Consider the following 274,019-nt stretch of genomic DNA (forward strand, 5'->3'; position numbering starts at 1 on the left):
TTCACAGTACAGTTCAATCTATGTCCGGAGAAGCCGTGAGTGTACAGCAGAAACTGAAAGGAAGTGAGCTCTTGGAGGCTCTGGTACTGGGCACTAGAGTGTACTTAATGAAAAAAAGCACATATGCTGCTCACTTCCAAATACATAAAGGTCTAAAGGTTAAGATGAAGTCAGCTACAAGTTTCTACACATTTACCTTTAGAGTATCCTTAACTTCCTGAACCGAACAAGTCAGCTCAGAAGTGCAGTTCCTCTAATGGCCACTTGAGGTTGGCTGCAAAATCAAATCATAAATCATCATAAACTTATCCATGTGGATTTTACTGAGGCTCAGAATTATTAGAATGGCTACTTTAATTGACAAGTGAAATTAAGAAAGGTAGCTTTGGCCAGTCAGTGTCTACTAGGCCTGACATTTGCTGACTGGAGTTTTCCATTGTGCTTATGCTGTTGGTGTCTTTTGGGATTTTTCTAATGGAATTATTCAACCAATATTATGGCCTGCTGAGGTACATACTGTCCAAGTTTGCTTTTCAAATTGCTGAGGGAAATTCTAGTATTTTATCATCCATCCATCCATCCATCCATCCATCCCCAGTTCTTCTTGGTGTTTGTAAGCCGAAGTCTTTTCCATATTACCAGGCTTCTTCATCTCTAGCAAAGCGCCTCGACACCCTACAGAGGAAATTAATTTCTGCCCCTTAATACCGCAGACGTGAATGCTTGAAAAGAAGCCAGCTGGACTTCTTTTTGGATTGCAAAGACTTTTCTCTAACAGGTTTCTTCAGTTAGCTACTAAGAACCTACATCAACATTTAACTGTAGTCTCATTTTTTTTTGTCACTACTCAAAGCTCATTGCCATAGATGATGGCAGGACCACCAAATATGCTTTTAGTGTTAGCTGATCATGTAACATCTCATCTAATCCAATCAAGAGTCCCAACACCAGCATGGTGACATCATCATGAATACAGCCTTCTTTCATTCGGTCTGTAGTTCACAGTTAAAGACATCATTTATTCATAACTATTTTTTTACTAGTTATGAATAAATTTTTTACTTTTTTATTTTAGTCTATTTTTTTTTACCTACAATGCCTTAAAAATATCATATTGTAGACTTTTTTCTTTTCCGCAAAACGAAAGCATCAAAAATAACTGCAGTGTGTGGCCTGTTGTTATTGGTGTGAATAAGAATGAATAAAAAAACATGCAGACAACCAGTACAGTCGTTACCAATCCTATTTTCTGATACATCACAGGCCGGCAGTATCATTATAAATATTCTATCAATGACTGCTGCATTCTCACACATTTGTGTGGGAGATGAGCACATGCAGCTCACGCACTGCACACTGAAAAAGCTCGATAAGGAAGCAGGGAGGAGTGAAAACTGCTTTATGTGCTTTTGTGTATACTGTTTGAGTGTGCATGCCCTGATCCTTGCATGTGCATGACGATGGCGGTGAGTGTGTGTGTGTATGTTTTTGTTACTCCCAGCATCACCTCATATCATTGCTCCATAATGGAGAAGTGTCTGGGGAATTTTATCATCGAGCCTGGCTGTTCGGGGGACTTAGAGGCCAGGGGCCCCGCTCAAAGGGCCCCGGTAATGCTGAAAAGGTGATGGAATTGAAAAGAGGATAGGGAAAAGCTGCTCATCTCTATAGGTGGGTGAGAGAGGGTGTGCAAAAGTCAAGGGGGCAGGACACAAGAGAGCACCAGACAAGAATCGTCTTCCCAGCGTGCCACAGGGCTGCTTTTACTCCCTCCATAGGTGAGGAGCAACATAATTAGACAGATAAAAACCAGCACTGAATGTGGAAGCCCAGATAAGCTCTAATGAGAAGGAGATGGGACAGAGAAAGAGAAGGATACATCCAAAGAGGGGGATAGAGAGGGGAAGGGAAAAGAAGGTGGCGAAGCGATAGACATGAGGAAAAAAGCAGACGAGAGGAGAAAAAAAGGAGGAAGATTCAGATCAGAGGAGGGTTATTAGTGTGAGATGACACACACGAGGAGTCCTGGACAGGGAGTCGGATCTCCCTGCTTTCTCTTCTTCCATGTGCATGGCTGCTTGCTGCAAAAAGTGCCCCTTAGTCATTTAATAAGTACGGAACACAATAAACAAGAAACAAGAAAGTGTGAAATAACTGTTTTAGATTCTTCAAAATAGCCGCCCTTTGCTTTGATTTCTGCTTTGCACTCTCTTGGCATTCTCTCGATGAGCTTCTTGAGGTCGTCACCTGAAATGGTTTTCCAACAGTCTTGAAGGAGTTCCCAGAGATGCGGAGCACTTGTTGGCCCTTATGCCTTCACCATGCTGTCCATCTCATCCCAAACCATCTCGATTAGGTTTAGGTCAGGTGACTGTGGAGGCAGCACTCCATCACTCTCCTTCTTGGTCAAGAAGGAGAGCCTGGAGGTGTGTTTGGGGTCAGTGTCCTGTTGAAAAATAAATGGTCCAAATAAACCCAAACCTGATGGGATGGCATGTCGCTGCAGGATGCTGTGGTAGTGTCCCCAACAGTGTCACCAGCAAAGCACACCATCACACCTCTTCCGCCATGCTTCACAGTGGGAACCATGCATGTAGAGACCATCCATTCACCTTTTCTGCATCACACAAAGACACGGCGGGTTGAACCAAAGATCTCAAATTTGTACTGATCAGACCAAAGCACAGATTCCACTGGTCTAATGTCCACTCCTTGTGTTTCTTGGCCCAAACAAATCTCTTCTGCTTGTTGCTTTTCCTTGGTAGTGGGTTCTTAGCAGCTATTTGGCCATAAAGGCCTGATTCACACAGTCTCCTCTGAACAGTTGATGTAGAGATGTGTCTGCTACTGGAACTCTGTCTGGTATTTATCTGGGCTCTAATCTGAGGTGCTGTTAACTTGTGAGTTCTGAGGCTGGTGACTCTGATAAATTTATCCTCAGCAGCAGAGGTGACTCTTGGACTTCCTTTCCTGGGGTGGTCTTCATGTGATCCAGTTTTGGCGTAAAGCTTGATTGTCTTTGCGACTGCAATGGGGGAGAAATTCAAAGTTTTAGCAATTTTCAGGACTGACTGACCTTCAGTTCTTAAAGTAATGATGCACTGTTGTTTCTCTTTACTTAGCTGAGGGGTTCTTGCCATAATATGAATTCCAACAGTTGTCAAATAGGGCTGTCAGCTGTGTGCCAACCTGAATTCTGCACAACACAACTGATGGTCCCAACCCCATTAAGAAGGCAAGAAATAAACCCTGACAAGGCCCACCTGTGAAGTGAAAGCCATTTCAGGTGACTACATCATGAAGCTCACTGAGAGAAGGCCAAGGGTTTGCAGCGCTGTCAACCCTGAAAGTAGTAAAGGGTGGCTACTTTCAGGAATCTAGAATATGTCTTATATTCTAGATTACTCTATAGATAAATAACTCTATAGATAACTATAGAGTTATTTAACAATTTTTTCTTTGCAACATAATTCCATATATCTTGCTTTATATATTTGATGTCTTCAGTGTGTATCTACAATGTAGAAAGTAATAAAAATCAAGAAACAAACACGAAATAAATGATGAAATAAATATTTTCTTTCAAAAATGTTCCACTAAACATAGATTTATTTTTTTCTTACAAACCTGAAATAGTCACCTTGTAAAAATAAAACCATGAGATATTTTTTGCAGTGTTCCCCCTCTTTGTGTCTCTCTCCGACTATCTGATCTTTCCTGCTGCCACCAACCGCTCTGTGGCCATCTGGGTACAACATCCGCTCTCTGGGAGGCATCTCTGTTTATCTATATCATCCTGCAGCAGATTAGCTAACACCTCTCACCCCTCCTGCTATGACCTGCCCTGCTGTCTAACCCCCAACACACATTCTTCTACATTTCAATAGCTCCATTCGTGAATGCTCTGAAAGCTCAGTTTTGTTATTTTGCTTTATCATCTGAAAATAAACAGCGAGAGAAAAGAGGTTATTCATTTAGTCTACAGTGCAGTGACTTGTCTGTTATTTTTCTGGGTTTTATTTATTCATTACAGATCATTTGGCTGTGACCAAGTTGGCAGCAAAGACACAAACAGAAAGAAGGGCGTATCTTTGCAACACACAATCCAATCATGATCGGAATTGTTCAGTGGGCGATATGTCATCACTACCTGCTGTGTAATCTGATTGCTGCACCTTTGCTTGGCTTCTTTGTAAATTGCCAGATCTAGATAGGTTGCCCTTTCTGTTAGGATGGTAAAACCTGGTGATTGGAAAATAATACAGGGTCCCCCAGCCTATAATGACAACAAGGTAGGGGCAGGCTTAGGGTAGCATTTTAGAAACATGCCAAATAATCATGTTTTCAGAAACTAGAAGATGCTGTCTTTCAGACTAGATCTCTTATACACATTTCTCCTATTTTTGTATACTGTACATATTAAAATCTCATATAAAGGGGTAAATATGAATCTTACGAACCCTTCCAATAAATGTCCACAAGGCACAGATGGATCACATTACAGGTATTTAAAAATCTAAATCCTTTAGGGTTTTCTCTTTGCTTGGCAACTCAAAGGTTCAACAGATTTTCTATAGGACTGATGTCTGGAGACGGTCCAGGCCACTGCGTGATCTTATTGTGCTCCTTTTATAGCCACTTCTTTGTTGCAGTGTTGGGCCACTGTCATGCTGGAAGACCCATCCACGACCCATCTTCTGTTTTCTGACTGGGGGTCAGAAGGTTCTCGTTCAAGGTTTTTTGGTTCGTGGCTCCACCCATTGGCCCCTCAATGCAGTAAAGTCACGATGCTTCCACCTCCGTGCTTGATTGTGGGGATGGCGTTCTTTGGATTATACTCAGTATTTCTCTTTGAGCTGATTTCATCTGACCACAGGATCTTCCCCCAAGCCTTCTCTGAATCACTTAGACGTTTACTAGCAAACCTAAGAAGGCCTGTACATGTGCCTTCTTGAGCAGGGAGACTTTAAGGGTGCTGTAAGATTTCAGTCCATTACAGAGTAGTATGTTTCCAGTGGTGCTCTCGGTGACTGTGATCCCAACTGCCTTCAGATCATTAACTAGCTCCTCCTGTGTAGTTTGGGGCTGATCCTCCCCTCACCCTCATTGGGTAAGGATGAGCTTGCATGGAGCTCCAGACTGAGGCTGACTGATTTTGTATTTCCCTCATTTCCAAATAATGTCAACAGCAGTTGTTAGCTTCTCACCAAACTTCTCACTGATGGTCTTGTAGCCAATTCCAGCCTTGTGCACGTCTGTCCCTGCATGTCCTTGGACAACTCTTTGGTTTTTCCCATCGTGGTGGAGAGGTTGGAATGGAAGAGACTGATTCTGTGGACAGGGGTGCTTTATATAAGCAATGAATTAACATCAGGAATATCTGTATCAAATAGGGATGGGTATCGTTTAGGTTTTATCTGATACCAGTACCAAACCGGTACTTTTGAAACGGTGCAGGTGCTTAAACGGTGCTCGAACCGGTGCTTAAAGAATGGAGAACAGAAAATTGGTCCAAAAACCTCTCATGTTCAGCTGTTTTTTTTGTAAAAAGATAACAATGTTAGCCTTTTCTGCAGCTATAGGGCATATATGGTCTCACTCTTGGCTGGAAGCAGTGCTTAAACAATGGAAAAAACACAAACTTTGTCCAAAAACCTCTCATGTTTAACTGTTTTCCACTTTTTCTTTGGTCATTTTAGCCTTTTTGGCCAGGGTGAAGGGAGTATCTGCCATCAAACAAGAAGACAGCCGCATGTAACTACGACGGTGTTTGCTAGTTCACCTTACATGCATTAATTTAATAATGTGGTTAGCCTACTCAACGTTAATTACACACGAACAACATGAAGCTACTCACGCAGAGAAGAACGGCTGCTGCTGCCATCATCATCCTCATCATTTCTGCTACGCTGAAAGGGCTAGGGGCCAGGACTCTACTCTTCGGGGTTTTGGGGGATGTTGCTAACTCCGGGTCCGATAACAGGCACCACACCCGCAGTAGATGTGCTCGGTCTCGCAGCAAGCTATCAAATATGGCGCATTTCTCGGCTTTTAACAAAATGCTATACGTCGCCAGGTGTTTCATCAGATTTGAGGTGTTACCTCCTTTGACAGTATCACAGTATCAGCTTAAAGCACTTGTTGCAGGCTGCTGAGTTTGCATCTTTTGCTGTGAAGTACAGCCAGACTTTTGATCGCTTCGCCTTGGGCGTTTTTAATCTGTAGCTCTGCTCTAAAAGAACGTACGTACCTGGGCCCGCCTACTACGCTTGCAAAGGTAAAATGATTGGCTAGAATCCAAAGTGTATGACATCTCAGGAAAAAAAAGCACCGAAATAAAGCACCGAAATGTGCGCTGCTTTTCAGTCTGGTTACTACCGTCTATGCCATAATGGCACCGGATACCGGTACCCATCCCTAGTATCAAATAATATTGTATCACAGTATCAAGTATAAAATATCAAATACCTGTTTCCTCAGTGATTTGACGCAGATGTATTTCTTCTTGCTGATCTACTCTAGCAGAGGTTAAGAATAAAAATGTAGATAATATAGGCTCTCTTTAACGGTCTGATATGGGAATTCTTCAACTTATGGCATAAGCTGTTGAATATACTTTGAATTGTAATTGGAAACATTTCAGTTGCTTGATGTAAGATAGTCTCTGATGGTCTGAGATGTGTATTACCTAGTATAACCATCAGACAACATTCCCACATCTAGATTTCTTTGACTCTATTTTGTTTACAGGCCACTGTTTAATCCAAAAGAGGTAATGGTATTGATTAACACAAACCAAACTGGTTGAATACTCAGGAATAAGGTGATCAATCATATCTTTAGGAGTCCTGGGCCACATATTTTACCCCCTGCATTAATCCAATCCCCATTATCAGGCCTAAGGAGGAGGTCGTAATGGATTTGTGCACTCTAACAGAAAATGGCTTTTTGAACCAACACACAATTAGCACAAAGAGTTTTGGCTAACCATACCCATATTATCAACATAATGGGAAATAAGCCTGCAGCTTTTTAAATGAGTTAGAAAATGGGGGGTTAATAATGTGTACAGAAAGTTTTCAACTTTAATTTATCATTTCAGGAGAGACCATTAATCAAAGCAACTGCAAAGTGATGTTTTTTCCTATTGATTTCAATCTATTATTTAATCCCTTTAGTTAATTTCCACACAGACTACTGTGCTTTTAGTTTGCTGGTAATAAATAGACCTGCTGCATTTCAAATGTGAAAAACAAATGGAATATGCTTGTATGCCAGTGGCTGGAGTCGGCTGATTACATTTTTAAACTTTTAAAGCAACAAGCAGGGGTGAAAAATATAGAAATATCTAGTGAAACACTGATGTGATGCACATGTACATCCTTCATCACAAGTCTTCTTGGCATGGCAGAAGGAAATGTTATAGCAAATATAAGTAATTTAACAGTAAAAATGGCGTTGACTAAAGGTCTGCTTACTGGTCTGGAGAAAGCTGGTGAAGGTCAAAAATGGATGTGATATTTCTCATTTTAAGGTGGAAAACATGATCTGAAATCTTTAGCAGCTGTATCTGTGAAAGGATCTTTAAAAAGTATTACATTTATCCAACCACAGGTTTCCAACCCCTCCCAATTCAACCCAAGTAAAGCCAGTTTTTTGCATACATGACAACGTTATGGTCTAAGCCAGCGGTCCCCAATCCCCGGGCCATGGACCGGTACCGGTCCGTGAGTCGTTTGGCACCGGGCCGTGAGAGGTGAGGCTCTAGTGTGAAATTTATGGTTTTCAGGGCTTTTATCGTTAACTGGGTTTCCCTGGGTCTTTTCCCGTGTTGTAGTTGTGTGTCTTATTTTGAAAGAAATATTTACGCGTTACCATAGCGACCAGAGAGCACTAAGGGGCAGAGAGGAGGATGTTAGTCTCAATGTTGTTGGTGCATTTCAGGAGGACCCTGCTAATGAAGTTACACAATTATACAGTCAATTCGCTATTATTATATTTACAAAATACCAAAGTTTTTGCCTCAGTTGTATCATTTTATTTTGTTATATTTATCTGCCACATCTTAAAGGCAGGTCCGTGGAAATATTGTCTGACATTAAACCGGTCCATGGCACAAAAAAGGTTGGGGACCACTGCTCTAAGTGACACAAATTTCATCATCAGGCGGTCAGTGCCAGGCGGCAACCTCCAGGTTAAAAATTAAACCAATGCCTTATCACAAATAGTTCTTTGAATGGTCTCTCAGGTTTATAGCCTGGTACAAAAACCAGTTTAGCTGACTTCCCCTTTCATACCCATTGTGCTCTTGAAAGTGTCTGCCAGGCCTCACCTCTGATAATTGGAGTCACTTGACACTTTTGCTAAATCTTCTGTCAGGGGTATATTTTTGATTGAGCTTTTACTCTTTACTCAGTTTGCCAAGTTTATTTAATCATGTTTGGATTATTGAAATTCTTTGATCTCTTGTTATAACAAAGCTTCCTTGAAACGACTCAAATGTCACATGATGCCTTCTGGTTTTGACTTCTGGAGCATAGATAAGCACTAGTTTACATCAGTGAACCATTAAAGCCATACATGTTACTTTTGTTCATTATTTTATATTCATATCTACGCTTTATGTGTGTATGCATGTGTATGCATTACAATAGATGATATATATGAGAGATGGACAAAATCAATGTAGAATTTAGTGGTGTAGTGGGTGACTTTGGTTGTGCTGTGGCTGTGTCTGAATGTGTATGCGTCCCCTGTACCGGCAGCAGTGAGCAGGTCCTTTAAGAGAGCGTAATCTCGGCCTAGTTTGATTGGAGAACAAACAAAAATACACACATTTTCAAACTTTGGATAGAAATAATTGTTGGTGTTGTGTTTTATGAACCCATCATGGCAGTCTGTTATTCTAATAGAAGATTTAACTCATGAAAAGGTTTGCAGTACTGAAGTACTACAGTAGTACTTCCTTACATTTGTTTTTATCTTACTGTGTGGATGACTACATGTCTTTTGAAATGAGGATCAGAAACATGAAAAAATGAGGGTTCAAGGTTACTGAAGGAGACCAAGAAAGCAAAAGTCCCATAAAAGTGTAAGAGTAGAGGAAAACGCAGGCTAGTAGGGATTTTATGAATCATGATGACTTGTCTGTCGGGTAAACAAAGCTTCCTCGCCTGGTCGCCTAATACTCTGAAAAAGTGCCAAATCAGCCGGTGAGCATTCCGTTGTGTGTGGGGATTAAAGCTAAAACCCGCGAGTCCGTGGCACCCCTGTATGCAAACACAGTCCGCTACATTAACCCAGTTTGATATCACAATGCATAATCTCTGCTTTTTAGAAAACACACACACACAAACACACACAGGCGTAATCTCTTCTTCCCGCAACTGTTGGGGTGTGACCTCCATGGCCTGATGCCTGCTGAGTGACGGGCCGCTCGTCTCTGCACAGCACGCTGTGTTAGGCACATGAACAACGCGTACACACACTATTGTACAGCCACAAATAACATCTAGTTATTTTGTGCGGTGGTGAATTCCAACCTACAACAAAACCAGACAACACTTTACTTTTTTTTTACTTTTTTACCTCAAATATTAGATTACTCTTTTTCTGATGTTTTTTTTTTTTAAAGTTAGTGACCTAAAGTGACCCCTCCCACTCTACCACTACCAATCTGCAGCCTCTGCAGGCAGAAAATGTGTTTCGAATACATTTAGAAACATCACACAGAGGCTTTCTGTCCATATTCCAAGGGAAGTGGGTATCTTTTATGACACGCATGACTTAAAATCACTCAAATTTGTCACATGTTATGGGATTTAAATCAGCAAAGACACAAATCAAAGATTTTGAGTGCTGACTCCACCAATTTACGAACCCAATCCTTATGTTGGGACAGTCTGTAAATGTCAATACAACAGAATGCAAAGATGCTCAAGTAAAAAACAACAACTATATTTTATTCACAATAGAACATAAAAAACATATCAAAAGGTTTAAACTGAGAAAATATATCATTTTAATAAAGATCATTTTGAATTTGATGGTGGCAACATGTCTCAGAAAGTCGGTTTTACCACTGTGTAGCATCCATCTCTTGTTTTAACAGCAGTCTGAAAACATCTGGGGACAATATGTTCTATTGTGTAGAAAATATGAGTTTATGAGATCTCCAGTGTTGCATTCTGGTTTTATTTACACTTTACTAAGAGTCCCAACATTTGTGGAACCGGGTTAATAGATTATTTATAGGTAAACAGGCAGAGTGGGACAAAGAACAAAGTTGGAGTTAACTAAAAATGTAAATAAAAATGATGTAGTACAGAACAATGGTATACAGTGTTTTTGTACCCTGTTGACATTTTTCACTAAGTTACATTTCACCGTTGTTCCTATCCAGATTCTCCAGTCATTTGTGGACACGACCCTGCCCCCCGTCCATGGCTTTTTCTGCCTCTGAATGGGACTTTTGCATAATTAGTCCACATATATAAAAACGATACATTTGTTTTACATTATTTGACAGAAACTTTTCTGCCATTTCATGAATGCAACGATTTTGGCTAAAACCTTTTTCTGGGGTCCAAACAAATTTTTATGCGGAAAAAACCTGATACGTGCAAATGAGTGCTAGTCGAGCTGAGAAGGTTGTGCTAATGTACTTCAAGCTGTTTGGATTCGGTCTGAAAATGTCAAAACAAGCACAAGTGTTCATCTGTTAAAGTGTTTTAATATTCAAATGATTAGAACTAAAAAATAAATATTAAAAATTTAAATTTAGTGTGGACTTTTTTGGTGGTGAAGAACTGTCTCCTTTAAAACTAAATGTTTCATTGTAGCGAACAAATGAGCCAGAATGAATGGGGATTAGCTTTATTAGCGGAATGCTAGCATTTTATGAGCAAATTTACTTTGGTGTGTTCATATTTTCTTAATCCAGTACCGATGACTGAAAAATAATTTATTTATTTTTTTGTCTAGAACCAGATGCAAATAATTATTTTAGCACTTTGAGCTCTATTCACTCGTATAGATTGACTAGTTCACATGTGAACTTCAGATACAAGTTTACTTACAAAAATGAGTCAGTCCTTTAACATTGATGCTGGACGACATGGCTTAAAAACTTCTGCAGCGTCATGAATTGTATGCTAACTGCAGAAAATGTCTCCTTTCTCCTTCTCCTTTTCTGTGAGAAGACTACATCGACAGCTCTCTAACTAAATAAACAAATCCTTATATTCCCTCTGCTGAATGTGTTACTTGTCTCTGCAGTGCTTTGTGATTTCTTAGATTATGGCTGCATTTTCAGTCTTTTAACAGCGTTAAAGAACAATACGAGGCAGGAGCCGATGGATATAAGCTTGGACGCTTGTCAAATCCTTCCCATTTCCAGCAGTTCACCTTCACTCTAACCTGCAACCTTGACGTTCGCAACGCAACGGTTCAGCAACTTCCCCTTCATATCTGCACCTGGCACGCATCAGACCTGTGAAGTGACGGCAAACACCCGTTAGTTAATATTTACACAGCATTTACAAAGCCACTTTTCCAGTCAGTTATAGGTGCTCTGCAGATGTTTATCACTGTGGGCATTGATCCATGTCATTCCATGCAAAGGTTGGACTCTGGAAAGGTTAATTGGAAAACAAGGCAGCAGAACAGTTGAAAGTTTGCAGATTTAGTGTGTTTTCTGGCGCTCTAGTGGACAATGAAGGTGAATAAGTTAGTACGTTCTATAAAATAAAAAGGTGGGTGTTTCACTGCATACTTAATCTCAACATGCACACGTTAAAACATTAACAGTAAAATATTTAATTTTAGGGAAAGTGGTAAAAAATGTGAATTTCTCACATCAGAACTGTCTATACACCTGCCAGTCAAAGCTGCCACTCCCCCTGATTTTAAGCCCTAACAAACAGAGCCTGACCGATAAACGGTTTTTAAAACCTTATCTGTCACTATAAATACTATAAATACTGATACTGGTATATATTATTAAAAAGTCTTATTTATACCCTAAAGTTGGGCATTTTAACATAAGCATCTATGCAGACTGACTTATGGAGTAAGCCTCAAGTGGCCATTAGAGGAACTGCATCTTCTTGACAACATTTAGGAGAAGTTCTTGGTTTGGATTAAAATAGACCTCATGTGGCCGACCTTAACCACATCCTAAAAAAATCAAAATCTTTAAGTATGACATTTCCCACCCCAAGAACACGCCTCATAGAGTTTTACAGCTTTTATCATTAAATACAAGGTTTGCTGAGAGACTCTGACATGAAAAATGTATCCACTTTTTTATTTATTATCACTCCACTGTGATGATGATTATAATTGTCTTGATTATGATAAGCAGAGGACTTCGTGTGATATAGAAATGACACCCGATGTTTGTGTGACACATTAACACCTGATAATTGAAGTCTCTGTTTTACTCAGATTTATTTACATCTACGGTCAACAGCTGTAGACTCAGGGTTGATATTAATAGGCTGCCACGTTGTAACTGCTAAGCCTGTTTAAAGACAGCAAATACCAACGCTTCCATGCACGTTCAGCACCCTTTAGATTTTTTTTTACTGCAGATGAAACTGAAGTTGTCCTTTCTATGAATAGATCTCCATGCTGTATAGCAGTGCAAGCCCTCCTGAATGCTTTCCTAAAATTCTGCTGTAATTATCAAAGCAGAATCCATAAGTCTTGCACAGTGAAATGGCAGACAGGGCGAATATTATTATAGGACCTCTTTGTTTGGCCATGACAGATTTGCACAGGATTGGCTTCACACACTACCAGTTATTCCAACTTGCTAGTAATACTAATTCAACATGAAGTGAGTGAAATATTTATTAGTGACAGATAAGAACATCACAATCAGTTAGTTTGGGGATCTCTTGGATCACCGTTTCAAACTGATATCCGTCGACGTCAACATAACTTTCATGTGGTTGTGAGCTGTGGCACGGGACAGCTCGCTAGTGACCTCTGCATTTCCAAAATGGGCAAAACTTCAGAAACTAGAAAGTGTAACCTTTCAAATGATGTCTCATATGTTCAGTTTGAAATAAAATCTTTCTTTTTTCAACAGCTTTTCCATTTCTAATTGGTGAAAAATGTAGCGGTGGATGTTAACCTAACCCTAACCCTAGATGGGTCACCATCTAGGGTTAGACTTGTTGGTGAGAGGTTGACAACAATATGAATGAAAAGTATTTAAAGTGACCTAAGAACAGCTAATTAACTTTCATTTTGGTGCATACTAGGCCTTGTCCTGCCATGGACAGCCAGCACTCGGCAATGCTGGCTGATTTCTATGGCTGACCGCTCGGCTGTCACAGCATGAAAAGTACTGCCACCCCTTACTAAGTCAAGAACTGTCCCCAAACACTGCCATTTCCATGTTTGTGTTTAATATTATACTGTGAGAAGCTGGCACTAAAGCCAAGCCGAGGATGTGCAAGGCCCTCGAGCTGAAGGGGAGGCACTTTAAAAGCAATTCATCACCTCGCTGTGGCCTGTCTCTCCTCTTTCCCCTTATGTCTCTCTCCCACTTCCCTCTCTTTCCACTGCTCCTGCTCATTTAAAAAAAAAGAAACTCTCTCTCTCTCTCTTGTTGTTCCGTTCGCCTATGTCCTTAAAAAAATCTCCTCCTCTCCCCTCGCCTCCAAGCCCCTTCGCCCCCACCCGCCCCTCCACTGTCGTCTCTCGGTCTCTGTCTAATCCCGGAGGTGAAAGCTTGGGTTCTGTTTTTGGCGTATGGGTATCTGACCTCAGCATCGCCTCTAATCCGGCTTAGTTCACTTAATGATGCCACTTGTGGTGCCGCGAACGCCACCGAGAAGTCTATAAAAGCCTTCCATTAAAATGCAAATCCGACCTGGCGGAGAGAAGCTAAGCGACACAAAAGTGGGAGAATTTGACCGCAGACCCCTTCTTTTTCGTCTCTCAGCTATGCAGCCGATGCAGCGTGCGCTCCCTCCAATAATAACTGATCCTGTGATTAGGACCTCTGCTGCATGTTGCTGATGAAATAGACTCCTGTGCTCCCGCAGAACAAAACAAGAATGAGAGGGAAAACTCAACCTATTCCATTTCAGAGAAGAGTCGTGTAATTTTTTTTTTTTCGCTGTTGTTGTCAGGAAATGAACAAATGGTTATCAATGTTCGGAGGGGAAATCTCCCATCTCTTGGCCAGGTTTTCCCAGCTGATACTATTTTCTCCGTACAAGGCAGGAAATGAAATTTCTCTGTGCGCTGTATCACCTCTCGTCCCCCCTCCTCCTCCTCCTCCTCATCTGCTCTACCTTTTTATCAGGAGCGAGAGGAAGGAGCCTCCTCTCCGTCTCCAAACAGAGAAGTTGTCTTCAGCAATAACATGCCGTACACATCAGAGCCGATACACGCAGCAATAGAGTAGTTTCAATTTACAGAATTATTTGGTGACGGATTTCCGACCTTTTTTTTTCTCTTTTTTTTTTTCTAAGGAGGGATTATAGCATATATCATGTCCGCCATACTCCTGTGTGGTTGCAGGTTCCTCATAGTAATTAGTAAAACTACATTTATTCTTTATTGCTATATTTTTTATGAAAGATAATTGCACTGATTTTGAAATATAAAGTCTCAAAAAATTTTTTTTCAGGTGACTACTGAGCACATTTACTACTTTATGAAAGCTAGATCTGTAATTAGCCATGATGCTTAAATGCAAAACGTAGAGCTCGATTTTATAGAATTTCTTTCTTTCAAATGCCTGAAAGTCCAGATGACATGTTGACAAATATGTCAAAGTTTTAGGGTAGTATTTTTTTAATATTAATTTTTAAGAAACTGCGTGGATACAAAAGTCTTCTTTTCGACTGTATTGGTACAAATTGTAGTTCTAAATAACACACACATAAAAACAATCTAAATACTGCAGCGTGAGCTTGTTTTAAGATCAATTATGTGACCATTGGGATTATTGCATTTACATTTCAACAGCAGAGGCTATACATAAGACATAAGTAAGGATTACGAGCGCATCTAAAAAAAGCACAGGCTAATATAAAAACACTTTAATAAGAGGATAAAAGGATTAAAAGATTAAAATTAAATAGAAGATGAAAATGTACAGCAAGAGCACGATACAAGATATACAAGGTTGTTTTTTTAGAGTACATTCAACGTACTCTTCACTTTATAAATCTTTCATTTTTTTTTCACACTATAGCACAAAACACAGCAAAGGCAGACTGAGAGAGTAAACCAGTAGAATCAGGTATTAATAGTATTAATGGCACAAATTCAACAATGTTGCGCTCTCAGTTTATGAATAATGGGTAATCTTAGTCCTCAGCTGCCAAACTGCTAACATTTTTATCAGGACGGGTTATGTTTCTCATTCCAGGCAACACCTCGGAATGGAAATTCTTAAGACAAACATTGTTTTTGGCAGAGCGGGCTGATGAGCCAGAGCTGTTGGCTCCGTGGTGAAAACAAGCCTACTGAGAGTGAGGAGAGTGAATTTTGGGTCGCTTCACTGCCCCGTCACTTGCCAGTGACTGGCCTCATTCCTGCCTCAGAAATGTGGTTTTTACACACACACACACACACACACACACACACACACTCACACACACACTCACACACACACACACACACACACACAGTGAATGGATCTTCTTATCTTTGATATAAAATTATGCCTAACACAGTAGTAAAGTTGATGGATATGAAAAACACTTCCTTTTTGTAGCTGTTCTTACAATATACTGTTACATAAACAATATTTATAGATTTTATACAAACACACACACACACACTCAGCACTTTCATTATATATGTGTGTGTGTGTGTTTATTTGACAGATAAGCCCAAGAAATGAACCACTGATAGTCGTGGTTGTCTTTAAATTACCAAAAGGCTTTCTCATATATTTATATGTATAAAAAAAAATTAAATATCAAAACCAGTTAATGGAAAATATCTCACAGATCAAGTTCACTATACACTAGTTTTTAAACAAAGATTATTTATATAACATAATAAATTACCGATTGGCAACAATATATAATAGTGAATAATAATAATAATTAGTAATGGCTGATAAAGGATATATTACTGTTTAAACTGTAAATAGTTTGGAAAACAGTTGCTACTATACAATAACCAATCTGGATTCTGATGAATGATGGTTAATGTACTTTATTTAAAGCCCTCATGAGTAGGCAGATTGTGCTGCAGTGTCCCGTACGTCTTTTCTCTCTCATTGTTTTTATTTGTTTGATTTTGCTTTGTTTATGGAAAATGTGATCTGAGTTAAAATACAACAACTTCACTTCAGACCCGATATATGCACAGGACTGATGGCAAAAAACCAAACAAAGTACAGTTTAAAATAATATTTTATTACATGATCTATGTGATGATATTTACATATATTTAAATATCACTATTTATTTCATTTATTCAGTTGTAATAGTAACCATATATTACAATAGCTGTTAGGAAGTATTCATGTTATGTATATGTATCTATATATATATATATATATATCTATATATACATATATATGTATATATATATATATATATATATATATATACACACACACACACACACACACACACACACACACACACACACACATATATAAGTATATATATAGAGAGAGATATATATATACATATATGAGTTTTGGTTCATAATATCCTGTTATTGCTGTCAAATAAAAACCTAAATTAAATTCTGTGTTCAAAAGCACAGTGTGTAATTTATCAGACTCTGAATGGGGAAGTAAATCTGTCGTCTAATTAAAAATTTTAAAATTCTTCAAAGGTTCCGACTTTTCCACAGTTTTCCACTTTAAGACCAAGAAAATAAAAAAGCAGTTGTTTACTACAGATGAGTGTTTAGAGGATGTATTACAGACAGAAGCTCCTGCAGTGACTATAAAGAGACTTGTTTTTGTTATTTTGATGGCATGCAAATCGAAAATTCACTGCTACTTGGGTTTAAAGTTGCACTTGTATACCATCACAGTCAGTATGGTTTCAGCAACTTTCTGCACTCAAGCTTACAAGAAGAGTCAATGTGATATGTAGACTGTGAAACAACAAATCTGAATCCAAATCACTCAAATGAACTGTTCCAAAGGACGGAAAATGTCCCATCTGTGCTCATTTAGCCTTCAAGTGCCCAGGGGGAATTAGGGGAAATTAACAAATGGCATTTACTCAAAATGGCACTGCAACAACAACAACAGCAACAACAAAAAACACTTATCATAAGCACATACATATAAAACAATACATTAAAAACAGTTTAAATATAAAAGAAATATTTGGTAAAAACGTAGGTCCCAGCTTTATACTATTGTACTGTAAAATCATTGTAACTGAACTTTTACCTCATAAGTCTGTAAGTCCACTTTAAATTGTAAGCATCTACACAGCAGCGTTTAGGTAAATGAACTGTGTGTCCCTTTGAAACAGCAGTGTTTAGGTAGTTGTGGGAAATAGAGGGTGTACACTGGGAAGAATACGACCAGAGAGAGAGAAAGATGTGGGGAGCATCTGCCTGCGGTCATGCTTCATTCACTTTCGCTATGGCCTCTCAGCTCTTTGAAAATGCAAGACGGTGAAAGAAAAAGGGAAGGGCTGTGGGGTTAAGGGAAAGGGGGGGCTGTTTAGAAGAGAGCTGGCATGGCACATAATTTCCCCCTGATTTTTATCTGCTACATTCACCCTGTAATTCTGACCATCACTCCAACCTGTTTCTAAACCACTGTTTTTGTTGTTGCCAGAACCCAGAGTCTCAGCGGAAAGAAGTAAAAGCTGCACACAACTCAGGAACGGTGACCGCTTGATCAGTTCGCCTTCACAACCCAGTGAAGTGTTTTCTCTTTAGTCTACTTCTGAACAGGCGTATCGGTGCAAAAAGGTTGTTGGTCGTCAGAGGAGTTCTCGGCATAAACGTGTAACCTTATTTTTATAATTTGGACACCTTAGAATAAACCAGGCTGTTCTTTATGTTCTTAAGAACATTTTTCCAAGCTTGCTTGCACTATAAATCGTACGAAACGGAACGGATGCTACAAAATGTAGTTCCCATCAAAAGAGGCTCTATCACGAGTTGTCTGAGGCTCCCCTCTGCTTCTTGGATGAGCTCGAGGTTTTGGGTGCTAGAAGGGGCGGGGAATTGATTTGTGTCTACGAGGGCTGACAAAGGCAGCGCTTTTGCATGTTAAGAAAAGGCTGTTTTTTTGGGTGGGAGAAAGACGTGAGGTCATTGCTGTGCTGTTTCTGGGGCCATTGGCGCGATGCTGATAAGGCAACACAAGCGAGCGTGTTCGACAGAGGAAGATGTATCTACTTGTGATATAGCGTCGCACCCAGACCTGCCCCACCCTGCCCCACTCTTATCCAACCCCCTACCAACCTCAAATCTATAGCATCAGGAAGCAAACCGTCATTCTTCCAGCGCTGTTCCAATGACACGTTGACCTCAAGGGCGTCAACGTTTCAAACTTTTCCGTGTAGATATCACAATGCGAGCGACGCTGTTAATACAAAAGTAAGTTGAACAACCAAATCAGGACGGTCAGAAGTCCTATTGTTCAAATTGCTCACCTCCTTTCCAGCCGACTTTCTTCTGTGTTCTACAAATGCACATTCAGCTATAATCCCTTTATGCTTCTCAGGAAAGCCTTACACATTCAAACGTGAGGTCTTTGTCAACGCTTGACGTATTCTCATGTCGCCAGTTTGCTGTTGGTTGTAATGCTAATAGCTGTCAATACAATGACAACATAACTGAATAGTTGAAATGAGTGATGATGTCGAAATGGGCAAGGTGCTGAATACGGACGAAAACTTGATGAGGGAAAGACATTTTCGCACCCTGGACAATTTCTATTATGTCAAAGATTTTTGCAAATTTGATTCTCATTTATCTACGAATCAAATGTACAATGTGTCGTTTTTGTATTATTTAACTGGTTCGTTGAAAGCAGTCCTGGATAATTTTAGCTTCTGCGGAACTTAAATCAACACAAAGGACAAAACAACATCGGCCTTACTTTTGGACTTTTCGAGCCAAACTCTCATGAAGGCCATCTTTCTTTCTCTGACTTCTCTCTGTTGGCTACGCTCTTTCATTTGTGAGTCCTTTTGTCCTTTTGCGTGCCTCCGTTTTGTCCCATTAACTCAGACGTGTCAAGGCATGCCCATTGCTAGCTGTGCCCAAGCCTGAGCATGGCAAAGCAGGACAGATGGTTGCTAGGGAGGTTGCCAGGGCGGATCAGTGGGCCTGTGTGTGTGCCTGTGTGTGTGTTCAGTATCTCAAAGCCACGCTTCACCGTTGGACAATAGCATGGTCGGCCCACACCGGGGTTGGCTGGTGGCACCAAGCCGCGACCCAATAATGCCGGTGCCGCTGAGGGTTGCGACCTGGAAACGGGGGCCGACTGTGATAACAGCTTGGCCGAACGGCAGGGTGGACACCTTGTCAGTGTCGCCACGTCGTAATGCGTGAATGTCACTGTCCTGCTTGCCCGCCTGCCCTCCACCTCTTATTTTTCTCCAGTCACCCCCCCCAAACACACACACACACACACACACACACACTCCTCCTCCTACATCCACCACACTCCTCCCTCTCTTCTTCCATCTTGAGAAAAACAACATGTCCTAGGAAGATATGAAGACCAGAACCAGGAAGAAAATAAAAGGACTCCCTGTTGATTTATTGTCCTGCTCTATTCTCAGCTCAGTTTTGAATCCATGCCTTGGCAAAGGGCTCGTTCAGCTTTCATGACCCATTGTAGAGAGTTCAAGGCTTGACTTTTGGTTTAAGTCACATTGTCATTTTTGGGCATCTTTATTGAATATGTTCTCTCTTGACTGAATCCATAATACAGACACCAGTGAATTATAAGATTAGAAACCTGTGTTTATGAGCCTGCCTCTTCCTACTCCGAGCCGATTCTCAATGGGAACAATGATCCGTGCCTGGTGGATGAATGTGAATAAGAATAAACTTGCTCTATTGTTTGAGACAGCGCAAAGACCTCAAAGTATGTGTAAATTTAAACTTGGCTTAACCTTAACAGGACAGATTACACTCAGCAGGTAAGTCTGTGGGTAACAGGGGCAGGCTGCTGGCGTTGGCATGCCGCCCCACCAGCAATAACTCTAATGGAGCACTTTCAGAGCTCCTGGGAAGGCAAATCAAATGATGTCAACCATGTCATAATCCAAGCTGGACTCCACTGAAGAAACTACAATTTTAAGAGAGAGATGTGTGGATTGGTCAGGGCCCTTGACACAGAGCTCTTATCTTAAGTTCTCTGATCTGACATCTGTGATGTGTGATACACATGACCGGGGAAATCATGGTCAGCCTGACAGTCTGGAAAATCAAAATGTAAGGATTTGTTCATAGTGCTTCTTTAGAAACTTACTTTAAGAGAAAGACATTTTAGACCTTTCCTGCCTTATATTTACAAAAAATAACTAGTAACAAGGTTGCTAGTGACCAGTTTAAGGTTAGGACTAAGGGAACTTTCAGCTTATTATATAAAGGTGTGTGAAACAACGACAAAAGAAGATCTGGAAGGTAAAAATGCATGTAAGGGAGCTGCTTCGAAATATAGCATTTTCTAGTTTATTAAACTGAGATTGTTTAGCATTTGCACCCCAACCCTAGCCTTTAGCAGATTGTTGGTGAACTGGTAGATGTTAAGAGGTTCACTCTCTGAGGTCTTAAGCCATCATTGGGGAAAAGCCCAAACCTACCCCTAACCCTAGGCCTTCACTCTTTGTTTTCCTACCAAGTCTTTGCAATCAGGCAACACATAAAATAATCATTCTGACACACCTGGAAAACTGTTCATGTTTTCAAAAAAGTCTGTTTTGCTTTACTCCGAAATGTAGACGTTAGGATAGAGTTACCTGTGACGACTTAAACCTCAGTGGGTTATTTATTTGCAGCTTCAACTGTCCTTGTCGAAAAGCCAAGCAAATACATTTCCTACAGCCAAAGATATTTTCAATCAAATGAAACACTGTACAAACAAAACCAGCAGCTGGGTGACAGTGTTTCAACAAACGACTTCGCTCTTCAATTACTGCATTCGAGCCCTTAAAACGAAGATATTTTTGTCTCTGTCTCCTTGTTACAATCCATGTCTGATGTCTTGCTCTCACAAGTAGCTCCCTAAGGTTTTTCTCTGATGACTTGTAAAGCCACAATCTTTTAAAGTTGGTACTCTGTAACCGCAACATCATGCTTGGTTTTGACACTGATTGGGGATCAATTGGTCTGTGATTATGAGCTTGCTGACAGCGTTGGCTCAGGTCATGTGTCATTTTTGCAGAGAGATGGAAGATGAGAGGAGGGATGATGATGACTTGGGGTTTTTCTGGTTTCTAAAGCTCTCCAACCTCTAACCCTGCGGAGCACAATGTTGCTTATCCAGGACTGCAAGAAGAACCAGGACAAAAAAATGCTTTGATGTTAATGTTTTTGTGTTTTTGCAAAATCCTCCATCAAACGTGTTACACTAATTTCTTTTCTACAACTAAGTGTTTTCAAAGAAATGAACAGTGGTGAGGAGAACAAGGGGATTATCGTTAGAGCTGGGTGCATAATTAGCACTTACGTGGTGAAGCCCGAGTAAAAGTCTGGCAAACCCTGCATGTACTAAGCTAGAAAGTGACAGCCAAGAATCTATTGATGAACCGTCATCCACATGACATTAGCACCCGCTTTTATTGAAGAAGTGAGCTGGGAGAGCTGCCTATTGAAGCGCCTCAGGGTGCCATCAGATCCTTTGTTCTGATAGGACCACAAACCTCCAACCTGCATGTGTGTGATCTCTCCTCCGACTCACACCATTCAGCCAGTGACTGATGACGTTCCTCTCCAGTGCCAGGCGACATTACGGCACAAAGGGCCACTCCGGGTGAAACAAAGACCCTCTAATTGTGCCTTTGAGTAAACCGCTTGGTCAGTCAGCTGGTGGCTAGAGGGTCCCTCGGGTCCGGCTGTCCTACAGATTGGCTCAGGCTTGGGCTGCTGCACCAGGAGGAAAGTGAGAAAAAAGAGTCTTTTGTCTCCTAGTTCAGATGCTTGACTAATATTATGGTTGAGCATGGAATTATATTACAAGTGAAACAATTACTGGGTGTGTATCCAAAGCCTGATATATCTTTTTCCTCCCTGTTGTCTGTTTTGAGAACATCATTATAGATCAGTTTTAGTCAGTAATAGTCATTACGACAATAATACCTATTCATCTACAGATGAAAAAAGCTTCCTATCTTAGTAGTGATCATGAAAACCTACAGAGCTCAGCGTTTATTAATAGTTTAATTGTATATTCATGTCCCGTCTTTAAGAATTAGTCTGTAGAGCTCAGTGGGCTCATGGTCGCAGGTAAGTAAGGTTTATAGGTGATGACATTTTCAGGGTAAGGATTAAGTTCACTTTTTTTGGAAAACCCAGAAAAAGATCTTATGACATTGTTCTACAGAACTGCAAGGCCAAGATACATGTAAGAGAGTTCACTTTCTGAAACTGCAATCAATTGGCATGTGGCTGAAATGCAACCTCTGCACCACGATCATTCTGGCGCCCTCTTGGAATTCCTCCGCTATGAAAACACGAGGACTGCAATGAAAGCACTTTCTTAATCCACTTTTTGAAGTGAGGACTTTATTAAATGGACAACAATAACAAGAAAATGCACAGACATCCGTTAGGTAACACAAATGCTGTGCCTTTAAGGAGCCCAATCAAGGCTCATCTGAAATATAACAGTTAAACAAGAAAGCAAGACATGAGTGGTTAGTAGTGGTTGCTTTTAATGATTAACCTTTTTTTAAAAAAATAAAAAAATAAGCATGTATCCTAGTGCTGCAGCAGCTATCATACATCCACCATGACCAACTACAAATGTATATTTGTAGCTGGTAATGGTGTAGGGAGTAGCAACTCCCTATTTAGACTGTGCTCTAAATAGGGAGTTATATCATCCAGTTCATCCGGGACACTGGGACCGTCCTGACTGTGATGGATGGTGGATGCTGGTGGTCTGTTGTTGTGGATGCAAACATCCAGGCCATTTGGTCCTATTGTTAGCCATTGTAAATGGTGGCTATTGAAGGATAACCCTGCCTCTAGTCCTGAGGTCAATGAGGTTTGATGATGGTGTAATGGATACTAAATGACACTTTAAAGAGGGAAAATTAGGGTGCAGTGTTTTCACATCTAATAATCTTCATTTTTATGGAGACAAATTCTCTCCCCACTAAAATGCTGTGGGAGTGGGTCCTGCTTCAGCTCACCTGACTGAGCAGGCAACCATATGCCACAAGGCTCAATGCAGTGGCTCGGGTTCAAGTCCAGGTGGGGCCCTTTGCTGCAAATCTTCCCCACATGCTTTTTCTTCCAAGTGTCCATTCTTCACTGCTCTACTAAATAAAGGCAAGATGCCTAAAATATAATGGGAAAATAGACAACTTTGGGCAGTCAAAGGTTGAATATAAAAACCAAAAGTCAGCTTGGGTTATTCTTATAGCAGAACCTCACAGAATCTAGACCAGTGCCGTGACAACTTCTCCACATCAAAACATGTTTTCTCCAAAACCAGTCGGTTATTTGTGGCGTCTCCCATGTAGCGGCATGTCGCAAGTACAGTGTTTGTTGTTGCTGTGAAAAGACAGCCTGCTCTCAGATACATATTTGTGTGTGTGTGTCTGTGAGAGAGAAAAGCCTGGCTGCTAGGATGAAGCAGCGACAGACAACAGACTGAGAGGCAGTCTGCTCCCGCTGAGCCCTCACTGCTGTGCTCTGAACACGCCGCTAGAAAGTGCTCTTCTGCAGATTATACCCGACTCCCTCGCTCAGAGTCCCCCGCGTTGGATCCGCATGCACACACACACACGCACACGCACACACACACACAGTGTGCACTGCTGTGTTTCAGCCTATCGTGTGTGGAAATATAGCAAAGTGATTTTGTCTAATAGATATACACACTGCCCTTTTGTATATCTGCAGGGCTTGAAAGTGTTTTAAATAAATAAAAAATGTAAATAAATTCAACATATTAGTGTTTTAAGATGATTACGCTACGTGCAAAACGTCATTTGCAGGGTCTAACACGGGTGCATTGATTTCATTTGTATCAGACAGATTTGTTTGACATGAGCGATAAGGGGCGGGGCCAACTGAAAATCAAAAGGGGCGAGTCGAGTGTCTGCAAAGCAAGATGGATGGACAGGGTGTTTTTTATCAACTGTTTTCTCGTTAAATCTCTGTTTTATTCATACTTTAATAATTCAGTATCAGGTTATCATTCATCAGTCTATCAGCCTGTAAATAATAATAAGTAAATATTTTGGGAATTTTATTTGTGGATCTGCATACGTGTGTATATGTTTTATGTATCTTGTGCTTCCTTAGCAAGGTAATAAATGTAAATAACTGTCTGCAGAGAGATTAGGGTCTTCATGCTAGGCTGCACTGCCAATTGAAATCTGCTGATGAGGATGGTCAGAGGACCAACTGTTCCTCAGACAACACCACAGAGCCGCCAGTCCATCGCCATTTGTTATCAGCTCTCACACACACAGCACAGCCTGGTGGGGTTATTATAGTCCCGGTCCCCCAGGACTACAGTGTGTCTGTAAGGGTCTGCTGTGAGTGTGACGAATAATTTTGCATTCCACATACTTCTGTGCGACGAAAAATTGTGTTCATATATGTGCATGCAGGGAAAAACAAATGTGAAATAAATGCGTGCATATGTGTAAGTCCCACTGGGTGCTGACTGACGGACAATAGAGGAATTCCCAGTGGGCACTCCGACTCCCAGTGAGACTTTCCAGTCCCGGTGGAGTCCCATATTTCCCAGAGTCCCCAGTGTCTCCTCTATCACTTTTAAGACAGTAATTATTTCTTCGTTTTCAATTAGCAGCTGTCACCCAGAGTGGACATGGTGGCCACAGAGGACGTAGCTATTTTCTGTCAAGCCAAGATTAATCGTAATTTTTTAATTCACAGGCTGATCATCCATGCTAATTGTAGCTGCACCTGTTGGAGTTACAGTAAAACCTTAAATATAGTTTTTAACATGTTAAAAAATGCCTTTGAATTTTAGTATACGGGATCTGATATAGCTTTTTATATAAGTGTGTTAAATAGGACTGAGTGTCTGTTGGTGCCTGAACATTAAACTATAATTAACTGAGCATTCACCAAATGGACAAGATAAAGCCAAGTTTCCTCTGATTTCAGATTTTTACGTGAAGCTAGGCTAACTTCTAACTGGTTATAATTTTGTATTTATACCACTGAAATGAGGTCCAACAACATTTTCAACAAATCTCCAAGAAAATAAAATTATGCCACAATATGCTGAACAATTTCTTTAAAGGAACAGTAGTTTGACACTGAGAGAGAGTAAGCTAAGCTAATGTGCCACATATGTGTATATATTAATACAAAATCATTGCCAAGCTAGGCTAACTTTTCTCTGGTGTAAGTGAAATTATGAATTTGTTTAGGGCTAATTTTCAACATATTGAAAAAAAAAATTAAGGTACACTACAAGTAGTTGCACTTATGCATTAAAAATAGCAAGGGTAGGTTTGAAAGTTTGCAACATCTTACACAGTAATAACATCATACACTAAGTGGCTAAAGTGGGCTTTAGCAGTTGAGGAAACCTAAGATCCACTGTAGCAATACAGTGTGGGGGAAAAAAATTACTTATTCTTGACTTGTTTTTTGAGCTTGGATCATTTATTTATTTATTTTTTGGTTTCTTTTTTTTTGATTTAGCGAAAAAGATATAAACAGCATGAAATATTTGGCTGTTATGTGGTCTAGATGTTGATAAATGATGTTCCCTATCCTCCCCTATCCTCCATGTAACCTGGCATTGACCATGAAGATCACAGGCTGCCCAGTGCCAGTTCGACTCTATGTTGAACTGCACATCACTGCAAACTTCACACTACTGCACGCCTAACTGGTCTAGACTCAAATGCACCTAACTGCAAGATTTGGACCACACAAAATTAGTGTACTTTTTTGCAAGACCTTTCAACATAATACAACACAACACATCATGATTTAAAAACTCTAAACCAAATAGGATATTGTACTGGGGACTGTTCATGCTGACGTTCAAGTGTTAAGTTACAGTGTTATATCAGCTATTCCAGTTATCTGTGATATTGTTAATTTATAACATAACTGCAGCTGCTTGTTCTGTATTAAGTGGGGCAAGCAATGCCCAACATAAATGAGACTGCTCTGGTCACGTTTGTGTTTTGGGGTGTTATGCTAATAAAGTTGCATTCCTGTAGTTGGCCGTTGTATGGAAAACAGGAACTGCAAATCAAAATAGAGATCTCTGTCTCCTCCTTTAGCTTAAGCTCGCTATAATTTTCCAGTTTGTACCATTAGGTATAGACTGCTTTACCATAAGGTAAAAATAATAATAAATAATAAAAAATAATCTCATCTCTTTCCATCCAGTTTTTCTTACATCTCAATCTCTGAAAAATTAATCAATAACAAAGCAAACATTAATAATTACTCTCCTAGCTAACTGCACATTATCTAGCTAACTGCTAACTCTATATTATCTAGCAGACACATTATGCGTGTTTGGTGGCAGTCATTGAGCTGTCTGAAAAGTTGTATTTGAAATAAACTGCCACTTAACACCCCCCCCCCCCCCCCCCCCAACTAATTACCAAACAAAAACCATTATTGTGTTCATGCGTCATTGCTAGAAAATGAGTACTGCCACCACAACTATATTTATATCACAGGGATGTATAATGAAGGATATGGAATGACATTATATGTTTATTACTGAGGAAGTATCTTCTCTAGAAGCAATGCACATGAAAGGCTGCAGCACATGAAGAATGAACTTGTCTGACGGCGATACGCATTAACCTGCCTATTAGATTTAATTGCTCACCAAGGTGCTCGACCATATCGTTCCAGCCCACTTCAAGCCTGCGGTCAGGAGTGATCCCTGTGCTAAAACACAAGCAATAATGCTGCATATCTTAAATACAATGTTCAAAATTAAGATGTCAGTGAACGAAGGAAAAATGTTTATGTTTTTCTTGTTTCATTTCTTAATCCATAAAGATAAAGCGGCAACATTTTGCTGCCAGCTATCAGCTCAAAGTTGTAAACAGAAAAATATGAGTTCAAGTCGAGGTGTTTTAAGGCTTCAGCGTGCAGCTGGTGTACAGCCTCTGTTTTCAAAATGCCCTCGCTGTTTCAAACTGCAGCTGCAGTCCGTGCAGTAGAAACCACATGTTTGCATTTGAATACAGCCCCTCTGCATCATGGCCCATCATGGGAATGCGGACCATGTGGGCTGGTGGCTTTGGTAAGTTTTGGAACTTTTTACGTGAGGAGTTTCCGGTCGAGCGCTCTATTTCTGTGACGGACAGTGCAACTGTTTTTTGAATGCTGATTGAAAAACCCTCAGCGTTCTTTCTGAGCATTTTGAAACACTAAATAAACGTCACATTTGCACATTAAAGTGATTTCCAAGCAAATGTGAAGCACATGGTAGAAGTAGTTTATTAACACATTAAAAGGTTACAGAGACAAGCAGGAAACTGAAGCAGTGTGGCCCCGTTGTACTTCAGAGGATCTGGGACCTCCACGCCATTTCAATTCAAATGGGGTGGCAGCAGCCCAGCGCTTTGAGAGCTTCTCAGAGGGGCGATTTCTGGAGCGAATCCCTTGTTGCAAACTCCTCTTTAACACTCTCTGTCAAGGTTGAACCAACAATGCACTTAACCTCCGGCGGCTCCGGCAGAGCTGCGGCGGCAGAGGATTGCGGTTTTCCTTTCAGCTGAGAGTGTGTGGAGTTAAGAAGAATGTTGTGGAAAAGGGAGCATGAGTCAGCACTCTTTGATTTATTAGAGCACAAAAAAAGAAGAAATGAAACATAATCAGGTATTTAAAAGATGCAATTATTCATTTTTGTAATTATGTTTTGGAAGGAGAATGTGGAAAAAGGTTATAAATAACTAGAAATAAGTTGAACGTGTTGGCGGTGCTCTGAGTGCGAGTTGTGCGAAACTTTGCTGCATGATGAAGCGTAACTCGGAGATACTATCCCACTGCGAATAAACCGGTGTCTGTCCTCTTATGGGAAATGTTGCCAGCATTATATTTAATTAGCTTTCTTTAGCGTGTGTATAAAGAAAACAATTAGTCTTAATTAAAATCGCTGCATGCCGTTGTGTGGTTTCAAAGTAATAAACTGCCGGTGCACACACACTGAGCATAAATAAATAATTTCCAGTCGCTTTATTGAGTAGTGGCTTTACATTTACCATGGGGGTAGCTTTATACAAGCTGCTCATATTTATCCTAATTGGCTTATGATCTTAGCATTAATAACTGTTAGACTTTAATCAAGGAATGTTAATAGCACACGGCTATATGTGCATGTCATTATATGTTATTAGTCATGTAGGTTATATAGCTCGAACCCGCGTGCTAAAGCAGCTTTTGTTCCTGATGGAAGCCTGTGTGTGTGTGTCAATAATTTATTTGTAATAGCAGAGATTTTTTTCCATTTTTTACAGTGTGGGAGACTCAGGCCACAGAGCAGCAAACACAATAACGGTGCAAGCGTGTGACGAATGAGAAGGGTAAATATTGTGTACATCTGAGAGCTGCTGAGGCGAGGCAGTAGCCTAAAGAGGTACTGAGAAGGAGAGGGAAAAAACACAAATGCACACACACACAGACACACACGAAGCACACATGAATTTGGTTTAATATGTAGCTTCTCCACTTGGGAAGTGAAGCAGAACCCTTGCTGTTCTCCCACCAGAAGGCTGGGAGAATATGGGCTGTGTATGTGTGTGTATGTCTGTGTGTGTGTGGGTATGCTTAAGAGTTGACTCTATTATTCAGTCTCTTCATATTCTTCAAATTGCTCCAGCAGGGAAAAGTGGCACAGGCCCTGGAGGACTGTAGGAGCTGGTGTTCTTTTTCTTCTTATTGTTGTTGTTATTTAACATTAGAGGAGGTGGAAGCCACACAGAAAAATATTTGGAAAGTCTGACTGGATTTTACTGAGGGATTAACTCACAGCTAGTCTCTTGGAAGAATATAGCTATAGTCTGAAAGCGGTGCCTGTGCATTAGCATTAGCATCAGGTATTTCTAGGCAACAAAGGCTTTTTCAGAGTTCTTATAACTCTTGGAAGTAGTCCTTCCCTTCTTTGTGTGTCCACAATGGAGGAGCTAGGGACTATCAAAGACCATAAAAGCCTATTTTTAGGGTCAGCAAACCTGTTTTATCTGTAATGCATGTAGCTTATTGCTAATGCTATTGTAGCAAGTGGACAGTGCAACACATTAAACTGCAATCCCCTCCTCCCCCATGGGCCAGTCTCTCAACTTTTCTCCCTTTCCAACTCCAGTGACACTTATTATGTGTTATTGTTGCTACTGACAACACAATTTCAAATATAATCCCAATTCCCCAAAAGTTGGGATGCCGGGTAAAATGTAAATATAAAAAGACATCAAAGATTTGTAAATACAATAAACCCATATTTTATTCAGAATAGAACATAGAAAAAAATCATGGATGTAAACTTTCAGCATTTTAGGAAAAATATTTGGTCTTTTTGAATTTGATGACAGCAAAAGGTTGGAAAAGTAAGTGGTACTAAAAAGAAACAGCTAGAGGAACACTGAGCAACGAAAGTGGTTACCTGGCAACAGGTTGGTAAGATGATTGGGCAGGTGTTCATCTGCCTGTTTCAGAATAATATTCCTCTACATAAAACTGTAAACAGACACTCAGAATATATCATCACCTACACTACATAAAATCATGAAAAAGGTTCAGAGAATCTGGAGAAATCTGTGTGTCCAAGGAAGAAGACGGAAAATCTTTGGGCCCTTGACCTTCAGGCCCTTGGGTGGCACTGCATTAAAAACACGCAAGTTTCTGACATGGAAATCACTGCATGGGCTCAGGAACACTTTCACAAAGTATTTTCTGTCAACAGCAGGTTAAAGTTTAGGCAAGTCTATTAGGCAAAGACGACGACAAAAACAGATTTTCAGGCTTCAGAAATGTATGATGTCAGTGAGAGATATGCCTAATGTCGCCACCTCAGGCCCACATGAAGCTCCAATGTTCAAACCTTCTATTTCCAAATGATATTGATTTAGAAGAAAGCTGGTTGTAAGGCAGGGAAAATGGAGCTAAAATGGTTTGTTTCAGGCAAATGGGAACATCTGGGGGCAACAAAAAGTGACAGCCACTGCGACAGTACAAAAAAATGATGGCTACTTGGTCTTGATTCAGTCCCCATAGACTTCCAGCATTTTTACAACCTACTTATAAACAACCTTGTACAAAAATGATTTTGGCCTCTACGTTTTTTTTCACAACTGTATAGGTGGTGAATATGTCTCTCAGTTAGAGCATTTCTGAGTGTTTTAATTGGTTAATCTGACCAACATGGCATCCTGTGGAGTACTGACCATCCAAGAAATTTGTGCTTTAGTTTTGATGAGTAAAAGTCTACTTTTTAAATAACCTGTTGCTCAGCACTAATTAATAAATGTGTGCGTCTGCGTGTTGCATTTGTACAATTAATAAATGTAGCTCGCTAACCAAACTTGCTAATGTTTACCGATAATGTAGCACGTCACACTCTCATCCAAATATTGGGACTTTTTGCTTGAAAAACAACATGTTGGCAACTAAGATGCTAAAATTGCAGTTAGCAGGTAACAAGGTCTCATTGAGGTATAGCCATCTTCTATATACAGTCTTTGGTTTGTGACAGTGGATGAAACCACTGCACCAAGGTCCAGTCTAATATAAATATGGATTATTTTTGAACTGTCACTCAGTCAAAGCTATTTTACTGGAGTCCAAAAATAAAAATATGGAGTTGGAAATGAGCACAATACTTCTCCCTTTGATGGGGTGCTGTACAAACACAGTGTATTCACTGCCATTCATGGTCCCGGGCAGGACTCCACTCTTTTCCCAGACTAATTGCGTCTACGTCTTGGCCACATTGTCAAAGTTCAGGTGCAGTTTAAACTTTTACAACTTCAGCATGCGGGTGCCTTTCAAAGAGCTTAATTAAACTAATTATTCGACCAGAGCTGAGCTAGATTGTCAGAGTGATTAAAGTTTTAGTCCTGCTGATGGTGTATTATCAAAGCCCTATAATTTTCGTGGTTATTTAGAATTAATTGGAAATAATATGTACGGTGCACTGGGCACATAGTGTGGCCCTCTAATCTATGGCTTTTGTTAGTGGTTGAGATAAAGCTAACCTTTTCCCTCTTCATACAGGTTCAAGTTAATTAAATCTCCTTTTAATTGTGTTTTAATACAAAACGCATATTACCTCCATTAAATATGTCTCCTCAAGTCGGAGTGAGAAAAAAACCGAGGCTAATAGAGGAAGTGATTCAAGAAAAGGGAGGGAGAGGGAAAAAGTAGTCATTTTTGCCCCTTCTTCATTTTGCGAGAGAAGTGAAGTGTCAGCGAATTCAGGGTGGCGAGGGCAAAATTAATTATTTCAGCTTGATAAAGCTTTTCATCTCCCTGACTCCTTGCACTGAAAAAGCCAATTAATGATGTCAAACATGCTCTCCCTCTCCAGGGACAGCCTCCCCGCTGATGAGTGTGTTTACTGGGTGAGCTCTGTGCGGCGTGCGCGTGTGTGTGTGTGTGTGTGTGGGTGGATGTGTGTGTTGCCTCCCCGCCCACCAAAGGACCCTTCCTTCCTAATCAGGGCCCACCTGTCAGGCCCCTGCCTCATTATCTATGTACAGAGAGGCCATTTTGTCAGGGCGGCTTCTGCAGCAGCCAGCAAGCCTTCTGCCCGCCACTGGGAATGTATGGCGCTGTCCTATGCAAGATAATTCACTTAATTATGGGGTAGAAGTGGCCTCAGGCAGGCACAGGTCAACACAAACTGACATGTAGCTCTCTGCATAGCTCATACAGCCTTAACTATGTGCAGACCTAAAGACAAGAGGATACAAATTCCTCCCGTCTGAGGAAAGCTTTCTAATGAACTGACTGTGAATATTCTCTTATCTCGTGCACCCCTTGAACTGCAAGGTTAGAGTTCAGAGTCAATTACAGCAGTAGCTCAGTAGTAGGTATTTACTGTCTTGACCTAGGACACTGGGGCATTCATTTACTTAAATGCTTGATTGAACCAGGCAGCAACTTTTTAAGCTGACAAATGAAGCCAGTGCAAATGTGTCAGAACTGCAGTTTCTCAAATGGCCACTGGGGGCTGATTTCAGTGAGTCAGCCCGTCATTTTATTTTGTTTTATGAAACCACGTCAAAAATCTCTTTTATAAGGGAGACCAGGCCAAGAACATAATTACATAGAAACAAACACGAGAATCAGTCAACAACCTTAAAATGTACTCACATGAAACATCTGCACACCGACAAGGTAAACTGTAACATTCTCACCATAACTTTAAACTCCTTCAGTGTAACAAGGGCGTGACGCTTAAGTTCAGATTGTAATTTATTCCAAGCATTTTGTGCCAACAGGGTAAGTAGCAGTAAATACTCAGAGAAACTGAAAAAAGAAGGAAGCAAAAAATCTCTTCTTTCTAAAAAGAACATGGCAGCACTGCCTTGGTTTGCAATGTTGCATATAATCAAACCGCAAGACTTCTGGAACAATGTCCTTTGGACAGACAAAGGGTTTGGCCATGCACAACACCTCATTTGGTGGAAACCAAACAGCATATCAGCACAAACACCTCATAGCAACTGTCCAACATGGTGGTGGAGGGATGATGATTTGGGCACCAGCAGTCACTGAGACCATGGACTCCTCTCTAGGCTAAAGCATTCTAGAGTTAGGCCAGGATAACAAGACAATGATCCCAAACACAGCAGCAAAACTATAAGAAAGGTGTTGGTGTCACAGTGTTGCAGACCTCAAATTGATTCAAATGCTGGACCTTAAGTAACGTGTGCATAATGAATGCCCACAAACCTCAATAAATTGAAGCAATGTTGTAAAGTAGAAAAGGCTAAAACTTCTCCACAATGACGTGATAGACTGATAAAGTCGTACAGAGAATGATTACTACATTTATTACTACTATTAGCTACATGGGGTGTACTTAGTTTTTCACAGGACTACATAGGTACACATGTCTGTGCAACACATTCATAGCTAATAACTTATATTAACTATGAATTTTATAGCTAAAAACCCAATATGGCGGTGACCATAATGATAAAGTTGGGCTTCTCAGTAATGGTCCAAAAAACAATAAGTAATATGACTTTTTATCTTTTATATGCAGTCTATCTATTAAACATAATATAACATTAAACATAAAACCTGAACTCTTTTTTATTTACGCATTTATTTATTATTTTTTTAGATGATTACGACAGCGTCTCTTACACCACTAGTTTAGCAATCAGTCTTAGTCACAAAGTATCGGAGAGATTTGATGGGAGCCAAAGTAATCGCCAACAGGGAGCATAGATAAAACAGGATATAACACTGAAATAGAAAAATCCTCCAACTCAAACATGGCTAAAAATCATCATTTGAAGTCTCAACTGTTTCAGTAACCACTCTGAATGAAGGCACTGGCCAGACAACTAAAGAAAAATCAAGAGTTATGCCTGCAACTAATAAAATGATAGGAAAACCAAAGAGCCACATCGGCATGTCTCTGCAGTGCTTTCTCATCTTTAAGTGTTTTTCCTCTTGGAAATTTCTCCTTTGAATTCCTGTAGTTATATTTTCAGCTTCTTACAAAGAGGCCACACATAAAAGGGCATTATATTCTGAACAGCGACCGTATGTCGCTAGAGCTCAATCATTAACATAAAGAAAAGTGTAGCGTGTGAGGACCATGGGAAGCATTCCTTTTGTTTCACTGTATTATTAATGAGCAAGCTTAGTATGTATGTTCAGACAAATCAGCAGCAGCAAAGTGTGACCCATACAGAGCTGAGATGATATTTGTGTGTGCACGCATGTTTGTGGATAAATTTATATATGTGTGTGCTGTTGGACAGGGTCAGAGTGAAATATGGACTTGGACAGGGAGATGAGAGTGCTGGCACCGATCGCTGACAACACGATCAAGATGTAGTTGACTGGTGTGTGTGTGTGTTTGGGGGTTTTGAATGTGTGCGTTGGCGTCTAAATATCTACTGCACTAGCGCCCCGTCACTTCCCAGACCCCCCAAACTTCATTCATTTCATTCTGAAGGATGATGGTGATTTAAAGTCACATCCCACTAAAGCAAAACACACACACACAGACCCACACACGCACATGAACATCCACTCAGAAATAGAGATGCACACACACAAACACACTTATGGGAACCATGTGGGACAGACTGTCTCTGACATTACAACCATCATCTCACTCACTCTCCGACCCATGTCTTCCTCATTAAACCTTCATTTGGAAAGGTTCTGTGCGCTTATGTGTGTGTGTGTGTTTGGAGAAGTCCTTCTAGTCAGGCTCCTTCAACCATACTGATAAAATTAATGCCTGCTCGTTTATGGGAACAAAGTCGTCTCTCTTTACGTCTCTCCCGCTTTTCAAACTGATTTAGTCATCATTCAACTGTATAGACTTTACACATGTGCTGGCATGTGTCTGTTTGTATTTGAGACATTTGAGTTATGTTTCTCTCTGAGCAGCTATATCAAAATAACCGCTGCAACTGCTTCTTTTTATCCGAAATTCCTATAGGAAACAGAACCAGACGCAGGTAACAATCCGATGAAAAATTTGACCTCGCTGAGGTGTGGTTGACTTGTTTTGACACCCGGGGATTTACTCTCCAGTTTGTTTATCACCCAGCACTCAAGTTAAATTATTAATAACTGCAGCAGGCGCGTGGAGAAAGTTACACAGCAAGTTGCCCAGCAAAGTTTGGTAGACCTCCAAATGCATGTTTTATCTTACTCCCCAGATAAGACGGAGCTAGAAGCTTGTAAGAGACAAAGAGGTGCCTGGTCAGCTGTCATACGTATGCCAACCCTGGTTTTCTGAATTCTGGGCTATTAACAGGTATTTGGCTAATTTTTGGGAATATTTGGGAAGTGTGGGTTCTGCCAGAATTTGACTGGCCCCACCTGCTGCCTCAATTATTATTTCTGTCTTAAAACTTCATTATAATCTTTGAAACTGTTTATTATATGTGCAAATAATACAGATTAACAAACTTAACTGTTTGTGGTTTCATATGTGAAAAAAGTCCCCAGTGCTAAGGCCCAGCGGGGGCGGATGGTGAGGGGCTTTTAATACGTCCTGTTATTATAATTCTGTGATTTTCAACTGAGTTTGTTTGATTTTTGTTCTGATCTGCGATCCAAATGTTGCATATTGTAGTAACACCAATCCTCTTCTTGTCCTCAAATATGAAGGTTTTGCTGCAGTTGGACAAATTATGTTGATAAAGATTAGGTAATATTAGCAAATTTGAGGTAAATATCTCACAGCTGTGGATTGATTGTTTCCCACTTTTCTCCACTGCAGTTACAGTCGACCTACAGTTGTAAGTTTTACACGACCGTGTTTTATGAACTTGTGATCTTCTTGCCTTTGAAGTGGTTGCTTCAAAGATGGAGACCAGGTCTGTGACCACATACCTCTCTTCCACAGCATGTCTTTATCCTGTCTTCCTTCTCTCACCCCAACCGGTCGCAGCAGATGGCCCCGCCCCTCCCTGAGCCTGTTTCTGACGGTTGTTTCTTCCTGTTAAAAGGGAGTTTTTCCTTCCCACTGTCACCAAAGTCCTTGCTCATAGGGGGTCATATGATTGTTGGGTTTTTCTCTGTATGTATTATTGTAGGGTCTACCTTACAATATAAAGCACCTTGAGGCGACTGTAGTTGTGATTTGGTGCTGTATAAATAAAACTGAATTACTTACAGTACAACTTACTTACATCAAATCCAGAAATTCCTCCAAAAATAGTGACGTAGTTGCTGCAGGATGTCAATTTAACTGCAAAACGACACACATAGCAAAATCGCTGGAATACAACCAGTCTGAAACTACATGGCTAAAGTCCCTTATTCCAAAGAGAGAAATTGCACTCATCAGCACAGGCTGAGTCACACTGATTGCAACATATTGGCAATTTTTCTGTTTTCATAAATTTAGTGGTAATTAATTGCAACCCTTATGCAGTCAGTCCGAGATGGCCCTCAATGACTTGCATTTGATGCAATCACTGAGCAACCACAGAGCTTTCCGACATGTTTAAACTAGTGTGACTAGTACACATGTATACTATGCGCAGCAATATTTGTTTTTTTCAAAATACCTAAAAAACCTTTCTAAACCTTTTTCATATTATAGGAGATCCACTCAACAAAAATAATTATGTTTTAAACCGATGTAATTAATGGGTAATCAGGTTACCTGTTAGTCCGAATGCTCTTCCTGATCTATTTTTACTTGAACTCTAAATCACGGACTCAAATCGAGTCGTTTTATTTTATTATGCAGACACGTCTGGGTGTCACGGTGTAGAGTGGCTGGTGACATTTGACAGTTTACAGTCTATGTCCATGCCACCACTGAGAGTGTGTCTGTGCCTGCAAATGCCATCAGTCAATATTATATACTGTATGTACATATGTTGAGCTCTGTCTGCCTGTATGCCAAAATATCCACCTTAACAAGTCATTTAATTTAAGCTGCTACCAGTGGAATTTGAAACTTGATGAGTTCTGCGACCCCCTTCATCCCTCAGCACCAATATTTTACACGAGCTGTCTCAGAGCTTTTCCACAGCCGTTCCACTAAGTCCTTTAAATTAATTTGAGAGTGATGAGGTTCAATAACCAGGATGCAGGGCTTTTATTTACTATGCGAATCCATATTGTAGCATTTTTAAACAGCTCAGCCAGTGGAAGGAGTTGATTATTCAGTGATGTAAAAATGAATGAGCCTGTTTTGCACATAAAACAAACTTGCGAAATGTTGAACATGATTTATATTTCTACTGTAATTAAGTTGTACAAGAGTAATAAGGTAAAGCTTTATTCATCCAGAAGGAAATTGAACAACAAGAATCAACAGCTGTAACATGAGTAATTGGATTTTCTGAATTTCTTAACTACATTTTTGTTGTTGTTGTTTAATGAGTTGATCTTTCCTCACTGTACTCAGTAATATTGTTATGGACAAACTCGCCAGGTGTGGTTACACAGGCTTTACAAGTGCTTAAACCCAAAACACGTGTTCGGCACTTTTAATGGGTGTATCACATAAATCAGTTAAATCTTCTTGGTAGAGTTAAAAACTAAAATATTGCAATTCATGTATATTAAAACTGTTAAGATATGCAGATGCTAACTGGAAGGCAAACTGGATGACCCATAAAAGAATAATTTTCAGCTCCACAAAATGGTATTACCCCAAAATGTGTTCTGTGAACATTAATCAGTAAAAACCATGTGTATAAAAATTAAATACCATAATGTCATTTATAACCAGTGTTGGGTAAGTTACTTTAAATTAGTAACTTAGTTACATTACTAGTTACTTCTCTAAAAAAGTAACTCAGTTACTTCAAGTTACTCGTTACTTTCAAAGTAACTAGTTACTAGGGAAAGTAACTTTGGTTTTACTCAGAATTCTCTTGTTAATGTGTTGCTTCCGTAACTGGATACCCAGCAAGATTGCCAGTCTTCTAGCTTGCTTACTTGCCACAAGTGCACTGTGCCACCTACCAACAGAAAGGAAAAAATAATGTGCACATTTCCACGAGAGAAATCCCACGCCTGGACTGTCGTTGAGCGCCGCCATGATTCTAGCCTGCTTTTTACATCCAACACAAAAACTGCAGTCGTGGTGCTTTTGATTGTACTCAGAACTTGGAAATTCTGCCTTCTGAATAGGAAGATGTAGGTAACACCAGACTGCAGATGAGCTGCATACAGAGCTGGACTGGGACAAAAAAATCGTCCCGGGCATTTTGACTAGAGACCCGCCCACCATTATAGGAAAAATCATAAAGCCTTTGAATGAAAATAAACACTGTTGTGACAGTGATGTACACTGTTCTGATGGTATATATGTATCAATCTATCAATTGTTTGTTGTAAGACTCAGATAATTATTTTTTTAAAAGCGAGACATTTTAAATGAGAATAATAAAGAAAAGTATTTCTTTGTGCCCCCCTTTCCCTGTTAATGCCCTACATGGACCCCTGGCAACACTTTGCTAGACCCGCCCCTGCACAGTTACCAGCTGTCAGCTACTTAGAAAAGGATCCTGGTGTTATTTGTCTCTCAGAAACAGTTCATAACTTCCCTTCAACTCATTCATGTCACCTAACAGGTAAACCTGTTTCTACATCACCTGTTCAGCTCTGATGATTCAGTAAGGACATCTCCTGGTTTCATCTTCATGTTTCCCTCTCACCAGATAACCAAACTGATATCATGACCAGCAGCTTTACAGCTGTGGCTCCAGCAAACATCAGCTGATACTAGAAATTAATATTAAATAAATTCTAACAACAGCTGATCAAGCTTAAACGTGCTGCTGTTGTTTAACGCGACATCCGCTGGTTTCCTCTTTCTGGCGCAAAGTGGGCGATAAATAAACAAGAGAGAAAAGCCGATCAGCTGATCATTGATCAGTTTCGTGATTGAAGTAGAAACGGGAGAGAATGAGAGAAGAAGAGGCAGCTGTGCAGCTTCAGCTTTGTGTCTTTTTCATTGTAGCTGAAGTCCGGGACAAACTGTGTTCCTTTTCACCTCAGTACGAAACGCGCAATATTTTCTCTGAATACCAGACGATTCTGTTTTTTAGGGGACGGTTGGCAACTCTAATAATTAACCGTATGAACAAAATAAAGTTCAACATCAGTAACATAGCACCCACCCAGCTGTATAGAAACTCCGTCATGCTAGCTAGCACGCAGTACGAAAATGTCAGCATACCGAAAATAAACTCCACCTAAACTTGGTTTATATCTGACTGATAGACTGCAGGTCATAACTTCTTACCGGAAGTTCAGTTCACCTGACACGCGGACCGGCGGCCGCTTCGGGTCTCTCCTCTTGCCTCCCTTTTCCTTCATCCACCTGCTGGCTTCCACCACTTGCTAATGTTATTGCATCTGTGGAAGCTCCGCGATATCCACCACACGAAGTAACGAGTAACGAGCCTATCTAAATCCCAGTAACGAGTAACGCGTTCCTGGTTTTGGCATAATAACTAGTTACCGTGCTCGTTACCACAATAATAACGTAGTTACTGTAACGCGTTACTTAATAACGCGTTAGTCCCAACACTGTTTATAACCAATAACTTTTAAAAACTAAAAGTGTTTTAAAGAGCCTATTTTAAATGGTTCAGAATAAAAGTTTCGTCACTCACTTTACATCATATTATTATGACTGGGTTTTGAATATAAATTAATAAAAACGTTACAGACAAAAGAAAAATAATATCTTGATTTATTTCTCATATACTATGAATTCTGTGTTTTCTGTAAAAGCATGATTCATTAGGGGTGAGGGTTGGCACACAAACTGTAAAAAGCAGACCATCTCAGCCATCTGAAACAAAATCCTCTCTAATAGAAAAACCCCCCAAACTATATTATTACTACTCATAAGACAACTGTGATAATTAAATACTCCGATCAATTCAGCTAGCATGAGGACGGGCGACACCAGAAAACCAAATAAATATTTATCCGTGGTTTGGAAGAGTCGGTGCAGTTTCATTTCATGACACCTCATGAAGTGCTAGACTCTGTTCTGCTGTAGAGCATATAAAGCTATTTGTTCACGTTCTCCGGATGACAATTCCTGGCAAAGGACAAAAGCCTGATGCTGATGCTCTGTTAATAGACACTGCTCTCCTCCTGGTTTCAATTGAGTGTCTTGTCTTTTGGCAGGACAGCAGAATTCCACATATAGCCACTGAGGAAAGTGAGAAATGAATTACGGTCACAATATGAGGAGATTATCCAATGATTCGTATTCATGTAGTGTTCCTGTTCACTCTTTTTAATCTGCAATAATTCTCCTTTTGCACATAATCTTAGGATGTGTGTGAATTTGTAATAAAATTGAGGGGATGGATTATTTCTTGGCTGTGGTTATTCCCTCTCTGTCTGTAATTCATTGCCCAATCTTCCACTTTTCAGCACTTCTTTTTCTCTTCTTTCTTCTCTCGCAAAGCCGTTGTTCGTAGGACTCATCGAAGCACTCTGATTGTTGCTGTTTGACACGTGTCAAAACAGGCTACACTATTTCAGCCTGTGACATTTTCTTTCTTCTTTCCCATCGCTCCCCTTTCTTTTCCCCCCTCCACAGCATATTTTCTGTGTAATTCCACTGTGCCAAATTCCTCCATGTCCAGAGGCATTTTTTTTAAACAAATGACAGATACAAACCGCCCTTTTGAGATGGGTGGCTCATCTCCCTCGACTGACTTCCTAGTTGTATCCTCATTTGAACTTCACTGTCGTCTGGGGTTTTTGAATCCTTGGTCTCATAAAGGGTTCTGTGTTTGTGTAACCCTTTTACTTTTTACCACTGTGTTTTTTCTTTTTTTTTTTTTTTAGTTTAACTTCCAAGACTTTAATATCCAAGACTTTTTACCCTTTGTGGTCATGGATAAAGTGAATAAATGCACTTAAAGCTGAACAGCATAATTTTATTATCTTATTAATTAGTATTATTAGTGGTTAACTGGCTGTAAACTGGCTGTAAAGCTTAGTGAATAGTTAACACATGAGGTAACACTATACAGTCAACCCCTGGTATTTGCATTGATTATATGCTTATAACTGCTTATTTTAATTTTCCCTGGAGCTTTGTGTTTGGAATTTGTGCATCATTTGGTTAATGTTTTTTAAAGAAAAAACACATTTAATTGATATTTTGCTGTTTACATTAATATTTAAAAATTAGTTAAAAAAAATAAATAAAATGAAAATATTTTACATACGAAAAAATGTGCTAATTTTCTGTGATTAATTTGGAGTTATGTTCCACAGAAAAATCAGTGAACACTGATCTGCGACTAGGCGGGGGTTGACTGTATCTGTCTGTTAGTTCGCTGAAAAGGCTGGTTTTGAGTGATAGTTGTTCTGACAGCTAGCTACACAGCTAAATCCTAGCTCAAGGAAGAAAATGAAACAACTGGAAAATAAGAATAACTTCTGAAGCATTAAATAAAGAAAGGGAAAAACAACAGAACAAAGTGTTTTAAAGAAAAAAATCTATTTTTTTTTATTGTAGGTTTAAAATCAACAATACAATTTTAATGTAAATTTTAATAATTGAACTCAGTGTTATCCATCATTATATAAGGGTTTGCTTATATAATTTTTTTCAGTAAACTTACTGTACTTCACTGTGACTACCTACCAACCTATAGTTCTGATTATCTTTGCTTTCTGTGCTGATTCAGTTTTTGTAATGCTCAAAAGTAAATGGAAAGTCTAACATAATTTTAAATTGGATCATTCTTAATGCTTGTATAGAAATCCTTTTTGGACTGCAGGACTGCCTCAAGTCTAGAAACCATTGATTAAGAAATGCTGTTTTCTCCCTTGAAATGCTCTACCAGGCTGTCACCTTTATTTGTTGCTTGGTTGTCTCTTTGTCTTTAGTTTTGTCTTCAGTAAGTGCTCTACTGGGTTAAGGTCAAGCGCCTGACTTTGCTATTTAAAAAATATCCAATTTGTTTGCTTTGAGAAACTTTTGGGCTGCTTTTGCAGAATACTTTGGGTTATCATTCGGTAGTCTGAGTGGTCATTGTAGTCTCAGTAGGCAAAACCTGGAACCTCTCTTCCCCTTCCTATCCTAACCTCCTGATTGTCATTCAAGGCCATTACCACTTGAATGAAAGTCAATCAACTCAAACTAAATGGCAATGAAAGTGAAGCTATCCTTATTAGCTCAAAGGACTCACTTGCTTCAGACTTAACAACACAAGTGCACCTCGTTTTTGGAACTTATCACCACTTCACCTTCTTCCCCTTGCGTCTTTGCCATAGCTCAAATCAGCTATACCCATGTGTTACATGTCTTACAATCATAATATTCCTGGATTTTAAATCTCTTTTAATCTTGTTCTCCTTGTTAGTTTTGTGTTTCAAGGTCACCTTGGCTGCTTTGAAAGGCACCAACAGAAAAAATTTATCAGTATCAATGATATTGATACTGAATTCTGCAAAGAGTATAGCCTTGTACAGATCAGATCCACTGGCAGCCATTCATGCCCATATTATAACAGTTCCTTCACCGTGTTTGCCAGCTTCTCCTTCTCCACGCTCTTCTCTTCCTAATGTTCTGGTTCTCTGTTGTTCTTGAGTGTAACCAGTGGTTTGCACCATCTTTTAAACCCTTTATATTTACAATCATTAAGACACATTGATTCTATACTTTGGCAGTGATAAGCCCTCTTTGAGAGTGTTTTTCACTTGGCCATTTTTTTGTTGCTTTGTTGGTTTTTAGTATTTCATTTTTTATTTGTAACAAGGAAAAAAAAACCCTCTTTTATCCACTTCATTTCTCATTTAATAATGAGAAAACATACCTCACCATGAAGCTGCTCATCGATCACTTGCTAATCCAATATGCTTTTTGAACACCTTTAATCAAATCTGAAAGTAAGCACTTCAATTACATATTGATTGGTGATGTAAAAACTATGTCACTGTTCTTACAAACCTAACTTCATATAGGACGAATTTAATTTCAAACATAACATATTCAAAGCTAATGTTGATTGCAATACTGTTTTCATTGTTCTTTTTTTTTTTTAATTTCTGAGTATACGAACAGAGTAGGAGGAGGAAAAGGAGGAGAATTAGAGGAAGGAGAAGGAGAAGATGGGAGTGGGGGGTAGTTAAAACCTCAGTAGTGTCACAACTGCCAATTTGTGGCCAGTTTGAGATGTTGACATCTGCATTCTTTCACGTTCACTATAACGCTCTGTGCTGAGCCCAGAGACCAGCTTTAGATTGCTTTATTTATCTCAATGCTCCTGCGGTTGAAAAGATTTGGTGACCTCTGAAGTAGTGTGAGCAAATGTGTGTGACCAGAAAATAAAGTCAACCATGTCTCAAAAACGATCTAATAGAAAGAAAGTCAAAGCTATTATTTATCTTCACTGAAATTAAAACTGAAAACTGGTGCTCGGATTCGATGAGCACTGTGTCATCACAGAAGTTTTCAGAGACTTTGATGGAAAACCAGTGGACAGATGCTAAAAATGTGTCAGTCAAGTGAAAATCTATCGACTCAGATAAGAGTAATCAACACTTACCCTAGGCAGCTTCCTTGGTTTCCTTAAAGGCTGACGTGCTAAAGACCTGTTAAATGCCAAATATTAGAAAATTATTCTGGCTGCAGCTTTGATCAGCAATATCTTCTCAAGATTTCTTCCAAACATGTTTGAAGAAACAAAACAACCTAAATAATAAATTATAAAATGACATCTAAGCTTACACCATTTTTAAACACACAATATGTTTACAATATGTTTTTTGTTTCAGGACAAATATTCATTTTCGTAGCTTTATAATACATTTTTTATTATATTTGAAATTTGACTTCCTCCTGTTGGAGTTAAATCTGCAATGTAGCTTAACCTGTATTCAGCATACAGTTTATGATGTCTAAAAGCCATAAAAGCTGACATCAGCATTGCTCAAAAATTCCCTGACTGTTCTCAAATTTCCTCAAACACTCCTTTCAGATTCCTGTTCCTCACAGGGGACTGCAGTCCTTTTACAAGTGCTGTCTGGTTCCCATGAGCTGTGAAACAGGATCATGACCAGACTACATATTTAACAGTGTTCTAGGTTGTCCCATATGGAAAAGATATAGATATATATATGTGTGTTTTTTTTAACTAAAGACTTCTATATTTGATCTGAGACCTGTAACAGTGAAACCAGATACAAGATCTGTTTTGTGTAATATGAAACGTATGTAATTATGAGCACTATACTTATAACTATGCCAAGAAACCACATAAAATATATTTTTTAATGTATTTAATATCAGACTTGGAGAATAAAATTTCCAAGCCTTGAATGACACACTGTACATAAGTCTGAAAACAAAAAAATTAAGACTAAAAAAACAAACAAACCCAAAGACGTTTAAATTCTGAATTTAAACAAATCTGAGGCTAGCATACTGGTTGGCTAATACTGTAAAATGCAGTCCTTGGATATTGACACTTTGTTGAGGTCGCTACTCCAAAAAAAGTTAACAGATTACACTGTACTTGTTACTTTTCTTGCTAAGCGTGCAGCACGTTACTGAATTACTTGCCAGAGAAAGTTGTTACAATACTAGTTATACTATATTAACGTTACACCGTGAAATGACCTGAAACACATTACATATTTACCAGTTAATTATATAAACTTAAACTACAGATCCATACACTGACACAAGACCCTTTTTTAATGAGGACACACAATCTTTCTAGTGTTTACCTATGAACACAAATCTGACAAAAGAAAGCAACGTAGAAAACTATCTCAAAAAGACTTCAACGCCACAGTGATAGAAAGATGCACAACTACAGACTGAAGCTACAATACTGCACGCTGGACTGCTCATTACTGCCTTTGTCGCCTCTTGAAGCTCAGGCTCTGGCTGCTGGGCTGGGGTCAGTATACAACTTTATAACTATTCTGGGTTCTTGGCTAGCTAGCTTTGTGTTAGCGTGTTGTCTGTGCAGATGCTTGCAAACAGGAAAATTTCAAACTAAATTTCATAAATAAATCTCTTGTATACTATAACGTACTGTAGCCTATAAAAGGCTAATGATGGTAATTTTGTTTTCTTAAGAACAACAATTACTTATATGATTTGTAAATGAACACAAATGTCCTTATGTTTGTCTAACAAAGACTTTCAGCCAACTTTTACAGAAGTACCTCCAACTAACTTTGTGGTAACAGCCGCAATGTTGGTTCAACTTTAATTTTGGATGCCAGCCGGCAGCTGGGCGTTACTCAACGCTGAAACATTTGCTGAGTTGTTATTGACAAGCTAACTTATGAAAACTAGCTAAAAAGCTTTGATACTTGATCCAATTTGAATTGTCATGAATATTCTACATTTAAACATCTACAAAAGACAAGGACAGACTTCCTGGAAATGGCAACTCAATAAATATCAAATGATTTGCCAGTGAAAGTTTGCTTTTTTAATGGTAGTGTGACCAGATCAGTAGGAGTTACAGTTCAGTACAATATGTTTAAACCTCCTTGTTAAGTAGAGCTTGTAGCCTGTCAAACTGCGTTTAAACCTCTGCCAGGCTGCTTAATCCCACTCTGTCTTTGACGTACAGCATTTTGCCTAAATGGTATACCCAAACGGAAAAGCTTATAAAAGACAAACTGCAAGGCCAAAATGCTTGTATCAGACTTTGAATAATAACCACTTTTAGTCTCTAAAAATATGCAAACTCTAACCCTAAGTGGCTCATCAGAAACCTGGTGAATGTTAAGAGGTTAAAATGTTTGCAGGGAACTTTTACCAGCACGGTTATTGATTGTTATCTGGGGTCCTGAAGAATCACCCAATATCAGGAATCAGTGAGGCGTTATGTTTGGGTTTCAGCTGAACACCTCAGTAGGGAGATATTCTTACAGTTCATGAATGGAGCTTAAACCCGCGTTCTCTGGCTGAATGATAGTTTCTTTAACCACAGGGCCATCCTGCCATCTTTCTTCTCAGTATTTTTGGGATGGTTTGCCAGTAACCCATTGCCAGTGATTGCAGGCTGCTGCATTCGATGACCCAAAGAAAGTAAAGTGATACTCGTCTTCATATCACAACCAGATTTAAGAAGCGATTTAAAGAGAACATTTGCATTCAATACACTTCCTGTCTTTTGTTATTTGTATACATGTCAGTCATTCAGCTAGGTCCTGTCTCTGCGTCTCTTAAGTATGAGAGTGAGTACAAGAAACTAACAATCAGGTCCAGCCCTGTGTCTTCATTCCATATCTGCTGTGTGAGTGCATCTCACCGTGTCGACTCTGATTACTGTGATTTCCTTTCATTTGGCCTTCAGCTCAGTCTGCCACACATACACAGAGATGCACAGACTGATGCAAACTGCACACGAATGGGATACGGGGACCTACACTCATCCACCCACATCATTCCAGGCGCTTCCAAATGAAAGGGACAGTAGTGATGCCACAGGCCGCAGGCCACCCAGCACTGCAAATGAATACTGTGCAGTTCATCGCATTTGATCTGCCTGTCCTCTGTAAGGCTAGCAAACATCTAGTGTGCGTGCATAGTGTAAATTAATTCCCCATACTTTTTTCAGTGATTGACGTAGTTAATTAATAATATCATATTTCACACGTGTTTGACCTCACTGAAATAATTATGCTGTTATGCTACTTGCAAAAAATGTTAACATTTTTTATATTTATATACTTATTTTCATAAACAGCGTCACAGTATCGATACTGGGAACTGTGGTGTAAGAAAATTTTATACAGAGAGCGAAGTAAACCCCCCCCACAAATAATGGTGTTAAATAAATTGAGGTTTTCTTCCTCAATATGTCCATGCTGTAGATCTAAATGGACATAAGAGTGAATCGGAAACTCACACATTCTTTTAAAAACTCACTTCACTTCTCATACAGTACTGTGCAAAAGTCTTGAGCCAAATTGCAAAACATTCTGGCTTTCTGGAAGCAATTTTTTGTTTTTTAAATATAATGTGGTCTTGATCAATAGTTCTTCAGGCTCCAGTCCAGTTCTTGTACCATCATATGCTTCATTTCTATTTGTAGTATGCTTTTAGACCCTTCCTCTGCGGTTATATTACTTTACAGGCGTTGGTAACACCTTAAGGTAAATGTAAAGACTTGTTGCTGAAGTAACAGCTGTGATATGAACATGTCTGGGAAGTCATTTAGCTAAAACGGGTGGAAAGAAAGATTATGTCAGAAAGAAGGGATATCCAACGTGGAAGGTTGTGTTGCATTTCCCTTTAAAAAAATTAATAAAATCTACATTCTAAAATATAAAATAATTGTAGTATTTGATAAATATTGAAAAGTGATAAATATGCTAGCAGTCACTAGAGAACACAGTTAATACAGTTCTGTGGTCTTTCTAACAGCCATAGCCTGTTTCCCAGTTGGCAGCACTGCTGAGTGTAATTACCGTAAACAAATGGGTCCATGGTTGTGACAACTGTTAGCTTTTATCTCATAGCAGCGCTGCTGTTAGTGGTAGTGTTTCTCGAAATTAAGACCACATTTCACATAATCCCCCTTCTTCTCCTGTTGTAAAGAGGATGTTACTAATTGTTCTGGCTCCCCTTTGTTGCTCCATGTGTTTGTTTTCTGTTTACTGAAGAAGACAGCCATGTTGGAAGTCATTTGTTTTCCGTCAGCTTTTTCTTTCCTGACATCTCCAGCTCCGTTTGTGCTGAAACAACTCCACCCTCTTCCTGTTCTGTCCTGGAATAAGCCTTCTGAGTGTTGGGCTCCAGTTTGCCATTCTTGACAGGAACGAGTAGCAAGTGTTCGAGTGCCAGTGATCTCTTCTGCGCAGCGTGTCCAGAAAACATTCTGAGTCTCCTTGTGAACTCGCTGTCCGGCTAAGTTCCCCCCTTTCTTAAATATTGGCTGTAATTTTGCTGTGAGAGCTACAGGCTGGATGTCAGGGCACACAAGGAAAAAAACACAGCAGCAGAAACAACCCTGGAATGTCATCCAGCCAGCCAGTCAGCGAGGCCAGGGTAGGCGAAGTGCAGTAGGGCCACAAGTCTTTGAAGTCTGCCTTGACAGTTGTGGACCCTGGATGCTCCCTGGCACAGCGCAGCGAAACCTGATCATGTTTCATTATTTTGATGGGAAAATCAGACAAACGGTTCACTTGAGGTTTATTTTAGTGCTGCTAACCTCTTGTCAAAGCACAGCGAGCCTCGCAACAGTATGCTGAATGGCTTAGACACACACGCACTCTCTTTCCTGAATAGCACGCAAAGCAGAGTTCACTTTAGATTAAGCAACAAAGAACACATTCATCTTTTTCTAGTTTGATGTGTTCCGGTCTGTTCCCTGTTTTGTTTTATTGTGCACTTTCCTATATAGAAAAATATGTCTCTCTCTGACACACACACACACATTCCTTCATAACATCTGTGGCACTTGATTACATTAGTTATGTGTTTAACTTAAATCAGAAACTTGTGCATTTAAAGGTTAGCATGTTTTATGGCCATGCCGTTTACTTGCTAATTTAATTCTCTTCATCCTGAGCCAGCCTTATGAATTCCATAAAATATCATTTAAAACTAGACTTGGCTTTAGAAAAAAAATCCTAAACTGTATAAAAACTTGTGATATCTTCTGTTTTTATGTGTTTTAGCAAATTAAAGCTATTAAATCTTTTATTTAATGCATTTCTGCATGTAAAGCTGTCATTAAACTGTTTTACTTGTTGAAATACAACCTTTAGTTGCTTATGTTCAGTTAGTTGGCCTTTTCCTTCTTTTTTAGCACATGGCTCCACCACAAACGTAAACTGTTGATAGGAGGCAGGATGGATGTTTTAAGTTGTTTACGCCAAATTCTTAATGTACGATCTTAAGTAGTAGTGTACGATACTATTATCGATCCGATATCCCATAAATACAGAGGCAGTATTCCTGATACTAATACCGATACGGATACTTAAAACTTACAAAGGCAACTAATGTAGTGGAGATCAACGTGTCATGATTTATGAGATGATTCATTATTAATTAGCAAATTCTAAAGACATTTTCATGACCGCTCACTGTGATTTTTACTTTCCACAATAATTAACACAACAAAACAAATCTCTCAGCTTTTCATGTATTTTGAAACTGTGTTTTTTAGAGAACTGGAATGTAAATTTGCCGCTCTCTAAAGCACGTTGAATCAGCTTCTGTTGTTTAAATGTGTTATAGGCTATAAATAAAAAAGATGTAAAAGTCAACGCTGACATTTTTTTCTACCACATGTTTAAGTTATATTTTTTCATTTCCTAAAAAAATAATAATAATAATTTAACCCAATTAAGTGGGCTAAATACTGAACATAGAAGATATAAACAAGGTATCGTTCCTATCACGCTAGTATCCGGTCTTTAAGCCTGACGTCATTAACTGTGTCTGGGCCCAAACTCCACTTCATGTCCCAAAGTCAAACGATCACTGCAGGATCACTGAGAGTTGAAAAACTGCCTAAATTCTTTTATCTTTAATAAAATGATCAGTGTTGCTGCTCTACCAGGTGTAACAATTAAGTTTAACATCCAGGCATCCATGAAAACAGAATTTATGAAGTTTGACACAGTTAGAAGTTAGCAGGGAGTTAGCTCGCTAGTTTCCACCTAAATATAATGTACCATGTTCTGACTGAGGGATTTCTGAAAAAATTAAAACGTACAGCTCTGCTATCACTTTCGACATAAATGAAGACAAAAACTAAACAGCACTGACATTTGTAGGGTTACTGAAGTTGGGCTAGCTGGTATATAATGATGTGCTACGTGATGGCTAGCTACACAGCTACGGTTAGCATAACATAAACACAGTGAAGCTGGAGGATGAATGCTAACTTTTTTCCACTCGATAAAAGTTAACATGAGGGTTCCCCATGGTTAGGGACAAATGCAATTGCATGGCAGGATGCTGTAAAAAGACCAAACTTCAGTCAGGAGAACAACTGAGATAATCCATCCACAATACCAGGTTAGTCATTAGTTTACTGCTGCATGGGCTGGGCTGTAGTTACATGTAAGGTTTTAAAAACTGAGCTTTAAAATGAACAGTGGTAATAAAAACCGAGAGAGGCCGACAGTGATCACTGACTGTTTTAGGGGATTGTTCAGATTAAATAGAACAAGATACAAAGCATTAAAACATGTTAAAAACACAACAGCCTTAATAAACACAGAGTAGTTTGGACCCGGAAGCAGGATTCATACGTCATCACTTAACAACTGGATACTTTGGATACCAAGACCTGCGATGGTATTGATACTCCAACCACCTCAGAGTCAGAGATAATCTTCTGCCTTGGTTGTAAAGAGTGGTTATTTGATTTAGTGTTTCCTTCCTATCAGCATCAACATGGCATCTTCACCTGGCGAGCTGGTCTCTGTTTTTTGGACCATTCTCTGTCAGTTTGCCCAATTAATTTTGAACATCTGAATGGGGGATTCTTACAGTGGCCCTGAAAGGTCAGAGATGATAAGTGTTTGGACAGTGACACCGCTTTTGTACTATTGTAGCTGTCTACAATAGTACATTAAATCAGCTGACAGCTGACATTAAATCAATATACGATTAAAGTGCTGACTTTCAGCTTTAAATTAAAGGATGTAACAAAAGTATTGCATTAACTGTTAGATATGAAATACATTGACCCCAAAAGGTCAGATGCACTGCAACTAAAAAAACACCAAAATTTTTTGTGTGTTTTGCATTTTATTTGTGAGCTTTTGTGGCATTTTCTTCTATTTCCCTTGTGTTTTATTCAACATCCATTGTATTTTGTGTGCTTTTGAAATGTCTTTCTACTTGCTGGTGTTTTCTGAAGTTGTAGCACATTTGACCTTTCAGGGCCACCGTAGCTTATGTCTAAAAATAGCTGTAATTCCTACACAGTTAATAGAATACTGCAGCTGAGCCCCTTAAACTGAAGCTGAATGTCAGCTTTTAATGTACAGCTACAAAATTATAAAAGAATCCCTCACTTTCCAAACACTGATGCATGAAAAAAACTGATGCAAAGGCAATCCCTCCTGTTTACGTCATCCCACACCCTGAACCTGGTAAAATAAATAAAGACCCTCTTCGACCTCATGAGAGTCAGTAAGGCATGACAGCTGTCTAGTAATCAGTAGATGCCTCCAAACTCTGACTGTCACAATATAGTGCAACAGTGTGACAGAATTTTAAAGGTGTGTTTAATGGCATCTATTAAACATTGAAAGCTTTGCTTAATACCTGTTTTCCCCACAGTCCCACAATCATGAAGCGTGTGTGAGTGGAAGGCATGAAAGGTGAAAGAGGGGGTTCTGCTCCTGTGACTGACAGTGTACAAGCCCCTATTAGATGTTATATTTTTAGTGCCTTGTCCAATCAAAATGTCACTCACAGTATGAGGGGAGGGTCAGAGAAGGACACACTGTTGTTTTTTTCATTGATTGACAGGTTACAAGCTCTTTTTGGCTTTTCCGTCACTCAAATTTCTGCTGTTTGTCACTCGCAGCTTGTGCAATGTTGCCTGTCTGTGATCCTGCTGCTGCTGCCCCATGCTGCCACTAAGCATCCACAGTGTTTTTATTTCTCTGTTGGTGACAGTAGCTTGATGTGACTTTCATTCATTGGCTGAGATGCGGCGAATCGTGCAAAACAGCTGTTGAAACCCACTTGAATGGTTTCCTTTAGGATGTAATGAGATGCTGAGAGTGCAGCTAATCTCTATTCTTCTGCCTAAGTCCGCTGTTTAACCAGCGGCATGAATATATGGTGAGTAAATGGCTTTTCCCTCTGCCCTGGAAGCTGTCTAATCACTTCAAAGGTTAAGGCGTGGGTGGGTAGTGCTGGTGGTGGATGCAGTGTTTAACTTTTTTAACTTAACCCTTAATCCCTGCCTGCTAAATCTCTGTGTTCATTTAATTTCTTCTGTCTTTTCTAATTTTGGTCTCGGGGTTTTCTAAAAATATTCCAAGCCTTTTCTTTTTTCTCTGCACTGTAAAAAATAAATAATAACTTTTTAAAAACTTGAAAGATGTGATTTGTGTTAAAGTTGCATTTTACCCTTTCTCCCAAAAAGTCCTTGTTCCTTAAATGTGAATGTACAGCACCTCTCTCTGCAGCTCTACATCGTTTACTGCCTGCCGCTCAGTCCTCGATCCCCCCACCCTTAGACTCCCTCTTTACTAACCTCCTCCCTGTATTTGTATGGCTTAGAGAGACAGTGGTATTGGTTACAAAGCCTGGGAATCCAGGTAAAGCATGGAGAGGCTTTATCAGCTTGAGCATGAAGGGAAAAAGAAAAAAAAAAGGTGGGTGTGTCTTTTAAACATGAGGGCAAAAGAAGTGGATCAGAAAGGCAATGCTCAGACAAAAAAAGGGATAATCCGTGAAATCTGTCCGGGTTAAGGGTCAACTTCCAGCCAGCCATGTGCGTCTAGGCGTGTGTGTGTGTGTGGAGATTACCTTAAGGAGGCCATGGAGGAAATGAGGGGAGAGTTTAAAAGGGGGTGTTTATCCTCTTTAAACTCACTTCACAGCCAACACGCTGGGGAGCCCCGAGTGAGGAAATGGGGGTGGGGATGTTAGGCTGGGTGGTAGTGGTGTGTGCACTGTCTGAATTTCCAGCATACGCACAATGCATATGCTAATCATTGTGAATTTTAATTAAGTTTCCCCCGTTTTGCAATCAAACGGAAAACACTACAGTAATTGTCCTTCTTTACATCCGGCGAACAGCTGCTTGATATAGATGTTTTCATTAAAACGTGGCCCTCTGTGTGTCTTTGTGTGGTTGTGCTGTATGCACTGTATGTGCATGTTTGATTGGGTGATAAAGACCTTGGTCTGTATGTGCAATCCCATTAACAAGCATTTTTGTGTTTCCTTCACGTTTTGCACTGAGAAGTAAAAGTGAGAATGGAGAGGCTCCCCGACTGATAAATCTGTCTCTCTCTCTTTAGTATATATGCATATGTATGTTTTATAACTCAAAAATTGGTCTGATGCACATTTGGAATATGTTTCTAATTTATCAGCCTGCTAAATATATGAATACACTTAGTATGGAGACACAGACAGGTCAAAATTAAATATAAACATCCTTTCTGTCTGATCTCATTGTTCAGTCTTGAATTCATTAATTTATTCAAAAAGTGGAAAAAATATCTTGCATCACTTTCTGATAATATTCTTGCTGTAAATGAGGTTTAAGTGTGTGACTTAGTTTGCCAACAAAAAAAAAATATATATATAAATGCACATTTTTCTTTAGTTAGTCGTGCAGTTTGTCTCAGTTTTTAGAATGGAAACCAGCAACGTCTATTTTAGGTTGCAAATTTAAAAGAACACTTTCATTAGTATGGAGGCTAAAACTGTTATAATGTGTTTAACGGCACATTATGAAACAGGCTAAATGATCACACACGTAAAAAGACCAAATATTAAATTACATTTTGACTAAATTAAACTCTTTTAATCTAAAATTGGTGATTTCATGTGATTAAAAAATATCTTTATATTAAAAAAAGGTTCATTTCAAGAAGACTTTATTCTCTCTTTCATTTTATTTTTCACCCAAGTAAAAGAGAAAAGCAAACACGAAAAAGAATTTAGGGATCACCTGCTCACTTACTAACACTGACACAGCAGCTAATGACTTATAACAATCAGAACAATCTTTGGAAAGCCTCGTATTTCACTGAATATTACTTAACAAGTACTTAAATAAATACCAGCCTCCTTTCATTTAGTAAAGTTTGTGAACTTAATTTTAATTGCGTTGGGTATCCGCAACTTTCAGTCTAGATTAGCTTGAGTTTCAGTCATAATTCAGTTAATTAAGACTTAAAAAAATACTTGCAGTAATTACTTGTAAAGTAAAAGTTTTATTACAACGGTTTTTATTTAAAAAACTTACCAACCTAAAGCTCGCTTCGCTGCTTCATAGCGGTGTTGTTTTCTCTGTGTATCATGTTCTTCTTCCACCTGTAGGAGTTACTCCGGCCTTTGCAGGTGTCTCAGGGTTGAAGGAGTAAAGAAGGTCAATGGTCAAATGTCAAGGGTTTAAGGGCTGTAAATGCTCCCACTGGGCCTGACACCTGTCACACATGTGGGAGGTAGCATAAGCTGTCAGCATGTGTGTGTGTGTGTGTGTGTGTGTGTGTGAAGATGGACACCAGCAGAACTTCAGTGGGAAAGGGAAAAAAATGAAGGAAGGCATGTGCAGAATGTAAGGGGTTTAAAATCACTTTATACCGTTTCAAGAATGTGTGTGTGTTTCCAGAGAGAGAAGCAAAACACCTTGCATGCTGCACCTGTAGCTGGGCTAAAGTTACTTCATATGGACATTTGACATCAGACTTGGAATGTGTGCTTTGCTGTCAGTCCATGGCATGAATTTGCCCGCTGGCTAATTTACTGCATTATATAGGACAAAAAAGGGCCTAGTAAAATATAAATAAATAAATGAGCACAGTCTAAAGCAGTTGCACAACTATTAAATGAATTTAAGAGCAAATGGCTGCTAATTGCATTCCTTAACAGTTAAACTGTAATTTTAATAATTTTAATAAACTGTTATTACATAATGCATTACACTGCTTTATAACCCCTGACAATGGATTTGATTGTACCACTCATTATATTATTGCTTGAGATGAAAAGTGTACAGTTAACAATATAAAACTTAGGCTACGTGACTACACAGTAATACCAACCCGTACAGTAATGACTGTAAAGTTTTTAAATATTGACAGAAATTGTGGTGAAAAGTTTATATTGTACTGTTTATATCTCTTTACAATAATAATAAAAAGAAAACTAATGATCAGATGAGCCTATATGAGCAAGCACTTGGCGACGGGGGGAAGGAACAACTCCCTTTTAACAGGAAGAACCCTCCAGCAGAAACAGGCTCATTTTAACTTTTAGTGATTTTAGTGAGGGCATTAAAATGTAATCGGCTAGACTGGGACACCCCTACACACAAGCATTAACACTCCCTCAGGTGAATTTGTTCTTTTGTGACTAATTAGGAACTAATTACGAACTGATGCTCTGCACAGTAAGAGAAACACGTGATGAAACTCTACATCTGAAAAACTCAAATCACCTTTGACCTGAAAACGTCTTTTAAATGACTTTACTTACATTTTCTTTGCTGTTTTATTTTGGAAAGCACGTTTTTCTTTCCACGCTCTCTTTTTGCTGTTATTACCACCAAAGAAAAAAAAGTGACTCAAAATATTTTGGCTCAAACATGCAGACTGCACTCTGTGGAGTCATGCGGATAAAAAATGACGCGTATCCCGATGAGGCATCTCATGACTTACAGTTTACGAATGTTCAAAACAAGGCAGAAAGCAACAGCGTTGTGTTTCTAAACCGAAGAATATAATTTTGTGTAAATATATATCTTCCATCTTGGATCCTTTTTCTAAACGTCTTTTCCTCCATATTTGTGTACGTAGCAAATTAGACTGGACAACTCATGAAATTGGTGTTTTGACATGGGGTGGGGAGGGGTTTCCTCGTGTCGGCCAGCAGCACGCTTGTCCCAGCACTCGTATGGAGGACAGGAAAGCCGCAAGTTGCCCTGCTGCAGCTTAGCTAGCAGCTTCTGTTAGCAGGAAGGAAAATGCTTTTTCTTCCCTGGTGTCCTAAATTGAAAATCACTTCAAGGCCACCTGGCTTTGCTAAATGCACGGCGCTGAAATGGATGCAAGATCAGTCGGCATTACATGCAGGTTTGGTTGGAGCAGAGGACAAATCTGATGTGTGTTTAAAGGGTCTGTGTTTTTCTCTGTGACGGTGATGACGTTTGCACTTCTTTTTGAGTTTTTACACACACTAATTTTACATCTGATGAGTAGCTTAAGAGTCATGATGACTGCACTCCATAAAATTCTTATGTGTCTCTGGAGGAGAGTTTTTTTTTTTAAACTTAGGGTTTCTATGCTGTTACATAAGATGCTTTTGAATTGCATTGTGGGAAATATATTTACTTCTTTGTCTTAGCTCTCTTGTGCCATCCCTTTTAAATCATTTAAAGTGGCAATAGGCAGAAAGAGTGTATGAATTATAATTCAAAGAAAAATCATTTTCCCTCCTTTGCCCGCCCCCTTTAAGCCAACTTTGTTCCGATGGGCTGGCTTTCATCAACAGAAGCACCTGGGTGGGCTTCTGTGTTCCTGAGATGACCATATTAGGAAAAGCTGCTCTTACTGACATCACACAGAATCAAGAGCCAAAAAAAACTGCCAGAAACCCATCTCATGTCTCAGAATGGGCTTTCACCACCCTCATAAAGTGAAGTCCTTCATCTTATTTTTTCCTTTTCTTGTTTTACTTGAGTAAATTAAGACCCAGTTAACATAAAGTTAGTGTTATATTTAAGATGATTTTTTTTTTCTTGTTTGTGTATTCAAGAAACACCTGTCGTAAATTATCATTTGGTGTTGAAGGAATCATTAGAGACCTGAACTTCTTTGCTTATTCCCTTTTATGATTCAACAAAAAGCATAAACACTGTAAAGTGTCCCAAAAACACACGCGTGTATTGTGAGTGCATGCATGTTGCTGCATCTGTGCGTGTGTGTAGATTTCCTGAAAACGCCCAAAGCCTTGTAATACAACATTACTGGTAATTAATAAGTCAGGCAAAGGCAGAAAACACATCACTCAGGGTTTGGAATAATGCCATTCTTTGCTGTGTATGTGTGCCTACAGTATGTGTGTGTACAAGCTAAGTGGGATATTAATACAGTGACCCCGGGAGGCAAAGTGATTAAATTATAATCAGCGCGGATTAATTAATCTATAATATTTATTCCTATTATGGCGAGGGGAGAGGAGGCACAGAGCTTAGAAAAGGTTATGTGCGCACGCTCCTCGCTCTTTGTCTCAGAGAAAAGCGACGCTCGGGGAGGGAGAGGCAACAAGGCCCCCTTGACAACGCAGGCAGAAGGTTATTGCTGATATCAAACGCCCTGCATGCAATTATCTGTCACAACAAATAATTAAGAGGGCTGATAATGAGGAAATTAACATTTCCATTGTGGAGATGCTTTATTGTCTGCTTGGGTCACTGCAGAGGCGGCTTCGAGAGGGGAGTAATAAATTATCTTTCCGTGCGAGGCTCTGCGTTGTAGTCTTTAGACAATGATAAGCAGACAAGCACAGGGACGTATTAGAGAAGTGTGAAGGCATTTTTGTGCAGAACATCACTGCGCAGTGCGAATGGAGATCTGTGCATTTGGGAAAATAAGGGCAGGAAAAGCAAGTAAAAGGAAAAACAACAAATCTGACCACCAGCCCCAAATTTTTCAAATTATTCATTCCATATTTATTTGTGAGTTGAACCGAATTCCGTTGCAGATTCACATTTTCATGACCGTTAAGTTAGGTACTGGTGACCGACAAGAAAGAAATGGAAATGGAGAAGATAACATGGCATTAACAGTTGGATACATAATAAATAATTATAATAAGTCTCATAGTAAGAGCACAAACCTCAGATCACTCTCTGGGCAGTGTGTACTTTTAAGGTAATAGTACTGAATTTTCTATATTAATGATCTTTTCTTTATCTTTCAAATCGAACTTTAAGACTTTTGCAGTGCAGTAAAAACAAGTGCAAAGTGCAGGTTTTTGTTATTTGCCCTGTTGAAACCCATTTAATGCCTGTATCTAATCCCTAGACTATTTTACCTTTTATACATATCTTTTCTGGCTTTGTGCTTTTAACATGTTTTACTTGATATGCATTTTATGTTATTCCTGTGTATTAGTGACACTGACCTGTTAGCATCCTTGGTACTTTGTTATGGTCCTATAATATTTAATAATGTTTAATTTTTATAATATTTTTGTCTTATTTTCTGTCTTTTATGTGAAGCACTTTGGTATACCGTTGGTTTTTAAATGTTCTCTATAAATAAAGTTGTATTGTACTGTATTTGATTGCACTTGGCATAATTGGTTATAATTATGTTTTATTATTTGTTATTTATGTGGATAGAGTACAATCTGTTTCAATATGTAGTAATAAATATAAATAAGCGACAAGAGGTTTTGATCACAACAAAACATATTCAGGAACGTTATACATTTATTCTAATTATTATTTAACATTTATAACCTGTTATTGTGCTGTACATTACAAAGAAATAATACAATTAATCAACTATATACTATATTATATTATTATTGTTACAACCCAGTTAAAAAAACGCAACATGGAGACAAACACCAGAATTTCAGTTAGAAGAGGTTTTATTTTAAATTGCATATAACTGGTACCACCAAGGCAAAGACCAGTGAGCCTTTCTGAAAGCCTGCCTCAGGTATGTGTTTATCCTGACTGTGATCAATCAGCAACAGCTGAGATTAGGGGCTAAAGAGGGGCGCAACAGTTATCATCACTTTAGTCTTCAAATTTGTTGACCTTGAATGAACGGTCAAAGGTTAAATGTAACATGATTTTTTCAAAATGCCTGTATAGTACTTTCTATATGTGGACAACACATGCCACACTTGTAATAATGCGTTTTTTGGTCAATTTTCAACCAGTAAATCATTATGTTGACCTCGAGACGAATGACGGAATGACACATGTACACATGCAAATGCTGCCAAAAACATAATAATACACAATGTCGGCATTGTTTGGACCTATTTCGCCCTATCACAGATGGAATGGACTCCTGAGCCACTGTGAAACCAGCTAATAATAGATGGATGCGTAAAAAGCTAAATTCAGGGTCCTGCAAGACTTTAAAAATCTAAAAAGTCAAACACAAATGCAAGCTACAGAAAAAGTCCCAGAATACAACTTTATTAGTGTGAGTTAAGACTAATTCAAAATCACCTGATAATAAAATGTCTTTCATTTTGTTCATAACCAAATAAGGATTTCAAAATGTCCAATTATGATGAGCTTGCCATTGCATTGTTTGTCCTGTGACATCGATTTAAGGACTGATTGGCATCAAAGCAATCCCAAAACTGAAACAGTGCAGACGGCGTCCCAAATATCAAACGCCTGCCCAGATATCTAGCCAAAAAATAATAAAACAACTGAAATGTCCTGACTGCAGCGATGGAACAGAGATATGACTCCATCTGTGGATGAACTGTGGCTGCTGGTAGGTGGTGGTGGGGACGGGGAGGATCTCTGGGTGGGATTTGTGTTTTCACAGGAACTTGACCCCAGACACACACACACACACACCCACACACCCACACACACCTACACACACACACACACGCACACACACACACACACACACACACACACACACACACACACACAGCCTGGGTTTCCATGTGTTTTGACTGATGTATCTTTGACGCTTTGTGTGCAGCCAAGTTTAGCTCTCCTCTGCGTGTGTGTGTGTGTGTGTGTGTGTGTGTGTGTGTGTGTGTGTGTGTGTGAAAGAATATTTCCTGGCTTTTGAACTCCTCCTGACTGACACAAATAGGTTTGCAACAGCCCCCCTATAGGTCAAAGTGTGTGTATGTGTGTGTGTGTGTTTGTGTGTGCGTTGGTATGACAGCACTCACTCTGGCCCCCTCCCTCCCAACCCCTGTGGCTCATACTGAGGGTCATTTTAATACCCCAACATGTTTAGGAAGAGCCAGTGGCACTGCATTGTTTGCCTACAATGGAGGGCAGACGGCAGGAGCTGGAGGTCGGAGGGGAGACGGGGAGGGCGCTGGACAAAAGGAAGAGCGAGCGCTCACGGTTCGTCTCCTTTCACCCGCCATGTCTAGACACCGATGTTCCAGAGTCTTGGAAGAAGGGCCGAAGAAAGGAAGAAAGAATGGAAGTGGAGGGAGTAAGGCTATTTTGGTGGTCTGAGGATGGAACAGCAAAGGGCTGATGAGAATCACCAGGGTTTTAGCTGCTATTACATGGTGCAGGTAGCAGGAGCAGAAGACAAAGATTAAACGAAATGGAGAACGTGTAGTAATGGTGCCTTCAGTGACTGTTGGAAAACTGATGGACAAACATGCATTATATGACTGATACTGTTAAAAAAAATTATTTGTTAGAAAATAAATAAATCAGAGACTTAATTCTTCCTCCTGCTGTTTTACAACAGCACTACACTTCAAACAAAAAGTATTTTAGATTATACAACGTCTTGAATAATCAGGCCCCATCTTATATTAATGGCCTTACAGTACCGTATCACCCTATTAGAGCACTTCGCTCTCGCGCTGCAGGCTTACTCGTTGTTCCTAGAGTATTTAAAAGTAGAATGGGAGGGAGAGCCTTTAGCTCTCAGCCCTTCCTTCCTCCCCTCACCCCAACCCTTCCACAGGCTGGTTCTACTGGAGATATCTTCATGTTAAAAGGGAGAATTTCCTTCCCACTGTCGCTTTGATTGTTGAGGTTTTCTCCTTTTTCTTTGTATTATTGTAGGGTCTTTACCTTATAATATAAAGCATCTGAGGCAACTGCTATTTAAATAAATTTGAACTGATTTTAAATTTTATATTTTAAAATGTTTTAAATCTTTTTGTTGATGACAGCTGGATATGTAAAAAGTGAAGTTAGAATTTGTTGTAGCACAGCACAAGAACGGCAAACAAAGTATATAGCTAGCTTAGATTCACTACTTAATTTAAGTTAAATATAGATTAAAAAAACTATTTTAAGGTTATTTATTAGAAAATAGAATAGTGTACATATAAATATGAATTATACATGAATTACTTCTTCTAACAAATTCTCTTCAATTTATAATCAAGCCCTAAAAAATGCCTGGAAGCAGGCTCTGGTTTGCGGAAGATGTGGCTAAAGACTAGCCACTTATCCTCTTCGCCCTCACCTGAAGCCTCAAGCCTTTCCTGAACTGAAGTTGGGCTTTCATAAACATGCATTTATTCCCAATATTATCAACTGATTACTGATTTTCAGTTACTTATATTTAGTGATTTAAATCACTTATCAGTCACCTGGTAAGTGTCAGCTGATTAGACAGGCCCCATATTGAGCACTGAGGTAAACAGTGGGCTGGCAACCTACACTCACCACAGTTTAAGGACAGCCAGAGTTGTTTGTCCTGCAGTGGGCACTGTAGCAAGGATTATGCACTTGAATTGGAAGGGGTAAGAAAACAGATTTCACTTGACTGCAATATGCAATCTTCTGACATGTAGTGGTGAGATTTTAAGCGCTGCACCTTTAAGTTAAGCTAATGTCTCCTGGTTGTATCACAGTGATACTTTTTCAAACAAACTCTTGTATAAGCAGATGAGATGACATTGACTCAGTTAGATCACTTTATGAATATGGTAGTATCCACACTGTGATATCCTTAGTAAAGTCAAAAACTTCACTTTTCTGTCCTTCATCTTCTCTTTGAAATTACGATACTGTACAGATAGCTGTGTTTAGGGGGTGGTCACAGGTGGTCATCTACACTGCTGGGTCAGTTTTTCTGACATATATTAGTTGTTTTTATTATGAATGTTATGTAGTTCATATGAATATTCCCATCAATCACAAACTGTGCATGATCCAGGTCAGCTGCTGTACACCCTCTCTTCTAGTGACATGAGCACAGAGGTAGGCTGATAACCATGGTAAATGTGGTCTGACATTAGAACATTTTTATCTGAAAAAGTCTTAAAACCGAGTAAGTTAAACCATTTTACAGCTTAAAGAGATTGTTGCTAAGACACTAATTAATGTTGTGATGATACTAGCTGTTCTTCTTGTTTTCAGTCAACATGATTGCTAAAAACTGGTCCAAAAACCCAGAAATGCGTTATATTTTTAATGAAACAAGAGCAGAGTCCTCTCCTGCCGGAGGTTTCTTCCTGTTAAAAGGGAGTTCTTCCTTCCCATTGTCGCCAAGTGCTTGCTCAGATGGGATTGTTTGATTGTTGGGTTTTTCCCTCTGATACTGTAGGGTCTTTACCTACACTGTAAAGCATCTTAAGGTGATGTTGTGATTCTCTGCTATATAAATAAAACTGAATTGATTTTGAAGTTACTTCCCAAAACAAATGATGAACACCTGGTAACAGAGTTGTCAACTAACTACCCTCTGAACCAGGTAAACACAAAAGAGCACAGAAGAGTAAATATTGCCTTTGTGTTTGTTGACTCAGCAATGATAATATTAAATGTGAACATCTGAAATGAACCCCTGTTGTGGGTGTGTTCGGAAGGGCAACCCCAGCATGCATTTGTTGGTGATGCTGTGTGGTTATGTTTCTATGCTTGTTCATATAATTCCAGTTGTATTTTATAGCAAATGTATGATCTACTATTAAATTAGCTACTAGCTAGCTAGTTTTCCTGTGCTCACTCTCTGACAAAAGCAATGAAACTTAACAAAAAAACAAATAAAAGGTTCTGCAATCTGCAGACTTAAAATTACACAGAGCACTCGAAGGCAACGCACGCACCTCCATCTTGATGATTTTCAATTGAATCCACAACATCATTACCATAAATGTTAGACAGTAAATGTGGCGTTTTGATCCATACATCTCTCCCTGTCTTCAGTGCTCTGCAATCATGGCCGGCCTCAGTTTTTCAGCGCTTTAATTGCAGCTCTAATTCTGCTTGTGTAATGCATGAAACGAGACTGTGGTCACCGCGAACGTGACATTATGGAAGTCTGCAGATAGATTTGGGTCAAGGACGAGAGACAGAGAGAATAAGACAATAAGGGAGGGAACCATATAAACAGACAAGCTTGTGTCTATGAAGGCTCATGCTACTGTTGATGGGTGCTTGTACAGTGTGTGTGTTTTAGTGGACGCTAGTGGCAGGTGGCTGCAGTTCTAGGAGAGGACCCCCCAGCCTTCGCTGAATCCTTATTTTAGCCGGGCACTAACTAGTCCGGTCTAATAAACCTTTCACCCCAAGGGCTGTAAATCTCCAAACAACTGGTGTGGCTTGCCTTGCCACCCACAGTGACACACCAGCAGGCGGGCGTAAAACGGGCATGTCAAATGCCATCAGAGAAGAAACTCTAGAGGCCTTGCCGGCTGTGTCTTTCCCTCCTGCAGGAGCAGAGAGGGAGGAACAAGCCGAGGAGAGAAGACAAGTAGATTTAGCTGTTTAGCGGCGCTCCTGTAGACAGACTGTCAGGTTGGCGGTATAACAATAATTATTACAAACAAGGTGTATTCACACTCAGCATGCGTGGTTTTGAAGCGCTGGAGAGAATGCTGAATAACAAAATATGAAGACAACAAGCAGGAAATAAAGAAACAAGGCTAAATACTCACAAGAGACTTAAAGGAGGAGTCTGGAAACATTTCAGATTTGTCTTATTATCTATATAACACTAAATCTGTGTCTTTGTTTCTTTTTCCACAAACTCCTCACCGATCATCAGAAGCTGAGCAACCAAACGGGGGGCGCACAGGTACCCCTCAGGACCCTAGAGGCTGTTACCCATATCCATAATGGTGTCACTTTGCTTAGCAACCACCTAGCCAAACACACTGTTTTTTGGGCATTTATGCACCTATAACGCCATATAAAAGCGTTCTATCATTTCAGCTTCACAACAATAACATCTAATTTCTGTTCAGTTATGCTAGATGTGGTACAATGCCATCAATTGGCCTGGAAACCACATCGCAATGGGCTAAAAGCACTTGTTTTCACCCTCTATGCACCCAAAAATCCACTTATGGCAGTATTATTCATCTTAAATTTATGACTATAACGTCTAATTTATATCCACAAAGGCTGAATTATGTATGCATTAACAATACCTAACATCCCTATTTTTCTTTAGTTAGTTCGTTTTTTTAAAAAAATTTTTATTAGTAAAGACAAATTAGAAACCGCACCAACTACAAAGCTGGCACTGATTAAGCGATTTCATTATGGCATGCTATACAATATTAGCAGAATTAGCAGGTTAGCAGACCAGGGTAAACAAACCAGGGTGACAGCATCTCTTGAACACTGCATATTGATGCAAAGATTTAGTAAACAGGCCATATGCTGATATTATAACTCTGTTATGAAATTTAATTAACACTGACTTATTCATAGCAGGGTCAGTGTATCAAACCTCCAGCTGTATACAGCTTAGCAGATTTATAATAAGTTCAATTGTCTTGTAAAACTCTCTTTTTTTGTCCTTGGCCTTCAGTCTGTAGGTCCTAGAGTCAAAAACCTCACTATCAATGTTATTTATGATGAGACAGAGTGTTTAGTGAAATGTTGTACTTTACAGTTTTATCAGTCATAGATAAAGTGTTTATCCTTATAAGTTAAATGTGAAGCAAGAATTGATTTAATAGTGAAGTAAGAACTAAGGAGCATGTGCCAAAGAAACTATGTAAAATTATTTTGAAATGATTATTCTTGTAAACTTTCTATCACTTATATAGAATATACAGAACAGGATTATAGCAGCTTGGAGGGTTATCTTCTATAATTCCTTTCCCACATTGTTAATCCCCCTGAGACGTGTTTATAAAGTGCATTTTCTTACCTGCTAAAATGTCTCATCTATACCTTTCTGTGAGTGTTTTGTTTGCTGCTGAATTGTTGGGTGTTTTTTCGCGTTGTTTGGTCTTGTTGCAGTTCAAAATAAAGGATTATTTCTTACATTTAGCTACAGTTCTGGTTTCTGGTTCTGTTGAATTTCCCACCACATCTATTGTTTCTCTTCTGCCTTCATTTCAGCAGCTCCCCTCCTCCTTTCTGTTTTCCTGCTGTCATGCCTGCTGATGCGCTGAAGCTCTTCCCCTTTCTCCTTCACATATACTCTCCATCTCTCTCTTGCTCCTTCTGTGTCAGCTTGGCCCCTCATTTCCATATGAAAGTGTATGCTGGGGACCCATTGGTCCCCAGAGCGCGCCGACAGACCGTGCGCCGCCCCCATTCAGCTCTCATTTCCTCTCCGACTATGAGCCTTCGCTGAATCAATCATGTTTTTGCTCCGCGTCGCCCAGTAGTGTCCGATCTCTACTACACGGAGATCAACCTTAAGGTGTGAGCTGTCGTCACCATAGCCCTCTTCTTCCAAGCACCTAAGTAATACACCGGCTAAACCTCCTCACACACTCCCCGTCACCATCTGTCAATAAATGGGACAGCACTTAGAGAACTGATTCACCTAATTAGCAATCAATTAGCTTGTTACCACCAGCAGTAATTACCTTTTATAGAGCCAGAGAGGAGTGCAGCTGCTGCCACTAATAAAACCTGGACCCTCCTTCCTGGCCTTCCATGGCTAACAAGACCTGTCTTAGAGAGTTATAGGCCAAGGAGAGCAGCCAGTGTGTGTGTGTGTGAAGGAGAAAGTGTGTGTCTCAGGCAGGGGGCCTGGCAGAGCAAACACACTCCCCAAGGGGCCTCTCTGTTCTCCCTTTTTAACAGGTTTAAATCCTCTTTTAATGAATATAGGGTCAAGCTAAATGGGAAATCCATCATGGCAATAAAAGCAGGAGGCTTCAGCCAGGGAGGTTTTCCGACGTGAATGAGCTGACTTTTGTTGTGAATCCAACTTTTCTCACTTTGCTTTTAGCCAGCTAGCGACGCAGCTCGGTGGAGAGCAGTGTCTGTCAGTATTTCAGCAACTGTTGGATGAGTATATACAGAATTGTATACAAACCTAGTCTTTAGTGATCACCTTGTGTGGGTTTCAGTGAAATGTTTAGAGACCTAATCGATATATTGCCATCATTATTTTTTCTGCTGTGTGCTTCATTGCTATGTAAAACACACTGTCTGCCTAGCAGCTAGCTTGGCACACCGTCAAACAAAGACTGAGCAGCTGTCCCGCAGTATGCCATGAATTGTAAATAACATAGTGGGTTGTAAATAACACCGGTGACCTGTCAGGTCCTGCTGTACATTGTTTTTGGTGCTAATTATTGAATGTTAGCATGCTATCACTTTGAACTAAGATTCCTGCTAAACTTCAGTATGTTTTTAGCATTTAGTTTTAGCATGTTGGTTTTATGACTTTGCATTTTGAGTGCTCAGGGTTAGCATTTGGGCTTCAGCTGTTTGTTTTTTTTGTTTGTTTGTTTTTGAGGGAAAAGTGGAGGTAGACTGCTAAGTTATTAATTAAACAAACATTAGCTTTAACCTACAAAGCTAATGGTAGTTCATTAGCCAGCCAACATGGTAGCACTAATTATTTTCCTCTTTTTGTGAGGACATTGTTGCTAGATACAAAAGTAATAGTCCCTTTGCTTCCAAGCACTTCTGTGTGCCTTTGTCTTGTTTTGTGTATGTTCCTCTAGACTCTATAAATCTTTCTGTTGGCTATTTATTCCTGGTATCTTTACTATTTATTTATTTATTTTTACTCCTGCACAGTTGGAGTGGTGCACCCATAATTTCATTGTATATGTACAATGACAGTAAAGGGCTATTCTATTCTATTCCACATTATTCCATTCCTTGGGTGCTGAGAATGCTCTTGTTATCAGTCCTGCTATAAACACCAAAATACCTGGTAACTTGCTCATAGCAGAGAGACTTGTGGACAGATGTGGTTCTGGTAAAAACCAGCAGTTATCAAGGAAGCTGTTTTTTCTTTTGGAGCATGCCAAACAATGTTCTCATTATGCAGTATATAATATATTGATGTAGATAACTTGAATAAGCAAAGCCTGGACTATAAACTATGTTTCAGAGTCACAAATAACCACATCCTTTTATTAAATGTAACCTTTGCTCGACATTATGTACTATGATCAATGGTAATTATGCAGAATCAACCCATTACATGATGAGATGTGTTATTACTGCCTTGTTATTGTTGATGTGTCATTATGTAACCAGCTTTTCAGCATAGCTGGTTGAAGTGAAGCTCCATTAAATGATTTTACACACTGGTGGTTTAACCTATGCAAAGATAATCGTTTGTAGCACTGTAATCAACAGTCATCAATCGCTGACTTTACAGCTAATTATTTCCTTGAAAAAACATAATGGAAAACTGGCTTGCGTTTTAAGTTCCACCAGTTCCACACACAAAAATCTCCTTACCTCTCATCCACCTAAGCATCCAAGATACTTCCTTTTTGAAATTCATCTCTTATAATCCACCATGCTTTGCTTTCTCCTGCCTGCGACTATCCGGGCTTTGACTATTTATTAAATGCAAACTTTGAATCCTTTAATCCTAAATGCATCGCTTTATCCCCTGAAGCAGTGAGAAAATAAATCGGTATGTTTTTTTCTTTTATCCAACAGCAGGGGAGCTCACAAATACCTATTTGCAGCGGCAGCCTCCTGTTTACTTGTAACAGCATGCGGGGCTAACAATGGCCCCAAGTGGCAACCAAGGTTAATCCTATATGTCGCCATTATGCAGGGTCAAGCTGCCTCGCCATATATTTAGTGTGTCATTAATTTCCAATCTGCTACTGCTGCGGAAAGAACAAGCTGCCGCTGCTCAGCTCCCACAGCACACACACACTCTCAGACACACACACGCACATACAATGACTCGCTACATTAGCTAAATGGCCAGAGCTCCGTCTCTCTCTTTTCCTCTCTCTAATGAGACGGGTCTCTGGATCGTGTAGTCTATTCATCATCCTGCTTGTTCCAATCTAGCTCTTCTTTTATCAGGGTTTGGTTTGAGGGCCGAAGTCGTCACAGGCAACATAAATCACCTGTCAGTATTGGTCCCTGGGCTCCCATAATGCTCTATTAGCAGTTCCACCAGTATTATTGCCCAAGCCCAGCCAGGTATTATACTTACAGAGGCTGCGACCGTGTTTTAAAATGTCTGGTTATTCATTACTTTGTTGTATTGTTGCTGCTTATAGCCAGAGTGCGATTATAAGCAGGGTCCTGCATCTTAGCTGCAGCCGCAGTGTCAGCGTTCAACTTTGAGGAGGAACTGGCCCGCTGACATACTCTAACAGAGGCATACAAATAAAAGCAGCCACATTACGACAACATGAAGAAAAAATGACGACCTGTCTGCTACTAATAAAAAGATCTTTGTACAAAGACATAGATGGGTTGCATGTGATAACATGAGAATGAGGTCCACTTGTCAACTAATTCAGTTTTATTTACCTAGCGCCAACAACAGTCTCCTCAATGCACTTTACATTGTAAGGTAAAGCATCTCCTGTAATGAAATGTATTCCTTATTGATGTGTAATCCAGTATTTCAATTTTAATTTTTTTATTCACAATAAATGTACTAGTGGGCAATTGCCTACTGCTGTCCAAACCACTCAGCTCTTCTCCAAAGAAGATATCATTCGTCAGCTGGATGTAATCCAGTTCCTCCATCTTAGACTTCAGCAAGTGCAGATGTGCTGTTGATAATGAGCTCGCCGAGGCTGCAGTTGGAGCTGGAGCTGGACTGGGAATTACAGATTTATGTCTGTGTCTATCTATTTCATTCAAGGGCTTTCAGTTTAGTTTTTGATTTCACTTCTAAATATTATTACAAATTACAAAAAAATTTAATATACGATAATAAAATATAATTGCTTTTGCAAAGACTAGAATTGGATATTTGTTTTATTTTATTTTTTTTAGGTACAAAAGTTATATTTATTTCAATCAGTGTAGAGTGCTGTAAAAAATGTCTTATTTTTTATGTATTTGTCAGATTTACATGTTTCAGATCATCCGCTACATTTTTAATGAGTCAAAGATAAGCCATACAACTACAAAGTGCAGTTTTTAAATGATGATCTCATCTATTAACGGACAAACGCTACAAACCTACCAAATCCAAACCTAGCTAAACCTTTGTGAAAAAGTAATTATTATAAGTTAAATTTCACTAGCCAGTCCCAGGCCTGAGTTGAATCACGAAATCACTTAAACTGTATGTTTCTGAAAAAGTGAATTAGGCATAGAGATCTCAAAAAGCAACACATCACACCACAATCTAAAGAAGCACCTGAGAAACAAAATCATTGACATTTTGGGTTTACAGAGCCATTTGTAAGGGTTTGGGACTCCAGTGAGCCACGGAGAGCATCATTATACAACTGCAGAAAAGTTGGAGCAGTGGTGAACCTCCCAGGACTGGCCGGCCTACCAAAATTACTCCAAGAGTGCATCAACGACTCATCCAGGAGATCACAAGACACCGGAACAGTATCTAAAGAACAGCAGGCCTCAGTTGAGGTCAGAGTGCACGATTCAACTGATCAAAAATGGCATCCATGAGAGGGTCCCAAGATGACAAGGCCCATCACACATTTACTAAATAAGATCTCAATGGTTCCAAAGAGTTTTCGGAAAGTATTCTGTGGACTGCCGAGACAAAAGTTTCTGGAAAGTTTCAGGACCTGGACGACTTGCCTAAAGGAGAATGTCTGGCCACCAGTTCATGACTTGACGCCCAAGAGCGCTTGCGTTATGCAGCAAGACAATGATCTGACTCTTACCAGCTAGTCCACCTGTGAAAAGCTAAAAAATAAAACAAAATGAAGGTATTGCAGTGGCCCAGACTTTAATCTAATAACACCAATTTCAATAATCCAAATTAATTAATATTTAACATCTTGCATTAAAGAATGTAATATCAAAAAAGAAAACTAAAATCAGAATAATGTAATGTTAGCTTAACCAGTGATTAAGCAACGTTAATTTTGGACAACTTAAGGTGGACAAATTAAGAAAAATGTGTCTGCTGAACTCTCCATAACATCATAACATCTCCCTGTATTGTACTTGTGCATATGACATTTTCATTACATGGTTGAATATGAAGGGTATCTCAGTGTATTTTAGTCACTTTGTTGATGTGTCCCATGAGAAAAGACCAAATGTACAAAGAAGAATTTAACCTCGTCCAAAACTCTGAGAAATTAAGACCAAAAAAAGTTGGGGAGGATGCCATCGCTATCTTTTTTCATGACAAAGTCGACCTCTCAGCCCCAACATCTGCAGTCAGTCCCTCAGGTCTGATCCAAAAAGACAGGATATGACCTCATCTGTGATCCCGCGACCCGAGGAAGTGCTTCAAAAGAAAACGAGAGTTCATCTAGGGAAGACTTGCACGAAAGATGAGGTTACTATTTGACCTCTAAAGGAGTTGATGCTCTGATTTGGTTTTACGATGAACATGTGCCAAGTAGATGACTGGATGCTGTCTTTGTTTATTCTGCACAGCTGTAAAGGAACATACTGGTTGGTGTGCTTAAAGCGGCTCTGTGTACACCTACTCTACAGTTCAGACAGTGGTGGAGGCATGCTGCAACAAAGCCCATTGTGTATTTACTCATCGGACACACGTCTAATGCATGCATGAATGAATTTTATCAACACTGTTTTACTTACTGATCATAACCTTGCAGGCCCAAGCCTGTCAGCCAATGGGAAGAGAGTATGGTCTCTACACACTATGACACCTACTGTAATATAATCTCTATAAAAAAGACTTAGATCTCTCTTTTTGTTCTTAATGGACTGCTGTAAACTTTATTATTTAAATTGGGGTGCCTAACAGCAACAATAATAACAACCAGAGGTGTTGCATACTTTAGTTTTTATGGCACCTCAGGCTTTTTTGTTTTTTGCTTTTTTTTTTACAGTGTAGACAACAGACTTTCATTTTCTTTGTTTTCCGTGACCTAAAAAAATATCAGAATATACCTCAGACCACTCATTTGTCTGTCTGCTTGCACTGAGGTTTTCTTCATGCGCAGTTACTCTCCCATCAGTCTCCTCCACTGAACACTGTTTGTCTGGTCATGCATGGCTGTGTTTCTATTTGTGTGTGTGCCATCGGTGCCGACCAACCAAAACAAAAAAGCGGCCGCTGGGGAAAGGATGAAGGTATCCGTGAAGACTAGACGCTCCAGTGCTGAATGGGAAGGAGAATGGGAACAGGCGAATAGTGAATACAGGGAGACAGGTAAACTAAGAGAGACAGACACTGGAAAAAAAAGACGAGGGGGAGCGAAGGGGGAAGAGGCTTTACCCGTCAGTGTCTGGTCCACAGCCAAGTGCACAGTTCAGTCCGATGGGAACGCCGTCTGTACACCTGTTCTAACCAGCTGGCCAACAGTACCTGTCTCAGTGGAAGCTTCACCCCAAGACACACCCACACACTCACCAAGGTGGGGGAGACTCAGCAGCGGATGGGTAGATGGAGAGTAGCTGCTTGGCGACTGCAGACTCTAATATGGATATAATGTGGATGAGTCTTTGGAGCGCTCTGGAACATGCGCAAGCTATCTTAAATATGGAAAAAATATGAATGGAAAAGGAAAAAAAAACACATTATGCATGATAAGTGCCTTTTAGTTGTGTTTTTTTATTTATTTACATTATTTCCTGTAGTGAAATCACTGGACTTACTTAAAGTTCATCCATTATGAGTTCAATGGTTTATCCTAGTGTCTCTTCATTTGATCCATAGTTGAATTTAAAGTTATTTCCTCATGTGCAAAGTTCTGAATGAAGAGAGCTGATCAGTTGTGCCAGCAGGACTCATTTTCTTTCTTAGCAAAAAAAGGACGAGATTAATTCATTCTTTTCCTCCTTAGATATGTTTCAGAGAAATGTACCTGATTTGAAGAACAGTCAGTCACAAAGACAATATCAATTTTGATCAAATCGAACAGCCAAGCTACTGTAGCTTAAATCTGAAAAATGAAATGCTAGTTCTGATAGGAAGGTGTGAAAATACACAGATCATCACAGTTTGTTGCATTTGGGGCTGAATAGCTGCAGACCAGTCAGCGTGCCCTTGCTGACCCCTGTCCATCACCGAAATTCCCAACAATGTTCGTGTGAGCATCACAACTGGAGCATGGAGCAATGGTAGAAGGTGACCTGGTCTGATGAGTCATGGGTGGCCGGGTGTGTGTGTTGCTTAGCTGAGGAGCACCGTGCACCAGGATGGAGGCAGTGTGATGCTTCGGGTCATGTTCTGCTGGGGAACCTTGGGTCCTGCCATTTGGATGTTACTTTGACATGTAGAGGCCTTGGCCTTATTCAGCAGGATGATGCGCCCTGGCAAAAAGCAAAAATAGTTCAGGAATGGTTTGAGGAGTACAACAATGAGTTTGAGGTGTTGGCTTGGCCTCCAAATTCCTCTGATCTCAATCCAGTTAAGCATCTGTCAGATGGGCTGGACAAACAAGTCGATCCGTGAAGGCCCCACCTCCCAACTTGCAGGACATCCTTGTGCCGATTCCCAGTTTAGGGTCTAGTGGAGTCCATGCCTCGATGGGTCAGGGCTGGCTTGGCAGCCAAAGGGGGACCAACGCAGTATTAGGCAGGTGTCTGCAATATTATACGGCTGATCAGTGAATTACTAACACCACTAACTTTTGCACATTTCTCAGGAGAATCTTAACCACAAAAGACAGTTTGCTCTCTGTTATTTAAAGCTCCAAATATGAAGTATTTCATTTGTTTATTTCTAAGCCACATTTTTGCTTGCTAACAAAATACAATGGCCATTAAACAGCAGAAATATTCCCCATACACTGACCTACATCCAAAGATGTTAACACCAATCGTTCCAATCACTGGCCCTGCAAAGAAGTATTTGCATCATAAAATTAGTGAAAGTAATGCATCTAAAACACATTAAACAATCCACAGACTGGATGTCCACACACCCAGTTTCAGCTGCCAGTACAACTGGATCCAATCTGTATGAAAGACCTTATAGTATCATGTTATACCAGTGGAGCTCGCTGCCCCTCCCTGGGCTGGATTCTGTTGGATGTCTCGTTCTGCTAACCTGACATTTAAGTCTCCGTGATGGTAACCCTACCCTACTTTGGACAGGGACAAGTTAACTGTTTTGGGAAAAAAATGTGACTAGTCAGTTAAAATTAGTATTTTTGTTCCCTGATTGCCAAGAGTTGGGAGAACAATTAGTGTTGGGGTTGTCACCAACGACTACTTAGACCCCAAAGGGTTGAAGGGCGAAGTGATCGAAGAAATTACATTTTTGTCATTCGGTTTTGTTAAACTTTTGAGATGCATTAAGTGCAGAACTGCACATTCCAGTTCTTCTGTGTTTTCTGAATGAGCGTCATATTTTGAGGATTTTATAGAACATAAATAGTCTGATTCTTTCTTCACATTTTTCCTTGTTTTTAGCATTGAAATGCATCCATCAGATGCTCCTTCAGCTCATTAAAAACAGGCAGATCTAAGAGACGCCTTCTCATTTACTAAATATGAATATATTTTTGTTTTATGAATACGTGGCTACATGATACAAGCAGGACAAAGGAGGCGATTCTCTTCCTCAGCTGGACTGAGTGCGTGACTAAGAGAGTAGTTTGGGGAATGCTGTCGAGAGCTTCTTTCCTGTCCCCGCTGATGGAGTCCGGGTCTTGTCGGTGGGAAGACGTCTGATCAAATGTTGAATTTCTCCCACGTCCAGACTGTTTTTGACTTCTCTGTTTTTTAAGTGATCGAAAAAGCAAACGAGAGAAAAAGGCATGAGGTTTGAATGGACATGCATATGTGTCTTTGAACGATAAGAGGGCGAACAAAAAGGAGAGGGAGAAATTGACTTGGTGAATTAGGAGAAAATAAAGGGAAAAAGCAAACATGGAAGAGAGAATGAAAAAGGAAGCAAAGGGAGGACATATCCACATGAATGAACAACAGATGACTCCCGGCTCCTCTCATCCTCTGGGCTCCACAGATGTGCGTGTGTGCTGGATGATAAAGGCCGAACCAATTGAAGTGATACAACACTGGCTCTATTAAAAGGCCTAAATGACATTTGCATGGTGTAATTACTGCTGGCTGCCCTTCTCTTTGTGTCAACGGCCACCGGGATCCTGTTGAGAAATTATCCCTGAACAACTCCTGATGAATTAGGCGGGAAAGGTGCAGAGAGGTCAGAGCGACAGCATGTTCACAGCTGACTGGTGCTCTGGAAGCACCAAATACACCAAATGGTACATGGTGTTTATGTATAGAGCATTTTGACCAGCTTCTCTGCATTTTGAAGCCAGCACCTGTCTGAATTGCCGGCTCCATATTAAATTCCTCGAAGAGATAATAACGTTCTGGACATGGAAGATCACGCTCGGCAAACACGACGCCCTGCCGCCGACGCCTGCGAAATGTAAATCTCACCAGATTAGATGTCGGTAAGCAGCTTGTGTGTGTGCAGGAGATTGGTAGGTGGATGGAGAGAGAGGGAGAGGTTGTGCGTATGTGTGGTTTTATGTGTGTCTCTGTCTCATATCTCATTCCCTGAAATAGACTTTAAAGAAATCTCACTCCGTCCCATCCAGCAGTGTCCCTGATCGTTCACCTCACTCTAGAACCAAAACCATCTGAGTCTGACGTTTTTATGGATGCTACCTATTTAGCAACCTTATCAACCTGTGGACAGGAATCCGTGTCAGGTGGTGTGGAATTACAAAACCACCTCTGTCTGTCCCCTGTTGGTCACCTTTGCAACTGACTGAAATTATAGTCACATGAGAATCAAGTTACCACTTCTGTTTTTCTTGCTATCATATTTTCGAATGGGATAACGGATGGGATCCAGTAGATAAACAGGGCAGAATGACGCTGTAAATTAAAAATGCAGTTGGGCCGATGTTGGTCAGTACTGATATTAGGCTGATATTTGATGCAAGCTTGACAAACATGAAGCAGGAAGACAGGACAGAGGCCTGGGCAGGGGACCAGGTCACATATTGCAAACACTACATTTTTTAATGAAGATATAATGGTTTGATCAGCATGTTTATCAGTGCTGCATGTTAGACTTTATTAGATACATCTTGCCAGACCAATTCTGAACCTGCCACAAAGCCGAAATTGAGACTCATCAGATGTTTTTATGTTTTTATAATCTTCTGTTGGCCAGTTTGGTGAGCCAGTGTGAACTGTAGCCTTACGTTCTTATTCTTAGTTGATGGTGTGGTCTTCTGCTGCTGTTGTTTCAGGGTTTGACATGTTGTGTATTCAGAGATGCTCTTCTGCAGACCTTGGTTGTAACAAAAATATATGCATAACAATTTGGGCTGCATTTTGCTTTTAATAATCGGATTTCCTTTCTTTTATTCATTTGCTTCTTTGATCTATTGGAATTTTTGCATATGGTATGTTTACAAAATACCCATATTCATATTTATGTAACTATAAACTCCCGTTCTTCTATATTTGGTGTATTAATTTATGGCAATACCTGTCAAGACTTTTTAAAAGCTAGTAAAGTTGTATGATACGATCAAGGAGGCTTCCACACCCCCGTCACGTCATTGATCCCTGCACAACCACTGCTTGGCTCTTGTTTTTAAGGTTTATTTATAGTTATTTAATTCAGACTATTCAAAAAACACATAATCTCAATAGCAGGAGGATCTCTCAGTGGCCTCATTTAGAGCCTCTTTAAGCTTCTATGTTACCCTGCTGGTCATCCAGCTTTCATAAGTAATTAAAACAACTTGATATGAGGTTGGGTTAGGTAGAAGTCTTGGTTAACCATGGCATCTGCAGTTTTACAAGTCTGCTGGAATCTGTTCCAGCCCCACATAGCTACATTCCTGCTGCCATCATAAAAATGCAGTTCAACATCACAGCATAGAATACTGAAAGCTGTTCACACTGTAACTTTATAAATGTGCAGCAACACTTTACGAAAAGGCAGACGCCTGCAGGTGAGAGCAGTATCGCAAGCAGAATATCTGACATGTCAGTTTGAAACACTAAAAGCGTTAATGACAAACATCCTTCTAGGCACTGCAGCCAAAGGTAGCTTTTAATGCTTAATGTGAACACATTTCTGTTTCCAAGCTCACACCTCATATCACCCAGCCATCAGGTTTCCTCTGAATGTATTTCAGAGGATTAGGCCGAGCTGCTGGCAGCATTTATCAGTGATGCCTTATATCTTATTTTCTCTACTGCACACTATCTATATCTATATATATACTGCATGTCTCAGCATGTATCACAGTAGGATTGTGAGATGTCTGGTTTGTCTGCAGCTTTTCTGTGCTGATTATATAGCAGGTTGTTTTTGTTTGTTTGTTTGTTTTAGATGATACCTCTACCAGGGTGGGGGTCAATCTGACACTCTGTTTTGAACTTCTCCAGGTTTTGGTTTCAGAGTCTTTGCTTTGAGTTTGAGTTAAAGTGAAATTCTGATATTTTATTATTATTTTATTAGTCCGTTATTAATTAGCACTGTGTGCTAACCAAGCTTGATAACTTAACACCCCAAAACAGCTCCAGAAAACTAGTTTCACTTGAAATGTCTTCAAGATTTTGAGAGCAGAACTGAAGTTAAAGTGGCTACAGCCATCTTTTATATACAGTCTATGTTTACAACCTATAAAATAACAAACAACCAAAAAATTAAAATAAATGTTAGTGGCATAAAAATATTTTAATTCCAAATATGGGGGAGTAGAAGTACAAAAGTTAAAACATTAAAATCGTACTTCAGTAAAGTGCTGGATTAAATGTACTAAGCTGCGCTGCATCACACTGATACTGGGTTGCACTGGTCCAGCCAGCGCTCTCTTTCAGAGAGCATTGTACTCTTGCTCAATGGTATTAGTAGAGGGAAACTACAGGGGCCAATCATGTGTGCATTTATCAGTTTTATTAGTAGTTCCTCTCCCAGAAACACAGATTTGAAACCGCATCTGAGCGTCACTGAGTTCAAAAACAAAATTTGTTCTTGCTTTCTACGCTTGACATTATCCCATCCTCTTCTGTGATTGACAAGCACCTACCCCACAAACCCAGCAGGGTCGAACAAACACAGCAAACCGGGTTTTTCTTCACCTGCTGATTGTGAAAAAAGCTTTTTTGTGTGTGTTTGTGGAAGAATGTGTGTTGACTCTGATTGGAAAAACAACCCCACAAGTGCAAATATGCACATTTTGAGCATGCGTGAGCTCCTACTTGCACAAGTGTGTCTGTACACGAGTGTGTGTAGCTACAGTATGTGCATGTGTCAGCATCATCGCTCCATCTCCCTCTGCGTCTCCTGGAAGCTGACAACTGGATAATAGCTTTTTACTTTTCCAGAGCAGGGCTCCGGAGAGAACTAATATGATTATAAATCATTATTCAAATAGAAAGGTGACGAGTGGCGCTCAGGATAGCAAGAGAGCATGATAATAGCATCATTACCTTTTATTTATAATTCAGATTTTTACCCCCCCCCCCCTTTTCTTTTTTTTTTTCTTGGTGTTTTTTTTGGGAAACGTGGCACCTCAACCTAATGCAGGACTAGAGGGGATTTGTCTGGAGGTGTACATGCATCAAGCCATCCTGAAAGACAGCAGATGTGAAGATGAAGTCATTTGTAAAAGGGAATATTTATAACACAGGGGTGTGTTTGAAGGGAGGTGGGTTTTATTTGCTACAGGGTAAATCTTTTTTTTTCTTTTTCTTTTTGTGTATTTTGTTCTGTAACAGCCTCTACCAGCCATCTCCAATCTCAACAAAGTCAACATTGCCATGGTGACACAGTCAGTAAGCCTGTTTCGGTCAAACAGCACATCTTTGTTGTGTTTGTCTGCAGTGATCACAGTGGATGATGACATCGTTTTACGGTGTGCTTAACCCTTTGAAGCCTGAGTCATGAAATCATTGCCAGAAAACCTTTTTTTTTTTTTAAAAAAGGAACATTTAATGAACCTTATGATAAATGAAAAAAATTAAATATTGATTTGGATTTGTGAGTTTTGCACTATATTCGTTACATCTGGCATTTAAAAAATTTTTTACAATTTGCAATTAAAAATGTATTTGCAATTTTTTTAGGTGGGTTTTTTGTTTTTCTTCCCAGACATAAGTGGGCTAAAAGTAAGTAGTAAAAGAAAAGTAACTGCACTGTTTGAAGATTTTCCTGCATCTTTATTTCCCTTTTTAGCTGCTTATTTTATTCTCATTTATTTCATTATAATTGCTTGCTATTAATTCTTTATTAATTGTTTTTTCTTTGTTTTTCAAGCTGATTAAAATTAGGGCGCTACGATGCATTAGCTAACATTTTATCCACAAAAAAGAAGGAAAAAAAGAAAAACAAAGAAAAACAAAGGAAAACAAGAAGATTATGTGAAGTCACCCATTGGTTTTAGACTCCTCATTTTCAAACTCCAGTGTTCTTTTTAAATCCAGAAGTTACCTGATATGGGTAAAACGGTAGCGTGCTAATGCATCATCTAGCTAGCTAGGTTAGCCTGCAGCTATAAACTGTGTGGGTGTAATGCCAATGTTATTTATTTAGCCTGTTACCAAGTAACAGGCTAAATAAAAAAGCAATTTCATCACGAAAACTGAAGCACCAAATTCTTTGATAGTCTGTAACATGGTGAGGTAAATGGACTAGTTACTCCTTTCTACACTCTTTTGTTCTACCAGCTGAGCCCAGCTACTCCTAATGTTCCTGCACACAGTAAGACATTAAGTTATAATGCAGTAAAGCAGCACACTATAACATGGAGTTCTATAGGGATTTGCCTCCTTTTTGAGCTTTGATCTGAGATGGCACCTAGATAAAGTGCACTTTTTGTCACTTGCACGTTGGCTTCCTTTTCAAGCTCTGGAGGTTTCCCCTCGTTACACATGCCTGCAGCAGGTCAGCTTAGGCCTGGTATTGCATTGGGAGAAACCTCGGGTGATCCAGCAGTCCCTCTGTTTCTGGAGCTACAGCCTTTTGAACAGCTTTCCCTTGGCTGCTGCTGTTGGTACAAGATTGCAAATGGCTCACAGACACAACTGTTTTCAAACTGTTCATGCTGCAAGAATTTAAGCTACAGTGGGCCCTTGGCTCTCTGCTCCCTCAGAGGTCAGGACTGTTAAGGCACGCCACTTTTGATCAAGAACGTAACTTTGATGTTTAGAGTTAATCGAAATTAGCTGAAGTGATTTCGTTGTGAGGTGTTTGCTATTTTACAGTAAGTGCTCATGTGTCAAGCCTTTAATAATTGTCTCAGACTTTAGAAAGTTCCACCTTCAGAGATACTACTTTTCCAAAGAGGAATAGTAAGACTGACTTTGACATGTAAAACTGGTTGCTTCTTGAAAGCAGCCTTTTCTTTTTGTTGTCCTCCCATTGTTGTAAGAATTAATTTGAAAGGGCAACATGTAGAAGAGGGCTGTAGTAATGTAATGAGAACATCCTGGCAGTCGTTTGCGTGCAAGGTAGGATGTTCTCTAAAAGCAAAACCTCAGATTCATCTGCGATTGCTTAACTTGGCAGACTCGGATTGCTGAATCGCGTTGCATATTGAAATCAGGCTTTGATTTCACTTTGAGTCCTCGTCAACGTCTGAGACGGTTTCGCTCCGACTGCGCAGGGATTTATCTGATGCTCCTATTCAGACAAAGACTCGGTATCATTTCAGCAGGGAAGCCCTTCTGTGACTTAACTAACCGCTTTGTTATTCTGCCGCTGCTTGAGGTATGAGCGGCCTGATGAGCAGGCAGCGCATCGAACGTCACTGAATTTCAGATGATTTAGCAGCCGATTAGTCACGAAGCCCAAGCTCTGTGTGGAATGCGACAGGGAGGGAGAATAGAGGAAATCTGTCTTTGTCAGAGCGCTGAGATGCTGCTTGCTATACATACTTAGCGATTCCCTCGCTGACAATTCAAAATGATAGAAATCAGAGAAAATGTGAAGTGACTGAAACAATGTCATATATAGTCGAAGATAAGATTGCCATTAAATATCCTGAGAGCAAAGAGATTTAGTCTAAAGAACTGATTGAGGATCAGCTCTTCCTTTGAGGTTATGTCAGCTATTTTCCAGCCAGAGATAAAAATCGATGCCTTGATGTTTTCTCCAGCAAAATGTTTGTTTAATCCAACCATGTAATGAGGCTTTCTGCCCGCGCTGTGTGCATACATCTGTGTGTAACGTGCTTGCATATACAACAGAGGTGCATCTGAGTATAGCCTTGTGTGTACGGTTGTATGTGTGCAGGGTCTTTCATGGCATCCTGTTGAGTAGGAATCTCGCCATTTGTCTTCCAGCTGATTTCTGTAAATGCAGCAAAGGGGGCCCAGCTCCAGTAACTTTATTTTTGGCCTTTGAGCTCTAAGGCTTAACAGATGTCACTTCTCAACTCCTCTGCAGCTTAATGTAGAAAATACTTGTTTTAGTAATGGGTGTGAGAGGAAGGCCTCACCAAGATTGTGTCTCATACTCCACCAGAGACTAAGGAATGAGGTTATTTTATAGAGGATGTAGGTAGATTTCTTTGTGCCACAGTTCTTCACTGCACTTTCATCATTCTTCCTGTAAGAGTCAGGGTACACTGTGGACTATATGTCCGTTTGTCACCGTTTGTGGCTTTGGATTGTGACGAGAAGCTGGTGGTAATCCAGCGGAAACCTAAACAGGCAGAGGGAGAACAACTCCACACAGAAAGGCCCAAAGTGACCGGGATACCAACTACGGCTCCACCTCGCTACCGTTTAATGGAACATAATCCAGAAAAGATACTTCAGCTATTTCATCAGTGTAGAATATGTATCATCGCAACCCAGCAATAGAAGCTCGAGTGACATATACCCAAGTAAATGTGGTCAGATGGTGGCACCAAATCAAGAGGTACCACTTCAGTGAGGGGGGGATTGTTATAGCAAGGTCGAAAGTCCCATGACGTCATTTATATGCCAAACAAACACAACACAACCAATGAAGATGTAGAGGTGATGGTAAACCTGCTGCCTTTTTTCAAACTCAGGGTAGATGTTGCAGCACGGTGTTGGTCTGTGTGTCGCCATTTCTGTCGTTGCCGGGTTTCATAGTTGTCGGGTTTGATTCTTGTGAAGGAGCTGCTCTCATGACTCATCCAGTGATTTTACTCCCTGGCCAATCAGTGGCATGCAATCTGTTGGCGTCACATTTTTGGCTTGAACAGTTTGCTTGGAAGTAGGTACTAAAAAAGTTCCTGGTACCAGGTACTACCACCTAATGGAAAACTTGTAGGAACTACTTCATAGTAGCTAAACAGCTGAATGTTTGTTTTTTAATTATTTAAAGATGTTATTTGTCATGAATTTCCTGCTGTCTCCCGTGTGAGAAAAGACAATCTGCAGCAGGTTGACCAGGTTGAATGGCATTAGTTTTTTCTTACTTGCTAAAGATAAGGCTTTGGCCTGAAAATACAGCATAATTTGCTCCAATTTCTTTTTTATCACATTGTTTAATATTGAAATTAAAGCTATTTTTAGCTGCTCCCAGATGCATTTCCTGACACAACCCCAAAGAGCTTTGTATCTCCTCCTGGGATCAAACTGGGAAACCACTATACTATGAAGTCACTATGCAGTGTTGAAATTAAATGTCAAAAACATGCAAAGAAAAATAATATAAAATATATAAAAACCAGTGTGGGGCCTTTCTGTGTGTGTGGGAGCTCCTTCCAGGTAGCCTGACCTCCTCACAGAGGCCAAAGACATCCATGGGGTTCTTCATTGTGATCCTAAATTGATCTTAGGCACGAATGTGAGTGTGAATGGTTGTCTGTCTCTCTGTGTTAGCCCTGCAATAAATTGCCAGCCTGCCCAGGATGTACCCTACCTCTTGCCCCATGACAGCTGGGATAAGCGCCAACCTCCCCATAACCCTGAACTGGTGGATAAGCAGAAGAAGCCTGATATATAAAATGTGGTTTGACATTAGCTCTGCCCATGTCTGGTTTACCTGCAACTGGAACAGATAAAGATCAAACTCTACGAGCTGATACAGGGAAACAAAAATGCCGTTTGCTGCTTATTGCTTCTTCCACTTCCAGTTAATGTCAACATCCTCTGCTAAACGTCTGCTTACCTTTTCATCACACTTATTTCTGATGTCCCCTCGAGCAACGCCCTGAACCCTTTAATTACCTCAGTGGAGAACAAAAGACGAGGCTGTGCTTTTTTCATTGAGCAAATGTGAGAGTGGGTGAGAAAACAGTGACTCACCGACAAAAGAACATGCAGATTCAGCAAACATTTCTTTGTGCTGAGGTATTTTTCTTTTCTTTTACTCTGTTTTCTCAGAGAGCAGAGATAGCCAAAGAATGCAAACTGGATCCTGGCCAGAGCAATAAAATTATTTTTTAAATCCTGTCACAGCTGCAAGGTTATGCTGATGGATGATGAAGCGGGGTGTGGTGGGAGACTTGACCTTGTAGCCCAGAGGAAGGGGGGGACCCATCATTAGCGTGGCACCAGGAAGGTTTTACACTTGACCCGACAGCCCTCACTGTCCAGATAAGAGTGAAGGATCAGCTTCGGATCCTCCCCCCTTCCTTTCCTCTGTCGCTTCCATGCACTCTTATTCGCCCCAGTCTAAAAGCCAGCACAGTTACTGGCAGACAAAGAAACAGGAAAGGGAAAAACACTTTGCTCTGGTCTTCACTTCGGCTGCTGTGTTTTCTGCCTCAGCAACACTTCTTCATCTCGCTCCTCCTCCTCTCCCTCCCTCTCCATCCCCGGCGACGGCACAGGGACTTGTTAGAAGACTGATGTCTGCCCCAGTTTAACTAATTAATCTTTCTCAACTCCCAAGCTTTTCCTGAAGCCCAGCAGAAGCCATCAGACCACTGAGTGATCACACCTGGGTTTTTGTGCTGGCGATACATCACATCATTTACAACAGGAGACAAAGGAACAATACTCAGAGTAATGCCTGCGTTGAATTTTTCTTCATATACTGCAAGCAGAAATGTGGTTTTAACACTAGAGAGCTGTAGCTATACCAAAGAACAGACAATGCTGTGTAATCCTTGCTAAGTATGATAAACCCTGCTGGTTAGATGTGTGTACCTACTCATCCCTCCTCACTAGACATCTGCACTGTAAGATAAAGTGCTGTAGTTTGACAATGCATTTGTCAAAAATTCTTGTGGTCACATCTGAGCTCAGTCCCCCTGTGCAGAAACCTCTACTGTGATATTCATGTGCTTCCACATTCGTTTTGTGAGTACTACAAAAATGCAGGTGGTGTACTGATAATGATCAAAAAAGGTGAGTACATTTCTCAGTCTCAGTGGTTAACATTTTAGCTATGGAGCAGATGGGAAGTGACCATCGAGTTACTTTTAGCCAGAAGAAGAAGCTGATGGCAACGCAAATGCTAGCTAACTAGCAAACAATGTACGTTTGTTTGTTGTGTCGCGTGCTTAGATTTTGTGTTTAACAAAATAATTTTCTCACTATGTGTGATCCAACATTTGTCAGTATTTTCCAAAAACACAACAGGGGCGATCGTGGCTCAAGAGTTGGGCGTTCGCCTTGTAATCGGAAGGCTGGCGGTTCGAGCCCCAGCTTGGACAGTCTCGGTTGTTGCAACTTCACCCGTTGCCTGCTGGTGGTGGTCAGAGGGCCCGGTGGCGCCAGTGTTCGGCAGCCTCGCCTCTGTCAGTGCGCCCCAGGGTGGCTCTGGCTACAATGTAGCTTGCCATCACCAGTGTGTGAATGGGTGTGTAAAGTGCTATACAAATACAGGCCATTTACAACAAAAGGAAAAAAACCCTGAAAAATATTTGGAATAAAATATATAATAATCATTTCCAACAAAGGAAGCTGTTACCTATATGGAGCACTTTATACAGTTATGAGGAAAAAAGTTTTCTCAGGACTCTAAGCACTCCTGTGAAAAGAACCACCAGCTTCAAGAAGCACTATTAGCAGCAGAAAGGTCAGGACTGTATCAACAGTCCCAAGGAAGAAATACATTAGCAGTGTTACAGAAGCAATTGTGTTTGACCATCAGTCTGGAAAGGGTTATAAGGCCATTTCCAAACAATTTCAAATAAGAAACATCATTCATAAGTGGAAAACATTTCAGTTGCCAATCCTCTTGGGACTGTCTTGACTGCTCCTGATCAGAAAACTAGCAAAACTTCTGGTTTCATAGAGCTGCACGTGAACTACATTTGGTTAGCAGAACATATGTACAGTAAATGTGTAAACTGTATAATGTTGACGGTTTCTTAACCTCAGTGGTGGCCACCAGGAATGACCACCAACCAATTTTCAGTAAGCAGCGGGAGGATATTAGTAGTTAGATGTTAGCATTAGCTAGCTAACAGTGTCATATTTTAACTTGTTGCAAAGATGTCCTTTGATCTGACAAAAGTAAAGGTTAGAGAAACACATTAAAAATATGAACTTAAAGCCTTAAAATCGATATATAATCTATGCCCAGTCTGATGATATTAATCATGCTTTAAAGCATTAGTCATGTTACAGCTAATTAAAAATCGCTTTTTAGGCTTTTCAAACAATCCAGGCTTATCAGACTGGATCTTGGCTGCTCTGAGATCTGTCTCTCTATATAAGAAACCTACAGGAAACACTCGTGTCTCCCTGGGAACTGAACGAGAAACAATAAAAGCCTGTTGTAGTCTATTTTTACACATGACACATACACATTATTTATTCTGATTATACTAAATCGGAGCCCATCCAAGGAAATCTCCTCTGAGGGGACTGGCTTCTTGTCTTTGAACTCAGTGTTGTAGGCAGCATAAATGCCTGTTGGATCTCTTTGAGTTTTTCTGGCAGTAGAAAAGAGATTATACAATGAACAAATTGCAACATCTCATCCCCCAGGAAATAACAAGGGGATTTATGGGAAACGTGGTCCTAATACTGACAAATAGCAAGCACTAGCATAGATCATTTTAGCCATGATCTCATTTGTTTGTCACCATACCCAGATGTTACAGGTAATTTGACAGTGATTTATCAGTGTTATTAATTACCAGACATAACAGATTTAAAATCTGACCTCTTGAGCATGCAGTGTTTTCATGAGACGGTAACAAATTATGTCTTGTTCATCGTAAATCCAGAATAGATAATGTTGGTTCACTGTCTGGGCCAGGTAGGATTGTCTGTCTGCGGTAAGACACAGTATTAGCTCTTATGTCAAAGCTTCATTACGTCCTGGTCCAAGCTGATTGTTACCAGCTGTACTCCAGGATTCAGTCTGTATGTGTACATTAGTCTGTGGACAGTGAGTTATATCCTGAACTGATCTAATGAAGGTCCCAAGAAGGGAAAAAAACGGCAAGATACTTTTGATATGTTTTGGAAATATTATACAAGACTGTATATCCAGTGTATTTCTATTTGCTTCAGGATGATACAGTTTACTACGAATGGGAGCATTAGTGCAGTGGAAACCTTGACCTCTCCAGGACATTTTCAGGTCCACTGACTTTCAGGTCAGTGTATTATAACTGTACAACACAGAGGGCATAGGAGTAGTGATCATTAGAAGAAGTCATCCAGAATAAAAAGATGTCAACAAACCAATTGATATTCTATCCTCTGAAATCTAACTAAAACTAAATGTGTTTTCTTTATTTAATCTTATTGATTGTTGGAGAACATTTTATACATTTTCCGTTTTATGTAAAATGCATTTAAAAGCATGTTGTTTCCTAGAAGAGGCTGAAAAAAGCCTCAGGTCTGGGAACTGAATCACAAGAGTGGTTTGTTGGTTTGACCGATGACCACAGGTTCAATCCACCAGCAGCTCTGAATTACATTAAGGTCTCTGGCACACTGTATAACCCTTTGTTTGCTGTTGGGATGATGCAAACATATTAGAATGCCATCTGATCTAAGTTTTTTAAAGGCATTTGGTAATACAGATTTATAGCGACAGTGTCAGCAACACTCCCTTTTGAGTCCTAAATTTTGCAGCGAGAACAGCCAACAGATTTCTGCCAAAGAACTTTATTTAGTCTGTCAGTTATTTTCTGACACCAGAAAGTGAAAACTGACAGAACAGGACAGAGTGTTGTAGTTAATCCAATATTGGCTTGGATGTTGCCCAGATTAACAATGTCCACATGAGAAGATGGGCGACCAGGACATACTGATGAGAAGTGGGCTGCTGGAACCAGACACACACGGGCGAGCAAAGCGAGCACTCAGTTGATGGAAGGGGCCAAGAAGAGGGGTAATTATGTGTGGCCAACAGAGACCGATGTCCAGGAATCAGCTAGCACCTCAATGCTCTAACATCAGTAGACGAAAGCTACGATGAAGACTAGTGTTCCTATTGTATTGGAAGATTCCAAAACAATAGGAACACTGACTGAAACAATTAGCCACCATCTACTTAAGCAGACCCTTGTAGAATTCACTGTCCAGTTCACTGTCCTTTATACCAGCAATACAAAAACCTGTAAGCTTGCAAATGCCACTGCATTGGTAATCCTGGAGTTACTTAGTTCTAAGATCAAGAATACAACCTGAAGAGATAGCACCATGTAAAGGAGAAGGTTGGAAACATAGGAAGGTACACCCGAATCGCTACAGACAGATACTGGATGGTAAAGAAGTACAAAGGATGTCTATAAATGAGGCTCTGGAACCTGCAAAAAAAGACTCATAAGTAAAAGTGCTGCTAGGGTAAAGGGTGACTACACCTAGAGGACCCAATGACATCCAAGGTGGGCACCCAGCAAGGAAGCAATGGCACAAGGACAGGCCCACCCAGAGAGAAAGAAGGATCACAAGACACCAATAACCAAACAGCAGTTGCATTGCATGAGAAATGCCCTCAGCCAATTCACATAGGGTTTTTGACTTATGGGTCAGTCCCTTGAACCTAATGATCCCACTTTGTATGAATGTATTGTCAGGATAGAAGAAGTGTTGAATGCTACGTTAATGATGAAAAATTGATCCCAGAATGGAGCCTTGGGGAACTCCACAGAGCAACAGTGGGAACAAAGCATTTTTACTTTGATAAGTTAAATCACTTCAGGGCTGTCGCAGATAGCAAAGCAAGTGCTGGAGTGTATTAATCAAAACACTGAGGTCAACTGGATTTTGAGCTGCAGATAGTAGCTTTTTTTAAAAATGCATTTGGATTACTTGGATTTTTGGAACTTAAAAATATTATTTCAGAATGGTCCCATTAAGTTTAAACACTGCTCTGGCAGCAAGCGCAAATGTGTGTGCACTCAGACGTTTCCTTCAGCGAGCTGACGGCCCGTTATAGAACTCAGTTCCATGTTGATTTAATAAAATCACACCTAGTTCTCAGTGGGACTTGCACTCTCTCACAGTGGATTGATCCTCACCCCAGCTTGACTTCTAAAGCCAATAAACAGCTATCACATGCTGATCAAGGAGAAGTGAAACTGTTACTTTTGGCTCCCTGTTCTCTGCTTTGATGTGAAGTGACTGGAGGACCTTGGCTGATAGACTAAATATATACAGACATCTGCAGCTCACTTCATTCCTGTTCTATGTTCTTTGCAAACATGTTATTTTTTTGCCTTTTACCCAGTAACTCTGAGAGAGCCACGGTAGGCTAATGAAAATCGGCTGCTGACTTAGAGATTGATTGCACGAACAGCCAATTGGCACCCCGCTACTCCCAGAATTGATTTTATGTAAACCAACAGTGCCACTGCTGCTTCTTCATTTCATTAAATGTGCTAGGGCTTTAATCCTTTTTATCCACAACTTCTGTTAGATGAAAGAAAGCCAGACAGGATACCTACAGATCCCCAAACCATGTGTGTAACAGTTCAGATAATTTTTAGCAAAAGCATGGAGAATAAAAAGAAGAGTGTATTTAGCAAGAGAGAGAGCAGAAAAACAAAGCATGTGCCAGATGAATTAGTGAAGAGTATATCATGGAAAATGACTTCTTTACAAAGCCAGGGTCATGTACCTATGTAGGATTTAAAAAGCTTCTATGAGTTATCATGCTATCATTCCAGGCTGTCATTGCCTTATTATTTGGAGGATCAGAGACACTTGTATTATATTTCACTTCTAGCTTCTTTGGAGAACCTTCCACTGCAACCCTGCTGGGCCCACTCCTAACTGGAGGAGTTTTAGGACTTCATAAGTTTTCCCAGAGAAAAGCCACAAGACTGATTTAGCTGTAATCTTACCCTACGTCTTTATAGAAACCAGATCTGCTGCATCATGAGCTGCACAGTCAGATATAACGTAAAACCATTGAAATGACAGCCATCACTGAAGTTACAGGGTATTACTGAGCTGAGCTATTGTAGGCTATTGTATTGTAGGTATTGTAGACTGGTAAAAGTTCATCTATCTATCCAAACCATATATATATATATGTATATATATACATAGATGTATATATATATATATATATATATATATTAATCAGAACTTTGTTTTGTTTGTTTTTTTGTTTTGCACAGTAACTTCTGACCTCTGCCTCTGTAAAACAAATAAAATAAAATTGAGCAGAGTGTATTTTGCACCAAATGAAATGCAATTCTAAAAACTTCATATTACACATGGCCCTTGGACTGAGGCATTGTCACTGGTTGCATGACCTAATAGCACAACGAGAATGGCAGTGAGGCAGAGCGAGAAACATTCAGACCAGGAGCGAGGGGGAAAAAAAGCAGATGAGAGAGTTGAGGTGGGGGATTAGTGGTCAGGGGTATCACGGTCAAAGTCATATCAATTTATGCTGCTAAATTCCTCAAGGCGTCTGCCCTGAAAGCTAGAGGGGGAGCTCGGCGGCATGCTTGTTTACCGCTGATGAGGGATAATTTCATATTCTCTCTCTGTGGCAGGAGTCACCTGATAGGCACTCATACCACTGTATGAAAAATTGGGGCCACGATCACAGCGGGACTGTAATGACATATCAGTCTGCTGCAGTAGCGAGGCTACTTGTATACCTTGCGGCTGGATGGGTCAATTTAGATCACGTTCAGAGGATAAATTAATCAGGGAGCTCGGGGAGCGCATTTCAATTAAGGGAACCTGGGTTGAATTGTGCTCGTCCTCACAGTTAACTGGATTTTGATGAACTTATATTAATTCATACTGTGTCAAACACATTTTAACATCGTTAATATGAATTTCGACTTGTGCAAAAATGACCCAGTAAGACTAAAAGAAACATTTTCCTCATTGCTTTAAGCGGTGAACCAAACGTTGCATGCATCTGAGCACAATAAATGGTGCGTCTTATGCTAACCCACAACAGAAATCCCAACTCCTGCTCCCTTGTTCTGCGGCAATGCATGAGAAGCAGTGCGTTTTGGCTTATCCCAAATGCAGATGTCAGAACAGGCTTCCTGGTTATCTGATCTGACACATAACATGGCAGATCTATCTGGGCACGAAGCAGGAAATGAAAATGACTTTACTCTCTTCTTTTTCATTTAAACTGTATGCTCCATGATGCATGTTTCATGTTTGTGGGAAGTAAAAAAAACACACACACACGCACACACACCACCATACACAAGACTGTGTCTGTATGTGGCATCGGTCAGGCAGCGGTCAGAATAGGTTTCCATTAAAGGACTTGCTGTTCATGGGTGAAATATTGACAGACATGCGAATGTTTGTCAGCAGACTGAGGTTAAGCTAGACGTGGAAGTGAAATGGCTCTGAGCGTTTGAAAATCGGTTGTTTGTGATGTGATTTTGGCGGCCAACTGGTTAGAGTAGAAAAGTAGAAAGTAGTAGTAGAGAAACAACCTGAACTGACTACAATATAACTGCTCAGCCAAAAGAAAAAATGTCATTAAGTCACAATATCCAACCAGTTCCACAAATAAATGGATTTAGACAGACCGTCTTCTCGGGACTCAAAGTAAGTAGCAAGTAAGATGGATTACTTTACCACCAAAGTCATATGAAATCATAAACTGTATATAAAAGATGGACCTAGCCACTGATTGGCTAAAGTTCTCTCTTATAGCCCTAAATTGTTTGTTTTGGTGATTTGAATTCTGATGTTACAAATGACGGGTCACCATATGCTCGTTTTCTAACAACTTGGCAAAGACAAGGTAGCCATGCTCTTAGGCCCACAGGTTTATAATCCCGTTGTTTCTATGTGAGGATTATCATTTACAAATACAACATCATGTTGTATCCAGTAAGACTTTGAAACTAGCAACTGAGACCATAAACACTAATGTTAAACCATCCGATCGTATTCCTACAGACTTCTATACAGCAGCATTTATTTTGCAATCAGAGGAGTTGATTCATATTTGCCAATAAAAATGCAGGTTTAAGGTACTTTTTAAACCTGGAAGTTTTATTCATTTTGATATAAAGTCTAACATATTCTGTTACCACATACCCGAGTTTTAATCCTGCATATCTGAAGAGTTTGAGTCATGCAAACTCTAACAATGTTTGTGCGTATCTGCTGTTTTTACACCATGGAGACTTCACACCATGGAGTCATTAATGTCCACTGTAAAACAATTCATTAATTTATTCATGTGAATTCTACGGAACTGTAGATTAGTTTTTGTTTTGTTTTTTTTAATTTGGTTTAATGTTACAATGTGTAAAATCTCACCATTAGAATTTTCTTACCACTTCAAATTCAAGTGCATAACTTATGTTGGTCACTGTAGTGAGTGTAGGCAGCCAGTCCTCAACTGTCAATTTGCTGGCTGTCCACATCTATTTACTTTGGAGTAGGCCGTAAAACTTTGTGAAAAGCCTCTGTTATGAGTTGATGAGCCAGTGAAGCTCACTTCTGTCCGATGATAATGACACTGCTGCGAGTTTTGAGGATGTCGTGAATTTTTTCTGTCTGTAAGCTGGTTTTGACACTGTTAGCCTCTGTTAGCTGCTGTTAGCCGTCATTAGCAAAACTTTTATTTTATGTAGATATAACAATGTTGGACTCAGACACTTGATGAATAAATATGAGAAATCTCTCTCACTTTTACAATCAGACTGTGAATCAGGTGGAAAGTTTTCGTTTTAGGACACTCAAGTCTAGCATTAGCTGGGATAATGTTAGCATGTAACGAGCTGTTATTGTTGCTTAGCTAGCTTGCTGTAAGCTGTCTGGATATTGGAGGTCACATATCTTGTGTCTAATCACACGTCTAATCTGCTGACAGTTTTAGAGCCCTCACTTTAGTTCAGGAGATGAAGGTTGAGCTAGGAGGAAGATGATGACACTTCATCCAGATTTTTGGGGGGGACTGGAATGTGAATGTGCCTGTCTCTACAGCTCTTTGAGTCAGACTTCTATTCTTCAATTGTGCCTTTAAAATAAAATAGACATGACAGTCAACACACAAAAAAGGTCAGATATTTTTCATAGTATATTTTCAAGGTATATTTTTTCATTTATAAAAAAAACATTCAACACAATTGAGTGCGCGACATACTGAACGAAGGATAACGAATTTTGGAATGTGATACCAATACCAGCATTGGTATTGATACTGTTGATATTTGGACTATTCCACCTTTAGTTTCAGCTGTAATAAAGAAATATTCCTTCTGTCCCCTTTTGTATATTTTAGTGGTGGAACCATACTTCCCACACTGCTTCAGGAGATGCAAGCAAGACAAGCAGTATAACCTTATAAAATAGTTGGCAGGCACAGTTGGTGTTGTGTGTGTGAGTTTTTACGCTGCATTTATTTAGTTTGAAAAGACTAGGACCAGGACTAAACAAAACAACTTTTACTGGATTCTTTGTGATACTGAACCAAATATTTTACCCCCTTTTTAAAAGTTTAGGTTGGACCCGTTTTGCCTTCATAACTGCTTTAATTCTTCGTGACACAGATTCGGCACGTTGCTGGAAACATTCCTTAGAGATTTTGGTCCATATTAACATGACAGCATCTCACAGTTGCTGCACATTTGTCACCTGCACATCCATGATGTGAATTTCCTGTTTCACCACATCCCAATAGTGCTCTATTGGATTTGGATCCGGTGACTCTGGAGGACATTGACTTCTGGCATTGACAAAGCATTTTGGCCCCAAGACCTGCCGCTCACTGAATATTTTCTCTTTGTCTGTCCATTTTTGTTAAGCCCTTGAGGTGCTTGTGTGGATCAGCATATTGAAATACTCAGACCATGCCAGATTCAAAGTCACTTAAAGGACCTTTAAAACATGTGTGGGGGTCTTTCTTCTGTGTTACTGTGGTGGTTTTCTGGTGTCCACAGTCTCATCCGAGGATGAGAACCTTTGTCCCGCCAAATCAGCAGATTATTATTGGTGAGCAAAACGATTACCGAACCATATGTTTCATAACGAATCAGAGCGCAGAGACAGACAAAGATGCAAGCAAAGTGTCTAACTGAAGATCTGAGGGACCCGAGACAGGGCAAGGCCGTCCCACGTGCGTGTGTGTGACTTGGCTCTGTTGGAGAACGCTCGCTAAAGGAGATGTTGCTCAGCACTGAGAAGCAGTGTTGATGATAAGTCAGAGAAGGCAAACAGTGAGAGGGGAGACAGAAGCAAGAGGTAAATAGAGATAGCACTGATGAAGAGAGGGGACGTGAGAGCTGGTTAGCAGTTATAGACATGAACTCTGGCTGAACTCCCCAACTGGTGGCAGCCTTCTCTACAACCTCAACGGGATGAGACATTAGGGTAGGACTCAGAGAGCCCGACATCCAGCCGACAGCAAGACATGATATCTTATTTTCCCGAGCTGCGCTGACACAAATTCCACTTATTGTTTTGTTTTTTTCTCATGCCTGTGGAGAGAGAAAGAAGTTTCGCACACAGGAAAACTTCACTCCCAGATGTTCATGCAGTTCCTTCGCTTCTAATCCAAATAATTTTCAGAGCGTTTTCCCGGATAAAGACGTTCGTCTTGTCAGGAGTCTTTTGATTGAAAGAAATCCTTGACCTTCCAGTGCCTTTAAATTAAGCTGAAGGAGCACTATTGCATGTGCATGCAATTCTATCTGTCAATCCTTGAATGAATATAAGACATGTGGACAAGCCTTCACCACTTATATGACACAGTGAGAGCGTGTGTGTGTGTGGGTGTGTGTGTCTGAGAGAGAGAGGGGTAGAGCGTGCAGCTCCATGTTAGAGCCCTTTGCAGTCAGAAAAGATGAAACCCACGTTCACGATATATATTACACTTAAATTACCTCGAAGGCTGAGAGGTGTAGATTGCTTTTATCGCACAGTATCCGACATCTACGTGCAGTGGTGGAGCAAATTTTTTTTCTCCATTTGATCTCATGCTAATTTGAAAGCAGACGTTAAAACGGTATCGAATAGTCCTGAACCTGTGCCAGTGTGTCACCTCTCTGCAGCTGTGCCTCCGCGCCTCTCGCTGATGGGAGCTTCAGCAATTAAAGCTGAACAAATAAATGGCTATCACATCACAGAGAGAGAGAGAGGTGAAATTGGCCCGGTTCAAGCATATCAATCACAGCAGATGTGTGTTTAGATAATAGAAAGACCACAGCGGGGCACGCTTCTGTCAAGTGTTTCAGAGCAAGACTCACTGCAGTGTAGACTACACCCACTTCAACACAGTTTATAATATATATCCTCTTGTTAAACGCAGTAAAACAAGTAATACTGCTGGGCTAAAGCAAATACTTTGTCTTTCCTTCGAGATGTGTAGCTACCGGGTAAACCGCTGTTGGAATGGGCTGACTTGGCAAGCTAGGTGACAAGTGTGTTAAGAGATCCAAACATCACCAACTGTAACAGCCCATGCCAACTAATATTACTTACTAATCTAGCAGTGAGAAGACCAGCCTGGCATCTGTCAAGCAGCCTTTCATTTTGGGAAACTCGTGCCAAGAATTAAAAGCTGGTCTGAAATCGACTCTCGCTCGGCCTCTCAAACATCAGCTTCTTCTGTCAGCATCCTCTTCAGTCTCTTCACCTGTGCTATGACATCCGTACTGAGGATCCCAAGCTGGTTTTTGGGGGGGGGGTTGTTCCTTGTCCACACAAACTACACAGTGCAAGAAAAACAGCTCTGTGGTGCAGAGGCCTGGGGATGAAACAGTCATTACCCTTATTAAAACTCAATAAAGCATTAAAATGGTTTTTCAGTTCTTCATTTTAGGCCAAACTACAGTGGCCCTGAGAGTTCAAACTCAGCAAATAGCACAAAACACAAGGGAAACAGAGCAAAAACCACAACTGAAGTTGAATCAGACAGAAAAAATGCTGCAAACACTCAGAAAAACAATCAAAAATAACAACTCATAAAGTGTTTTTGGGGAGATACAATGAAAGTTACAAGCTAACAGTAAACGGCTAATACCAGACATGCACCTACAGTATTATTTGAATCACGTAATTAAACTTTATGCTAGAAATGTTATACTTGCAGCTTTTTCTCCCTCACAACACTGAAGAACCCTCCACCTCTTTTGTCTCAGTGTGATCCTTCACTTATTTCAGTCTCTCTGAATTCCATCACATTGTTGTCTCTCAAAAACACTTCCACTGTGTTTTTGTGAGTTTGTTTTTTTGTATTTCTGCTGTGTTTTGGCTGCTTTTGCATCATTTTTTCTATTTGCTGTTATTTTTTTAAGTTCCAGTTTAAGTTGTTTAACTCTTCCAGTTGTATATTTAAGCAGTTGGTTACTAACTGCCTGCTGCAAAGCACAAACATACACAGTTTGACAGGCACAAAACTGTATCTTTGTCCCAACAATGAGATTCCTAAACAGCAGTTAGCTGAAAACTTGGCAAATCTCAAAATGGTATGCAGTGTAAACCTAAAAACATTTGAGGACACCGGACAAACGGAGGACAAATGAAAAAGTGGCAAGCCCAAGACGTTAGCTACAGCAGGTGAACAGTATCTGCAAGTCATGGTCAAGAAACGGCACTGGGCCAGATGGGTCGTTTGTTATGTCATAAGTGGTAAACATAACCTTTTGTTGGATAAATGTTTTGCAACTAGAAAAAAAGTTCTAAAAGTTATAATCCTACTAAGTAGCTTAATAGTGGACAGGTTGTATAATCAGATTACATATATTTATAGTTCCTAAAGAAAATGAGCTAATTACAAGAAATGACACTTTTCAGAATCATATCTATGCCCCTCACTGAGCCACTGTCACCAACTGTAGGAGCTGTCTGAGGTGACAGTTGTTGTGAGTTGCTGCTATAAAAATAATATTGAACTGAAATCGAATTGGATAATTGTGCATTTATTTGTATTTCCTGAGTATTTGTTTAATTTTAATAAAATAATATATATTAGTCTGATTAACTATATATTGCTCTGTAGCTCAATCTAAAGTAATGCAATTAATCTGAAAAAAGTAACTAAATAATAAAAAAGTAACTTAGTACAAAATGAAATAACTGCATCCAAAATATGGGAGCAAAATCAGGAAGCAGTACAGCATAGGAATACCCAAATAAAGTACAAGTACCTTAACCCTTGTATGGTGTTCGTATTTTTGTTACTCAGCCAGTGTTCATGGGTCTCACAGACCCGAACACCATACAAGGGTTAAACCTCAGTAAAGTAAAAATACTCAGTTAAATTCCTGCTAACAGCCATGCTCTCATCTAATGGTGCTGGGGACTGTTAAGACTTTGGTGGGGGAGCAGCACCAGCGGTGGCCAATCATGTTTTTGGGAGGATGGATTCTACATATTCATAAGCAGAATCTGTTTATGGAGAAATCAGAATTTCTAGGACGAGTGTCTTTTATCTGGACTTCCTGCTTGTACATGCAGTACTTGCACTTTGAGACTGCCTGTCTGCCTGTGGCTGACTACAAAGTCTGCTTGCCATTCAGCTAAGATGGCAAGCAGAAGAAGTTTGAGCCTAAGAGGCAGCAGCAGCAGCATCTTCGAGCATTTTGCTTTACTGCCACAACTGCACATTCCAAACAGAGTCTCGGCTGGGTAAGAATGCATACACTACTGGCCAGAAAACCAGGCGAATTAGCATAAGTGCCATGTTCGATCCATCAGCGGGGGACTCAAATGGCTGCTGGTCCTTATCCCATCCCACTCTTGGCCTTGTTTGCGGAGGAAGTCGTGAACTCGGAGAGAGGGGAAAGGGAGAGGCCGTCTGTTTAAGTTGATATTTGCTCTCAAAGTAATTTGGAGCAGATTTTTTGGAATCAGTGAAAGGGCTTCGCTGTAATTCCCTTTCATGCTCATCTTCTATCTCTGAAGTCACCATGGGGCCTAAACAGCAGCATAAGGATGCCAGATGGATTAGAGGGATTCTGTCTCTCTCTCCCTCTCTCCATCTCTTTCAATCGCAACATGTTTTGTGTACAGGGATCCAGAAGGCAGATGACAGAAGACCAAATCACACTGGCGCTTTCTCACTGTCACTCTTTCCTTTCCTCACAGTAACTTACTCTGACATGTCATTTTTTTTCTTCTAGTGCTTGCTGGACTGATTTCCTCCCTCACATCGTGACTTGCTTGAGCAGTTGCTGGAAAATGATGACAAAAATTGCCAGGTTTTTTTTATTGTTTTACAATAGAAAAGCTTTTCATTCATTTGGAATCCGAGCTCATCGGTAAAGCTCTCGTTCCACCGCTGGTTTTACTGCTCAGTTCAAATTAAAACGTGTCCTAAATATTAACTTTTAAATAAATAATGACATGCATGCAACAGCAGGAGTCAACAGCGATGTCTCAGACATAACACACAGGGAGGGATACCCGATAGGGGTTTATTCTGCTTTAGCCGCAAACTCCATGAAGACAATGGGTGCCAGGCATTGCTGTGAAACGTGGAGGGAAAGCAATAAAAGCTGTTTTGCTGCTGCTGCATTGTTTTAAATGCCACGCGAGTGCTGATATATATATATATATATATATATATATATATATATACATATATATATAAAGTTTGCAGTTACTTTGTTGGAACAGTCCTGGCTTATTACTGATGAACTGTCTTGTTTTAGATTACTGTGCACAGTAAAACTTGCTCCCCTCAATGACAGCTGGAGGTAACATGTTAAGTGCTATGGTGGAAAAAAAAGAAAAAGAAAGAAAGAGCAAAGCCCCACAGGTCAGAGTCATCTGCCTGGGATCTGTTCGGTGGGGTTACGAGGATCCTCGTAAATATCTCTCGCCAGCTCATCAGCTGCACTGCGCTGCACACTGTTTCCCGACGAGGCCGTGGGCTGGTGGAAACGAACTATGATGGATGCAGTGTGGCATGGTCACAGTGAGAACACCACAACATTACTGCTTGTGAACAGTACAGTGCTTGTGCCTGTGCAAATCAAGCTCAATTTGTATTTAAGTGAACAGTAAAGTTCTTCTATTTTCCATTATCCAGTTTTTAGCTTGTAAGTATCGACAGAATTTTACATTTCATGTTTCTAATGTGAAAAAACTGCACTTTAATGTATTGTAATAAATAGCATGTATTTCTGATTTTATTAAGCGTTTGATGAAATCATATGGAATTAATCCTGAAAGCATTCCCGGGACATGAAAATCATGCAAATGTTCAATAATCACTGTTTGGCAGTGGTCATCCAATGGACTGGAGGGCTGCCAGTTTGAACCTGTGTTTGGGAATACTGGGTGAGGATACTGAATGATAACTGGTCCCACCCAGAGCAAAAAGTCCTTGAGCAAATCATACACCTTGAGTGAAGCCCTCACATGTCCTCAAGGCTGTTGCTCTGAGAATTAATACCTTCTAAGTAGACTTTCCTGCTTAAATGCAAGCTTAAACAGGGATTTTCTGAATGTGACAAGCACTACTTGCTTGTGACAAAACACATTTGCTGGCGAGACGTCTCCCGGGACAAACGTGAAATCCTAGTGTTGGTTGCCATCTCTTCTGTCATGCTGCTTGTAAAAGAATTACTCCCTCCTGCCTGTAGCTACACTTGTGACAAGGCTGGAGTATCGGGCCGCTTAAATTACAACTGTCATTGACTTGCAGTGGTCACACATGCAGATTGAGAGGACCGAGAAGATCCTTTTGCTTTTTCGTCTGGATGTTGTGTTGAACTGGGCCAAGGTTACATGATGAAGTTCATCAAATGATTGTTCATTTAAGTTGGCACATGTTCTTTTAAAGTAGATAAGTTGCATTATTGAATATAAATAAACTGTTTGTTTTTCTTGCTAAGGGCAAAAAATGGAAGCAGCCTCAAATTAAAAATGACAAAGCTTACAAAGCCATGTTTTGCTGAGACATCGTATCCTTGACCAAGGTTTTCCAGGATTTGCCTCATCCACCACCACCTCACACATCCCTGGCAGCACGGTCTCACCAGGTGGTTTGACTTTACAGCCACTTTTCCACTTGAGGACTTAATGCAGACGCACGGTCCCAGCTGGAACTCATTAGGCCTATGGCTCAACCACCTAGGCCAAAATCATAACACCAGCTCAATCAGCTGGTGCAGGGGGGCCTCTGATGGACGGGAGGACGCTGAAGAGATTTTAATGTTGGGCCACCACAGGATAATGCTTTCCACCTATAATTAGGTTGATGCAATTTGGCCATTGGTATAATATGATCACTTGGCCAGTTTTAGACAGATTTCAAAAAGAAGAAGCATATCAACTGCTCTCTCTCGGGGGCTGAAAACAATCTGCAAGTACAGCATTATCCATGATGGCAAACATTAGCCTATTTGTCATTTAACCTACAAATCCGACAGGCAAAGATCCTTTTGTGCGTTACCCTGCAGTTATAATGTTCATGGCATCTTGATGAATGTAAGCACATTTACCATCCTTTCACCCATGATTTCTTCCCCAGCCACTGAGACATAGACCAGATTGTTTTGGTACATTCACCAGCTAGTTGCTAATGTTGTGTCATTTGGCAATGAATAGGTAGTGAACAGTCTTTAAAGTCTTTTTAATGGAAAAGTTTGCTTGTGCTGAAATTAAGCTGAGAGCCAAAACAACAGGCTAAAAGACATTAAAAGGTTCTATGGGAATGTGGGGAACCCTTGTTATTTGGTGCATCTGCTTTCACACTATACATATTAATATGATTCACTGTTAGTATGGAAATATTCTTTAGTGTAGCTTACATTTAGGTTTTCTCTGCATTGGAAAGGCTTGTGTGTGAGACACCTTAAGCTAACATCCACAGTTCCTCTAGTCTTTGCGGGTTAGATTACTTTATGAGCCTTTTATATGAATTATTAATATTTATTTGAATATGATTGTAGGGTCTTACCTTGCAATATAAAACACCTTGACGTTCTGTTGTTTACAGCCTTTGATAAATGCCATCATGAAGCTTGAACAATATCTCGTACATAAACACAGAAATGTAAAAACAGGAAACCGAGCTAAATGTCAAAACACAAAATGCTAGCAAGACTTAACAAAGGCTGAGGGCAAAGACAGATTAGATAAACACAAAAATGAGGGATAATTAAATGAGACACTAATGAGGGCGGGAAAAGTACAACAAAACACAACTGAGGATAACAACAAAAATCCAGAATCAATATTCAGCAACAAAATAGAAGTAAACTGAGAATAATAACAGCCGGACCACGTTAAAAAAAAACAGACATGAAAAGACTGTAAGTACAATGCATGTCGCCAGCTTTTCTTCTCAAAAAGCACAATGGGGTAAAACTATATTAAAACAACAAAAACAAAAACAAATTGAACTCTCCCACAATTCCCAGGATCCTCTGGGACCCGGACAGCAACAAAGGCCTCTGAGAACCTGAAGAAATCCATGCAAGTTGTGGCCAGTGGGCCAATCTTTCTGCCGTGCTGACACATGTTTGGAGTCCTCAAAACAATGATTCAGCATGATGTTGTAACTGACTGGTACTACACGCCCGTTGATGTTATGTAAGAAGTACTTCATATGTCTGATATTTAGTCCCTGGATCTTCTGATGTGTGAAAGATCAAGGTGTGTGCAGATGGCGTGCAGGTCACTCAGGGCACTGCTCCATCTCTCGGTCTCTCGCTGCTGTGTGACACTCACAAACACAGGGCGGCTTAGCCTCTGGCTGACCTGGCCTTGGCATCTTGTCAGCTTGTCTAGTAAGCAGACCTCGTGGTAGCAGTTTGTTTGCAGTCTGTTGGTTTTTAATTCAGCAGAAAACAGTATTTGCACTATATTTATTTAAAGAAATGTACATTATTATTATCTATTTGATTTTGGAAATGATAGGGGTTTTTGGGGGGTCTTCTGGCTAAGAGGTCATTCAGTGTGGCCTGGCCATGGTCTGGTCCACGTTTTGGGAGCCAGATTCTGCTCCAAGGGTCTTTACAGGTCTGTGAGGTCGCTGAAGCCTGAGCCAGGCGGAACAGGGAGACATCTGTCCAGGCCTGGAAGGATTTCACGCTTCTGGCCGTGCAAATGATTTAGGCCCTAAAGGACTACCTGCTGGGAGAGACTCCCAGTGGGTTAACCTGACACAGATGGATCCCCGGCCAGCACTGAACACACACATGCAGAAGCACACACGTGTGCACACACATATATGAGGGTGAAGACAGATGCAAGTGTGGACATAGTGGAAGAAAAACACACTTACGCTGAAGACTGACATGCAAAAATCCACTGCCACTACGCACACAATCGCACAATTTCACACACACTCTGTCCTCTCAGGCCTCACAACACAGATGCGCATTTTCCACAGACAGGCCGACTGATGTATGTCATACCACACAGGGAACAAAAACACAGCCATGAACCACAATGTGCATGTAAGGATTTTTCTTTATTTCCTGTTTTATTTATTTATGATGGACATGATCCAATCAGAACTGGTTGTTTACTTGGTCTTGAAATTACAGTTTTATGCATGTATTTACTTATTTACTTATTTATTTATTTATATCTTTTCTGATTTTATTTGTCAGATAGCTGATGCACTTTAAAATGTATTTGGTAAATTGTGGTTGCCATTTCAATTATATGCCCATTTCAACAAATACCTAATATTACCAATATATTGGCATATATCGGTAATATTAGCTATTTTCTTAAATATAAATATCAGCATTTTAAGAGATAAGAGAAACACCCTTCAATAACGTTAAGAGTGTTGGATTTGCATATTTTGTCCACCAGGGGGCACTCTGCAGCTTCTCGTTTGGCAACAAATCTTTCTTTGAGTATTTACATGTAAGCACAAACCCGACAACACAAAGCATTTACTTATTGCATCACTGAAATATGCAGTATGAATACACCAACGCATAAACAAGGAATTTTTTGTTTTGTTTTATGGGAGGGAACAGAGAATATTTACTGAAGGAAGAGCTCATGTATTTTGTAAAGGTAGAACTGACACTTATGTCTGAAACTTGAGCCTAGAGAAACTTGTTACCCTGGAAACGGACTCAGATTGGAAACCAGTGGAAGCCTGTCTGAAGGTAACAAAATACCTCTAAAACTCTTAAACTGTTTAATCAACATGTTGGATCTTGTCCGTTGCCACAGGTTTGCTGTTTTCACTGTCAGACTAAGCTTGGGTGGCTACAGTTTCATATTTCACACAGATGTGAGGGATGCAATGATCTTTCATCCAAGCCTTCAGAACTTTATTGTTTTACATTTCGTGAAATAGTAGAGAACAAAGTAGGAAGATACAGATAAGATATACTGACTTATGTCCAACTATGGACCAGAAGTCAAATACTGCGTTTTACACAACACAGCTGGCTCACTAGAACATCACACTCACATGTGTCACAAAGTTTTGACTGCAACGCAGACACATCACGGATTAGTATTATAAAATAATACTGTAATACAACCCGACTTACTGTATACTGACACTGCTTTGTATAACAGCCTGAGTATACAGTAGAAGAAACTAGAGGCTTTGCTTGAGTCCAGTATTTGCTACAAAGAGCTCATATCTTTCTGAGAACTTTTAAGTTGCATAATATGTTCAATTCAAAGCCATATTATGAAAAGAAGGAAACGTTTCCCTTTAATAGCTAACCAAATTTGCCCGATGAGCCTGACTTACTCGTCCCAGTCGTCTCTCCTAATTCTGTAAAGCTGGCTGTAAACTCGCCTCTGTGGAGTGGCAGGGATCAGCAACATCTGGCCGGGACATCAGGAAACGCCTCTCCTTCTCTGTCTAACACACACACACAGACACAAACACACACTGAGGCACTGGTACTCAGACGTGCACTCCAGTGAGCGTGAGGCTCATGAACATCTGGCTTCCCAGACTTCTCCCAAGAGGGAATTGACTTTTTGTTGTTTTTCACCAACTGCCTCTCATTTCAGTTTTTGGTTCTTCTCTACTTAGTCTGTTTAAATGTGGGCACACTTGTGTAGTCTTACTTAATTTTCCTCCCTCCTACACTGCAGTTATGCAGTCATGTCAGAGGCCTGTATGTACAATATTTAATTAGAGGCTGTATAAATAATTTGTCTGCGCTGTATAGATTGCGGTCTGTAGCCCTTTCTTGGACACATCTCTTATAGTTACTGAATCACACGGTCTTTACAGATTAATTATGAGCCGTGTCTGACATGTAACGTGAAAAGGAATTATTTATGTCAGCCACTGAAAAGTTATAGCAGGTGGAGCTGTAACACGAAGGCGGCGGCAAGTGCACACAGTCCTCCAATCACAGCTGAGTTTTTCATCCAGGCGAATGTTATCAAACCATATAAATACAGCATTTATTTTTTTTCACATTTTGTAGAAGCTAACTCTATTTCCCACTTCCAGCTGCTATGCCAAGCTCTGACTCAAGTTTATGGAGCCAGTTTTACCCTTAAAAAGGAGATTCTTGGCATCAACGCTTCCTGGTTAATGAATAAATAATAATTATGTAAATAAAAGGATCTAGTCACTGTGACATCACCCATTGGCTTGTGAATTCCCGCTTTCAAGCCTTGGCTTGAGCTTGGGCGTGCTCATTAGGTAGTGACTTGTCCACATGGAGGTTGCCATCCCCTAAAGCATAAGCTGCTTTACTGTCTGTTTTACTTACAGTGCAGCCATAATTTATAAAATTAACATTGTAATGTGTTTGATAATACCTAAAACTACTGATTGGGACCAGACACTTGTCTTAGAAATGTTTACTGAGATCATAAATCGAGCGAGCATTAGAGTCAGTATCCATAGACTTTTTACACTATCTGACTGCTTCTTGGAACTAGAAGATTCGCCCCCTGCTGGGCGTTTGATAGAATGCAGCTTTTGGCACTTTTGCATTAACTTCACATTTTAGACCTACAGGCTATGTTTAACCATACAGACGGACCAAACTGATATTGTGAACCATTTAGGAACCTATCAAACCAATCCCAAGGATCAAAACAGTAGAGCTTTACTAATTCCTATATTATTGCTGCTCTGTAATGAATAGTTTGACCTTTGGCCTTCTGGAAAATCATTAAAAGGCGATTGGACTAATTCCCACTTTCACTGCATACTCTTTCGCAGGCTACTTGGAAAGTTTTCAGATCACAGACCTGCTGTCGATCTGAACAGAAAAGGAGTTGTGACTTGTTTTAATGACTCATGAATTGACTGGCAGCTTAACATTTGTTTATACTGATGGATTAAAACTGCTGTCTAAAGCATTAGTATGTGATTAATTAATTAAAAATGAGCCATTTGGATTTAATCACTATTGTTGCAGTCATCTCAGCTGACAGCATGCAAGGCAGAACTCACAGCAGTCTCACCTCCAATTATATTCTTGCTTAATTCATCTGTTTAATCCCATTTGGAGTCTGCGGGGCCTATTTTGGTTTCTTTGTGAAGCGAGCGAGCCAAATAAAAAACAGTCAAAGCGAGCTGCTGCGTTCGTTTCCTCAAGGGGTGCCCCGCTTTACCGTAAGCCCATCAGGGCCTGTTTCTACACACATTAGCGGTTAATTATTATCAGTCTATAGCCATAATGAGCTCTGCATCGACCTGTGGCTGTATGTGCAGCAATAATATTACTTAAAGGAAAAACAATCAGCCGGCTTTTCCCAGTGAGCAGTCTAAAAGGTTTGCAAGGTTTGCAGAGATAATAGTTGATTGATTAGAGAGAAAATGGGAAACAGAGGTTGTGTATGTACTGTTATTTATTGTGAGTGTGCTCATATGGGCGTGTGTGTGTGTGTGTGTGTGTGTGTGTGTGTGTGTGTGTGAAAAGACAAAAAGTGAATTCCTGTAAAGTGTTTTTAAGCTGCTATTTTTTTTTTTTTTGGCTCTTAAAATTCAATATCGCTGTGATATCAATACCATTTTTGAACGCTATTATCAAAGCCGGCGTGCTGCTTCCCCGCACAGATCTGTTTCTCTGCTCAAACTGTGGCTTTTCACATCTGTCTTCAGATACAGCTCTAACTTAGATAAGATCTTAGGAACACAAATGTTAAAATATCCCCTAAATAAAGCCTTGCATGCTCTTTTCATTTGTGATAGTGACGTTTCCAGGGCTTCTTGGTTTGACCCACTGCGAATGTGACTTTTCTGATCTTCATATGTCAACAAGCCATGACAGCTCATCACCTCCCTCTGTCTAAGACTCACTGCTGCAGTCAATGTCGTGCTTTATGCTAAGAAAACAGTAATTTACCGTGCAGCCACAACCACACCGGCTTTATCACTCCCACTCACATTTGTAGGCCTACTTTCATTTGACCCTTTCCAATACAATTCAATTCACTGTATTAGATGTCAAGTCGATTTCACTGGTATATCACCAAATCATAACAGTCGCCTCAAGGTGATTTATATAATACAGAGAAAACCCCCAAAATCAGATGAACCCCTATGAGTAAGCACTTGGTGAGAGTGCGAACAAAAAACTCCCTCTTAACAGGAAGAGACTGTTGACGAGTTGGGGTGAGGAGAGAGAGACGGGACAAAATATAAGCTGTTCGATTGTGAACTGTACAGCATGGTTTGAAGAGAAAACGCACTTACTTAAATTAGATATTTTTAAAGGTGTGGCCGGAGCCAGCAGGGAACAAGTCCACTTCCTGTTATTCACAGAGGGCAGAGGGCAGCTCATGAGATATGCAGCAATGAATAGAAGTGAATTTTGCTAATTCAAAATAATTATTGAAAAAGAAAAATCAACGTGTAAGGAGTATACATCTTTAAATTTAAGAAATAAAGAAATAAAAGACAGATCATTCATGTCAAATCCAGCTACAGACAAAGTCTTTGTATCTGAAGCATCTTCATGCTAAATACACATTTCAATTTTGTCATGACACATGGAAAAACAAAGGGCAGTTAACCATTATATGCTCTGTACATAACATACTAAGTATGTTATCGAGTAAATCTTTGAATTTTAGTGTATTAATGGATTTGCTGATTCTCGATAGGGTTTGGTTGTTACCATTCATATGGTGTTTTTGTTTGTAATAAAAATTTTAATTGATTTGGCTTTTGTTTTGTAAGTGTTTTCCCCACACCTCTACAAAGTGTGTAATCTATAATAAAAATATAAAATGCATATTGATGTTTGTCAAAAGTCACAAGTCTTTGACTTTGTATAAAACTGCAATAGATTTCATAATTTTAGCTTTGACATAATTTATATGTAATTACCAGTTTCTTGCTTACAGACAAAAATAACCTTTATTTTAGGGGTTAGTTTTTATAAATTCAGTAGTCACAGTGTGGCACTCGGGTTCTTTATGTTTTCTCATTGGAAGGTAGATTGTGCTAATGCAGGTTGATTGACCCGTTAAGGATTTAGTTGACAGTAAAAGTCACAGCAGGGACCACAACAGAAACATCCATGTGTGTATAAGAAGCACCTGGGTGTAGCGGTTGAAGGTGACCACCATCAGTTTTCATGCCTGAAAACAAGATACAGAAACTGCAAAGTAGCTTATAGCGCTGTACTGCCCCTAATACTCAAGTATTTTAGTATAATTTAAAATCCTAAAATACGGTTTCAACGGTCTACCTGAAAAACACCTGAAAAATGTGGGATTTTTTTCTCTACCACTTAGTAGAACAAATTTTATTTACATTGTAACCAAAAGGTAATATTATCGCCATCTCCTCACAATTGAATCCGCCATATTGTCCATCCAATTTTTGCTACCTTTACATGTACTGTACTGTACAATCCACGGTATTTTTTTACTTAACCTAGCAGGAAAAGCAAAGGTGAAAATTATCCCAGCAGGCTGTGAGAGCGACCCAGCATCACTGAAAGCAGGATGCTGGGAATAACTCGGGTAAATGGGATGAGGTTCTTTTAAGTGTTATTAAATCGACCTATTCTTCTTTTTGTGCAATGCAAAAATGTCTGTTAATGAACATCGACAAAAGAGATTTGAGTAGGTTTGCCACATTTTTGACTTGTTAGCCTAAAAGCAAACAGAAAACTGTATCAAACTCCTGGTCGCATTTCAACTGTCAAAGAGTTTGTTTGATTCATCAAAAAGATCCTTCCCTTCAAAGTTTCTTTACAACCTTCTGGCTGGCTCAGCTGATACGCATCTACACAATTGTCATATAAAAGAATATGCTTCTTTCAGCTGCTCCCCTATTCACAAAGGATCACCACAGCAGGTAACTCTGCATGCTTGATTTAGCAGATTTTTTAACACTGGATGCCCTTTGTGGCCCCAGATGGCTGGTGTCTTCTCCAAGAACTGAATCATGGACTGTTTGTGTGTTAGGTGAAAGTGTAAACCACCCCACTATGGAGAACTGAAAATTTTAATTTTAATTGTTTTATCCTCCCACAGGTGTTACACATCTGCAAGCCACTTTGCAACCTGTCTCTCCCTCAGCTTGTCTTTTTAATTTCTGACTTGATGTTTATCATACAGCGTCTCTATGCTGTGTGTGTGTGTGTGTGTGTGTGTGTGTGTGTCATGCAGCTGCTGTCTCACCTCTGGTCCCAGTAAAGGAAAAATCTATATTAGCACAGTTGATTAAAGTGCTCTCTGAGCTTTTTTTAATTACATTTTTTTAACTGTATTTGACTTTAGTAACAACTCCTCTACAATTCATCTAGCCATGGTAGTAAAATATTGCATATACAGTATTTACTCAGTATTATACTCATGTGCAAAAGTCTTGAGCCATCCTCCCCCTCTTTATATTCTGTCAGGAAAATGAGAAATTGCTGCAGTGATTTGTTCAAACAACTGTGCAAACATACATGGAAATACAGCATATCAGACAAAAATATTTTGTGCAACTCTGCAAGTCAATATTTGGTATGATTCCCTTCATTATTCAACATAGCCTGAAGTGTCTTCGCCAAGCTGTCTTCAAATTTCATTAAGTAATCTTCAGCAGTAGTTCTCCGGGCTTCTTCAGGCACATTACAAACTCGTGTTTGGATGTTTGCTACCTTTTGTTCCTTTCTGTCATGACGATCTCACACAATAGTGTTGAGGTACGCACTCTGGGAAGGCCAATCCATGACTGATGGTGTTCCAGTGTTTGTCCATGCATGCTTTACTGCACTGGGAGCGGTTTGGGATCATTGTTGCTTCTGAAAAATGAAGCTGATGTGGGTCAGATGGCGTTACATACTGGGTCAAATTCTGAGGCAATTTTTCTGAATTCATAATTCCATCAGTTTTGACAACATCACTGGCTGAGCCACAAACATAACAGATGATTGTAAACAGCCACTCACTGTTGTACCTTTCTTCTGACCTCTCTTTCATTCAAACATATTCATTCAACATAATAATAATAATAATAATAATAATAATAATAATAATAATAATAATAATAATAATAATACCCCATGATAAAATAATTATGGATGTAGCAATTAATATAAATAAATATGAATTTAAACTTATATGTGCAAATTAATATTTAATTGATTTTTTTATTGTTCAACAAAACTTCACTTAAAAAACTGAAATTTCTGGCAATTAGTTCATGCTTTAGGCTTTAAAGGGTAAAGAATGGATTCTTCACAGCAACCGTTCACTGAGGACATTTCTCATGAGGCTTCAGTGAACAGTTGATGGATCGACTGAAGGGCCTGATCATTATTTTTTTTTCTTATTCCTTAAGAACATGATGTGCAGATACTGCTGTAGATAGTTTTTAAGTCTTCCACTTCTTGCGGAGGTATGCCAAGTTTTTAACTCTTTGGGAATCACGTTGTGCCAAAACACTAATTTATGCCTGTCACACTGTGTTATCTTTGGCAGTTTTCATAGATTCAACTAAAGACATCGGACAAATGATGTGTTGTTGTAACTGGCTGTTAGTGACAAGGTGCCTAAAGACAGAATTATTATGTATATACACAACACTGGTTCATCCCCTGAGTTACATGTCTTATTTACACGAACGATTCAGTCAGTGGATTAACAAAGAACAAAGTTTGTCTGCTTTTTCACTCATTTTCAGAGGAAAGTCCAAACTAAAACTTCAAAAGACTTCCGGAAAGTAGGGAGAACTACTGCTGAAGACCAGTTTGGAAACTTACTAGCACAGGTGACAGTTTCATATCCTCTATACTGTTATATGTTCTTCTTAGAGTAACACAGAAGGTGGAACATGCAGTCCGCGGCTCCTGCAGTCCACATGTCTAATTGCCAAAATACTAATGCTCAAATTACTTCTATTCAACACCAGTTTCTAAGGCTGTGGGATGGATAAAGCACTGTGTGGGTAGAATAAAGAGCTCTATGCAGTTGTGTGACTGGGTGAACGTGGCCTGGAGTATAACAAAACAAATTTCCCACCTGTGGGACTAATAAAGGCCATCTTATCTTATCTTATCTTATCTTAAAGAGCAGATAATTGGACTGGAAGAGAAGAAGAAATACTCCAAAATGCCCCTTACATCGGTCACTGATTGTATTTTATTTTTGAATGGTTTTTTCTTGTATTTTTACTCTGATTTACGATTATTTTACTGTTATCTTAACTACTAATTTTCGCTGCTGCTGCTGCACCCACATTTAGATACATTCACACGCCTAACTATATTCTTTTTGTTTTTCCCTCTTTGAAAGGACCATAAAAAAGCGGAATGCCCCTCTTAAATACAGCCTGAAAGAGCAGCATCGCATTTTTGAAGTCTGGATTTTTGAATTCCTGCGGCGACGCGGAGCAAAACACATACACACATAGGACATCTGAATTCCCATCCACCAACTAAAAATGGCTGGCAGTTTTGTAGGGTTGACCTCCAGTCTTTGATGGTTCCTCCCCACACACTAGTCACAACACCGGCAGTCGAGTTAGCTGTTAAAAAGTAACCATGTATTGTTGTTGTTCCTTACTTAGCTGCATGCTAATGATAGCAGCTTTTACAAGCGCTTCACGATATGAACTGCTTTTATTTCTTGTGACATTTCATATATTTTTTCAAAATTGCTTTAAAGAATATGAACAAAATATTTTTTGATTCTTCAAGTAAATAATTTTGGTTCCAAATTTGGACCTGAGAGAGAGCTGTTTCGCCTTTTTCCCCTCGACCAACATGTCATTTTGCATCTGGTTTCCAGCACATTATAGCATTGCAGGAGGTCGTCCGTGTGCTGACACAAATCTGATCCCCGACCAGCTGTTAGAGACGGCTCATCTTCTGTCGACAAACATCTGTGGTTCATCTCCACAGTTTGACGGGAAATGCAAGACTTCAGCTCCCTTATGCTCCTCTCTTTGCTCCCATTCTCCCATTCCTGGTTCTCTCCCTCTCTCTCTTTTTCTCTCTGATGTTTGGTTTTACGTTGGAGCCATCTGCTCCTGATGATTTCTAAAACACTGACTTTTATACACAGAGGCAGTCCGAGGCAAAAAAAGAAAACAAATGTGATGAAATCAGAGCTTCTTAATCTGCTTTATTTCTTTCCTTTTTGGTAATATCTTGGAAATGACACTAAGGCAACATGTCTTCCACACTGGACGTTTGAACTCTCACCCATTTCATTCGTCACAGTGAGTATGCAGGTGTTTAGCTTCACACCTGTTTACAAGAAAAAAAGGTATTCATAAGTATTCATTGTGGTAAAACACTTACTGCAGAATGTCTGACCATTTTGCCAGAGTGAAGAATTACCGTAGCAGTCCTAATATTATTAGTTGCTGTGCTGAGTACAAAAACACGTCTGAAACTTGAACTATCTGCCTGCTAAAATCCCTGCTGTCACAGGGAGCAAGGTGGGATATTCCCTAGAAAGGTCACCGGCCTAAATAACCTTTAACACTTTCAACCATAATTAAGCTAACTCATACAGTGTTTAAAAAAATTAATTTAAACCACCTGTCAACAAAATAAGAAAAATATTTTAGAAATTTGTCAAAAACTTCTTTAAAACAAAAAATGATGTTGCTGTTTTCTATACACAAGTTTGAGTCGGCACACTGAACTGTAAATATCTAACATGTGTTATTGTAACTAAAAATAATAATGTGTTTTAGTACTTTTTTTGTTGTTTATTTACAAAACTGTAAATTTAAATCTTCATGGATGAATAACAATTATGTGTTTGCATTAAAGCGCTTGCACATACTGGTGGCTTAACCAATAATAAAAAAATAGAAAATGATTTTGGTAATTATAATTACTGTATGTTACTTTATATTGTTTAGTGTTCTTATTAAGCGTTTTACTCGTCACCGGGCTGCCTGCAAGTTTGGAAGCTGTTGTATTTTTGCATAATTGGAGTCAGTGCCAAACATTCAAGTTGGAGTTTGCTTTGATATATTTTTAGATATGAGATTTAACCTTTTGGATATAAAATTACTAAGTAACTAAGTAAGTATTTCTTCATGAGTAGTGGACAAAAAAGTGTCTAATCTAATCAGTTTATCACTGAGTCCAAGTGAAAATATATGCTGACCCCCTCAAACCATTCATGACAATGGGACAAATATCTGTAAAGACATAAGAATATATACAGACCCATACACATTGATTTAAAAAAAAAGTATATAAATCAGAGATTTACAAAACGTTACATCAGCCAATGTCTTAACACAAGTACGTAACTTAAACCTTTTTTAAGGAGTTACAGATTATCTTCAGTCATTTGTTAATTTCCAGGTAACTGTTAGATTGTTAAAATGACCTTGTCTTCTTTTATCAGTCAGATAGGGATGTTACAAAATCCAATAATCACTTTGGTGTCACTGTGAACAAAAATCTAACAATATTCTGGAAAATCTGACCAAAAAAAGAAATAACGTTTATTGTTAACATTATATATATATATATATATAGATAGATAGATATATAGATATATATAGATATATGTATTACAATTATCATTATGTCATAAAAGCATATTCTCCCAAATGCTCCCATTAAAGACGTCTGAAGTGAAAAGTGTTTCTTACTTTCCTCAAAAACAGAGCACATCTGCTTATTTAACAGCCGTCACACTCATTGATACTGTATAAGCTGATATCTGCCAGTGTCTGTAACTCTTTTTTAAAAGCATAACTAAAAAAATTCTCATTAGTTTCTGTTCTTGTCCCTCTCACGAAAGTTAGTCCCAAAGTTTTCGAGCCGTTACTCGAGATGTACATAACAAAACGTATGGTGTTATATTTCTGTGCTGCTTTCACTTATATAAACATGATAATTTAATCCAAATCAAGACTAACGTGAAACTCTGAGGCCCAAACACACACAGACAGACAGAGTATGCTTTAGATGGTATGTCACAGACCACACATTGTGCCGGCTGTGTGTTAAAACAGTTATTCACGGTCTCGCATCCTACCCACAACCAGAGATGAGTAACTTGAACTTCATGCGTGCTTGTGTGCGTACGACGATTTGCACATGTATGCATGTAAATACAATATTGTCTCTGCGTTTTAATTAGATTTGTATCTAAATGTATTAAATAAATATGCAGGTTATTGTACTTGCATGTGACCCATTGTCCACCAGATTACTTGGTCTTGACTGCAACAAATTGGATTCATTGTCAATGGCGGAGCAGCCAGATTCGCTGAATATGGGAAGCTTTACTGTCTTTTGTCAAGTGACGCTTCATAAATAACTCTGACTTCCTCCTCTGGATTCCTGCCAGTGGCTGTTCACTATAAACTACATGAGCTCCACAGCTTTCTCTGAGCAGCCGACTGCAAAATGGACTGCCGGCTGTTGACCCCTTGAGGAGTTTGGAGCCATATCTGAGCTAACGTTACTGTAAAGAAGAGCTGGAGCAATCGACCACCCTCCCTCTCTCCTGTTTCGAGGATCCGTGCTTGTGTTTGTATCTGTAAGCAAGACGAGACATAACTTGTTAAACCAAAGACGTGTAGTTTCTTTGAAACTAGGTACTAGGTTTTAGGTTGTGAATGATACAGTGAAATTTGAGTTTGAATTCTCAGAATATACTATAATGATAATGATTTTAGAAAAATAGCCTATATATGAGGCACATTGTTGCCATTATTAACTTGTAAAATCCAAAGATTTCTTAAGGAATATGTCCATTTACAACACAAAACTTTTAGCTAACGAGCAAACTTCTTCTCATACATCCATCTCATGTCTCATGAATTAGGGAACGTGTGATGTGTGTCGATAGGCTTTATCTGTTTATTATTTGGGTCTTGAAAAGGTTCAGTTAATTGTGTGAAATTCATTTAATTTTATGCTTTAAAATTCGACTTATTACAGCCTACTAATCTAAGTTATGATAAACATAGGCTGTAACCAGTGTAAGAACTTGGCGTGGAAAACACTGGGGATGATTTTCAGACTGCAGTCCTGTGTCATGTCATAGATTTATTAGTGAGAAGTGGTCCTGCGCAAGAGATTAAAAGTAATTTTGTTTGGGATAAAAGTAAAACATAAAGTAAAATAAAGTTTTTAGATTTTTCACTTAAGTAAATTCTGTGTAAGTAGTTTCAAAGTTCGAGCTGTACAATTAATAGTGCACATATTGTATAATCATAATATATAATACCTAAAGTAAACATACTCAATAAGTATGTAAATCATGCACAATCAAGTACCATTATTCAGGTTTGTGGTTTGGAACATTCAGCTGTAAAACTGCGATTGTTGCTGCCCTTCAATCTGGGAAGAGTTATGAGGTCATTTTACTTTTAAAGTCCAACTTCTGCAATCCAATGATCCAAGCAAATATGCACCAAGGTCAGACCATGATGTTCAGACAAACTGAAAAAAGTCCAAGTGCTATATCTCAGACTGAACACGCGAAAGGTTTGTTTGGAAGGGTTTCCAGGAGAAAACCTCTTCTTGTAAAAAGAAAACAGCGATGTGGTTTCGGTTTGCAAAGTTGCATCTGATCAGTCAGTAAGACTTCTGGAACAATGTCCTTTGGATAGACAAGACCGAAATGGAGATGTTTGACCATCATACACAGCACCACATTTGATGAAAGCCAAACACCTCATACCAACTGTCAGGCGCAGTGGTGAACGGGTCATCATTTGTGCTTGTTTTGCTGCCACAAGCCCTTAGAGTCATTGGGATACTAGAGGAACTCGTGGTCGCCTCAATGACTCCAAAGTGTTGCAGAATCAAACGTGAGGTCGTCTTTCTGGCAGCTAAAGCTTGGCCCAAATTAGGTCGTGCAATAACGCAATTATCCCAAAACCCCAGCAAAGTTGCAAGTTGCAAGTTCCTGCTACAGGTGGTTCAACAAGGACTCGAATCATCACCTGGTCAGTTCTAGATGTTTTTTCTTCTTGTGTCCTGATATCTGAAAAAAATTGATGGATGGTGCACTTTTTTTGTTTGGAACCATGGCTATATATAGCATTAGTGTTCCACCTGTTGATCATTTTAACTACTTATGCATTACCAGGTATCGTGATCAATAACCATCCAATTAATCTGCAAAATAAACTAAAGAGGAGAACAAAGTGTGATATTTGTGTCCAAAATATAGTGGAATCAAAGGACAAAGCAGTGTAACATAACAATAGTTCCCATAACAAAGGGGGAGTAGTGCCAGAGAGTTTAAACTTTAAGGATACACATGCTAGTTCCTGACCCTACCTGCCTGCTGTCATCTACCATAGTGCCAGTATCATGCTACATACACCCAGACACACAAGTATATGCTCAGAGTTCACGGCTTATACAAACACATACACCCAGACTAAAGTGCCGCCTCACATTCATCATCCCACTCGAACAGTGATATTGCTCCCATCAGGGGCAATTTTCTCCCCCTCTCATGACAGCAAGAAGTCTTCCCATACTCCGGGTGGCCACAGAGGGCCCCATGCAGGGATGACATCAGCGCTCAGCCCGGAGGAGCTTTGTGACAGCCATATGTAAATTGAATATGACTAATCGCTTCCCCACATCACCTCTCGCCACCTCTGGGCCACTGCGACGAAAGACGGAGCGTTGAACGAGGAGAGGGGGAGCTCCGGAAGTGCTTTTGAAGTGTGAGCGTAGAGGGTGAGAGGGTAGCCAACCAGACGGACGCTACGAAAGTCAACCGTTTCAACAAAATGAACCCACAGAAGATCCAATAAGGAGGTATCAGGTCTAAGATGTACACACAGGTGATTGCGGTGTCTCTGACAGCCTCCAACAAAATGTGGTTTTACAGCTAAGCTCACGTCTGAAGGCTCTCAAGGGGGCCGCAGATGGGAATATGATCACTATTTTCATTGATGACCATTCTGTTCTCACAGCTTTGGCTTTCTCGCTGGAGTGAAGTGTTTCACACTCGAGACAGACGGTAAAGCGAAGCGAGCGAGGCACCAGGAAGATAAAGTGCTTCCACATGTGGAAGGCATGAAGAAGAGGCAGAGGTGGGTGTGACCACCCATACAACAGGGGAATCCCAGGTGTCCCTGTCTTTGTTCTCACTGTGTGTGCCTGTGCACGTGAGCCCATCAGTAGGTCACCAGGAGAAAAAGTTTGATTCATGAATGCCGTCAAAATGCAGAAGAAATGCTGTTTTTTTAAATGACTTCTTTTAATTGAAAATGAAAAATATAATGAGATCACAGAATGCACACATTCACACTCTGATCATTGGCCTGAATTGATGGGCTGCCTGCCACGTAGCTGCAGCTGGAGGTGCAGATGTCATTTCCCAGTGTTTGTTTTTTAATTAGAGTGGAATAACTGTCCTTAAACGTGCCATATACTGGGACATTACATCCCCCGATAAAACGCTGAAGACTTTTTCAAAGGTGATAAAAGTATGTGACAAATATCGGGACGTTTGATTTATGCAATTTTAGAGTTGCATCATTTTACTAACTAAAACAGTAAAAATGCTCACATCACACAGTTTTTCCATTTTACATATTTACACAACTTTTTTTTAAAAAAGGGGAAAGTTCTCCTTCACTTTTGGCCTGAACACTTTGCATTGCACACAGTGATGACCCCGCCTCCGTTCTCTCCACACCCCACTTGGCTCAAATCACCCCCTGATGGGCAGTGTAAACAAGTGGCACTGTGTATATCCTCCATATAATCTGGATTTAGCTCGGTGAGATCACGGCTGTTGGAGCGAAGAACCCCCCCCCCCCCCCCCCCCCTCCCTTGTCCGGACTGCTCAGCTGCATTGTGGGAGGTTCTCTTTCAGTGCCACCTTTGTCTATGTGTGTGTGTGTGTGTGTGTGTGTGTGAGAGAGAGAGAGAGAGAGAGAGAGAAAGTGAGAGAGAGAGAGTGCCCCTGATGACAGGTCACAACAAGTCATGAGTAAACTTCCCCTGTGGCAAGACATGATCTTGGTATATGTGTACTCCTGAAGGGAAAACACTCACAAATTCATTCATACTGTTAGGTTGAAATCTCATAAACACAGAATGTCGTCACTTTTTCTTTCTCTTTCTTGCACACACATGTAAGCACACTGCAAGTCAAGAGAAAGATTTGAACCCCTCAGCAATTCAAACCAGGAATATTCGGGCAGAGTAAAACTTTGTTCCCAAACTAGAAGTGTTATTTATAATCGATCATAACCTACAGATATTTTCTGCTGCATCATACAGTTCCCATCTGTTGTTTTAACACTTTCAATGTTATTATATAATGCCCTAAAAAGCTTTAACACAAAAACCACAATATCCCCTTATATATCATAACAAGATGTTCTTTGAAAATAGATAACCTCTGTAAAAATGTGCTCTAGAAACTTCTATTACCCCAAGTAAAAAGCCAAAAGCAACAGAGCTACTTTTTGTAGGCTAGCTAACAAGCTAGAGCTAAAGCCAGAACAAAATGTATTTGTTTTTTAAGCATGTACGAATATAATACCCAAAGACTGTTACAGACATTGCTAGTTGATGGTTGGAGGTGCTCATTTGTTGGGTAACATCAATTTCATTGTTTTAAAAAAATAGTCGAATGAGAAGCTAAAATATTTTAAACAGGTTAGCTCTTTTTTAAATGTAAGATTTCTTTGATTCACTGCGACAAAAAGAGACACAAATGGTGCCAATAAAAAATAATCTATAAAAATCATAATCTTTAAAGATAAATATATTTTGACAAGATGCTTTTTGACTGATGATTAAATGAGACTGAAGCTAAACTTGCGTAGCCCAGCTAACCTGCTGTTAGCTAGCTTAACTAGCTTAGAAAGCAATAATAGAAGCTCTAGCTAGTTTCCCAAACCTAGCAAATAACTTTTGGCTCTAGATAGAGGAATTCATGAAATTTAACATGATTGCATCATGTTAAAAAAATTTCATTTAAATGTAAGTTTATTTAAAAAATTGAGTTCAATTTGGACACAACAAAAGTGAGACAATGTTTAACTTAGAAAACACATATTTAAAATAAAACAGACAAAGAAACCAAAAGAAACATTTGTGTACCACTGTTTCCCCCCTTTACTTTTTCTACTTTAAAAAAGCAGAATTAATTTTGTAGGTATTAAATTTATAGAATGTACCAGTGGTGAAATTATGTGCTAATACCAACAAAAATAGTTTAAATGATATGGCTGATAGTCAATTTACTGTGTGTCTGATGTTGTTTATTCATCCTTTTGTACCATAGAAACAAAGAAAATATATAACATAAGAATTTGGGAGTCTTTCAACTGTTCATCAGACTAAGTTTAGACAATTATGTACTAAGTTAACTGACTCAAATAAAAATTGGCTGCTCCCAGTAGTAAATGTAAATCGTCAACAAGTCCAAGTCCAGAGTCCTTTTTTTCCTGATATTGTGCATCCCTGCTGTAAGTTTTTCTCTTTCTCTCTATGATAATTTTTTTCAGTCACCCAAACAAATAATATTTGCTGCACAGGAACTGCGTCTTTGTATGTCAGCATTGTTTTCCTGCATTTTTTTTCTGCATCTGATTTTCATATAATTTTGTTTTATCCCTATAGTAGGCAAAAGCGTGTTTTTATACACATTTGTAACGGCTCTGCACATATTTTCTCCATGCACCCTGTGTTTCTACAGTGTACAGTGAAACACACCGGGTGCCAGAGACATCTCCTGACAGAGCACCGAAACAAATGAATACAGTGTTGCCTCATACAGCTGGATGAGCTGCAGAATGTTACGCTCTCCATTTTCTCCATGTCAGTCCAAGAAGAAAAGTAAATAAGAAGAGCTCTTCTCATTGCCGCGTGACAAATTTTGCTGGTCTGCATGAAGTGTAGAAAGAGCAATCTGATGTGGGACCAGCTGGGCATCTGCAGAAATTTAGGTAAAAAGCTGAAAAAGGAGAGACATGAAAAGGGACTCTCTCATTGTCTCCCAGCTCTCTTTTCTCTTTATAGAGGCAGCAGCTGGGAAGGAATTACTAAACTTCTCTACTTAGCAGCACCACAGTCACAGGGTAGTGATCTAAGAAGCTCTTTTAAATGGCTGTGTGTGTGTGTGTGTGTGTGTGTGTGTGTGTGTGTGTGTGTCAGAGAGAGAGAGCCTAGACTGTCTTTTCCTGCCTTTTTGCACGGATGCTTGTATGTCTCTGCATGGGTGCATTTTATTGTGTGCGCCTCTAAAAGCTCTCCTATTTCTGCGTTGATGTGTATTTTCCAGCAGCTTGTAGCACGCTGATTAAACAACACTTTGAACACTTAAATTGAATGAACTACTGAGGTCACCTCCCCTTTTGTTTGAATGGCAGGTGGTTAGGCTGCATGTTTCTAATAGGAACCCCACTTTGTGTGCTGTCACCATTCAAAGTGTTACAAGTGGAAAAATGTTTCTAAATGTTGCTTCACCTCTACATGATGTAGATGTTTTTTCGAGTGTAGTGTAATCATCGATACATTTAACATGAATGTATCTGTGTTAACCGTAGGTCAAAACCACAGCAAATATAATCACGTTTATGCGAATAAATATAAAAACTAAAGAAAGCTTGTTTTACTTTTTACCACATTGGCTTAATTATTACATTATTAGAAATTATGAGAAGATCTATATTTATATAGATGATTATTTTTTTCATTATCACTGATTGCTTCATAGACAACAGCTTTTTAAAGCTGTAGCTGGTCAGAGCTATTGTGAAATCATGATAATGCACTGATGATGTTTAACATTTTTTGTAGGGGTTATAAATTTATTTAGAACTTTCAAATTCATCCGTAAAGATATTAAAAAAAAATTGTTGGTGGCATTATTGCTACTTTGGGGGTTTTTCAGATTTTCTAGATATTTTTAATATTTTTTCTTTATTAAGAACAATAAGCGTGACGTAAAAATACGATACTGTGATAAACTTGGCTTGCTTTTTCAAATATACGTTGTGTTATATTATATTTTTATGTATATTGGCAACATTTTGTTTTAATTATAACTGATTTCTTATCAAAAGAACATTTACATTTTGTAGTAAGGATGAGAACTGTTACGTTTGAAAATGAAATATTGTTATTGAGTTAGTAATGTAAATAAAGTAACATTGTAAGTAATGATATTATCATATGTGTGTAATCTCTTTTTTTTCCTGAATGTGTTTGTACAGTCATGGTTAGAGATTCTTTACCCATCGCAATGCATTTGTTAGAAAAAAAAAAAACATTAAATAAAATAAATTAAAAATATTCATGCCAAAAAAGTCAGCACACACTCCACTGCCTTAATTAAATTTGGTTAATGGCATTATTTTTGGTTTGTATGTTTTCAAGCTTTCTAAAGATACCGGAGAGGTTTTATCCTGAATTTGCTTCCACAATACTGAAAGTTAAAACTGAGTGTCTATTAAGATGAATAGCTTTAGAAAAAATGATGATCCCTTGATGCTACTATGTGTGTGATTTTTGTCCTGTAGCATAAAACACACACACCCTTTTTAGAAGAGATGTCAAAGCTGCTGACAAACAGTTTGGGACTAAAAGGTCACCATACACTGATCACCGATAACAGGCAGAGGCGATGCAAAGAAGCTGAATTTCCTTTTTTTTGCAAAAAGGAATGATACTTGGGTGCAGTGTCCGTGTGTGTGTGTGTGTGTGTGTGTGTGTGTGTGTCCACGCTCTTTGATCTTGTTTGCTGCTACATTTGGAGCCTCGTGAAGGAAACTTTCCTCATGATGGAAATCTTATTTAATTCTTCGCGCAGCTTTGTGTGTGTTTTCGAACAGCGGTGCTAATGCTGCTGTGTTGCACTTTCTGGATATTATATAACACCGCTGTTCTCGGGGTGAGCCTGATGATAATGCTTCATTTTGTGCATGCGGGCTGTACCTGCTCTGAATCCAACTCTTCCCCCTCTTTTTTTAAACGGCCCAGATTTCCAGTGTGTATTCTCTTTTTATTGCTTTCATTTGCATATAAATTAAATCCATATTGTGCCTGCGAGGCAGACTATGCTAACTATGCAAACGATCCCGGGCTTTTCTTTGTTTTACAGATAAACCCTCTGCTTCCTCAATGACAAGGTGGGAGGGAGGGAGGAGGGGGGTTAGAGGAATCCTCTCGCTGTTTCATAATTGTATGAATTTTAAATACACTGTCATAAGATCCTCTTCCGCATTCACAGCAGGGACTGGAACTATCATTATAATATTAGAGCTACAGGGTTGGCTGACCGTGAAGAGGCAGGCAGCCTTTGCACCTCTGCTCACACATGCGGGCCAGATGGCCAAAGACGCAGGATTTGGAAACACACTGTCCTTGTGTGTGTCTGTGTATTTTTCCTTAAACATCTCCGCCAACTCTTATTTTATTCCCGAAGACATCGAAATTACAATAAAGTATCTTTAATCGATGAGAAACAGCGCACATTTCATCGCATCTGCTGCTTTTGAGCGGCATCAGCCAAACAAACAAAAAGTAGCACAATTTTTTTTTTTTTTTTTAAAAAGAGAGAAAATTCCAACTGAAATTACGTCCTATGAATATTCAGTCACACATTATAGCGGTTAGTGACGTTAAATTAGTCCTTATATTAGTGTGGGGCCTCTGGAAGCCCCTTCAAGGACCTCTGGAGGTTTTCACAGGCTGCAGGAGATGCTGCAGGGCCAGTTATTATCAGTCTGCTACTACCTCACATTCACCATGAAAAACAGAAACCCTTAACTATAAAAAGAAGGTGTGTGTGTGTGTGTATATATATATATGTATATATACATATATATATATATATATATATATATATGTATATATACATATATATATATATGTATATATATATATATATATATGTATATATATATATATATACATACATACATATATATATATATATATGTATATATACATATATATATATATGTATATATACATATGTATATATATAATGTATTTTGCAACTTCTATGGTCACTTTTTGTAATTTAAACCTTCCTCTTTATAATCGAATTCATGTTTTTCTCCAGCGTAAACATGCGCAGTTATGTCTGCTGGTCGCTTTGAGGGACAACAGGCAAACAAATAAAGATTTTTAAGGTAAAATCGTTCATTAAAATCTGTAACCTGCCTTTAAAGTTCACGCTCGTCGTTATTGTAATCAATTATCAACACGTTATGCTGCGCGGTTATTAAATCTGTGCTCTATAGGCAGAGCCGAACGCAAACGCACTTGAAATAATTAAAGCTCCTGAAACGCGGAGGCCGTGAACGCCTCTGCAGGCTCGTTAGCTCTTAATTAAATAGCGCCGGAACAAACAGAAACAGCGCTCATCGAGCTCACAAACGTGCTTCGGATGTCAGTGTTTCTTCTTTATTTAAAACCCCCCCAAAAAAGTCAAAGAGGAGAGCTTTCCTCTTCTTTGTTCATGTGCGCCACAATCAAGATGTGGAATTTAATCCAGGTCGAAATAAATCGGAGGGGCTACTAAAGGCTCAGGTGCCTGTTTTTACTTCCGGGGAGGATTTTTAGCAACGAGGGGATGCTGTGAGGATTCTCACTGGACTCTATCGCTGACATAAACTCCAAATATTACAGTTAGAATTACTGAAAGTGAGCTCACATAAAAACATATTCACGTTTTCTTAATATTTGGAGGAAAAATTCAAGCTGGCAAAAGACGGCAGACTGTTCAGCGAAGACTAGTCTGATACTAATAATTATATTTCAAGAGTATTTAAACAGTTTCTCTTTTTGATTTGGGTGAAATTAAATGGATTTCTATAAGTTTTTCTGCTGCTGACCCTGGAGTGCGACACACACACACACACACATACACACACACACACACACGCCATGACACAGAGTTCACAGCCAGGCTCAGTCTAACCTGAACCTGAGGTCAAGTCAGGCCGCGCAGGACAGAGAGACAGAGCGCTTCTCCCCAAATCGCGAGTTCACGTTTCTTTAGTATTAACTCCAGCGTGCGCGTTCACGCTCCAGCGTGTCCGGGAGAAAGTTGAGCAGAGGCGTGAAAACCTATAAATGCCCAGAATAGTTTTAATAGGTGAAATGGTATCCATCAAGGAGGCGCTGAAACAGGACCTGCTGTGCGATATATTTCTGTGTGTGTCTCAGTTTAATATGAAAGCTCCGATAAAGACTTCACATAATCCGCTGTTTTATAGACAGACGGAATTTAAAAAGGCCGGTAATTACACTTTCCTCCTTTAAACACATTATATGCCACGATTATTTGTCCGTGTGGGCGTTAATATGTTGGGGAGTCCAGGCAATGTAGTTCAAGTGAAATAATAATAATAACAATAATAATAATAATAATAATAATAATAATACCCAGAATTCCCGTAAATTCACCATATTGTACGGAATCACTGTGACATGCTGACAGCTTATCATAGATTTAAATATGTTTTATTCTCAAATATGGCAACAAAACGCTTTTATTTATTTATTTTTTTATCCGTGGAATTGTATGAAAGAAATAATAATTTAACCCATTAACTACCGCTCTCTCTCTCTCTATCTCCCTCTTTTTTTATTTCAGACTACATGTGAACATATTAAAATCTTTGGCTTGTTTGGCTTGACTGAAGTGTTGAAGGGAAAATATGGCGCAAATATGGGGAAAGGGGGGGTGGGGGCAAGGAGACCACAAGAACCTATAGATCCTAAAAAACAGCGAGGACAGACAGAGAGGAGAGAAAAAAGGAACCGCGTGAAGAGACGAGCCTGAAATTAAATATACCGTATACAACATGATAACTGTGTGGCTATATAAACTTTAATAACGAGCGTTCATTTATATAACTATGTCCATATACTGTTACCATAAACAGAAATCTGTGTTTTTAAATAGCGTCCCCCACTTCTCCTTCTTCTCCCAGTTCGTTATGTCCAAAAGAGTCCGGCCGCTCATTCGCTCTCCTCCTTCTCCTCCTGCACGGTGGTCGTTGAATGGTTGTAAAGTCCTTGAGCCATGAGCTGCAGGGCCAGGCCGTTCTTGTAGCCGCTGGCCTTTTTAATCTTGGCCCTCTTATTCTGGAACCAGATTTTAATTTGGGACTCGTTCAGGTTGAGTTCCTGGGCCAGAGACTGTCTCCGCTGCTCCGTTATGTAGCGGTTGGCCTGAAACTCGGTTTTGAGTCTCTGCAGCTGCTCGGCCGTGAACGCCGTCCTGGGCCGCTTGTCCTCCTTGCCGCTCTTTTTCTTCTTCAGTTTCCGTGTCCTTGGGCCTGGTGTGGAAACAACAATGGGAAACAAAGATTTATTCTAAGGCTGGACACAGTCTGACACCGAGCCCCACTTTTTTCCCCCCTCTTCTATTTTAAAGGAAAAAAAACGTGAAAGCGTCTCTCTGTGAGCGGTGATAGCGCCTTATTATCTGCTCGGTATGCTCGAATGTAGGTCACAAGTCTGTGCGGGAATGACTGATCTGGGCAGGTTAGCCTGTGCTGGGGATGACTTCTATCAAAATAATGTTTTGATGTTACAGTAAAAAACAACAACAAACAAACAAAAAACAAAACAAAAAAAAACAGCACAGGGAATGAGCCGAACTGTTAAAGCCGGACGCTGTGCAAACACTACTTGTTTTAAATCAGAGCAAATAAATATAAGCCTCTGGTGGAGGAAGTGGAGGGGGGATAGTGGGAGAATATCACGCGTGATTATTCATTACTATTTGACATGCTGAAGGTCTGCCTCACAGGTGATTGTGGGACGTGGGAGACAAAGTAGCCAATCAGAAGAGAGCAGCAGCAACCCAAACAACAACAACAACAACAACAAGGAAAAAAAAAAAAGCTCCGGTGCAAATGATGAGACTTGTCAAAGCCTTATGAGCCTTGCCCTATCACTCACATGTGGAAGTGTTAGACTGGAGGTGCAGAGATGCAGATATCCTCCCTGCACACTCCACAGCTCCACATGCTGCAGCACAGTTAATGGGACCTCATCCGGGGCTGCTTGATCAGTTATGACTGCAGCAGCGCGGTATTTTCACTTCAAGAACCCATCATCGAATAAAGCTGAGGCAGCAAAAAGAAAAAAGAAAAAAAAGCACGGGAGTTTGGTCACGTAGCTGAATATATGAGTGCGCATTGATCGGCTGATTAACTGTGCACTGCGCACATTTAATCCAATGGGACAAAGGAAGCACTGTCGCTGTGATACAGTGCAGGCTGGAGAGCTTCGGCTCTAACATTAGATTTCATTAAAAAAAAATAATAACAATAAGTCGCAGAAGGCCCTCTGACCTTTACTCTGACACATAGCCACCACCATTAAAGCCAATAAAACCTTCTGCACCATCACACAGGCCGGCCTAGAAGCTATGAGGCGCGCGCGCACACACACACACACACACACACACACACACTGTTTCAAAGACACATCAGCATCCTGTATGTTTGAACTGCTAAACATTAAACGGGCCTAAAAAGTCATTGCATGACATATGCAAACACTTTAACCTGTGTGGATTCAAATCTTTAAACGCCTTCAAACTCATCTCTAAATCGAAAATGCATCTTCTGCATCAGCTCAGAGGGGAGAAAGCGGATAAAAGTGAAAAGAAAAGAACTGCTTTCAGAAAAATAAAAGCAGCAGTGGTGGAGGTTAGAAAACAGATCCATGCCTCTTTTTTAAGTATTATTATTTTTAGGCTAAAATTCGGGAGCAAAAACAGAGAAAAACATTGCAGCTTTAGTTCTGTCAGAGTAAATAAAATTAATGTAAAATAACCGGCAAAAACACGCTAGCCCATGAAAGACAACAACACATTTGATTTTTGAAATAACCGTGTGGACTTGTAATTGGGTTTAATAAGGCATGAATCCTCGACACTGTTGTTGGCTTGTTTTACATTAGTTTGGTCTTTTCCGCATAAGGGAGGAAACATTAATATAAACATAAAAGCCAAATACATTCCATATATTTTTGTGTAGTTTGCCTTGTTTAGAGTTTTAAAAAAGTTTTTTAAAAAATACATAAAAACTAAATCTGCTCGTGACACTGCCTGGGGCCACATCAGCTTTAACCCCAAAGTGCTTCAACTTCACTCTGAATTAATTTACTTAATTCTTCACTTTGACTGAAAATACCGCCTCCAACCCCCCCAAACTAAAACTACAATAACACACACTGTTCTTTTGTCACCTTGTGCTTCCGTTACACGCTCCATTATAAACTGCTAACCACTTTTATTTCAGCGACTTCTTTTCAGCACTTCCCCCCCCGACAGTTCTTATTTTCGAAATCAAAACACTTTGTTTTGATTGGCTGGAGCACCTCAGTAAACTATTTAAACACTCACGTGCCAATTTTAAATTCCCTCTTTTTCTTCACGCTGACACCTGGAAGAAATGTATTTGACACAGCGGAGAAAAACACAAGTCACCCCACTGCAGCACCACACTCGGTATAATTCGGGGACTACTAGCGCCTTACCAGATGAGGGCCGGTCCGAGTACCGCGTACAGTACACCCAAGCGGGCCACAACAGCGGCTGGCTTTCTTTTGCCATGGGCGGAGAGCCTCCATTGCTGCCGCTCATGACCATAATTGACGAGGGGCTGTCTGCGTATCTGCCAGTCCCGTTGCTCGTCGGTTCGCACTGCTTCGACGAGTTCTGCTTGGAAGAGGGGGAAGAGGACGTGGACGACGACGAGGAAGGCGACGACGAGCTGCTGTCGCTGCTGCAGTTGGAGTCCAGGCACAGGCTGCCGGTGTGCAGCGGCCTCGCGCCCAGCGGGTTCACGTTTTCCCGACCCGACGTCTGGCTCCGGTCGCGGTAGCTCGGCTCTTTTCTGCAGCCGAAGTCCGGCCGGAGGATGTTGTCTATGAAAAAGTTCGTGGTTCTGTGGGCTTGCTGGGCTGCCTGATGGGGTAATATCATAGCAGGGGATGGCAGGTTCGGCGACAGGGACATGCTCTCCTCCTCGGTTGTGTCCCGGCCGCTGTTGGGCTCCTTCTGCTCTTCCATAGCTGGTGACCGTGAAAAATGTCGGCCTCTCCACGCCAAACTCCACTTGTTGCTCACTCTCCCGTCCCCTTCGGTATCCAATTCAGACAGACAGCATGTAAAAACAAGCCTCTTTTAACTAGAATAAACACCTGCGTTCGTTAACAATATCATCTAAAGCATGTCCTCTCCTAACAGTCTTCCGAGACCTGGCATAGCGAACAGCTCCACGTTACAGCCAGTGTCCCTGCCGCTCCTCGGTGCAGCATAATATCTGTGTATTCGCTCTTCCCAAACTCTCCTAAAACCGTTATCTCCCCCCCGTGTGTGTGTGTGTGTGTTTTCTCCCTTTCTCTTACACCCAGCCGGAAGCACGTGTGCGCGTACACACAAAGCAACCGGCCAATCAGGAGGGAAGATCGTCCCTGTCACAATTGACGCCGTCCAATTAGAGCTCTGGCTGTGCTGCGGGCGAGCACGCGCGCGCAGCACGCGCTTATTAGTTGGATCGATTCGGGAGAAGCGCACGTGCACACACGTAATACACAGCAAAACAAAAACAAGCGCGGAGACAGCCACCATTAAAAACACTGCTCAGAGGGGCGAAAGGGTTTTATTCCACATCGCTACATGCTCTTTAAGTACATTTTAGTTTTACAAACTATTTGAATGCAAGCGCACGTTATAAATATGATGAAGGAATAATAAAAACAAATAAATAACAAGGAAATTTTTACAAAAATAGGACTACTAGCATTAATTTTTAGCTAAAATGTAAGACCTTTTATTTGGTGAATTTTGCAGCGTAAATAGTGTTAACCGTCCAAGTGTAAATTACATTACATCACGTGAACTGACATCAGCCACCTAAAACATGTTTCATTTTACGTGGAGTGTTTTAAATATATTTTAAAAAAATATTTTTATGTGTCTTCATAATATTACATAAAAAATAAACAAAATAAAAACATTTTGTGTGCTAAAACAGCTCCTCCGTAAAGATTATAAAATGCACATTGTGGATTACAGCGTTAGTTTCTACAATCTCACCAGATGATTTACCCTTGTTCTTTCCTTCTTATTTATTTTTTTCTTTTCTCTAACAGTGAAATACAACGAGGATGCTGTAAATGAGAACATGTCAAAGCTTGGACTGTTAAAACCATCAACAACATCTGTTACTTTACCCTTAATCCCAATTTATGTCCCTTTAATATTTTGATTAGCTATTATAGAGCCACGAATTTGACATGAACAAACCCAAAATTCCGAAAAAGTGACCCAGTAGTTATTTAAAAAAGCAGACTGTAGTCTGTACAGTCTGTGTAGTCTGTACAGTGTGTGTCCACATAAAGAAAGGTAAGTCTGTAGAGTTTCCTTCCTTCCACTGAGTAGCTAAGACTTTGATTTAAAGTATGATTTTAGTGGGGTTTTTCCACAGCAGCACGAAAAACCAACACGTTTGCGTTTCCCTGTGATATTTCAGTTCACAGGAGCCCACTCTTGAAAGGGTATAGGGGAGGATGGAAAACAGGAGTGTGTCGCGATAATAGGTGGCTGCTGTTTTTTTTTTTTTTCCTTTTTTGTGAAGATCTTCAGAAATTGCCTCCAAGCCCTAATTGGCGATTTGAAATAATAATAATATTAATAATGATAATGGCAACAGCGTGAAAGTGGGGGACGTGTTGATGGTTAACACGGCCGCGGTGAAATCTTCATCCGCACGGGGGTCGGAGTTAAGGATGAAGGAGGGGGTGTGGAGGAGGGTGTGGGGGGCACCATGGCTACTTAATTAAATTCCAATTAGGACAGTATCAATATGGCGTTTAGCCGCAGCGCCATTGTGGCTAAATGAGCACTCAGTCCCGCTCTTATCTGGCGCCGCAAAGAGAGGGGCTGCTCGAGAGGAGCTGCAAAAGATAATTTATAGCTTTTAATTAGTCTTCATTCCGCCCGATGTGCCCGGTGTTCATCACCGGGAGCGGGGGCCGGAGAAAACCCCGAGTCAAAGCCGCTGTCAGCGCTCCCTGGCAGGGCCCTTAATCAAAGTGAAGCAGGGCCCGCGCTACAAGCCACGTAATTTCCAAGGTGCTGATAAAGCTTGTTGAATAATAGCGGGGGCCCTCGGAGACACCATTTACAGAAATGACTTTATTGACGGCTTAACGTTGGTAATTCATTTTACCTTTCATGTATTGGGAGCCGGATTTGTCGCCGTAATAGGATGATAAATGCACTGACGGATCGCAGCCCCGGTTTTATTGAGTAGCCTATATACTCCAGGAGCCTCACTGGTACACACACACACACACACACACTAACACACACACACAGTCAGTCCTGATGAGCTGATGTAAAGCTGTGTGACACTGTGTGTGCGTGGACTGCACCTGGACTAAAGCAGGTTTCTCCGTTGCTTTAAGCAGCACATTGTTTCTTTCTGCGAGGTTCAGTGAAACGAGGAAGCCTCGCGAGAAGGAAAAGAAGAAAATCTTACATTTATTTCTTAAAAAGAAAAAAAACCCTGCTTCACTTTCTCCACGTCCTCACTCTTAAACGTCACTGGCTTCATCTGTGTTTGCTATAAAACCAACAGTCTGGGCATTCATTCAAACACTACGCTTGATTGTTTTTTTCTTTTCACACAGAATTGCTAGATATAGAGTTGTATTTTGAGAGCACATAAAGATGTATAATAAAAAACGCTTGGATTAAACACAAATATACTTTTTTAAATTTATATTTTGTTTCAAAGTTTAATTAATAGACCCGTTATTAACCTTTCAAATATGTGAACAAATGATTAGTTCAGCATTTGTTCCACATCCTCAAAATACTGCATTTATAATTTCCACACCAGCTAAAATGAAACACAGATTTATTTATTTTTTTGTTTCTTTATTTTATTATATTTCCCGATTGAACCATGTGTTTGGATGTGGTTTGTCCTCAAATCGTCAAGGATATTACAAATGTTTCCAAATGACAGCATAATTGTGATGCTCGGCGGAAAGTTGTGAGGTTTTGGATGGGCTGTGTCTGGGTGCTGCAGGTGTTTGTGTCTGCCGCCATCTAGTGGAGGATGACGGGAAGCGCAGTAAATGATTCTATCCAAAAACATGTTGGGTTTATTCGTGTGCATGCTCATTAAGGTGAAGTAAGAGAATGAGTCAGTATCACCAAATGTTGTTGTTCCTGAGTGAGAGTTCAGCTAAAGCTGGTATAAGCAGCGGCTGTAATCAGTTGGTTCCACTGGAGATTAATTCCCACTGTCCAACAACTTAAATGCAAATATGTTTTTAAGCTGAACAAATATATATGAAATCGGGTGCTGAATGCAAATAAAGGCGATTATTAACGTTAACCACTGTGGGAAGTCCCGGCCTTACATCCTCATTTATGATCCCATTACAAGTTAAAAGCGACCACATTACTTTGGCGCCATCTACTGACCAAACTGCGTAAATAGTTTTTTCTCCTTGGTGCTCCCTTTAGGTGCCGTCACAGTGGATCGTCCGCCTCCCTCTCCTCTTCTGTCCTTCCCCCTGTGCCACACCATCCTCTGCATGTCCTCCTACACCCACACTACACCCACAAATCCCCTCTGTGGACTTCCTCTTTTCCTCCTGCCTGGCAGCTCCATCTTCATCATCCTTTGTCCCATCACATCCACTATCATCTGCACATGTCCAGACCATCTCAGCACTGCTTCTCTACGGTTCAACCTGAGCTGTTCGTCTGTCCACCCTGGTCACTCCCAATGAAAATCTTGAATCTTCAGAGTGGAATACTAAATATTAAATTCTTATTACATTTATTATCACCTTTGAAAAGTTCAGTTACTTTACAAACCGAGATTTAATGTCACAAACAGGTGGCGCTCACTGCTCAGTTTATGTGTTACAACAACACACTTACTGACTCAGGCTACAATAACTTTGCACACTTTGCACATCATGTTCTTAGGTAGCTGGTATTTATTTCAGAATGTGTATTTATATTAATATTTAGATAGAGGTGTATATGTTTTATATACTGTAAATACCATATAGTCCATATTCTATGTCTGACACCAATTTCTAATTTGTGCACAAACTTGGCAATAAACTCCATTCTGATTCTAAAATTTTGTATCCATGAGTGAAGTAATGTTATGAATCCATTAAATGCTTTACGTCCACCAAGATCTTTCTTCAAGGTCACCTTAATGATTTATTCATCGAAAACTGACACAAAGAAACTGTGATACCTAAAAGTGTGGTGTTTATCATCAGCATATGAAAAGTACTGTTTAAGGATTTAAAATATTATGTCAGATTTACCTTTGACTTCAACTTCAAGGTCAGCAGATTGATCTAAAGGTCAAAGTGATAATAATGCAACATAAAGCTATTTAAAACTATGATTGCTGCCATTGTTTGCACTGAAAACATATAGGTCAATATATTATAACTTTCACGTTATTGTATTATGACTTTGTTTGTACATTACAGCAACAGGTTATAAAATGATTTTTCCACACTATGCATTGATGTAGAAAGCAACTTTCAAGTAACCAGTGAATGGCAGTCAGTGCAAAACATTCATCCATGCAGCCTCTCTCACTGTTTGTTGGAAATCTTAAAGGGGAACAGTCATGCTTTTCCTTGTTTTTCCTTGTTTTACATAACCAGCTGTTACATCTGGTTGCTCAAATTAAAAAGTTTCACATAATGAAGTCAGAATATAGCCTGGTAGGATGGCCTGCTTTGGCAACTCAGAGGAACTCTCATTCATACAGTTTTATATACAATAGTTGGATTGCTGCCTTCCTATATATATGTTCCCTGCTTGCAATGAAACATGCTGGTCGTTATTGTCTTCGTCTGCAAAGTTACTTGTTGGTTCCTGTTCCATTTGCCTGAACTGAATTTGGCAAAAGCGCTTTTGTCCATTTAGCACCCTTGACTTGGAAAAAACTGCAGATCGACTTGAAAATGACAGAATTCATTTCATTTAGTGCTTTTAAATCTAAACTAAGAATCCTTGAGGCCAAGTCCATAACATGCAACTGTGTCAATTAGATTGATTGTCATTTTAACTGAATTTTTGAATTTTTTATTTGAATTTTATCTTTATTTTATTTTATTTTTCATTTATTTTTGCATGTGTGTTGTTGCTGCCTCTGTTTAATTGTCTAATATTTGTAACTGTGAGACACTTGCTCCTGCCTATCTTGGCCAGGTCTCCCTTGAAAAAGAGGTTTTTAATCTCAGAAGGATTGCTTCCTGGTTAAAAAAAAAGGTTAAATAAAATTAAAAATAAAAACAATATGTGCAAGCAATCCGTGTGAGACAAAAGCTCTAAATGCTTGCTTTTTCTGCTCTTGGTTCTGTATGATGTCAAGGAGAGAGAGTATCGCTAATAAGGCTATGGTAGATACAGAAGTCCCACCCACCTGCTGTTCAATTCTTTTGTTTATTAGGGGCAGCCAATCAGAGGAAAGGTGGCTTAAAAAAGAGTTTAAACTTCTTATTTCAGACTGAGACACAGTGTAAGATAATTACGGCTTATTTCAAGCACTCAGTAATGCGAAGAGACTCTAGAAAGGATAAAAAGGCCCCCATACTACATGGTAGAAATAGAACATGACACTGTGAACACAATAAAATAAATTGTAATGCTATTGAAAAAAGACTAAAAAAAAACTACACAAACAGTAAAGAAATAAAGAAAAAACAAAAGCAAAAAAAACAAAACCTGAACACCCAAGAAGGAAGAAAAGTATTTTGTGATGGTAGCACTTTAAAAGAGTCGTTATCTTGTCAGCAACTGGAAGAAAAATGCAGACACTACTCTGTTTGTCCACCAGATGTCAGAGTAAAACAGCTGAAATTATTCCAGTGAGGAGGAACCCAAACAGACAGCAAAAACACTGCATTAACCACTAAAGATCAGAGGCCTGCAGCAAGGTTGATGATTTTTCTTACTGTTACTATCACTCGTCTTTCATAAAGGTCATCAAAGCCAGAAAAAACCAACAGCAAAGACAACTTTACTGGATGAAAAGACCAAATAAAAATGTCCCCCTGTGGAACTCTGTGAACTGCAGCACTGGGGCTGTAAAACCACTCAACAAAACCCACAACCACTGCAAAAAACTCATAATTAAAATAATGTTGTTTACAACAAGGAGTCTTTAATGCAAATGCCTAATGAACAGTGGCCACCAAAATGATTATCCCACCTGTTTCCTGCTTTTTTGGCTGTTTGACATCTCCTAACATCGTGCCACGAGTGTCAAAGCGTCACGCATTTGTGCTGAGGAGACACAAACCTTAACGAGACATCGCAAACAAGGACAAGTTTTCAACTTTGCGGCACTCAGTCCCGTCTACTTTCTGCCACACACACAACTCCCTTCAAATATTGAAATGCCACCAATGTACAGGGGACATGTTTGCATACTAAACGGTGATTATCATTCACCGAGTGAGTGTCCGTCTCTCTCTGTGTCTCCACGAGGTCCGGACTTTCTCCACTAATAATACATGAAGGGCTCCTCTCCCTCATCCATTAATCAGGAGGGAGGCTGAGGTAACGCAGGGCTGATCTTTGGCCTTCGCACACACATGCACACGCACACACACACACTTCACCCGCCATTAATAATTGAAGGGATATTAATGCAGATAAATAATTAAGCTTTGGGGGATCTCTGCAGAGTTCTAATGAGAGGTGGGCGACAGATTGCTCCTCAGTCTTATTACATCTTACACAGAAGTTTGTGAAAGCTTAAGGTGATGATAAATGGGGGCCATTTAGTAATTGGCAAATTAAATCAATGCAGGCACTCTGTGGAGCTCCATGCATTCTCTTTCTGGAAGAAGAAATGCCTCTTCTGTCTTCTTTTATGTCTGTGTGCTGAATTTTACCTCTTTTTTGGGCCTTTTGGTTGTTTGGTGACCTTTAGGAGGCTTAAATTAACAGCTTTTTATGGAATACTTCAACATATATTTAGATACGAAATTCAGTTTAAACATTTGTGGTCCCCTGACGATGACTCCTGATTACTTCAGTTCAGCCCATAGAGCCAAATAATCAGGCTGTGGGTACCCACGTAGCCTCTGTGTTTTTCAGTAATGAGTTTCTATTCATAGATGATGATTTTAACTGCTTTAAAACTAGAAGTTGCTATAAAAGACAACAATATGGTGCTATAAAAATAAATAGCTGAGGGAGTCCCAGATGAAGGTTTGATGTTTGGAAAAAAGTCATCTTATCCCAAACACTACAAGCTGTCAGGACAATAGATTGTATGTTAAAGATGGACATAGCCACTGTTAAGTCACCCACTGTTTGTGGGATACATTTGCAAGGCGCATGTTTGGCCTTTTGTCCAACACCATACGATCATTCTCAAATCAACACAAGCCTTCTGCTCAACCTTTCATGATTTGCATGAAAATTTTATGTTGCAAGTTTTGCTCACATAGAATGAATACAGAAAAGTTTTATATAGCAAATATTTTTCAAATCAAATAATTTTCAAGATATGTATTTTTAAACAGCCCTGCATGTGAACTATTTTCAGGCCCTTTTTTTCTCTCACACATTGAAATCTGAGGCAATGTCTGAACATGCAAAACATAATATCACATAAACTATTAAAGATAAAAGCTTGAAATTTTTACGTTTCGAACCATCAAATTGAATCTGGATCTGTAATTTGGGACAGGTACATCACAAAATGTCTGAGTAGTTCAAATATGAAAAAATTTAAGCCATCTTGTAAAGTTCCATATTTGGGCACAAACTAATAACAATTTGTCACATTGCAAAAGACTGCTAGTAACCGTTTCTAATGGGTGTGTAGCTGAATTTCGCAAAACTCTAAAATGAGGCATATAAAATACCATTTAACATGAAATTCAAAGTCACAAAAATGAAGAAAATGCTATTTTCATTCAACTTTCAGGCTGGATAGAGCAAATATGACAAGTTGTACTACAAAACAAAAATATGAGTAAATTTATCTTAAAAAGTGTTTGAAATCAAAATTAAGTTAAAATTTCACAGCACTGATCTCTAAAAGAAGCTCACAAAAAGAAGTTCATTTTTCCGTTGGGAGGATGCTAATTCTTGAATGACCACACACTAACATGTTAAACTTTGGTAGCTGAAATAAATTAATATCATTAGCTGTCATTGCCCCTGTTAGCAAGTCTAATGCTAATGTTGACTTTTAATTAAAAGCCACACTGTAGCTTAGCAGAGTAGCAACATGGAAACTGTTGCATTATAAGATCACTGCCTTTAGAAATTTTTACCTACTTAGAAAAAGAAGTTGGCAGAGTTCATTTGCATTACCAAACATTATATTGTTTAAGTATTGTTATACTTAGCTGCTACATTTAGCTTGCAAATGTTGGTTAGAAGACCAGAGGCTCTAAAACCTACTTCACGTTTAACTCTCAGCATGTATCTCATTGTATAATGAGCTTTCTGTACACCATATAGCTATTATATAGCTAATATTTATGTCAAGTTGCCTTTTAAATCTCATAAACCAAAGACTTTAACAAAGCTAAAAACAAGCTAGCAATTTTAGAGCCGTAGCACCGGCACCGGTCTCCTCCTTTGCAGATCTCACTACTAGCTTTGTGAAGCTGTCCTTAGCTTGCAAGTGGTTCTTAAAAAGTGACATAGAGCTTTGTGGAAGCAGACAGGCACTTACTGTCACCCCAGGACAAGATAATTCACAGTGTAAAGGCCATCCTCTATGCCATCGTGCTAGCTGACATGACTGACACAGCAGCAGGATTGAATACATTCCACTGGTCGGTGGGTGTGTGCCAATGAGTTGAAGCAAATGTGCCAGGAATACAGTAACATTCAGCTATAATGGGCTGCGTATTTTAAAAACGAACACGTTTGTAACTGTGAACGAAATGAGAAACTTCTACAGATGTCATCACAACTTGTCTACTTGGGTGGCTCTCCATTTTATGATGTGATTTTCCATTTTGTGCTTTTTCTTTTTTTATTCAATTTTTTGTAAAGTTACAGAGAAAAAAAATATAATCAACTTGTGGAATGACATACAACCGCCACATCAAGCAGCTCAGGCAGCTTTTACACATGATTGAATGGGGTTTTGGTGTATGCATATATATGTGTGTGTCCTCATCAGCCATGCTGCCTGGGGCCAATCTAACCTTTCAGTCAACTCTCAGAGGATCATCCCTCTCATCTGGCATCTTTCGGCCTGTCATTGTCATCAGCCAGCAGAAAGATAAAACCTACAGTCCTTATTGGCTTTGTTACAAAAAGAGGCGCCTGCTTCAGTGACTTATTTCATTGTAACCTTTTCTCCCATATATTCAGGAATGACAGCCCGCATGACACAGGATTCCAAAATCTTCCGTAGAGACGCTGTGATAAATTAATAATATCTCAGATAAGTCCTGATCAGATGTGAAAGCTGACAGATGACAACCATTTTGCATAGCCTGACTAATAAAAAAGAAAATGTGACGCAGTTCACTTTGGTGAATTTAAACTAGACTGCTTTTTTATGACCAGAATTCAGTGTTTAAAGGTCAAGGTGCCTGTGACCTCACAAGAAAACATGTCTTTGGTCATTACTCAACAAGAAGCACTCAGCGAGTGCAAACCTCTGCCGAGGCAGATCGCTCTCTGGGCAGTATTTACTTTTAAAGGAATTTTTTGTTTTCTTTGTTACCATTTCAATATACTTGACATAATTTTGAGTACAGTTATTTTTTGTTATTTGTTATTTATGTGGATACAGTGCATGTGTAGCATTCATTCCATTGTTTAGTAAAATTGGTTTAAATGTTTAGTTATAAATATGAAGTGCAAAACGTTTTTGATTACAAAATAATACTTACTCTGGAACATGTATTGAAATTGAATTTAAAGGCTTATAACCTGTTACTGTAATGTACCTAACAAAATCATTCAAAATAAGTAAACTGTACTCAAAAGGGATCATATGCCAACATGTTCTCGTCATTCTGAAAACAGCTATATATAGCATTATTATCACTTTGACCTTCAGATCACTCTATTGACCTCGGAGGAGAGGTCTAAGGTCAAATGTGACATATTTCAATTTTAATTTACTCATCATGCAAATTCACTATTTATAAGGTTGAGGAAACCTGCAGTCAGCTGAGACTAAATTCAATTCAGTTTGATTTATGTAGCGCCAAATCACAACAACAGTCACCTCAAGGCGCTTTATATTGTAAGGTCAACCCTACAATAATACATACAGAGAAAAACCCAACAATCATATGACCCCCTATGAGCAAGTATTTTGGCGACAGTGGGAAGGAAAAACTCCCTTTTAACAGGAAGAAACCCCTGGGAGAACCAGGCTCAGGGAGGGGCGGAGCCATCTGCCGCCACCGATTGACTAAAAGTCACAACTTGGATGAGTGAAATGTTTCTCCCACTGAAAACACTACATCTAGATGACCAGATTCAACCTTCTGGCATAGTTTCTGAGTTATTAGGCTTTTTGTCAGTTTTTCAAGTTCACCTTTAAGACTGTGGTGGATGTAAGCCAAATCTTAATGAACCTCCCTTCAAGTGTAACTACATATCACGCTGACAAAGCCTGGATAGACTCCAAAGACTTGATTCACTCATTCAGTACTGTCTCTTTCATCAATGAGTTTTTAGCTAATTCTTCTTCTGACACCATTTTTCAAATTAACTGGAAGAGGGAAACCAACACCAAGCACAAGCAAAAATGCTGGCAAGTGTGTCAGCAGGTTGTGTAGGCGCTACATAGATTCAGCGCAGAAGTATGAATTAAGGTTTATACTTTAACAGATTTTGCATCATCTTTTGCACCAAAGAAGCTCAGGTGAACCCAAAGATTTCCAATCCTAATGAAGCTAAAAATAGATGCTTTTCCCACCCAAGAAATTTAGACTGTTGGCTTCATGTTAAGAGCTTTAGAGCGGCAGGAGGTGAATGGTTGAAGGCTCTAAAACTGTCAGTCACGACGGGCTGAGGGAGGAGGCTGGACATTAATAATGACAGTATCAGTGAGAGAGAAAGCAGGGAGGAGGTGTCGGGAGGGCAGAGGTGGATGATGGCTGACAGGATGGGAGAAAGACAGGGTGTGTGTGTTGGAGAGAGGCATTGATTTCTGTGTACTCTCCTTTAGCCTCTCATTATGGCAGAACAAGACAGGGATGTGTTTTTCTGACAGTTATGCCTTTTCCTCTGCGTGTGAGCTGTTTCATTTCAGTGTACAAGAATCGAATGCCTTCACAGAAATAGAAAACAAATCAGCATCTGGATAGAAATGAAAGTTTATGAGTGATTGTAAGTCTAGAACTAGGATCAGGTTTATATTTGAGTAACTAATTATTATTATAGAGGATCTTGAAAATGTCGCGCTTCTTTGAGACCATCTTTAGTTTATTGCCACACAGCACAAATATCACTAAATGTTCACACTGCTGATAAAAGTTAGCTGTTCAAATATATATATACCTTTTAAGTAACTAAAAGTTTCAGATTAAAAGCGCATGAAAATTTGTTTCTTGCCCTTCCAAGTCTTTCTGCAGCAACAATAAGGCTATAGGAAATATAAAATGGAGTTTATTTGACTGTCTTAGACGACACAGATATGATTCGCGAAAGTCCCAGAGGTAAACAAGTGCCCGATGAAAAGGAGCAAAAACAGAATAAACAGAATGCATCAATTCAATGACATATTTTAGAGCGAGACAGTTACAGCAACGGATTAACACACGTAGACGTATTCATGATGCAATGCGTCCATTCACTAAATAAGCTTAACCCTGAGTTTACACCCCCTGGAGGGCTGCAGATGTTTTATTTATTTGCCTTTATGCTCTATAAAAAAAAGAAGAAGTTCCATGACAGAAAAATCCTCACTCTTATTTTTTACCCGCTCATGGCTTTGTCTTTCCCTTGCTTTCTCTTTCCTTCTGCTTCCCCTCATTTGGCCGATTAAACTGTAGAGTAGATTTTCGGAGTGCACGCTGACAGATGAAGTGAGTCACCATTTGGCCGAATCATTATCCAGCATATGAGCTGTAATCCTGAGCATAAATTCCACTGGAGCTAAATCTGTATCTCTGTGTTGTGGTGTTAGTTTGGACTCACTCCATCTCATTTATACATTGTTGGATTGTTAAATGTATAGCCGTGCCTCATATGTGATGATGATGCAGATAAAATTTAGCTGTAATATAATCTGAATGTTTTAATGTAATAAATTTAAAGTAGCATATAGAACAGAACTCTCATGATAAAGCCCATTAACTGTCTCATATCATACACGTTTGACCGTGCAGAAGTCTCCCATAGAAGTCTGGATTCACTCATAGGTTTCTTCGACGCTGAATATAACAAGGTACAGTATTACTGTTTCAGCCACATCTGCTGGCACTCCTGGCACTATTCGCTGCCTGACTGCCTAAGCAGAACCTATGAAGCCATACAGGTTGGGAGTTTGATACTTGGCTCTTCTGCTCTGCTTGTTGAAGTGTCTTTGGGCAAGAAATTGAACCTCAAATTTCCCCCAATGACATGATCATCAAAGTTTGTCTTTGTCTTCTTCAAGTGACAAATAAACCGCTGCATACATGTGTAAAAAGTATCTTGAGTGTTCAGTACAAGTAAAAAACTAGCATGATATAAATACCAATGGACTAGACGTTTGGCTCTCTCACACTGGCCTAGAAACCGGTTGGCAACCACATGTAGTCAGAGAAAAATGAGCATTCCCTGAGTGGTTGCTAGAAGTTGCTGTGTAATCAACTGCTAAAGTCCCAGTTGCCTAAGCCTAGACTCTCCTGGTTGCAACAAGCGGTTGCAGGAAGTTGCTTGCATCTTGTCAGCAAACAGTCAACAACTACTCATGAAGTGCTTGTGAAACTGAGTGTGATGCAAACTGGAAACAGAAAATATTTGTTTTCAAAGTAAAAGTTACAATATTTTGAAACATATTGGTTTCAGCAGTAAGGCACAACTTTTACTTTGAAGGTGAACAGTCTCCGTTTCCAGTTTTGTGTTCCACTCTCTCAAGTTTCACTACAGCTCAGTACAACAAGTGGTTGCAGACAAGTTGGCATCCTCCATGCAAACTACAGGTGACCGTGCCAATCTGCATACAAAGCAATAAGAGGTGCAGCACCTCTTTGTGACCAATTTTACCCACTCACCAAGCAGTCAGGAAATAAACAGTTTTAGTGAGTATATACAGGTTTTACTCACCAACCAGTTTCTAGAATTGAGGACTTAACTTTTTGGGATAACTAATTTATTGTCACGATCCTGGGTCATTTGACCCAGCATTTGGATTTTTAATATAATTTGATGTTTATGGTAACACGGGAAAAGACAGAGTTAATGATACAAACCCTGAAAACCATAAATTTCACACCCGAGCCTCAACTCTCGTGGCCCGGCACCAAACGACTCACAGACTACTACCGGTCCGTGGCCCGGGGGTTGGGGACCGCTGGTCTAGCCTTCAGATTTGCGTCACCAGCTGTCTCAGTGGAGTTTAATAAACTCAGCCGTCTGCTACTTGCTATCTAAAATATAACAGGACACTGGCGTAAATTCTCGACCATCTCACACTTCGGTTTAATCAGTTTTCTGTTTGATGTTTATTCAGCTGTGTGAAAACTATAACTTTAATCTCAGCCAAACCGATTTACTCAGGAACAAATAAAACACTGAAAAAAGCCAAACAATAACATTTTTAAGTTATCCGAGTGACTCATATACCATGTTTAACCTGAGTAGCGAAAGACCGCAGGGGGTTTGAAAATGATGTGCCGGGAGTTCGCCGGCTCTAGTGAGCCTTGAACCCCCGGATAGCTATCGAGCTATTGGTAACAGACGTCTCCAAAAACGTCGGAGCCCTTTTGCACATATGTGATGTCTTGATAAACCGAGCAGATATTTGACGTTTACACAGCTACATTCTAGCCTGAAAATATCTTAAAAGTTTATTTGTGACCCAGAAAGAATAATATTTCAAACTCCGCCATTGCCACGTTTGAAAAATGTTTTTATATTATTATAAAAATATTATAAATAATAATTTAATTAATCAAGTATTGAAAAGGGTAATAAGAGTAATATTACAAGTAGCTGCCGCCATTGTTGGAAACTGGAATTGGCTGGGCTGCGCTATGAATTCTGGGATAGGTTGGGCCATGCAGGATACACCCGACCCGTCCCTTCAAATTCGGGGAAATGAAGGACACATTTGTCGACCGCATTTGGAGCAGCCTTCAAATTGGGACAGTCTTCGTCGCCTGGCTGTGACGTAATCGGACTTCAAATGCTGCCTCCGAAGAATGCGGCCCCTGAGTTGGGACATAGCAACAGTCTGCTTCCGCACACTGTGACATTTATCAAGTTATTAGAGGAGACTATACATATACTGGTACTGATATCATCTTTGTATGTTTGAAATGATGTTGTAATGATGTTCTGATGTTCAGACTGCAGGCTACATTGGACTCACTACTTTCAGTTTGAGTCACAGTGGATCCCATCAGACTCCATCTTTTGGAATAGCAGGACAAAGATGGCAAAAACCTTTTGCTTTCCTGGTGCTCAACTTTTGCAATTAGCCAGCAAAATGCCAGAGATCATGATTTCCAACATCAACAGTCTGAACTTCTTAAACAAGATGTTCTCCATGTGTTTAATGTCTTGGTACCCCAACTGCCCAGTAATCGTGTCTGCGGCCAAACCAACTAAAAATAACCAGAAAAAAATCACAAAGAAAGACAAATGTAACTGTTTCAACTGCACAGCAGCACAACAATTAAATGTGGACTATTAACCTTTAGGTCGCTCACCTCTAAGTCCCTGTCAGTATATGATTTAATAATTGATCAAAATATTGATTTATATTGCCTCTCAGAAACCTGGCTGCAGCAGGATGAATACTTTAGTTTAAATGAATCACACCCCTGAGTCGTATTAACTGTCAGAATCCCCGAAGCACAGGCTCAGGAGGAGTGGCAGCAATCTTTCACTCTGGATTATCAATCAACCAAAGACCCAGACAGAGTTTGAATTCATTTGAAACTCTGACTCTGAGCCTCGTACACCTTAACGGGAAAACACAAAAAGCTGGCACTTATTTAGAGTTTCTATTCAATATCTGAGACTTTTTATCTGACTTAGAGCACAGTTCTGATAACAATTATTATAGTGTGTGATTTTAACATTCATGTAGATGCTGGAAATGACATCATCAACACTGCATTTAATGTTTTATTTAATGTTTTTAGTAGACCCAAATAGCTTCTGTCAAAATTTAACTCAAAATAGCTTTGATCACATTTTGGATCCTCTTTTGTTTGATCATTTCTTCGTAACACTAAATTTTACGATAATGAATTACACAGCGCTGGATGAAAAATGTCTTTAGAGTAGATTTCTTTCTGGATACTGTGGCTCCTCTGTAAAAGAAAGCAACAAATCGGTAACACCCGACTTCCTGGTATAACTTCCACTGCCATTGATTTTTTTTCCTTCACTTTTTGTTGATAGTTTAAGTTCATTTTAGAGGGTTTTAAACTTGCTAATTCTACAGAAACCCCATTTAATTAAAAAAGTTTAAAGATTACAATCCTTGGCTTTTTTTCTCTCCAGAACTCTTCATCCAGGTTCAGAGCATTGTTTGAACAAATGATGAAGTAAAATTTAATCCACAAGGCAAAATCTTCTTTCATTTTTTCCCTGTGTGCTCTGCACTGACTCCACAGTTCCATCTTTAATGTGACGACTCTTCACTTTAACCTCCTTTGTTTGCTTTTCCAGTGAGGCTCGTCATCTTTCCCAGCTGTGCGGATTGCAAGCACACCATCCTGAGTAAGACTTATGCGATAAACAAAAGAAGAAGATAAGCAGAAGGTTTTAAAGTGTCAATCAGAGTGAAAACTCTCAGCGTCATCCCTCTCTGGGGGGTCTCTTTAGATGTCCCCGTCTTTATATTTCACTCATGCCACGCTGCCATTTGCATCTCAGGCATGAACATGGATCAATCATTGTAGGGAGAGAAGCAGTGGAGCGAACGAATGAGGAAAGGTTTTAAAAATGTCCCAGTGATTGGCTGCCTGCACAGAGAGCTTGTCTGCCGCAATATTTCACGCCGGGTTCGGCAATCAGACGAAATCAGCTGAAAGGAGACTGCTTTTTGTTCCCGGCGACATGCGTTCGGGTAGCAGGCTGCTATGTGTTTTGCACTGCAGGCTCTATTGTCAGATTCAAAAGTCAATTAAACTGATCTTAGTTAATAAAGGTGGCAACACTAAAAACACACAGCTCGGTCGCCTGGCGACACACGCTATCATTACTTCAGTGATGCCTGTTGCTCAGCTGCCTGTCAGGCTGAATTCCCCCGAACACAGTGTGTGTGTGAGGCCTTGCCCCACTTATCTCATCCATCAGAGAATTTCACTACTCCACCTGTCAGTCAGAAATCCCTCACTGTCAGGCAGAGTAGGGGGAAGCAGCAACCTGATCATCTATCGTGTTGTTATATATATATATATATATATATAATTTATTTGTGTGTGTGTGTGTGTGTGTGTGTGTGCGTTTCTGTGTGTGGGGGGGCATCCGTCAGGCAGTTAGTGACACTGTTGATGTCTCAGTTGGTGTCAGCAGCTCCACTTTTCATCCTAAATGTGTCTGCAGTGGGGGCTGCAAGCCTCTCCGAGGCCATCACGCTTTGATCTTTAAGCAGTTTAAAAGAGCCCTAGTGGTGACATCATCGCTCCAGTTAATGTCTCTAAACCTCTCTGAGCAGCGATCATCTCAAACAAATACTCCTATGTCACGCATTTTGATCAAATCTAAGAGATTTTATTAATAAGCCTAAACCATACTGTTGTTTCTGCTTTCACATGCTCTTTTCTTTGAGCGGTTTCTAAAACATCACCTCCGAGGAGGATAGAGCTGTTTTTTTTAGAGTGCAGGAAAACAAGCCAACACCTTAATAGAGGTTTATCTAACCAGACATGCTAATATTTGTTTCCCATGATTTCCATTTAAAGTGACAGGAGTGGTGTGTAAACAGCTGGTGTCCCTGAAGGGGATGGAGTCGAAGGGGGGGAAAAATGGAAAATACACACAAAACAGCCATCATCTTAATAGATGTTTACAGCAATGTTTGGATCTGGCTAAGCATTTGCACATCTCAGGACAAACTGATCAAAAATGAAACCACCAGCTTCCACCAAGATTTAGATCTGAGAATGTAACTGACGTCTTCATGAAGTCTTAAAGGCGGTTATTCATGCTTACCATAGTTTATACAAGTAACCAATATGGAGATTTGCCCATCTCTCAACAGGCTTCTGCAGGGGTGTTTCTTTGGAGGTCAAGTTGGAAATTAGCATTGCCCCAGTTCCCTTGGCTGAACATCAGTTGGGTTTTTCCATAATGTTTGTGGATTATTGCAGAAAATAAAAGTAGAAAATAAAATTTTTGATGCTTTAACGTTCTGTTCAGAAAAATAATGTCTACAAACTAAAGCAGTGCAGATGTAGATATAGATCTGAAGCTTAAGAAATAAACGCTAATGTTAGGTTATGAATCAGCTAATCTCAAATGTTTAGTCTTATGGCAGTTTATAAAATAATTTCTTTTAGTTTAAGTGAACATTCCACTTCTGAGTGTGAAACAGTGTGCATTTGAATAAAGGAGAACTTTCCAGTGATTTTTGCCACTCACAGTTAAAACACTTAGTTTGGGTTAAGATTATGAAGCTTATGGTTGAATTTTAAACATAGACTGTATATAAAAGATGGACACAGCCACTGGTTTTGGCCTCAGCAGAATCCATATTTAGTGATTTTGTTCATTTCTGACTTTAATACACTTTACATCATTTTAAATTCAATAAATTTTGTATTAATTATTATTATTATTATTTGTTTTTTATGTACATATAGTACACATGTAACATTCATTTAATTTTTTTAAACATTTGTTTACATTTTTTTGGTACAATGTTAGTTTATAACAAAAAAGTAGTTTGAGAAATAGTTTGTTACAAAAACGTTACAAACTAACTTTGTTACAAAAAATATAAACAAATATTCCAAAAAATTAAATGAAGGTTACATGTGTACTATATGTACATAAAAAAAAACAGTTTTTTATAAACTGACCGTGAATAACTTGACCTTATATAATACTAGAGTATTTTTCAAATTATGTTGGCAGCTCTTTCTTCTGATAATACTTTCTTTAAAGAAATAACAAATTTTGGATTGAAAGAAAGGCAGATGTGAAATGTAAAAGTGAACTCATAGTTTAAGTATCGTATTATTTACAGTCCTCATATATCAGCATCATTTCCTATATGTCCTTTCTAAATACAAACAAAGGCAGTAGAATTTTAAGCATACTTTTAAAGATAAAAGACATTTTATTTAAACTTACAGAGGTCAGAGGTACAAAGTAAAATGATATTTAGAATCCTCATATATAATTTGCTATATGTATATATGCTGAAAATACAAACAATGGAATGTAAAAAAACATAACTTTAATAAAGAGCTCTATATATCATTTCATACAGCTATATTTGATCTTCAGATCACTCTATTGACCTTGAAGGAGAGGTCAGAGGTCAAATGTGGCATGACATTTTAAATCTTTATATGGTACTTTCTATATGCTGCCAACACATACCACACTTGTAATTTCTAATTTATAAGCGTTTTGTCGATTTTTAGCCAATAAATCATTAAGTTGACCTTTAAGATCTTGGTGGATGTAAACCAAATTTCAATGTATTTTTAACATGACCTCCCTCAGCACCCCTGCAAAGTTTTATCAGAAACTTTCGTTTCATTCAAAACTTTTCGAACTATTGTTTTTGCAGACAGAATGACACGCACGCACAAAAACGCTACTAAAAAGATAACCCCCTCCGAGAAAAATGTTCTCAATGTTATATAGATCAAAATGACTGCTGCAGATATTTAAGACTGAGCTATCAAATATTTTATATCCTGCTAAATCAGTAATGTAACATATTCTTTAAAATCATATTTTTGTAGTGACTTACCTGTGACAACCACATGTCGACCAAAAAACAAAAAACAAAAGCACTTTTTAATGAGCTGAGAAAAAATATACCATCAAACAGAAAAACAATGAAGTGTGAAAATAGAACCTTGTCGTGTCCTGTCCCCTGTCAGTCTTCCATCAGGTTTATCCACGATGTGAATCTGCAAATAAAATGGAAAAAACTAAAGATTTCAATGGCTCGTAGTAAAGCTCGCTTCCACAGACAACAACTATTTGTGATTCCGAAAGGTAGCAATTTAAGAGCTGGATGCAAACAGGCGATAGGAGACATTTGATGCGATATGACACAATTTGACATGCAAGTGAAAAGATCACTTTCAGTTTGGTATGTTTTCACTAATTTCACAGGGCAAGGACTGCTCAGCATGTCGCCCTAGATGGAACACCACTGTCGTTTATTTTGTTTGCTTTTTTTTCTTTGTACCAGGCTGTAGACATTGGCACTTCCATCATGGCTTCATTTTTCATCCAGTAAGGTTGCCACTTTTTCAAAGCTTAAAGCTGGGCTGGTTTGACACGATAATGTTGAATGTCACCAACAACTTTCGTAGTCTGAAATACATCATAGTTTACTGACATTAGATTGAGAAGAGGAAACCAGAAATGCAAAATACTATTTAATTTCTGGGATTTAAGACTCATTCCTGCAGTATTTTATAACCACAATACCAGGTTTGTGCCCTTCAAAATAAAAGCATGTAAGCTACAGAAGTGATCATTTTTTGCTCAGTATTATACAGAGAAAATCTCTTCTGCAAAAAGATATTTTCAAATGTAGCGAGGGTACATGTCATCTGGTCATTATATAGTCTGTGAATGTCAAACAACACGATAGATGATCAGGCCCATGATTCTAATTTCGATAGATAGTTAAGAAAATGTCAAAAACAAATTTAAAAATGCCAGTCCCAATATCTGTGTCCAAGTTCATGACTGATATTATTTATTCAAATATATTCTGAATATGAAAATAAGAATTATTGATCATTTCAGCTTACCAAAAGAGAAAACAAAATATGACTAATGTGGTAAAATGCAAAGAACTCACTGTAACCTTTCTGAATAATTACAGCTTCAGTGGTTTGCAGTAGAAAACGCCAGAGAGCAGAGTTCCTGTGTCCAAGCTCACTGACTAAAAATGTCTCCAAGCCACAGCAGAGCAAAGGACATTTAGAGAGGCACCTGGAACCCGAGGGACATATTGTAGAGAGGCTGCTTTATAGGCTACAGTGCAATGCAATGCATTCAGGCAGGCGGCGGTTTTAGAGACCAGTGTGGAACAAAACGTATGCAGAAAAATTTCAGAGCTGTGGTGAAAAATTGAACCGGAAACGCCAAAAGTCGTTAGGAGAAGACAGATGACAGTTCCACCTACGTTTGCCGTGAAACAACTCAACACATATTCCATCTGCATCCTCCTTAGATTTACATTCTCCTCTCACCCTTCTGCATCTGCATTTTAAAATGTGCTTGTCCTCACCAGGATTTGCTCGGTCACAGATACTCAGACAAACCAAACTTTTTGTCAAACAGTATTTATTGATGTAAATGAGAGGAGAACAGAACAGATTCAGTAAGGACGTGAGACATCCATGTGTATCTTTCACGTGTGGTGATTGGTTACTTTGTTAAACTCTGGACACTACTCAAAGCACCACAGATTTCCTTGTTACAGTGAATGTCTTCCATGTCTTTAAGCTCTGTCAGTTTCCACTGACTGAAGAGTTTAATGTACTGCAGTCTGATTTTAAGAATGAATTTTTTTTTTTCAAGATCATCTTAAAACAATGCTCTTATGAATAAAGAAATGACTTTAAAATTTCCTCCTGTCCCAGCTAAACATTATTGGATACATCCGTGGCAGCTTTCCATAGCCACACAATTACAACATCTCCTCCAAAATTTGCACTCTTTTAGTGCCACACTTCATTCTTCTGTCTCTCTGACGTCTTTCTGTGCTACTCTTGAATGAAAAATTAAAGCACAAACAGGTATACGACTCCTGAACATGACGTTTTGCTTTATACTTTGTATTTATTCCCTCCATCACTTACACTGAAACCACATTTGAAGGCCAATGTTAACGCGATGGTTTAATACACCAAGAAAAAAAAAAGTTTTGTCATGGATATTGATGCCTTATTATTGTTTAAAGATGGATATGAAAAAAATATACACCTTACTTTTAAGTTGCTGCTCCAATTACCCATGCATACTGGTGGTGCTTGATTGTTAGCAACGGGGGAAAAGAAATAAGGACAGAAGGAAATAACAGTGTGTCAGTATGATCCCAAGAACCTGGTTTGGTGGAACCGTTTTTGTAGCTTTAGAAACTTGTAGAAACTACTCACAAGCCCTTAGACCTACATGAACAGAGGTATGGGTAAACTGTTTTACCTGCTGGGCTAGCTACAGTTATGCTAGCTAGCCAGGGATGTGTTAGCACAACTCAGTCAAAAAATCTTTATATTTCATCTGGGCCCTTTGCCTATTATGGACGTAATATTCCCTTGTGGTTATGCATAATTTTATTCAGCAGAGAATTTGAATGAATTTGGGGAAAGTATATTTATAAACGTCTGAGCGTGCTAACTGATAGCTGTAGCTAGCTAGTGGAGAAGCTCAGTCAATAAAATAATTTTTTTGTTGTAAGTGTAACATGAACCTATGCTAAACTTGTTCAAGTGAGCCAAAATTTAGACTTTGGACTTCAGATTGCTCTAAATGCTTTGTTTCTGCCAGTTTGCTCTATTCCTTTGTATGATATCCTACAGAAAGGATGTTCCTAATATGACTATCACAGGCACACAAACCAGAAGAAAGGTGTCTTAAGGGAAGTCGGAAAGTAGGTAAAGTGAGTTTTTTCAAACAGAGGATGAACTGAGAGGCTGCATTAAGGCCAAATATTTGATAAATAAGAATTGGTTTTAACTGTGACTCATGCAAATCTACTCTACTTGAATGCAAGACTAAAATATGGAACTGGAAATGAACATGAGATATCCCCTTTAACTTTCCACAAACTATGATTTTTGAGTTTTGCTCATAATCTACTAGAGGAAGTTAAATAAAGCTGGACAGTACAATAAAACTACAACAGCGTCCTTCTTTTCCACCTCCAGCTCCCTGAAAGGTCAGAACTCACTGAATGGATTGATTTTGCCATGAATGTTTTCACTGCTGCTATTGACAGGCCACAAGGGCAAACATTACTGGCTAATTTATACTCTGAAAACTGCTTATCTGACATTCAGTTTACATCTTGATTTCTTCATATTGTCTTCGAAATACTGCATACTTTTAACACACAAGTGGCTTCAGAAGACCCTCTCAGCCTGTAAGCATCCAGTTGTTAGCTTTACGTCTTCAGACCTGTTGCCTCCACAGAATTTCAGAAAGGAGCTCAGGTAATATTTTCTCCCAGGGATGCTCTAAATTACCTGGAGCATTTGTTTCTTCACACTAAGGTATCACACACGCACTAATGACAGCAACCTCCAGTTGAACTTAAGTTCAAATAAATATACAAAAAGGATCTTTGACTGAAGTAACAGAACAACAAGTTGCAGATAAAGCCGCTAATGTTGCACCTATTCAAAAGAACAGAAACCGAGTTGATCATATTCTTTACTGTAAACTATATTCAGTGAGTGTCCAAGGATGTGCTGCAGCGTGATTAGTCGGGGTATAAGATAAAACCAGAGAACGTGCTGTATTTGTTATTATTTCCTCCATGAGCTTTGCCGCCGTCGAGCTTGACGTAGACCTCGTCACCAGAGTCCAAATGCAGCACGGCACTGTTGCTGGCGTAGTCATAGTTCTGGTCTGCATCCTGAGCTATGGCACTGGCTCGAACCTGGTTAAAGAGAAAGAGAGAGAAAGAGTTCCTGTAACGAACACTGAAATAGGACTAAGCAGAAAAGTTCACATATACCTGAGAGGCAAAGGGAAGCAGCAGTGGTGCGTAAAATGGATAGATTCCAACTTTAAGCTACCAAGTGTGAGGTTAAGGGGACGTCAGGTTAAAAAAAAAAAAAAACGTGGAGGAAAATAGAATAGAGCAAAATTTGGCCCTAAGCCTGAACTGAACTCTGAACTAATGATGTCAGCCCTCCTGTCTGACCCCACATCCAACTGAAGCTGTCTCATCTAAATGGGATTTACGCATGAGCGCTACCGTCAAACCGAGCGCACAGACAGGCTTGGAGAGAACTAGAAATACCGCTGGTGTTATGCTAAAAACAATAAAGATATATTTGCTTCCACAATTCGTTTGGAGTCCTGTGCAACCGTGTGCGCTTTTGGTGCGTAAAATATGTATTTCGGCACGAGTAAAAAAAGCCATTTTTATGTATATCTACATAAACTTAAATAGTTATGAATTTATTTTAAAAACTGTTAGTGCTCCCGCTTTTCCCGTCTGAAGCTACCCTCCTACCTGCCCGTTCTTGCACAGGTCGGCCCACATGCTCGTCCCGTCTCCTCCCCGCATCAGCACATGATAAGTGAAGAAATAGATCCCGGACACATGGCAGGTGAACTTCCCGGTGCTCGGATCGTAGTGGTTCCCCAAGTTTGTAATCACGTCGTCAAACTTTAACACCTCATATCCTTCGTGCGGATTTTTCAGACCGACGTAGAAAGCGATCCTGAAACCGCTCGCAGTGGCGTTCGCCCCCTCTGTCTCGCCGTTGTCACCCCCCGCAGCTCCGGTCAGCGCAGGGAAGGATAGTTTTACGTCGCCGCGCTCTCCCGGTGGGCCCCTGGGACCAGGGGTCCCGGTTCGCCCGGTGGGCCCCTGGGTCCCGGTTTACCCGGGCGCCCTGGCTCCCCGCGGCTCCCTTGCGCCATCGGCGGCAGCGGAGCCGCCCCGTTCAGGTTCTGGATCACCTCCATGGCCGTGGCGCCTCCCGGTTTGGGACTGTACGGGTCGCAAACCATCCGGCAGGTGCCCATCATCTCATAGTAATGAGCAGTGGTTTTAGAGGTGCGGATCAGCAGTAATGGGACAGCGATGGCGAGAACTAACAAAACCATTGCGACGGCGGTCACCAGAAACACCACGGACCACTTCCTCCGCGCCGTTCGGGGACCAATGGAAGATAAAAAACCCGAGGAGCGGCTCTGGGGAGGAATCGTGACAGAGGACAGAGGGGGGGTTCAAGAAGAGAAAAACCAAAACAGGTGAAGTTCAGTAAGTGCGCGTAACTCGCTCCTGCTTTTCTAATTGGCGTCTTCTAGCCTATGGGCAGCGGATGTAACCGGAGAGAGGGTGCGCGTCTTGGCTGGCCGGCTGGGTGGACAGATGCCTCCAGCTGTAAGGGTTAGAAAGGATGAGACCGGAAGACAGAGAATGTGGCTTTCAAATTAAAACTCTATTCTACTGACCGATGAACGAGTAATATCGAGATTACAGAAGAAAACTGAGCGATGGAAACGATGCTTAGCGATGCCAGTGAAAACCACGAGGCTGCACTGCGCAGTTAAGACGCATCAAGAAGTTAAGGCGCACAACTGACTGAAGGTCACGTGGTGTGTAATTGTACTTAAGTAAAGTTCAGAGGTGATTACTTTCAGTGGTCGAAATAAATATTTGCTGGAGCGTTACTTTTAACTTTGCAGATGCATTACACTAAATGTCGAATACAGCAGGTACAGTAGGGTCAAAGCACCAGGAGGCCACAGTTGTACTGATTTGACGCCATTTATATGATAGATAAACCTGAACTGATTCTAATCAGTAAATAATTCATGTTAATGAGCCACCGAGCAGTAATTCACTTAGTTAAATTAGTGTCTTCTCTACCAGAATGAGGTCCGTACACACTGAATATTACCTTGGGAAAATGAAATGCATTACTTCGACTTTTAACAGAGTGTTTCTGTACAGTACTCTCCTGTTTTTACGAAAGTAACATCGCGTTATCTCCACTACTTTATCTTTATATTACACTGCTACCTCAGCTACAGTACACAGGGGTGTGCTGTATTTGTTACTTCACTTCACTTCTTGTTTTCTTTAAAAGCTAAGAAGTTTTACATATGACATGACATTGTGTGGATCCCAACGACACAATGAAAACATCTGTCTGTCAATGTTTTTTTTAAAAAGGTTGTGGCAAACATAAGAAAGGACCTGAGTCATTGCATCATTGTAAATATGACTATAAAATGTGTTAAATAATATGCATTAGAAGCTCTTTTGCTAATTATTGATCTAAAGCACTAAAGCTCAAAGTGGTTTGGTCCACTTTTTTGCCTATTATTCCCACAGTTATGTATTATAACACTTCATAATATGGCCTCTCGACTGAGGGTGTAATTCCTCTCAGTTTTAGTATTTATATGAATTTACAGTATAATTATATTAACCTACAAATACTTAAAAGTAGGGTAACAAGTCAGGTCTATACAGGAAACAAAGAAATAATTATAATGTAAGTCAATTCAAGCAGTCTAAAAGCAATTTCAAGTAACACATTAGTAATTTTAGGTAGTCCATGAGTCATTTTAAGTATTGCATAAAATCAGTTATTTTAAAGGAAAGGAGATAAAATGATTGCGTAAGTAAATAATAACAGTCGTGATCACAAATGAAATATGGTCAAATAAAAGGACAGTTGAATATGAGAACATCTGTCATACACTTCAACATAATGAATATTAAAGAAAGATATAAAGAAGAAAGATTAATCCACTCCATAATATAGCCCAAGCCCCAAGAAGTACAACATACTTACCAGGTAAGACGGGGAAATTTCATTTAATTCGTTATTTAAAGGCATTTTACTGAAATCAAACCCCTTAGAACTTAGATCTAAAATGCTTCTTTTAGACTTTTTGAACCCCTTCTATCAATAAAGAAATGAAAACTTCATGATAGTCATGTTTACAGCAGAAGGAGGTCTTAATAGGCGGTTTTGATTCTCTTCATTTTTTTAACTTTCAAATAATAATATTACCAACATCGGATACAGTTTAAAAGAGCTTTCATTTCTGCAGGTGTAACAGGAAATGCTCTATTTAGTTTTCAGTGACCTGACAAAAAGAACCAGCCATATAAAGTTTGCACAGATGTTATTCAAAATGTCAACGACTGGCAGTGTTTACATCTCGCAGTCTTGTAGCGGACTGCTTCAATCCATGCGTACATACACCGCCTTAAAGAGCCACATGACTGCATATTTGTTTACAAATTTTCTTTATGTAGGCGGAATAAATTACAGGGGAAAATGTATTCATTCATTCCCTTGATGGAAATGAGGTTTTCTAAAATAGATTTATTCTTCTGTTGAGACAAATTAGTGGAAAGTTTGGGGGCTTGAATTGTCTCCTCCTGATCCGTCAGCTTTTAAAAATGTTTTGTTTTTTACTCGCTTTGGCTTCATGCAGTCTGTCTGCACAGATGCTGGATTTTGCACTGATCATCATAAATACATGAAGTAGTTAATAACTCTGTAGTTAAATGCATTAAAGATGCGGGTTGCTTCTTATTTATTTATATATTTGTTGTTGTTGTTTTGTTTTGTTTTTAGGCTAAAGTCAAATTTAATGAAGAGCAGCTAAACTCATGACCAAATATTTGACTCAGACCACGAGGAGATCTTTCAAAGTCACATCAGATGGCTGAGGGCAGGTTTGCAATGGTGACGTCATGTGACTGACATCATGTTTGCATTGGTCACTTCACACACACACACACACACACACACACACACACACACAGAGGAAGTGGAGCACAGAAAGCAGAGTGGCGCGGGGTGGTGGTAGGGGGGTCAGCTAATATATGCAGGATGTGGACCAGAGATGTCTAACTGCTGTCGACACCTTCAGCAATAAGCTCCCCGTGGCTGCAGGGACATATTTGATGTCTTGCTTCACATCGAGCACCACGGGCCTTGAATTTAGATTTAGATTGTCTGGCAAATTAAAATTCTTGACGTGCATGGGCAATCATTACTCTATTGCATACAGATTTGTCTTAAATGCCTCGACAGCCTCTCTTAATATCTCCCCGCTGAGGCTGCTGGCCCCCGCTTACTATGTGCTTTATGAGCTCGTCAGTGGAAATAAGACTATTGTTAATGCCATTCACTGGTTGTTTGTTAAGACTTGCAAGCTTTTGAGAGACTCAATAAAGAGGACCCATGCTCACTGAAAATAAAAAGCATCTATTGATTTCCTTTTCAAGCTCAAAATTTTTCCCCAAAGGCCCTGAAACACTTCAAAACGGCAGGTCAGCGGAGCTAAGCACCTGGAATTGGAGCACGGGCCTCTCATCCACGACAGAGGCTTTAAAGCTCAAGGCGATGTGGAGAAATCTTCAGAGGCTGAAGACAAGGCTTAGCCGAAGCCCTTGTGCTGCCTCCCCCTCCAAGCAATTCCAGCTTGTGCTCAGCTCAGCTCCGACTCCCCCGAACATTGGTCCGGCTGGGTTTTTCTTATCTGAAGGTGAAATCATAAATGAAATTGGGGTTAAAATTTGTGGACACGACTGTCCCGGCAAAGTTGAAATTTTGTGTTTTCCTCTAACTGAAAGGAAACAGGAAGTAATTAATAGCAAAAGAAAACTCTTAAAATAAGTATGCATGAAGGCACACAGAGCACAATGTGATCCCCGACTGCAGAAATGACCTTTACCCAGGATTAGTACAGTGAACTGTATCCTCAGGCCATGGTGAGCCATGCAGGACACACTGTCCACATTAGGCACTGCGGCTTCTGAGAATATACTGCCCTGCAGCGCTGCCATGCTTCTAATCATGTTAGAGCACAGCTGTGTCGTGCACATGAGCCATACATTGAGACAAAGGAGGCAACGCATTATTAGGTTCCTATCTAAATTGGGTGTAATCAGGGAAGACAGGATATAATACCATACAGAAATTTTAACAAAGCAAAACGTGTGGTCACTCTGAGAGATCAGCTTAGGTAATGAAACACACGCAAATAAAGAAATCATCTTCTCATAACTGGAAATGCATCTATGACATCTCCAGAGATCTGTTCAGGGTTAGACTGACATCTACGACTCTACGTGGAATATTGACCTAGTTGTCATACTCAAATGGAAATATTATAAATGAGGAATATGAATGACAAAATATGTGTAAAATATGAAAGAAAGAGGTGACTTGTAGGTTCTGACATCTTTGTTTACCATGTATACAATTTACCATAAGTTAAAAAAAAAAACATATGTAAATGCACAAGTGTTAACAGCATAATTTAAGTTTTATTTCTTATTTTTAAATCAGTTCAGCACAGTTTTTAATACTTTTAATTTGGTCTCTATTTTCCTACAAAGCCAATTCTATACTCAGTAATTTTATTGAATTGCTAAACCTGTACAAACCTGTAGAAAACTGTAGAAAATGGTGTTTAAAATCTATTTTATTTGTGACCATAGACTGTATATAAAAGATGGAAACAACTAAATAAAGTCCCGCCTTCTTTCTAAAGGCCAGCAGGGGATAACTCCTGTGGTTTCAAAGGGAAATCTGCGTACAGAGTGCTGCAGGAATAAGTCCAAAACCCTGGAAAAGAGGGGACTTTTTTTTTTTTTTTGATGAAGCACAAACTTTATTACTTTTTGTTGTTTTTTTTTATTTGATTGTTTGTTTTGGGGGTAGGGGTGGGGGAGGTTGTACCACAAAGCAACATATTTATCAGATGATTCCATTAAAAATACAGAAGGAACCAGCAGCACAAACAATGTCTAAAGATTCATTTCAGAGCCTAATTAACAGATGTCCAGCTAGCTAACAGCCATCCCACTTGTCACACCTGCCACGCCCCTATCTTAAAGCCTTATCATAAGTTAATGGCTTTGTTACTAAAGATATATTTTTAAAAATCTGAATAAATTACCCTGGGCCTCTAAACACATCTCAAACAAGCTTCCTAAGTCTGTAGCTGGGTAAGTTGGGCATTGTAATATGGGGGTCTATGTTTGACTCACTTTTGTAGCCTGCCTCCAGTGGCCATCAGAGGAACTACAGTGTTTGGCAGTTTATTTTCCAGCTTGGTCTTATTAGTGATTCACATAAACTCCCTTGAATTATAATGACATTGTTGTGTGATGAACAGTGTTGGTTAAGTCACATGAAAATAGTAAATAGTTACTAATTACTGATTACTTCTCCAAGAAAGTAATCCCATTGCCTTACTGATTACTTATTTTCAACAGGAATTAGTTACTTTATTAGTTAGTTACATTTTAAAACCATGATACACAACCTAAATACATAATAAAGCAATAGACCTTACAGCCAAATTCCATTTTTTCTGCATAATCCATCATATAAAATTCAATCAAATGAAAAAGTATCTTTTTAAAACTTGTTTTATTAGTTTTAATCTTTTAACTTCATGCACATTGCATCAAGCAAAAATTAAATTATATCCAACAGTCTTTGACTTAACATTTAAACATGGTTCACCTCATTTCTGGCGGATAGAACACTTTTAGTTTCAGATGCAAACTTCTGGTCAGATGTAGCTAAATTCTTATGTGGAGTCCCACAAGGACCAGTTTTAAGCCTCTTGTTATTGTCACTATATATTCTTCCTTTAGGCCGTATCATTAGCAGTTTCAAAATTATTTCCTCTCTCTGTCTTTTGATGCTCATATCAGGTCTGTGACCCCTCCTGCTTTTTTCATTTAAGAAATATTGGTAAACTTAGGACTATTGTCTCCAAAGGTGAAATGGAGATGCTTGTCTGCCTTCATCTCCTCCCGGTTAGACTATTGTAATGCACTCTTTTCCTGTCTGTCTATTGCTTCCTTAAATTGCCTTCAAGTGGTCCAAAATGCCGCAGCAAGGCTTTTAACCCACAGTAATAAATTTTCCCATATCACTCTGTGATGGCTGCATGCAACCACACAATTAAGATACTTAGGTAATATTCATTTGGTCTTTTGTCTTATGTTTACATTATGCTCTAAAGCTTCTGTGATCATAAGTTAACTAATTTGTTATTTTGAGTTTACCTGTAATGCATGACAGCACTAAGCTATAGCCCAAATGGTGGCATAGACCCTGCTTTGCATTGTTTGTTGTTTTATATAGGTATGTTATATTGATAATATTTCTGCTCTTTCTGAGTTACCTGACCTCCGCTCCAGTCCTTCCTGGTTTGGCTGAAAGAGGAGGCTGTGGGTGGAGCTGGTTTAAATGCAGAAGCCAATAAAGTGGACTGGACCATCAATTGTGATCGTGCAGGGGGAATGGGGTTATTCTTGAATGATGGTTAGCTGTTATCTCTTTAGTTTTCACCTTTGGTGTATATAATGGTTTATTCATTTGCTATATAACCGGAGCTGTTTCTCATTTGGCCAGGTCAGTTTGTTGAGTTATGTTTTTGTTAAGTGACTTTTGAGTAAAGCTCTGTTAAGTTAACCTCTTTAATGGGCCCACTTGGTTCTTAAAAAAAAGTTTATTTTTGTTATTTTGAATTTTTGTAATCCTCTTGTCCTTTTTGGGGTATAATAAAACCCATTTTTTTTGAAGATTACATTTGTGCCTGTGTGTTCCTGGCCGCTTGGATCCTGACACACTCCCATGTTCAAATCCTTGCACTGGCTTCTGGTTGGGTACAGATATCAGTTTAAAATCCTCACTTTTACGTTTATGTCTTTACGATGTGAGGCCCCCACCTATATCACTGAGCTTCTTCAACCCTACTCTATTCCACAGACCTGCTGGAAAACAAAGGGGGATCGCACTTTCCCAACCCTTGCTCCAATACTGTGGAACAGTTTACGTCCCCCGCAACGCACCATCGACTTTGTGGCTTCTTTTGAAAAACAGCTTAAAACACATCTGTTTAGACAGGCATTTAGGTAATGTTCATGTGTAATATGTTTTTATTTGATATGCTTTTATATTCCCATGTGAAGTGCTTTGTAATAGTTTCCTGTCTTAAAAAGTGCTATATAAATGCATTTTACTTACTTATACTAAACCTAGTTTCTGCATATTCCAGCATATAAAATAAGTTTTTGTGTTTACAATAAAACAGCAAAAAATAAATAAAATCAAAGATACAGCGGTCCTGTTGCTCTGAAATCTGTTTTCACTTGTTTAGCAGGAGTGGGGAGGGTGGAGGTTTGCCCAGTGCCGCAGTGGTCATGTCAGTGGGAGGATCCGAGGCAGGGCTCGCAAAATCGCTAGCCCGACGTCCCGGGGCTAGCGATTTTTTCCAGTCGGGCTACCAAAATCTATCTCAGCCCTGCCCGTCGGGCTATCATAGGAAGGAAAAATATGTGTCAATGCTTTTGCATTTTCTTTCGCAAATGTAGCTGAGTAATTATGTTATTGGCATCGATGAGCCACTGTCAATATGTGACATATCGAAATCGCGTTTGAATTTGCGTTTGTTTTTTGCAATCCGTTCACTTTGCGATCGCGCGAACGGTGTATAGAGAGCGGCAGCACTGATTGGTGAGTGACGATTAATTGCGCACCAATTCCTCTGACATCGTCTTATCACTCATTAGCTTACTATTCAAACGTGACAAGTGAAATCTCCCACAGCAAGTTTAAACATGTGAGAGGTTGACTGCGCAGAGAATCGCTGACCGTTATGTGAGTGCGTGTGTGAAAGCAGCAGGATTTACGCCGGTATTTTAGTTCTGCTGAGCCAAATAAGACAGGTCAGGGTGAAGAAGGGACAACCAAATAAAAGCCTACCACAAAACGGAAAAGTTATGACAAATCAGACTATGAGGCAAAAAGAAAGCTCAGCTTTTTTTGGTTTCATGGACAAAAGAATTTATGTGGCTGGAATATGACGAGATAAATAACATCATGTTCTGCCGGGTGTGTTGAGTTTCATTTCATTTGAGTAGACAAGCACCTTTGTAACTGGGACCAGTAATTTTAAGAAAGACCCCATCAGAACCCATGAGAAACGCAAGAAATGCATTATACTGCACCCAGTCTGCAACACCCAGTCTGCAATATCTTTCCCAGAACAAACGGCAATTGCAAAAAACATACTAAAAATAAACCAAGCACAAGTCCTGAAAAATCTTTCAAAAGCGTACTATGTTGCAAAGAGTGAACTGCCATTGGCCAAATTTAGCAGTTTTGCAAACTTCAAAAAGCAAATGGCCTCGATCTTAGTTCCCCTTACCTCTTACCCTTGACTTCAGTGGAATTTTCAGATTCAGGATCTGACACAGACTGATTCATGTTCTACACAGTTCTTACAAGTTCATAGAAATTTCTGTTCAATTAGAAACAAGTATTTGAGTTGATGGTTGTAATTTTTATACGGTTGTGATTTGTATTTAACAATTTTCTGATTAATTTTTGTTTCTGTTACAATATTATACTTTAATCTATAATATTGTAAAGGAAACAAAACATTAAAAAATTGCTCTCTTTTTTATTCGGGCTACTTAAATTTATTTTGGGCTACCAAAAACTGAAGAGTGCCTGCCTGAAGGGCTACCAGAGATTTAGAAATTTTGCGAGCCCTGCGAGGGTTTCTCTGTGAATCTCACAGTCCCGTGGCAGCGTGCTCGGTGCATGCTCAGATTTGAAGTTTAACTTTTTGCTGTAGAAAAAAAGTTTTCTTCTCACGCAGAGTGTACAGCGAACGCTATGTCCGCGCTTTAAACGCTGCATGGTCGTACTCTCTCCCGCACTCCATATTATCCTACACACGTCTGTTGCTGCCACGCTCGTACGTCATTGTCATGGGACACTCTCACAAACAAAAATCACGGTTTAGTAACGCAGCGTGCTTATGGGAAAGTTACAGTAATCTAATTACATATTGTGCAACTTGAAAAAAGTAATCAGATTACAGTAAAGCATTACTTTTAAAGCTCTATTAGATATTGTGTTTTTATTACAGCATTAAAAAAGGAATTCAGAAAACTGCTAACGCCGTGTCCGAAGCTTTAATTAGCCAAAAAGTGTATTTGCTGCGAGTAAAATGTCGCAGCGTGTTACTGCAAATGTGCATGAGAAACCTGTAACTGAACCACAACAGGACAGCGAGGAGAACTGCAACATCAGCTCCTGTCTCAACGTGTGACCCCAATCCCCGATGAAGGGCACTAGAGACACCTCTGCCCCTGATGGCTCTGATAGAAGCGCCTTCCTGCCTGCAGCACTTTGACACTGAGGTCCTGTCAGATGTTAACATCGCATCGCTGTACCTGTCCACCTGCAGGCAAACTTTTTATGACCTTGCCTTTTGTCCCCTGCCACAATATTTCCCATCCAAGCCCTTTTGATTCATGATGAATTTTGCTTTGCTTTCATTCACTTAGCCACATAGACAAGGCAATTCGTAGGAGTTGATATCATTTTTAACATTAGAATCCATAAAAAGAGTACTATTTTTTCCTTTAACAAATGTGTAAACAGACTACTGGATCAGAATACCCTGCATTCACCAGTAATCGATACATATTCACGAAATCTCAACATCATATACTTATATATATATTAAAGATATAAACAAACTAGAGGCCATAGCTGAGTGAGGGTGAGGGAGAAAGACTGTGTGTTTGTGTGTGGTGGCACTGATGCAGCACAGCGAGCCGCGGGGATTCAACCTTTTGCAAGTGGCAAAGGCAGACATGATGAAGTCATGTTGACAGTGCGTGTCCTGCGGTCAGGCAGCTTTTAAACACAGATTTGCTTTTGCTTTTCTCTTCTAATCCCAAGGCCAGTGTATCAAATACTCCGATTTAATAGCAATAGGGAAAATGTGAGGCGCCACTATCTAATATACTGTTACTACTCCTTCATCAAGCAGACCTGGCAGTTTGGGATGCGCCTCTAAAATTATTCTTATAATTGAGTCTCCAGCTACAGTAGCATTTCTGTAAGGCTGGAACATAGACTGTATATAAAGGATAGCCGAGGCTGGTGTGTCGCCACACATTAGCTGTGAAGATTCAAGCTGAGCGTTGTCGCCATGGGCTTCTCTGTGTTTTGTAAATGAACACGAAGAGCAGTCAGCAGACTTGAAACTGAGCATACTATGTGCTCAAAGCGTACCCCTGCATTATATTCCTAACATAAAAATAATGGTGTGTTCAACAAGACTAGCATGTAGTCACCAGGGCAGTGTTTATAGTGTTTTCCAGTGTGCTGTTCAACTGTGTGCTGTTAATGTTTAGTTGTTTACAATGATCTACAATCTACATCTTAAATGTCAGCACATAGGTGTTATAAACTGTCCTCACCCAGGAAACAACCCCTCATAATGCGTGCTGTCTTCACCTTGAGTTGGGAGAGGACTTTACACCCTGGTATCCTAGAAAAGTGACATTTTCTAATGCTTTAATGTTGAAAAAAGCTATTTTAACCCAAACTACCATCTGTCTCTAACCTTTAGTTTAGGTGCCCACCTGTCAAAGAATGTAGGGCGAGGTAGACCCCGGACAGGTTTCCAGTCTGTCACAGGGCTAATAAAACAGAGTGGAAATTTGGGCACGAACGTAGCAACCAATATGATTGTTAAGTTGGAGAACTTGTTGGGGTATTAACTGATTAGCACTAAACTGTACAGACTCGAATTTTGAGCTAACAGTGGCACAAAATGAATCGCTGAGAAATCACTGAAGTATAATCACTGTATTACACTCCGCCTGCTCATTTGCCATAACTGGCTCAGGAAGTGGGGCCCGGATAATGGGAACTGTTGCACTGGGAGTTGTTTAAATCTTTTCTGCCTCAGCAAACTATGTAACATGTCATAGTGGTCAATTCTTTATCCAGAGCAGCTCTTTAGTTATATTCTGCCCCCAGCATGTCTCCTACTGTTATTTATCCTGATGATTCACTGTTGTATCTTTCTTTGTTTCCTTCCCTGAAGCTCCACATAATCCAGTACAACCTTACTGCGGTTACATAATCATCCCCCATTTCCAAAGGCTCCAAATGAATTGAACAAACTAATATGAGGACTGTTTTAATGCTTGGATGAAAACCCTTTGCAGTCAATTGAATGCCTGAAGTGCAGAATTCATGAACAAGACCAAATGCTGTGTTTCCCCCCTTGAGATGCTCTGCAGGGCCTTCACTTCAGCCTCCTTCAGCTGCTGCTTGTTTGTTGGTCTGAATTCAGTTTTGTTTTTAATAATTGAACAGCCTGTTCTATTGGATTGAGATCAGGTGTCTGATTTGGACACTGAGGAACATCCACTTTCTTTGCCCTTAACAATGTTGGATTGCTTTCGCAGTATGTTTTCATCATCCGTTTTTTCTGTGAAATACTGTTTTCTCATCCCATCATTCTGTTACAAGTTAATCTTGGTTTCATCACTCCAAAGGCTTTTTTCTGACCCTGGCTGGCACTTTTACATATTTTTAAAATCTTATCTGGCCTTCCTGTTTCTGAGTGTTCCAGTGATTTGCACAGTGCTATGAACCCTCTATAGTTCCATTCATGAAGCATTGGTTGATTGTAGACTTTGACAGTGACAAAACTACCTCCACAAGTTTGTTATCAACTTGGTTCAACGATGTGAAGACGTTTTTAATCATGTAAGCAAATCTCTGCTTTGATCTTCTAGGTCTATTGATTTAGGTTTCTTCCTGTTAAATCGAAGTTTTTTTACAATGCAAAAGTGACTGTTGCTGTGAGTTGGTGCTATATAAATAAAATTCAATTAAATTGAACAGACTGATGATTTGGCCACTCTTAGAATTTTGCCATTTCTGATGGGAGGATGTGCATGTATGTGTGGCGTTGATATTTATTTGGACCTCAAGTTGAGAGTTTCAGTGAACAGCTACCATATGCAAGTTCAGCAAATTGGGCACTGTAAGTAAAAATCGATGTAATTCAAAAGCAGGTAAAGTAATACTATTTCTAAATTCCTGAATTGAATTTAAGTCTGCACCTAAATCACATCATGATTGCTTGATTTACAATCCACTGTAGTGGTGTGCAGACAATAAAATACAAAAATGTGTCACAGTCAATAAACCTATGGACGTAACTGCATATATGGCACAAAAAGAAATGCATTTTTGGCTGGTCACTCCATTTCCTTGGCTCATGTGCAACCCTGCCCCTAAATGTATTATGTGAAAACTGATCATGCACAAGAGTTTAAACACTGTTTATAGAAATTACCTGTTTTGCAATGTAACAAACCAGGTATTAAGAGCTTTTCATGAAAAAAAATCATAATCGCACTTAAGTAACGTAACAATACTCATTTCTTCAGCACCAAAATACGCTTAAACTATCTAAAGCAGGGATGTCAAACTCATTTTACATTTTGTTCTTTAGTGGGCCAAACCAGTGAAAGTCCCCTTTTTGTCAGTGTAAAGTTATTTAAATCCTCATTTAAACCCAAATTAAAATAATAAGAAAAAAACTGCAATTTCAGAGTGACATAAATGTTTTACAGTTGATAGTGAAAAAATAGGAAGTTTTCTATCATTTAGTTGTTTATCTCTTACATGATTAGTTGTTGTAGTATGAATAGCAACGGCAATGACAGAGGTCTGTATCAGTGGAGAAAGCTGTAAGTAAAATACACTTTAAACTGAAATTACAGTTATATACAGTTTAAAGTCCAATGTCCATGCTCTCCTTCATATATTCCTAAGCCATTTAGTGGGCCAGCTTGGCGTCTTTGACGGGCTGATTTTGCCCCCGGGCCTTACATTTGACACCCCTACTGTAAAGTAATGTTAAGATTTGCAGCTCTGTAGCCCTATCTGGTGTTTAAGTCTGACGTCGTTAGCCGTGTCTGGGCCCAAACTCCGCTGCAGGTCCCTTAGTCACACGATCACTGAGGCATCACTGAGAGTTAAAAACTGTCTAAATTCTTTCATCTGTAATAAAATGATCAGTGTTGCTGCGCTACCAGGTGTAACAATTAAGGTTAACATCCAGGCATCCATGAAAACCAAATTTATGAAATTTAATTGAGTTAAAAGTTAGCAGGGAGTTAGCTCGCTAGTTTCCATCTAAATATAATAAAGCATGTTCTGACTGAGAGATTTCCGAAACAAATTAAGACGTACAGCTCTGCTATCACTTCCAACATAAATGAAGACAGGAAAGTAAACAGCAGTGACATTTGTAGGGTTATTGAAGTTGGGCTAGCTGGTATATAATGATGTGCTACGTGATCGCCAGCGACACAGCTATGTAATAGGGGTAATAAAAACAGAGAGAAGCCGACCGTGATCACCAGAGATGGGCAGTAACGCGTTACTGTAATCCGAATACTTTTTGCAAGTAACGAGTAATGTAAGGGATTACATTGCAAAAACGGTAATTAGATTACCGTTACTTTCCCGTAGGAACGCTGCGTTACTGCGTTACTAAAACCGTGAGTTTTTTGCGAGAATGTCTCATGACAGTGACATAAGCGAGTGCGACGTTCGTGACAACAGCTGTGTGCAGATCAACAATGGATAATATATCAAGTACGGGAGAGAGTATGAGCGTGCAGCGTTTAAAGCGTGGAAGTACTGACCTTATTTTGAGTTTGATTCCATAAAAAGTGACAAAAACATTAGCGTCCGTTGTGCGTGGGAAGAAAACTTCTTTTTACAGCGAAAAAACCCCCCTTAACTTCCAAGCAAGCGCCGAGTGCGCTATGACTGTAATGGGAAATTCATAGAGAAACTCGCGGATTCTTCCACTGACCGCTGCGGCACACCTGCACCAGGGTAAACCTCCGCCTACCCCAGTCCTGCTTTACAGGTGAAAATAGAGCAACTAGCCTTTGACTTTGTGTGTTTTACTTGCATCTATTTGAAAGAGTGAGTGTAAACACAAAAAAATATTTTATTTTATGTGCTGGAATGTGCAGAAAATAGGTTTAAATGTTAAACAAATTTCTTCCAGTCAGAGAATGTTGCATATAATTTAATTTTTGCTTGATGCACAAAGTTAAAAGATTAAAACTAATAAAACAAGTTTTAAAAAGAGAGTTTTCCATTTGATTACATTTTGTATGATGGATTATGCAGAAAAAGTAGAATTGGGCTGAAAGATCTATCGCTTTATCACCTATTCAGGCTGTAAATTGTGTTTTTAAAAAGTAACTAAGCAACTAAGTAATTAATTACTTTTGAAAATAAGTAATCAGTAAAGTAACGGGATTGCTTTTTTGGGGAAGTAATCAGTAATTAGTTACTGATTACTTTTTTCAAGTAACTTGACCAACACTGGTGATCACTGACTGTTTTTAGGGGCTTGTTGAGATTAAATAGAACAAGATAAACATAAAACATTAAAACATGTTAAATACACAACAGCCTTATTAAACGCAGAGTAGTTCTGGCCCGGAAGCAGGGTTCATACATCATCACTTAAAGACCCGATAGCAGTAATCTGGGGGCACCAGAAGAATATATTGTATAGGGCTTTGGAGTTGACGTCACTGGAGGTGGGCCACGCCCCCTTTCCGCCATGACAGTAGGCTAGACACAGGATACAGCTTCAGCTATGGTTCATACGTGTTGTGTTATCAGTTGCAACGTTTGATCACACGATCGTGAAAGCAAGAAGCTGGATAATGGGCTCTCTTTTCATCGTTTTTCAACCTGGAGGGATCCCATGTATCCGATATTACTAAACAAAGACGTCAGGCTTGCATTGCAGCAGTGAGACGAGCGGATCGAGTTCTGTGCAATCCCCAGCTTTTTGTTGGTTTGGTCTCCGCATCTTCTTTCCGGTGAGTTCTAAATTAATTCATATCACTATTAAAATGCTTTTAGTGTTATTTTCAATGTGCTGAGGTCATAGATAATGAGATAAAACATGCTAATGTGTGATGCTGCAGAACCACGTCATGTCATCATGTCGACTGAGTAGCTTATGATTTAGCATTATTGCAGGCAAACCAGCATATGAAATGGATGTAACAAATCCAGACTGGGCACCAACACTGCTCATGGGCCTCTAAAAACATACTAAATTGCTCTCATTGTACACTAATCCGCACATAACTTCCAGATGAATCACACACCAGTGGGGGTGGTGCCAGCCCATGCACACACCCCCTCTGGACCCACCCCTATTAAGGATTAACTTTTCATTTCTCAAACGTCATAATTAAGAGAAAAACGCATAAGTTTTCCTATTAATTATGGAAATGGAGTAACAGCCACTTTGTCTTTACTGTATGCAGTGCTCAGGCTTAATGCGGTGTTAAGCCGCCCCTTTAAGTGCTGAAATCACACGTAAATATCATGGAGCCCGTTACGCTGCTTTATCTCGCTTACACACGTGGGGGCGTGGCTTTAACGCCCGCGTCATCTTATCAGGAAGGAAGGCTCCAGTTTACAGAAAGCGCTTTGGAAGCGTGGAGCCTGAACACCTACACGCGAGTAAACAGTGTGCCTGTAAGTATTCACAGACGATGTATTATGTCAGACAAGCTGTTATTTTACCAAAATGCTCCTCTTCGTTTTGCCTGCGTTGTCTTGTTTAACTTTTTTCGGAGGCAAAGTTTTCCCGAGTTGACTCAAGGGCATCAAGCAAAGTAGCTTTCAATCCGCTTTTCCGTTTTCATGCCAGAGTCTGTGTGGATTTCAGTCTGTTTAAGTTCGTATCGTACTCCGAACCACTTTTAGCAAAAGATACAACATTAACCGAGACAGCCTCTGAAGTATGAGCTTTTTAAAATAAATTCGGCACGTATCACTGTGAATATTAAATGATTATTAAAATGCTTCAAAGTGTGTTTTCTCGAATCCTTCCGCGTGAGATAATCCCATCAAACGGGGCAAACGTGTTTCAGCAAAGTTGAAATAATTAAAGTGAAAGCGTCCTGGGTTAAATGTGTATGATTGTTATGGTTTTTTTTAATTGTTTTTAATTGTTTTTTTCAGCGTGTCCAGGAGTAGCAGCAAAATTAGTAGTTGCTATATTTGGGCTGCCATAATATCCATTTACGCTATTATTGGACAGTAACATTGCTTTGATAGTGCAGAGTTGTGGATCTAGGACATGCCAGCTGAGATTCACAGATAATGGGTATTAGACGTCTGTGCTCTGCTATGGTGCAGCTAGAAAGCTACCGTCAAATTCAACCTGTTGTACCTCTGTTATTAAGATTCATGTTTGTTTTAGGTCTCATCTGCTGCTCTCTCTGCTGGTTTGTCAGTGCACTATGCCTGATGATATGGCGAGGCCTTTAATTCGAGAAAGAGCCGGGGGCTCCAGACACCTTGAAGCCTCCATGCTGGAGCCCAGCACCCTGGTGATTGGCATCCTGGGCACCGGCGACTTCTCCCGCTCTCTGGCCAGAAGGCTGGTGGCCTCAGGCTATCAGGTTGTGGTGGGCAGCCGAACCCCTGCGCGCTCAGCGGCTCTGTTCCCCGAAGAGTCAGAGGTGACATATGCAGCGACACTGACACTCACGTTCACACTCGCAGTGTAATTGGTGTTTTTGTTTCCGTCCCTCTGGTGGTAATTATACATTCCTTTGACTTTTCCCGCAGCAGTGATAATGGATGTTGTTGCTATACCTCATAAACATAGCTACTAGATAATCTCAGCTGATTGAGAGAAGAAGATGAGAGTCAGCTGCGGTATGGGAGGAGCATACAGCAGTTAATCCATCACTTTTCACCAGTCAGCCTGCGCCACAATGCATTTGCACCACAAGATGACTTCTTGTCAGCCCCTGATTAAGTTCCCATCTGCAGCTTGAATCATTTATTTTAAGGTTTCTTTATCACAAGCATACAAATATGGATGAGGACCAGAAAGTGCTATTGTTATGTTTTTCACATGCTGTTAAAATGGCTTATATCAAATACGTTCAAGTAATCCCTCTCAGGCAACAGCTTCAATTTAAGTCTTCTCTCAAGGCTCAGTTTAACACAGTTGTCTTTACTCTTATGGGATGTCAGTGACTCTGGCAGTCAGCGCAGAAATCCCCACTTAGCTGCTGTTTAAACCCCTCTGTTAGTGAAGGGCAGCCAATCAGAAAAAGGCTGGCTTAAATTGAGCTGAAAGGCTGCACCAAGGTCCAATATAATTTCAGTTCAGTTTTATTTATATAGCATCAAAACACAACAGTCACTTTAAGGCGCAAGAGCATACAATAACTGAAAGAAAACCTGAAGAATCAGATGATCCCCAACGAGCAGGTGCTTTGGAGACAGTGGGAAGTAAAAACTCCCTTTTAACAGGAAGAAACCTTTGCAGGTACCAGGCTCAGGGAGGGGCAGCTATCTAAATAAGGATTATTGTGAACTCTGGTTCATCCAAATCCCCTCCAGTGGATTACAAGAGTAAACATAAGTAGCTGAAAGTCACCGCATGATCATTTTAAATGAAAGTGGCAAGGGCTAGGCATTTTCTTATCATTCGTTTTGCTAATTTAGTGTCAGTGCCTGCTAGAATTCATGCTCAGTAATCAACCTGTCTTTTATAGGATCTGGAAGTTAGAGTTGGACTATGTTGTAAACTTTATTGTTGCTCTGCCAAAAAATTGCTGACTAAAATCCGTAAGATGGCACGAGTTATGGTCTCATGTCAATGTCCGGTCTCACACACTATCTGACCAGATCTACTTCCACTACTGTCACCAGTGGTGGAGCCTTTACCAGTGTGCTTTCAGCTCAGTATAGGCACCTGGAACCCACAGGAAAAAAAAATTTAAGGGTCAAATGTTCTTTGGAGTCAAGCCATGTGATGAAATGTGTAACAGCTGAATAACCTTTAACGTTGCCTTAAAAGCTCATGTGTGAATATAGAGTCAGAAATGGCAGTTGGGAATTGAAGTAAGACGTGTATGTAATGATATGCTCCTTTGCCACATGGAGTGTTTAGTACTTGGTCAAAGCACAGTTAAAAACCACACACATGCATTCATCCTATTAATGCTACTCCCCCCCCAGGAAAAAGCTAACTCAAACTAGTGCCTTATGATATCTCTTTTGTTGTTATTCTGCTAAGGAAATGGGAAATAGGTGCAGCGTATTGTATTATCACCTTTATTCGTCAACACACCCTGACCTCGCTTACACAGCTTTCTTGTCATTTGTTTAAATAGTCTTCTTTAAGGACTTTCAAAGCTCTTCTTTGGATATTGGCTACCTTTTCATCTGTTCTCTGTCAAGGTGATCCCACACTGCTTCAATAATGTTGAGGTCTGGGGAGGATACTCCATGATTGTCATAGACTTTATTGTTGCACTGCCAAAAATGGCACTGACTAAAATTACAATAGAGCCCATTAGCCATGGTCTCGTGTCACCGTTTGGGTGAGACACGAGACCATGACTGATAGTGTTCAATTGTATGTTCCTCTTTTCAAGCATTCTTTAGCACTGTGTTTAGGATCATTGCTGGCAAATGAAGTTGTTGCCATTCAGATGCTTTTTAGATGGAGCTAATGCTCAACTTCTTTATATTCATAATGTCATCGATTTTGTCAAACCAGTGTCCACAGAAAGGGTTTGATAGACATTCAGAAAATCTGGAGAACTCTTGCTTAAGACTGCTTTTAATAACTACAAGAAGGTCTGGCTCATTGGTGGAAGAGTTTTAAACAGAACTGTAATATCATATGTTATTACTTCCTGTTTATTCATTTGGAAGCTGCAAGAGAGGACTTCCTGGCTTATTTGAGTTTGAAATTCAGATAATCCCAATAAAGTTTTTTTTTTTTGTTTGTTTGTTTGTTTTTGTTTTTTTTGGCTCTCTTCCATGGTTGTTTTCAGTAAACATAGTTTGTGGTTAATGGGAACTGTGCAAAGCATTCGACTGAGACTGACAGCGACGAGCTACAGGGTTTTAATTCAAACATACAATTTATGTGTCACGTTCAGAGGTGTGTTTTTAGAGCCAAATATGTACTAGGAGATGCTTAGCTTAGTGTAAATACTGTAAGCAGAGGTCTATGCTATGCTACGTTTTACTAATATTTGACCAGGCTGTATTTAACAATACTGGGAAATCTACTAATGAAACAAGCTAAATATAAGGGAAAGTTTTGATATCTATATCGAGTGTGAATGTTTCTGTCTTTGTCCATCAGGTGACCTCACAGATGGAGGCTGCAAACCAAGCAGACTTGGTCTTTGTTGCCGTGTACCCTGAGCACCACTCTACATTGGTCCAGCTGAAGCCAGCACTTGCTGGAAAGACCCTCGTGGATGTCAGCAACGGTTTGCAAATCAAGCAAGAAGGGCCTTCCAATGCCCAACAGCTGGCTGATCTATTTCCTGAGAGTTATGTGGTCAAGGGGTTTAATACCATATCAGCCTGGACGCTACAGGCAGGACCACGGGATGGGAGCAGACAGGTAGGGGACGTCATCACCACTCTAAGACTATTCGCATTCACGGAGGTCTGGTGGTAAATGCGGTTTCAAATGAAATCGGTTTCTAGTCTCTAAACTTCTTTGTCTTTACGTCGTCTTTTTCTCCAGGTTTTCCTCTGCAGTGACGATCAAAACGCCAAGAGCTCGGTGATGCAGCTTTGCCGCAGGATGGGCTTCATCCCTGTTGACATGGGCCTCCTCTCCTCTTCACTAGAGATCGAAAACCTCCCGCTGTACCTGTTTCCATCTTGGCGCACCCCCATCATCTGCGCTCTGGCCCTCTTTGTCTTCTTCTACCTGTATAACTCCGTCCGTGATGTCTTGTATCCCTACGTGACGTCGAAGAAGAACAATTTATACAAGTTGCCCATTGAGATTGTGAATGTCACTTTCCCATGTGTAGCCTTGGTGATGTTAGCACTGGTCTACCTGCCCGGTTTGATTGCCGCCTTCCTCCAGCTGTGGTGGGGCACCAAGTACAACCGCTTTCCTAACTGGCTGGACCATTGGTTGATCCAAAGGAAGCAGTTTGGGCTGTGCAGCTTCCTGTGCGCAGTTCTACATGCGATTTATAGCCTGTGTCTTCCCATGAGGAAGTCCGCCCGCTTCCAGCTGATCAACAAGGCCTTTGAACAGGTTAGACGAAGAAGAAGAAGAGAGGTGTCGGTTCAGACGTTCCATGAGTCTAACAAACAGGACAGAATAAATATAATATACATATATATACAGAATAAATATACAGTCTGTAATTACATTTTCCAACAAACTGATGTATTCTGGTAAACTTATATTTAATCCGTTAAAATACATAGCACTGGGCTTGCGGTTTGTGGAAGCAACAATGTTCCCCCATCATATTTGAATACAATGTCCAGGAAGGATGTCTCCCTTTGTGCTGGTCTCTAGTCAAACATGCTGAAGGCAGAGGAGAAGGGAACTCATAGGTGTTTTTGTGCTGAAGAGGGGACGTTTAAATTTGTGTCTGCACCTTACATCAGGCCTATGCTGTATTGTGGGACGAGGAGTCCTCTTCACCAAAGAAATGAAAATGCAAAAGAAGAGACACCATCTGCATCTTAATAAGATGTAATCTTCCTCGTAGCCTTAAGCTTCATCTCCTGAACTAAAGTCAGGGCTCTAACACACGAAACATTCATAAACACCCTTATTTATTTATAATAACAGATAGTCATTGGTTACTCAGTTATTATCTGCCCAGGTAGGCTGGTTGTTCTGTTTGTGGCAAATGGGGAAGTTACAAAGCGCCCCCTGATGGACAAACTGTCCAACATCAGCAATCAGAACATGATTGAAGGGTGTTTGTACCGTCCTTTTAAGTGCTTTTCTTCAACACTTCTTTAGCACTCAAGAGTTAAAGGATCTGAAAAGGCAGTTTCACATTTTTGTCATGTTGCTGTTACCCTTGCATCGACTGCATGTCTATCATCGTTGCTTGTTACGCAGGTGCAGACTGGCCGCCCAGATTCGTGGGTTGAGGAGGAAGTTTGGAGGATGGAGCTGTACCTGTCCGTGGGCATCATGGCTCTCGGGCTGCTCTCTCTGCTGGCTGTCACCTCGCTGCCCTCAGTGGCCAACACTGTCAACTGGAGGGAGTTCACCTTCGTTCAGGTACGCACCCACACATACTTCAGCCAGATACTTCATGCTAGCATGTGCTGTCAAATGTTTTTTGTTCTCCGTGCTTGTAGGCTGATGGTCAAAGACGTTGGAGACAGGCAGGACGTTTGAGTTGCACGCATACGAGCAGACATGCGTCACTCTGATGTGCAGACAGATGCACGCTGTGTCTCTTACACCACATAGTGAATGTGTGGCAGTAAGACACATATACAAACACTGACTCTTAGTGTTTGCAGTCCCGCAGCTGCCCCAGATTTGCTGTTAAACTTGTGCTGTGACAAAGCCGTTAGGAGGGTTGTGACTCAGTTTGTACACACACTTCCTCCTCTCCTCTCCTTAACCCCCCCCCCCCCCCCCCCCCCCCCCAATGGCCTCCAGTTTTCCAGGATTTGAAGTCTGTTTGTGCCACTTTCCCATTTCGTCTTCCCTAAATTCAGTGGCCTTCAGATTAGTCACATGTCAACAGTTTGTGCGATGAAAGCACTTCTGGACTTGTTGTGAACAGCATGGGTGCAGGATTTGTTTGTTTTTGTGTGCTTTTTTTTCCCCCTTTTAAAAATAAATGCATAAACACTGTCAGAGCTAGCAGCTGTCAAAGTATCCAGAACCCTGTTTTTGGGGTCTTTTTTTAGTTTCTGCTTCAGGGTGGGCGCTCTCAGACAGTTAAGGAACCTTTGAGTGATCCAGGTGTTTCATTTATATAGATCTGAGCAGCTCAAGTGACTGGTAGTGTTTGTTTGTTTTGTTTTTTTAAAGTCAGTACAAAGATGAGTGGTGTAAGCAACGGTTAGCTCTAAAAATGGAACAAAACACAGTGAAATCAATAGGCAAGTCCAGACTGTATTGTCTGAGTTGAAACAGGATTAAAAAGACAGTAAAAGACCACAGCAGCTGTGTTTCTGAAGAGCTACACTGACTCAGCTCTGCTATTCTGTCTTTGCTGCATTAATAGACACACGCACATACAAATCTCAACAAACCAACAAACCAGTGCTACTTCCTCCATCTAGTTTTTGTGGTGGCATTGAGTTGCTATTTCAGTTATCAGCTGGCTAATATTTTAGGTGCTTTAGATGTAAAGTACTCTGAGTACTCAGGTAGAGCAGAAACATGCTATATGTAAACCAGTCCATTTATAAGTTGCTACCCAGGCATATGCAAATTGCTAAGCCCAATGTGTGACCCACCTGCCACTGGGACACTAACTTCAATATAAGAGCAGTAAATTTAGGTCATAGTAATGAGTAATATCTCAGGCTAACCACCTCCTATTACCAGTTTAAATTCTCTTTTTTAATAAATAAACGTATATAAATATGTAACCTGCCAAGGGATTGCAGATGCAAATTAGCTTTAAGATAACAGTGTTACAATGCATCATGGCAGCCTTTATGTTAATATTGCACTTTGTTCTTTTTCAAATAAAACAAAAAAACAAACAAATAAATCTGTGCGTAAGTAATTTCAAACTGACTTCCAGTCCCGATCAAAAGTTTAAGAGCACTTGAAAAATGGCAAAAAATCATATTTTGCATGGTTGAATCTTAACAAGGTTCCAAGTAGAGCTTCAACATGCAACAAGAAGAAATGGGAGTGATACAAAACATATATATTTGAGCATGCAATTTATTGAAAACATCTTTTGATCGGGACTGTTTGTTATTAATGTGGCTTGCCTGCAGTACCGTTACAGTCCACCAGGGCTGGCCACTCTTTAGGAATCACTGTTTTAGGTGACACGAATGCAAAAAAAAAAAATGTTCTGGGTTTAAAAATAATGTGTTTTTTATGGTTTATTTTTTAGTATGTGTGTTTAAGCAAAACTGGTACACCGGTTCCATAAAAAGGCTTTCTTTGGAAGCAAACGAAGCAGAATGATCTACCCTGACCTGCACCTTTCCATAAATTTATCATTGCTTTTAGCAGTGAGGATAAACTCAAGCAAACTTTGAAGTTTTTAAATCATTAAAACCCCACCAGCCATCAGACTGGACTGCAGTAAGTACTGCAGGATGTCACATGATCTAAATAGAAAATTATTCATCTCTTGCCACTGCAGCTCACTTGGTGTTTAATTCACCTCGAGCTGAGCTCGAGCACTTGGAGAGCACTGTTTCTGTTGGTGAACCTGTGGAAGGATTGATAGCAGAAACCTGCAGCCGCCTTTGGCTGTTGGCTTTGGCTCTCTGACGACCCCCCACCCTCCCGTCTGCCCTTGCACGATGAGTTTTACGGTCAAAAACAGCCTCTAGTCTCAGACTAACCCTAACTGCTACATGAGTCTTCGTCGCCGACCATCCCACCGCTCTTTTTCTTTTATTTATTTGCTTTTGATTTGAATTACATTTAAATTTCAGGGATATCCCTTGTAAAAAGTTTCATCCTCAATAAATCTATTATGTTTTTTGCAACTAAATAGGTTCACTGGCAACAGGTCAGCAACATGAGTGCGTCTAAAAACAGCTTATTAGAAGTAAAGGTTGGCAGAGTGTCATTAATCTGCGAAAAAACTGCATCTACGAATTGTGGAACAATTTCAGAATAATGTCCTTTAACATAAATTTATGAAGTCCTTGAATATCTCATCATCTACAGAATCTCTGTATGCGAGGGACAAATCAGTTATTAATGCCTGTGATCCTTGGGCCCTTGGGAGGCACTGCAATAAAAACAGACATGAGTCTGTCATTGAAATGAATGCATGAGCTCAGAAACACTTTAAAGCTTTGTCAAACAAAGAGGAACTCGTATGTTAACATGATTCAGAAATGCTGCCGGTGTCTCAGGACCTAAGCTCTTTTATACAAAGCAGAACTGCCCGGCTTTTTATCAGCGCTCGGTTCAAAAGCCTGCATGACTGATGGTACGGCAGTGTTTCGGTGCCTATTTAATTGGCAGCTCGGACGTCTGTAAAGGCACCATGAATGCTGAAAGGTATATGCAGTATATACCTTTAAAAGGTATACACAAATGTTCAATTCAAGTTTATTTATATAGCACCAAATCACAACATTTGCTTCAAGGCGCTTTATATTAAACTGTAAAGACCTGCAGTAACAGAGAGAAAACGGCAACAGTCAGACAACCACCATATAAGCAAGCAGCTGGCAACATTGGGGAGGAAAAACTCCCCTTTAACAGGAAGAAACTTCCAGTAGAACCAGTGGAATTCGCTTAAAAAGTGTGCTAACTAAAATATAGCTCATTTTTAAATCTATGGATGGAAACAACGATTTTAATATTGCATTTTTTTTAATCGTGAACACAAGGAAGCTAAAAAATGCAATCAGTGTTGTAAGATTTTATTAAAGGTATTAATTAAGCCCTTTATTCTGCTTCCTGCAGTCCACACTCGGCTACTGCGCCTTATCCATGGCTACCCTCCACACCCTCATCTTCGGCTGGAACCGCGCCTTCCTCTCGGCCCAGTACCACTTCTACATGCCTCCCACCTTCCTCCTGGTCCTCATTCTCCCCCTCGCGGTGCTGCTGGGCCGCCTGGCCCTCTTCCTGCCCTGCGTGGGCCACCGGCTCAGGCAGATCCGCCGCGGCTGGGAGAAGAGCCGGCACATCCGCTTCATCCTGCCAGACGACGACTGCCGCAACGGGCTGGAGAATGTCAGCAATGTGTGAGAAGCACCGTTTTCAGCGGCGTGCATGGAAAACCCAGACTCATGAATATAAAGCACATAGAGGATAAAAGATTTATACACTCTTTGAGCACTTTGGAGGATCATCTCTGGCCTTTCGAGGGGGTTCAGAGAGGATCCTCTTCAACAATTAGCTGGAAGACTCTTTGAGATTTTTAGAGCGGTGGTGCCACCTTTACTGCTCGATGCATTGGTAGTTAGACTACTTAGTTAACGTTTAAAGTATTTTATTGATCTCTTTGTTTTCTGTCAATCCAAAACTGAAGAGCAGTATTCATGCAATCAAAACAGCCTCTGTAACCTTACAGCTCATAGTCGAGCTTAAATGGGGTTTACTGTGAGCATCAGAAGTACGCTCGGCTTTCCTCACGCTGTCTGCGTTCCTCTCTAGGAGTATTTTGTGCTGTACAGATCTGTTTCTATTTGAAGTCATTTGAAGGTTTTCTTTTCTGATTTCTCCTTTTCTTCCCTTCACTGTGATCAGCACTGTGTTAAAACTATTTGTTTTGGGAAAGGCGTATCTTAAAGAAAAACAAACTCCTTCCCAGAGTTGACACTATGTTTGGAATCCTCTCCTTTACAGAGAAACACTGCAACAGTAAAATATTAAACTATAATATTTAAACACTGAATATCATCATAGATCACTATTTTTCACAATATTTGACACGAGTGCACACGTTTGAATTAAGCCATTTTCTCAAACGGATCAGCCGCCTGCCTTGTCGTAACTTAGAGGTGCTAACTGCTCTCATTTTCCAGATCGATGCACGTAGATGCAGCATCCAGGCCGGCGAGATGCACGTCTGCTGCTGCCATCTCGCTCGGGGGAATCTCACCACGGCCTCTGACTTATTCTGATGTAAAATGTCAGATGTTTCTGCTGCTTTTTTTTTTTCTCCCACTCTGATGAAGTAAACACCAACACAGGCAGTAATATTTCACAGTTAAGAAGCTGTGTTACAATATTTTACTGTTAGGAGTTGGATAAATCTAAATAAGAAATTATTTATTTAAGCTCACTTCATGTCAGGTGACAGTCCTGACTCTAAATTAAGGTACAGCAGGCTTATATTGGGTAAAGTAAGAGCCCATAGTTGAAATGTAACCAAGCATCATGTGACATTAATACTTGTTACACACCAAACTGATTGAAAATAGTTTGAAAACTCAGATTCATGTTCATTTTTAGTGGATATATCTGTATGTAGAAACGAATGCAATTTCAGGTGTAATGCTCTGTTAGGAAGCGTGGCACAAAATGAAGAAGTCTTTCTCATGTTCTAAATAATCTGTCATACGGAGAAGGCGGAGCGGAAAAATAAAAACGGATTAAAAAGGAAGTTTTGACTCTTTAACCAACTTAAACACTTTTTCTTCATTAAAAAACTCCCAAAAACAACACCCTTGTACATCAGCCCTACGTGCACTCTCATTTTTCTGCTCTTGTCAGAGATTTTCATTTATATGCTGGATGTGTTAAGTCTGTGTCTGTCGTCGTGACAACATGATGATTTCAAGTGTTAATTTATAAAACCTGGAATAAAGTTTTCTATAACAGAGCGTGCTTTCACATTTCTGGTGTTTGTCGTCGTTTTTGGGGTTCTTCAGATTAGATTAACTTCTGGATTCAAATAAACCATCTTCATGCTTTAAATATTACACTTAATGCCACCAAATCTGTGCGCACACACACACACACACACACACACACACAAGGCCGAACATGTGATTTTGTGTTTGCTGCCATCTTGTGGTGACTTTTTCTATTGTCTTGCACGACTTCTCCTTTGGATTTTTTTCCACCCACTTCATGGCCTCCACAGTCAACAGATCCCAGTCCAGTAGAGCATGTTTGGGATGTGGTGGAAAGGGAGAGTCATGTCATGAACAACCAGTCGACAAAGTAATGTTTTCAGCTCCTTGTTGAATCTGTGCCACAAAGAATCAAGCCAGTGCTGACGGCAACAGGGAGTCTAACCATGTAACAGCAAACTGTACCTAATAAAATGGCCAGGTACAGAGTTTCTATGTGTGTTTATATGACAGAGACGGAAACGTGTGTTTACCTTCCTGCCGTCATAACTAAAATATGCTTTTAAATTCACATTTCCTGCTGATGAAGCTGGAGCGCCACAACTGGTTTGTTCACCAGGACTGACTGGAAAAAGCGCACATAGATTAATATGTGCGTGCTGCCCTCTTGTGGTGACTTTTTCTACTGTCACACAAAACCACTCCCTTGACATGTAACGATTAGATCTTTTGCAGGAAAATTTGTAAGTATAATATATAGGTTTGCTATAGTGGGTGTAAAATATCTCACAGATTCATACTGGAGAGTAGATGTGGATAGATTGATCCAATTATAAGTATCAGTATAAGTATCGATACTGACACTGGTATTAGTATCTGATTGATATTTTGTTTCTATGCTTCAAGATCAGCATGTTGTCCACTGATATCTGTTAAAAAAAATTGGTTTTGGAGATCAAAATACACGCAACACACTATGAAATGACAATCAATACTTTGTCATGTCTACTTTATTTATATTTAAGTGCATCAGAGACAGACATGTTTACATTCCAGGTCACCAAATTTCAAAACACACGAAAAGCTTAAAGGTATGTTTTACCAACTAGTTATTGAGGAAAGTAAAAATCACAGTGATCTAGTGGTCATTAAAAAGTGTCTAGAATTTGCAAATTGATGATGATGAATCTCATAAATAATGACTGTAAACTGCCTTTATAGGTTAAAAGTATCGGAATTGATATCTGAACCGGCAACAGTAACTGTATTTACTTGGTATCCAGTCAATACCAAAATGCAACGAACGGCCCCCCGCCCCCCCCAAAAAACATAAACCCTCCCACTTCCTTTCTCAACAAATCACAGCACAGCTGAGACAACTGCAGCGAGTTGGGCGAGCACGGCCTTTGAACAGGAGCAAAGGTGTGCCCGAGTTTCACTGCAGTCATGACTGTAAGTATGACCTCTTTAGTATTTAAAACTTTCCTGGAATCTTATCTAAAATATTAACATTGTTTCTAAGCGATTCTCTGTAATGTTGACTTACGTATAAATCACAAGGCAGGAACCAGAGCGTTTAGCTCGACAGGTTCTTGTAGTTGTAACTAGGCGTTAAGTCTAAACTCGTTCCTTGTTATAAGCACTGAGATGGGCGAGTGGATATGATCTGAGGATATGCTGTGACTTGTCCTAACTAGGAGGCCTTTCACAAAGCGGTAGAGGAGGTGAAGGTTCTGAAGCAGAAACCGAACCAGCAAGAAATGGGAGATCTGTACGGCTTATATAAGCAAGCTACAGTCGGTGATATTAACACAGGTGAGTAGCGTGACTGTAGCGTGTGTGTGTGTTTGACGTTATGGAGCCACTAAAGGTAACTGCCTGTGCATGTGCGAAAGCGGAGACGGGTGGTACTGAGAAAAATCAGGTTTGACGAGTTCTGCTTGATTTGCTGAATAAATTCCCACAAAGATTTGAAGTTTTTTTTTTTTTAATTTAAACTTTTGATGTATATCCCAAACGATATATATATCTTTAAACCCCTGATACCTTAAAGGGCTTATTATGCTGATTATTTTAATCCCCATCAGTGTTGTCAAACATAGGGGCCCGGGGGCCAGAATTGGCCATTCGAAGACTACAATATGGCCTACTGGACAGCTTTGGCAAATATGATCTAGGGCATAGGGCAAGGGTAATTTTTAGACTTTAAACTGTATTTTTAAAAAATAAGTTTTAGAACTCTTCTTGCTGATAAAGACCCCCCCCCCCCCAAACACACACACACACACACACACACACACACAGCTATTCATACTACAAAAGTAGTTAAATAGTAGATAAACAATTAAATGAAAGGAATACTCCAGTTCTTCAGAAAAAAAAAAGGAAAAAATATATCAATTAACAAAATCTTTGTTTTAACCTTTGGGACAGTCAGTGCAGTGAGTACTAGAATGTTTTCCTGTACATTTTATGCATTTATCATGTAGGAAAAACTGAGCTGATCCTTTGAAATTGCTTTTCCTTATCTTATATTAGGATATCTCAGGGATTAAATGTGTAGTTACACGTCTTTTCACTGACATGTGGTCTTCGATGTAAAGACGAATTTGACATATTATATATTCTTTCTTTGTTTGTTATTGAACTAAAAATTAAAGTAGCTTTGCATGATTTCCTGTTCAAAATAGTCCATATTTATCTCGTAATGTGTGAGGGGGTTTTTGTTTTGTTTTTTGTCTTTTTGTCCTGTTTCTCTCCCCTTATCCCACAACCAGTCACAGCAGATGGCCCCGCCCCGAGCCTGGTTCTGTTGGAGGTTTCTTCCTGTTAAATGGGAGTTTTTCCTGCCCACTGTCTCCAGCTGCTAACTCACAGATGTTTGTTTGATTGTTGAGGTTTCTCTCTAACATTGTGGTGTCTATACTTTACAATATAAAGTGCCTGAAGCGAATGTTCTTGTGATTTGGCGATACATATATATATTTGAAACTGAATCGAATTGAATTGTGGAGCCTCTGCAATTTGTTTCCATATATCACTTTTATTATTAAAGCATCAAAAAAGATATTTTCCATGTGATTAACTCACGGTTACTTTTTTCACAGAGCGTCCAGGGTTCCTTGACTTTACAGGAAAAGCAAAGTGGGATGCATGGAATGCAAGAAAAGGTCGGAGATATGAAGCCTTTGAAAACAAATCTCAGCAATGTCACATATTTCGTGCAGTAACAAACTACTTTCTCCTCTGTGTCTGTTTCCTGATCGACAGGTCTGTCCAAAGAGGAAGCAATGGTCAAATATGTCACTTTGGTGGAGGAACTCAAGGAGAAATATGGAATCTAGAGTGTGTGTTTCATGACTGTGTGCATTCAGATGGTTGACAGGGATAAGCCATCCTTATTGGAACCGTATTTGTTCTTGTTGGCAACAAAATGGGACTGGAAGCGTTCTGGTTTCTGTTTTATGAGTTCTACTGAACCACTGAGCAGGCTTTGGTTAAATGCACGTAAACCGTCCTTTTTGGAGACCCCACCTGGTACCACTTCATACTAAACTAAACCAGCTTGTTCTAGCTTCATACTGAGGATAGACATGAATGCAGTACTGGGCTTCTTGCCTCCTATCAAGACAGCAAATAAGTGTTTTGTAAAATGTCTGAAAAATAAAGACTTTTGAATAATATTTCAAAAAAATAAATAAAATCTGTTTCTGTTGTCTTCGGGAAACTCCTTCCTTGCCATCAGCCTTGCACGTTTGCCACAGATGGCTGATCTGTGTTCAGTCTGGCTTCATCTAATAATCTCACCCCGAGCTTCCTTCAGCTCTGGAACACATCACGGGTGGTGGTGCTTAATCTCAGCTGACGTCTTGAGTCAGAGGGCAAGAAAGAAGCGCTCTTGTGTGGTTGAGGGCAGTAGATGTGTGGCTAAAGCAGCGGCCTGAGGTGCCACTGCTGCTCCATAGAATAAAACATACTGCAATGTCAGCATGGTCATCAAACTGAATTAGTTTTAAAAAATTTGTTTTTTAAAAATCCAGACTGTTTATTTGAAAAGATAGTGCTGAGTGCTGTTATGGGAGCTGTAGGACATACTCCTCTGGAGCTTCAGCTATGCTAAGGACAAAATCAGGATGCCTTTAACTCTGTTTTGACAATTCCCTCTTTCTAATTTCCTGTCTTTAAGAAATTGATTAAAATGTTACTAAAATAACTACAGCAATCAACATGGTAAATGGACTTGCTCTTATATACTGCTTTCTGCTTAAAGCCCTTCGTACAACATGTCATTTTGAAATTTAAATGCTTCCTCACATTCATTCCTCATCGAATCGTGGTCATCTGCAGTATGTTGCACTCTTCTGAAATACTCACTCTGTGCCACAAGATGGTGCTGTGATCAAAGTTATTATAGTTAACTGAAACTGAACTAAAAATAGGCATTAAAAGCGTTTGAGTTAAGTAAAATCAAACTGGAAATTTTATTTTTAAACAATGTATAGTGAACTTAAAATATTTTTCAACTTGGAGCACTGAAATCAAAACTACTGGAGGGAACTAGCCTTAGTTTTAGCAACTGTTGGTTTGGTAGAAGATTGTACCACAAATTGTCTGATCAGGGTGTGGATGTGGAGTCTTGCAATAAAAATCCAATCTGGAAATGAACTGAAAGCAAATTGAAAAAAGTCAAAATGAAGTAAAACTAAATGCAAAAACAGAACTCTGGGAGTGAGCTGATGTAAGCTTTATTTAACCAGGCGAGTCATTAGGAGCAAACACTGATTTAGCGCTGTCACCTTGCAAAAGGCAAAACCTGTATTAGGAAATGGGGGGTAGGACAAAAAAATTAAAAACATAAAACATTTCAACACAGTAAAATTAAAGCTTAGTTACAATGTTACATCCATTTTTTTAAAAAGAGCTTATTAAACGTACACCCTGGACAGGTTGCCAGGGTAACAGAGGGTAGCTACATTTTGCATAAAGTGATTAGAGAAAGTAGCTTTTTGTTCACCGACTCCTAAAATCTTCCTGTCAGTACTTTAAATCTCCAAACAAAGCGTCCGATGCTGTTTTAAGCAGCCAAGCTGTCGACTGTCGGCACTAAGTGAGAGTCCTTCATGCTATGGATGAGACGAGCGAGAAAATGAGCCGATCCCAGCTTGAGTCACATCTCCACGGTGTCCACGGGGAGCCCACTTGTCGACAGGCTGCCTGGAGAGCAGGGCAGCAGGGAAACCTGGGTGTGAGGAGTCCCGCTGTGGCTGATGGAGCCGTGACGCTGGCTGCGTCTGGTGGGCAGGTGCTGAGTCAGCTTCCACCTCCTCCACCGTCTCTGAAATTCATGCTGCACCTGAATACACACATGACAGACCCCGCCCCCAACACACGCACGTTGGTCCGCATGTTCCAAACTTTCCTCTGAATCTGTTTATTGTAAAAGCAGAAGACTTCTCACCTCTCCGTTCACAAAGCAGTAGAGGACAGCGACCACAAAGCCCTTCAAGAGAGAAAGGTCAGCTGATCATGTGGTTACATTTGTCATTGAATTGAGCGAAATGGTCAGGGTGTCACCTGGTTTACCTGAGTGGATGACAGAGCTAGCTCTACAAAGGTCCAGATCTTAAACATAGAGCTGCTGACTTCAACGGGCAAGAACACGAACAAGATGTAATGCACGCCAAACAGAGCCACCAGAAAAAACGTGGACTTGATCAGCCTCCTGGGGCAGGAGAAATCAGCATTTTTGTTTGAGTGACAGTAAAAACAACCCATTCGTGTCTGTGATGTGATATTTTTGCACTGACAGCACTTAAACTAGAAAATTGCATGCACATCCAGCTGAAAGGGTGACAGGTGCTGGGACAACAAAAGAAAACTGGAACTCGAGGACAGACATGTTTGAAAATCTGTCATCATCTCATTCTTTTTGGTACCTGCTAGATTAAAGAAAAGTAGGATTTCAATCCACGTGAGAGTGCTTGGAAAGTTTATTGGAAGCTTAGGGTTAGAAATGGTTAAGAAAACTATTAAAAACTAACTTTTTACTAGTCAAAATATGTACTACATGGTATAGTTTTCCCTGGATGCAGTCACCCATCTGTGTTTGGACTGCACAAGTGTCTGGATCTGTTCTTGTGGGACTGAGTTCAGTGTCCGGCTGGTCATTGGTTGCGGCTGCCTCTGGGACATTGACCCAGCCTGTCACAGGCTCATGTTCAGTAGCAAACATACCAGGACTAATTGCTAACTAAGGAAGTGTCTGGATGTGCTCCGAGTCCTGATCCAGAAAGGCCTACTTTACTCTGGCAGCGTGGAGACGGGCATTGTTGTGCTGAAACACGAGAACAAGGAGGGGAAGGGGTGGTGCTGCATCTCTACTCCACAGTTTGTCTTTGTCCTCTCTTCCTCCCCTCACCCCCAAATGATGGCAGATGGCTGCCACTCCCTGTGCCTAGTTCTGCTGGCAGTTTCTTCCTGTTAAAAGGAAGTTTTTTCTTCCCACTTTCGCCAAGCACTTGCTCATATAGCTCTGTGTGATTAGCCTTAAAGGTACTTTTTGTAATGACCCTCCACAAACTGGAACAAAATTTTTAACAGGGGCCAACAGTTTCATTGTTAAGTCTATGGAAATGTTTTTGGATGTGCATTGCTGTGTAACTTTGTTTCTTTTTAGCCCTGCCCCTATTCCTCAGGAGGAATCACATTTAAGAGTCTCTTAGATGTATCAAACATAAGGCCCAGGGGGCTAAAATTGGCCAAGCAAAGACTCCAATCCTGCCCACTGGACAGCTTTGGAAAAATATATATATATATTTTTACTGTTGATGTATATTCAGAATGATATATTTTTTAAACCCCAGACACCTTAGGGGACTTATTATGCTGAATATGTTAATCTACATCAAGGGTGTCAAACATAAGGCCTGGGGCCAGAAAAAGCCTGGTAAAGGGTCCAGTCCGGCCTGCTTGACAGCTTTGAAAAATATGATGGAAGGCATACAATTTTAGACTTTTAACTGTATTTTTTGATGATGACTGATAAAGACCTCCCCGTCGTCATCCTACTACACCAACACGATTACGTAAGACATAACAATTAAATGACAGATGTTTTTCTATCTACCACAGAGATTTGTGTTTTTTGGGGGGGGTTTTACAATGGGTCCACAGTTTAAAAAAAGCATTTTCTGTGAATTAACAAAAACTTCCACTTTTATAATTACAGGGCAGTCTTTGTGGGAAATGAGCTGCCAGAAATGTTTCTGTAATTTTGCATATTTATTTCGTACATTTTAAGCCCAAAGAGCTGTGCTGACAGATTTCTTTCGTTTGCTAAAGCATGTAAAGCATGTAAAGCATGTAGACACACTTCTTTTTCTTATATTGAAATATTTCAGGATTTAAACGTGTAAGTAAAGTTCTTTACACTGACAGAACGGGGAGTTTCACAGGTTAAACCATGCAAAATGAGTTGACATCCCTGACTTGCCTGGCTGAATAGAGTTTGCATTGACTTGCCCCATGTTATGGCACAGAGCAGTGTGACTGAGCTCTGGTTAAACTTCAGTTGATATTTCTTCAACACAATGAAACCGTTGTTTTATCACAGGTTTTAGGGTTTTAAACTCTTTTTGAACTTGTGAGTTTACAAAATTACCTTTAGGTGAACATATTAGTATAAGTATAGCTCCATCAGTATGAGTATATCATAGAAGTATAACAGCAAACATTACCCTGTATGCACTACTCACTTATACTGGCTTAATTCGTTTCTCTGTGCATCTGGCATTCTGAGTTTGCTCACCAGTATCCTCAAAATCCCCATGAAAAAGATGAGGTTCATCTGAAATGATAAAAGCAGTGCAAATGATTGTTTCTCCTTCTGTGCTTCTAGTCCCTTCTCAAGTAGACTTTGCTCCAGAGTTGGCCACCATATTGGACATGATACAATCAACGGTTTCTAGAGAAAAATGCGTATTTCCCAACTGGGTGGCAGTGGTTCACGCGTTACGTATTTAAAATAAAAAATATGAGTAACTGTATTCCATTACAGTTACCATTTAAAAAGGTGGTATTCAGAATACAGTTACTTTGTTGAAATAAATGGATTACACAGCGGTCTTTTCCTGTTTCATATGTTCGGCTATGCCCTCTCTATTTTTGGTAATTCCACGCCGGTGGAAACCCAAACAAAACACGCATTAAGAGGCTCTAAAGCCTGTGTCTCAATCCATGTCACCTCTACCTGCAGCCCGCATAATGACGTGCCGAAATATTTTTAAAAATTATTGTTCAAAAAATGATTTAATATGAAAACAATAGGCAGAGTGTTACAGGCATAGCCCTAAAGAATGTAGCCTCATGTGCAGTGTAGCCCAGTTGTAAGTAAGCTATAAAGACTCGACTGCACTGTGTTCGTGTTTTCCTCCGAAACAATAAGTTCCGTTGGAGCAGCCTTTCAACGCCTCTCTCTGTCTCTCACTAGCAAAGTTGACCCAGACAACAAAGTAAAGCTAGTTTTCAGGTACGAGCCCGACATGGAACCCACTGTATTAGCCAGAGGTCCCTTTACTACGGTTCAGAGCCGCGGACCTGTTTTATATATACGCGGAATAGTTTTCTATACGAGAGCAAAAAGTGCAGCCTTACCTAATGTCCACCCTACTGTTACTCATTTTATATTAAGATTTAAAAATCTAGTTGGTATTGGTATGGCGAGTAACCTTCAGTAATAGTAATAAATCACACAGCAATAGTACATTCATGTAGTTGTAAAAAGCATGATAAGTAATCCAAAGTATTCAGAATACGTTACTCTCAATGAGTAACGTAACGGAATACGTTACAAAATACATTTTAGGACATGTATTTTGTAATCTGTAGTGGAATACATTTTAAAAGTAACCTTCCCAACACTGGTTGCCACTGTTGAATGTAGTTTTAAATGTTTACTCCCTAAGTCCTAGTTGAGTAGACGTACTTGTAACTTGTAAAAGTGCAACTTTGGGTGCTAGGAGGTTCTCACTGTGGTCTGTAGTTTTTCATGTTTGTCTTTAAATTCTTATTAACTGCTAGCTAGGTAAATATGCGAGTTGAAAAAGTGCAATGCAAATCATAAAATGGAGAATATTCACCTTCAAATTACAAGTTATGCCAGCCAATAGATCTTGGAAGGTGAAAATCGTACTTAGAAGGCAAACTGTCACCATGTATGGAGGTTAAAGAGGCTAGCTTGCAGAACTCTGGTGAATATATAGAAAAGAGTGACCAGCAGGTCAGCTGATCACAGCCTGTACGCAAAGAAAATCTACGGGAGCTCACATTAGAGATTTTTTCTTTACACTGAGCCACTACAGCAGATCTCAGGGTTCCCCCCACTTGCTGAATCTCACTGTAACCCCTGACTGTTTTTTTTTCTGTTTAGGTGTGGAGGCAATATAATAGTAATATAGCATATAGTTACCTTTGCCTAAAAATAGATGGTAGAATTGTCCTTTAGGGAGCTGATTTTACTTTAAGTACATTTCAGAGGCTGTACTTTTTCACTTTTACTTGAGTAAAGAAGTTGAGTCAGTACTTTTACTATCTTTACTTCTACTTAAGTAAAGAATATCTGTACTTTTGCCAACTATAAATAAGAACACTCATTTTCCCCTCATGACTGGTGGTTGCCAGGTGGTTACAGACCATCATTTTCACTTCATGTGGTTAGCTAAGTGGTAAGCTAAGTTAATTTGCTGCTAGCTTCAGCTTACACATGATACGTACATCTGTCAATCCAAAAAATGTTCAAAATGTGGAATGTTTAAAAATAATCTTTCAAATAAGAATGAAATGTAAGTACAACAGAAAACCAAAGTTTTACAGATATAGTTAGAAGAACTGGCACTCGAAGTATCCACCAAATCCATTCATGCCTCCTGGTTTCCCAACATCTTTGAAAAGAGAATGAGAAAAAACTGTCAAATAATAATATATGACATGATAATATCATAACTGCAAGATTGAGAGAAACAGACCTTACCCTTCATCTTCATAAAAATATTTTGCACACCCCCAGGAGATGATCACAATCAGTGGCAAACCTGTGTGATGAAATAAATCAGTGTCTATAGATCTGAGGAAAAGTTTTAGGAAAGGAGACACCACAAGGTAAAGACGGTTCTTCTTACCCCAGCTGAGGACGATGTACCAGGCCAGATGTTTCTTCAGGGAGAAGAAGGAGCGGTTAACAAGGGTGTACAGGAAGTGGCCCTCCACCAGCAGCCAGCTGTAGTTTGCAAGGATGGAGTAGTTGGAAAACATCAGCACGACCTTACACGGCGCCTGCCTCACCACGATTACACAAAAGAACTTGAGTTAGGCTTATTGTTATTCCAAGTTATCAAAAATAGTTTTCGTTTTAGTTCTAGAACAAAATCAACAAGTCTCCTTTTGGCTGTGCTAAAACGATGCCTATGCTAGAATTCAGTGAGTCCATGCTGTTTACATCACAACCTCAGTACCAAAATAACTCCTGAAGATTTCTACTCGCTGCCAAAAGAGCATATTACCACATCCTTTCTTTTGCCTTTACCGCCAACATTTATGCTAAGGTAAGATAAGCCAAGAACTTCTTGGATCAGTTTAACTGAGAAGAAATGACAAAACAGTAACACATTTTTAATCCTATTAAGCCTCAGAACTTGGGTTTCATCAAACAATCGCTGGTCCATCGCTACCGGATAGTGGTCACAGTGATAAATCTCTTCATCTGTAAAGAGCAGAGCATCTCGGATGAAGATGAAGATGGCTCTCAGGCTGAAGGAAATGAACAGTTGAATGTGAATGTAGTTCCTGGTACAATGAAGTTTCCTGAAGAAATATAAACACGGACAATTCGAGGTTAGGAACTATTCATCGTCTTTAAGCATAGGGTTGACAGTTATTCAGGCCAAGATGTTGCTCACCTAAACACACAGAATATGGTGATGGCAATGATGAGAGAGATGAGGGAAATTGTGTATCCAACTGTGTACATTGTCTTCACATAGGAGAAATACAAGTGGCTGTCTGAGGACTGAATCAAGAATAGACAACGGTATTAAATTATTTTCCTAAGCAGCAGGATATGAGAATGCAGCATGATATAATAACGGAAACTAAGAATACACTCATAATTTGTCTTATTTAACTGCATGTATTCTGTGCAAAGGTTCATGTCTTTATATTTGGCTAGTTAAATGGAAATAACCACAGTGATTTATTGAAATGTACTACAATGCACGGAAATGCAGTATGCAAGGCAAAAACGGATTATATGATTCTAGAGAGCTTGAAAGTCAAAATTTGATATGACCGCCATTATTCTTCAAAAGATCCTGAACTCTCTTAGGCAAGCTTTCTTGTAATTTCTTTAAGTGGTCAGATACTGTTCATCTACTGTAGGTACTTTTGTTTGTCCGATACTCCAGCCTTTTTTCATAGATTTAACACTAGAAGTGGGAACAAATGATGTGCATCTGTGACAGACAGTAACAAAGTGTCTAAAGATACAATTTTAAATGGGTTATCCCTTGAGTTAGGTGGCTTTTTTTATGCTTGAATAATTAATAAATCAGCATTTAGTGGTTTAAAATACAAAAACAAAAAGACATAGTATCAAGGAGGCCATGAAAAGGCAGATTTACAAGTTTGAGCAGAATTAGAAGTTAGCGGTAAATTAGCTAGCTAGAATGTTCTGTAGCTAGCATTTCTAAATAAACCAAAAATGTACAGCAATACTGTGACTTTGAACATAAGCAAAATGGAAAAGTAAAACTGAGTACTGTTTTAAGGGTAAGTTCATTTGGGCTAGTTGGCATTGGCAATGATCTGCTATCATGAGCTAGCTTTAGTGCTATATCAGCATATTACTAGGTTAGGTTCCGCGGTTAGCAAAGACAAACACCATCATATATCAGGAAGAAGACACTAAAAATAGGTATCACCTTAGCCATGAAAATACCTGCATAACTCCATCCACAACACAAGCTTAGTCGTTAATGTTTGTGCATGGTCTGTATTAAATTTGTGGCCCTCATGCTCATAAAAGTGTCAAAAATGACACTGAAAAATGTTACAGCCATCTGTCTATTTCAAAACAAAGAACAAAAGCTCTGAAGCACATTAAAATGACAGGAGCCTCATCCAAAGCAGTAAATGCTTGGGTCTGGAAGCAGAGCTGTTTATATCATCACTTAGCAAGTGAGATAAGCACTGGCTTTTAGAAGACTTCCCATGAGGCACTGTTTTTTCCTTCAGACCTGAGCCTGTTTCTGCTGGAGGTCACTTCCTGTTAAAAGGGAGTTTTTCCTCTTCGCTGTCACAGGTAGGGATAGGGGATAGGGAGTTGTCTGTTCACGATGGATGACATCTATCTATCTATCTATCTATCTATCTATCTAGCTATCTATCTAGCTATCTATCTATCTGTCTATCTAAACACCAACCTCTCCAAGAAATGAGAGACTTTCATTGAAAGAGTAGCCACAAGCATCTTCGTGTGGGATGAGCAGGTCTGTCCAGCCATTGTTTGTGCAGTTGCGATGCACTTTACCTGTGAAAAGCAATAAAATAACACTTGAGTTTTGTCTTGGTGTGCAAACTGCACTGCTATGTATGTATATATATGTATGCTATTTTGGGAACCTGTGTGTACAAAGAAAGAAAAAAAAGAACCTGACATCTGCGTTTATTGTATAATCTACCAAAAGAAATGCAGAACCTTTTATTTCCCTCTTCAGGCACTTCAGAATTTATCAAAGTTATCTCCCAGAGTAAACCTACCACTAAAATGTTACCCGGTGTCCTATGTACACATGTATTTTATGGCGTAGTGTTTGGATAGAGACCCTGAGAGGGAGTAGGTGTTTAATTTCCTTATGAAAACAAATGAGGTTACTGGCAAATATTTAACAGGTGCAATGTAGTATAAATAATAGGTGCAAGTGAGTGCTGGTGTGTGTGTGTTTGCATAGTACCTCCTGAATTAAAAAACTCTGGACAAGGTTGGGAAACAGTTTCCCCAAGAAAAGCCGGTGGCCAGCAGTTCAAGTCGTCCCACATTCCCTTGCAGTGTACGCTGTTGTTTTCTTAGTAGATCAAAAACAAATATATATTTCTATTTTATAGTAGGTTTTCTTTCCATACAAACAATGGAGCCACATTTTAAAATATGAAACGCAATCCACGTCAGGATTAATATTTGGTGCAGTATGTTATGTAACCAGCAGGTGTCGATAAAATACCGTTGAGTTAAAATAAAAAAAGTTTAAAAATCTCATTAATTTCAGATATCACTAGTATTCCCTCATGGCACTTTCCACCAAGCAGCGGTCCTTGACATGTCACGACATAGCGGAAAGAGACAATTTAGAAACCGTATTGACTTACCAGCTGTTTTGTGTGATGTTGAAAGTAGCAAATCTTTCATGCACTTTTCTTCCTCTCTCATAAGGCGAACATTAGGATGACAGACTGGTGACGATTTTGCCTGTTTTTTAAAGAAAATATTACATTAGGCTCTGCTGATTTATCATAGATTAAAACAAACAAACAAAGAAAAACTAAACAAGCATGCCGCTTTTCCCTCACCTGTGCTAAAAGTAAAACCCAGATAAGTCCAAGTTTTATCATTAGGTCAAAAACCTTGATTTTCTCCATTAAAATGTGTACTTGCGTCCAAATCCCAGGGTGTGTATATGATTAGAATGAAAAATCAGCATGGCTGCTATACAGCAAGTGCGTGAAGTCTGAAAATCAAACATGCGCCTCTTGGGCTTGATAATCACGCAGGGTATGCCTCAGGACAGTTTGATAGGGGCTTTTATCAAGGTCGCGCTAATACAATGAAAACGTCCTTCGCGACTTTCAAAGTGTTTATTTATTTACTGTTAAACGTAGTAACAGGACATCTGCGAATATATTTAGCAACATATCCATAGAAAATCTAAGTTTTAATTAATATATATATATTGATCTACTGTGTAATAAACGTATTCAAACAAATAACAGCACGTAAACTTGAAGCTTGACTTTTATTTTGAAAGTAAAATGTTTAGCTTCCCGCCTAACATCGGATTGATTGACTTGATGTAACGACACAGGCAGCCGACGAATCAGGATATTTGTCCCACCCCCTCAGAGCTTGGTGGTCACCACGGTAACGGCCGGGTTTGACAACAGCACTAAAGTGTTGAAGCGAAATACCCGTGTCACGAAAATACACGAAACACGACTGCTGTATTTGAATAAATAAACGCAGCCGCCTGTCTGTTACATAAGTAAGTCCTGGGTTTTTTTTAAGAGGCTTTAACAAAACTATTTATATGACGCTTTTAAAGTTATTTCGAATTATTCATACTAATAGCCAACAGTACAGGGGTTATTTGCGATTTTTAGCATTCCTAGCGTCGCACGTGAGTTTGTAACTTCTCACTTTTATAGTGAATGCGACAGTGAGTCTAACAGAAAGTGACTTTATTAAATTAACTCTATTTTGCTTACATAAAAAAAGAAAAGAGAAAAATAATCGCCGTGTTTCTTTCATAACCCTTCCTCTGATGATGCCTTCAGATGTCTCAGTGACTGTCCTCCGACCGTCTGTCATCCCTCTCGTGAGGAGCAAGGGCTCATCTTTTGCCAGGATGGAGGTGGCTCTGTCTGGGCCACAGACGCTCTCAGAGCCCCTGAGGAGGAGCGCATCTCTGCCTCTGAGCCAGCTGGTGGAGGAGACCCAGAGCAGAGGCAACATCCCCAATCATCTGCTGGAGTCAAGTACATATTAACCATGACCTCTGAAATCCTCGATAGAATTCATAATTGCAGCTTTCTGGAAGCAGTGATACCAAGTACTTGCTTTTACAGTGACAACTTAGGTTGAGATTTCTGTTTATTTCTTTATGTATTTTTTTTTGTAGAAATCTATGCTAACCTGAAAAGCAACAGCCTGATCCAAGCAGAGCCCTCTGAGCTTCACTTCAGTGGCTTTGAGCTCGGCAAGGATTATGTAAAAATCCTGGTGAGGAAAGTCCTGCTGTTTTCCCTTACTACTTTCTAAAAAGCAAATAATGTAGCTAAATCACAGGGCAGGTGTTATGTGGTTTTTGTCTCTTTATTTTGGAGTTATTGTAATAGGAATGTACTTGATAAATGTGACATGTGACACCTCATTTGAGCAGGTAATTTAATGTTAATGGTTGTGGAGACAAAACCCCGTCATGCTCTGATCACACTATAGATGTGATGGAGAAGATAGTGCTCAGATCTCCACTGTGGAGAATTACCGCAGCTGTGTCAGGCAGACAATAGAGATGGTGTTGGGTCAAGGCCTCTGGTTGTTTTTGTTGAATTTTGCAGTCAGCACTAACCAGACCTCAATTTTGGCACCCACCGCAGATGTGGAGTTGCTTTGTGTCTTATTATGCAGTCAAACACAAATGTTTTACTGTAGCTAAAATAAGACTGTTATTATAATGTGAATCATTAGTGGGGACCTACAATGAAATATATGAAGTATATGAGATTTATCATTACCAGTTTCAGTAACAGCGAGCATGTTAGGTCCAAATGAATGCAGACTGTATTTGTTTGACAGTCTGTTATATTTGAATAGGCCAAAAATACGTCTAGCAGCTAAAGGATGACAAATAGTCTATTTGAAACACTAGTTCAAAAAAGGCATTCTGGCTATTACTGAAGTAGCAATTATGTGTAAATATGCCTGCAGTGCTTTTCTCTTTTCTCCAATCCCCGTTTTTATTTTCCATCAAATTTCTCCCACTTATTGGATGTCGCCAAGCTGCCAGCTCAGGGACAAATACAAGTTTGTGATTCATCAATAAAACCTTTTGATTTAAAAACAAAAAAAGATTTCAAAGACATTTTTTGGATTTACAAACAAAATTTTTTGGTTCATAAATAAAACTTTGATTTCAAAGGAAAATGTTTGAATTAACTGGATTCACAAGCAAAAACAAAACTTTAGACTACAAAATAAAATTCTGGGGTTTCTAGTTAAACTTTTAGATTCACACACAAAAATTTTTGGCAAACAGAACCTTTGGATTTGTAAACAACAGATTTGTATTCATTAACAATTTTTTTAAATTCAGAGTCAGAAATGTTTTATTTGAAAACTAAAACTTGGAAGTTTTGATTTCTAATAAAACCAACTCATTCAAAAACATTGAAAAACTTTATTAGCAAACAAAATGTTTCGATTTCAAAGGAAAACTTGTACAAACAAAACTTTTTTGGATTCACAGACAAATATTTTTGGTTTGAAAACAAAAACATTAGATTTGATTTTGATTACGAAACAAAATATTTCTAATGAAACCTTTGGATTTGAATCAACTTTTTTCCACAAATAAATCATTTTTAAAACATCGTCAGTACTTTTGCTCTAAAGTTTCTTTTTGATTACAGACATTTTGTGCTTGATTGCATTTTAAAGAAACAGTAACTTCAAACACAAACAGATTCAATTTGTATTTTCTTTACAAAACATTAAAATAATTGTAAGAATCCTATCCCATCATCAAGCCCTCCCATTTGGTTTCCATTAGGGTAATTTAAAGTGAATGGGGGACTGATTTTACACCCTGTGAGCATGGTTGAGCACTGTAAGCACCAGGAATATGGAAATGGCTTTCTCAAGTGCACATTTTAGGTGGAATGAATGATTTTTTTCCTCTCCTCTTTCTCTCCATCAGAAACTAATCAACATCTCATCTGAAGTTATGAATATTCATGTAATTCCCACCCAAACCAAGTACTTCCAAACAACTTATACCAAAAAGGTATTTTTTTTCATCGTTCCAAATTGCTGACCTGAATATAAGATTATAACTCCACTTGGCCATGAGTGCAATCAGTGTTGTTTCTGATGATTCAGTCTTGTTCCATCTGTTTTCCTTCCAGTATCGACTCATCCCAGGTCTCGCCTACACGGTGAAGGTCGGATTCTGTCCTGATGAGTGGCGTTACTTCTATGACTGCATTCGAGTTCACTGTAAGGTTAGGTTCCAACAGTTTCTGTGCCATTGTGGGCACTCTGTTACTGTTTGGCAGGGAGTCAGCTGCAGTGTGCTAATGCTGTTTGTTTTGTGCTTAAATCGTTCCACCCAAGGCATTAAAGAGAAGTTGATTTTCGCAGAATTTACACTGTGACTCCCCACAGGAGCTAGCTGGTGTAACATGCATCTTATCTTACTTATGGAGTTCAGCAAACATTTAAACAAGCAGGATTTACTCCCTGCTTTAACTTATCTACCTCGATCTTTACTCTGAGAACTGTTTTCTTTTTTCTCTGTGCTTCTTTCACACTTCATATCATCTCTCTTATGTTTTCTCTTGATTTTGTTCATTCAACCTGCCTACACCCTTTCTCAGGGGGAAGATAACCTGTTAATTCCAGTTCATGCTTACCCTGTCATCGATGACCTGCACATCCCTACTCATATCGACCTACCAGCTGTAGCACTCAGACAAAGGTGTGTGTGTGTGCTCCATGTTAGTCTCTATGATGGACTGGTTTATTTTGACCTCACGTCTGCCTGAGGTCTTGCCTGTCTCCTTGTATTCTTCCATGCAGCCAGCCATGATTTCATTCACCCATTGATGTCAAGTCATAAAAAAATAATATCATCTCTGTCTTTCTTTCCTTGTCGCTAGTGTTTGGCATGCTATTCCTCTGAGATGTAGCTGTCCCATTGGCTTTGAGTTTCAAGTGCACATTATTCAGCCCCATGAGTCCTTCTCCATCCACCCCCTCACAGGTAACCATTCACTGAATGTTTTCTGTTGTTGTCTGGGTTTTTTAACAACACAAAAATCTGAATGTTCAGATTAGAACATATAAGTGCTCCAATCTATTGAACGTTTACTGATGGGCTGTAAAGCACCACATCTTGGGCACAGAAGGAGCAAGTCTGTGGGACTTGCTCCCAGTGACGCAAGCTCTCGCAGGTTCTGAAAATTCTGTGTTTAGACAGTCTTGCTGACTTCAGATAAAATGTTTCCCAACTGTAAAGCTGCAGCTGAGGAGTTGCAGGTAATTCAAGTGAGCCTTCAGAAGAAAATCAAGTCAGACTTCTGAAGTTACTGGTCCTAGTGAAAGATAGAAAACCAAATGACAGTTATTTTCATTGCACTCTCTCTTGGTGAGTTTAGCTACTCATAACACTCGGCGGTCAAAGTCATCATTGCTGGTAACCCTAACTGTGTGTGAGGGTGAAAAACATGAAGGGGGGAAGTATGGAAGGAGACATCACAGGAATCAGAAGTGGGAAGTGCCACTGCACTGAGCACAACCATGCCAGATTAGATGTACCCTGTGTCCCCACCTCTGTCTACAATGACCCCCAGAGGTAAGGGAGCTGGAAAGAGGAGAGAGGAGACCAGACCAGATAAAGGTGGGGAAGGAAAGTATGAGATTTGGTGCCTGTGCAGTTTGGGTTTAACAAAACAGAAGCTGATTGGCTGAGATTAGAGTCAGGTTTTCTCTAAATGAGCTTAGTTGAAATAGTTCCCCGACCACACTGGTTTGGAGTGGAGGCTGCACGATAGTTCTTTGTTCCAACAGCCATCAAGTACAAGAGGGAGGAATGAAGACCAGGGAATGTCCGATGGGGTTAGGCGACCTTAGATTAGGTTAAGGTTTAGGTTAGTTGGGTTAGGAATGAATGATTTAAGGTTTTAACCTGAGAACTAGTGTTTGAGTTGAGCTTTGATTAATAGGATCTTTTTTAGAAACACATCATCGGTGATGGACTCTGGTAGCCTTGAGTGTTTCGACTAATATGGGATGGGGTTAGGCATAAGACCTTAGATTAGTTAAGGATAGGGTTAGGGGTCAAGTTTAGAGAATTGGGGGTTTACGGTTGGGGTCATCACTGACAACGACTTAGACCTCAGAGGGTTACACAAGCAACGATTTTAAGTCTGTTTTGACGTTCAGTCGTAAAATTACAATTTGGTTTTAGGAAATAAAAGCAGAACCCAAACAGTTATCAGTTTGTATAGTAGTACACTGGTGTTTACATTTATGAAAACAAATGTAAACAATAATGATAAAGAACAAACAAAAACAAGTTACGGGTAACAGTGTGATTATAAAACACATTAGCTAGGCTAACACTCGCAGCTTGTGTCTCAAACACACATTGAAGATTCAAAGTTCCATAATTCTGTATCCTAGATGAGTTTAATTCGGCCTCAAATATTCTCCATTTTCATAATAATGGTAGACTTTTCAAAGAGACGTTCATACTGAAATAAATGTACAACTAGCTATGTCTTTTGTTTAATTTTTCTCCTCTTGTGGACGTAACACATAATGTGGGTTTCTTGTGGATAATTTATCAAACATGGTTTTGTGTAAATAACATGAGAATGGACTATGTAAATATTTCTTTTGTTAGATTTTTTCTACGTTGCCCTGTGAAAAGTGTCCCTAATTAATGAACAGCGGTAAATGTCTGAGTTTTACCGGGAAATAAAAGTGTTGGGAATTACAGTATCATATTTAGCCTAATAGATTAAGGATAAGCCTCAGCAGAAAAAAAGCAAGTGTCCTGCACTTCCTCAAAACCTCAGCCCAACGTTGTGCATGCAGTAAGTCACTGCAGGACTTGAAAGATTTCTTCTGCTTCCACACGCTCAGAATGATCAGCATTCATGATCTGGGAAGCTTCATAACGCAGGGTGAAAAAGCACTTGGATCTGAATCACAGCTGAGAGAAACAAATGAGTTTCTCATTTTGGAAATACTTTTGTGTATTTTCTCCTGTATGTTTACGCAAGAAACAGGTCCACTTCTCAACAGAGCTCAGCATTTGTAGTATAACACAACAGTATCTTTTTGGTCATTTGTTATTCTTTTATAGTAAAGTCATTACCGAGGCCTTCTTTGATCAGCCCAGTAGTCAGTCAGACACATTCATCATGTTTCAGAATGTTTATTTGAACTGATGGTAGCATGGATGGTAATGCACTGCAATCATTGTGACATTAAATAGTAGGTCAGCGCAGGTGTTACCAGTGACACAAATGAAAGTTGATTAAGTGATGTGACTGGAACACTTGTGTTTACCTCTCAAACTCTATCCGGTGTATTTAGCTTACAGTACTGATTGTTTATTCAGAACTTTTAAAGTCATTTATTGTTTTCACTGCTAATTAACAACAACAATAATACATAATACAATAACCTTAATTCATAATTTCTTCCCTTATGATGGATTGTTTATTCATTAATTTTTAACTCTCAAACCAGTGATCCTAAAAAACTACTTCTAGGCTGGACTATTATTATTATCAGTTTATTGTAAAAGCAGAGAAGACCATGTTTGTCACTGTATTTGTCACCAACGAGACACAATATTTGTCCTGTGTTGGCTTCATTTTATTGCATCCTTGTTGGAATCCTGCTCCTCACATTCACAGACACTCTTGTTTCTGTTTTGTTATTAGACTCAAAACGTTGTTTTCTGATAAAGCTGATAGTTAGGGCTCGATCAGGGTAACTGGAGCCATTCCTTAGATGTACTGCTATGGACTCGCACTGCCTGTGGGACTTCGTGTGATGCACTGAGCATTTATTTTCCACTCACCTCTTTTGACATCCCACATGTTTATATACCACTGCAGCACGTCACTAAATTTTAGCCGTCTCTCTCCCTTAGTCTGTGTTTTGTCCTGTCTCCCTATGCTCTTTTTCTTCCCCTCACCCCCTACCAGAATGCTGCCCCTCCGTGAGCCTGATTCTGCTAGAGGTTTCTTCCTTTTAAAAGGGTTATTTTCCTTCCCACCTCGTCAAGTGCTTGCTCACAGGGAGTCTTTGATTGTCGGGGTTTTGCTTTGTCACCTTGAATTAACTAATATTGCGATTTGGAGCTATATAAAGAAACCTGAATTGAAACTGAATTGAATATTTTTACATATATTTTAGAAATAGTTTTCAGTTTTAACCTTATAATCAAATTTGTACTATTTCAGGAAAGTATTGAGAGGAAGGGGCAGGCAAAGAAAAAGTGGGATAGTCAGGGAGATGAAGAAAATAAACAGCCGTGGTGAGGTGCGCGGGGAGCAGTGTTGGTCGTTACTCAAATAAATGAACATATTGCTCTTCTTAAAAGTAATGCAGTATGTTACTTAATTACTCACGGGAGAAAGTAATTTGTTACACTGCTCATTACTCTGTAAAATGACCTGAAACACATAATCTTCCTTTTAATATTTGAATATCAAAACAAAACTGAAAGTACAAAGCAAGCTGAAAACCAGCCTAAAGTTTGATTCTATCTCGCACCTGTCCTTTTGTCCAATAGAAAAGTAATGAGCATATCCACGCCAGAGACGACGTCATTATTTTCCTCCTCCGGCACACGAACTGAAATCAGCTGATTGTAGTGCAAGTGCGCAGGAAGAGAAAATGCATGTTTGTTTGACTGTTTTTTTCTATCCATCCGGTGGGCAGATGGCTGAAGAACCTTTGTAACACATTTCACCCTATTTGGGCTCAAGGTGGGATTTCATCAGGGATCAGCTCTGAGCTCCTTCTTGTTTGCAGTAGTGATAGACAGGTTGACAGATGAGGTCAGGCAGGAGTCTCCGTGAACTATGATGTTTGCAGACAACATTCTGATCTTTAGTGAGAGAAGGGAGCAGGTGGAAGAGAACCTGGAGAGATCGAGGTATGCTCTGGAGAAAAGAGGAATGAAAGTCATTAGAAGCAAGACAGTCTAGATGTTTGGGAATGAGATGGAGACAGGTGTAACAGTGAACCTGCAGAGATCAGAGGTAGTAAATGTAGTTGTGTTTAAATATCTGGGGTCAGTCATCCAAGCAAGCGCACAAGAGAGATGAAGAAGAGAGTGCAGGCTTGGTGGAGTGGGTGGAGACAAATATTGGGGGTTATTAACAGCAAGAGTAAAAGGAAAGATTTACAAGTTGGTTGTGAGACCTGCTGTGATGTATGATTTAGAGAAGGCAGCACTGAGAAAAAGGCAAGAGGGTGAACTGGAGGGGGTAGAGTTAAAGATGTTTCATGAAGGATTTTCACTGGAAGTGACCAGACTGGACAGGAAAAGAAATGAGAGCATGAGAGGGACAGCTAAGGTTGAGTGTTTTTTGGAGACACAGTTGGAGAGGCAAGGCTCAGATGGTTTGGACATGTGCGGATAGTGGACAAAAGATGCTGAACATGGAACGACAAAGCAGGAGGAGAAGAGGAAGACCACAGAGAAGATCGTGGACGTAGTGAAGGAGAACGCGAGGACAGGGTGAGATGGAGGCAGATGATCTGCTATGGCGAGCCCTGAGAGAAGCAGCTGAAAGAAGAAGATTCAAATTTTAACTATTTATCCAGAAAGCTTTGGAAAGTCTTTTTAAAAAAACAATTTAACTGTCTAGTGCTCTTAGCTAAAAAAGTAACAAGTTCAAGTGTTAAGTTCACTTATTTTGCTTGTAAGACCTTTCGTATGTTACGTAGCTGGCTTTCTGCAGTAGAAAGCCTTAATGCAGTCACCTGAGGCTGCAAATCACTGATCTAGGTTAGCCAAACACATACCTCCATTATTAATGTTTGTTTTCTCCCTCTTCCAGGTGTGATACCAGCCAAAGGTGAGGCAAAGATAACTGTGACCTTTTGTCCACTCCAGTTTGAGACTTCTCAAATCACCTTCCAGCTGGTCATTTCACAGTTCAACACCAAGCCTTACCTGTGTACCATCACTGGGAGCTGTGCACCTCACATAGCACTCAGGTAAAATTTCACAACTGACTAGAAATACAATGTTGTGTTAGAATGTTTTTACAGATGAACAATTCGACTAATCAAAATTTCCGTTTTACTTATCTGTCGGTGTTTTGTTTCTTTCACAGTCATGTTTTACTCTATTACTCTTAGTTGCTGTCTTACTGTCCTATTATGTGCTTTTGCTCATAACAGCTGTGAAATCATCAGCTGAAATACAACCTCAAATTGAAAAACACTGGGATCTCATTTACGCTATCAATGTACACTAAGTAACAAATTTAAGTCTTTCCACTGGTGCTTTATTGTTTTCACGAGCATCCGGCATCCTGAATGATAGCTTGGTGAAGTTTGCTGTTTTATGATAAAAAACAGTTCTCAGCTTGTGCGAGTAAGTTTACCGCTGAACCACATGGGAGTGAAAACATCCCCCAAAATATGTGGGGACAAAAACTAACTGGGTTCAGAGAAAATGGGCACATGTGCAGATCAGAGGTTTTTCAGCTGATATTAATTTGGTTCCCATGAGAAAGAGGGTGCTATCCATCACACAGTGGTAGCTCCTGACTCCATCCCCTGCACTGTCTGGTGTTATCTTGGCCAAAAGTTAATAATTCATGAAAATAGCTTGGTAGCTGCTGCAGTGATATAAGGATGGATACAGCTCCCAATAGATGTTTAGCATATAAAACACTCTCCCTCTGTTTGTTGTTCCTCACTGTGGAACCAAATAAAAGATGATAGATATGCAATGGAAAGATTAAGGAATATATGCTAGAGCCAATGTTTATCCAGCTTGAACCAATGTCTGACATGTGCTTGTTACTGTGTCCTCAGCCTGACTTCTCTGACATAGAGGCTGCTCATAATACAAACTGACTTGAGTGATTTTGCTTCTGTGTTGCAGAACGTCATCAGTCTAATGCAGTCTGATATGATGCTTGGTAATAAATCCTTAAATAAATCTAGTGCTTCTTTGTGACCGAATGTTCAACTCCTGTTAACTCCTTTTTGCCAAAGGTTGCAGAGTCAAGTCAACTGTGATTTAAAGCTGTAGTTGGCTAGTTCTCTGTCTTGGACTGCATTGCTAAATTAATAGCCATTTTTAATTAATTGTTTGTAATTGTAATTATTAGGCCCCGACTCCCAGCCACCCCGACACCGTGTATTCTCTATCTGTTCATATATCATTTTATAAATACTCCTAGTTTAGAGCCATTCCTACTTTGCTGAAAGAACTATTTCTGGAACATTCGTAAAGGGAAACCTTGACAGCTAGCTTCTTCTGATTGAAACCCATCTGTTTACAAATGATCTAACCAACAACTTCAATGTTTCATCAACTACTTTGAGCTAGGTTTGCAAAGTTTGCTTTTCTGTCCACTATTTAGCCATTTTAGCAGTTTATAGATTGCTTTTAGCTAACCATTTATCCACTGTTTTAAACAGTTTCAGTTTTAGCCGATTTGTTACTATTTCAACACTTTTCCCTGTTTTTTGTTTAGTTATTTATTTTTTAAAAATGATACGACACTTTTACTTCGTTTTTTCACTGTTTCTGATAATTATTTCAACAATACAACCATTACTTTTAGCTAACTATGTTAAGTACAGCTCACTTGTTTTCTGCTTAGTTTTAAATCGTTCTCTTTTACTAGGGGCGACCTTTTAGTGTGAGATTATTGCAAAAATGTAAGTTGTGCTCACTTTAGCAGTGAGCTAATTAGCAAGTATTCAGTCAGTTTTGGTATACTAATGTGCACATTTTTTCACCTTTTCTTTTTTTTTTCCTTCCATCTTTCTGTTAGTGAACTGGAAAAAAAGTTCAGTTATGAAAATGCAGTGACTGTGAAACACAAAGGAGCTTCACCTTCCACCCTAGTGCTTCCTCGAAGTAAATCCAAATACAGGGCAAATAAGGAGGCTGACAAGTCAAAGGTATGGCCAACCCATGGTCTGACTGATTAACTCACTAAACTTTTATAATACTTTTTAGTTATATTTCAGTAGGTTGACTTCCCTGACTCAAAAGCAATTGATACTCTATTATGCTGAAATGTTTTAACAGTTTTTTTTTTTAACATAAAAATGTTATTTTCTGTAAAACTTTTTTGGGAACTCTGCTGGGGAAACAGTAGCAAGACCCTAGCATAGACACACCAGGCATTGATAAGAGCAAATATGATAAGACAGGCACAGATTGAAAAGGAAACACAGGGATGGAGGTGGGTTGGAAAGTGGTTTGCAGAGATAGGATGTTTAGAAGGGCATCAGATGGGATTAAGATCAGCTGATTTTCTGGGATGGCATCTTGACTTTATGACTTTTCTTAACTAATGCTACTCTTTTTCCTGTCCAATAGGCAATCAGGGATCCAACTAATGTGAAGTTTAAATTGCCAGTAGATGTCTGTACTCCTGCAGGGGTGGCAAAGATGCTGATCAAAGACTCTAATAAACTCAGCTCTAAAGACTTGAAGCAAGGTAGATGCAACCCAGTGTTTTTACTCTTGACGCTGACATGCGTGTCAACATTGTTGCCTTATCAATCACCTCTGTTCAGTTTTTGTTGAATTACATGCATGCATTTCTCTTTTCTGTTGGTGCAACCTTCACTTCAGCCATATCCTCTGGCAGCATGATAGCACAGCAAAATAAGCAGATAAAAGAAGCCCTGTTCAAGAAAAAGGTTCAACAAGACATGAAGGAGGAGCAAACAAATCACCTCAAATGGTAGGTTTGATTAAATATAAAACTCAGCCAAAGTTACTGAATGTTTAATACATATCTTTACTTTATGCATCCCCTTTGACTCAGGCAAGTCCATCTGGGTATGGACCCCATGTCAGAGCATGCAACAAGGCAGATAGTGGAGGAGAGAGAGATTGCTCTGCATGAATATATGGTAAGTTATTTCAGCTCGTGTGGATGTAAAGAAACACTGTGCTCAGTGATACTTATTGAAGCCAGAGGGCTTGGCTAATACACATTTTCCACCAACACAGTGGAAATAACCTCTAAAAAGTTCTAAAAAAGGTATCAGGGTACAGCGGCACCAGGTGTTAACCCATCAACACTGTGTTGATGGACTAGAGGTCAAAGTCTGACACTTAAATGTCCCTTTGCTAGACTAAACTGGCACATCTGGGGGCCCCACAACAATGCGTGGTTACTATACTTTGTTATTCTTAGACATGAGAAATTTTTTTTTGGGAGGAATGTAAACAAGGAGTGTTGTATTAGGCTGTTGCGTAATGTTTCCTGAGAATTATGGACATCTTGACCGAACCATAAACAAAAAGTGAATCAGAAAAATGTTGAACAGAAGAAGATATAAAAGTGTAGGCCCTGAGAGAATCAGAGTTGTTTGAGTTCTCTTCCTGTGCTTTCTGAGAGGTGTTGGAGATGGTGACAGTTTGCTGTGTCTGCATTGGAGAGGGAAGATTAAAAAAAAAACTTTATAAAGAATTCAGAAAGTGTATTTAATCATTCCTTATCTGACCATCTTTGATTTCTTAACTTTATATACACCGTGTAAACTGGAAAGTTCTTTATATCTACAGCTCTTACTGATAAAAGTTTGACCTTCTATTAAATGGAGTTTTAATGCATGAAAAATATTTCTTGCTGAAATAACTGATGGGAGCCCAACTCACAGGATTGTAGAAGTTACCGGAGTCTTTGCCCCATGGGCTTGATGATAGCGGTACATAATTCATGGGAGTCTGTAAGCGGTGAACTACATAGTGGTGCCTTGTGTGTAGATTTTCAGATATCCCCATAATAAAGCCAAGCTCTTTTCAACACACCAGCATGTACATGTAATTCCGACCAAACATAGTGAATATAATAACATATTGAAAAAAAAAATATGCAGGACACAGGGGGACACGGACCTTGGGCGGATGGAAATCAGTACTATCTTGCAGGGTAATTTTGATTCACCAAGTCCTCTCCTCTTGGTCAAGGTATTGGTTTTAATAGAACACATTTTTTCTCTTTTCTTGTAAGACCTTGGAGACATACTCAAATGTGCTGATAGCTCATCAGTGCGTTCCATATTCATACCATTAAGGTTACCTTATTCAGATGTAGAATTATTGGATCCACAGTGGGGTTTTGACCCTTTACAAAAACCCTCTTGACTGTATGATTGATTTTTATTAAGTCGCCATGGAAATAGTGCAGAGTCAGCCAAACTAATGTCAGTTTTGAAATATGAGTCTCTCCATGTCCTCAGAAAGGTTGTTTGAATAGTTATCAGATCTCTCACAGACACTTCCTCCCCCATCTCCTTTCCACCTGCACACTTTATAACGCAAATACACACACACACACACACACACACACACACACACACACACACACACACACACACACACACGCAGAAGCGTCCTCTGCCATACTCTTTCTGTTTTACGGCCTTGTATCACCACACTTTGTGATTTTATGGGAACTCTGTTGTTTTTATTATACTGTCAGCTGTCATCATCTAATGTGGGCCCTCTGTGGAGTCTTGACTGGAGGCCAAAAAAATCTGTTTGTCTATTTGCTACAGAGTTATGTAGTTTTATAGCTTTGCAACATTAATTTTTGCAACGTTATTTTTCCTCAGCCAGGCTGTGATGGTTACAGATTGAGAAAGTTAAGTTTACGATTCTGAGAATTAAGCCATCAACCTCCTTTTCCTCTTTAACCAAAGAGGTTCCAAGTTTTCCTTATTATAGAGAATATAGATGTTGGAATGTTTGTGTTCCAGTGACCGTGCAACAGCTATCACTGCCACAGCTCTAAAGGGTTTGCCAAAAATAGATAAAATATATTTTTGTTCCTTTTTATTGCAGTCAAATTGCAAATCATTTAAAGCCTTATTCACAGAAAGTATTCACAGCAGTTCACTGAGCATCACAGAGAGGCCGGATCTTTCACTCTTTCACCACTGTAACAGAGAGTGGGTGTGATTAAGTAGTGCAACAGTTTAGGAATACTTTCTCAATGCAAAGTTGCATTGAGATTGCATAGATTTTTTATTTGTTTTATTTTGTCATCTACGCTACATAATATCATTAAGGCTGACAACCAGTATTAAATGGCTTTAACCTACAGGCTTTGAGGCAGCATTATAAATAGACATGAATCTGAAGAGGAGCACCTCTGAAGAGCACTGACAGTGAACACAGTTCACAAATACAAACTCAAACTCTGCCAACTGGACTTCCCACCTCGTGTCCACCTTTAGGATGGACACAACCAAATTGCAGTTCTTTTGAAATTTGTTTTTCACATGCGCCAAGTTAGTTGGGTTAACAGGAACATGCAGCATTAACCTATGCTGCCATCCACATCGTGTCGTAGTGAGTTAAGCCCCTGCTTGTTTCAGAGAAACCAAACCAAATTTTCCACGTCCGAGTTCAAAATTGGCCCGATTGCTGTCCAGAGCTTCCCCTAAACATTTGGAGTTTTATGAAATACTCCAAAGAGCACAAAGGAAGTTTCCAAAACTGGACCTGTTTTTCTTTTATTTTCCCAACCAGTTAAAGTGCTGCTGTGAACACAAAAGAAAACAAAAGAATTTGTGAATGATTTGCAAATGATTGCATTATCTATTTTATTTATATTTAAAATGGCATCTCATATTTTGGGTAGGGGGATGGATTCATACGATCTTTTACTGTACACTAATTGACTGTTTTATAGGTGAAAAGGGGAGCTGTAGGGCAAGAAGAAACCTTTGCTGCTGGACCGCCTAAAATGTTCTCAAGACGAGTGCTTTGTGAAGTAGGACGGGTATGTTGTTAACTTTGTTTTCATGCTAAGATCCCCACAAGGAGCTGACCTTGATGGGAATAGGGGCCGGATTTCAATCAGGCATGGTTTTTCCTTATGGTAAATGGTAAATGGACTGGTTCTTATATAGCGCTTTTCTACTCTGAGCACTCAAAGCGCTTTACACAACTAATTCATTCACCCAATCACTTCCATTCACACAAGCACTTTTTCTAAACTGTTTAGTGCTTACTGTCTAGCATTCATACACATTCACACTCCGATGAACGCATCGTAGAGCAACATGGGGTTAGTATCTTGCCCAAGGATATTTGGCATGCAGACTGGTGGAGCCTGGGATCGAACCGCCAACCTTCCGGTTAGCAGCTGACCTGCTCTACCTTATGTGGGTGAACTTCTGGAACTTTTTCAACACAACTCAGTAAAGTCTCAGGCAGCACAATGTGCCTCCACAGCAAAATCTGAAGCTTAAGTCGCTGAATTGAAAAACTGCTGCATGACGATCTTTAATTAATACTAAGTATATTCTGTCTTGGTGAATGTGTGGATATGCTTCTACCAAGTACCAGAACATCTTTTATTCTTTGTACAAGAGCAGTTTCACGAACAAAAGAAAAAAAAAAAATCAGTTGCTCATAGCTCATTTCCAGTTTAATCCAATCTAATATTGACTTATTAGTATTCCACTGTCTTTTGTCATTTAAATACTCCTAGCAGAGGCCTAATAAAATTTAACTTTATGCTTTTTTCATGTACACTAAATGTGCAGTTAACTGTCGAACACGAGCAAGTGAAATTTAACAATGAATGTGTTTCTAACCTGTTCCAGGCCCCTGAGGGAGCCCCGGCTTTCCAGTTTTACACCCCTTTTCAGTGGGAGCTGAGACGAAGAGTCCTCAGACTGTTCCAGCAGGCAGCTCGAAAGGTACAGTCATCCATATACTGCAAAGTCTCTGAGGTACATGAGCAAGTACACACATCCATGAGCATTTGCTCAATGCATCGTTCACATACACATCCCTCAGGGGAGGGCTGTTACACCAGCGCCTGTCCCTTTTGTTTAGCTAGGTGTAGCTCAAATGTAGCTTCTTTACAGTATAGTCGGTTTTCCTGTGTGAGGTGTGTTACAGTAAAAGTAAAGAAATGTAGTATTGAATTCTGGCCGAGAGAACTCTCAATCAAAACAATAACAAAAGACACAAAGTGCGTCTCTATGGGGATACCTACATTTGATACGCTGTTCTACTCTGTGTACTATATGCTCTTGTATAATTTATGAATTTTGGAAGGTTAGTGTGAGACTGGCTTGTCCACTCTATGACCTTAATGTTCTTCTTTAGCTACTGCTATGCTGACTTGGTGGTATGCTTTAGGTCGTCATGCTGGAAGAACAATCCAAGGGCCATCGTTCAGTTTCTGGGCCAAATCCTGACTGATGGCAACTTATTCTTTCATAGTCAATGCTTGGAGTTTGTCACAATTAGTGGGTTTTTGTTTGTCCACCTGCCTCTTGAGGATTGACCACAAGTTCTTAATCTGATTAAGGCCTGGGGAGTTTCCTGGCCCTGGACCCAAGATTTCAATGTTTTGTTCCCCAAGTCATCACTTTGACCTTATGGCACGGTGCTCCATCATGCTGTTCTTCAACAAAATGTTCTTGGATGGTTGAAAGAAGCTGCTGTTGGAGGATGTTTTGGTACCATTCTTTATTCATGGCTGTGTTCTTTGGCAAAATTGTGATTGAGTCCACTCTTTTGGATGAGCAGCAGCACCCCACATGAATGGTCTCAGGATGCTTTACTGTTGGCATGAGACAGGACTGATGGTGGCGCTCACCTTTTCTTCTCCGTACAATCCTTTTTCCAAATGCCCCAAACAATCGGAAAGGGGCTTCATCAGAGAAAATGACTTTACCCCGGTCCTCAGCAGTCCACTCGCTGTACCTTTTGCAGTATATCAGTCTGTCCCTAATATTTTTTGGGGAAAGAAGTGGCTTCTTTGCTGCCCTTCTTGAACCCAGGTCATCTTCCAAAAGTCTTCACCTCACTGTGTTTGCAGATGCACTCAAACCTGCCTGCTGCCATTCCTGAGCAAGCGTCGATCCCACAGCTGAATCATCTTTAGGAGACCGTTCTGGCCCTTTCTGGACTCTCTTGAGCGCCCTGATGCCTTCTTCACTGCAGTTGAACCTCTATCTTCATGATCTGATAAATGGTTGATGTAGCTGCAATCTTAGTAGCAACAACATCCTTGCCTGTGAAGCCCTTTTTATGCAGCGCAATGATGGCTGCACGTGTTTTCTTGCAGGTAACCATGGTTAACAGGAAGAACAATGATTTCAAGCATCACCCTCATTTTAACGATTCCAGTCTGCTATTCTAACTCAATCACCACGACATAATGATCTCCAGCTTGTGCTCGTCAACATTTTCACCTGTGTTAACAAGAAGATTACTGAAATGATCTCAGCAGGTCCTTTTATGGCAGCGATGAAGTGGAAATGGGTTTTTGGGATTAAGTTCCTTTTCATGGCAAGGAAGGACTTTGCAATTCATCTGATCACTCTTCATGACATTCTGGAGTATATGCAAATTGCCATCATAAAAACTGAGGCAGGAAACTTTCTCAAAACCAATGTTTGTGTCATTCTGAAAACTTTTGGCCACGACTGTAAGGGCTCAAATACTTATTTCACTCATCGACATTTCATTCAATTTATGACTTTTAATGTGTTTTTTCTGGATTTTTTGTTGATATTCTGTCCATTAAAATCAAACTACCAAAATCAGGTTCACTTGTTGAAAGTGTGGATACTTACAAATTTAGCAGGTAATCAAATAATTATCTCCTCCAATGTACCCACTGCTCCTCCTTTGTCCTCTTCCCACTGCTCCCCCTCCAGGGCTGATTAGTGAATAATAGAAAAACCAAAGGGCTTAAATGTCAAAAAATAATTAGAATTGGAGTGAACCTGAAATCTCTGTCTGGCACATCTCCTGAAATCACAAGTGTGAGTGAGGAGCTTTAGCAAAGCAGTAGCACCCTGCACCACCCTCGTCTCTCCCTTCCAGGTCGTGATCCGACGTCGCATGAACCGGAGACTGGCTTCTTTGAAGAAACTGGCAGACAGTATGAAGAACCTGCCCTTGGCACAGAAAGGTTTTCATTATCCTATGATCTCCTCATTCAGAAATAATCTCATTATCCGATGGCAGTAAGGCACGCTTTATTGAATTTATTCCTTGAGGAAAAAATGAAATGATTATGAGGCTCATAACACATATGCAAGTGTCTGGAACAGAGTTTTGAATGTGAACACTGAAAATTGCAACAAGTCTGTAGAAATTAACTTTTATTTATTCTTTTTTTACATGTCACCTCCTCACGTTTGCTTTAGCTGATAAAGAGAAGACATGCGACCTAAAAGTGTTTGCAGACAAAGTCTTTCCATCTTCATCCCCCTTTTTCTCTAATGAAGATGACCCCCTGGTGAGTACCATGCACAACTGGCAGTGGAAAATAAAGACTTAACACAGATTTTGAACTGTTCTTGTCCATTGTTGTGTAAATTATGTAATCACTAGCAAAAAGTGCGTGGTAATTTATTTCAAATCAGTTTACCTTTCAACCTAACTGGGAGATGACACCCAGAAGACAAGAAACCACTGACGAGCGGGTGCTAGCTAGTGTCCTGCACTCGAAACAATTTTAATCCATTATTTCCTGTGAAAGACGTCCTTGATCAAACCGTGGAAATCAATGAGGAAGCTCACTTTCCCGTACTTTGATTAAATCTTTCATTTCCTACATGCCCCGCAGAGAGAGAGAGAGAGAGATGGGGTAGCCTCTGTGTTCACTGGAACAAATAATGCCATTTTGTCTCCTTCATATTTCTAGGCTAACATTAATTTGTCTGAACTACCTGTGGATACTATTGATGTGACTGTGACATCGCACATTCCTTTCTTCAAGCTACAGGTAGTTATTTACATCATACACAGCACTTTCAGATCAACAAATTTTACCCAGCAGCGGCATTGATAAGTGGTAATATAACCATAAACGGCATAGACTGTATATATAGATTAAACTGGAGCTCTTTCTCACCTTTCTAGCTTTTGAACAAATGTGTTTGGTGACCCCGTGGAGGGCTCAGACACCTTATTTTCACCTTCACCACCGTCAGTCATGCCAAATGCCACGCACAAAGTGTCAAATTACTATTAATACTGTCATATATGAGAGCATTTGCCTGTAAAACAGTGCTTTACTTTTTAAACTAGGATATATTTTTCTGAATACTCCTAGAATTACGAATATAAGATTTTGACCTATAATTATTTTTATTGTTGTTGTACTATTTTTTAGTGAAGTGGACATATAAAGGAAAATGGGAAATAAGTGCAACAATTTATTGAAACATGCAAACATAAATTAAAATGTAAATACATGTAATATTAACACCTGTATTCTTCAGCAAAGTCTGACCTTTCTAAGGAAATTTCTTCAAGTGTTAACAAGCAAACCAAAAACATTGCTCTGAAAATGGTCCGGTACAGGGACTGGACTGAAAACAAGTGAAAAAGCAGCCAGTTTCCAAAGAAAAATTCTGAAAGATCTTCAAAAAGACCAAAGAACTATTGATCAAGACCACTTAGTAAAATACGTAATATAATACTCACCTGGAGTAGCTTGTACCGTGCTTCAAAATAATGCACTTCCTCTGACACAGGTGACGAGTACTGTTAACACAAAATGTGACAGTGTAAAAAACTACATTTTATGTAATCTGGGTCATATTCTGCTTACCTTATAAAAAATCTCATCCTTTGAGTGTTTGACTTTTGAAGCTAGAGTGGATTAACAACCACTGTAGCGTCATAAAATTAAAATAATAAAAGCATCGACCAAGATAGTGGTAGAAGTATAATTTCCAGTGGAAACCATATTTTGGAACAAATTTTACAACTATTTTGTCTCAATAACCGCTGAGATTAGAGTTCATTGACAAAATGCTTCATTAACTAAGATGTCTATAGAGAGACAGTGCCTCTACATGGATTGTGGTGGTAATAATGGGGTCATAGGGACTCCTCGTCCTTGTTGATGTTATGTTGTAACCATGCTATCTGTTGATATTATGCAGGTCCCTCTGCACTATAAGCTTATGAGCTACCAGGCTGTGTCAGCTTGGGAGGCATTTAACTGTTATATTCCCATGACTTTGGCCAGGCCACTGCGTACTGGAGTTCCGGTAACTAAGCACCACACACATGTTTATTTATTATATATCAGCTATGTATTTGTCCACTTATCTGCTTAAAAATTTCTCCTTGTTTTAGGACAAGCTGGTACCCAACAGAGCTCATTTTCCCATGACAGAGGACACCACAGCAGGAGAGCAGCATGATGAACAAGACAAAGATGCAGAAACAAAGGATGATTCCAGTCTCTCTTTCTGCGCCCCTGAAAATCTGCTCAGCCCTTTTCCTGCAAACCCACTGAGAATCTTTGTAAGGCAGTATTAATCAGGTGCAAAATAGAGGCGCTTTTCCATTTATGATGATTGTTATTATTATTATGTTTCAGAACCCAGCTCCAGGACTTCAGACCTTTAAAACACCCCCTAAATATTTGGAGAGTGATTTGGAGTTTCATTTCTGCCCTCTGCCCAGGTAACAAGAGTTATTCTCACCTCTATGATCCATTTATTTCTATGAAACGTCAAACAGCTCATTCTGCTTTCAGGTATACGGTCCCTGAGAGCACATTGTGTGGCATAAGGACCCAAGTGCCACACACTCAGAAGAAGTTTCTCAAATGCAAGGTAATTTCCCCCTCACTGTGCAGTTTGTGAGTTTCTTTCAGATAATTTTTGTGTCCAATATAGAACATGTCTTCGGAGATTTTTGGTAAAGCGTGTTAAATAAACTTGTTCTTACATATAGAGCTTTATACGCCATGCCTCTTTCACAAACCACTATTTTCTATGTCTAAGTAGAAAAGTATCTTGCCCAAAGATATGTTTGCATGCAGAATGGAGCAGCTAGGGATCAAACCACCAACCTTCCAATTAGTAGATGCACTGCTTTACCTACTGAGCCACAGCCATCCCACAAAACATAGAAAGTGCTTTTCACTTGTAGATCTATCAAAAATGGCTCCCGTTTTCTGTCTGAAAATTGACATGTCCAGTGTAGCTCAGTGTGATCCCACCAAATCAGCTGATTTCAATACCAGATCACATCAGCCGATGGCTCAGCTCTTACCCTTCTACTCATCCCAGTGGAGGATTTTACGTAGGCAACACTGTTTAAGCTGCTGTAGCCATGAGCAACAGTTGCTGTAAATCTGCAAGCCACTTTGCAACCCATCTACATCGCAGCTCCTAATGTCACGCTAGATCTGACCTAATCAATATCATATCTGCTGTCATTGATGCCTGATCTGCTGTGTACTGGGCCTGGCTCCTGCTCTCTCCACCTCTGGCTTTACACATATGCACACTGAAGGGCGGAGAGGTCCCGCACAGAGCCATGCCACCAAAAATAAATGACCGCAAATGGGAAAATCAATCATCTTCTGACTATAGTGGTCCTGACCGAAATGTTTCTTTTTTTCCTGATTTATAACAGGAAGTGATCCCTGGGGTTATGAAGTGGAAAAATTTGGATTCTATCACCTTGAAAAGTCTTTCAAACCAGCCCACTCTCACCAGTGACTGTGCTCCGCGCAGGTTGGTCAGAAATATTTTGTCCTCTTTGCTTTGCAACGTGAGCTGTGTGTTGAGAAGAGTTCAATCTGGCTGCTGACACAAGTGAATCAAAACCTGCAGCTGGACTTTTCCACTACATCACTGTTTATGAGACGTGTCGGGTCACATTTTTCTTCTTATCTGCTAAACTAGGCGGCAAAAAATGACTTCATACCAAGAGCAGATACCCAAAAGTTAAAGAGAAGGTTCTCATGTTCTCAATAAGAGTGTCCAACTAGAACAGTGTCGGTTCATAAGTTTGTTTATGGTACTTGTTTACAGAGGAGAAAGTGGCTCTTGTCCATTTCCTATGTGAAAGAATTTGAACTTTTGACCCTCTGGCTGCCAGAGCACTTGAAAGACAGTGTTTTCACAAACTACATCAATATATAAAAAAAGACAAGTTACATAAGCCACAGGCTCATATTGGTAGTTAATAGTTACCTTCTCGGATATTATCCTCTCTCTGCAGTTTGGGATTCACTCTATCATCTCAGTATTCCAGAAACACGACTTCTCACTATCTTCCAAAATAAATATGTCATGTCACATCCACACAGCTTCCAGCTCCTGCCAGGATGCAGGATGTCAAACTCTTCACTTGTAATCTAGCTAGCAGAGTTCCTTTTACACGGAAAGAGTTGGAGAAGATGGTTGTACAGTATGTAGGACTTGAAGCACTTCTGATTTTGGAGTTAAAATGCTGGGCGCTATTTCCAGCTTTGTAAAGCAAAGTGCTGTTATTTTAAAACTGTCCATTTAACCAGATAGTTGAGAATAGTGTTTTGATTAAATCAGAGGTTCTAAAAGCTGGTGGGGAGAAAAGCCCCACTCAAATCTTCCTTTTCACTTAGCTCTAGTGTAAATAGCCAGAGTTAGGGGTTTTTACAGCTGCAATTATCTATAGATTTTACCTCAAAATAAGTAAAAACAGAGTGTCTATCTGTAAAGATAGAAAGCTTCTTCTCATTCTAAATGTTTTTTCCTTTGCTATGTATGTCTGTGTGCGCGTGGAATCTAGGTCATACAGTATGGAGGCTTCCCTCACGCTGCAAAATAATGATTTATTCAATCCTCAGTCTAAATGGGCAGTGAATAAATGATGATATTTTTCATGTAGTGTATTAGTGAACACAGCATTGGGCTGTCCTGTTCTATATGTGCTTCTGTCTGCGCCCTGTCATAACTGATACCAATCAGGTGTGCAAAACACTTTGTGTGTCTGACCTTTCTAAAGCCTATACCGCCATGTGCATTGTAATTTGTCTAGCATGATAGAGTTTCTTGTTTAAAACCAATTTAAGTACCAAAGTGAACATTGGAGAGCTAATGAAGTAACACTCCTCAAGAGATCCGAAGTCGTCTCAAGTCTTTATTTGACAAGATGCCTGCATAATCTGGGCAACCACAGTTCACGTGGTGCATTTGGGAATGTGTGGGTTTGAATCTCTGCTGCAACTCTCTCTTTTTACCTTTCTGCCTGCTTCCCTTTTTTCCTCACCTGCCCTGTGCTGTGCAATCAGAGCCAAGGGAAAATATTCGCTTTATGCTTGTCAGTACTGACCTACCTGATAAGTGTAGATATATAATTCTTTATTCGTGTAACAGAACGCTTTCCCTCAGCATTCCTGTCAGTCTTTCCTATCACTGGCTACAGCCACAGAGTCTGCAGGTAGCTTGTGAGTGGCCACAATAACTGGTGAGAGCAAAGTTGACAGAGCCATGAGTTGTAACATGATTTTAAATTATCAAAAGGACAGTGGTGTGGGTACAGAGCTTTTTAAGAACCAAAACCAATAATGCATGAGAGTAACTACCTCTTACAAACTGTAGTATTAAGTATTTACACAGAGTAAGTGCCAGGTTAGCACACATTACAGTTAGCTAATTATCCTACGCTGGTTAATGTTAATATATGTAACATGAACAGTAATAGGAACACAATAAATGCAGATACAGTCCACAACTACTGGGTATAAATACGTAGTACTAATCATATATTTATATGCATTTAGTACTAGATGTAACACATTTTACATCTAGCTAAAAAGGCTATCTAACTAGCCTTAGCTTGCTAATCTTTAACCAAAATCTTATTTCACAAGAACATAAATGCAACCCAGGCCAGGTCACAATGTCTTTATTTGTACATCCTTTGCCCCATCATTACAAAGTATTAATATTTTTAAGGAATCCCTGGTTATTCTGTGGTCACTAACATTTGGCTTATCAGTGTTCTTGTTTTTGCCCCTAAGTGGTTTCAACTTTCACTAAGGAGCACCTTTATCAAACATGTTTGAACTGAGATATGAAACCACCTTAAGCACTCCTTTCATCTCAGTGAGACTGAGGAGCTATCTGAAAATTATCTCAATTCATCTGATGCACGGTGGTCCGGCTCTTCAGGGGATTAAGCGTATGTGTGTGTTTCCTGTATAGATCTGTCAACTACAACACAGAGATACTTCCACTCACCGCACCTTCTCCTCTCGCCAACCTCCCTGATGATGAGGTGGCCCCGCTAATGGACACACTGTAAGTAGACGAGGCACTATATTGATCTTTGTGCTGGAAGCTTCTTTTTTTTATGGGTCTCATGGGAAAGTGCTCCTTTGATGATTTCACTGTGTGTGTATAACCTCATGCAGGTGTGAAGGCTCAGGAGTACAACTGACACCCGAGATGATCAGAGCAGAATTCTTGTGTGGAGAAGTTCTCGTCTCCATTAGCAACCTCGACGCAGGAAAGACAACCGTGTAAGTGTAGGGATCGTGAGCATGCAGCAAAGCTAAAAGATTACTCATACATACAGTCTGGAAGAGATTCAAAAGATAGTTTATGGCATGATGAATGGATGTTTACATGAAGGAAGCCCTTCACAAGCAATAAAAGGGATGAATGCTCCTTTGCACACACATAGATATTTTGGAAAAGACAAAACACATGTTTAGTTTGAAGAGGGGAAGTTGTCAGGATATACCAACCATTAAGTTAATGGATTGAATCAGTTCGTGTACCTAAAGTTTGTTCCAGCAAAAGCTTCCTGGGAGCTGGAAAATACTACACAGCGCTTTTTTTTTTTAAAGTGTTGTCATAGCAATGAAACTGATCTTTAATCTATTCAGCTTATAATCACATTAGATGTAATATACTGTAGCAAATATGTTCTTATATCACTGGTCTACGCTGATAGCGCCATTTCTCAAAATTTTATTTAGAGGCCAAAAAATATTTGTCTGGGTTTTCAGGATTTTATGAAAAACATAAACACATAAAATAAAATAATAGATATATATATTTTAAATAGTGATGATTAATGAGGTAATAATGATACTGTTGATACTACTGACTAGGGCCCAACTAATATAGAAATAGGATTAGCCCAGTAGCGATACTGATATTTGATGATCTGAAAATAGCAAATATAAACAAAAGCCAACCTACTAGTGAACAGCTTTCTTTATCATACAATTAAAATGAACAGTAGTGTTTGAGTTGTTTAAACATTACAATATTAAACATTTTAACACCTGTAGATGGACTTTGAAAAAAATCATATTTTGGAAACTTAGCATGTGCTAGGAATCGTATAGGTTTTCTTTTTTGGGTTTCAACAGTTGTAAAAGAAATGTAACAATTTGCTCAGTACCATTTGCCTCAGTCTTATAATGGATTTATTCGTGCTATCTCTCCTTTTGTTAATGTTTTTACAGATCTACTCAGTGCAAAATTGATGTGATATAATTGATAACTGCTCACATTTGAAAAGGCAGCTGATAGGTTTTTGTTTTTTAAGCTTTAATTTAGTTTTTTTCATTTGTTATCGTTTTGAAGATTTTTTCTAAATTGTCATTGAGACACGAGGAACGATACGTGTTGTACTCGCTGCTCTTCTTCCATCTCTAAAGTTAAATTTTTCTGTCCCAGGCAGCAGAGGCAGCATCAGATTGAAGCGACCTACAGGTCTGAGTTTAACCAGATGGGAAAAAGAGTGATGACTAGACTGAAGGAACTTGGAGTCACTGACAGAACTTCTCATTTACCTGAAGAAGACAGTGAAAAGCCGAAGCCTGTGCACACACATCCTATACACTCACATGAGTAAACACCACTGCAAGACTACAGATAAGCATTATACCCATCCTACTCACTCATACAACACTCTCCTTTGTTGGCCCTGACATGTCTTTGAAATAAAACCTGGTTACTTTCCCACCCACTCATAAGCCTCCTTTCTACCCACTCAAAATTACCAGTGAGCTCCCCTACTGCGCTTTTACAAAGCCTGAAAATTTGTTATCCCTCCACCTACTCAGATTCATATATAAGCATGGCTGCATTTTACACACCATTACCTACATTAAATGAAATATGATCATTCTGCATTTTATATTTTAATTCTTTTGTAAAAGTTTATTACAATTAAATCTTATTATGCTATCCAGCAATGTATAATGCTTGATGTTTGACCTCTGACTCTGTGTATTTTCCATGTTCCTGACATTGCTGTAACATGGCATCTTGATTGAGCCTGTACTGATTAGAGTCAGCTATTTGTCTGATGTGTAACCACCTGAAGAAGAGATATTCTTTCTATATTTATTAGGAACATCAGTTCAACATTTATATTTTTGTGCCTCTTAAAGAAAAGATGCTCAGGTCAGTAATTAGTTACCAAAACAGCTGACTGGCTGTGAGCTCACTGGGTTGGAGTCCAGTTCATACGTGTTCTCCGACCCCTAGAGGGAGCTCCAACTCTATGAGTGTTATGATTAGAAGGGGTCTCCACATTTATTTGTCCTTCAGTGAGTATGCTCGCTTGTAACGACTCTGCTGTAGAGAAATACAGTAAAAGTGCAGTATATGAACTTGTTTACAGACATGCAAAAAAAAGGGTCAGATTTTTTTGACATGGGGTTGGATGCAGTGTACTAAAGCCTTTAGCCATGATCCTTCACTGTCAGAATGCATTGAGGTGACAGTGAAGCGTGGTCCTGACTTCGCCTCAGCTTAAAAAGGAGAATTCTACTCAGAGATTAAGTATATTATTATCAGTCGTGTTATTATAGTCCTATTTCACTCTATAGCTTAAACTGAGATATGAGCAGTCTGCCTCAAAAGAAGCCTATAGCCACATATTAAATGCATGTCATTGCTGTCTCAAATGAAATACGTAATAGACAGCATAATAATAGTAACAGGCATGATGATGTGTGTGTCTGCGAGTAGGAAATAAGGAGTTGCGGTACACCAACATATTACAGTTTGTATCAATCTTTCACCCAGCAGTCTGCATCTACCAATTCCACAGAAAATACTTCTACCACGGCGCCTTTTATGGCTCACGCTACACTAAAGCTTTCACCCCGTGAATACAGGTGCTTTTATTCGTGTCGCCATTCCAATTGAAAAATGGGACAAAACACTCAAAGACTCAACAGTGGAAACGGGAACACTTTAGCTTCAGCAAGCTCAATTTGTGCAGTACTCTGTGGCAAGAAAACAGCTTCACCCCACTGACACGTTGGTCACGATGACCCGATCATCCCCTACAATCTCCCAAAGAGGACAGAATCAAAGCAAGAGGTCCTTTCGGGGGTAGAATCTCCCTCTCTCTGTAACTCCATCGATCACAGTTTACAACTCCTAGGACAAATGAGCAAACCTGCAGCAACAGCCTTGTTCTCTGGTTTCTAGAACATTCCCCTTCATTTGTGCATACTTGCAGCTGCCCTTCTTCTTGTGGAGGCTTTTCACCTGACATGTTTCACTGAGTAATTTGCCAACACTTAGGTGAGAAATTGTGCTGGGTTTTTGCCTCAGAGTAGTGGCTCCTCAGAGATACAACATTCTCCCTCAAATTCTTTGACAGGGCAACCCCAGCAGCTTCTGTGAAAAGCTGAACACTGTTGCTTGGAATGGCTTCGAGGACCTGAGCTGTGCAATATTTATTTTACCTCATACTGTACTGTGCAAAAGAATCTCGAGTCACACCTCATTTCTTTGTATTTTTCTTGGAAAAGACGACATGGGTGCAGCAGTTTATTGAAATGTGTGCAAACTCACAGAAGTACAGTCTTCTTCTTTCAGCTGCTCTCACAGCAGGTCATGCGCCTCCATCTTCCTCCTTTACTACATCCATGAACCTCCACCAAGAGCCTCCTCTTTTCCTCCTGCCTGGAAGCTCCATATTCAGCATCCTTTGTCCAGTGTATTCACTATCCCACATGCCCAAGCCATCTCAGCCTTGCCTCCCTAACTTTGTTTTAACCACCCAACATGAACTGTCCCTCTAATATATCATTTCTAATCTAGTCCAACCTGGTCAAATCTCCACACATGCAAAAATAGTTTGTACACGAGCATGAAAGTCTGTATTTGGTATGACCACCTTTATTCTCTTTGTTATTATTTATTCTAACACAGCCTAAACTCAGGTAGGCAAGCTTTCTTGGAATTTCTTTAAGTAGCTGAAGGGCATTCAAAGCTTTTCTTTGGATGTTTCTGCTTTTTGTTCTGTTCTCTGTCATGATGATCACACACTGCTTCAACAGTGTTGACGTTGGGGTCTGGGGAGGCCAGTCCATGACTCATAGTCTTCCATTGTGTGTTTTTCTATCCAGCTATGCTTTTACTGCACTGGCAACGTATTTGGCAAAATTATCATGCTGAAAAATGACATCATTGCTATCAAGCACTTTCCAGATGGTATTGTATGCTGGGTCCTTTGTTGCAATCATAATTCCATCAATTTTGCCAAGAACATCATTGGCTGAAACGCAGCCCCAAATCACGACAGAGCCTCCACTGTGTTTTTGCAGCACTCACTGTTGTACTGCTTACATGAACACTCATACATACTAATGATGACCTGAACCAAACATTTGGCATTTTTTCTTATATTTAGTTAAATCTCTCCCTTAAGATTGGATTCTTGACAGCCACCCGTCGGCTGAGACTACTTCTGAGGAGACTTCAGTGAGTAGTGCATCTCTCGTGTCCTATGTCAGGTCCACCATTTGTCCAATATCCTCAAAATCTAAAAACACCATGCTGAGATATGGCAAGTTTTTGGCCAATACTTCTTTGAGATTACTTTTTTATGCCTGTCAAACTGAGTTATCTTTGGACTTTTTTCAGATTAAAAAGAAAGGGGAACCAATTTTGTGTTTGGCTAGCAAGTGTCGAAAATATCACATAGAACTGCTTCTTTGCTAAGTTGTGCATTATATGTAGACAGGAAAGTGGCTTAATAAACAAAAAAACTTTTGAAAATCGTCAGGTACAAACAACAGGACTGAAAATGAGTAAAAAAGAAGCCAATGAAAAGCCTGAAGAACTACTGCTCAAGACCACTTTAAAAATAAATTACAAGGAAGTCTGTCTCTTTGGAAGTACAATAGAAAGGAATGAGGGGTGACTCAAGACTTTTGCACAGTGCTGTATATAAAGCCCTAACTGAAGTCTGTTTGAATGCAGACTAAAGCTTATTTTATAATTGTTTCTGACTTTGAATGGAAATGACTTCATTCATGTCTGTGTCTTCAACTAGAGAGAACAGGAGGCAGAAGGCAGTGCTAAAAATGTGGCGGATGGTCAGGTCACTTTGTCTGACAGACTGTGAGCCAGAGATAACAAATTAGAAATTTTTTTTTGCTAATGCTATGTCAGCTGTTTGTCTGGCATAAACAACTTTGTTCAGAAGAACTGCCCCGACATCTTCACCGACTATTTCTGAAAATAAACTCAGGGTCCTGCTAATATCACTCCATGTCTTGTCCTTGATGACAGAGAGTTTTAATGGCAGTGGCAGTGGCAAGATGCCCTGAACAATTTTCTGAGTGAAGTCACTGAAAGGTCTGTCTAAATGAAGGGATGTTGTACTTCTACCTCTGTCAAAATTGAGTGCATTTAAGTGGGAGGAACAGCCAAGCTGGCAAAACACAGCATGTCTCTGAGTTGCCCTCTGAAGCGGGCTTCCAATGGAAAAACTAACAACAGGTAATTTGTGGTCATACAGTTACTGCTGCTTTTACATCAGATCAAAACTAGATCAAAACCATTTACCTTTAGTGGTACACAGAGAGCCTGACATTTTATCATATTTGCACATTTTTTTCCCCAAATGACAATTCATTCTTTCTACTGGCTGAATGCTGTTTGATGCTGTTTTTAAAAAAGACATTTTTTAAAAACCATGGTTACCAAATGGTTCATATTTTGGTTCAGTGATTTCATATTTGAATACCAAAAACAAACAATAGACATACATGTAGCAAAAGAGATGCTGAATTCTGTCAAAGTTCTGTAGTAACAAAGATAAAGTTTGATTTTTGAAACAAAATGGATAAAAAGCTGAAAGAATGCAGTTTATTCCAAATGAATATCCAACCACAGATCGAAGCCATCGCTTATTGTGAATATTGTATGTTTTATAGCCAATATTTAGGGCTATCTATTTTCCCAAAAAGCCAGCTTTATGACTTCTCTTAAACACAATTTTGACTAGAAAATGGAGCCAGATTTGGATGACTCCTTGAAAATTGATGGGTTAAGGAATTATTTGCTGTTATTTCTGGGTAGATGTGTAGAGAAATGGAAGATCAAGGAAAGCCAAAGTGGAACCTTAAACTGTGATTGAACTACTTTGACTTTTGTTAAAATTGGTTCTATGCGATCTGAAAAAGAAAAAAGTGCTACAGACTGGGTTCTTTCATTGTATCGATTGGTTGCTCACTTTAAATTGCTGCTCTCATTTTCCAGTCTCCAAACCTGGTGTGAGTTTTCTCATCCCTGGGAACATAAAAAGCAAGAATCTCAGGATCGTAACTTTGAGCCAGAGTGCTGTGTGATTTATAAAAACGCCAATTTGGAGTCTTCCTCGCTTGCACACTTATCATTGTGGTGCGAAAAGCATTTTATTTATTTATTTTTTTTAAATGCCAGACTTGTCATCTCTCTATAGCGAGCAGCTTTTATTCATATTCTTGCGAAAATTTTGAATCATCTCTTAAGTGAGCTATACGGAGCAGCAGTGTTTTCCACGTTTGACGCACTTAATCTCAAATTACTATGTATTGAAGAAATGACAAAAATGTGAATGATGTTCTGCTGTCTCATCAGCAGGCATAATTACCTTTCCTTTAAATGTCATTTATGTACTTTTTGTCGATTGTACGGAAGCTTTATGAGCCTTTTTGTCTTACTCAACAATATCAGAACTTCCACTGCAAAATAAATTACTTTTTTCTTCTGCAGTGGCTCAGTTTTGATTAATGCACATTCTCTACCTTAACAAGAGAGAATTTTCTCTAAATAACCTTTATCACTGACTCACTTGTGTTGGCAGTGTTAATACATTGTGTTTTGAAATGTCACTGGTCTGCAACCCCTGACACAGCCTCAAGCAATGCAAAATTGCTGCTGGATTCTCTGAGTCATCTCTGAGTGGTGTGGTTGCACTGTTTCCACTGCCATCAGTCTTTGCAGTTTGTTAAACAATTACTTCTCACTTTTCAAAGAAGCCACACATAACTTTTAAAGTTACTGCAACCAGAAAGGAGACAGGGTGGATTCTTAAGCATCCATACAGGAAATGATGATGTAGAGTAGAGTTTCAAAGTTTTTTCAACTTTCAGTTGCATAATTGAAGTGGCTGCCAGTTAGATGCAGACAAGCAAACTGCTGCCTGCATGGACGTCCCTGAAGATGCCTGGTCTCTAGGGAACAATCAGGGCTGCGATTGTCTGGTAACCCTTTCCAGGCAAAACCAGTTCTATTTACATTATACATGCTTCCCTTAGGCATAGCATAAATCTTCACTGCAGTTGAGGCCCAGCTCTATCTATGGCACACACCAATTAGTTAAATGATCTCTAATTTCCTGCTTCTACATTCAGATAAAACCGTGTGTGGTGGGGCGTGGTCTGCGGTGCCGTGCAGGGAAGGCGGGTGCACCTGCACAGCATCCTCAATCACGCCTGCCATGTTAAAACACGGGGAATCTGGGTTTGGGGACAGTTGAGAAGTATTGTAAATGATTCCCTGTCTTTTAACATGGCGGGCGTGATTGAGGATGCTGTGCAGATGCGTCCACCTTCCCTGCATGGCACTGCAGACCACGCCCGACCACACCCTGATTACTATACTTGGCCCTAGAAATCTTAGAAACATGGTATCTAACCATATACTCTGGATGGCATTACCTTGACCTAGAGTAACACTGTGAGGAATCTTGGAATCATTTATAACCAGGAAATATGCTATTATGTGTATATTAAACAAACATGTAGGACTGCTTTCTTGTATTTGCACAATATCTCTAAAATTACAAACACCCTATATCACCCTATCCCATGGTGACATTCAATTCAATTTTATTTATACCACGCCAAATCACAACAACAGTCACCTCAAGGCGCTTTATATTCTAAGGTAGATCCTACAATAATACTTAGAGAGAAAAACCCAACAATCATATGGCCGCCTATGAGCAAGCACTTTGGCGACAGTGGGAAGGAAAAACTCCTTTTTAACAGGAAGAAACCTCCGGCAGAACCAGGCTCAGGGAGGGGCGGGGCCATCTGCTGCAACTGGTTGGGATGAGAGAAAGAAGATAGGACAAAAGACATGCTGTGGATATATCAGAGTTCTTTCCTATTATGATGTTTGCAGATGACATTGTGATCTGCGGAGAGAGTACGGATCAGAGCCTAGAGAGATGGAGTTATGCTCTAAAGAGAAGAAGAATGAAAGTTAGTAGATACAAGACAAAGTACAACAGATGGAAAGATGAAGATGCAAAGAGTAGAGGTGGTGAAGATAGACGAGCTTAAACGCCTTTGGTCAACTATCCAAAGCAACAGACAGCGCACAAGAGAGGTGAAAAAGAGACTACAGACAGGGTGGAGACGAGTATCGGGGTGATTTGTGATAGAAACATAGCACCAAGAGTGAAAGAAAAGGTTTACAAGACAAAAGTGAGATCTGCTATGATGTATGGTTTGAAGAGGATGCTACTGACAAAAAGACAGGAGACCAAGCTGGAGGTGACAGAGCTGAGGATGCAAACATTTTCGATGGGAGTGACCAGAATGAAGAGGATTGAAAATGAGCATATCAGGTTGAGATGATTTGGACATGTGCAGAAGAGGAAGAGCAAATATCCTGGACCTCTGATCCTCTGTGGCGACCCCTGAAGGGAGAGGACCAAAGAAGAAGATGCTGATACTGTATTTCAATGTATGTTTTCACATTTCAATGCATCGCTACAAACATTTATCCAGTTTTCTTTAAAATATAAAGAATTGAGGGAGGCTCAAGACTTCTACACAATACTATACTTTTAAGGTGGAATGTTTTCTTACATGAATAGACACTGTGAGTCACCTTTAATATCAATATATCAGTACAGTCCTTCAGTTTCTCCATCATCACATTAGTGACGGCTGGATCTTTTTAAAGATATAATATTACACTTTTTGTCCACGCTCTGAGAAATAAAAATGACAGAGCATGTTTTTGGTGCACTGTTGCAGCAGTACACGGCCATTTTCTCCTCTGCTAAGGAAAATCTTAAGCCTCTTAAAAGACCTCTTCCCCACTCCTAACATTTCTTTACCTTAGAAACTCTAAGATGCTTTATCAGTCGTATCTCTAATGGGAGATTCTTAGAAAATATCATAATTCTAAGGAATTTTTTAGAGTTTCGTCACTAGGATCAGGACTTAGTATTGTGAAGCTTTGTGAATATGGGCCCAGATCTTTAGCTGGCTGAATTTGAGCTCAAACTAGTCAGTGCCGGTAAGTTCCATATCCACAATGGATTTGTCACATTAGCAAATCTTCACCTCTGATAGGGGAATATTTTCCTCTGCTTGCACATTAAAATGCTGCTCGTATCCCAGAGAGAGAGATGGAATAGATCCTCTGGTTATACTTCTAGATGTCCATCCAATGTTTAATTCAAGTCCCTAAAAAAAACGGACTCAATCAAATCAAGCAAGCTTGGGTGGGTCGACCAGTGCAGCTTTAATAAAAGCATTATTTAGAAAGCTGACGGATGGAGTTCATTCTCAGAACCTAAAATTCCAATTTTGAGGCGGAGTTCTTTAGGCTTTGCAAGAAGAGGGCATTTGAAGGAAGATATGATCAAATAGTAAGTGTCCAAATATGAAGAGCAAAAAGCAGATATCACACAGGGATTATCTCTCCGGATTCTCAGAAAAAAGGCTAAACGTAATCTGGGTATATGATTTTGTAACAAGCTCGTGTCAGTTTTTGTTTTTTTGTCAGTGTACTTATGCTCTCACAACTACTCGTGCCTCGTCCACATGTAGGAAAAATGACGCTGCTGTAGTTTTACAGGGGGTACTTTCAACTGTTCCCTTATTTCCCATGGGCTTGCCGCGTGTCACGAGGGGCATCCAGCACAATCTTGTGAATAGGGAAGCAGCTGAAAGTAGCTTTGGTGTAATCAGGGTACAGCAGCTTCTGATTCAGTGTCTCCTCTCAGTCTTGGTTCAGGGCTCTGTAAGCATTCAGAGCATATTTGTCATGCTTACATGTGTCAGATAGTCAAACAATGGTTAATACTGGACACAGATTGCCTGAGTAAATACAAAATGCTTTAAATGATCATTTCATTAATGAAATGATCATTTAATAATTTAAGGGAAAAGAGCTTTCCAAGGTTACCTGGTTTTGTGTGAAAAAGTCTCTCCTTGTGAAATTATGAAGTTGCTGTGATTAACCACAATTTTTGGAAAGCTGAGTTAAATTTCACACCGAGGCTTGATTACTTCCAGGCCTGCTGAATCAAGAAGTCGCTTAAATACACCCGTCTCAACACATCATGCCAAGATCTAAAGAAAGAGCTGAGAAACAAAGTCACTGACATTTATCAGCCTCAAAAGATCAACAAAGCCATTTCTAAAGACTCCAGTGAACTGCAGTGAGAGCCATTATTCACAAATGGAGACAACCGTTTGTGGCAGGCCTACCGAAATTACTCCAAGAGTGCATCAATGACTCATCCAGGAGGTCACATGAGAACCCAGAATAACATCTAAAGAACTGCAGACCTCACTTGTATAAGCCTGGTTCTTATAACATATCTACATATGCACTCAAAGCATTTTATACAACTTGCCTCATTCACCCATTCATTCACTTTTTTCTAGATGCTTTCTATCTAACATTCACATACCTTGACACACCTATGGATGCATCTTGAAAGCATTTTGGTGCTAGTATGTTGCCCAAGGATATTTGGCATGGAGGCTGGAGCAGCCAGGGATCAAATCTCCAACCACCTGAGCTACAGTCAGTTCATTATTCAACAATAAAAAAGACTCTGGGTAAAAATGTAATCCATGGCAGAGTTCCAATATTAAAACCATTGCTGGCCAAAAAGAAACAAAGTCTCACCTCATGTTTGCCAACTTCTTGGTGATCAAGAAGACTTTATGGAAAATTACTGTCTATAGACTATGGAAGCCCGTTTCTGCCACAAAAAAAAAAAAAAAGTATCCATAACTCGAAATTTCGACTTATTAACATGAAATTTGGTGTTACTTTTCTTAAAATTTCGAGTTAGCGCTGCCAATCCGCGTGAATTACATCATTTCCCTGTTACCCAGAAGCTGAAACCCTCAGCTACAAATGCTTCAGCTAAGCTACCAGTATTACAGCCGGTCATGAATGCACAAATTGCTGAGTATTTTCACCGTGGCTTCACAAATGATGGAATCTTTCTGTTATTAGCTGAATCACATGGCATTACTATCAGCAAACGTACTCTCGAAAGTGCCAATTTGTTGCGATCCGGTTTTGAGTGCACGTTCCTCTGCGCCATATCCTTCCGGGTAACAAGAAAATGATGTCATTCACGTAGATTACTGATTGGCAGCGCTATCTCGAAATTTCAAGTTACTCTTTAAAAAAATTTCAAGTTAATAAGTTGAAATTTCAAGTTAATAACTTGAAATTTTGAGAAAAGTAAGTTTTTAAAACTTTTTTATTTATTTATTTATTTTTTATTGGCGGAAGACAAGCTTCCATAATAGACTGATGAGACAAAATCTGAACTTTTTGGAAGGTTTGAGTCTGGTGTAAAATTAGGCAGCATGTAGTAAAAAGAACTTTATACCAACAGTCAACCACAGTGGTGGTAGTGTGATGGTCTGGGCTACTTTGCCACTTCAGGTCATGGATGACTTCCAATAACTGATGTAACCATGAATTCTGCTTCTACCAGAAAATCCTAAAGGAGAATGTCTGAGCATCAGTTTTTCTGCTCGAGAGCACTTGGGTTGTACAGCAGGACAATGAGCCAAAAGACAGCAGCAAGTCCTCCCCTGAATGATGGAAAAATGAAACAAAGAGAAGGGTCGTGACTGGCCTTGTCAAAGTCCAGAATTAAATCAGATGGAGATGCTTTGCCATGACCTTAAATGGGCTGTTCATGCTTGAAAGCCTTCCAGTGTTGCTGGATTAAAACAATTCTGCAAAGACTCATCACAGTTGCTTGATTTAAGTTGTTGCTGCCAAGGGTGGCACAACCAGTTACTATATTTAGGGGACGATCTTACCTCTTACTGTAAAACTTCACAGTTGTGCTTGAAAATACTAACATGATGAAGGTGTAATTGCAGACAGTCATGTCCACTGTGTGGGGCTGCAGTCCCCAGAACTACTTCTGTCACACAGGTGAGACCCATCCCCACTTCTTGAAACATCTATATCACTTTATCTATTCTTCTTCTTTAGTGGGTCTATTTCAGTGTATGAAATTAACATCTTACCCATATCTGGGAGTGCATTTAAAAACTTGGTATATGTGTCAGTTTGACAGGCACTTAATATGACTGGCTACATAAAGAGACACGCTTTCATTTCACATACTGAGGGTTGTGCACTGTAGCATTAAATAGGCCACCAACACAAAACGGGGACCTCATAAATCCCCCTGACATTTCGGCGAAGGGAAACATAAATGTTTCTTTTTGATGTTGGGGGAAAAACAAGCAGGAAAACAACCAGTTTTTGAGGAGGAACGTGCAGACCTCACCTTGCGCTGGAAAAGAAAAAATGTCAAGAACGAACAGAGGTCACTTCAAGTCCAGCAGTATTCAAGGAAGTGGAATTTGTGGTTAATTTTACTCAGTTCATTTAATATTTCTGAGCATTTAACAGTCTGCCTCTCATCCTTGATCCCCGTTGTGAATCTTTATCAAAAATCATTTAACAAAGACATAATTTCAAGCCATTTTTAGCTGAATGTACTCTTCGAGCTGGAGCTGTACAACATGTCGAGGTCAAGACCCAAATCCCCGTTGCTTGTGGGCTGTGGAGCAGCGCCTTGTTTGTTCTCTGTGCATCATACAGTATGTATCTGCACTCCTGCAAAATTGCCGGTTTTTGTAAATATAGCTGGCTGTTATGCCCCTGAGACCGTTAACTGCTTTCACTTGGCAAATACAGCCATTCAAAACTGAGAATACCACAGTTCTAGCATAAACTACTTCAGTAAGAAACTGTGTTTATGCAGTACTTTTGAAAGCAAAGTTTACAAAGTGCTTTTTACCAGATGGTTAAAGTTGACTTAAAATGTCTCGGTTATCTCCAGTTTGCAAGTGGACACTTTGCAGAGCTTTCAAAGCACCGTGATGTCAGCAGAAACTTCTCTGTTCAGACTTCAGTACACAGCCAGTCAAAGGAAAACGGGATCTGCTGTGCAGCTTGTCTAAGATGTCAGTATGAAAGCCTGCAGGGTATTTTCTTTTCTTTAAAAAAATCTAGCTGACCAGTATGAGGATCAGGATTCATTATCCCCGTATATTATAATGTGTTGATCATGAAAACTTGGAGCTGTTCTAAGAAATTCTGATACAATGTATCAAAAGAAATAAAACAAACATGTAAATTCACATGGGAAAAAATTTAATTGTGCAAAAAATCAGACAAAGTCAATAAGGCAAAAAAATAGAAAAGATTACATAAGAGTGAAATGAAATGAACTGAAATGTTGGTTGACTTTGAATCATTTGAGAGCACGGGGTGGAAACACTTGTAAACCTTAATGGAGGAATCGGGGATTAAAGCAGTTGGTTATCAGTTTAACTCATCATGGGGCTAATGGGGTCCAGGTCGCTCTGTCACAGGTTCAGTCCCTGTTTCCACAGATTTATGCAACACTGAACGTTTCCAGGGTGCGTGTAGATGGCACCACAGTAATGGATGTGGCAGGACATGCCTAGGTGTTAGAGTCTGAGGATTTCCCCTTGGATGAGCAGAGTCTGTAAGTGCATCTCATCCAGGTCAGATATGAGTCCACCCAGCTGTTTTTCGCTTCTTACCTCTCTGGCACAGCAAGCTTAGCTCTTTGGGGTCTGAAAAACAGCAAAACCTGATCTTGGTATGAAAAAATAAGTGCCACTGATTCCATGATTGGTATTTGCACGAGTTTTATGCGTCCGGTGTGGAAAGGCTTTTGTTCACAGTGGGGTCACTACATAGTCGATTTGGCTGGTGTTTACACCAGATGGTCTTCCGGTACAACCCTCTTGGGCTATGTCTCCTTTCAAGCTCAAACCTGGAATCTTTTACTTATTAGTCAAACATGTAAACCACTACACTATAAATTACATCCCCTAATAGGAAAAATAAAAACAAAACCCAAAACAACTAATATTTGATCATTTAGTCTCTGTTAGAAAATGGAATATATCCAGATATCTGTCACTTCTTGGGTTCTTTCCAGTATATCAATGGAAACCAGTTTAAATTCTATTTTACTGAGGTTTTGGATCAATGGCCATCTCTCAGCCTCATATTTCTGACAGTGTGTTAAAACACATGTTGGCATCTTCACCTTGTGATAGCTGGGACAGGCTCCAGCCCCTCTCAGCAACCCTGAATCACACACATGGTTAACGTTGGATGGTGTACAACACCAGTCCATAAACACCATGATTTATGCCCTGTATCACTTACTGTTTAGTTTTAGCTTTAGGAAAAGATGACAGATTGGGTTAAAATACAACAAATTCAGAGTGAGATGTTACTGCTGTAAGATATGCATCACAGGACCAGCTCTGACAGACAGCTTATGCTCATCATCATCAGAGTCCTTGCCAGTGTTGATGTGTGCCAACAATGACATCACTGCTGCCGTGGAGTGGTGCTCTTCATTTCAGCTCCTGATTTTTGTAACCTGGCTCTGCAACAGAGCCTGGACTGGAGGCACGGCTGTGGGAGTGTGTCTTCTCCACAGGCATTTTAATGACGGATCACTGTGGGAGCATACTGCTGGCTTTGACTAAACAGCAGTAGCTGATTTCTGGGAATAAGAATGGCCTCGCTGAACTGCCGTGAAGTCTTTATTACAAAAAGACAGCATTTGGTACTTCTTACAAAAACATATTATTTAGTATATAAAATGTTACCTGCTTCCTTTTTGATAAAGCATATAATTAGAGCTGATAAGGTGACCCTGAACCCTCCTTTGGTTACGCTGCAATAGACCTAGGCTGCTTGGGGTTTCCCATGATGCAGCGGTTCTTCTTCACTCACCTCTTTTTACTCTGTATCAGTTATTAATAATGACTACAGCATGTGGTTTTGTCTTGTCTCCATTACCCCCATTGCAGTAGAGGAGCCTGGTTCTCACAGAGGTTTCTTCCTGTTAAAAGGGAGTTCTTCCTTCCCACTGTCACCAAGTTCTTGCTCATAGGCGGTCATGTGAGTGTTGGAACTTTCTCTGTATTATTGTAGGATCTCGTTACCTTACAATATAAAGTACCTTGAGCTGACTGTTGGTGTGATTTGGCGCTATATAACTAAAACTGAATTGAACTGATGTAACTGTTTTAGTCTCATATCAGCTATGAGACAATACGATATCATTCAAGTGCCAGGTATCACACAATTAATGGTTAATAGAATGTAAAGAATATTAATTCAGTTAACAGTAACATTAAATTAAAGTTTATTAGTGACAGTTATTATTAAATGTTACAAGAAGTTAAACAAAAACAATATTATTAATAATAATAGAAATAATCACAGTTTAAGACTGCTTTTCTGAAGGCATGGGGACTAATTAGTTCCAGAGCATTCCTCAAAGGAACAATATCACTGTCATGTTTCTGTAACATCCTTGATAACTATTTTTAATTGGCTTCAGGAGACCTGAACCTGCCATTCTCGGGACAAACCCTGCACCACTGGATGGTTTAATCCTTTCAATAGACCTGGAGGCTGGGAAAAAAGAGGAACACCGCTCTCTCATCACACTGGGCATGAAAGCTCTGCTTTCAGTGCCATTGTGGTGTAAGATAATTAGAAACCCTAAGTGGTCCTAACATCGCTGAAGCTCTTAGAATTAAAGGCAAACCCCAGTAACTGAAGTTGACTGTGTACTCTGTTCCACCATATAACTCGTATACTCAAACGTGCTCAGAATGATGCACAAGAGAATCGCGTCACTTAAGTACTCAGATTGCCCCGCTGAAGAGCCTCGGGAGGAGCGCCACTTTCAGCAGCAGTTACCAATGCATGAGCGCTGTAATGGAAGCTGTTGTTTATGTAAGACACAGACCAACATGAGAGAATCAGAAAGGTGGTTACCAGCTGCTTGTTTACCGCTAATTAGCTTAGTAACCACAGCACAAACACAGTGAAGAAAGCTTTACGGGCTCCGAGCTATCTATCCAATTACTGAGCTAGAAAAGCCCATTGCAGCCAGTGCAATCCCCAGCGAGTGTTTGTTTGCAGCAGTACAACACTTGCTGGGAGAACTTCACTTTTCTTTTTTTTGAGAAACCTTTTTCTTCTCTTTGGTGAGGGCATTCTGTTGAGTCTGGGCTTGCTTTCAGGGAGACCTGGTCAAAACAAGAAGATGAGAGAAAACAGAGGAGTCGGTCGTTTAAGCTTGGCTCTTTTCAAGCTTGTGAAGCAAATGAAGCTGATTCTGAGCTTTGAGAAAAAAATCGTGATTGTACTTACTTTGTGATAGCCCTCCAATTAGAGAACATGAAGCATCTGTCTCGGTCTGTTTGTCCTGGTAGGTCACAACTCATAACTACTTTGGACTTAAATACCACTGCCTGGGGGATACCACACGGAATCCTTTTAATTAACTAAGTGTAACATTCACTCACCTCCGTATTTCACCTCGGTTTGTGTTTCAGACATTTGAACAGCATTTGCATGCGACTGCCTGCATTTTAGTCTCTCTTTTCAGGATGCAGTTAGTCATCTGTGTCGTCCTGTTGTTTGCTATTTTGTCCCGTTCTCTTGTTGCACTACTGGGCAGAGAACAATGCTGCTTCCAAGTACTTACATATGTAGAACCGCTGTATGTAGCTGTGGTATAACAGTGCAAATGTATGCTGTTGCTGCCAGATGTGGCTGCTCCTAACAGCTGCTGAGAGAGTACATGTTGACAAGATTGATTACGTTTCTCAACATAAGCAGATGACTCTCATCAAATTTTCAACCAAAGAAAAATAAAGAGAGACATTTCATCCCACTAATAAGTCATGAAATCTGCGTGTCAGCCCATCTGTTGTTTGAGGCTATTTGACTGAGCTGTTCTCATTTTTTGTTCATTCTTTTTTTGCCTAAAAGTTGTTCTCTGTTTCTAAAAGTGAGTCGCGATACTGCATATTTTGGTATCGAAGTAAGTGCCACTACTGCTGATACCAATAACAAAGCCAAAATTTTAACCTATAAAGGCAGCTTATGCAGGGGAGAGCAGTGAGTCATGATTAATGAGCTGAATCATTATCAGTTTGTAAATTCTGAACACATTTTAATGACCAGTAAATCATTGTGATTTTTACTTTCCAGAATCATTAATTATACAACAAAAACAATCAAAACAACAAAATACACATCAGGTCTCCACTGCAGTAACTGCTGCCTGCTCCACTCCGTGTGTAATGAAGCACAAGTACTGTACATACATACACAGTGATGTTTGGGAATCTTTGTAAGGCTACTGATTTATTCCCAAGTGCTAATCTGGGAATTCCACCAGAACTTCTTTTTCAGTGATGAATTTTCACAAGAGAAAAATAATTCATGATAACAACAGCAATGTAGTTATGACACTGTTAAAAAAAAAAGACCAAGTTTACAGAGCTTTAGCAAACAAGCACAGGAAAATAAAGTGTTGTGCGAAAGCATCAAGCCTTCCCTTTCATTGTATTTTGCTAAGGGAATGCAAAATAGGTGCAGCCATTTATTTGAAATGTGCAAACATACAGGGAAACAGTATTTTTTGCACAATTCTAATGAACTTGAAAGCCAATATTTTATTCTTCAACACAGAATGAGATCTCTTGTAATTCCTTTAAGTAGAAATAGTTCTCCAGGCTTCTTGGAGATCACACAAACAATAATGTTGAGGTCTGGGCTTTAGGGAGGCCGTGACTGATAGTGCTCAGCTGTGTGTTTGTGATGATTGTCATGCTGTAAATCATGTTATTTCCAGACACTTTCCAGATGGCATTCCCTGGTGTATCAAAATCTGATGGTACTATTCTGTGTTCAGAATTTCATTAATCTTTTCAAGCTCCTCAACACAACCGGCTGAAATACAGTCTTAAACCATGACAGAGCCTCCAGTGTGTTTTACAGACAGCTGTAGAGACTGTTGTACTGATCTGACCTTGTGCACATGACTTTAAACAAAAAATTTCAATTTTGGATTCATCAGTCCATAAGACCTGCTGCCACTCATTTTCAGTACATTTTACATAGTCGAAAATGGCTTCTTGACCACCATCCTTCCTCTGGGTCCACTTCTAATGAGGACTCAGTAGAAGTTAAACTTCAGGGCCAGATGCATCTTGCAGATCCTGTGCCAGGTCTTTGCTATTTTTTTCCCCTAATTCTTAAAGTCATAACAGATCCGATGTTGTTCATCTTCTTCCTTCTTCTTCTTCTTCTTCTTTTACGTATTATTGGCGGTTGGCAAACAACTGCATGGTGCATTACCGCCACCACTGGTATGGAGTGTGGACAGAAATATGTCGTTCATCTGCTGTAGATAGATTTTTGGGGGCTGCACAAAGTGAGCAAAGTGGAGACAGCTGGGGAACACAGCTGAACAGAATCCAACTAATGAACCAAGGGAAGCAAAACTGGTGAAAAAAATGGGGCGAGAGACTATCAAAGTAAGACAGGAAACATAATCACAAAGATAGAAACCCAGACTCAAGACACACACTGGATGCATGGAAAGAGTAAACAAACACAAAGACTTGACTGACAGAGGAGACAAGACTGACTTAACACAATTAATAGGGAGACAGAAAACCACAGACACAGAGCCCTGGATGACTAGGAAACAGACATGGACCACAAATGATGATAATTCAATAATGCAAAACCCAAAAGACCAAAAAACAAACTACAAAAGGAAATGATAAATGCTCCAGGAAATCTACTCATCGCATTAATATAAGTAAGGAGCCAGAAAAACACAAGAGATCCTTTAAACTAACATGAATCACAAAAAACTCTAGAAGAACACAAAGCCCCGAGTCCACGACCCAGGGACGCCGACAAAATTAGCATTTCATTTCCTCTGTTTTCTCTGTGTTGTGGTTAAATTAATCTCCCACTGCTAATATGACATATGTGGTGCACTAAAGCACACATATACAATGTGAGAAATGCACAGAATGTCAATGAAGATTACACAGCGTAGCATACATTCATTAAGATATTGTAATGGCAATATGTTCCACCAACCTGTTGAAAACAGGCAGCTATTAATGTCATGTACCATCCGCTGATGATCATCGCGAATACACGAGGTCAGTCTCCTGCAGTGAGGATTGTCACTGCGACCAGTGAACCTTAAAATTGTGTGAAAGATAAACCTTTGTCAGCTCAGGCATCTTGGTTGCGCGCCTGCTGTTAAAATGATTATTTCAGGGATTTTTTTTCTGTTTGGCTCCATTCCTCTCTTTTCCATTTTTTGAGTATTTATTTTAACCACTGCCAAATATCTGGATCCTGCTATGCACCAGGCATCCTGCCGTAATCAGAGATCACAGTGCGTTCAGAGAACCTCGGGGCTTTTTTGTAACTACATTCTACCTGCGAGAGAACAGCTTCAGGGTTTTGATTTTAATCAGGCAGAAACTGGTTGGGAAGTCATTAGAGACTCATGCTCTCTGGTGTCAAATAATCAGCATGACCTCCAGAATATTTTTTTAAATAATTATCCTAAACTCACATTTCCTAAATCTTTTTTTTATTACGCCGCCCAATTTAATTAATGTACCTCAGTAATGAAAAAACACTTCCCGCAATCAAAACTGCCACAAGTCAGAGTTAATGAGAACAAAATTGTTGGTAATGTCCTTCTGTGTAATTGTTTGGCTGTCTGTTTTCACAAAATGAAAGGTGTGAGAGCTGTGTGGGTCCAGAGGAGGGCACATAGTCAGAATTTGAGGTTTAATGTTTTATTTGTACAGAAGTGTTAGTCTCGTCTAGCTGTGCTCCCACACAACATCACTAAAAATTTACTTACTTGGAAATCTAAAACTGAAAGCAGCAAATGAGACTCTGGCACATAACTGTGCTGCCATATGTCACGTACTGAATTATTCAGCAGAATTTCATTTTTTACTACATTTTTTAAAGTAGTTGTTAGCCTACAACCCTAACTCCAGTAAAGTTGGGAGACTATATAAAATAAAAACAAACAAACAAAACAAAATACAGTGAATACAGTGAGTACAGTAAACCCACGGTATTCACAAAAGATATCAAATGTTTGACACAAGAAAATGTATCACTGTTAGAAAAATATTAGCTCATTTCATGGCAGCAACATGTTTCAGAAAAGTTAGGACAGGGGCAACAAAAGGCTAGAAAAGTAAGTGATACTAAAAGAAACATATGGAGGAACAGTTTGCAATTAATGAAGTTAATTGGCAGCAGGTCAGTAATATGAATAAAATAAAATTTAAAAAAAAATAAAATAAAAGTGTATCTTAGAGAGGCCACCTGAGAGAAGTAAAGCTCTGCAGAGGTTCATGCACCGTCAAAAAAACAACAAATATTGGAAAAAAATTAGACTAAGTTCCTCAGTGTAAAATTGTAAGACTTTTGTGGTCTATTGTGAAAATGTGGATCTATGAGATTTGCTAAAAATCCAGCTTTTGGGGATTGGGTTTCTAAAAAGTGCCATAAAACACTGTATTAGACCCTTTCTTAGAATAAACAGGGCAACATTTTGATTATATCTCAAATTTGACATTAATGTGTGAAAAGAAATACTGTGCCTCTGAGGTATTCTCTGTGAAAGACAACTAATAGTCCCACCACTGATTTCATCACCAAGGCCAATTATGCCTGTGAGTTATCATGTTAAGATACCATCAGGCCATCAGGTCTAGCTAGCAGCCTCCCTCTCCTGGGCTGCAGGATTTAACTTACAGTATGCTGTCACATCACAGCCTTTCTGGCTCAGTATCCATTACATCTTTGCAGAAATGTCTGCTTCCATGATCAGTAATAATCAAGAAATCTTCATAACACAATTTAAAAAATATTTAATAATTGAGAAAGATAATGAGCTGACGGGATGAAGGACAAAGCAATATAGTAACCCAAAGTTTTTAGCAATTATTCTTCAATTCAGAGAGCTGAGAAGAAACCAAAGACATTAGCCAGAGAGAATGAAATAAGTGCAGATCAAATCATGTGAAGGTCAGTATGAATAAACTAAATTAAAATGGGTAATATAGAAATTTTGATGTTCTGCCAGCCTAGAAAAGGCCTTATAACAATTCAAGACAGTTATAAAATATGCAATATCTATGCAAGTGACATAGTTTAATTACCTAAAGATAGCCTATACCATCCAGCAACAATAATTCTGCCTGTTACCTTTTTTGTGTATCTGTAAGACACAAAAACAGTTGACTTAGTTGTTTGACTTAGACTGACTGACGAGTACAGCTGGGTGTCATCAACATACGGGGATAAGTGACAATATACAAACTAATTAATTCACTCCAAGCAGAGCACATATGGGAGATGTTTCTTTTTTTTTTTAATCATGCGATTTTCCTATTAGTCTATATCAGTGTTTCCCAACCACTGTGCCGTGAGAAATGATCAGGTGTGCTGTGGAAGATTATCTGGTTGCACCTGATTGGCGATCGGCGTGAGTAACGGGCAGAACAATTGCATTCTCTTCCACTAGGGGGCAGTACAACTACCTGCTCTAATTAAATGGGTTGCCAACTGCCAGTAAAACAGAAGAAGAAGAAGAAATTACATAATAGTCATGCTGTGAGACAGATGAAGGCCCTAACATAAGTAGTGGTCAGAAGAAAGCAAAAAAGGTATACTGGGGACAAACCGATCCAGTTCTGCTATACCTGGTGCACGGGAAAAATTATCAATATGCTTTTTGTGATATTTTTGTTTGGTGGTGGGTGGGTCGTGTGATTTTTCTAATGTGAAATATGTGCCGTGGGTTTAGACTTTACAGGCTAATATATTTGTTCCTTCAAATGGGAACCGTTTTCTCAAGCAAGAGCTTGAGATTCAGATAAGCAGTGTATGTGTAAAATTGTGTAAATTACTGTGGAATGATGGTGATACACAGTGTGATGGTGAACAGCCAGTTATCATTTAATGTACACAGTCTTTACCACATCAGAAGAAGACAAAAATATATTTGGCATGCACATTTATACACTGAAGGTCTTTTTAACAAAATTACTATTACCCAGAATGAGCCATCATTCACTACAATATTTTCAATATTCTGTCCATTCAGACGAACAGTTTCCACAGCCATGGCTGGTGTTTGCTTGAATTTTGTTAACTGACACAAGACTAGAAGCCATTTCTGAAAAATGAGTCGACCAACTAGGTCGACTCAACTAGTCCCTACAACTAGGAATTCTTTGCATGTGGAAACCAACTGCAAGTAGTTTTGATGACCTTCTGGTCACCCAGAGGTTGAAGGAATCAACTCCCTCAACCCGTCTTCAAATAATCATGGTCTGACTCGGAGTGACTGCAATCACTCTCAGACAGCTTGGCAAAGGTTCGCAGACAAAGGCCATCTAATTTAATTTAAATACACACAGATAACAAGACACTGCAATCCATCTAAGGCTGTTATCACACCTGTGTGTAAATTAAACCCTGGTTCATTTCCCCCCTTGGTGCGCTTTGTTTGTGCAGGTGTAAACACAGCAAATGCACTCCAGTGTGCACCAAAGTAATCGCACCGAGCCCCTTTGGAGGAGGTGGTTTCGTTACGGTTCCAAACAAACTACTTTGCAGTGAAGCATTTTGGTTCACTTGGGGTTTACTTGGATTTTTCTGTGTGTGAAAACAAACCAAACGATGGGGAAAAGCTTTACAAACTCAAAGTAACCAGAGTAAAGAAACTATCGATATGAAAATGCCATGAGTCAGTCTGCACCAATGGGTGCAACTCATCTAAAATGCATTTCTTTGCAGTAGGAGACTAGACTCAGCTGCCACTCAAATGGATGTATTCTATTTATATTTCTATATAAAACCAAGGTTACCAAGCATTTGTGTCACTTTGCAGTAAAATGCCATCCTATAGCAACAACGTCACTGTATCTGGAAGAATTTCAGTTTCAAAGGTTCTGCCTGGACTCTGGATGTAATTAATGTGACTTTCTATGTATGTAGATGGCAACAAATTTGCAATTTTCACTGCTTTATCCCAGATATTATCACAAACAGACTATATGTAGCTGCCAACTTGACCCAAGCTGCCTTGCTACATATAGTTATGTAGTAAATCGTGCAGCATGTTGAGTTTAAGTCTTTTGCAACCAATATTTACAACGTCTCTGTTTACAGTCTGTGGGATCAACAGACAGCAAGAATGCACTAAACCCCAAGTCACTTATGTCCTGTGATAGTTCAAGGTTGCAAGATAAGATAGCTGTGTCATCAGTTATAGGTGTAGATTTCACCAATAACAAATCTGCACCTGAACAGACACCTTAAAAAAAGATATAAAAAGATAAGTTAAGTGACTCCATAATACGACCAGTATCCAGAAAAGTGCTGAAGTATAGACGATGTAAGAGGTGGAAATATTGTTCATTCACAAAATTCCACGGTCATTACAAACTCCTTAAAACTAGTTACTCTGTACTTAAAATTACTTACAGTATAATTTGTTACCTTACCTGTAAAATACCTGGAAATTAGGTAAGGTTAATATGGTCCAAAACCCTAAAAGTACAGTGTACTTATGATGTAAGATTGGGAAATATTGTTTGTTTTTTTCACTAAATTACCAAGAAATTACACAGTACTTACAGTATAGTTATTTCTTTGTTTCCTCTAAAGACCTGATTTGTTATCCCCTCTTCTAGTACTACATTTAAGTGTTTTTATGTAGATTTAATTGGGTTTTTTTCTCTATTATTGTTGGGTCTTTACAGTATAGTGTCAGAAGTAAAAAAGGCAAATTCCTCTTTTTTTCAGTAAGAATCAATAACATAGCAGAGATGGACATTATTCCTAAAAATTGGCAACTCATTGTTTTTGCAGTGCGCCTATAAGACGTATGCAGCTTTAAACGAAATCACAATAATTGGATAGACTGCCATTACGCTTTGTTCACCCATTGCAGTTAGACATTAAAAATACATTAACAGCTCAGGGTCTGTTCTTACTGAGAGTATACTGTATCAGAGCGAATAAAGAATTACACTCAGCTTGACACACTCAGATATTTCATTTGTTTTTTCAAAAGTAAGCTTGAGAAAATCTTTCCCTGTTGTACCAAAAACGATGAGAAGTTATAACACCTGAATGACTGCACCCTAGACACAAAACTGCAGCTGGTGAGAATATTACTAATTCTGAAGATATGTGATAAAAATCCAAACTGTTAACAAGGCTGACAAGAGTATAATTGGCTAACAGGAAAAGGAGAACAGTGGGTGAGGTATACACTGTAACGCTGATGGTTTTGGTAAGTAAAAGTCAGCGGTATTTGGTGTCCATGGATGGTAACCTCACCCCTAATAATGATTAACAGCCCATCAGAAGGTACTGGCTGCAATCATTCAGATGCAAACAGATTTTTTTAAGTACTTTGACAAAGTCAATCATGGTTATATGTAACTTACGGTGATTTTTTTCACCACTTTACAATAGAAATTAGCATTGGGCATAAAATGACACAAAAATTTTTGCAATTATGCTTTTATATCCAGGTTGTAACCACACATTTATTCCCCGTGCGCTGTGTTTTAAATCCCATTCTGCTCTCAGCGCTCTTCTGATTTATTTAAAGATACAGTGGGTGTTACTCAAGAGCTCCATCTCCCTGGCCCAGGGCGGACGTCACTCAGCTACAAACGAGCCAAGCCCTGCCTACAACTTGATTAGACCCTGGCACTCAATTTCACTATTGTCTAATCTGTGGAGTCAGGTGATGATGGGGAGTTCAATCTTGTGAAGCAACACACTTAATGGTGCATTTCACTGGTGCATTTCACACATGCTAACGGTGCAGCAAGAGAAGTCGTGAAAAGGTCAAGAAAGACAACATGTTGAAGGGAATAATGAATAGAACTGAACAGAATAGAATAGATCTTTATTCTCATTGTACATTTACAACAAATTGTGGGGATAAAATATAAATAGTAGACAGTAGGAATAAATCCAAAACAACAGAAATATATACAAAAATAAGAGAAAGGCACAAATTAGAGAACAAAATAGTTGCAAAGTGCTTGGAAGTAGTGCAAAGAGACTTGGTCTGAATAGAGTCTGTGTGTGAGTGGCCTGAGTGATGGACTTACTCAAACCATGGCTCAGATTAGTGAGGTGGGTCGTAAGGGGTAGGTTGTTGGGGGTTGGCGTTCATTGCTTGGGAGTCTGGCGGTGTGGGACCTGATTGACCTGAGGCGCCGACCAGAGGGCAGCGCGTCAAACAGATGTAAGGGTCACCTGTGACGGCCAAAAGGCATCCAGCTTCTGGTTTGGGAGGAAGTGCAGCCACTGTTCGGCCTTCTTTACCAGGGTGATGGTGTTGTGGGTCCAGGTGAGATTGGTGGAGATTTGGGTGCCCAGAAACCTGAAGGTGGAGACAGATTCCACCTGTTCTCCATTTATAAAGAAAGGGGAGTGGGCCTGTCTGTGCCTCCTGAAGTTCTTTTGTTTTGAGGATGTTCAGCTTCAGGTTATTTTCTGAACACCAGCGGGACAAGTTCTCTACCTCCACCCTATACGCTGTCTCATCTCCGTCAGACATGAGCCCAACCAGGGGTGGTCTCAAACTGAGCAAAATAGGTGTTGAACTCCTCTGCGAGTTTGAGGCTGCTGTCAGGGGTTGGGGGCCTTTCTAGCTGGTGAGTGCTTGGATGCCTCTCTACACCTGGCGGAGGTTGTTGTCAGTGAGGAAGCCCTCTGTCCTCCTCCTGTAGGCCTCTTTAGCTTGTTTCATGCCCTTCCTCAGGTTGGCTCTGGCAGTGCTGTACAGAGAACTGTCAGACAGGTTCTGATGAACACAGCACTTAATGTAGAAAAGGACAGACTGAGTGAAGTTTTCAATGTCCTGTTGTTCAAAGATGGAAAAAAGGGGCAGAGAAACGAGATTTTAGAGTGAATTTTGTCCTGCATGCAGGCTGTAGTGGAAATTAAAGAGATAAATATGCAAATTGTAACTGAGCATGCTCACCGTGGTACCAGTATGCTAAATATGGCTGCCAGTTGTGTTTTTACTCAGCTTGGACTCCTGATTGCAGATAAAAGCTCTGCTGACTGTGGCTGCAGGATGACAGCCACGTTTTAAATAAGTGGAATGCTTTCAATTAAAGCATGCTTTTGAGCTGCATACAGGAAGTGTGATTTATGCTGCCGGGCTTCATCAGCGTGGATGTGTGCGCTCCAGGAAGGATTAAGGCCCATTGCACAGTTTTAATCTCAGACACAGATTACTTCTTGGCTTTCTACGAAAGGCTCCGCCGTCAGATACAGTATCAATGCTTCTATGTGTTTAACTTCAATATATTCCCGGTTCTTTTAACATGTAAAAAATCAAAGTAAATCTTTTCAGATTTCTTGGAAAATCTTCCCAGTTTTCTGTCACCAAACACCTACATGTGAAAAACACAGGAGAAGCGTGGACGTGACAGTGAAGAGACATCATCAGCTTCAACTCTCATCAACACGTTGTTGTTGATGTGCTCTTTAGTACTTCAGGCAGGATTTTCACACTTTCACACAATCATAACTGGAAGCTGTGCACAGTTACTAACCACTTGCCTGCAAAAGCTGGAAATGCTGGAACAACTTTCAGTCTCTTCTGTCTTCTCATGCTGTAGATATGCAGTGTATTTGTATATTATTCAGTTAGAACTACGTTTCATCAGTGTTTTGCCTTTTTCACAGACTTTTCACTGGACTTTGCTAAAGCTGCACAGACAGTTATGCCTGTACTCCACCTGCCCAGCCTTCCTTTTCCAACCCAGGGCTTGAGGCCAGCAGCAGTTATCAAGTCACAAGTTCTCCCAAGCCATGCTCTATTTCAGGACTGCTTATAAAGATTTACTGGTGGTCGTGTGGTTCATCGTAATTGTTGTATATACATAACATGCTATTAGTGTGTTATCACTGATGGTATGTGTTGTTATTGTATTATTGTTAACTCCAGCAGTGTGTTTGTTTTAGTGTTAAGGTCGAAATTTGTAGGGACACTAAACTGAAGCTGACAAAGAGATAGTAAAAATAAAGAAGGTGTAATTCAGATTTAGGTCTAAACAAAGTGTGTTGCACTTACAATGCAGAGAAATCCAGCAAACAACAGAAGCAGTAGCCACAGGCAACAAGAAAAGTTGGAATAAACACACAGGCGCCACATTTGAAGTAGTCTTTAAGAAGTAAGTTTATAGTATTTATCATTTCAGAGTGCTGACATGGTTTAACTAACCTGTCCCTTAAATGTCTTCCCCTGTTGAAAGTTATCATAGGCCAGTCTTTGAATGTCTCCTGTAAAGATGGGTCACTTTGTGGAACCTACCAGTGTTTTAGGTCAACTTCATTTGCTGCAAACCCAAGCCAATCGGAATTCAGCAAACATTTCTATTTTGCTTTCATTCTGTACTTCTGGATCTTCACATATTCTTTTTAATCTAGTAAGTATGCTTTTCTTAAGCGGGATATGATGGAAACTTTAAGGATGAAGAAGTGTGTTGCAATTTGTGGGCTTAGTATAAAGGGAGGAAGGAAGGACACCAACTTTTTTTCTTGTTTTAATATCAAGAAAATTCACAGCTAAAATCAAGAGCAGTCCTGCAAAATTACGGCACAAAAGTGGTACGAACTCAAATAAAGTACAAACTGATCCTCTCCGAAGAAAAAACATGGTCTGTGTAACATTTCAAAGAGACTATGGTCTAGTAAAAAGCTGTTCTTCTGAAACATTTAACAAGGCTGAAACTACAAACATTTTAATTAAATATTTGTCCAAAAGGGAAAAAATAAGAACTAGAATTTTGCAAGTTAGGTTGTATTTCAAAGAGTTATTTAAAATATAAATACATGAGCTGTATGTAGAGGTCTGTAAATGCATGTAGACCATGTGTGAATGTGCTTGCAGCACAGATCTGAACACGCTGGGCTCAGCGAGAATGAGGTTTAACCCTCCCCGGCAGTCTGAGGCAACTCTCCATATCTGGAACATAAATGCATGCAGAGGGTTCCTTTCACCTATACGTACATGCTATAAAAGCATTAACAGCTCGTAGTAATATATGATCATTACTGTCAGTTATGCTGCTGCCTTTGTGTGTGATCCCAGCACATGTGCTCACACACACATGCACAGAGACAAGGGATGAAGGATACAGCTGCTAATCGGAGAAGACTTGAGGTTAACTAGCACCATACTATTATTAATTGTGGTTGTGTGTTTTCTCCATATCTCTCAGAGGAAAGGAAAGAAAGGATTGTTTTGACGATCCTCCTTTTTCGGTCTTTGTATTTCTGTGTGTGAGAAACACCTTGACCTGTTAGTGTTATGTGCACTGTTCCAGCACATCTCTAACAATCCATCATGATATTTACTGCACGGCCCTTCAGATAAACACCTGATAAGATGAAATATTGATTTTTCCTGCTTTTTTCCTTTCTCTCACACACACGCGCGCACACATGTGCACACCTTCTTCCACATAATAAAAATCTAACCTCACAGCCTGTGTCGCCACTTCTGTATGCTTAAGAGTCATGGAGGGGCCAGTTAAAATGATATGTGTGCAGTTGCTGCTGAGATATATCACCAGTTGATTTCTGTTTTCCATCTCTCTCGTAGAGCAAACAGGAAGCGATCCTCTGCCAGATACATTTTACTTGATCAGTGCCGTACTGGGAGAACAACAAAAAGAAAACAGTTGGAGGTAATTCTTTTTTATATTTGCCTTACACCTTCACAGATTCTGTCTTGCTGCATGAAAGGGCTCACTGAGTTGTTGCTATGTCTACATGTGCTTTTGTGTATCTGGAAAAGGTTTTGACAGTACAGCCTGACATATCCTGTGGGACTATAGACTGCCAGCATTGCTGGTGCAAGCCATTTGGTCCCTCTAAGCTCCAAGTGAGCATTGTGTATCCTTGGCGTGCAGGCAAGGGCAGTCAACAGAGTCACTTTGTGGGGGTTTTTTGTGTTTTCTTTTTGCAGCATTCGATTCTGAGGTACTGGTAGGATGTGGAGTGGGTTCAAATCTGTGACATACAGGTGACATCTGCTCTTTGCTGATGACACCGTCCTTCTTGCTTCAGTGAACCGTACTTTGCTGATGTGGGCTGGAGCACTTTGCTGGCTGATAGCGATGTGGATCAACACCTCTAAGTCAGCAGTAGTTCAGTTGTCTTTGGGTCCAACTCATAATGGGGAGCAGCTGCAGCAGTGTAGATGCTGCACTGCACTGGACTGGACCTCCCTTTGCTCTCTGCACACTGATCTTGGACCTGCTGCTGGGTCTTCCAGATGGCCTGTTGGCATCTGCGACCACCCCCCTCCGCCCTGGGAGAAGCTGGAGTAAATTTCTGGGGAAGATTTGTCCTACTAACCTTTTGTTGTATCAGCATAGTTTTCTAGTTGAATGGACTGACATATAATTTCTTTCTCAATGCAACCTAAATTTGGCAATCCCTCACTTTACCTACAGAGCTACCACATCGATGAAGGCGATTTTTGTGAAATAGTTCCTCAACATTTTGGCGAATTAGTCCAAAATCTGGCACAATTAGGTTGACAATGTTCATGTTGGTATTGGAGCACTTTGCAGGCCTGAACTAAGAGACTTGCTAACTTACTTTTGCAAGGATACTGTATATGTGTATGTGTTAACAATGTGACACAACAGAAGAAAATCTATTTTGCTTTGTTGACAGGTGAAATATTAAAGTGCTGTCTAAGTCCCGCCCTCTCTCAGACCTGCTGGTTGGGACATTCACTTTTCCCATTTTTCCTAAAAACATACTGAAATAAACTGGAACCACGTAGCAGAGGAATACATTAGATTTCTCAGTGAACCCACCACAAATATAAAAACCTACTGTATCAAATCATCACAGTCACCAAAGGACAACCTCACATACTGCACATCTGATGAGTGCCCAGGAGAGCCAGACACTAATATCTGAATATACACAATATAATTTTTTTTAAAAGTAATGCTTTTAGAATAGTAGCATTAGGTTCATTACATAGTAGGCCTAAATGCACACTGTGCACATTAGCCTGCTGTTATTCGGTGATAAAGTACCGGTGCTTTGCCCATGAATATTAAGTGCTCAGTGGTCAGTGTTGATGTTCTTATCATCAGCCTATTTATTTTATAAATCTTATTTAAATAACAGCAAGTGCATAGCTGCTGGTGTACAGTGTATTTGTGTTTTGTGTATGCTTGCTATCAGATGACCAGGTGGGTGTTATAGTACAGAGGAAGCCCCTGCAGGTACAGTCTTTATGTGTCAGTTTTACCAGTAAATACATGGAACGCCATAACCAAGTGGCCAGCATAGTGTACAGCAGGGGTCCCCAATCCCAGTCCACGAGGGCCGGTGTCCCTGCAGGTTTTAGATCTCACCCTGGGTCAACACACCTGAATCACATGATTAGTTCATTACCAGGCCTCTAGAGAACTTCAAGACATGTTGAGAAGGTAATTTATCAATTTAAATCAGCTGTGATGGATCAAGGACACATCTAAAACCTGCAGGGACACCGGCCCTCGTGGACTGAGATTGGGGACCCCTGGTGTACAGGAACATCTGTGCTGAGTATAACCTGGAAGTCCCAAGGTCAAAATGGGAGATGCCCCCAAGGGTGATGGAGAATGACCGAGCTAAGATCCTGTGGGACTTCCAGATGCAGACGGACAAAATGGTGGTGGCTAACCAACCGGACATAGTGGTGGTAGACAAACAGAAGAAGACGGCCGTAGTGATCGATGTAGCGGTTCCGAATGACAGCAATATCAGGAAGAAGGAACACGAGAAGCTGGAAAAATACCAAGGGCTCAGAGAAGAGCTCGAGAGGATGTGGAGGGTGAAGGTGACGGTGGTCCCCGTGGTAATCGGAGCACTAGGTGCGGTGACTCCCAAGCTAGGCGAGTGGCTCCAGCAGATCCCGGGAACAACATCGGAGATCTCTGTCCAGAAGAGCGCAGTCCTGGGAACAGCTAAGATACTGCGCAGGACCCTCAAGCTCCCAGGCCTCTGGTAGAGGACCCGAGCTTGAAGGATAAACCGCCCGCAGGGGCATGCTGGGTGTTTTTTATATATATATATATATTTATATGATGTTATGAGCCCCAAGTCATCTCAAATGCTCTTTATCTGGTGAGTGAAGTGAAGTGGGTCTAACGTTGTCAGACACTTAGTGAATAAACTCTCATACAACGTGAGAATGTAATCAAAGTGTTAATTAAAGGGAAAATGTGATTCTTCAGACATTCAAGGCTAACATTAGGTGACATAATGTTAGCTTAAAACCTGCACACACTTGCTGTGCACACACCAGCTGACTTGTGTAATGTGTTCTGTTGGTTGGAACAGCCTATCCGCTAAGTTTATCCCTCAATTTTCTGCGTCTCGTATAGTCATATAGTTTACAGTGTATGAATATGATGTTATTACCAAACTTGCTAGCCTTAGCTGTTAGCTGCTAGCTTCAAAATCTAGATTCGAAAAGTAATCGATGACTATGGAGAAATGTTTCAATATACAGCCTATGAGTCATACACATAGATACACACAGTACACACTGACACCATATAAAATGCATGGCTTAGATCGAGCCAACATCGACAGCAAAAATACACATTGCCTACCACACGCTGCTCATATGATACCTCTCACCCCCGTATCTCATGCTCTATCCGCACATCACAGCATGTTGTTAATGTTAAAATGACTCATTCAACTGTATTCTAACTACTTTCATTCACAACTCTGCGCACATTAAGCAAATGGGAGCCTGCACAAACCCAGCGCACCTTTATGGTGCCAGTGCTTTTCAGAGACCCACTGAGACCTTAGAGACTGTGGGTGTATGTCACATGCTGGCTGCAAAATTAATTGCCATAAACTCAATGTTCTCGGTTTGACTTAAAAAAAATAACAGAAAAAAAATACTGGCAAAGAATTCATGAATACAAATATTAAATTTAGCAGCTGCAGGGATTTTTCAAATCCATATAAATATGTTTTTTTAGGTAGAAGTTCCCTGATAAAAAGCAATTTTGCCATTTAACATGGAATCAGTGTATAACAGACGTACAGCAGACCACAGACCATTATTTACCATCTGCTCATAAAAGTATCAAAAATGAACTATTTACATTAAAATCAAAGTCAAAAGAAAGTGTCACACACAGCCAGCTGTGGGCATAAACACACCAGCAACATATAACTGACATCAGGGTGCAGCGAGCTTCAGACACTGAGATCAGCCTGAGCCACATTAATGACTGCATTTTGACAGACCTTACAAATGTTATGTAATAGATGGGATATGAGAGAGAAATAGCCCGAAAATAGAAAAATACTTAAAAGTTGATTTTTGATGTCGGAAAGCTCTGCGTGAGCACACACCTCTGCTTTTGAACTCACTGCAAATTTCATTATGGACCAGTCTCAGTGGAGAGAAATGAAAAAAAAACCCTGAAATGCTGGAAACCCCTCCGCTCATGGACAAAAATACAACCGAGGAGCTGGAAAATGAGGATGATAGGTTGTGTTTAACAAATTGGAAAAATCTGAGATCTGAGAATTTGTGGAAAGAGATGAAAGTAGGCAATGTTTTCTTCTTTCCATTGGGGGGGTGAGGTGAGTGGAGTGGTCTTGCCTCACTATATGGGTGGGGCAGAATACCGGGGTGGTGGTGATGGAGATTCCTACTTATACCCTGACTGATGCTGCTTTCATCTGACCATTTTAAAAAAAAATTTTCTTTTTTGTTTGCTCAACCGCTTAACATTGACCTATGCAGCATTCAGTGATAAAAAAGGATATCTAACTCAAAGAACCAAAGTTGTGTCTGTACATAACAGACAAATTGGCAAAGAACCAATAATTAATTGCAGCTTTAGGCGCTTATTTTTTTTTACTAGCGGCCTGCTGCAAAACACAATTTGTTCCAATTTCTTTTGTTGAGTCTATTAAAACAGTACGTGATGTGAACAGTGCTATCACCTGAAAACAGTGTGACCTTAAAAAAATGATGGAAAATGGACAAGCAGAAGACAAAAGAAGAAGCAGATGAAAAGTATCTAAGAGCTGTGTCATTAAGAAATAGTAAAAAGTCTAGCAAAGACTTAACACATGACCTAAGAAATACATGTAGCCCTTTAGTTCCATTAAATTCATCTACGGGTATGCTTTAAGCAGTGTGCGATCACCTTGACAGAGATCAGTACAAAAGGCAGCAAACATCCAAAGAAGAGCTTTGAAAATGCTTCAAGAAGCCTGGAGAACTGTCTCCAAAAACTACTTAAAGAAATGACAAGTACGATTGCCAAAGACAGTTCAGACTGTGCTGAAGAATCAAATCTTGGCTTTCAAGTCATTTCTCAAGTTAGAATTGTAAAAACTCTGCGTTTGCCTTTCATATTGTATTTCTATGTGTGCTTGCAAATTTCAATTAATTGCTATGCCTACACCGATCAGGCATAAAATTATGATCACCTGCCCAATATTATGTTGGTCCTCCTTTTGCTGCCGAGTCTTGGACTCCACTAGGCTCCTAAAGGTGTGCGGTGGTATCTGCACCAGGATCTCACCAACAGGTCCTTTAAGTCCTGTAAGTTGTGGATTGGACTTCTTATAGCTTGATTGGATTGAGAGGAACTGAAGGTCAAGTCAACACCTCAGAATTGTTCTGCAACATCCACATAGATGTCAGGACCCAAGGTTTCCCAGTAGAGCATTGCCCAAAGTACTGCACTGCCCCCCATTGGGTTGACATCTTCCAATAGTGCATCCTGGTGTCAGGTGTTCCCCAGATAATGGAACACCTGACCCCCATCCAATGGTGGATGGGGGTCAGCATGGGCCTTGTGGCTGGTCTGCAGATAGGGAGCCACATACACAACAAACTATAATGCTCTGTGTATTCTAGCCTGTTTGCTAGATTGGAATACACAGGCCAGCCTTTGTTCCCACGTCGATCAGTGACCCTTGGCCATCCATGAGCCTGTCACTGGTTCACCAGTTTTCCTTCCTTGGAAAAGCGCACATCCTGCTGACCAGGAACACCCCACAGCAGCTGCAGTTTTGAAGATGCTCTGACGCTCAGTCATCTAGCCATCAAAATGTTGTCTTAGTCCTTACATTTGCCCGTGCTTCCTGCTTCTAAAACATCGGCTTTGAGAACAAAATGTTCACTTGCTCCTTAATGCATCCCATCCACTAACAGGTGCCATGATGAAGAGATAATCGGTGTTATTCACTTCACCTGTCAGTGGTCAGAATGTTATGCCTGATTGGCAAATTTTCCATTTTCCAAGCAGAATACAAAGAAATGAGGGGAGGCACACTTTTGCCCAGTACTGTAACTCACTAGTTAATAACACTCACATAATTGAGCTGAACCCTGAACCCTGGTGCAGCTAGTTAGAAGCAAGCAGCCATAATTGGTTTTCCTCCTCTGAATACAAACATAAATACTGAACACACAAGTGCTGCCTTTTATCTGATGAATCCATTGAAACGGCTCTACCACCATCACGGAGTGAGCGACCCTCGGTTTTACCTCGACAACTGCGTCCGTGAAAGCCGTGATCACGGTTGTCGAGGTCAACGGCATTCCGCAGAATTTCTGTTGCAACAGAAAAGTAACTACCAAACTTTTCTGGATAAATATAACATTGAAATGAATGCATGTACTCGGAGAGGAGGATGGTATTTTGGTGTGAGCTCTCCCAAGGTGTTGCTTTGTGACACCAATAAGGCAGACTGTAGCTCTGTAATGAGCTGAGAAATGGCATCCCACTCCTTGGCTCTCTGGTGGCCGGAGTGAAACAGGCCTCGTGCTATTTTTTGACAAGAACTGACAATACGTGTCCATCGTTCTCGGGAAGAGAGAGGGAGAAAAAAGAAAAAGCAGAGCGACTGGACTTTGTGCACTGGCACCATGTCATCGCCGGGGTTAGTGTTTTCTCACACAGCACTGTCTGTGAACACTGTATTTATTGCCACACAGATGTTCTGGAGATGACAAATCGAGTCCCCCGCTGTTTACTGCCTTGTATTTTCAATAACACATTATTGTTTGTAGCATTCAGTAGCACCTACTCACTTATCTTTAAGTGGACTTAAAAGCAACCCTTTGTGTTTATAGCATGCTTGGTACTTTATATGTACCCCGTTACTTTTGTTGCCCAAGAAGAGAACATTTATTGTGATTGTAAATGTCGTCCATGTCCATTCAATTGCTCTTTAATAGAGTGGTTTATTTGGGAGGATTATTTCCTGGATGCCAACAAGGAGGTTTATTTACTCTCCTTTTGGACATCTGTGGTTTTTTTGTGCTTTGGCTCGCTTTCAGGGTTGCACAATCCAGTGCTGTCTGCGCAGCGTCAACTTTTGAGGGATTCGTTCCTGCAGAAGCGAGGCTCTGTGCGTAAGTGATGGCTGCAATCTGTCTTTTCAGTGTTGTTCTCCGGCTACAGATCAGCAGCTCGTGGCGGCTGGCGGAATGTGGTGGGCGAGTGGAATGCAACAGCTGATGTTTTTCATGATGCAATCCTAGCATGAAGCGGGCAAGCACATCATCGGCAGCTCAGCAGCCTCTTTTATTCAGCCATTATTTACTCAGCACTTCAGCCCGTGGGCACATGACTCCACAGATGGTTAAGGTGGGGAAACACGATCGTTGCAGGGCCATTCTGGGAGCTCAGACCTTTGTAAAGTAGAATACCTACATGGAGAAATGAACGCAAAGAGGTAAAAGATAAAAACTCATGTGAACCTGAAACAAATGGCCACTTTTTGTCTATTGATGTTGCCCTTCCATTTAATTCTCTTCTTTATTTATTTCTGAAAACCTGTAAATGTAAAATGCATCACTTCCTGTAAACTCGAGTACCATCCTAGGGGTGAAAAAACCCCAACAAAAACCAACAAAAACCAACCAGTCCAGTCGCAGAGAGCTTTAACACTCACCGCAGAAGCTTTTATGAACTAGATATAGCCTCTGTCATTATTGTTTTATATCAGTGCGTAGAGATAGACATCAGTGAAATGAAAAGCTTTTATTGCAAACGTTAAAGCTGCACATTAGTGGGGGGTTTTATTAACAGCGGCTCAAATCAAAATGAGTGATATGAAAGCAATCTTTGTTATTACATCATGTTTTCTCTCATCCTTTTAATGTTTTTACCTTCTCTCTGCCTCCTGTGCTCCCTCTGTTTTTACCTAACTGTTAGTTATGGTGCCAGGAATCAGTCTGTACATGCTGTTAGCTTAGCATTGTGCAGTATCATAAAGGCTGGTGACTTCTATGTTTTATTCTCAGGTGTGTGAGTTATTTGTGATATGAGTCTGGATGGTGCAACAGCAGCTCCTATACACGCACATACTGCTGTCTGATTATGATCCTTGCCTTCCTTCTGAATATTCCCTCAGTCTTTGTCAGACTGTGAAGTAATCCAACAGAAAATTCAGAAAATGTTGGGATGCTGTGGAAAATAAATAAAAGCAGACTGTGATGATTTGCAGATGTCATAAACTCATGTTTTCTTCACAACAGAGAACAAATCAAACATATCACGTGTTTATACTGAGACTTTTTACCATTTTATTTTCATGAAATAGCAAAATGAAATCCTTCAGTGTGCAAAAGAGAAATTTCAGAGGTCTTTCCTTCCAGCTGCTGTCAGACTCTACAATATAAAACAGCAGTGAATGTACTCATGTGAAAAACACCACACATGCACACACTGGGGTCTGTACAGCTCTCCATGTGCCATACTCAATACCTAAATCCAACCACACCGCTATGAAGCATTGCGCTTTGCTGCTCCCATGCTACCAAGGTGCTACCTGCAAAATAAAACCCAGCAACAAAATAAACAAAAAGTGTGGCTATAAATTATGAAACAATTTCAGAATAATCCTCAACATGAAAGTCTGAATATTTTTGTCATCTGCAGTATAATAATCACATCAAAATATTAATAAATGTGAAGGAATCTCTGCGCGCAATGGCCAATCTTCCCGCCCTCTGGTGGCACTGCATTAAAAACAGGCATGATACCAGTTTGCCACGCCAGCCGCAAATAGTGGTTAAACCTCAATCACGCAAAACAGAAGCTATACATGAATATAAAACTCAAAACTTTTAAACATGGACCGGCGCAAAGTGCAAAGCTGGAATTGGCAGCTTTCACATGTTAAAAGGGACCATTAGTGCTAAAAGGATTACACAGGTTTTAGAGCAACATACGCTCCAGATGATGTTTTTCAGAGAAGGCCTTACATATTTAAGCAAGACCACGCTAAACACTGCATATATTACAACAACATGGCCTCGTGGAGATTTGTAAATCACTGCATTCTGTCTTTATTCACAGTTACACACTGTCCCGACTTATTTATTTGAACGTATTTGAAGTTTTGATACTGGCTCATTGAATCTTGTATATTTTGCCTCTGCAGCCTCTGCCTCATGCGTTGTATGGAACTAAGAAGATGGCCATGCAGCACAACAGCTGCTAAATTTATATTAAATATTGGAAACAGTTTCACCAGAAACATTAACCCTTAAATGTCAGTGTTCTGTTACTGCTTGACAGGATCTTAAGCATTTTTAGCTAAAAATTAGTAAATAAGAATCAGAACTCAGACTCCATAAAATTCAAAGCAGTGTCTTTTTAAATATTCTCAGTCGGTTCTGGAAAAATACAAAGACAGGCTAAGCCAAGCGGACGCACACTGCAAACTAAATTAATTGGCCTTTACTTTTCCCCAAGCACCAAAGCAGCATATGACAAAAACATGGAGTCCACCCAGTCATAGTGCCACATTCCAAAGGTTTCCAAATGGCTTTTTGTTTGGATTTGCATGTTTGCTCCTGCCAAAAAGAATGAGCAATTAAGGCATGTTGCACTCAAGTAAGACAGGCGGTGCTTGGCAAAAATCACACTCTTCGGCTCAACCCTTCAGAAAATAAGCAATTAACACCTGCTCTTCTAACCTCACTCACTCCTGATGACACTCACAATCACACTGCCTCATTAAATCCAAAAATACATCCACATGTATGTGCATGTACACGGCTGCTGTCCTAACTCACTTCTTAATCGCAAACACACAACAAAGGGAGGACTGTTTTCTGCTTGTGTTCTGGCAGTTTCAGCGCTATTGATTGTCCCCTATTTTATTTATTCTTTCTATAGTCTTGGACACACATATACACACACATTTATGTGTACACTGACAGAGTATAGTAAGATCTCTTTGCTATTCTTACAGAGCAGGAACATAGTGCACTTGCTGATACACGACACTGTGTACCAGACATTCTTTCAAGACGGTTGGTAGAGACACAAAATAATGTTCACAGCAAGAACAGCCTAGATTGATACTCTGTGTGTGTGAAGAAGGGGCACTGGACTCAGAAACCCTAATGACCCATCAGCTCCCTAAATATAATCTACTGTACTCCGCTATTGCTGCCTAAAATGAGCCTCTTTCATGCGTTTCCTTACTGGGATAAACTGTAGTCAGGGTTACTGTTAAAACCAGCCCATACTAGATAAGATAAGATAAGATAAGATAAGAAGACCTTTATTAGTCCCACAGGTGGGAAATTTGTTTTGTTACAGCAAAGTGCAAAGTTATGTAGCAGAAATTAGAAAACACTGGAAAGCAATAAAATACAATAAAATAAAATACGATATACAATAGAATAAAATAGAATAGAATAATATATACAATAGAATAAAATGGAAATACAAATACTATATACAACTGAGTAGGAAAATACAAAAATACAACTTCGTCAGAAGAAGAATTGCACATATAGCAGTCTTATTGCACATGTGTGGGTTTGTGTGTTTGATCAGCTGCAAAAGTCTTTATTGTGGAGTCTGACAGCTGTGGCGAGGAAAGACCTGCGAAATCTCTCCGTCCCACACCGTGGGTGCCGCAGTCTCCCACTGAAGGAGCTGCTCAGTGCTGTCAGAGTCTCCTGCATCGGGTGGGAGATGTTGTCCAACAGGGATGACAGTTGGACAACATTCTCCTTAGCCGCCATTCTCCTGTCACTCACCACCTCCACTGGGTCCAGAGGGCATCCCAGAACAGAGCTGGCCCTTCGGATCAGCCTGTTCAGTCTCTTCCTGTCCCCGGCAGAGATGCTGCCACCCCAGCAGACCACACCATAGAAGATGGCTGAGGCCACCATAGAGTCATAGAAGGTCTTCAGGAGTGGGCCCTCCACTCCAAACGACCTGAGTCTCTGCAGCAGGTACAGCCTGCTCTGCCCTTTCCTGTAGAAGGCGTCTGAGTTATGAGTCCAGATGGCAATATCTACATGACAATGAAACCTCTGTCTATCAGTCAAAAGTTATAATTTGCTCTGACACACTCCTAACATTGTTTCAGTCTTCTACTTGGTTGTCAGGCCTTATTTTGAAGCTTCACTGTTGGGTCTTTGAGTGCCAGAGGTTACCATTTGAATGGGAAGATGAGGTTGTTACAAGGTTGGATCTAAAAGGGGCTTGTGGAGGGTCTGGCCACCACCAAAATTTGATTGGTCAATTTTGTGGTAAAAACAATGTTGTCAATGCATCATTTTAAATATAATTATACATTTTAAATATTAAACAATACTAGCAAACCCCACACTATCCACAAGTCTTTGTTTTGGTTAATAAAACAAAAACTTATCGTGAAAATACAACTTACTTTTTCTCCATTGTGATTACATAACACAGTTACGGATTTCCATTATGTTTATATATTCATACAAGCAGGTCTTACATGAACTGTCATCACCTAATCCTGTTGAACAACGTCAGCACAGACACATATAGCACTAAGCACATGGTTTAATATTTTAATGAAGGACGGTCTATACAGCATAGAGGTAAATTTACCAGATCAGTACTGTTTGTAATGATACAACAGATTTGTTAGATGTGATATTTTGAATGACATAAATATGTAAAATGAAGTGTATCTTAAAACAATATAATTATATGTATTGTAACATTTATGATGAATTATAGATTTTACATTTATAGATTTGGTAGACTTTAGAGCTTTTGTAGTGGCATATTTCAATACCTTGATCAATAATCAGCGGTCTCTCAGCAGCACTGAGAAGATGAAAAACCCCACAGGGAGCCCCTCCAACCAGCATTCATTACAGTTATGTCAGGCAGAGTTGGCTTCACTTGATGAAATAGAATTGACTGATTGAGCAACCAGGTGAGACTTTAGCCCATACCACTACCACACTGCCATTATCCACAAGTGGAAGCCACTTACTATTTGGCTTCACATCTATTAATGTAGAGCACTATTAGGACATGTGGACTTTCAGAGTTTCTACTAAGTAATTATTTCACTAAACTGAAAGCAACTTTTCCCAGAAGATATCCTGGAATATTCATTACGTCTGTAGTTGTGGAAGACTTAGTAGGAAAGCCCAAATTAGTTCTGGCCATTCAGCTTCTATTGACTACATTTGGGAACATCTTTAGATGGACATTTCAATATATAGGCCTTGAGTTGTCAAAGTAAGGTAATTCTTGATAATTCTGGACAGAGGCAGCCGGGTTTTTCCACCCGGCTTCTTTAGGGTCTGTAGACACAGTAGGAATGTCACCAGAACTGATATTTACAACACCTTTCAATAACAAAAATGTGCTGCTTCTGCAAAAGCTCAACCCCCACTGATTGATAGGAAAGGCAGTAAGATTCGGGCACAGGAGTATCAGTACTAAAATAATCCAATATGCAAACAATGCTATCATTCTTTTCAGATAGAGGGAAGAAGTTCTTCTTAGCGAGGCATCTAAAAGTCTGGGATGTACATGTGTTAAAATAATTTACTTTGACATCTATGGTATGTTGGTCAACAGAGTGACCTTATGCACTAAAGATCCTTAGTTTGAGACACAAACCCAGCCTCAGGAGACTAAACTAGTGCCAGTTCCAAGCCCGGATAAACAGAATATTTGGTACATGTGTACCACAAATGTACCAAATGTGGTGAACCCACTTGTTATAAAGGAGCAATGTTATGTTTAAATTTATGGAACAACCATTTTTTCTTAACAAATTATTCACAGCAGTCAATTCAATTCATTTTAAATTATAAAGTGCCACATCACTACAACAGTCGCACCAAGGCGCTTCATATTGTACAATAAAGACTCTACCATAATCCAGTAAACAATAATTAGTCACGTTCTACCACCACAGCACACATGGAAGATTCTGTTGTTTAACTCTGCTTCTAACATACAGTTATTGTTTGGTAATGAGCGCCATCAGGGGAGAGCGTTCAGTCATAATAGTTAACTGATTATTCAGCATGCATTAGCATCTAATGCTAACTATGATTTTAGGTCTTGTTATTTTTTCATTTAACAAGACTTGATATTTATTTTAGTATCGTTACTGTATTTGCAAAATGAATAAATAAATTTGCACCTCTTTAGCTTTCTGACTCTCTGGATTGCCCTCTGCTGCACCCCTGGCTGTATTGCACCCAGTTTGCATGCAGCTGGAAAAACAGGAGGTGGAACACCTCTCCTTGGTTGGCTCTATCCACAGTTTCTCTACCAGCATCATTCACAGCGTGAATATCATAAATCCTGCCTTGCTGTTATTTTGATTGGTTTATCCAAAAGCTAAACCATTTTGAAATGGCAGTGCTGTATAGCGGAAAAAACAAGTCTATGCTGAGGTGGGTAAAATATTAGCAACACGTCTGCAAGATACTCTCCCCTCAGTAATTCATAGAGATCAAAACGGTTTTATATTGGGACGCCAAGGTCTACATAATGTAAGAAGAGTCTTTAACATTATAGATGGACTAAACAATTCTTCAGAGAGGGCCTTACTCTCACTGGATGCTGAAAAAGCATTCGATAGGGTCGAGTGGCCCTATCGTTTTGATGTTTTGACTAGATTTGGTTACGGAGATGTGTTTCAAAGATGGATACAGTTATTACATTCAAATCCAACTGCTGAAATCTTGACAAACAAAAATATCTTTAAACCAATAAGGGTGAAACGGGGATGGCCACAAGGCTCACCGATAAGTCCACTGTTATTTATATTAGCTATGGAACCCTTTGCTATAGCCGTACGTTCGAGTTTATCATTGACAGGAATTATGGTAAATGAAGTAGAACATAGGATCTCGTTGTACGCAGACGATGTAATAGTATATCTTTCAAAAATAAAAGAATCTATACCTGCTCTGCTCAGATTGATAAGGGAGTTTGGTCAAATATCAGGGTATGTCATTAACAAATCTAAATCATCCGTTTTATTACTAAATGAAGAAGAAAGGAAAAACCCACCCATAGTAACATCTCATTTTAAGACAGTAAAGGAATTTATGTATTTAGGAATAATGATTTCGTCTAAATTAAGTGAGATCGTGGAAAATAACTATGAAAGGCTTTCTAAAGAAATAACAGAGATAGTGGACAGATGCATATCTCTACCAGTTTCTTTAATTGGTCGGATTATACAAAATGAGTATACTGCCAAAGGTGCTTTATGCGTATCAGAACATCCCCCTGCCGCCTCCTGTTGATTGGTTTAGCAGGATCAAAAAGCTTGTTCTCGGTTTCTTATGGAAAAATGGGAGAGCCAGGATAAGATTGTCATTGCTACATCTACCATACAACGAGGGTGGTGTCATGTGTCCAAATATTGAGTGGTATTACTGGGCATGTCAAATCAGGTCTATAAGATACTATTCTGACTTAAATAACGCCCCACAATGGACAGAGATGGAAAGTATTAATTTGCATCCACCCTTACCTTTATATTTTTTCTCAGACACAGCAGTAAACTTGATTAAAAAGGTAAAGAACATGGTCAAAGTGTTGTATGAGGTAAAAAGATATATGAAGGAACCTGTAGTATTGTCACAGTTTACACCGATGTGGGGAAACCAGGATTTCAGACCAGGAAGAGAGGATGAAGTTTTTAGACAATGGTCAACTAAAGGACTCCAAAAAATCCAAGATTTGTATGCAACAGATTCTCAAGATATGATGTCTTTTGATATGCTTAGACATAAATATAATATAGATAGAAAGCAATTTTTCAAATATCTCCAAATTAGAAGTTACATTCGAGCAAAACAAAATAATACCTGCACCAAACCACCAAAATCAGAATTGGAAGACATAATTAGCAAAAGCAGTTCAAAAAAAGGGGCAATATCAGAAATATATAAATTAATTAGGTCTAAAACATCTGAAAATTCGTTAGGAAGGTTGAACGCCTGGAAAAATGATTTAAAAAAGGACATATCCATGGAACAATGGGAACTGGTTTGCACAAAAGCTCATAAAGAAACAATTAATTCTAGACTAAGGTTGTTGCAATACAAATGGTTAATGCGAATATATATTACTCCGGAAAAATTAAATAAGTACAACTCTAATATTCCAGACACTTGTAATAAATGTAATGAAGATAAAGGTAATTTTTGGCATTGTATTTGGGATTGCAGGAAGATAGGATCCTTTTGGGTTGCAGTAACACAAACTATGAAACAAATATTATCCAAAGAGGTTGTTTTGGATCCTGGCTTCTTTATTTTGGGATTGTACCCAGGAAACATGAGGTACACAAAAACTGACAGAATATTTATTGATATGAGTTTGTTACAAGCAAAAAGATTAATTGCACTAAAATGGAAAGAAACAAGGGAACCGAATATCACACAGTGGATAAAACAAATGATGGTGGCTTTGCCATTGGAGCGGATAAGATGTATACTGAAAAGGAAATTGGATGTTTTTGAGAAGGTATGGAGACCATTTGTGAACTTTGTAGAAGGATTTGTATTATCTGAGGAGGACGAGGACTGAGGACAATGACATTTGATTTGGGATAATGAGAAATTTAGGCCTTTAACGGAGTGATAAATCTGACGACTTCTTTGTTTTCTCTTTGTTGTCTGAGAGGAGTGTATGTTCATGTAGTATTTAGAGTGTTGGACTGTTTGTAAGTCACTAAAATGTAAAAAAAAATAATAAAGATATTGTTGGGAAAAAAAATTAGACCTGATTCAAAGCAGAAGATGACTTCTTTTTTTTCCTGCTTACACTGTTGATTCTTGCGGGGTCACACCTTCAGCGTTCATAAAAGTTTCTCTCACTGCAGTTTCTTTTACTTGGCTTAAATAGCAACACGTTGTAATAAGTGGCGAGGACAATTCATTAGCAGTGCCTCACCCATCACTTCCCACAGACTGATGATATAAAACTATGGCCCAGTGTTTGCCAGGACAACATCAATAGCTGCTGCCATAAAATTGAGCTCTTTACAACAAACGCTCTGTCTCCGTTGCCATTGGCAAGCAGTAGCCGCATAGACACCAGTAGACTTTTGTTGTGATTTGGCGCTATATAAATTAAATTAAATTAAATTGAATTGAATAGTTTTCCCTCACTCTCACGTCCTCGTGTGACGGATTGTTTTCATCTCCATCTAAACTAAGTACTGGTTGACTATTTTCATCCTCTCTCGGATTGCTCTGGTTCAAACTGGAAAGATTGAACAGAACCCATTTCCAGTGCGCTGCTAACTGTGAACTTGATGCGGTGCAACTGTATGACGTCACTACCCAGAGTGCATTGAGAAGTAAATAACAATGTCGGCCTACTGGCAAGTCAGTTTTATATAAAATGTGCTTAAAAGGGAAACATTTGGCGTATTTTAATACCACATATATGTTATTGAAAGCACAGTGCATATTTTAGTGCAAACGTGTGTTAATAGCCGGGGTTCCCTTTAAATAGAATGTTCATTTCTATTACTTTATTCAAACGCTGCCCAATCAGTGTGACTACATTTAGCTGGATGTGAGCAGACAGTCTGTCTCTAAACACCTCAGAGTTCATTCAGCTGCTTCTGTCCTGTGTCACATCATCAATAAACGCTAGTGTCCCAGTGGCAGTGGCAGCCGTGCACTCCCAAACCATCACACTGCCTCCGCCGTGTTTTACAGATGATGTGAGTTGTTCCACACCTTCTCCATACTTTTTTTCTTGCCATACTTCTGGTAGAGGTTTCATGTGTCCAAAGCATGTTTGTCCAGAACTGTGCAGCCTTTTTTAGTTTAGTATGGGTTTTTTTTTTAAGCCTGTCCCGTTTGGATCTTTAGCCATCAGAATTGTTGTCTGAAGGCCAAGAAAGATGCCTAGCGGATTTACTTTACCAAGTGGATCATGGCCTTGCCATATTGGTTCATTTTATTGACCTTTATTATAATTATGTATTTATTTTATTTTATTTTCAGTTGTTACAGACAGGACAGACATGACTGGGGGATAGGACAGGGAGAAAAAATGAAAGAAAGAGGGAGAGAAAGAAAAATAGAGGGGAGCGAGGAAAAAAAGCAAACAAACAAAAAACAACAACACCTGGATCACCTGTCGAGAGAAGAAAAAAACAGAAGAGAAAACAAACAAAACAGAGCAACATAATAAATACAACAACATCACAATAAACTAGCTAACTGTAGATAACAGTAGATACTAAATATTACATGTTATTGTGCAGCACGCAAGATTGACAGCGCACAGTGTGCTTTGAGGTAGCAGCCAAGAAAGGTGTAGTTTGTGCACACCTGTGTGTACACCTGTGTGGATCAGCACGCTTGTATTCAAAAGGTTTCTCCATGTAACGATCTGCTAGGGAGTGTGGGGAGCCATGGCCCCGTCCCCCAGGGCATGAAGCAGGTATGGAGGAGATCCAGGCCCCAGACATCCAGAGGGCCCAGAGTACGAGGACCCAAGGAGGATCACCAAAGGAGCAACCGTGCCACCCTCCTGGGAAGAGCTGAGGAGAGCCCCAGACAAGGGGTCACCCAGCAGCCACGGAGCAGAGGTCAAAGGGGGTTGCAGTGACGTGCCCGCGGCCTCTGCCGGCAGCCAGCTGTGCCAGAGAGGACCGAGCCCCAGGCCCAGAGGCCTGAGGGCGTCCCACCCGCACGCCAAGCCCCGCCAAGTGGTGGCCACCAGGAGTGAGCCGGTACATACATGAGCGCCCAGCCCCAGACACCAAGAACCACCAACGCACCGACGCCTGAGGCCACCGGCAGGGAGTGTAGTGAGGGGAGATAGGCCTCCATACCTCGGAGAGCCTGAGATGTTCCCAGAGAGGTGGAGTCTACGACCCGACCTGACATATAGACACAGACTAGCTGTGCACACAGACAAACTTGTATTCCCACCCCCATATACACATAAGCAAATATTCGGCACTCATCCGACGTGGAGACAAACAGAAATAGACACTGCACACACATTCACACTCCCCAAACATACTCTATATCCCAGGTCCAGGTACCCTCGTCCCCAGAGGGGCAAACCATACCCAGACCCAGGAGATGTAACCCTTTTCCCTGGGGTGGAGGCAAGCAGACCGCCACCTTATCTGCAGTAGCAGGGTGGCCCCGCATCCCAGACCCCAATCTGACGGCCAACACCTCCTCCCAGCCCCCAGCCCCGACGGTTAACAGAGAACAGGGGTGAGTGAAGACCCCAAACCTCCCTCCGCCTGCTCATATGTAGTGTTGCTGTGTGTTGTACTAAAGTGCATTTAAAACACAGGAGGACATGGTGCTTCCTGCCAGAGAGCAGCATGGCTTCTCCCGAAAACCCTCAGTGTCTATATGCATTTAAAATTGAGGGTTGGGCACCAGCACCAGAGGTGGGTTTGAATACACAGACCATCCTCTGGACGCTGTATAACGTGCCCACCCCCAAGGCCCTATATGTATGTGTTTTGAGAGTATGAGTAATGTCGTGGAATAAAATTGAGGCACAGGCGGCCAGAAGGGGACAGAGGGGGACTGTTTTTTTTTCCAATCTAGCTTTTCTATTCTTGAGGCTTATGAGTAGCCTGCAGTGAACCCTCTGTATTTACTTTCATATAGTCTTCTCTTTATGGTAGACTTTGAAATTGATACGCCTACCTGCTGGAGAGTGTTGTTCACTTGGTTCATTGTTGTGATGGGGTTTCTCTTCACCATGGAAATGATTCATGTACCAATTTCTCGGATGGGTTGTTCTGTTCAGTTCTCTTTGTCCACATGTTGCCTGTTCACAGTAAAAATTTCCAAATGCAAACACTACACCTTAAATCATCTCCAGGCCATTTATCTGCTTAATTGATAACAACATAACGAAGGAATTGTCTTTACCTGCCTATGAAATAGCCTTCGAGTCCCTTGTCCAATTACCTTTGTTCCCTTTAAAAAGTGGGTAAGACGAAGAAACTCCTAAACCCTTCATCGAATTCGAACATGGATACCCTAAATTGCAGCTGAGTCTGCACATCATGTCCATGATATAACTAGGGCTCAGGCTGGCGGAGACCATGAGAGGAAGAGCTCAGCGCAAGGCAGGACTGAGTGAACACGCAGTCTGAGCTTCCACTGTCAGTAAAGTGCAGAGACAGGTGTGAGGCTTCACACGCACAAACATGAGGGGCGTTCACCCGTGGTTACTGTGACCGGCAGGTGGTGACGTCAGGAAGGCTGACGGGAGCAGTCAGAGGGGGTCTGTGAGTACACCAGCCTTCATTTAGCGTTTTCTGTGTCTACATATGTACGTGTGCCTGTTAGCACTCTCCTCACTGTTGTTTTTAGAGCCACCTTAAATCCAGGAACAGCTCCCTGCCCTGAGCCGGCCTACTCTCTGTACTCTACCGACTCCGAGGACCAGGTGATGAAGGCAGACGATCACGATCCGCCTACGTTATGTATATGCAGAATGCAGACCATGTGTGGCGACATGTGAAGCTAACATTTTTATTATTAGTTCTCAGGATTTATTCACTTGTTTGTGTAGCAGTACTAAATATCAATAGTGTCATCTAGGACAGGTATCACATACATCTAGGACAGGTATCACATACAGGCATGACCAAGTTGTAGCTTATCCAAGTTTTTGCCACAACACAGCCATCTCAGGGTAGTAAACATGGGAAGGTGAACAGAGGAAATCTAGCATTTCCACAAAGTCAATAGGCTTGACAGACACAAACCACTAACCCATGTTGCGGGTTCAGATATTGAGGATGGGCACAAAAACAACACTAGTCCAGAGGTGTCAAGTCAAACGATGATTTTAATGAACACACGCGTAGGAGATGTACGCTGCAACATCAGCTGTAAATCTCACCCCAAACCTATACAATCAATTGTTTTATAACATCAGGGTATTAGAACGCCCCCTCATGCGTCAAGAAGGTACGATACAGACATAAGTTTCAAAACCACACATGTTCTGTTGACGACTTTTGACACATTTAAGAAGGACATCTTCTCCGTCTCGAGGCCAGGTACTTCCCATTAATCTTCCAACTCTCGCTTATCCCCTGGAACAAAATGTCCCTTATGCAGACATGATTTTGCAAACTATTATTTGAACTCTTACCTAAACATGAGTCTAACTACTGTTTGTGTGTGTGTGCGTGTCTCGACCTCAAACGCACTCTGTCTGTGAGGGCAGAGGCCATTCTCCTGTGTGCAATAACCTAAATGAAACTATATATGTAATATGTTGAATAAATGTTCAACATATTACTACCGCATCATCGGCACGGTGTCTGAACACGTTGGCTACAATAAACTGGATGTGTCTGCCCCAGGTCATCAGTCTGCACAAGGGTCTGGACCGCTGTGCTGCCCTGCTCAGTGGGATCCTTCAGGCTGATGAGACAGGTCAGAGGAGCTTCCTAATGCTGTAGATCAGCTCAGTTTGTTACAAGTAACAGTAAAAAAGCTTGATCTAAAGTATCAACCTTTTCCTTTGTGGTTACACTGAGGATTTTCTGTTTTTTATGTATAAGTTAGATCTGTCAAACACTTACTAGTTGAATGCAACATAATAGTACTCTGTGCGTGTGTAAGTGTCTCCAAGGCTTCACAGAACAGTAAGCAGTGCAGCAGTCAAACCAAGGCTATCCACATCAATGGGGAAAAAGAGCTCGAAGAAAGGGCCTCCAAAGGCAGGTGGGTGTGTTCGAGGTTTGCTTTATTGCACACTCTTACAAGACAGTCGCTGAGAACTTCCACAGAGTGACTGGGGTCGCAGTAAATGTAATGATCTATGTGTATAATTCATTTTATCTCTGTTGTAAAATGCAGCATTAACCTAAACCCTACAGTCCAGTTCGGACGGGCTGGTAAAGCCCAAAAATGTTGCCACTGGGACAACTTCCGGTTAACTTCCGGCGCCCCTCCGAGCTGGCAGCCAGTATCAGCAGCTCAGACCTGACCGAGTCCTTTTTTCTCTTTAATATACGTTTCTCTGTTGTTTTGTGTTTATTGTTTTTGTTTTCCTATTGTGGACTGCTGTCCCCCACTATGGAGCTCAGAATTCTATGGACAATGGTGTTCTTTATTACATTTTTTATGGCGTCTTTGTCCGGAGAGCGCGTGGAGGTCCGACCTCCCATTGTTTACAGCAGGGATCAGCTGTTAGCCCTCAGAGCCTCCGCTGCCATGCCTACCGCCGAGCAAGCTAACATCCCCCGCGAGGTGAGGAGGAAGAGACGCGGTACTCGGGCCGGGATCGGGCGTCGCAATAAAGTTAGGAGGTACCAGCCAGCGATTCCATCTATTATTATGGGGAATGTGAGATCTCTCCCCAATAAAGTAGACGAACTGGCGGCTCTTACCCGACATCAGAGGAGCTACAGGGAGTGCACCCTGATGTGCTTCACAGAGTCGTGGCTAACTGCGCTAACTCCGGACTCACACATAAACATGGATGGTTTTCATCTGATCCGGGCCGACAGAACAACAGAGAGTGGTAAGAAGAGAGGAGGGGGTCTGGCTGTGTTTGTGAACGATAGATGGTGTAACTCTGGGCATTTATCTATCAAAGAGACGCTATGCTGTAAGGACATTGAGCTGCTAGCGGTTAGCATGAGACCGTACTATCTACCGCAAGAGTTTACACGCATGATTATGATAGCTGTGTATGTCCCGCCCTCTGCTAGCGCTGCAGCAGTCTGTGAGGTCCTGCACACTGTAACCAGCAGACTCCAAACACAGCACCCTCAGGCCCTTTTCCTGATCTCTGGGGACTTTAATCACATCTCCCTGTCCTCCACTCTCCCCACCTTCACCCAGTATGTTACCTGCCACACCAGAGACAATAAAACATTGGACTTATTGTATGCCAACACCAAGGAGGCATACAGCTCATCACCTCTCCCTCCCCTGGGGGGCTCAGATCACAATCTGGTTCATCTCCACCCTGTGTATAAACCTCTAGTACACAGAGAGGTGGTGGCTGTAGCTCAGGAGGTAGAGCTGGTCACCTACTGATCGGAAGGTTGGTGGTTCGATCCCTGGCTCCTCCAGTCTGCATGTCAAGTATCCTTGGGCAAGATACTAACCCCAACTTGCTCTCCGATGCATCCATCGGAGTATGAATGTGTGTGAATGTACTTAGAAAGCACTGAGTATAGATAAAGTGCTTGTGCGAATGGGTGTGAATGTGGCATGTTGTATAGAGCGCTTTGAGTACTCCGTGAGAGTAGAAAAGCGCTATATAAGAATCAGTCCATTTACCATTTACAGAGAACCAGTAGTGAAACGCACAGTAAGGAAATGGTCAGCAGAGACTGAAGAGGCCCTGAGGGACTGTTTCCGTTCTACTGTGTGGGACAACCTCTGCAGCCCCCTGGAGGATGACCTCAACAGCATTACGGATTACATGAACTTCTGTGTGGTGTTACGGGTTCGAAATTGAGGATGAGAGTAAAACAATGATAGTCCAGAAGAGGTGGTTCAAACAATTGATTTTAATGAATGCACGCAGCGTGGAGAGGTGCAAACTGCAAAACAGTTGTACATCTCTACCCAAAATACACTCTAGATTGCTTTTATAACATCAGGGTATTGTAACGCCCCTTCTTGCGTTTACAAGCACATAATTTGCATGTACAGAACATTCATGTATTTTAAGAATTAAATGCAACATAGAGGTTCCTCCTTGTGGCATACTCTTCCGAATATGGTGATGACCTAAGGCCTTTGAGGTCACCATGGACTGGACATCCTTCCGTCACCTGTAACTAAGCAAACTCAAATACCACAAGAAGCTGAATACATTCAGGCCTTTGCTCAGCTACTATTTTACTGTAACAATATACTCAGCATATGAGTTATGATACATATATATTTAACTCAATCATTTTAAAGTAGTTATAACTACACCTGTAATAAACATGTTAATATTTGATTAGGATAACCCCTATAATATAAATTATAACATAATGCCAGCAGCTTCAATAAACACATTTTGATGAAATGATAATTAATGCAATGATAAGATGATGGTTATGCAAAATAATCCCTGTAATTCCACAATTCCCCCTTTTGACGTCTTCCAAAGACGTCACTACACCATTCCCAGGTCCACTACCTTCGCTCTGACCCTCTCTAGCCGCCCCCTGACTCAGCAAATCCGACAACAACCTCATGTCCTCTAGGTGGTCCAGCAATAAAACACCAGCTCCCACTTGAAAACACTTCATGCTTAAGTGGTCTCTGCTCCTTTTCTGGGTCCTTCTCTAGTGGAAATCTTCTCCTGTAAGGGATAGAAAACAAACAACCTTTCTCTGCTACACCTTACTAACTTACTGTGTTCATCTCAGGTTCCTGTCATTATTCAAAGTTGGTTCCCAATATCATATCAGGCAAAATGACAAACCCTACTGCCACGTCTACTTTGTTAAGCTCTTCAGTTAGACTCTGTACCGGTTTGCCAATCTGTGTGTACATGCCTCTACACTTTTAATGTCTAAATGCACATCTGGATGTATGTGCACTTGTATGTCTGTCTGCATCTATGAGTCAGTGGTTTTTCAGAAAAAAAAAAAGGCGTTAAAGTGAAGAATGTTTCCTGACTATTAACTCCTGATACTGGAGGGACTTTCCGGGTTGCCCAACCTCCTAGGTTTGGCCTTTTACACTTTTACTAAAAAATTTTAACCGAGCCCAAAGAGATTTTTATTTTGCTCCTGTGCTTTACAGGTTAAGCGAAGTTGTTTTTTGTTTTGTTTTGAAATTTTCCCTTCTGTGTGTGTGTGTGTACATAAGTAAGAATATGATAATCAACATAAGATCCCTGGTTTGCAAATGATTTTCTGCCCCCGCTGCAGGGCAACATCATGTGGTGGTGAGTCTATGTTGGCTAGTTTAATGCAAATATGTAACAGTTGCTTCATTACATTGCCCACTCAGAGGTGCGCAGTTTCAAAGTATGTGGAGAATTCAATACACATTTCTTGGCTAATTATTTTCCCAATAAAAGTGAAATCAAACATTACATTTGATTTTACTTATGTATTATCCTGTTCTGGGCTCTATCCATTATATTAACTTTATTTAATCTCCATACTCTTTATGTGTGTGAGCAACGCTTTTAGTCTTATTTAACACAACCCAAGTAAAATACACACCATCCCCCTGTCAGCCTGACTCTCCGCTAAAAAGCACACTTCAAAGTTTTCTATCTGGATTTACGCCTCTTTTGGCCTCAAGCATATACATAACATGCAAAGGTTACTGTTAATGCCCGTTAGACAAGTTTCCATTATCTACAACATTTTGTTTCACCCGGTTCACCCTCACACATTTCCTGTTTACTTATTGCATATTTATCTTTAACACCTTTTACCTCAGTAGTTGCTAAGCAGAAACAAAGCAACCTGTGGTCCACCTTTACCCTGTAAAATAAACTCATATCATGTTTGTGTCTGTAAGCATGTTTTGCATTCATTCATTACACTCCCCGCCATTCCTGCAAGTTAGGAGCTGTAAAGTTGAAAGCTGCATCAAGTCCAGGCCTTTGGCCTGGCCTATATTTAAATCATGTGTGTTTGTAAGCGTGCATGCAATTCACCTGCTATGTTCTCATCTTCCCTCAACATGTATCACCTGGACACTCTCACCAGTGAAGCTTAAAACCCTCTTGGATAGAACATCAACTCTAAACTAGCACAGTTATGCAATGTGTATAAAATGAACTAAACCTGTGAATAGAATGAATGTGATGACAAACCTATTCAATGCACTATGAACCCTGTAAACAATATTACTGGTAAACAATGCTGTAAAACATGTTCTTAATGCAATCATAAAACATCACTGACACTTGCCAAGTTTACTTAGCCACACCTTTCCATTGTCCAAACACAGATGTCATCCAGGACGCCAGCAGATTTTCGATACCTGAGTGCTCATGCATGGTTTTAGATAATTCGATTTCGCTCTCCCGTCAGTGAACTCGGACCAAATTGTTCTGCGAACCCCATCATGGCGTCCCTGGTTTGGTTAGAGAGTCTCAGCAGGTTGTAATGAACATAATGTGGCCAACATTTTTCTTAGGCGTTACCCAAAGAAATATACTCTCCAATCCTGCAACTACCTGACTTACCAGCTTGCACTCATTAGGAACTCCCCTGGGCACTCCTATGGAGTCTATCCAGGTCGGCGAGTTCAAACGAGGATCATATGCATGGGTAGTCTGGGTCCCTCTTTTGGCCAAAATGTATCTCTTACGTATGGCAGCTAAAGTTCACGTGTTATGTTGTGGAATAGCCTTTACCTGGTTTCCAATAAGCATGATCGGAGCTCCCAATCGCACCATCGCACATGTCCCTACGCTTCCCATAGGAACACGAATATCTTCCCCACAGTATTAGTAGAGCCCACTTCTTGCCCATGTTCCAATTACCGTGGTAGGGTCGCTTACATTGTTGGTGGTTCGTCCTGTGAGTGTGACAGCACACCTAGTTGGGTCGATCTCTCCCACCTTGTACTTTTCATTATCTTGTAGAAAACTTGAAACATGTAATTATCTTATTTTAGCATAAATGGTCCCACTGCTGTCTGCTTTGAAATAGCAGGGAAAAGTCTGGACAACAAAGTACAGTTGCCAGTAGTCACTCCACTTCTAGTTAACTGTAACATACAATCATAGCCCCACTCATCCTCTAATGCAATGGTGCGGGCTCTGTAAACAACCATGACCTAGCTGAAGCACAGGCAACACCGTCAGATACATGTTGTTCTCTAACATCTTGAGCCACCCAATCAAGCCAGAGGTTACTGTCCTTGAAACCCGTGGCGCGCTTTATCAACTCTTTAAGCTTCAGTCTAAAGTAATCTGTTGTCAGAAGTACTCTCCCTTTTGGTTCCTGTTCCTTTTGAGCTACTGTTCCCGAAGTTACCATCTGATCAGTCAGAATGGTGATTAAGCTTTCTGCGAGCGGCTTAGACTTTGCATCAACTAAATTTACCCTAAGCATATCATGGGGTGATTGTAGACCCGTACATCATACGCTCTCCAGCTACTACTAGCTCCTGTACACTTAATGACGTCACACAAATCAAATGTGAATGAGCTGGTAGACCCTTTACCATAATTCAACCCTATGCCCTTATTCCTGCTGAGACACTCATCACCTTTACCTGACCCCTCGCGCTTTTGTCTTTTTTACCGATCCTGTTTTAGCAACTACAGTCTCAGGAAGTGCTGGGCTGGACTGGCCTCCGTGTTCAGACAAGTGGTTCGGAGTGCCCTGCAAAATATAGACAATAAACAACACAGCCATAGTTAATATCATTGCATACAATAAACATGTAGTTGTAAGGAACATTCCAATCAGTTTTCTCATTACGTGTCTCTGATTCGTGTGTTTGCATCATGTTATATAAACTTTGTATACTTTGTAGTGCATTATGCTAAACAAACCAACCCTTTCAATTCCCCAACCCTATCTGTCTCCTCAACGGGTTGTATGTTTTCAATGTTTCCTTATTATTTTGTCATAAAATAAATCAAACAAATAACTTAAGCTGTGTGACGGCACCTTGCGTTTACGCCAGGCTGTGAGCTGCCCTGAATCTACTTGCTACACCCCCCTTTCACCCAATTTAATTTCTCAATCTTAGTTTAAACTATTCCTGACCTTCCCCTTCTCTCATCTGATCATCTCAAGCACGTCCTGTACCAAATTTGCTTCCTCTTTTCAAGCCCACATTTAATTACAAGCTCTAACACATTTGCCCTATACGGCGGTCTCGACGTGTTTCCTGTCTACTTACAAAGTTATTCTCAGAACTCAGAGCTGAGGTTCCCCTTTTCTAAGTCTGTCTGTTCTACAAGAGAGCAAGTCGGTAAACAAGTTTATCATCACAAAGGTTATTAGGTAAAGGTCACGTAGACATTTGCCTAGTAACCCTAAAAGAACACATTTCATGTAGCTAATCGCATATATTAACACCCCCCTTTTTGTGACACATCTCATGTGTTACAAACTCAAAATCTTGCACTCAGGTTAGGCAATTAAAAGAAAAGTTTAGTCCTATCATATTATGTATAAATGCTCCGGAGCTTAAACCTGTGTTTAAGGAATGAAATCAAATTAATCATCATGTGAAATCCTTTCTTGGCTCCATCCACAGCCTGCATCCTTGAAACGTCCTATAAACAAAAGCCTGTGTTAACCAGAACATCACCTTTTATACTCAGTTTATCCACTTATGATCCAACCTGTGTTATAAAACAAAAGTTAAAACAGAACAATTATCAGTCATGTGTCCAACCTTAGTCCAGTCTTTTGTCAGTGTCCAGTCGGTCCAACCTATGGTCTGCCTCGTCCGTCCAGTCACCATCCATTTACACACATTCACTCACATGCATTAACATCAGGTATTGCTGACAGTGGAGACTATCTCGCAAATATTCAGTCTTCACTCTCAGCAACATCAACTCATTTATTTGTTTTACTTTGTTTTTAAGAAAATAGTTCTTTCTGCTTTTTGGACTGGATTGGCTCGCGGCAATCCTTTTAGACAGAGACTTAGCCTTCTCCTCTGCCTATTGTAATCTGGAGAAGGTCACCGAGAATTTTCAGCGCTGTTATCCACTCTTTTGCAGGCCTGCTTAGAACAAAATGAGAAAAAGAGAGCTGATTATTAGCTCATCAAAACACAAAACAAAATCACCTGACAGGTTTTTTCTAAGTGCACTGTTATAGAAACTATGGGCCCTTTTAGACATGTCCATGTTTACCAAAACTCCCTCTATTAAAAATAAAACAACAACCTCAAAAATCTTCAACAATCTGAAATTTCACCCGTTCGACACACTGAAAACCTCGCCAAAAGCTGCACCGTTTCGTACACAACAATATCCCCCTTTAGGCACTTTACCATACTCAGATTCAGCCTAAGATCTTACAACAATGTGTCAACACTAATTTATAAACCTCCTAATCAAATTTGCACCTCTGAACAATCTACCCCTCCTTTAAGGCCTCAATCACACACACACAGCAAGCTCCTCTGTCCACATTCACACAAGCTCTCAAACTTTTTCCATACTCAGCCATATCTCAACAATTTAACTTGGCAAAAGAAATACATGTTTAAACTTTATCACATTATTGAATTATTTTCATTTTCTTTCTATACTAATCACTTGTTTTGATCACTCAGTGCAAAAGCACTGCTAAGTCACCCTTTTAAACTAGTTTAATCCGTTTATTCAACATTCACACCATTCTATCACTCATACAAGTAGCAAGCCGATCTTCATTGCGTATGTTTGTGTGTGCTATTTTGCATATATGGCTTCACAGTCTCACAGACACTTTCCCATTCTCCAGTTAAAGAGTCAGTTTTCTCCTTCCCCCAATCACTAACCCAAATTTTACTTCCCCACCTTAAATCACAGCCCTGCTGGTCTTCCACCACCAGTTAGGGCTTGCTGTCAGGTTCCTGGACACTGTAAACAATTCAACCAGAAACTTGCCTTAACATATCCATTCATGTTAACCTGTAGTTTCATCCGACTCCTGGATCTGGAGAATTGGTGCAGGTCTGCTTGCCCCTAAAGATAACAAAACTAAGACATTTTCATTATTACCACAAGTGCTTAAATGACCCATTTCTCTGTCTCTGGTCAGAAACACCAATTATGCCATGCATGTAAGCGTGTTCTTCCCTGCATTTTATGTTAATTGGGTGTAAACTGCTTCTTCATTAAATTAATTCATTGAGTTTCTCATTGCATTTCTATGTATTCATGTTAATGTACACTACGTGTAAGCTGTTTCTTCATTGCATCCTATATATTCATATTTAATTTATGCATTTCACCACTGAGCTTTAGATTCAAACTATCTCACTTCTGATTCATTTCAAAAATAATCTCACATGTAACAATTTGTATGTGTGTTTTCTATTCATTAAGGTAATGACAATTATTTCTTTCATTATTCTTACCTTTTCTAATGTTTACCTCTTTGTTATGCTATGGTGGACATCCCTAAACGATTCATGAGTTCAGGTTTCAATTTTCAATCCAATTATATCCTATATTCTCGCAGTCAAACTCGTCCAGCTTCATCTCTCACTGGTCCTCTCTGCACAATGTCCTGTTCGGGCTTCAAAGCTCCAGCAAACACAGTCTGTTTCTTCTCTGTTTTGATCTTTCCGTATTCTTCTTCGACATTAAGTTCCCGTCCGGCTTTTCAGTCTTCTCTTCCAAGATTACTTCAAGCATGGCAAATATGACACTCAATGTCCAGTGCTCTTCCACAATTCTTTATCCCACTGTTCAACTGCCCAGCCTGTATTTTCACAGTACATGTTACATTACTCTTACATGCTGCTGCTGGTCGTCAGTCGTCATCAGTGTTACTGGATCAGTGGCACTGCCGTTTGCCTGCTGTATTCAAGTCCACGATGTTCTATCGGTCTTCATCAGGCGATTAACTGTCCTTTGAACTTCTTCTCCGCTTCAGGGACAAAGTGAGAGATCCAGCCGCACAATTTCGAGCCAAAGACTGGCTTATTTTCCCAATTCTTTTAATCTACTTTTCTGCTGCTGAACTCAAGGTTGCAAAGTTGAAAGACGCCCACCTGTATTGACACACTAAACCATATAATTAGTATTATATTCATTTTTTCTTAAAGGCTTCATTTGCTTCATGTGCCTAGAGTTAACTCTCTCTCTCTACTCTGGGTGCACACTTGTCACCGTGAGCTTCCCTTTTTATGGGCATGCATTTCCTGTCCCACACACACACACACGGTTTCCTGTTTCTACAGCTTCTGCAGAGACTTCCTTTTAATTTCACAATCTACAAATAATCAGTAATTCTACTAAAAAACCATATGCCTTCATTTCACTCACACACATTTTAATAGCGCTCTTTCACACATCAGGACAACTAAGACTTCTCCACACACATCACCATTCTTTAGGTCAGTTTTGTAGCATCAATCACACAATCATTTCTTGAGTGGGTGTACTAAGTGCATATACTTATATGTTTTTAAACAGAAAAATAAACTCAACCTCTCATCTTCATAGACCCAAAAGTAAGCATATTATTTCCCTAGTCAAAAGTCAAACCGTTACTCGCAGTAATTTTAATCTCACAGCCTTTGTGTTTTGAAACTAAAAAGAGGAAGGAACAGCGCCCAATTTAAACTGCGCATGTTGTCACTCAACAACACACACAGAAAATGTAACTGTATATATTATCTCAAACTGAAACAAAACCCATCTAAAAATCCTAAAACATCTTACTTCGACACCCCAAAACACACATCGCTTACAGACATCTTTATTAATTAAATTATCTCAAATTCAATTTCAGTTCTCAGAACCCAGGTAACGGTCTTAAGTATCAACAGTTTATGTATCCTATCTCAAAACCCCTCAAAAAGTCATACAGTCATGGGAAGAAATAAAACTTTACTTACATATTGTAATAAACAAGGCCAGCGTCTTAAGTACATGCATCAGCAATGTCTAGCAGTCCCTATTAACTTCCTCATACTCTATTGACCTCTCAGCTGCCTTATTTGCATTCTCACACACACACACAATCTAAAAATAATACCAGCCTGACTCTCAGACTCAGACAAGTCTCTTAATCTATTTACACAGGCGTCCTATGATTACAACTGCACAGGTTTTAGGCCTCTCATTTCAAAACCTACACAATTTAGACAATTTTTAAGTTAACCCTCCAAGGGACAAACTCCCTGAGTTTTTTGTCATCAATTTAACCAGTCTCGGCCCCGGGCCGTGGTCAAATATCTAAGACCCTACACAATTTAAAAGCGTCAACCAACTCAACCCCTGCCGAAAAGCTCTGTTTTGGGGACATTTCACATCCCAGGCTTCCCCGAAGTTTTAAGTTAAAAGTTACACGCCCGAAACCCGGTTTCTACTGACCAAAAAAGTGCAAACCACCGTCCCGGACGGCAAAGTGGTCCAACCACTAGTTATTCTGGAGTGCCCCAAGCTCCACAGTGACCAACTGACTATCCCTCAACTGAGGACAAGGTCTAAGCGTCCTTGACCTTGGCAACCGTTACGTCTGAGCAATGCACTTGTTAGACTCCCAGAGTCCCGTTCTATACAATTTAATTATTTTGAAGACACCCCGAAAATCATAAACCCACCATATCGGTGTCCAAGCCCGGCTTTATATTCAATTGAGACTTTAATGTCACAAACTTCACCAATTACCTATTATTCTAAATTCTCTTTATCCTAAATCCTCTTTATTCTTATTCCTTTGGGACTTTAACCCGGTACCTTTAGTGAGACTCTAACTCACTTTTACTCTTTTTCTTATCATTACTTCAACTTCAACTTCTCATGAGATTTTCACCAAAACCAAAACAGACCTTTACCAGTAATTTTCAGTGAGTAGACTTTCAATTTTGTCAGAACCAATTCAGCACTGTTTGGAAATAATTCAACAGGTAGTGCCTTACCTTTGAATAAGCCGGCTTATGTCCACTCACTTCGACCACTGACTCGTGTCTGCCTGTTTGAGCACCTTGGACCCTCTCAGTCTCAACCTCCACCTTTTCTCCCTCAACCCTCGGCCAATGCACCAAATGTTACGGGTTCGAAATTGAGGATGAGAGTAAAACAATGATAGTCCAGAAGAGGTGGTTCAAACAATTGATTTTAATGAATGCACGCAGCGTGGAGAGGTGCAAACTGCAAAACAGTTGTACATCTCTACCCAAAATACACTCTAGATTGCTTTTATAACATCAGGGTATTGTAACGCCCCTTCTTGCGTTTACAAGCACATAATTTGCATGTACAGAACATTCATGTATTTTAAGAATTAAATGCAACATAGAGGTTCCTCCTTGTGGCATACTCTTCCGAATATGGTGATGACCTAAGGCCTTTGAGGTCACCATGGACTGGACATCCTTCCGTCACCTGTAACTAAGCAAACTCAAATACCACAAGAAGCTGAATACATTCAGGCCTTTGCTCAGCTACTATTTTACTGTAACAATATACTCAGCATATGAGTTATGATACATATATATTTAACTCAATCATTTTAAAGTAGTTATAACTACACCTGTAATAAACATGTTAATATTTGATTAGGATAACCCCTATAATATAAATTATAACATAATGCCAGCAGCTTCAATAAACACATTTTGATGAAATGATAATTAATGCAATGATAAGATGATGG

General features: G+C 39.9%; 6 protein-coding genes and 2 long non-coding RNA genes across 9 annotated transcripts; 4 read left to right on the plus strand and 4 right to left on the minus strand.

Moving 5' to 3' along the window:
- Positions 1-21,943: 21,943 nt before the first annotated feature.
- LOC112843861 (uncharacterized) lies at positions 21,944-27,024 on the minus strand. Its single transcript, XR_003216401.1, has 3 exons — positions 26,996-27,024; positions 23,340-23,487; positions 21,944-22,068 (listed from the first exon to the last, which is right to left on the minus strand). It is a non-coding gene; the product is annotated as an uncharacterized LOC112843861 (long non-coding RNA).
- Positions 27,025-121,554: 94,530 nt separating this feature from the next.
- On the minus strand, positions 121,555-125,477 carry en1b (engrailed homeobox 1b). Of its 2 annotated transcripts, none has more exons than XM_013268895.3 (2): positions 124,607-125,477; positions 121,555-122,403 (listed from the first exon to the last, which is right to left on the minus strand). In XM_013268895.3, the coding sequence occupies exons 1-2, from the start codon at positions 125,139-125,141 to the stop codon at positions 122,072-122,074; spliced, it is 867 nt and encodes a 288-aa protein (XP_013124349.1). In that variant the 5' UTR covers positions 125,142-125,477; the 3' UTR covers positions 121,555-122,071. The 2 variants fall into 2 exon arrangements, with proteins under 2 accessions (XP_013124349.1, XP_003440904.1); XM_003440856.5 differs by having other exon boundaries at positions 121,555-122,391; positions 124,607-125,476.
- Positions 125,478-146,544: 21,067 nt separating this feature from the next.
- Positions 146,545-149,768, minus strand: LOC100711275 (complement C1q-like protein 2). Its single transcript, XM_025903380.1, is given in 3 exon segments — positions 146,545-148,107; positions 148,690-149,027; positions 149,030-149,768. Coding segments are annotated over 3 exon segments (777 nt in total). The 5' UTR covers positions 149,289-149,768; the 3' UTR covers positions 146,545-147,927.
- Positions 149,769-164,488: 14,720 nt separating this feature from the next.
- Positions 164,489-175,397, plus strand: LOC100711547 (metalloreductase STEAP3). The gene is made up of 6 exons (XM_005449992.4): positions 164,489-164,599; positions 165,330-165,591; positions 168,249-168,515; positions 168,642-169,169; positions 169,998-170,162; positions 173,520-175,397. Exons 2-6 carry the CDS (start codon positions 165,370-165,372, stop codon positions 173,805-173,807), a joined length of 1,470 nt encoding a protein of 489 aa, XP_005450049.1. The 5' UTR covers positions 164,489-164,599; positions 165,330-165,369; the 3' UTR covers positions 173,808-175,397.
- A 1,277-nt stretch (positions 175,398-176,674) lies between these two features.
- On the plus strand, positions 176,675-179,043 carry LOC100692327 (acyl-CoA-binding protein). Its single transcript, XM_003440857.5, has 4 exons — positions 176,675-176,812; positions 177,058-177,175; positions 178,468-178,530; positions 178,631-179,043. The coding sequence occupies exons 1-4, from the start codon at positions 176,807-176,809 to the stop codon at positions 178,702-178,704; spliced, it is 261 nt and encodes an 86-aa protein (XP_003440905.1). The 5' UTR covers positions 176,675-176,806; the 3' UTR covers positions 178,705-179,043.
- Positions 179,044-180,088: 1,045 nt separating this feature from the next.
- Positions 180,089-189,199, minus strand: LOC100712082 (secretin receptor). The gene is made up of 13 exons (XM_005449994.4): positions 188,978-189,199; positions 188,777-188,876; positions 188,365-188,475; positions 187,834-187,940; positions 186,313-186,422; positions 186,085-186,217; positions 185,536-185,689; positions 185,388-185,448; positions 185,229-185,298; positions 183,115-183,206; positions 180,944-181,082; positions 180,819-180,860; positions 180,089-180,713 (listed from the first exon to the last, which is right to left on the minus strand). Exons 1-13 carry the CDS (start codon positions 189,044-189,046, stop codon positions 180,528-180,530), a joined length of 1,374 nt encoding a protein of 457 aa, XP_005450051.1. The 5' UTR covers positions 189,047-189,199; the 3' UTR covers positions 180,089-180,527.
- cfap221 (cilia and flagella associated protein 221) lies at positions 180,796-215,148 on the plus strand. Its single transcript, XM_025903241.1, has 25 exons — positions 180,796-180,875; positions 189,959-190,159; positions 190,303-190,403; positions 192,100-192,186; positions 192,308-192,403; positions 192,779-192,879; positions 193,061-193,164; positions 197,993-198,152; positions 199,952-200,081; positions 200,506-200,626; positions 200,764-200,875; positions 200,960-201,047; positions 203,840-203,929; positions 204,759-204,854; positions 207,001-207,088; positions 207,327-207,418; positions 207,827-207,907; positions 209,076-209,183; positions 209,272-209,442; positions 209,519-209,604; positions 209,678-209,756; positions 210,565-210,665; positions 213,123-213,218; positions 213,332-213,439; positions 214,611-215,148. The coding sequence occupies exons 2-25, from the start codon at positions 190,030-190,032 to the stop codon at positions 214,786-214,788; spliced, it is 2,604 nt and encodes an 867-aa protein (XP_025759026.1). The 5' UTR covers positions 180,796-180,875; positions 189,959-190,029; the 3' UTR covers positions 214,789-215,148.
- A 19,865-nt stretch (positions 215,149-235,013) lies between these two features.
- On the plus strand, positions 235,014-243,143 carry LOC112843934 (uncharacterized). Its single transcript, XR_003216480.1, has 3 exons — positions 235,014-235,060; positions 242,047-242,131; positions 242,413-243,143. It is a non-coding gene; the product is annotated as an uncharacterized LOC112843934 (long non-coding RNA).
- The last annotated feature ends 30,876 nt before the right edge of the window (positions 243,144-274,019 follow it).

The sequence above is a fragment of the Oreochromis niloticus genome, linkage group LG23 (assembly GCF_001858045.2).
Source record: "Oreochromis niloticus isolate F11D_XX linkage group LG23, O_niloticus_UMD_NMBU, whole genome shotgun sequence".
Taxonomy (NCBI): Eukaryota; Metazoa; Chordata; class Actinopteri; order Cichliformes; family Cichlidae; genus Oreochromis; species Oreochromis niloticus.

What these genes read in the sequence shown, in the direction of transcription:
- en1b (XM_013268895.3), bottom strand. Translation starts at nt 125,141, where the DNA reads ATGGAAGAGCAGAAGGAGCCCAACAGCGGCCGGGACACAACCGAGGAG. An exon ending in CTCGGACCGGCCCTCATCTG is followed by an intron (nt 122,404 to 124,606) that starts GTAAGGCGCTAG and finishes TTCCCATTGTTG; the next exon opens with TTTCCACACCAGGCCCAAGG.
- LOC100711547 (XM_005449992.4), top strand. Translation starts at nt 165,370, where the DNA reads ATGCCTGATGATATGGCGAGGCCTTTAATTCGAGAAAGAGCCGGGGGC. An exon ending in CACGGGATGGGAGCAGACAG is followed by an intron (nt 168,516 to 168,641) that starts GTAGGGGACGTC and finishes CTTTTTCTCCAG; the next exon opens with GTTTTCCTCTGCAGTGACGA. An exon ending in TCAACAAGGCCTTTGAACAG is followed by an intron (nt 169,170 to 169,997) that starts GTTAGACGAAGA and finishes CTTGTTACGCAG; the next exon opens with GTGCAGACTGGCCGCCCAGA.
- LOC100692327 (XM_003440857.5), top strand. An exon ending in AGTCGGTGATATTAACACAG is followed by an intron (nt 177,176 to 178,467) that starts GTGAGTAGCGTG and finishes CTTTTTTCACAG; the next exon opens with AGCGTCCAGGGTTCCTTGAC. An exon ending in TGCATGGAATGCAAGAAAAG is followed by an intron (nt 178,531 to 178,630) that starts GTCGGAGATATG and finishes CCTGATCGACAG; the next exon opens with GTCTGTCCAAAGAGGAAGCA.
- LOC100712082 (XM_005449994.4), bottom strand. Translation starts at nt 189,046, where the DNA reads ATGGAGAAAATCAAGGTTTTTGACCTAATGATAAAACTTGGACTTATC. An exon ending in GGGTTTTACTTTTAGCACAG is followed by an intron (nt 188,877 to 188,977) that starts GTGAGGGAAAAG and finishes TTTAAAAAACAG; the next exon opens with GCAAAATCGTCACCAGTCTG. An exon ending in TAGCTCTGTCATCCACTCAG is followed by an intron (nt 180,861 to 180,943) that starts GTAAACCAGGTG and finishes TCTCTCTTGAAG; the next exon opens with GGCTTTGTGGTCGCTGTCCT.
- cfap221 (XM_025903241.1), top strand. Translation starts at nt 190,030, where the DNA reads ATGGAGGTGGCTCTGTCTGGGCCACAGACGCTCTCAGAGCCCCTGAGG. An exon ending in CAATCATCTGCTGGAGTCAA is followed by an intron (nt 190,160 to 190,302) that starts GTACATATTAAC and finishes TTTTTTTTGTAG; the next exon opens with AAATCTATGCTAACCTGAAA. An exon ending in CATTTCTGCCCTCTGCCCAG is followed by an intron (nt 209,605 to 209,677) that starts GTAACAAGAGTT and finishes TTCTGCTTTCAG; the next exon opens with GTATACGGTCCCTGAGAGCA.